This window comes from Rhamphochromis sp. 'chilingali' (genome assembly GCF_963969265.1).
Source record: "Rhamphochromis sp. 'chilingali' genome assembly, chromosome: 21".
In the NCBI taxonomy this organism is placed as follows: domain Eukaryota; kingdom Metazoa; phylum Chordata; class Actinopteri; order Cichliformes; family Cichlidae; genus Rhamphochromis; species Rhamphochromis sp. 'chilingali'.
The window spans coordinates 24,260,866-24,549,223 of record NC_137949.1 but is presented as its reverse complement, the minus strand read 5'-3'; the positions used below and the strand labels follow the sequence as shown (position 1 = coordinate 24,549,223).

General features: G+C 41.3%; 2 protein-coding genes and 2 long non-coding RNA genes across 14 annotated transcripts; 2 read left to right on the top strand and 2 right to left on the bottom strand.

Annotated features, from left to right (window-relative positions):
* Positions 1-56,603: 56,603 nt before the first annotated feature.
* On the bottom strand, positions 56,604-63,676 carry LOC308390023. Its single transcript, XR_013970383.1, has 3 exons — positions 62,958-63,676; positions 57,849-57,969; positions 56,604-57,749 (listed from the first exon to the last, which is right to left on the bottom strand). It is a non-coding gene; the product is annotated as an uncharacterized lncRNA (long non-coding RNA).
* Positions 63,677-63,748: 72 nt separating this feature from the next.
* Positions 63,749-143,537, top strand: meis2a (Meis homeobox 2a). 5 transcript variants are annotated; one of them, XM_080871690.1, is made up of 14 exons: positions 63,751-63,927; positions 64,229-65,082; positions 65,584-65,810; positions 67,404-67,545; positions 67,830-67,880; positions 68,274-68,324; positions 68,839-68,988; positions 77,133-77,247; positions 97,471-97,616; positions 117,457-117,533; positions 135,981-136,039; positions 137,699-137,809; positions 138,252-138,349; positions 141,484-141,623. In XM_080871690.1, the coding sequence occupies exons 2-13, from the start codon at positions 65,071-65,073 to the stop codon at positions 138,308-138,310; spliced, it is 1,200 nt and encodes a 399-aa protein (XP_080727816.1). In that variant the 5' UTR covers positions 63,751-63,927; positions 64,229-65,070; the 3' UTR covers positions 138,311-138,349; positions 141,484-141,623. The 5 variants fall into 5 exon arrangements, with proteins under 5 accessions (XP_080727814.1, XP_080727813.1, XP_080727816.1 ...); XM_080871691.1 differs by having other exon boundaries at positions 63,753-63,927; positions 137,720-137,809; XM_080871688.1 differs by lacking the exon at positions 138,252-138,349 and having other exon boundaries at positions 63,749-63,927; positions 97,474-97,616; positions 141,484-143,537.
* A 13,389-nt stretch (positions 143,538-156,926) lies between these two features.
* On the bottom strand, positions 156,927-207,815 carry cdin1 (CDAN1 interacting nuclease 1). Of its 6 annotated transcripts, none has more exons than XM_080870005.1 (12): positions 207,717-207,815; positions 207,341-207,441; positions 197,376-197,421; positions 196,296-196,360; positions 195,429-195,489; positions 192,331-192,403; positions 185,104-185,183; positions 184,678-184,727; positions 183,187-183,254; positions 181,864-181,929; positions 181,595-181,700; positions 156,927-158,374 (listed from the first exon to the last, which is right to left on the bottom strand). In XM_080870005.1, exons 1-12 carry the CDS (start codon positions 207,717-207,719, stop codon positions 158,206-158,208), a joined length of 888 nt encoding a protein of 295 aa, XP_080726131.1. In that variant the 5' UTR covers positions 207,720-207,815; the 3' UTR covers positions 156,927-158,205. The 6 variants fall into 6 exon arrangements, with proteins under 6 accessions (XP_080726131.1, XP_080726132.1, XP_080726130.1 ...); XM_080870006.1 differs by having other exon boundaries at positions 207,737-207,784; XM_080870004.1 differs by having other exon boundaries at positions 207,646-207,772.
* Positions 207,816-207,925: 110 nt separating this feature from the next.
* Positions 207,926-287,324, top strand: LOC308389502. 2 transcript variants are annotated; one of them, XR_013970284.1, is made up of 4 exons: positions 207,926-207,963; positions 208,096-208,162; positions 208,557-208,686; positions 287,098-287,324. It is a non-coding gene; the product is annotated as an uncharacterized lncRNA (long non-coding RNA). The 2 variants fall into 2 exon arrangements; XR_013970285.1 differs by lacking the exon at positions 287,098-287,324 and having other exon boundaries at positions 208,557-209,179.
* The last annotated feature ends 1,034 nt before the right edge of the window (positions 287,325-288,358 follow it).

Sequence of the window (288,358 nt, the reverse complement as noted above, 5' to 3'; positions counted from 1 at the left end):
TTTTAAAAAAATTGAAGAAATTGCTTACATAGGAAATTGGAAACCACCAGGTTTCCTAGTCACAAGGAGGTTGCCATTGTGTTTCTGTTCTACTGTGACTGAGCCAATTGGGTTGTCTCTGTACAGAAATGAGACAGAAAGGTATCGTTCTTATTATACAAAACTTAGGTATGAAGTTCCACAAAGGTATGAAAAGGTCATGTAGGTAAAAAAAATAAAAATAAAAATAAAAACCAACAACTCTGTTGGGGTAGAGAGACAAGCTGAGATGGTTTTCATTAAAAAAAAAAAAAGAAAACATTAAAACAAATCCCAAATTGAAAACTGAATTTCTACCAAGTGAATGAATACCCACATAGTCAAATACTTGGATACAACCCTAGTAATATTATAGTATTATTATTATTTTATATAATTATATAACTATATATTATATAATAATATTACTATAATATTTTTATATTATTAGTTATAGACTATCTGCGTGTTATTTTATTTGTTCATCCTGATAATAATCCAGCATTTAATGTATCAAGTTACATTTAATCGTGTAAGTAGATAGAATCACAGTGACCCAATCACTGTTGAAATATTTTTGATACAATGTTAACTATTATGGCAACACAGCATGATATACTCATGGTTTCCATAGGAGGAAAACAAATCCATATCTTTAGTATTCTGCTATGGTTTAAACACACTAACTACAGAAAGGTGTAAGCCTTTTGTAACCCTCTTGTGATGGCCTGAGGGACACTGAGAATACATGAAGACATCAGGAATCCAAATGACTAACGCCTGGAGTCTTTACTGAGCAGTCATTTTTCATAGGATGACTGACAAAAAGAATCTATGGGTGGAGTTTCTTAAAAGCATCTGACCTGCATCTACATACCAAACCCCATCATGTCATAATGAAATTTTTTGACAGTATTCAAAGTGAACATAATGGAAAGCGGTAAACCATGAATGCTGTTTGAAGATGCGTAATGCTCTCCTGGGAGAAAGCTGCCTTAGTGGTGAACCTTTCTTTAATAACATCATTCAGATGGTCTTAAATTGGTCTGAATGTTTTGGAATCAGCCTTATAAATGTATGCGTATGCGGTGCATAATGAGGTCCAATTAAAAAAGTCTTTCTTCACTTAACATAGAAGCTGTTTCTTTTGTTGTACTGAGGGAGGATGAAAAAGTAATATGGAAATTGTTTTGTCTATTGACTGTGTAAGAAATCGTGTATACTCACCGGCCATTTTGTTAGAGAGAGTTTGCTAGTACCTGGTTGGATCCCATTTTGTCTTCAGAACTGCCTTAGTTCTTCATGGCATAAATTTAAAAAGGTGTTGGAAACATTCCTCTGAGATTTTGGTCCATATTGATATGATGGCATAACACAGTAGCTTTGGATTCATTGGCTGCACAAATGAATGTAAATCTCCTATTCCACCACATCCCACAGGTACTCTATTGGAGGCCATTTGAGTGCAGTGAACTCATGTTCAACAAACCAGTTTGAGATGATTTGAACTCAAAAATATTGTGCTGTATGCATCATCAGAAGATCAGATACTGTGGTCATAAAGTAATCGGCGTCCTAGGCAAAAAAAACTCAGTGGTGTTTAAATGATTCTAGAGTTGTTATTAAGGAGCCCACAATCTGCCCGGAAGATACCTTCTAAGCCATTAACACACCATCACCAGCGTGACGTGTTGATACAATGCAGGATGGTGTCATATCCAAAGAACGACTCATCAGATCAAGCAACGTTTTTTTCAGTCTTCTATTGTCAAATTTTGGTGAGTCCATGTCAATTGTAGAAGCAATTTCATACCTTGGTTGTAATAAGTGGTTCTTTGAGTTACTGCTGCCTTCCCATTGGCTCAAAGCAGTTTGGTCATTCTCCTCTGATCTCTGGCATCAACAAGGCATTTTTGCTTAGAGAATTTATGCTTATTGGATATTTTTCAGAATATTATTTGTAATCCCTACAGATGGTTGTGTGCAAAAGTCCTAGTAGTTCAGCAGTCTCTGAAATACTCAGATCAGCCATACCGCAGTCAAAGTAATTTATATCACCTTTCCTATATCCAGGTTGTCTTCATCATTTCAACGTGCCTAAATGCATTGGGTTGTTACCATATGAATATATATATATATATATATATATATATATATATATATATATATATATGCTAGTGTATTTATATTTAAAGTCACACATATACAACTTTAGGCAGATGTTGCCATATCTGCTGCTTTTAGAGCTGATATTCAAGTGCAGGACAAAGGCATGTTTGATCAAGGCTTTAGACAAAACCCAATGAGAAGAGGTTGACAATAGAGATTGAAAGAGCAGTGCGTTGTTGACACCATTTGACTGTTAGCATATAAACCATCCATTGTCAAGGCCAGCAGACAGCCATTGGCTCAACTGATCGCCATGTGAAACAAGCTTAGACTAAGCTTTTTTTTATTTTTTTATCAATGGAACTGCTTTGGGCCCCGCAAGTCTCAGGGTCTTGAGGGTCACAACTCTAGGAACTGTGGACTAAAAAGCTAAGGTCGTAAGGCTGTCTTAGGATCATACATCAACAAAAGGCTGTGGGTTAAGAAAGAGACTATGGGTCAGATGGATTACTAAAGAGATCTCTTACCATTTCTTGTTTCATCCTGACAAAAGAAGAAAATGGTCAACATTGCCTTCTATGTTGAAAGCAAACAAGAATACATTGCACATGGCTTAGTTAGAAGAAGTGACTTACATGAAAATCAATCAAATCAAATTGCCTGTAGCCGATAATTGTAGATAGTTCATACTTCACCAGCTGGATTTCAACCATCCATACTTGTGAAGATATAGATGATGACTTTGGGGATCAGCAGTGTTCAGACTAATTGCTAAATGGGCTTGACAATCAAGACAATACATTTTTACTTTATTCATGTGAAATATATTATCAAAATATATATATATATATATATATATATATATAAATCTATATTGCTAACACTTGCAACACTGAAGAATTTATGTGTGTCTATCTCTGGTTTGGGAGGTACTTAATGTCTAAAGCTTCCCAAGTGCTAATCCATCTAAACACAAGCTGAGTCTGCCTCACACACCCAACATAAATATAGTGACAACTATAAGCATGCTAGAGGCTCTCCTGATGAAATTTGGTGGAGAAGGCAACCCATGGCGAGTTTTTATAGTTTACATATACTGTTTCAGTTGCTGGTATAGCTCTATACATTTTTGAGGAGTTGCATGTAGTTTTTGTGATGTCACTGGGCAAATTGTCCTGCAAGGGGATTAAAGTGGGGAGTAAGAGTGTGTTCTTGTTTAGGTGAGTGGTACATATTAAAGTAGCATCCATGTGAATGCCAGGGTCAAAGGATTCGCAAAAGAATATTGAGCAGCTCAATGTTATTCACTCTACTCGTGGTTTTAATGTTGTGAGAGATTCGTGTATATTGGTAAAATTTCTCTTCTTACCTACACCCAAGCACCCAAGGAATATGGAGTACACTGATTTGCTGATCTGGCTTACTGGGCAAGTCAAAAATCTCAAATCACACAAGATACGCAAGAACAGGGAAGGCCATGAAGACAATGGATACAGGCCAGGGGACAGGGATGTCATATTTAGCTCATGATTGCACTCAGGGTAGACAATAAGTAAGATTCATTAGGTCATTTTTTACTTTCGTCTGCCAAGATCTGGAATGAAATGTTAAATGTTTCATGGGCTAAGAAAAGGGCAGAATTTGTCTTTGTGTTTGCCATTAGAGAGAGAGAAAGGAAAGGTAAAGCGAGGGGATATTATAGGTAGACCTAAAAGAATGAAAATAAGGATGCAAGGGGAATACCGTAAAAGCAAAAGACAGTCTGTAAAGGAAGGAAATTGGCGGGAGTGTAAAAAAAGAAGAAGAAAAAAACAAAGGAAAGAGTAAAGAGGGAGAACAAGTGAGTAAGGGAGTGAGGGGGAGCAAAGAAAGGCGGGAGCATGGCTGGGTGTTTTGGGCTGTCTGATGGATGAGGGTGTAGTAGGGTTGGTGGGGGCGGTGTCTCCTGAATGATGATGGCCTAATATCATCATCCCCCTGTCAGGCCTAATAGGCTTTCCTTGGTAGAAATCACTCACACAGAGCCGCCATAATGCCCAGGCCCCTGACAGCATCATCCATCCACTCAAGCCAAGCGAATGTCTCCAAACTAATAAGGAAATATATGGTTCAAGGAGATCTGAAAAATTAAACAGGTATCTTATGAACAATTTGTTTCACAGGGATGTTTATTATATTTATCGAATGTTGCACTGGGTTGAGGTGTCTCTTGCACCGCAGCTTTATGTTTGAGACATTGGCTAGGAATCTGATATGCTGACAAGGCAGGTCTATAAAGTGTGAAATAAACACCTTCTCCTACAGCTTCTCTACTTCATGGATGGCCTTGTCCTCCAGTGTTGCCTGGCTTTACTTTTGTCATTCTTAAGCAAGACAGACCAGGTCTTCTATCTTGGTAAAGCTATATTGTCTACAGTCGTTGAATTAACAATAAACACATAGTGGAAAGGTCATTTTCAGATGGAATAAAAATACTTTTTTGAATCTTTATTCCCCAATCTCACTGTCCATTGTTCATATCTTCTAAAATATTCTAATTTTAGCGGCAGCGCTTTGGAGGAGTCACCCATTTCTGTTTTCCTCGCTGTAAGCCTATCTCCAATACACCTGTCATTGCTTTCCCTCATGCAATGGCTGATCACAGCACACTTTAAACATGGTTACTCTCCTCTTATCTCCTCTCCTACCCTACCGATCTCGCTATCTCCAATTGCTGCTTTAATCATGTGACATCTTCACAACTAACCCCCCCCCCCCCCCCCCCCCCATCAACATCCACATGAGAATACTGCCGCCATCAATAACGACAAGAACTTTTTCAAAGTCTGCTCTTAAAAGCCCCAGTCCCATCAAAATGGTCAGATTTGATTATCGATTGTGCATTGTAAAGAAACTGTTTCACACATTTAGGGATGATTGCTTTGGTTTTGCTTGCAAAGCTTATGCATACATTCCAAACATTGCATTGACACATTTACATCACTGGTCCTCTGGTGTCTTTCTTATGCATATAAACTAATTACCTGAATGTGTATCCTCTGTTTGACAGTTAATATTTAAAATTGAAGGAGAATGGAGAGGCCCTACAAATGCATTTACGTATTTCTTGCATTCTTTTCTTTTACATGCTGTACTGCATATAGTTACATTACATTGCTATTGCCAACTTTTCACTGTTGATGATAGAAAGTTAGAGATGAACTGGTCCATCAGTCAGAGACTAAAACTGAGCTGTTCAGTCTCAGATAGTATACTTGATTCCAATGATATGAGCACTTTTAACCCAACATTGACATGCCGATGAATGCATCAGGGGAAACTCAATACCAATGTTCTGATGGGTAGATGACCTGTTCTACTTCCTGAGTTCTACTTCCCACTTACAGTGCAGTGAAAAATTATTTGCCCCCTTCCTGAAGGGGCCATACAAGAATGTAGGGCCGGTTTAGGAACATGCCAAAGCATCTCAATTGGATTTAAGTCTGGACTGTTTTGCCTTTTTTTTTGCCTTGTGTTTTCGATCATTGTCCTGCTGCATAACCCCAAGTGTGAAACTGAATGTTAGACATTCTCCTTCGGCAATTCCTGGTGGAGCCAAATTTATGGTTCCATCAGTTTTGGGACGTCGTCTTGTGAGAGATTTGTATGTATTAGCAAAAGAAGCAACAAAGCAGCTTAGGACAATCACTACCACGTTTGACTGGTGTGATATTCTTTTTATGAAATGCTGCGGTAGTTTTACACCAGATGTAACATGGCTTTCCAGAACATTCAACTTTTGTCTCGTCGGTCCACACAATTATTTCCCGAAAGTCTTGGGGATCATCAAGCTGTTTTTTGACAATTATGAGACATTTTGTGTTCTTTGCTAGTCTCTTTCTTATTGTTGAATCATGAACTCTGAACTTAACTTAGGAAAGTGAGATCTACAGTTCTTTGGATGCTGTTCAGTCTACTTTTGTTACCTCCTAAGTGAGGGGTTGATGCGCTCTTGGAGTAATTTTGGTAGGCCGCCCACTTCTAGGAAGGTTTGCCACTCTTCCAAGTTTCTAAATTTTTCCCATTTTTTTCCCCAGCTCTCATTGTGGTTTGCTGAAGTCCCAAGGCCTTAGAAATGGCTTTGTAACCCTTTCCAGACTAATAGATCAATGAAGGATGTGTTACTCTGTCTCATCAGCAGGGATGATGAGACAGAGTACCGGGCTGTGGTCGACTCCTTTGTCACGTGGTGTGAGCAGAATCATCTGCAGCTCAACGTGGCAAAGACCAAGGAACTGATCGTGGACTTCAGGAAGACCAGGAAACACTTGACCCCTGTTTCAATCCAGGGGGTCAGTGTTGACATTGTGGAGGACTATAAATACCTTGGAGTACACATTGACAATAAACTGGACTGGGCTAAAAACACCACAGCACTTTACAGGAAGGGCCAGAGTCGTCTCTATTTTTTGAGGCGACTGAGGTCCTTCAACATCTGCCAGAAAATGCTGAGGATTTTCTATGAGTCTGTTGTGGCCAGTGCGATCCTCTATGCTGTTGCATGCTGGGGGAGCAGGCTGAGGGTCGCAGATGCCAACAGACTTAATAAACTGATCCGTAAGGCCAGCAATGTTGTGGGGATGGAGCTGGACTCCCTCAAGGTGGTGTCGGAGAGACGGATGCTGTCCAAGATAAAGACAATGTTGGATAACACCTCCCACCCACTCCATGACATGTTGGTCAGTCACAGGAGCACGTTCAGTGAGAGACTGAGATTACCGAAAAGCACCACTGAACGACACAGGAAATCATTCCTGCCTGTGGCCATCTCCCTGTACAACGCATCCACTTAACACACTGTTTGCTGCTACAACTACACATGTTTCTTTTCCAAATATTTATTTATAAGTGACTTATGTATGTATGTATGTATATATATGTATATATTGTACTATTCTTAGTTAGCGTATTGTCTGTCTTGTCTTAATGTTGGTTTAAAATGGAGCACTGTAACAAAAAATAATTTCCCCCAGGGATCAATAAAGTATTCTGATTCTGATTCTGATTCTGATACTTTTTGAGATATATCAGCCTACTTCTTGTTCTCTTTAACTGAATTCTTGATTCAACAGGTCTGGCAGTAATCAGGCCTGGGGGTGGCTAGTGAAATTGAACCCAGCTTTCCAAAAAATTTAATTCATGATTTAACAAGGGGGAGGGCAATTACTTCCTCACATAGGGCCAGGTATATTTGGATAACTTTTTTCCACTTAATAGACAAAACCATTATGTAAAACTGAATTTTGTACATTGGCTATCTTTAATAATAACATTTTTTAAAAATCTGAAACCGTTAAGTGTAAAAAATACGAAAAAACAAACAAACAATCTGAATCAGAAATCTGAATCAGCCAAGCAATCTCCAGTCTGACCGTGTCTCTAAAACTCTAAAAATGTTTTCTTCTCTCAGTTGTGGAAATCTCGCTCTGTGTTTTGTATTGCAGTTAAACTGATGTTCTTACAAACATATGGCCGAAGATGCATTTCCCTGCTTTTTGATTAACATCTCAGTTTAAATGAACCTCTGTGTATTCAGCTGCATCTCAATTGTGTTCAGCTTTAATGCTGACATATGCTCATCTGCAGCCATGTTATCATTGTGCTTGTGGCAGACAGTCCACCCTCTAAACGCCCCTTACCAGTTGTAGGTTGAACCTGCAGCACCAAAAGTGTGTGTTAATAAGAGAGGGCTTGTTAGGTGTGTTTGAGGCCATTGTGGTCTCCACGCTCACTGGTTTTCTTTGTGCCATAAAAGCCTGGCGATACAGTAACAGCCAGAGGCAGAAAGGAGCTGTCTGTCGTCGAGACGGCTGGTAACACTTGCTTCACCCACCCTTCCAGGGGGCCATGGAGAATAGAGGAGAGGCAGCTGGTAGGCTTAACAGGAAATGCAATGGTAACAGTGTCAACAGCTGCCCCCATGGCCACGCAAGCCAAACGGCGGGCAACAACAGGCAATATGAAAAGCAACATGTTTGGATAGCTGCGGGGATTTGCTTCGTACTGTATCTCTGTGTAATGCTGCAATACCAAATGAGTGCCATTGTGTGTTTTCTCATTAGAGCTTTATACTCCAAGCTTAGTCATTTCACAGGTGATGACAACATGGACGCCGGTGAATGTTGAGTAAACAAGGCAAAAAGAACAGCTGAAGGAGAGCAGACGGCAGTGCTTTGAGTGCTGCTTTTACGCACTGGAATATCATTTCAGCCTGCTGTTTACTCATGTGAAGCTAAAACAGTATCCTGTTTCAAATTTTAAGTATCTTCTCTTCAGGATGCCTTTTTATGTAATAACTCTGATATAATAAAATGGAATTCTTATAAAGAGTCTGAACGTTATAGATATTAAAGTTGTTCTGATTCCCCCTGTTTTAAATAATGTGTGTTTGTTTATAGTGAAGATAAGGACAAGAAAATTCCCATTACTAGAGGCTGTTACAATGACCTCAAACTTAGGTCAAGATGACCCCCTGAGGAGTCAATAAATCACAGTGTCACCTTTGCTGCCTGATCCCCTCATGCTATCAGTAACTTTGAGCGTCCTTAGCATTCTTTCACTTCCCCTGCTCCTTGCTTGACCCCCCATTCAAACAAACCGCCTGTCAGCACCGCAGCGACAGGTACGACAGCTCCAGCTCACTGTGAGGAGTGATCTCCCCCAAAAAGTAACACTCTCCCTGTGCTCGACTTTCTGTCTCCAGCACTCTGTATCCCCTCCCGCTACCTCCTCGATCTCCCTGGAAGAACTCACTTTTCCTGCCACTTCCTTTCTCTATATCATCTTGGTCGTGCCATTTGCAATTACTCGGTGTACACTAAGCTGTTTGCAGATGGAATTTGTTTTTAGTCTTTATCCAAATTTCATGCGAGAGTTTTCAAATAAGGAACGTAAGGGTAGCATTAAAATTTTCTGTCTACAGAAACTGAGTCTTTAAGTCTCACATCCAATTTGTCAGTAGCTTTAATTCACCCTTACAGGATCATTGTTGGACATACATTTTAGAATCTTGTGGTATTATCTGCCATTTGCTAACTTTAATACCTTGCTGGGATTGCTTTGTGCTAGAGCTTATTTTATGTTAGACTTGAAGATTTTGAGCCGTTTTTTTTATGTACAATTCATTACTTTAATATGTAAAAGACTCATTGGGGTCATCGTGGAACGAATGTAGCCATTAGTTTACATTCTTCGTCGTCATTAGATGAATAAATATCAATGAGATTACCTTGTAAGCCTTGGCAAGTTCCACCCCACGACCTCGCTGCTACCAAGTCTTCTCAGACATGAAGTAAGTATTAAAGGGCTATTTCAGTTTGCGTTTAAAATCCTAGCTGTAAAATAGCCCCCATTTTTGAGCCCGGGGGAATTATCTGAGATCTTTTTCATTTTGCAAGAGAGACCAAGGCGCTTTCTTATTGGTAGCAACACGGCTGTGATAATAGTAAAGAGGGAGGCCAACAGACAGTGGAATCTGCTTTCAATGACCTTAAATACTTTATCTGCACCTTTGAAGCTAGAGCGAGGTGATTGGCAGGTCAATTTGTGATTGTATCGGTCGATGTACTTGGCACTCTTAATGCTCTTTGCTTCAGATAAGTCTGCTTAATATGAAAACTGTCATAATTCATCCGCCTTTTCAGCAATATACATTTTCTCGTGGAATCATCAATCCGGTCACCTGTCAGAAGAGACGTGTAAGGATTCGTATTCCACCATCCGCCCTTCTGTGATTTCACTTTATGGAGATTATCCCACACTATGAAGCAGTTAGGATTATTCCTCTGGTACGCTGAATCAAAGTTAGTTTTTCCCTCCCTGAACACTGTGTGTTGACAGAGATAGCGAGTTAGAGCTAGACATCCAGGCCCGCAATATGGATGTTTTCACTGTGTCCGCTTTTTGTCCAGTCTGCTGTCAAACCCATCACAGCCCCATCCCCTCTCAGTCGGTAGTTTCCTGCGCAAATTAACAGACTCAGTGGTGAACTAGATTCCAATTTTGAAGCTGAGTACAGTGTGCAAATTAGCCATGTTTTATAATTAAGTCCCGTGCACTGCACAAACGCAGAGGTCCATTCTTCCGGATGGGGCAGGTGCAAATTTATTCTCTGGGGAAGCGGTGCGATGTCCGTCCTCCAGCCGAGTCCCATCCTTAGCCTAATCAGTCCCCAGCTTGAAAAATGTCCACGTTTTGGCACTCTCTTGCTGGGAGCCACCACTGAGAGTGGTCACAAATTATTCATTATTTGAGGACCTAATTTGTAACATTTCTATCAAAGGTTGCCACCACGCAGACTAACTCAATATTTGATTTTTCATAATTATGGTTGCTGGACAAATGTATTGTTTATTTTTTCTTCCTTTTTTTTTGTTTTTGCTGCATCTCTGTGGTGGTCCTCACCTCCATCTTACCACTTTCTGTGTGTTCCCTCAGGTATGCTGTCTTAGGATGCCTTCAGGTTATATCAGTGGATGAAGGAATGCTGGGAATACTGTCATTTTTCATCTGGTTCTTCTTTATGTTTGGCTTGATTTTGTGAAGAGCTGAAATAACACCTTAATCAATTAACTGTTTCAGTTATTTGCAGGCAGATTTAGTTTATATTTTGTTATTTTTTTCTTCTTCGTTAAGCTCATACTGTAAATTATTAAGGTGTATGATTTAACTTAAGAAAACCTAATGCTTTAAGCTAATCTTTGAAATTGAACATCCAGTTTTAGAGTGGGAAGGACCTGAGATACAAAAAAGCAGATTCCCTTTTGGGTGACAGGGACAATTGTGCTTTCTCTTTGGGTTGCTCTCATTCCTCTATGGGGGCTTGAATCAGACGGGGACTAGCCACAGATAATGAGCCGTCTTTAATCATGGCAAACAGTACTTTGAGATGCTTTGCATCGCAGTTTCTGGATGGGAAAAAAAAAGGGGGGGGGGGGGGTCTAATTATTGTACTACAGAAAAATCACACAGCTTCCTGTCCATCGGAACTGATGCTGAGTCCTAACGAACCTTGACAGGAAGTGACAACGAACACTTTCTCTAGCCTGAGCACTGGAGAAAAAGAAAAGTAAAAGATAACAAAACTGAGGGGATTCATGACTGGAGAGTGAATAGTTTTCTCATCAAAGCGAATCACTGATTCTCTCTCTTTTTTGGGGGAAAGTATAGATAACTATGAGTCTCGATAAAATACAGTATATTACTTAGAGTTGACAGCATATACACCGCTATATGCTTTATTGATGTTTTTAAAAATGCAGTTCTTGACAGCTTTGTATGAATATTTCCAATGCTCATCAGCAATACGCCCTGCCTGCTGACAGAATAAAGATGAAACAGTGTACATCAAAATATAAATGCATCAGAAAGTAAGCTGAAGTTGACTTTGACTCCAAACAGGTTCTGACTGAAAATGACAAGATGATGTTTTTGTAAAAAAAAAAAAGAAAAAAAAAAAGGAAAAAATTCAAACACGGTATAGAAGCCGTGAATAAATTTCTGGATCGGTGACAAAAACCCAAAACATGTATTCCTTCACTGTCTCAGACACTAATTGCAGTTGACACCTTATGATGTTTTAAAAAAATGAAACATGACTCACATTGTACCGTTGAGATCTTGTTTTTAGTGAATTCAAGAAAATCCAAATTTTCACCTAGCTACAGTGAAACCCATAAAATCATAAAATAATCTTAATGTTTAGATTCTCCTTACTTCATTCCATTGAATTAAAATTGTTGCCTGAGATAAGTCCTCCAATCCCTTTACTATTTCATCCTTGTCTATATCCATAAAATGCTAAAAAAAAAAGAAGAAGAAAAAAGATTTCTCCCATAACCCTGTTTGATCATTTGCATCTAAAACGATATTCAACATTTGTTATTCCATCAATCAATACCATCTCTTCTATTCTCTGTGTGCATAATCTCAGGGCTTGCATGCAAAATGCTTAACAATAACATGTATGTTATACACGAAGCCATATATCATCCCTGGACGCATTTACATCCTGTTAACAATTTCTCAGGGCAGATTAGAGGGCACTGAGACAGCAGCCCAGATCCCATGAGAGGTAGGCTTTGGGAGCTGATAAGGCCAACCATAGGAAGGCAGGATTAATACATATGACCAGGACACATGGAGGCTGTCTGATTATTCCAGCAGAAAAACGGCCCCATTGCCTCGGCCCCCGTGTGATTAAATACAGCCCGAGTGCGGACAGAGAAGCAAAGGGATGGGGAGATAACCGATTTTATTTATGCAAGCCGGTTAGCCTGCCAGATCACGTCTGAGGATTGTTCACGCTACAGGGGTGAGGAATCTCACCAGGGGAGCTCACCCCTGATCACACACAGGGCTGCTTTAGCTGTCACTTCACCACCTTGCCTTCTTTCCTCTGTAGAATATAGATCAAGCATTCCCAAAATATTTCATGTCAAGAATTTCCAAATAAAAATGCAGAATCTAACAGACCAAACTGCCGTAATAAATCACTGCAGCTGCTGACTTTGTGCTTAAGGTGCTGTGTAACTTGGTTAATTGCTTGATGGTTTTAATGTCAGCAGACAGATATATTGCCTAATAAATTTTCCTCAATTTCAAGTTGAGTCTAGAGTTGTCTGAGCAGCAGTCAAAAATACAAAAGTATTAACATTGCTTTAATATTTAAAGGTTATTTTTAAATTTGATTGGTCATTTATAATATCAATATAATAAATTAAAATATATGTCTTTGGGACAACAGACAAAACTTCATTCTGCTAAAGCTGAAGATGTTTTTTAGGACCATAAGGACTGTGTGAAGCCAATTGCAAGAACTGCTAAATTTTATGTAAAACTTTATGGGTGGATGTGACTGTTGTTAATCATTCCTGCACGCACGCACGCACGCACGCACGCACGCACGCACGCACGCACGCACGCACGCACGCACGCACGCACGCACGCACACACACACACACGTTTAAAACAAAAGTCAATTACTATAACCACAGCAGTTTGAGGTTAAATGATCAGCCTGCGGGTAAATTTACATCAACAGCCAAGATTATTACAATTGGGGTTTTAAATTACTGACCAATGAAATCAATGCCTGTGCTGTCTCTTTTAAAATTACAGATTAAAGGTGCACGTTCACAGTGGTCATACAAACATTATGATATTCTACTTAACAATCAAACCCAAGATTCACAGGTTATTTTTTTGTCTTTCAGACATGTTTCTATGTAGCTTGAAAAGAAGACAAATATATATCAGTTTTACATGTATATATCAATCTGTTGTATATAAATAACCAAGTTTCTGTTGTTTGTCTATATACAGTGAATAAACAAAGATATCAAGAAGAATGGGATTAATCAACCATATATGCCTGTGTCCTTGATGAGTGAAGTGAAAAAGGCTAGTAATAACAATAAGTAATACTGTGCTTTTTAAAATGTTTACTAAACCAGCTATAGTTATAAAGTCCTTAACATTAGGCTACTAACATTAAAAAGGAAAAAGATAAACTGTGTTTGGTTGATCGAACATTTGTGTGGTACCTACATGTGATGTTCTTTTCTCCTCTTTAAAAGATCCAACTCTTAGGATTTCCTGCTCAACCATCCATGCTGGACTAAACAGCTAATGGTTGCCACTTCCTGTGGTGACCAGTCAACCAATCAAACAGTTTGATTAGGACTTTTCTCATCAGCTCATCTTTAGTCGATTATCAGGAGCAGCCAAACATTCAATCAGCAGTGCCACATCTGTTTACCGAAAACACCCCACTTGCAATTCCAATCCGTCTCCAAGCTAGCAAGCTGGGCATTTTACCCATTTAAAGTTAAACACTATCTTACTTAAGATATAGACCAAACTGTTTTTAAAATAGCTGATTCATTTTCAGTCGCACAATTAATTGGCTGACAATTGCACTTCTGTTATTTAGTTAACAAAACCCCTTATTCAGGGACCCCAAGAAAAATCAGATATCCTTAAACTCCACTTTGTGAACTCAGCTGTGAAATCACCTTTGTCAGTGCCCCATGGAAATACAACGATGCACCATCTGGGTTGTAAAGTTCTAGAGCTGTTCATCGCAAGTGGACAAACTCTCTTAATTTATTTAATTGCTATAGAAAACACCCTTTTTTGTCTTTAGTCCAACTTCTTTGGCTACATTCTTGACAAAGACTTCAGCAAGTTTCAACAGTAACTGTAGTTCACATTAGACTCTGTTCACAAGACGTTATGTGAGCTGGGATTACCTAATTAACTTCTTCAAAAACGTGTACTCATTATAGATTGAATTCCTTTTAGGGTGCTTTATTAATTAATTGTGTTAATGACCCATTAATGGTGAGGCACCAGGAATTCTAATGAGCCACCTTAATTAAATATTATCTCACTGTTTAATCAATGCGTTTAATTATTCACATGATATTTTCTGTGGAATCAATTTGGTCCTGGGTCGTTAGAGCAAAATGCTGATTGTGGGCTCACTCACTGATTCATCACTGAATTGGTCATCCAGTTCAAAATCCTCTTTTAATCATTGGGAGTATAAGCCATTTGGCTCAGATCCATATGTTTTCATGTGAAAGAGTAATTCTGATCATTTTGATATCAATTTTAATTGACCCTGGGTCACATTTTACATCTGTTTGAGAGACGAGTTTTAATTAGAGATATGAAATGTTGCAATTGCTTGCCATGGTCGCAGTGAATTCCTAACCATTAAGGGAGATAAATGGTAGGATTTCTGAGATTTTCATGTAATAATGGGCAATCTACCTGCAAGTTTTTTTTCATTGTTCACTGTGCTGTCTTATGCGACAGACTTTAAGTATTTTCTCTCAACAATGAGTGTGGCTCAACAGTTTGAAGCTACCATGCTTCTTAACAGATCAGCTGAGGACACATTCAGATGCTTGTCCCTGCACATTCACAGTAACATGTAGTTTTAGGCGGAAACACATCCATGGGATTTGTAGCCATGTCATCGCCGAGTTTCTCTCCATCTCAAGGCCCTGAACTTCTGCTCTTCCTCTCTTCCCTGCTTCCCCCCTCTTCTCTAGAACAAACTGGAAGACCTCAGTCATCATCCTCATTTTAGCTCAAAATTGGTGGGATCAAAGGTGGCCAGCTGGGTGGGGGCGGGGAGCAGATGGTTGCATGCTCAGGGGGACCAGGCAAAGGCCCTTCAGGTTTTAACACCTCCTCTCCCTTGGGTGCTCGGGTGGGGGGGATCCGGCTTGGGGAACCTACCTGAGCTCAGTGGCATGACCAGCAGGCTTCCACTGCACCACCCCCTGCTTTGCTCACATATGGCGCCAGCTATGGGGTCTTTTAGCTGGGGTTCTGACCTGAGGAAAATAAACTGTGGAAGGGCAAGGGAAGGTAAGCCTCACTCATTAGGATGAGTGCAAAAATAAAATCCATTCATTAGCAAACAGAGAGTAAACTTTGTAGGGGTTTGACTTTGAGTGCCTAAAAAGTTACAAGAATTTGTTAAACAATCTATGTTTTACAATAATTTACAATAATTAGGACATTTTATGAAAACATATAACAGGAAATAAATGGAATTTTCCAAGATATCAGAAGTTCTACTCTGTTTCTTTACCTCTGCTAACCCACTGTTTTGGGGTCTCTAGCTGGTTACAGAGACTGCAGGTGCTGGGGCTGATTAATCCCTTGCCAAATCAGCTCCGCCTCAGCAATCTCAAAGTTCCAGGAAAAAGAGCCTGCTGGGAACGTGAAGTGGTACTTGTGGTCTGGGATTATGACTTTCAGACTTGTTGGCCTTGAGAACACAAATGTAGCCTCTTGAATCGAATTTGCAGAGGGAATAAGTTCTGTGGCTGGGAGGGGGGTTGGATTTATCCACCAACCAATGTTTTTTGGGGGATAACTATTTTTCCATAAATCCATCTTAAGTACTCACATTCTCCCTGTGGCTAATAGGATCATGATGGGAATAATCTTTGCAAATCTGACAGAAAAAAAAGAATGTCCTGGCCTTCAACTTCTTCCTCTCGGTAAATGAACAATTTCAAGAGTCTTTCCTGTGGGACAAGGGGAGAAAAAAAGACTGGCAACGAGACAACTAAGAGGAAAAACAGCATAATTTTCTCATAAGGTTCTGGTGCTATTAGTGAAACCATATAGATTATACAGTACCTAATGTCTGCATTTCCACTGGAAATGCAAGTGATTAGTATGTCACCCTAGTACAGTTTAAAAACAAGTTTCAATCAAATATTACCCACATTTCTGTGGTAAACACACAATTTCACCTTTTCTCACTACTTGCGAAAACTATGAATACAGATAAGTTTGGATTTATTTTATACGTGTATAGTAAATTAGTCTGCAAATAATAGTGACCTTAAGGTGTCCAGTGAAGACAACAAAAATAAAACTGCCATCAGATTCACAGTGGCCTGAAATGGAAATGTTACCTGATCAGACATATGTTCCCCATTCTCACCTTGTCACTCACACCCAGTTCTAGTCCCACAATAGCCTCGGATGCTCACGATATGACCAAGCAAACCTCTTATTGTCATATCAAACTGTGACAGCGCTTGGATATGTTTTTGCTCTGCATTTACTCACCTGCTCTCCGTGTACAAACATATATTATTTTGGGCCCTCACACTCTCAGTGGACCTAGAAAATAGTGATTGCTGATATTTATGACTTACTCACACATGCCTGGCCTCACAAAATTAAAAACTGCGATACTATCATATATCAGTCTGATGTTCAGCAAAATCCAGTCTTACTGGAGCTCAAACAATAGAAAATTAATGAATCGTGTCCAAGTTATTCTTAAAGCAAACACTATCTGGTTGAAGCTTCAAATATATGATTTGTTGCTTTTTAAAAACATATAATGTATAATGACTGTTTTTATTTTTTATGGTTCTTTTCTTGATCAATAACTGGGTTATTAATCAGACATATAATGGATTATCAAAATAGCTGCCAGTAATTTCTCTATTGATTGATGAAGTTCTTGAATAACACATGGGGCTCTGGGAAATTCTGCCATTGCTTTTTTATGCATATTGTACTCCAAAACAGAGCTATTAAAGAGTAAAGAAATCCCTTGACATTAACTGGAATTGCATTCACAGTGTTTAATCTCTTGAGAGACAGTAACAGTATTGGCTATACTGAAACTGAAATCTACAACTTAACAAAGAGCTGCTAGGCCCATTGCATTCTGGGACAAAGGTGTCATCTAGGATCCATCTATCTTATAGCATCACAGTAAAAAGCAAGCAGTTGATTTAGCTTCCACCTTTGTTTTTTTTTCCTCTATGCCTTTTCTTTGTGTACTTGTGTGTGTCTGTGTACGTATCTGTGAGTGACCCATTGTGACCAGACACCTGCCCACAGGCTTCTTGTCTGACTGATGAATCAGTGTCTTCAAGGTGTCTTTGAAGAAGTCTATTGTATGCCTTTGTTCTACAGTCTTAAGCGTCCTGTCCTGTGCCTCCCTCTGCACACTAAAGAGAAAATAAATCCACTGCTGACACTGCTACAATGAATGGCCCAGGCCACTGTCCCATCAACCATCTCCTCCAGCTCAGAACAGTAGGAGAAAAAGATAATGGATGTTGGATCAGAGACACAGAAAGGAGCATCTCTTTTCCATCTACCAATCTTTGCCATGAAGGAATAAATTAAACTGAAAAAAAAAACTTCCTCCAAAACTTTTTCTGTTTTTATTCAGTTTTCTCTTTACTCACTCCATTTGATTTCCTTCCTATTTGTGATGTCACACCTGCTATCATTCATGTGCTGCACGGTCTGTCAGGGCAGATTAGAAGCTGGGGCTTGTGCCTCGACAGCCATCGTACAGTATCAATATTGTGACGGCTGAGGAGCCACCCGTCCTCACATCTCCTCAGAGTGCAAAGACAATTGAAAAGAGGAAGCGTCACAAACCTGACACTCGAGTCACTTCAAGGAATCCCTTTCAAGAAGAAATAAAACCTCACCTGACAAAGCAAAGCTAGTCCAGGACAAGAGTAAATAGCATCAAACAGCAAGGGTATTTCCACTTTTAACAAAAGGAAATGCACCCGCTGGAATTAATTAAGATTCAGGAAGTGAAATTGATTATGTTCTTAAAAGTTCTGTTTTTGCCAAAGGAATTTTCATTAGGCATGTGTGCTGTTGTGCATGTTTTTTTTAAACAAATAAAACTAGACAAAAGGAATTCTGCGTGTGCAAATGCAGGAGGCAGTCGCGGTTAAAAGTTGAGGTGATTTCAATCAATAACAGTCTCATTATTGAAATGAGAGGTATTTTATCCTACGGTTAATGATTGTTGGTGCATTTTTCAAATCTTGTAACAGTAATGGTTGCTTTGGATTTTTTTTTATACGTCTGCCACTGAGATTTTTAGTTTGGCAAAATGTAATAATTTCCCCTTATACAGTACAGCTCATTAACCCCAATTACTCTTCCAGGAGGCTATCAAAATTACTCTTTCTTCCAGTGTTCTAATAACTCCAGCTGGTCTCCTCATCAACCAGTTTAATCTGGGTGAGTTAAACTGGGATGTAAGCCAAATGAAAAAATGTTACATGAGGTTAATCACCCTTAATACAGCCTCTAAGTAATGTAATGTGTCCTTTTTCTGCCTTTTCTCTTATGTTCCTCATACTCCCACCCTGCTGAATTTGTCATTAAAAGTTAGACGTTCCTTTTTGTAGCGAGATTAGTGAAGTTTGTGACCCACTGACTTTTGGGAAATACATTCACATGAAGACAGGGAAAACTGTCCCACGTCCCCCCCCCCCCCCCCCCCCCCCCACTAATCTCTTAACTTGGTCCATGTTTTAACCAAATTCCCCTGTTTTCACTAGATGTTATTTGTTTTAGACCCTGTTTAACCCTGGTAGCTTTGACCCTGGATTAGACCTACCAGAGTCTACACAATGTGCAATCGAAGATGCCTACGGAAAGCAGCAAAGGTCCCAAAAAATAAGATGAGATGGAATAAACTGAGAAAGAAAACAAGAAAAAAAAAACAAGCAGAAAAAAAATCCCAGGGTGATTACAAGATCAGCACGCCACAGTACAATTACCATCACTTTGAATTTGAAATGGCCATTTAAAGGGCAGTAGAGCATCCTGGAAAATTAAACTGCAGCCTAATTAGCACACTCCAACCTGACAACAGTGCAGCTTTCAGCCTGGCTGAGCAAAGCAGTCAAGCAAAAGGAATTGAGTGACTGAAGGACTGAAGGACCAAGGAGGCCCTGCCGCTCCTCCTCTGAACCTATCATACACCCAGCTGGGAAAAACACTAATGCACATACATGCACAGGCACACACTAGTCCTCTCCTTTCCACCCAACCAATGATCAAGTTTAACTTATTTATTACATATCTGGCAGGTTCATGTTGTCATATGAGGTGAATTCATAACATATTGTTTAGAAATTTGTGTGCATTATGAGAGGCCAAAGTATTGTTTTTCAAAGTGTCTTTTGTTCTCCTCACTCTGCCAGTAGTGGTTAGGTCAGGACGTGACCCCCTGACTCTGTACTGTTAAATTAACTCAGCCCCCAGTTGTGTGTTGTGCCAAGTGTCAGGAGAGGTCTCTAATCCTGTCTCACTGTCTGGCTGGACAATCAGCACAAGACTACCTTTCCTTTCCAGACCAATCTACCGCCAAACCAGCCTTAGCTCAGCTGCTGTAGGCTCTGTTGCATGGAGCGAAGACCACCTCCTCACTCTGCTGGAATTCTAGTTCAACCAATTGGATAGTTTTATATAGCACTAACAGAATGATGCAGCAGCAGAGTTTTCGTTTTCAGATTAAACTTTTGACGGTCAAAGTGGGTGAAAAGTGGCACTGCAAAATCCTGCCGGAGGGATGGAAAAGTGCTGAGGGGAGGTGAAACAAGAAACTGTCAAGACAACTGTGTGTGTGTGTGTGTGTGTGTGTGATTCACCTCTGTCTTTCCTGAGCCCTGGGGTCTTTACTGAGTTCTGGTCAAAGACAAGGAAAGCCCCATGGCTATATCTGCCATAGAGCCCGAGAAGGCAACTTTAACTTCCTTGAGAACTTTGCTAAGTTTGTGGATAAAGTTTGGAACAAGATGTGGAAAAATTTCTAATTTCAATAAATATAATTAATGAGCAATATCAATGGTAGTATTACAAGTGTGCTGCTGTCGTAATATACTAGATCTTATTGCATTGATTGCTGCTTGAGCAAGAGCTCATTTCCTCTGGGCAGATCAATTCAAACCTGTTCCAGAGACCTACATGACCTCTCCATACTACAATCATGGTGTACTAGCATTGTCTGAAGGCACAACTAATTTGATTTAAACCAAATGTTGGGCTTAATCACTGCCTATTTAATTAACCCAAATTGTGTTATTGGGTCTGATGACAAAGGTTTTTTTGTGCACGAACCTCATTGTCAGATCATTTTTCTGTTGTCTTATTCAACTCAGTCAAAAAAAACAAAAAACAGCTGCCAATATGCACAGGATATAGAAACATTAGCCTTTAATGAAGGATGTGCACCAGATACCAGAATAGGAAACAGTGCATTAGGGGTTAAAAAGCTTTAAATATAAGAATGCTTTTTAATTGAGTTCATTCTTAAATTAGGTATTTAAACTGGTATAACATAACTACAATACAGTAAATATATATAGAGAGATTTTTTGTGTCTTCGCTCCCGCTGTTAGGCCAAGTAAAGTAGCACAATGTATATAGAGCAGTTATACAGTTTTAACTGGTCTTGTTAGCTTGTCACATAAGTGTCCTATATTTTAAATCAAATTTCCAGAGCAAGTCAAATTAACAGTGAAGTCTGACACATAAAGAATGAAAAGTCCAAGTCAATCACCTTCAAATAAAGTGACATAAATACCATGAAATTCCATAAGATCTTATTTCACCTCACTCTTCTATTAATGCCTTTCTCTCATTTGAAATGACATGATATTTTTCCCTGTGATACGCACTATAATTGACAAAGCCTGGCTACACTTTGCCAAAGAGTATTGAGCTGCTGTCTGGTTGAAGAATACAAATTCATCCTGAAATCGGAGGTGCTCAACAAAACTGCTGCCAATTATCTGAAGCCCTGTAAATGATAACTCTGTGGCCACTCGAGCATAAAACAAGGAGATGAAGATGAATCTTGCTCTTCCCCATCATTTCATTCTATTTAATTGACAAGCTCTCACTCGCTGTTAAATTTAGAAGATTACAAATATGAGTTGAATCTCGAGCACTCAGTCCTTCTGCTCTAATCATATGCAGAACCAGTCGCAAATTAATCTACATATTTTAATAAGGTGCCAGTAGCGGGGAAGGTGTGTGCAGACATTTAACGGATTATCATCCGCCGTCCCTCGAGTTCAGAAATTGAATAAATATCTTTCACATAAATACATGGGAACCTCGGCTGATAGTGAGGAGCTTTTCTCTTACCAACTTGCTTATAGTCTTTTCTCTCTTCCCCCTCTCTTCTTCTCTCGCACACAAAAATGTGGACAAGGCTTTCAGAGGCTTTCACTTCACTTGTGGACCATAGTCTTACACTCAGACCGATTAACAGTCCCAAGCACTTATTGAACAGAGAAGATGTAATTTCCCCGGCTTGCTAATACCAACAGCTCCTGTATTTTTGTACTTTCAATGTAATCTTTGTGAGCACAGGAGTGAAATATCGAGAATTAAACCTGCTTTGGAGATGATGAAGCCTTGTGAGTATAAAAATGGCCACGACTAAAGCACTACTATGAGTTTAAAAAGTTAAGTAGGCATACTCATACCAAGAACTGTAGAAAAACTTAGGAGAATCAACTTTGTGATTAAGCTGATTTTATTCTTATTTTACCTCCAAACTTTTACTTAGGACTCTAAACTATTTAATAAATCGTCTATACCTCTATTCCTCCAGATATAAGAATGAATCTTTTCTTATGGACTCAAACACGTTTTGCTGAAAAACTGAATATGGAACAAGCAAAGCTTAATACTAAACAATATATATATTAGCTGTATAATACCAGTAGGCCAGCTCTAATAGTAATTTGGTATGGCTTCGTGGGCCAAATGTAATTAGGCTGCGGGTCAAATTTGGCCCGCAGGCCAGAGTTTGAGACCTATGCCTTAGACGCACCATTGTATATATATCTATATGTATGTATGTGTGTGTGTGTGTATATATATGTATATATATATATATATATATATATATATATATATATATATATATATATATATACCACCCAGCACGCCCCTGCGGGCGGTTTATCCTTCAAGCCTGGGAGCTTGAGGGTCCTGCGCAGTATCTTAGCTGTTCCCAGGACTGCGCTCTTCTGGACAGAGATCTCCGATGTTGTTCCCGGGATCTGCTGGAGCCACTCGCCTAACTTGGGAGTCACCGCACCTAGTGCTCCGATTACCACGGGGACCACCGTTACCTTCGCCCTCCACATCCTCTCGAGCTCTTCTCTGAGCCCTTGGTATTTCTCCAGCTTCTCGTGTTCCTTCTTCCTGATATTGCTGTCATTCGGAACTGCTACATCGATCACTACGGCCGTCTTCTTGTTTGTCTACCACCACTATGTCCGGTTGGTTAGCCACCACCATTTTATCCGTCTGTATCTGGAAGTCCCACAGGATCTTAGCTCGGTCATTCTCCACCACCCTTGGGGGCGTCTCCCATTTTGACCTCGGGACTTCCAGGTTATACTCGGCACAGATGTTCCTGTACACTATGCTGGCCACTTGGTTATGGCGTTCCACGTATGCCTTGCCTGCTAGCATCTTGCACCCTGCTGTTATGTGCTGGATTGTCTCTGGGGCATCTTTACACAGCCTGCACCTGGGGTCTTGCCTGGTGTGATAGACCCCAGCTTCTATGGATCTTGTACTCAGAGCTTGTTCTTGTGCTGCCATGATTAGAGCCTCTGTGCTGCCTTTCAGTCCAGCTTTGTCCAGCCACTGGTAGGATTTCTGGATATCAGCCACCTCCTCTATCTGCCGGTGGTACATACCGTGCAGGGGCCTGTCCTTCCATGATGGTTCCTCGTCTCCCTCCTCTTTCTTGGGTTTCTGCTGCCTGAGGTATTCACTGAGCACTCGGTCAGTTGGGGCCATCTTCCCAATGTATTCTCGGATGTTCATTGTCTCATCCTGGACTGTGGTGCCGACACTCACCAGTCCCTGGCCCCCTTCCTTCCACTGGGACATGCAAAAAATACTTGCGTTCGCAGCAGCTGCAGAAGATTTGGCTTATTGGAGAGACTTTTTTGATGGGAATCTGCTGATTTAGAATTTAAAAAGACAGAGCTGTTTGCCATTGTGGACTTATATATTTTGGATGTCACAAGGACTTTAAAACTAGAACAGGTCTGAACAGCTCAGTGAGTTTCTAAACTGCACATTAAGGAATATTTTGGTGCACTTCCAACTACTTATGGTGGTAGGAGGGTACACGTTATGTTGACTAAAAATGAACTACTCTTGCCATACACACATATATAATACATTAACATAAAGAAAACAATTATTTTATTCATTTTAAGTTGAATTATTGTCTTAAAAGTCATGCTCACATTTGTGTGTCATATGTGTCTGCTGTGTATCCACGTGTTTTAATCCCTGCTCTAAACACATGCCCTCCAAACCCATAAAAAAACACCAGCACTGAACTTGCAACTTAACCTGTTATTCACCTTACTAAACATACCTATTTTCCCTATGAAACACTGAAAATTAAAGGCTTCCTCATTCACTGCAAATAAACTGGTGGTGAAAGTCCTTAAGTGGCAGTACAAGGAGTTATAAATTGTTTTTGTCTCACCTTTTCACAATGCCAGAAGGAATATAGCCCCATTACACTCTTGAGGGTCACTTTTAGTGTCTGAAGGCAGTGCTTACACAGACTTTACAGCATTTGTCATTATAGCTTGCCATATAAGGAAGCAGCTAGGATGGGAAAGGGAAAGAAAGAGGATGTCACTGAGGCTGTCAGCTTCCGAGAAGGGGTGATCAACGATCACTGCTAAATTATCACTACTTAAGTGAAGTGAATCCTTTCATTCCTGCTATACCACCTGTTTGTGAAATCAGCATTTTGAACATGTGGCTCGTCATATAAAGGCCTAATATCTTTTCTTTGTTTCCATGTAGCTAAAGATTTCTTTCTGTGGCGATATTCGAACCCCTCTGAAAATCTGAAATATCACTCTCAAACAAGTGTATTTATCTTCAATCAGTAAGAGACATATCTCAGGACTAAGACAAAACGGTGATAAACCACCACCGCGACAGTGATTTGTCATTTAGAAGTGATTCGTCTTGTGTTGTCCCATCTCCTGGCTTAGTAAGACATCACATGTCAGCACTGATTGACAGTTCCCAGTTCTGTCAGTTAGCTGCAGGGGAGCTGCAGGGAGAGATAAGGACATCTATCTGTGTAGTCCCTAATGGCAGGCTGGGGTCACATGAAGGTCCCCTCCAACCATGATGATATCTGAATCTAGTAGACCTGGATTGACTCCTACTTTAACATCTGTCCTCGGCTGACCTTTCAACTCTACCTGACACTGTTTATCTGGATAAATTCACATGATCAGTTGTTAAATAAAAAACATGACTAAATATAACCCAAAAAAAGAGATTGCAGAAAATTTCAGAATGAATGCCTCTCGTTAGCTCCACAGATACTGTTGGTTAACACGTCATCAGCTTTAGAAGAAGCAACGATTATTCTCATATTTTTATCTCAACCTTGGACATTTGTAGTTATTTTAGTAGTATAAATAGGTGATCATGCTAACACTACATTGGGCTTTATTCTGGCAATCAGGGCTCCCAGGACTCATAATTCTGTAATCTGTAAATAAGTACTGACCAATGTTCAAAAGACATCCTACTTTTATTTTCTGACTGTTCAAAAAGGTAAAAACTTTCATTGAACAATTCACTTTAATGGGAACTTTAAGCTATCAGCTGCAGAAACTAAGGCTCTTGATAGACCTAACCTTACCAGACTGAACAATACCATAAGTGTGTTAGTAGATTTAAGTGCCCTTTATTTTTATCTCTTCAAATCTCCTTATTTGGGTTTATACAAAAGCAAATGGGGAATCAGGCATTGCAGGGGGTAGAGTGGGAGTGGTGGTGGCAGGGATGGTGGATGGGCTGGGGGGACGGGAGGCACTTAACCCTAAAGTACCTTGTATTTAAATCCCTCAACATATGTAGTCTGGATCTCAGATCTGTGTCAAAGTTTGTTTGAGTGTGTTTAACTGAATTGCTGTTTTGTAATGTTATTAGCTCAGCATTACCATGTTGATGTTACAGTTAAGAGGTCTGGGTGCCCTGGTGTGCCCTGGTGGTTGAGTATATTCTATCCATACCCACGTGGAGCCATCTGAACTCCAATTACTTTACCAACGTATTAGAGGACGGATGGGTTTAGAACAAAACAGGACAAACACTTAAACAGAAAGACCTTTTAATTACAGTTTAGGTTTCACTGTCCATCTGTCACTGCAATATCACGAAAAGCCTCTTGAGTGATCTGATTGGGGTAACATATACATCTGCGTATATGTGGTGGCATGCCGACTGTTTGTTATCAAAAATGAAGACCATATGAAGTCACCTGGGGTACTTTAGCGTACTTACCCAGATCTTCCATGTAGGTCACTCTGTCCACATGGCCTTGTGATATTACTCTTTATTATATATGAAATCAAGTTTAGCAACACAATTATCATATAAAAAGTACCGAAAGGCACTAATGCAAAACAAAAACAAAAATAGCCGCTCCAAATTCATAAACGACCTTGTCTGTGAAGAGAGCGAAGAAAAAATTCAAATAGCAACGGGAAATGACAGCGTGGAACAACAGGGCATTTAAAGGAGAAACGAGACAGGAAAGAATCGGGGGGTGTAAAGGGTACGAGAGAAAGGCTTGCCTATTATCCCAATCATTGAGCGGAATAATAGGACAACAAAAAGCCTGAGTGTGCCTGAACCTAGCAGCCTCTCTGCCTGCCAGTTGGGCCTGATGTGGTTAAAAAGAGTTTGGCTAATCGACTAAGCTCTAGCCGTCCCCACCCCAGTGACCCAGAACAGCCATCTTCCTCTCCCTGCGAGACCCCTACAGAGCAAACACTGCAGGGACATTAAACACTCATACACATTTTTAACCATTATCCTAAATGGCAAGGACTGTTCTTTTCTCCTTCCATAAGGTTTGAGCCATTGAATAAACTCAAATGATAATCCATCAATTTATTTCTACTTAGGCTGGTGAATAATGGTGCAATATGAAGCCAGGAAGAAGCATTGGGGAGTACAGATAAGTTCTTGAAAAATTGACACGATGTGTTTCAGTAGGAATTTCTTTTTAAAACTTTGCAGGGAAAAAATGCTGCCAGTTCTAACTTCTGCACATTGACTGTCATTATTTTCCTACAACCCCATTTCGCCCTCCTGTAAACACTCACATATGGCTATGTGGCACTAACATGGGCATCGTGCCAGACCCATTGTTAGTGTAAATACTCCAGGGCTAGTGTTTCCCCAGAGAAATATAGTTTGAATAGTCGCTCTATCATAACCACCTGTAACATGTGAACTAAGTTTGTTCCCTCAAACATTTCCTGTCCCAGTAGAGAACATAAGGCTCTGTGGTGAAAGGTGGGTAAAATCCCCATGTGTGGATTTCCTCCAATTACAATAACATTTGAAGTTAATTATGTACAAAGCATTTTAACAGCACGGGTTGCCTGATCTTTTGTGTCATAAATTATTTAAAAACAAGAGGCAAGTTAATTTTGTAAAGGGAGATAAAAGAGAAGTCAATCTACTAAAAAAGTAAAAATAGAAAATTAATATACTGAAATATAGTAAAGCAACCCCAGTATAACATCACTCAGTGGCTACTGTTACTATCTTGATTATTTTTAGTTTACATTTTAGAGAAAACTGCAGTACTTTAGTACAGTTAGCTATGGTATTATTATAATATTTAGTTCCATTTTTTGCTAAGACGTTTTTCTTTGTCTACTATTTTTAAATTGTGGTATTAATAATTTTTCTCTTACCTTTTCAAAAACAGTTGAAACCTTTCAACTACAACTACTGCTGTAAACGGATTTGTCCACACATCTCAATACAGTATAGATAGAGTAGTAGTACCACAGCCTGTTAGAAGTACATTTTACTTCATCTGTGGCATGGTAAACTGGTAAGGAATGGTGTTATTCATACCAGTGTGGACATAAAAGCATGAGATTGCAAGTTTGAATCATCAGTCAAGTGACTATTTTATTATTATATATTTTTTTGTGTGTGTTATTTTATTCAAATCGACAAAGAAAACAGACTTTCTCCTCCTCGATGTCTAGGCGAGATGTTGAAGGCATACCTCGAGCAAACACTGGGATAGCTTCTGTGCTGTCAAATAAACTTTCATTTTGGAGCTATTTGTCAACAAGAAAAGACGGCCAGCTGATGGTTACTACTCATCAAAATGTTTGCTGGCAATTCACCCTCTGGATTCCTGACTACTAATAGTGTTGCGCAGTCTTTTTTTTCTTCAAAGGAGGTTATTGCATGTAGGCCCCTGGACAAGTCATTTTGGTGACAAATGCAGACACAACTTTTGTTTACTTTGAAAAAAAATCTCATTGCACTTGTTTAGTCCACCACTGGTTTGAAAGTCACGTTAAACAGCTCTTTTCACGTGGCACTAACTTATAAAGGCTTCCAGGCAGATAAGAAAACAATAGCCCACTCTTATCAGATGCTCCCCTAATTTGCTATTTGCTTGAAGGACGCGAGCAAGTTGGCATGCTGACTTCCTGTGTGCATGTGTGTGATAAAGTACGTGTGTACGAGTTTGTTATAGCGAGGTGATTGTTAATTTACATCCGTTCATTGGCATCCCCTGGTTTTAATTCTGCCATTAGAGCATTAAAGGCGCTGCTGCCAGAGGCCCCATTACTCTGTAACGGGGGGATGTTGGAATGAAACAGTGTTATTATATAAATACCATTGCACTTTTGACTCCAGGAAGCTACTTCCTGAGGTGTAACCCTTAGTCATTCAGGGACCTGATTTACAGTAACTGACCAGGGGTGGACGTGCTTCTCTAACACTTTATTTCACCCCTCCGCGCTCCTTCCCTCCCCTCGCTCCTTCTTCCCACTCTTCACAGACACCCAGGTTTCTCATCTAATTTTAGGACTGGAAATCTCACTCTTTGACATGTCCTGGGGTTTATTTTCACCTCGACCACCGGCACAGCTGTCCATCCATGTGACGTCCAGAGGCGAGATGTTCTGCTTTATTAAAAAGTGTGAATATAAAAAAAGACTGGAGCGGGAAAGAGAGTGAGACACGCATGCACAAAAAGAGGTACAATGGCACAGACTGTTAACATACATCTGTCCAATTTGTGCATGCACAGATACAGCCTTGCACAGGCTGGGGCTGAGGTGTGTTTGTTTGAATTATAACTGGCTGCCGTGCGTGTTATGTAGCCTACAAATCCTTAGAAGAAAGCGCAGCGTTGCGAATCCATTCATCTGACAAACTTCTCAGGCAATTTGAGGTAAAAGACAATAACAATTTACATGACAGAGACAGGAGGGGTGGGGTGGGGGTGGTGGTGGAAAAAAGATGCAAACTCCCCGCCAATCAAACTTTCTTTTGTGTACACCACAGCTGATAAAAAAGAACCTGACTTTGGAATCAAAAGATTAAAACAAAAGCTCCCTCGTTGAGAGTCTGTAATAACACAGACTCTCTGGCTACTGATTATATAGAAAACAAGTGCAATTACATTTCTGGGCTCAGAAGACAGAGGCGAAGAGGCAAAACCAGGCCCAGGAGAAATGATTAATATTCGTACTTTTATTCAGACACAGCCAATGCACTGACAGCCGCACCGTCTCACCATTTTCTCATCAGCCAAACGCTAGGCATGGCCACCAGGAAACAAAAAAGGCTGTGTTTTTTCTGGCACAGAAAACACATAGGCATCCCACTCTTTTTCTTGCAGTCTCACATTTGATGAGAGAGCAACAGTAGCGTTTTAATTTAAATGTGAAAATCCCAGTTCTCTGAAGGAGAATGATGCTATTTCCCCCCTAGTGAGTCTTTGGAGAAATCCTCAGCTCCCCTGCGCCTCTGTAACTCCTAATTTATTTCAAGAGTGAGTGTGATTAGAAACCCCCCCACCCAACCCCAGCCCTCCTCAAATTACTGTATCACAAAAAATGGCATAATTAAATTAATATTGGATGTAATAATTACTTTGTGGATTCTCATTTTTCATACACACGGCTGCTTTGTTGCCCAAACCATTAGCATTTGTCTACTGCAATTAACAAAGGCTCTAATGAGATTTCTGTGTACGCCCGTGTGTGTGTATATGTGAGTGTGAGTGTATGGAGCCTCGTTTCAGCGTGTGCTTTCGTGTGCGAGTGCTTATGCATGCAGATTTCGCTGTATAGGAGTGCAGGTTAGCAGGCGTGCACCTCACACGTACAAATATATAACCGCTCTGTATTTCATGACATGCTAAAAGGGTTTTGTCATCGCAGGTTTTTTACGAGTATCTTAGGACAGAGTAATTTAGCTTCAATGAGAACATGAACTTTAAGGAAAAGGTGGAAAAGTTCCCACTTTTTAATGACTAAAGGTTGAAGAATCTCTGTGGTGCCAAGAAAGGTACATTACTCTCAATCTCATCTGTAATGTATTCCACTACTCGTGAAAAATAGCTACATTTGTCTAATGCATGTCATGGAACTGACTTAATTCTGAATGATGACCCTGTCCACCGATTTCATTCACATTCTCACACTTACCAAGGACATGAGTCATTTTGTTTCAGCTTGGAATTAGAGTTTTCCGTTCATGGTGTACAAAGAGTTCAACACGGATGTTTGGATTCAGGGAAATCCAATCCAGAGTTTCATGTCAGCAATAAATAAATTCCATGACATAAATAAAAGTGCTAAATATGTCAGTTAGTCAATAACTGTCACATCCTGTTGGCAGGTTGTGACCCGCTCAACCACCTCCAGTGCTCCTTGAGATAAAACTGTCCATTTGTAATGACTACAGTGGGTGTCACAGTTGTGTTTTCTGACTGGCAGGTGAACCTCTCTTTTCTTCAAACAGGACAACAGTCTTCTTCCCTCTCCCTCTGTCTCCCTCTCTTCTTCTGTCTACAACAGACACACTTCTGTGCCAGCACTGTCACCATGGATGAAAATGTCCCCTAGTTATCTGCCTGTGTAATTGCTGTCTTGTTTGGTTAGGAGATTAGAGGGCTGAAACTCTTTGTGTGGTCTTGCAGATTGAACAAACAGGCTGCAGTAGGAACCCCTGTCCAAAAACCACAAGACAGACTCTTGTCTGTGTGACGATAGCGAGCCAGATGGACTGGCGCAGGTGATAATTGTGGTGGTTGGCGTGTTGATGGGCCATGTTAGGATTTGATGATGTAGCCTCATTTGAAAGCCATTCCACGCTGCGCTATAATGTTTCCAGATGAGAGCTGAAGTTTTCCTGCAGAGTGTGGAAGAGTATTTGGACAACCCTGCTCACAAATGCATACACATTACACCTGCTGATTTCGATCTAGTTAGCAACAGCAGAAAAAACTGTTGTGAAATGAGGCAAAACTCTTTTGCGCTCAGAACTAAAGTTTGCCTCTATTAACTGACCTGCTGTCTTTAGCATACTGTATACAACTGGTTCAGCTCTTCAAGCAGTGAAGTCTGGTTAGGTCTTTTGTGCACTGTCGCTAGTCAGAAGTGACAGCCTATATTTCAGCAGTCTGCACTTTCCTCCCCATCTCTGAGGGTGGTATCCCATCACTAGCACAGCCTCAGCCCCCGCACAATACCGCACTCAGGTCTTCACTATTAAGACGAATTTCCATCCCAAGCCCTTCTTTGGCTCACATGCTTTTATTTCCTCTCGTCTCACTTCTTTTTCCTTTTTCTTTCTGCTGTCCTCCCTCCCGTGAAAAGCGAAGGGAACGTCAGGCTCCTCTTGTCACGGTGGTTCCAATCAGTGGGGCAAAGCTCAGGGATCATGTTTGATACTGTCAGATGGCCTGGAAAATTAAAAACCCAATTAAAGTGGCAGTCCGGAGGTCAGCTCTTCTGCATATCAAAAGCTCTCCTCTGGCTATTCTGCACAAATTATATCCGTTAACAGCTCACTTTGCTTAGACTGCAGCAGCACAGCACTTAGGGAGTAATAAGTGCTTTCCCTCTCTCTGTTCCATTTTAAATGTAAACCTATGTGCCTGCTCAGCCAGAGGAAATAAAGATGAACAACTCATTACCAAATAATTTTTTTGTTGTTTCGTTCTTTGAGCAAGACACAAAGGTCTGTCGTGGGTGTGTTATTAATGTAGCGGGAGGGAAAGAACTACAACCAGGAGTTTATTTTTAGATATGTTGCCACCTTACTCTTTTTTTTTTCCCCCCTTTGTCCACACATGACATGTTACATTTTCGCCCGTATTTATCTTTTGCTTTTGAGAAATAGCCACCAACCACGCTCCTCATTTCTCTTTCACTTTCTCTATCTCTCTTGTTCTTTTGTGTACCCTGTTTTAGCCACGATTCATTAATTCCTGTACAGTGGTAGGGAAAGGACAGAGAGAAATGGCTAACCAAGCTTAATGGCATGCGTCTCGAGCCAGGCCATTAATATTCAGCTTAATGTTTCTGATAACAGGGCTGGGGGCCATGAGGAGCTGCTGGCCCAGACAGCCTTATTAAGCAGCTGGAGTGGAATGATGCTCGCTCACGTCGGGGATCAAATGCAAGAGTAAACACATATGCACGCACACACTCGTGCACACACCCACTCACAATCAAGACAGTTATCTTTGGGACTTCAGACAGCATCAGGATCTTCCCACTAAATCGCTCTCACTATCCGCCCTCTCTTTATCTGCGTGTCAGTAGCAGCCTCAAAGGTTTGGTAAGTTCCAGTAGCTGTTTGTAAATGCATCACAGTTCGTTGTCATGGGTTGGTCAGCTTATTAAATGTTTACGTCCCCACAAATGAACATAGCCTTGACATTTTTTCCTCTATTTTTTTCCGCATTATGGAGTTGTTCCCCCCCCCCCCCTTTCCTCTCTTTGTGGAGCATGCCACAAGTCCTTCGCTTTGGGTCTTTTAGCTCCATCTCATTTACATTTAATGACATGATAATACACATTAGCAGACTATTTCAAATAATTACAGCCTTTCAATTGCATTTTACCCTCACCTCTCTCCCCCAAATGTTGTTCTACATCCTGCAAGCGCTTTTCTCCCACCCCCCAAAACTTTCATATTTCTAATGGAAATAATAGAAAATGCTTTTCCTGGAAACAATATATAATAATATGTCACAGGGACAGAAAAAAAGGAATTGAGCAATTTTCAGGGCGGACATTAAGTTCTTTTCTCTAGTAGAGGTGGTGAAGTTTTTTTTTTTCTCCGTGTCACAGTGACAGGGTTTTACGTTGAAACAGCAGCCAGGTTGACAGGAAGGTGACAGCTCTCCTGTCAGGTTAGCCATGGCTGATGTTGAATAAGAGCTGCTGTAATTCTCCTGTAAGTTCAAAGAAAACAGGCTGAAGATGCATTGTTTTATGTTCCCTCATAGATTTCCTTGTTTCAGAACTGCATTTAATTGAAGGAGTTTGGAAATATATTAGTTATATCTAATCCGACTGAATTAGACTTCAACTATATTCTTTTTATTCGGCATTTATTTATTTATTCATTTATTGCCCTATGGTTTTGCTCTGTTACTGTAGCTAGTCTGTAGCTAGCAGTGAATCAGTAGTAAGGGAAATACTGTATCTTCAACATACTTCAGCATTCAAAGTTCCTATTTGTAGTGCATTTACACTACCTTTACATAGAGTGTGCAAAAAGCGAGCGATCACCAACCAGTTTTCAACCAGCTGAAGCAGGATTGACGATATCATAAGCACAGACTAAATGCTAATGCTAGCTAGCTAGGTAAAGGTAGCAGATTTTTATGTGCTAATGTGTGTTGTGGGTTTTTTTTGTGTGTCTGTGTGTGTAAATATTGGTTATCAATAAAGTATATTTAAAACAACAAGCTTAAAGCATTAGCAGAAGCTAAAACCTGTGGTTTAAGTAGGTGTATTGTAAGTGTCTTGCTGTGCTTGACTTGAGAAAACTGAAATTCATGCACTACACAAGAGAATGAGTGTGCACAGTCTATTTCATGGGATTGTACCTGCAAAAAACACAAGTTGAAACACAGAGAAAGTTAGCTTCTTGTCCAAATTTCTATTTTATTTGATGCATATGTTCACGTTACATTATGTTTAGCATGTTTTAAGATTTGTTTTTGGCATCTTCGCCTTTATTAGACAGGACAATATATATAGAGAGAAAAAGAAAAAGATGCTCAACCAGCACCCTACTGCCATGTTCGGAATCAGTGGTAGAGATCATTTTAATACTTTGTGACACACAGTAGAGAGGTATTTCAATATTGCATACATATCAGAGAAAACTGAATCAATGACACAGGAAGAAGAACCTGAAAATTGTATCTTTCATTTCAGTTTTTATTCTTTTAAATTATCTTTAAAACCTGCCAGTAACACAAACACAGTACAAACCAAAGTTTAGTGTAAAGATCAATGATCGGTTTCTGTGATGTTTTTTACCCTTGTTTTCAATTCATTGAAATTCTCGTATGAAGCCTTACTGGGTCTGGAAACAGTGAGGAAATAGTGCTGGCACCCACTGTTCCCTCTAGTCTAGAAATGGCTTCCAATTCCTTTGCAGTTATGGTCCCCTGCAGAGTGATCACTGAACCTAATGACTCTGAAATGTTGGCTGACCATACCGTTCCAGCACTACACCTTGTTTAACAGATGACAACAGATATTGTGGGCTGAGCCTAAAACCATTTGAATTTAGGCAAAGCCGTTAAAGATAAATCACCATCAGACCATTATATTTCTTTGTTATTGTGCTTTTCATACCAAGCAATGCCAGTGCTGGCTAGTACCTATACACACAATACAAGTCGCTTAAGGAAATGGCAGTTTTGTTTAGCATATTTTGAAAGAACTTTCGAGGTTGCTTGTTGTCACAGTCAGTTTATTTTGAGGATTTTTAAATGGTTTTCATTCACTGTAAACGTGTTAATCAAAAGGACATTTTGCTTTGACTTTTTCTATAACTGACACATCAGTAACTGACAATGTCCCACCTGTGAAACTGCCTTTGTGAATTTCAAAGAAGTTTTATTCAGGGCTATTCAAGTGTTACGCCAGGTCACTGTAACCTGAGGTCTCTCTACAAGTCTGCGCATGAAACACATCAGCATCTAATTATTCATATTGCAATGCAAGTTGTCCAGTGGATACTCTGGCGTTGATGCGGAACTACAGCATCAACTACATTTGCACATGAATGTCAGTTCGCGCATGCGAGCGTGTGCCTGGGAAGGAATGGAGGGAGTTGTAAATTAAATGGGGTTTTCTAAAGTGTCTATTTTTTTTAAATAACATTTTGTGATAGAATTAGTCATGTGGAAGAGTAAGCAGAGCTCCCTCGTGGTGCCTGCATGAATCTATTCCTCACAGTTGCACTGTACTGGTCAAACAAATTAAATTACTACACCAGTATGTAAGTAATTTTATGTAAATTATGGTGTTAATGTTCTGTGTCGTGCAGTTGATGATGAGCTGGTGTGTTCCTTGTCTGGTGGCTCTTGTCTACAGGCCTGCCTGAAAATGAACAAGTACATTTGCCAAGATTGGTCAACAGTCTGTCCTATTTCTTTCTATCGACTGTCTGCTCTTGTAAAAGAATTTAACATGCCTTTGTTGGCTGGAGGCTAGAACACTAGTGGGACTTTGTTAGAACAGTGGCTTCGCTGCACATGTTGGTCTGTTGCTGTGAATAAAGATCCTGCATCTGCGTCCTGTTTTGTAGATATTTTAGACTTACAATGTCTGAGATATAAGTCAGTATATCTCCATGCCACGTGCTTCCAAAACATTGTTTTATCCAACTTTCAACCCAGGAAAGTAACCATCGCAAAATAAATTTGGACTTTATAGGCACATCTTCTTTCTTCCTCACCTCAAGTCTCTCCCACTGCCTCTCCCTCTCTCTTCCTCCCTCCTCTGTCTGCTACAATTTATACAGCCACAGAGGAGTGCAGGATTTACACTGGATTTTTGTTTCAGCCATCTACGGAATTAAGAAGTGTATCCTTGCATTTCATTAAATCCTGCCTAATGAGATGACTGTCTCTCCCCAAAGAGCAGATGATAAAGTACCCTATGCCATGGTGCATAAATTAGTATGGTGAGGTTAAATGCTGGAACTGACTCATGTTTCACAAGAGGACCCTATCCAGCAGTTAAATCAACTTGCATAAATACTGCCAACTGCACGCAGGCTGAATTCACCTGCCTACTAGAGTCTCCATCCAAACTAATGGATCATTTGTTGGAGCGTAATGAAATGAAAATGTGAAGCAATGAAGTTAAGTAGGAATTAGTAATATTCCCTATGCACTAGTTCTCAATGTGACACAGTATTGTAAGGGATTTCATGTACCTGTGTACTGTAAGAAAAGTAAAATATTAACAGCTTGAAATGCTTGAAATTGAGGCATGTTGGTGCTCAGCTTGTCTTTGTCTGCACTTTCAAACAGGACTGGTAGTGTAGCTCACGTTTAGCTTTAACTTTAACATTATGAGAAAAGTCACTCATCTAGTGCCACCAGATTGATTCTGGCGGTTGTTTTCTGTTGGGTACAAATTGAAATGATCTCAGAGGTCTGATAGATCTTGTCAGCTGTCTTTAGAAAATAAAAGTTTTTAAAGGTAATGACAGACAAGATTATTTGACAACATATGTAGTTTTGCAGTGTATGCTGTAAGTAGTAGCTTCTGGGTCCATCAGTTTAACAATGCATGATTTGCCTTTGAAATGCAAGAATATTATGTGGCATAAAGTGTAAATGCTCAAGTGAAGCAGAAGCACCTGCAAGCTGTCATAAAATTCCTCTGATACATTTGTGTAGTATAGTACAATATGCATGTATACTGTATTTTGTGTATACTAATTCAGTTGATCATATTTTTCATTGTTATATCCCAGCTGCTTTTTTCTGTTGATGTGGGGTTGAGATTACTAAATGAGCAGTGATAATCAGTTTGATATCTTTCACCCTAAATTGTATTACTACAATGAGGAGCCGCACATGACTCCTGCACTTTGATAGAGGCATTTCCAGTGTATTAGTACAAATACCGCTGATGAGAAAACTAACACAATTTTCTTCTGTGAGTTCATCTGAAGCTGGATCCACATCACACACACTCATTTACTCACAGGTTAAGACTGAGAGCGTAAAAAGAGACAGAAATTGGAGAAATTGCTGAGAATTCACGAGTGGGGTTCATGTATGATTTGATTATCGCTTCTAATTGGAAGATAATTTTCATAAAGCCTCTCAAACAGCCGACAGCTTCCTCCCTCCATTCCTGTCTATCTCTACGATGCTTTGGTCGTATTTTTCCATGCTTTAAAAGATGCCCTCAGCCAGATTGAGAGTGATTAGAGGAGATATTGTGAGTTTGCTGATATTCCAGGTATTTTAAGCTTTTGGGTCCACATGGGTGTAATGGACTTATTCTCAAGCAGTTCTTGTCTCTCTAATTAGTGGTCCCCCCTCGAGCCGTAACAAGGGCACTGACGAGAGAGGCTTTTTCCCAATGATAATGTGAATGAATACCTGCAGGGGGAGATTTCTGCACTGTTCCTCATCCTGTCAGCCACTCTGGGTAACACTGGGGCTTAATGAACCTGAAAACAAGACACTGTGTGTGGTGACTGGTGTGTGTGTGTGTTCTCATAAATTCAGATAGATACATTATAGTATCTTTTAGAGGTGGCTCTAGTACAGTATATCTTGAAAAAAAATATAGATATATCTCTGAAAAACAAAAACAAAAAAATGGACCCCCTGTATTGTGATGATGAAGTCAATTATTTATCTGTCTGCTTTGTATTTGGGAGTTTACTACCTGTAAGGGTGAAACAGGCTCTGGCAAGATTCACAGAGACACAGTTGATCTTATGTAAAATCGTCAGAGAATCTGAGTCAGGCCGCATACAGCTTCCCTGCTGGAGCTGCTGAACATGTATTTTGATATGTATGTCCTGTCTGTGAGATGGTTTGACTGATAAGTTGACACCGCGGAGATGCATATCTAGGATGCATGCAGTGTCACAAATGTCACGTGTGATCGATCGAATGCCGCACTATCAGAGTAAGAGGTCATTGCTCTCCATATACAGCCGGGGGGGAGGACTGGGACAGAATGCCTGGTCAGCACATGGTCACATTTTGGATGCACCATTTTCCCTCCATGCCGTCCTGGGTGTGTAATGAGCTGAGTTGTTGTTGGTGGAGTACACGTCACTCCTGCTGACATTAGACTCAGTCAGTGCAGAGCAGACCCTGCGCTTTATCTTGGACACTCGGCCCTTCACTGAGGGGCTGCACCTACCTTCTCGAGCCAACTGACATGAATGATGTGTTTGTTTATTGTGGCAGATAGGTGTCATGTTAGACATGCATTAAGTCGTTGCGAAGTGAGCTTTGCAATTTTTTCCCCCCAGTAATAGTGCTGTTGACTAAAGTGAGGCTGAAGTGAGTGGGAAAATGCATGACAGACCAGAGAAAGCAGAAGACTTGTGGACAGGTTGCATGTTAGGGAGGTCGAAAGACAAAGAGAAAAACAGAGACAGAAAGAGGTAAAGACTGAGAGACAAAGATGGAGGAAGGGAGCCACAGATGTGGTGGGGCCTCGGGCAGTACAAGTCATTATGGTGTAAACTGCTCCAGTGGTGATGTTGTTGAGAGAGCATGGAGGTCACCATCTTGGGGTGTGTCAAGCAATACATGCACGCATACACATAGCAGACACACACACACACGAAGGAAATTGAAAGAACATCTGGATATGTGCCACCTGCCTAGAGGAAGTCATCTAGTTTACACGCAGTACAGGAGGGGGTTTGTCCCTTCCTGGATGTGCAACCTTCATGCTAGTCTGCACCACTGGGAGAGGATGGAGGACAAAGTGGAGAGTGAAGAGCGTGCAAACCGAGTGACACACTTTAGGGGTATTAAATGTTAAAGTAAACACGGATATCGTGAGTCAGGACAGGAAATGGGGAGAAATGCACACCACGGTCTCCACCACAGACCCCTATCATGTCCTCGTTGATGCTTGTTTTACTCAGCTGCAAGTCCCTGGTCAACCGTGTCGGAAGGACACATACCTAAAAGGTATTCATGCAAACCGTGTCAGAGGTAGTAAACTAAGATAGAAGCAAAATGTAATATAACAGAAGGAAGAAATTGTTTGTTTTGTTTTTGTTTTTTAGCAGAAAAGCAAGAAAAGAGGAAAAGTAAGATAAGCGCCACAAAACTCTGCACTAAGTATTGACCATCTGGCTCCAGCCCAAGCTAGCGTGCCACAAAACAATTGCATTCATTAGCTTAATTTATCATGGTGGTAAGCTCAATTTACTTTTGCTTGTGCGAGTGTGGCTCATTAAGATTCAGTCTGCTGTTTCCTCAGGCCGTCTTGTGATCACTCACACAGAGTTCAAGCATTCTGGACCAGATAGGAAGCACTCCAGGGTTATCTGCCAGACCTAAACTGTTTAAATAAAGGCAGCGTAAAAAGAGGTGGAGAGAGGGATTGTAAAGGCAAGTCACAGAATGAGAGAGAGCGATGGGGGGAGTATCAGTGGAGGAGTGATCTAAAGAAGAATGCTGTTGAAGAGGACTGGCTGGAAAGAAAGGCTCAGTTCTGAGTTGACAGAATGGATGTTGCATGGCTTTGGTGGAAGAGGAATGGAGAAAGAGCACGGGAAGGGAGGCACGTGACTAAATGTATTCTGATAACTGAACAGCAGATGTCTCGCATGGAGCTCCTTTGTTGCCTGAACAGCAGGACCCTGCACTTCAGTGGGCTCACTTCACACTGCATTCATTTGCCTGCCAGCTGCCAATTTAGGGTAGAGAGTGAAAAAGAAGGAGAAAGAGAGGGAGTGAGAGAGAAAGGAGGGTGGCTCACACCAGTCCGTCCCTCCCCTCCCTCGCTATGTCTTGCAGAGAGGCTGCCATTCCGTTCTCTCTTTCCCCGGTGGCCTGTACAATTAGTGATCTGCATAACCACCCACACCTCCACGCACTGTTCTCGCAGAGCAGAGGGGGAGCTGCCTTTGTCTTTTGGCTGCTGTACAATGGGTCGCTTTGGACTTGGCTGGAAGCCAGAAGGTGTGGTACAAAACTGCATGTTCTTGATGGATGACGAATACTCCCGTAGTCTTGTTTCCTTGCGCAGCTGATTTGCCAGGTCAGAGATGAACTGCATCAGCGGCCATCAACAGCTCTTTTGTTAAAACACCATATAAGCGGCAGCGAGGGATACGTTTGTGAATTGTGAACTCTTATTATCCTCCCAGGTACCTTTGCTCAATAGAGGCACACTCTCATTAAGGCCGCAAAGCCCACAGTTCATTAACGCCTCCGTAAAAACAAATTCACACCCCTCTGCTAAGTGATGCGGGCCGACTAAGGCATGATGGCATCGAGGCTTTGGTGAGCTTAGCTGTTTGAGGAAAGAGACAACTACAACCGCAACTTCACAGCTCACCTGATGCTTGATCTCACTGAGAGCCAAATCACATCTCACTTTATGCCGCACATTACCAACCTGTGAGCAGGAGGAAAAGATGATTGTGATTGTTCGGTTTTAGTTAAAATAATTGGCTCTAGACACTCCTCATATAGAATAAGTTTTCTGATAATTAGATTTAAAATGATGTTATTAGCCTTTTTTCTATATATCCATGCCTTATTGCCTTCTATTACAGCACAGTACCACGAAATTTGCCACCATGTTATTTCAAATGTGGTTGCCCTGTTCTTAAATGGTAAATGGCCTGTATTTGTATAGCACTTTACTTAGTCTCTAAGGACCCAAAGCACTTTCCACTACATTCAGTCATTCACCCATTGGTGATGGGAAGCTACACTGTAGCCACAGCTGCCCTGGGGCGCACTGACAGAGGCGAGGCTGCCAGACGCTGGCGCCACCGGGTCCTCTGACCACCACCAGTAGGCAACGGGTGAAGGGTCTCGCCCAAGGACACAATGACCGAGACTGTCCAAGCCGGGGCTCGAACCGGCAACCTTCCAATTACAAGACAAACTGCCAACTCTTGAGCTTCGATCGCCCCTTAAGACCTGTATGTAAATAATAAAGATTTTAATTTACAACCTTGCCAAAGGAGCTTGCAAAGAAAAGCGTCTGGACTTCTTAAAGTTGCTTGAAGACATTTCACCTCTCATCCGAGAAGCTTCTTCAGTTCTAAGGTCAAATGGTGGAGAGTCCCAGATATAAACCTAGTGGGAGTGACCCCCCACAGAGGGACAAAAGGACCCCCTGATGATCCTCTAATCGCCTGAGCCAAGGTGGGAAACTGGGCGTGGGTCCCAATCAGCTAGAGTTTCGGGTGTGTTCATTGTGTGTTCAAGAAGCCATCTATGTCCACTGTGAGCGACCATCTTTGAACAGAGGCGGGGGTTTACGACACCAACTCTCTGCCATCTATCATCCAGTTTTGAGATCCCTTCCCAGACGCCTTAACGCCCACTCACATCCTGGGCCATCTGACCTCAGGAATTCGCATGATAAGGTAGGGCCAGGTTTCACAATGAACACACCCGAAACTCTGGTTGATTGGGACCCACACCCAGTTTCACACCTTGGCTCAGGCGATTAGAGGATCATCAGGGGGTCCTTTTGTCCCTCCGTGGGGGGTTGCTCCCACTAGGTTTATATCTGGGACTCTCCACCATTTGACCTTAGAACTGAAGAAGCTTCTCGGATGAGAGGTGAAACGTCTTCAAGCAACTTAAAGAAGTCCAGACGCTTTTCTTTGCAAGCTCCTTTGACTACGATGACCTGGATGACTGAGAACCTTCACAGACATACAACCTTAGTTTATAAAACTTTATTGCTAACATTGGAAAAAGTTGGACAGGCCAATGCTTGCCACTGTGTAGCATCCACTCTACTTTTAATAACAGTCTGTAAATGTCTGGGAACTGCAGAGATCCCTTGCTGGACATTTGGGAAAGAAAACTGTCCTATTCTCATCAGATGTAAGATTCTAGCTGCTCAGCTGGTTCGTCTTTGTCATGTGTTTTCTTACATGATGTGGCAGATGTTTACAGCTGGAAATTGGTGGTCTGGACTGCAGGCAGGCCAGTTCAACCCCCGAACTTTTCTACTATGGAGTCATGCTGTTTATGCAGAATGTGGTTTAACATTGTCTTGCTGAAAAATGCAAAGCCTTCCCTCAAAAAGACGCCTGGATGGGAGATTATGGTGGTCTAAAACCTGGATATACAGTCCCAAATGTGCAACAGGAAGAGATAGGAGTGAGAGAAAACATTTTTTTTGAGCAAACAATTTATTGAGAACAACACTTAAAGTAAAACAGGCTGTTTTACAGCTGATTAGAAATTTAGAAATACATGCCTTTAAAAGGGCAAATCTGTGAAAAAAATGTGGATTCATTGTCATTTTCTGTCAGGTAGTCACACTGTCATGATGTTCTGATGGCAAAGGAAAAAAACGGTCCCTTTTTGAACGTGGTCGTGTTGTTGAACTGCATAAGAAGGGTCTCTCGCAGCGAGCCATTGCTGTTGAGGTGGGACGCAGTAAGACAGTCATTTGGAATTTCTTAAATGATCCTGAGGGTTATGGAAAAAAAGTCAAGTGGAAGACCCAAAAAAATTTCACCAGCACCGAGCCAGAGGATCCAATTATCTGTCCGTTAAGACACTGAACAATCCTCTACCCAAATTAGGGTGTCGATTTCAGCCCCATAACAATCAGACACCATCTGAGACTGAAGAGCTTCAAAACAAACATGTCTTCAAAGACCTCATCTCCTTGAACGCCGCAGAACTAACCATTTGGACTTTGCAAGAGAGCACCAAACATGGGACATTGAAAGGTGGAAGAAAGTTTTATTCCCTGATACGAAAAAAATGAACCTTGATGGTGCTGATGGTTTCCAACGTTACTGACACGACAAGCAGATCCCACCTGTTTTTTCATGGAATAGTAAATTATGTTAGTTTAAACATCTGGTGTGTTTTCCATGTTTTAGCGTGAAGATGTGGGTTCATGAGATTTTTGTAAATCATGGCAATCTATTTTTATTTACATGTTACACAGCATCCTAACTTTTTTTGGGATTGGGGCTGTGCTTGCTTGTCACAGTACAAAAGACAGCACTAGCAGATCCCTCTCATCACACACTACAGTGTCAATTCAGGGGATGAGCAATGGAACAAGCATTATGCCCACTTCCACTTCCAGGTTGGGGTGCGGGTGAGGGGGGGGTGATAAAAACTTTTTGATTAAGGGAAGGGAATTTTCTATTTCATTCTGATTCAGAAACCAGGAGAAAGAGGGGAGGATTAATCTTAAGGCCGCCGTTTTACTGCCTATCCCCACTCCTGTCTCAGAGCTGAAGAAGCGCAAGTGAATAATGGGGTGTCCATCAGCCATGGGCTCAAGCCCAGATTGGGATTTTCTCTGGAGATAATACAAAGCAGGGCGACAATTGATGATTCATAATGTGCAGTTTTAGCCTTGTGTTACCACTGCTATTGTGGTGGGGTTGGCATTAGTGTTAGTGTATCTGCCATAGAGGTGTTTCGCTCTGACAGCAATCTTTGGAAGCGTTCTTCTGCTGAGGATTGTAGAATCATGAGTTTATAAATATGGATATGTAGAGAATCATGTATTCTGTAATTCAGATGATAAATTGCTCCTTTTGAAAAAACATTCAGTCATACATGCACTGTGTAATATTTATGAATCCTCTGAAAGAAAGGGAGGATCTAACTGGCAGAAACCAGAAACGAATAATGGCATCTTGTTATGTTCACTTGCTTCATTTTGTACACAGGGGCTTTTACACTGAACCAAGAATAATCCCACTAACAAAGTTGTCTGGCTCTCCAGTCATGTGAGCAGCACCTGTCGTGGCAGGGAGTGGAGGCTGAGGCGGGGCTGGGGATCCATGGAAGGGACGCTATCCATCAGTGGTTCCATTTGATATTTAATTTAGACTTTTATGAGCCTTAGAGGATGGGCCATGTCAATTTCCTCTCGCAAGCTCTCTCTATAGGGATGGAGGATAAATTCCTTCCATCCGTGCAGCAGCCTTACCAAGGCTCCTGCAGATTTATAACTGTATTGTGTGCTGGTGATGCTAGTGGCGGTCAGTGAGTGGCCTACAAACAGGCCACTCACTAGCTCACAGGTGTCTGTCCAGGTCGTATCTCTGAGAAAAGCTTCTGCAATTTGGATCGAAGTTGCAATTCATGGAAGGTTCTAATAGTTCCCATAGAAGTTGACCTTGGACATTATTGTAAGGCATTATATTTGCAAGGAGAAACTACTGTGATGGTAATTTTGGAAAGAACAATATTCCCATTTTAAAGCAGCACAAAATCAATTAATTTTGCATCAGTCAGCTGAGTTAGTTATATTATACATACATGTTTTTCTCCATGAGTGATGGATGAAGTAAAATAGCCGCTATTCTGAGAAGGTAATTTTAAGGAACAGCAATGGGTTTTATAAACTATTTCTCTCCGAATGGTCTGTTTTAATGTAATTTATAGCTTCATTCATTACCTCTTTTGTATTAGTAATTATTTCTAAAATACCAAAGAGCCATCTTTTCTTTCCTGGTTCTTCTCCGGCTTTGATTTATCGCCACGGCTCTGGCCTGATGCTGTCTTCCCAAGGTGTGACATTTCAAAATATTTATAGCTCTGGCACATTAAAGGCCTTCCTTTGAAGGTGACCGACCACTCTTCCACACCAGCGTAATTAATAGAATCTCAGCTTGTTCGCCTTGTGTTATTTATCTGCTGTTCTGCTATTCTGTTGAAATTCTATGGAAAACAGCAAGGTGTTGGCTCAGCTACTTCATCTCATAAACAGACTTTTTATACACGCCATTCGGCAGGATGCATTGCACCGAGGGCGACAGGGAGACCATTCCACTTCAAAGCCCCAAAAGTTTAATATTTTATTGATTAGATCTAAACCTTCTGTCCAAAGTGGCAATTAAAATTCAATTAAACTGACTGAAAGCATCATATTAAATTTCATCCCTTTATGAGCTCCAAGATAATGCTGGAGGACAGGAGTTGAATATAATCACAGCCTTTTTAGATTATATTATCCGGTTCATTCACTATAAAAGTGACACTTTTAGGTATACTTTCAATATTTCTTCTAATGAACACATTTTATAGCCATTAAATCAACTGTTATTGGGCATTGCAATAAAGAGAGATGGCTGCTTTTTTGTTCTGCTCTCCACATTAGAAAAGAATGAAGCATTCCCAGTCTTCATACAGGTAAATGAAAAGTCTACCTGTTATGCAGAAACAGACTGATTTATCTAATTTATTAAAAACTTCCATAATTGTTAGTAACAGTGCATAAAACTAGTGACAAACTGTTCTAGCTAATCAGTGCTATTTTATTTTTATTTGCACAAATATTTTAAATGTTATGCTTTGTTTTAAAACTATAGTCAGGGTATTAATCCAGTACTATTTTTTTACTGGGCTCCACTCTCCAGCCCTGACAGTGAATTAAAGTTGCAAAGGAGAAAATAAGGAAGTAAACAGATGACAGCTAAGCTAACGCTTTTCTGCAGTAAATACCCGCTGTATGTGGACTTTGATCAAATAAATTGGGATATAACCCAAACAACCAAGTGATGTGTAACCGCATTCTGCAGTGAAATGTGGTCACTAGCATGAAAAAACAAAGGCTACTTTTGCTAGCACCGCTACGGTTAGCCAAACACTGCAAACAAATCTGATAATGTGTGTGCCTGCAGAGGCGTTCATGGCACAATTAACGAAGAACGCAATTAATGGGTTCATATAGATACAAAAAATACACATATACAAAATATTTGTATATTTAATATACAACCTTTAACTTCATTCATTTAGAGTGTAATCTTAAATGCTTCCTGTAGATTTTACATTAAGCTTCAGCTATCAAATCCTGGCTACTGCTACTCCTACTGTTGTTGTGACACTAGTTGAGTTGTACAGCTCCAGTGGAAAAGTCAGAGGATCCCTAAAATAATCTTTAGGTGTCATCCATAAGGAACCATCAGTGTCTGGGTAAATTTAAACTGCAATCTGTACAATAGTTGCATGTTTTACTGGAAAAATTACAAAATGATTGTCACACCAATTGAAAATGTACTAATGTGAGTAGGATTATTCATCTTTGGATGATAAATTTGCTTGGGAGCAGCTGCCGAAAAATTATGTCAGGACCAGAGTGGTGAACTGAGTGATTGAGTACTACCAGAGTGGCCAAAAATATGACCAATATGTCTCAATTATTAAAAGAAAAAAGGCACTTCTCTTAAACTTGTATATCAAATATTGTGTCATGGCTCGTGTTGTACCATCACTACATCCTTTCATCCTTTTTTTTCCTGTAGGCTCCTCCAAGGTGTCAGGTCAGCGGTAAGCCACAGCAAAGCCATTGATCCCACAGCATCCACCACAGTAAGCAGGCTATTTAGATGTACACAGAGAGCAGTGTCAGAGACTGAGAGAGGTTGTTATTACTGAGTGCCTCTCTGTTTCTCCCTAGACTGTTTGCTCTGTGTGATTATTCTCTCCAGCTCCCCGAGCATCCCAGCTTCTGCCTCTGTGATAAAGATATTCATTTACCTGATATGAAAATCTTGTTCATGGTGATCCCAAATGACTCTAGATAGAAGAGGAAGAACGCGGGGAGGTGAGATGCAGTGAAGGTGGGTAGGGTAGGTGATAGAATGGGAGTGCATGAGGGAAAGGAGAAAGAATGACATGAAATATTAATACACCGTGAGACATCGTGACGCCTTGAATTTGTGTGATAGCAAAATAATACTTTTGTATAAAAAGTGGGAACTGATTTCTTTTTCTTTTTTTAATGATTTGTGAAGAAGGCATCACATAGTCATACAAATCAGTTAAAGTGAAAAACATAAATATCTGCTAGTGATTCTGGGAAATTAATGAATGGATGCTGTGTGTTACTGTGCGTGCACAAGCTTATATTATAGGTGGAAATGCGTGCGGCTGTTTCTGTTTTGGCTGGCCAGGAGTGTCTCAGTACACATCCTCCCCTTTGTGCTAATGATGAGACTCGTATCATTTTTACTACGTCTGAATGAGGAGGGTTTGCACGCGGTTCTAGCGTCTGCACTAGGTCTTCCTCCTGGATGAAGCAGGGAGAGATTGATATTATAGAGGAAGAGAATTAAACGTGTCTTCTCAAATGCATCCTTGTGGTTAAAAGGGTAAAATGAGATGAAGGGGTATGATAGTCACTTCTCCTCATCTTGTAGCCAGCCCCATCCTCTCTTCCTTTATTTTGTTTGAGTATATGGCTCACTCATCTCAGGTTTTATTGTCTCTATCTTGGGAGTGCTGCTTTCCCCTATAACACGGTCACCATGCGCAGCACATCAGGCAAGTTCTTGATTCTGTACTCAGTAATTTAAAGCCTTTATAGAATTGCAATTTCAGGGCTCAGTGCTTGTTTTTCTAAAATGTACTCAAGGAATTAGCTACTCCAGCCACAAATCAGTTGAATTTATGCCCAGTTGTAATACACTTTATGGGCTCATGGTACATTGCTTCAAAAACAGCAGATGTGAAATTATGATAAATATAATGAGGTTTTTTTTTTTCCTTCTCACTCGCCTCTTGCCTGTCCCTCACCCTCCTTCCTCCAGTCTCTCTCTACTGTGAGAGAGAAGGATGTGAAGCGTGTTTACTCACCCCATACAATACATTTAATGTCTTAGTAAGGGCCGCCAACAAAACCTGATTAATGTCCTCATCTCTTTTATTAAAGATAAGAGTGGCACTGCAGTCAGGAGATAGAGAGAGTGCCATAAATCTTAGGCAAAATGAGCAGTCAAATAATCACTCATCAGAAATGAAATCTACATACATTAACACTCGCTGATATTCTGCTGTGAATATAAACACGGGGCTACGGGCGATGAAGCCGGCTCCATTTATCCACATATTCGCAGTTGGGGGGAGGTAAAGGTGTCTGAAGAGGGTAAGCTCTCAGCTGGTGATGATGTTTAAGGGGGTCCTGTCCTGCTAAGCTACAGTCCGCCAGACTACCCATGTGTCCAGAGGAGCAGACGCACAATCATTAGGGCAATGGATGAGTTGGATAGCAGAGGCAATTAAGCATCTCCCTGAATAGGACATAATGTTGATCCATCCCTACGATTAATCAAGGCATGCAATAGACAGTGATGGGCGACCCTGTGCCTTTGTGACAAAATGATTCTTCATTGCATGTTTGGGGATTGGGATCCTGAGGTCCCTAATGCGCCTTAGAGGTGCCCCAATGAAATCCTGTCATCTATTTTGCTTCTGTCCCTGACAGCTATCAACCTGTCTTCTGTCAGCCACGGAACATTATCTGAACTCCCAAGGCGGTTAGCGACAGGGACTAAGCTTATGAGTGGTGGTCGCAGGCAGGCAGATATGTTAAGTAATGATAATGCTACCTTGCTTTTGTCCTATCAGCGTCAACTCACGTGCATGTTTCCTATATGCACATGCAGACAAAGAAGGACTGCATATAGATGCATGCAAGCTTGTCTTTACTGCAGATATTTTTATGCACATATGCAGAAAGCATCATATATAAACACTCTGTTGTGCCTCCACCACAAATGTGCCTTTTCCGTCAGTCACATCACAGAGGCCTCCCGGTGACAGATGTCATACATTGTGATTAAAAACTTGTGGAAAATTAAAAACAAATGCACAATGCACTATGACTGCTCTTTGTTTTGGTGTCAATCATATCTTAATAATCAAAATGAGCTGTTTTTTTTTCTTTCACTCATTCGCCACTACTTTGGCATCTGGCAGGGACAGGCTGACAAGGTGTCTTTGCAGCGGAAATTACAAGAAATGAATTTTCAATGCTTGATAAAAGTCACACACAATTAGTGGGAGTGTCAAACCACTTCATATAGAGTTGTGCAAAGTACTGAAGCTCCACTCATAATATTGACAGCGATGCGTAACAACGTCAGTGGTCTCACTGTGATAATGACTTGTTTGCAAGCTGATACTTTACATGCGCTCCATAGACACAATGCCATAGTTATTTTTTTATTAGTACCTCATGATCTAATCATGATCTCTTATGAGTTTGTTATGTTTAACTCTGTTGTTATTTAACTGCTCTCACCCTGTGAGTCTTAAAAAATATTTAACAATATAATGATATGATGCAATAATCTCCCTTCGTTGAATTTATCTTTACACATTTTTCAATGTGTAGGGTGTCCACTTGTTCTACTATGCAATTTTTCTCCTTTATAGTCCCCATTGCCTATGCAGTTATCTATTCACCTGTATTGCTGGATCATGAGATCATTACCTCCATCATTGAGCCCAGGCATCTGAAAGCCTGTTAACCTGGAACAGGCCTGGCTGTGCAACCCTGTGCTGATGGTACAATATGCTCCTTGTTATTCTAGGATCATTGACGCTAAATCCCTGGCAATCAAGTCAGTTTTGTTGAAGCTCATTGGCTCAGTGGGGTCTCATCTCATCTGCAAGCTTGGAATGAAGAAAGGAGTGTTCGGGTTAGTTGGGTCGTTAGGTAGAAATTCTACGATAATGGTGCATGTTACATTAGACCCTTACAAACCAAGGATAAGTGTTTCAGACTCTGTGTAATGTAATTTGGGGAATGGTTATGGTAGATAAGAAATTCTCTTGAAGTGTGAAGTGTGGAGATGAATAGTTCCTTATTAATCTAAACTCATCACATGCTATTGAGCCAATACAGTTAAAAAGTGAAAAGATTGAAATGTATCATGGACATTTTTATTGCAGATGATATATGGCATACAGTAACTTTTTAAACTGCAGCTCCAACACAGCAAGCAGAAGGGTGTGCTTGTTGCTGCTATCATATTACTTGTTTAAAACAGTTGTCCAAATAAATGGCTAATTTCATGTAGCATTAATAAGACATTCAGAAACGGCCATTAGTTGTGAGCAATCTCTCAGCATTAACAGGAGCCGGATGAAATGTACACGCATGATGGAATGGAAACAGCTGAGCAGCTGAAGCAGGAGGGCTGAACTCCAGCCACTGGATTCCCCTCATGTGTAACAATGTGTCATGTGACACTTCTTAATTTGAGCTCAGTAAGACCACCATCGCATCACAAGTGATGGACCAAGGTTGTGTTCTATATAACACTATCACGAGGATTCAGTCCTACATTACTGTATGTGTAGCTATGCGGCTGTGCAGGTAAAAGCAGCGTGTCCATCCATGCATCCACCCCGGTCCCATGGACACTATGCTTAAGAAATTGGCACAAACCGAGCAGAACTTGGTGGAGCAAAGACAAAAACCAAGGTCAATGTGACCTTGCGCAACACTTTTTTGGCCAAAACGCAAGAATTCACACTAATAATGGCAAAACTGTATAGAAGAAGAAGTGATTACATTTCACTGTGAAATCATAATGTTCTGCAAATAAACCTTTCTGGCCACGTTTCAGTGCAGTCATTTAGGAACTGAGGGGGGAGTTTGTAACCTAAGTTTCACTCTATACTAGTTTAGGGATAGTAATTAATGTCCTGCTTGAAAGTTTCTGTATAGTTTACACTACATATGTATTAGTTTGGACAGATACTCTTTCACTCTTGAAAAGAAGTCATTTTTTACACTACAAGCCACATTCACCAGTTCATAGACATATCTGTGCAGGGCTTTTTTTCTACACACTTCTACCATCTATTCGTTGAAAAGTTGATAGTTTGATCTCCGCCTCAGTCGGTCTTCATGTCAAAGCTTAGACAATCCACTCTACCTCCTGAGCCACAGCTGCCCCGTGTAAAAAGCAACTGAAATGTTTTGCAGAGGCAAACAACAACAACAACAAGGCAGTAATTCTAGATTTATATCATGACATGGATAATATCTGTTTTTCAACTCGTGGATGTAATACGGGAAAAATCAAAGCGCTCTGTGAGAAAGAAAAAAAAAAGCACATTTGAACTCCATTAAAATCAAGTCTTCAAACAAATACAGAATACTTGCCCTTTCTTATTATTTCTAATTTGTACACTTATATAAGTAAGAATAAAAATGTTGTCATACCCTAATACTAGACTATAATATATATATAAAGTATATTTAATATAAAATGATTGCTTCATGAAACTTGTTCGCATTGGAAGGTTAAGTGTAGGTGTAAAACTGGATCTGCTTCGTACACCTTGTAGCAAATTACCACCTTCAAGTGGCCTGTAGTGTTACCTTCTAACCACAACTCAGCATATTATCAGGTTCAGGTCGTATCACTCACACTGTAATTACAAGCAACTGCATTGGAGAAAGAAATATTCATGCCAGCCAATGAGATGTCATTTTGAGCTGGAGATATGTGGAATTTCTGACTTCAAGCGTCAACAACTGGCATCCTTGGCGGTTATTCTAAATAAAAGTCAAACAGTAACATAAAACATTCAGCCAGTTTACGTGTATCCAATTTCACTTACTAATGAACTTCTGTAACTATATAAACCATTAAAAATACTGCATGGTTAGGTAACCGAAGTACTCCACAAGAGTAACAGTCTCGACAATCTGCACCAGTTCCAAGTTGGATCAGTGGGCTTTTGCGTTGTTGCTGTGTTAGTGCAGCGTGTACATAAGTTTTTACATGGATATCATAACTTCGAGAAAACCAAAGTGTGATTGTGATCATTATTATATTAATACTATTTTATCACTCTTCAGTCCTGGGCTGTCCTGAACACTTGAGCTTACGTAATTTCCACAGAAGCATTTCCAGTTAATCCCTCTCCCTTTGAATGTCGGCCTTTCAGAGGAAGAGCAGGCCATCTTTGAGGAGGTGGCGTCACACATCTGCCACAGCCTAGCAAAGCTCCTTGAGGAAAGACATGTTGTCAGTGCACATTAATCATCGGGCCCGCCATCGGAAACAGATTCCCCTCATAAGCAATTTCACTCATTAGAGTTACTGTGCTGATTTGCTGATTGGAGTTACGCTGAGGCTACTGCACTGCGAGGGAAGGAGAGGAGAAACGACAGCGAGAGGAGAGAGGGAGGGAGGAGAGTTGGGGGGGGGATGGGGGAGAGAGGGGAGAGAGGGTCTGACACATTTACAGTGACGTGAAAGCTGAGATGTTGATTAATGTGCATTGTTCCTGTCACATAAACTGAATAAATAAATATCAAACAAAAGCAGAGGGAGAGACTCATTTACAAACCAGGAAATGAAAGTTCCATTTAGTTACGGAGTAAGACAGACTGGGGTGACAGTCTGTAGACATGGCTGTAAACAAGAAACCACCACAGTGTAAGTCAAGCCTGTGTGCCCACATGCTCAAAGCACCTGGTGCGTCTGATTCAGGCATTCCTTAAACTAATGCAGTTCACTTCTCGTGTCATAGACAAAACATTAAGTGGAGAACCCCAAAGCCCTGCCAGCTCCTCTGGAGTCGGCCACTGTGATAAGTGGCCTTCCTGGTAAGAATGACACGTCGCAATCAGCTCTTGAAAGCCCTCCGGCTGCATTTGGTCTCAAAACAATCTAACAGCTCACAGTTCATGCAAGTTCTAAAATAAACACTTTTTGGCAAATTGAAAAACCATCCTCCATGCTGCAAGTGATGCATGATGATAACAGAATATTCTACAACAGCACAACCCCATTCAGGTCATTTAGGGTAGGCTGTTTATATTGATCTTCATATCCCATCCACAAACACCCTTGTTTACATAAATAAACAATATTATGTTTGCTGCCATGGAAACAGAGTTTACGCAGGCCACAAAATCACCATTTAATGGACTAAGATGTTTACATGCCTGAGAATGCTGGCTAATAATGGCATATCTCAGCTGTCATATTCTGAATTCTCATAACTGGGAAATGTGTTTATCCAGGCTGTTGGGAGTGGAATGTAGCATTTGCAAACTGCAACTCTTAAACTTTACGCTGCTTAATACCAGCTATTTTCAGCAGATTTATGCGAACATTGCCCCTCTGATAATTCTCTGGCAGGAACAGATTTAGAGATTTAAAAAACCAAATTGTTGATCGTTACGATGAATTTTATTTCCGTTTATTTTCACACTCGCAGTTATTGCAGCTGCAGGATTTAATTACTACAAATTTGTTTTCCAAGACAAATTAAATCCACTTGTTTAACACCGCCAGCACTGCATTGTGTTTTGATTTCGATCTTATCTATTACATCCTCTCAGTCAGGTCTCATGACCCCTTTGCCAGTCATTTGATGATTACTCTGTTTTAGGGAGCGGCAAATGTCTCAGGCTGCTTCAGCAACCAAATGGCTTAATAATTAGTCACAAACATAAGCCAGCACTCACGTCAACAACAGACACGAGGTTTGGCCAAATACCATGATTTAGTGTAGTTACATGCATTTATATGAGGGCATGTTAACTAGCACAATCCATTTGATATTTTTCATGTAGCAGTTTGTGCATGATTTTTACCAAACTGTGTGCAGATACACTCTGCGTGCTAATTAGCTGTTATTTTGGCAGATTAGCGATGGCTTCTGCCATTTTCTCGATGGGAAAATGCACTCCTGCACAAATTCCTCCGCTTGCTTCCCTCAGCTCCTTTTTTCTCCCCAGTTTTGCAGATTCCTCCTTCTGCTCGGGCATCTTGGGAGAAGTCGTTTTACAGTTCAATCAGGAATTCTAATAAACTGACCTGTGCTTTAATGACTAATTCATTGTCTCCTTTACTACCTTCATGGGTATAAAGCAGATTAATGACTTGAGCAAGGTTAAAAACAGTACCACTGTGCTTTTCCTTCATCTGTTATCAATCATCCTTTAGATTCTTAAGAGAGCAACGGAAATTGAAGGAAAATTAGTAATCCTTTTGATGGATGATACCATAGGTAGGAGTGTACACTTAAGATGAGAGTATGGCTATAGCATTAAAAGGAAGTCGGCTGATAAGAAGCATCACGCGAGGAGCTTGCATTTCATTAGATGGCACATATGCTGTATATGGAACAAACTATAATGCTGTATGACAGGAGAATTATCGTTGTGTGACAACAAAGCCGTCACAGTTTAAGTTAACCCACTCGAGGAAAAGACGTCATAATTTTGATTATCCTCTCAACGCTGGACCTCCAAATGCGGTTATCAAAATGGCCCAGAGACATAATCGCACTGCACATATTTTTTTTTTAACAATGTTTACAAAGAAGAGTTTTAAGAAAAAACTCTTCAGGAAAAACTCACAGCAGTTTCAAGCAATTTCACGTGAGTTGTTAAACTTCTTTGACAGTTTCTTTACTTTTCCTCATACTGTACTACTCTCTCTTGTTCGAAAATCCCATGAAAGGGGAAAGCAAAAAAAAAAAAAAAACAATACAAAGAGGAGGCAAAGGGGAACAGCAAGGAAAAGGAAGACTGGGTATAAGGCTGTGTCTTTGTTTACCATTCTATATTCCCATCACATGCACGTACGCCTTTGCTGCATCTCTGGGCTCTTCCCACTCTTGGCCCAGTCATTTCTGACAATGTTAATGATTTAGTGGAGAGCCCTCCACAATGGATGATTTGTGACATGTAGGAAGGCTCGAAACGAGGGAGGACTAGGCAGGTTTCTGTGGGGAGTGTTTGGGATCCAGGGATGCCTTGAAGATAGTGATTCATTATATTTAAGACAAGTGTGACATCCTACTTCAAGGAAACAGCACACATATGTATGGAGGGGGAGATTTTTCGGGTGGCCAAAGTGGGGAGGGGTAGGTAAGTACAAAGGAATGCCTCTGTGTTTTTGGAGATGACATAGGGAAAGGAGGCAGGCATATGGAGACGGCAGACTGGAAAATAATGGGTAATGGAAGAATTTAGCCTGAGGCTATATGCCTGCTTTGCCTACTTCTGTATAACTAGTATATTTATAATTCAAATACATACCTTTAATAATTAACCACCAGTGAATATTAAAGGAGAATGTGGGATATCTCTTCTACAGATGGAGTCAGGTGAAAACAGGATTAAATTTCAAATTTGACAACAGCACAGAACAAAGGACCGGAGAGCAAAAACAAAAAGTTGTCTGGCGTTTTTGGGCCAATTCCTTATTTTGTGTTGGTGTAAACAAATAGCAGTTTTGTATAAACGGGACATTTATTATACATACATTTATTTTATGCACAATAGTGAGTTTCCGTATCTATAAAATTTGAAGTAATAAACCGTCTTAGTGTTCCTGGGTTAAAAGATATGTTTATTCACTGTACTTTCATTTCTGTTAAAGGGCAGTTAGTCACCATCTGTACTGTAATCTAGCCGAGGGCTACTCCCTGGAAACATACGTCTAGAGTTACACAAGCAAATATCTCACTGATTTTCTCCGAGTGTCTCATTCGCTGTTTATCACTGTGAACTTTTTATCTCTGCTCTAATCTCATCAGCCTCACTGTACCAGAAATGTTGACAACCTTTTGTCTAACCGCAGCGTGGCGAATCCACATCACCTACGACATCCGTGCGACTGAGTGATAGCGATCAGCTCGCGTTAAACTCCAAGCCTGCTTTACATTCAATTACATAATTTCAGCCACATTTAGGCAGCTGCAATTTGGAAATAAGAGCGCATTGAAATTCGGTGTATTTATGCCGCGCTCCGAGTGTGCCTTTTTAAATAAAATATCCCAGAGGACAGTGTGTTTTGTAGTCTGTACACAAGTGGCACACAAGAGCTCTCACAGACTGTGTCATTCGATGTTATGCAAACACCAGAGTTCAACAAGAATCGATGTATTTGCATATTCTGGATCTTAAATGTGTTCTGCTTTTTTTTTGCATCTGTGCAAGCCCCATTTCTATCTCGGCTCTTTGATGTAGCTCATACATATTGACGAACCCATTCAAGAAACCAACCGTGTTAACTAAAGCATGAGCTCAATTTGTGTATCCTCTTTTTTTTAAAAATGGAGCATTAGTTTGTCCCATTTATATTTCCTGGGTTAATTAGCAAGTGAGAGATTGGACAATTAGTTCATCCATGCTAATTGATTATAATATTACAACCCAGTGATGATAAGATGAACATAGTCTTCGTTCTATATTCCTCTAAGGGATTGAATAATATATACAATGCTTTTGCGTAATGAGGGTTTTAAAAGGACGCAGCAACTAGGGAAATTGTTAATTCATTTCCACTCAGAGTTTTTCAGGACACAAATGACTTGAATGGCAAGGATGCAAGCATCTTATGGTCCTTTTTGCTTTTGAGTCACGTCAACGCAAATGATGTGCATCACTGGTTCCCTTTTTTTTTCTTTTTTGGAGGGGCCAATCTGCATTTTGAATCTATATAAAGCTTCTACTTGAGTGAAGCTTCTTCTACTCAAGCAAACGTTATGAGTGTAAAATTACACTTTATTTAACTCTTCACTGCTCCTTCCTTGTTCTTTACCCAACCATACAGACCCAGCTCTCTTCTTAGTTGTCAAATATCTGCAATTTGAAGATCAGGTATGGCCCTCTAACCACCTCTCACTGGTGGCCCCACTCGAGCTCCATCATAGTGTGACAGTTTGTCATGAGGCCACAAAGCTTAGCGGAGGGAAAAAAAAAACAAAACACTTCAGGAATGTGTGCCAATGGAGTTCACCTGGAAAGTTAAACAGGAAGCGCTCAGACTTTCATGTTATTCGTTTTAGAGTGGTCATGCCCCTGATTTTGATGTAAGAGAAACGTTTCTGTGCTCTGCTGTTATCATCAACTTTCTTTGCCTTTTAGCTATGATGTTAATTATGTATATTCATACATATTTTGCATGTTCTGCTTGATAATTATTGCTCTCTATTTCTTAACAGCTTTTCTTCAATTTCTTCAGCCTCACCGGAAGAATGTTTTTTTGAAATATGACCCATTTCACCTCAAAATGTTCATCCTCAGGTACAGCAAATAAAAAAACAAGATTCAAGTATTACAGTTCTATGCTGTGCTTAATAATTAATCGCCCATCCCATCACACTATGAATATTTACATGCAAAGCGTCCCTGGGAGCCATCCATATGCCAGAGGGAGGGAAGTCTGTGTGTTTATAGCATTAAACGCTCAAATATCGTCACAAACCCCATTTCGCCTCCAACCATGAAAAACACTCACTAAAGCATTGCAAGCATTTTATTTGGTGTTGCACAATGTAACCTATTCAACTCCCATTTAGACGTGGAGAGTCAGATTACAGGTACTCTCTCTATGCTGAACAGAAATCCCAGGATGCCGCTTGTCTAGTTCGAATGTGAAGGGATCAGAAATGAGGTTTTTTTTTCTTTAGGTGCTGTTTCTAGAGCAATGACATTGTTCTCTGAGGCCGACCTCCACTTAATGTGTCAAAATGTCAAAGGTCCCATTGTCAGTGCTGATTGAATTGAGGTGTAGAAGAAATTACACAGTATATTAAATTATGTAGTGAAAGCAGAAACGTGCGGTGGGAGCAAAAAGCGTGTGTGCTGATTTAAAAAAGGGGAAAAAAAGTTTTAGACTGTAATACTTTGAGCAAGAAGAAAATCAAAAACAAATATTGCTCATTATAAATGATTATGTGGTTCTGCAGCTGAGGACTTGCACTGCCAAACATTAATGCACTATTCAGTTTTAATCCTGGTGACTACCTTCTCTTTATTCCTCCCTTTGTATGTGATCCAGAGATATAGAAAAAGTGCTGCTGCAGAACATTGGAAACACGGCGTAACCGTGCTGCCTGTGACTGCTGCTTCAGAGTACAATATCATTCATAAATTTCCAACCTTTGACCTCTGAGGGAGACTCAGCAGGATGCACATCAGGAGGGTCCGGGGATATAGCAAAATTCATCTTGTTAAAGTTGCACTGTGGCCACTTTAAAGGATACACAAGCTAATAATGGATAAGTGGGATATGTTATACAAATAAATATGCTGTTACTAGTGAACCTGGGCATGTTTGGCTCTGTTGCTCCCATTGGTGATATTTATCCAGGAAGGGAAGCCTGAATGTTGTTGTTGCCTCCCTGCAGGTCCCCGAGCTCTCAGATCTCCTCTCTGTCTCCTGTGCGGATAAGTAGTGGCTGCAAAGGCAATGCCGGTCTTTGATATTTCACTCCTCATTTGAATCAGTGGTCGCTTTATTTGACAATGCCAGGTAATTACTCGGGTACCTTGCTTGATCATGTGAACTCCTGCAGAACCAGAGCAGAGGGAGGGAGCGAGGAACGGAGGGAGTTTTGGGAAGGAGGGGGGTGTACTGGGCTGTGAGAGAAGATGGAAATGGCAATGCATAAACAGAAAAAAAGCAGGGGGACCAAAACAAAACACACAAACACAAACAAACCATCTGCATTTGTTTACCTGCACTGTTTCACAAGGGGGGGGGGGGGGCATGCGTAAGAGCTGAACTGTGTTGTGTTAAGCAAGTCCGATTTGGTTTTAAATTGTCCAGCAGTGCTTTTTGTAGTGGGGCTGGCCCATACTGTGAAGGGAGTAAGCAAAAGGTCAGACCGTGCAGGTTACAAACAGATGCACTTAAGTGCATGCTTACCACCATTCAAATCAATAGGGCTGTCTCATGGGTTGAGTCATTTGATTCGTTATAGTCGCTGTGGCATAGGGGGAAGAGCGGGGTGTCAGCTAATCCCGGGGTTGGAGGGTCGATCCCTGGCCCCTCCACGTGCTTTGGGCAACAGAGCAAAACTCAACTTGTGCAAGCCATTTGCTATATGTACCAGACAGGGGAATGAGTCAGTGAAAACTTACTGAAAGTATGTTTTTTTAAAAAGAGAGAGAATCAAATGAGAGTTTTGAAACATTTTAATTGCATTTAGATTCAAGAATTTATAATTAAGTCATAAGAATCACAAAATACACAATACATTTATTTTCAGAGAAAAAAACAAAACATTTTTTAATAAAGGCTATTTATGATACAGGCTAAAATATATGTGTAAACAACAATAAATGCAATGTCTTCATTAACAAAGTAAAAAATAAATGCTGATGCTTAGTTTTTGTATTTCAAATGGCTTTGATATGGGGTCCTTATCAATGATGTTTATTGAATAAGAGAGCAGTGTTTACTCTGTTGTGTGACTGGAATATCAAACCCCCTCGCACCACGTGAATGCAGCTGCGTTCAGGCTGACTAACTGAGCTCTCCTCAGAGGAAACCAGCAGACAACTGAGGCATGGACCTGAAGTTTAACTGAAAGCCTGTGCCAGCAATAAATAAAAATAAAAAAAAATAAAAAAAAATTAATCCGTTTCCTATAGGGATGCCGGAATATTAAAGAGGATTTTTATCGGTAGAATTTTAAGTAATAAATGCATTTTTTTTCTACACACACGCGCGCCACAAATCTCAAGAAAAGCCGTGACCGGATAAAGGGAGCAGGTATTGTAATGGTTTGCCTGTGTACTAATTCATTAAAGCTCGCTATAAATAAAGAAGAATGACGGAAGTCACGTGAGCCTCTAAATATATCTTGTCTTGGGGAAGTTTTTTGCCTTTTTCTCACCTTTAATTAATTTTTCCAATAAAGCAGCTGCCACCTGTGTACACACACACACAAATATATATTTATATTTGTGATATTTTATATTTTGACATCTAAATTTAAAAAAGGGAAAGAGAAAAATCTGCCACACTCGAGTTTTAACGTCGTGCGCGTTATATCCGCTCTGGGCAGGTTTGCAGGCGCTTGGAGTCTGCATTTACAGTTTTATTCGCCTCCTAATCTTGAACCGTGGCGGACCTCCGCACTCACGTTTCCTCTCTTCCGCGCTGGACAAACAACAGAAGAGCCGCATTTATATTCGTTTCAAAGTGGAGAGGGGAATTAAGATAATTTAATAAAGACTTAAACCGCTGGGGTGTCTCTGTGGCGCCTAAAGACACGTTTCCTCTGATCAGCGGAGGAGGGCGACTTTATTGGACGTGTTTCTATTTCCAAATCCGCATAACGGCCAACGATGCATGTATTTCCTATAATGCAGATAAGGGAGAGAGGGTTTGATATGTAATAAAAGGTGGGTCTGCGTCGCCTGTTTAAGCCCCTTAAGCCTGATAAATGATGAGCGACAGAGGCACAGCAAGAGGGTCACCGCTATTAACTCCTCGGTTTCCCGGCCTCCACTTAAACTTCTCTCAATTACATGTGGTAATGTGGCTGGATACGGGACTTAGAGGCTTCGACCTGTTCAGGAAGACTGAAATAAAATAAAATGAAAGAAATGAAAAAGAAATCATAGTCAAATCTTTGCAGTGTTTTTAGGTTGCCCCTAAAGCCACGTGTTCAGGGGAAAACACAGGGATTACGGTCTGTGGCGTTACTAACGCATGCACACCAGGTATTCTTGGACAAACACCCAATGCAAGCTCATTAAATCAGCATTTGGTGTATCCGAGCAGGCGTTAACGACGGGCTCTAAGCTCGGCAGTGACCTGCTCAAACTGTGTCACAGCCGAGCAGAGCTGAGACTCTCTCTGCAGAGCGGCTGCACGCACTGAGGAGGGGAAATATTAGTAGTTTGGGTAGTTTGATAAGGGGGGGAAAGGAATTTTTTTTTTATAAATGTATGGGGAAAATGCGTTGGGGAAATACATCAATATATAATTTTATACGTGAAAGATTTTTTTTCCTGTAAAAAGAAGAATAAAAACTAAATCACTTTCCAGCATTAATATTTTATAAATAGTTTTTTAGGTGCTGAGGTTGTTTCCAGAATCGTGATGTGAATCGATTTGCTGACTTTCTTGTGCCTTTCTTGCGTAAAAGCCTGTAAAACGTTGAATTTGTTTATTAGTTTATTTCAAAATCGCTCATAACAGAAAAAACCCGGATTTTCAGATTATTATTAAAATAAGCACGTGAGCGTTCTTATTAAGTGCTGTTGGTTTTCTTTGTCCAGTTTATTTAGATTTATGTGGCTGCAGAATTGATTTCAAAATTGGCTAAAAAAAGAAACAAATAAAAAATCAGATAAACTCAATAACACAAAATATACGCGGTGCCTTAAATTAAATGCAGGCTAGGGCTGATAAAGGCCAACTTTTTTTTCCTCTTTTGTGTCACACAGTGACCGTCTTATAATAGAATCAAATATAAAGGGCGCAGACATTTGAACTTAATTTATTTTTGAAGCACCACAAGAAAACAAATGGCAGATTATAAAAAAATGCGTGCACTATTTAGATTAAATCAGTAAAACAAAAACAAGGCATTTTATAAAGTTCAGTTTTTGATTTATGACCTCCGGTACCTCAAGAATAAACAGTTTAATGGAGCTACCTTTAATTTTAATTTTAAAACACATTTGCGTGGTCATTTTTCTGGGGATTTATTTCGTGTTAATGTGCTTAATTAAGATTGGCGTATTTTGTGGGCCTTCTTGCCTTTGTGGCAAATCTCTCGACGGCTCGGAATTCGCTGTGGCCGCCAGGTGTCGCTAGAGGGCAGCATATTTCATACCGAGCCTGTGAGGAGGGGGGGGGGGGGAAGCCGCGGTTACGTTTTGTCTTGGTCTCCTCGCTCTCTCTCTCTCGCTCTCTCTCCCCTCCACCCTTTACTAACCCTCTGACACCAGGCTCCGAGAATCGGTGGAGGGGAAAATGAGGCTTTGGAGCTGAAGAATTTACAGTTAGTCGCGAAACTTTTACAAGTATTTGAGTTGCTCACTCCGCTTTCTGAAACCCTATAGTCACATTTCACTCCGGGGTCATAAAGAGTTCAGACGCAGAGGACTGAGGTAATGTTTTGTGAAAGAAGGAAACAAAAAAGGGGGCAAAATATTCTAAACAAATGATGAATAAAATATTATAAAATATGTAATAATTAAATAAATAAACGTATAGTATATGGAGCTGGTAATTATGGATTAATTAACAGTCTTCTGTGGAATTGGAGACATCAAGAAAATGTCGAACTGACTTGTTTTTATTGAGCGCAAAATTAAATGCTGAAGTAAAATTCTGTCAAACTACGTGATTATTTTTTTTATTATTATAATTTTTAGGAACTGTTGCAAACAAACAAAAAGACACTGCAAGGTTTTTATTTTCCGCGCTCCTCCTTCAGTCAGTCCATGAGCCTGTCTTATCTCAACCTCTCTATACATTAGCTTTCCTAATTTGCATAATCTCAAATACTGAAGTGGGCCAAAGAAAGAACAAAGTTACAAACAAGATTAGGGCGATTTTATTTGTTCCTGCGGTTGAGGGCCAATTGTTTTTTCGGGAGTGTTTAAGGTCACTAAGAGGATTTGAAGCTCGTTTCATATCAGTGATCTTTTTGAGGGAATTAAATCAACAATGCATTTCTCTCCATATTTAGCAACAGGCTTGTGTGTGTGAACAACCGAGCCCTGCAGGGCAGGAGAGGGGGAGAGGGATTGTAAGTCCCGCAAAGAGTAAACAGAGGAGTGGGACTTGGAGTGCTGGTGCTCGGGTGGCGCGCAGGCGGTCCTGGTGCACCTTGGGATGTGACATGCAGTGGATCTTTAGCCTGGTGACTGTCACAGTAGTGTTTTCCTTGAAATGGATCCTCTCCCCCCCTAATGAATCCAAACGCAGCTGGCCATGTCCCACACGGACACCGAGAGCTTTAACCCTAAACTGACCTCAATTTGACACCACCAGATGAAATTTTACCGCCTGTTAATGCCATCTACTGATTTTCTTTTCTCCCTCAAACGCGCGGGAGTTGTGCACCTGAAAAGAGCTTTAACGTGAAGAAACATAAAACTACTTTAAAAAGTCTAATTGTCTGTGTTAGGTGTCCTCCTGGAGGTATCTTCCTTGTAAACGCCGTCAGGTTATAAGCTGGGGAGTTTAGGTTGGCACATGTCTTGTTTATGAGGAAAATTAATTTTAATTAACCATTGAGTGAATGATGATTAAAATGAAATTGGAAAATTAAACACCGACTTGTGTAATGCCACATAAAAAAAGTTGTTATTAAGCAGATTTAATAACCTAAATATTGTCACTTATGAAGTCTCGTGTTTATAGCTTTCATTAATTACTCGAGTAAATTTATCACAGAAGAAAAGAGCTTAAAATTTCACGTCGTTGGGAGTCATTGCCGCAAGTTTTATAGGGAAGGATGTGTGTCTGTGGAGCCGTACATTGGACACGCATAATTAGCTTCTCCTATTTTCACACGCTCTTCGGGTGTTTACATCACTCTCCTCCGGGGCAAATCACATATTTTGCTGAATAAATGTGGGGGGAAAAACAACAAAAAATATGAAATTCGCAAAATCTAAAAGTATGCAAATAGGAAAAAAAATAACGATAAGATTCGGATTTGCTAAGCTGTATAGTGCAAACGTCACCTAAGCTTAAAAAGAAAGAATTTTGTCTGCATTTGTCTAGTCCAGCCTCACAACTTTCCCCATGCTGCGCCCCGAAAGGACGCGCGCTCACAACAAAGCAGTAGATACAATAAGGTTTATGCTACTTACCATGGTTGTCCAAAGAAGGAGGATGAAAAAAAAGTCAAGCGTTAGTGCACAAATCAATATGAACGACAATATTTAGCTTATGAAAATATCAGTCTTCAATAGCAGAGTCTGCCGGGCTGGTTGTGTTTACAGAGTGTGAGAGAGACTTGGAGACGGTGAATGCCTTGGCTCTCTGCGCACTGCTCTGCTGCTCCTTCCCGGGGTATTGCACGTTGAAATGTCCACACAGCCGTTTGTCAAAGCCTGCAGTCCTACACTTCCCACCCCCCTTTATGCCAACAAACATAACTGTTGTCACGCTTTCATGTATTAAATCTTTTTCATTTTTTTAAAAAACCCTTCTATTTCCGTAATCGACCCTGAACAGCTCTGCTTTGTATTTTGTTTGTTGGGAGAGTTTATTGACCCTCCAGCAGTAGCCACAGCCTATCTCCCTGAGCGTGTGTCTACCTTAATCCTAACCTGTGAATAATTAATTCCCACCATCAAAAAATGTCACGGAGCAATAAATGGAGCCTTTATGTGAGAACCTATCAATACAGCCATGATGCCATATTAGCACTGATGGAGCTAAATATTAAAGGGGATAGATGGCCTGCTTCTGTTTTGAGCGTAAAAGTGCTCAGGCTCCAAAGAGGGCTTCACTGCAATCGATGGCCGGAGCGTTGCTCCTCCTCTAAACTTCAATCTCCACACATGATTGATGATCTCGGGGAGCTTTGATAATTGACTACTCTGAGGTAAGGAACGAGGTTCTATCAAGAGACGGGATTAGACGAAAGAAACAGACAAAATTACTTTCTCCACAAAAGCTTTTTTTCCGCTTGGAAAAGTTCATTCTGGGCTTAGAGGGGTGCTGCGCGCCGTTTAATTGCTAAAAAGACCAGAGCAATAATTAGCAGTGAGATTAGGAGGTATTACTGAGATACTGAGTATGCACACCGGCTTATAACCACAAAACAGAAAACAAGTAAGCGTCGTGCTCATATATTAAAGTCAGCATTCATAAGATCTCGTTGTAATAGCTTTCTATCAATGAAAATAAAGACGTAAAATATTTATTTTGCCGTGCGTAAAAGTTTGGACTCGTAGTGCGCAATTCTGCTCTAAATGTAGCATTTTATTGTTGTTATTATTATTTTCATAATTCATGCAGATACATTCAGTCGGTGTTATGTTTAGTTCAGCTCGGAGCATTTGTAGCCGAAGTGTTTACAAGTGCCCGCTCTGGTAAACCTCTCTCATTCAACCTTTTTCTGCTGTTTCTTTAGGACGCTTATCGGCGAAGAAGAATTGGGTGGGAGTTGGAGCTGTTCTGCGTTGGCTTTTTACCCCCAGTGTGGAGTTGAAGTCGTCCCTGTGCCTCGCATATACTCTGCATATCACAAGATTTGGTCTCTCCTCTCTCTTTTCTGGAGCTGCTGTAGGACTGGCTATGGCCACCACTACTTCCGGGATCCGTCATTTCATTCGCCCACCGCTCAGCGCTGCGAACTGACTCTGTTTCTATAAGCAAGCTAGCAGCCAACCTGCCAACACTCGCTGACACTCACTCATCTCAGTCTCGCCAGATAGACGAAATACCTACGGGGGAAAGAAAGGAGAGATCTGAATCGCAATCTCTTAATTTCGACTGCTTTTTTCTTTTTTTCTTCTTTTTTTTTTTTACAGTGATAATAAAACAAGATAGCGATCTGGAGGCATTAAAGGAGACGCGGACTTGCGGGATGAAAACGGACTAAAAAGATTCGTCCTTCTCTTGAACATCATCACCAACCGTCATTCATTCATTACCTTGACAACCTCTGGCTTTGATTGACAGCTGGAGTGGCAAAAAGCCATGAGACACGACAGTTTAGTTACATGCAGGTTGTTGATGGGCCGATTGTAACCTTCACTTTGGCGCATTTTTTATTTTTTTTTTCCCAGGAAAGAGGGTAAACAAGAAAAATTGCAAAACTCCCTGATGCTACGCTTTCAACTGAACCACACTGGCGAATAGGAGAGTTCGCAAAGTTGGTTGAAAAAGGAATCTTGCCACTAAATCACTTTCTAACCGGGACTGGGATATTAAATATACGACAGATTCAGGAGTTTATTGGAGCGCAGCCTGATGGCGCAAAGGGTAGGTTTTTTAAATCTGCTACACTTACCTGTTCAAATCCACTGTAGGGAGGCCATCGTATCGCTAACCTCTTGTCGGATGGTGGCAAATTTACAAAGTATTCCCATCAAAGCAGTTATATTTGACATTTTTGCAGCGCTCTCACTCTTCAAGCAAAGTGACAGCCTCTACTTTTACCGACAGCCTCCACGACAGCCGTGGAGCAGTTTCACAGAGGACTCCAAACTAATTCGATCTATTCGCCCACCAAACTCTGTTCCGCGGAGCTCCCAACTTATTATGTTTTTGGTAATGACACACCGAGTAGCAGATATAATATATCACACTTTTCTGCCCTGGCTGCAGCGTAATTTTCCACTGCGAACGCTTTTTTTTTTTTTACTTTCTTCTTTGAGTTTGTTCAGAATGACACGGCATGCTTTACTTTATACATTTGTTAAGAAAAGAAAAAGTAGCTTAACCGGAAAGTCGGCTGACTTTTGTTCTAATTTTAATTCCTAGTACGATGAGCTGGCCCATTATGGTGGGATGGACGGAGTCCCGGCGTCGATGTACGGGGACCCGCATGCTCCCCGGCCGCTTCCCCAGGTCCACCACCTGAACCACGGACCGCCGCTGCACGCCAGCCAGCACTACGGAGCCCACGCTCCTCATCCGAACGTTATGCCCACCAGCATGGGCTCCGCTGTCAACGACGCTTTAAAGAGGGATAAAGATCAAATTTATGGGTAAGGTTTACACACGGATCTTATACGCGCTCACGCACCTTTCCCCCCCTCAACTTTGCAGCTTTTCTTTAAGTTTGCTTTGTTGGAGTTTCTCTCCCACTACTAAATTTAAATAGTGTTTTGTGCAGGTTTGACCGCAATTTTGGACCTCTATTGTTGGTTAGGGGAGTTTTGTTGATGTGTAATTTTACACTCATTGTACAAGGCATCGAGCAGCCTGCAGTAAGTAAGAGTATGAGCCTTAAGCTTGAAATACAAGCTGTAGAATAACATGGAAGCTCGCTGTTCATAGTCCAACCTCCAAATACAGAGACTGCAAAGAATTATGATAAAAAATTATTTTTTAACATCATTGCAATTGCTCCATAGTGCAAAGTGTGCCTTGTAATATCGCTGCACACTAATATTCCTCCATCGTAAACACAGGCTATACTTATTAAAACGTTCTTGTTCCTGCATGCAAATATATTGTAAAGGGTTTCAAAAATAGTTTGCAGTGACACACACACATACACACACACACATACACAGCCAGCGCGTTACAACACATTAAATGTCTTTATAATTTTATCACATTAATCTACAATAATGTAAGAACTGGCAGGCTACTTACTACTGAGGGCAAAACTAAAAAAAAAAAAAAGATTACAGATAATGCTCACTAATACGTACACAGTAAGTGCTATAATCCCGATATAATCTGGGATGTGGTGTAGAGTAAATCTAGCTCATCATTTCTATTTTTCTTGCGTTTTCATATGGGAAATTGACTCTATTCTCTTTAATACCTAAATATATACTTATCACAATTAACTAAAAAGCCATTGTCAGATTTATCCAGTTATCGCTGGTGATAGAAATAAGGAGTTTGCTGAAATTATAATCTGCATTTTAAAATGATTTGGGCGATTGCCTCAAGATGTTGGATGACTGTAACAACTGGAAGATAGAGTTTACACATTTCACCTCTGTGAAACGATGAAGATGTAGGCCTGTGTTAAAACAGCAGTGATAATAATATTAAAGTCTTCGGTGACGACGTCTTAAGTGTAACTCTGTGTTTTTGTTTTTATCCCTGGCGACCGTATAATTTCTTAAAATTCCACTGAAATCTGTCGACAGTCAGCTTTGTGTTTTGTTTGAAGTTTTGTTCACTTCTCAGTCTTTTGTCTTTCGCACTGCAAGAAATGTCTGTCTCGAGTCGATTAATAACATATGAGACCTCAATTGGTAAAAGAAAATGTACCAAACGGGGTTGTCCACATGCATGTGTTACTAGAAAACGACTAAGAAGACTTTTCTAAAATCAGACACACTGTTTTAATTGTCGCCGTCCATTTTTAACATATTTTAAGACATGTTTTGATAGTAGAGTAATAAAAAAACAAAGAAACAACTAGACAGCGGGATAAAAGTAAAAACAAAAATCGAGATAAAATATTTTTTTAATTATGATTATTGTTATTATTAGTTGCAGTAAGAATTTGAAGAGCAGGGAGCCGACTAATACGCAGGTAGACTGGACATTTTTTACAGTGGGCATTGTAGAGCCGGTGTGCTGTTTGTACTCAGGCCGTGTTTCCCCTCTTGCAGTCACCCTTTATTTCCACTCCTCGCACTGGTTTTTGAGAAGTGCGAGTTGGCGACGTGTACTCCGAGGGAGCCCGGCGTAGCAGGCGGCGATGTCTGCTCTTCAGACTCCTTCAATGAGGACATTGCAGTCTTTGCCAAACAGGTCAATTTTGCAGTTTAAAAAATATTTTTGGATGGTGTGTCTGCGTCACGGCAAATAGTTTTCCGCTTGCTTTATTTTCTTTTTACAATAAAAAGTTCCCTTTTTAATTATTTGTGACTGTTGTTAATTACAGAATTTTCACTTAAAACACAAGTTTTTGCTTCTTTTTTTTTTGGCTTTTTGTTGTTGTTGTTTTTTTTTTTTTCAATTTAAAGTTGTAGCTGTGGGCCACATTCCACACATTTCATGCTAAACTAACTTTGACATTTGGTGTATTGTTTTAGGTCCGAGCAGAAAAACCTTTATTTTCATCAAATCCAGAGTTGGACAATTTGGTAAGCGCACTTCTTTGTCTCCCACTTCCAGTTCCCTCCGTCGGTATACTGAAATGTCCACAGCATCTCGAAGTAAATATGTGAACATATGATTTAGACTTCCGCACTGATGTCAGATCAGTTTAGAATTGAGGCTGTGTGACCACATTTGCCGCTGTCATTGTTCAATCTTCCCATCTAACTTACCCAGCTGACCACTGTGTAATCACATATTAGAAGTGTTAGAAGTTAAAAAATATATAATATTTGCATGCTCTCGCTGACTGTCGTGCACTCATAACTATTTTATGACACAACAGCCCGTTCTCACTTCCGAGGCGAAAAAATGTACATATACATTAATCTTGTCAGTTTTGTAATTTTAATTGTTATTTTTGCTCTTTTTCCACTCAGATGATACAAGCCATACAAGTATTACGGTTTCACCTCTTGGAATTAGAAAAGGTAATTTTTTATATATCTTTACGCTCTCTAAACTTCACCTACCACACGCACAATATGACTGCAGTGTAAGCGATATCACTAAATGTGCTCTAGAGGTAATCACTGCTGTACATATATCACGGATATGAAAAAGAACAAGAAAATAAATGCACCGAGAGACGTTCTGATGATGCTCATTTTCATAAAATATGCTGCTTTATTTAGCCAACTATCGATGCAGATGAAGTGGATATTGATAAAATATGTTAGAACCTCTTTGCCCACGTTGCTCATTGTTATTGATCTGCAGATTTGGTTTCAGCTACTCATTATTTCGCCAGCTTACGGCGTGCTGTTTATTATTATTTCTTTTCGTCGTTCAACTTGTTGCTCCGGCCTCAGGAGAATAATAAGCTCTGCAACAATTTCACTATTGTTTCCTCGCCGCCGATAATGCCTCTTAATTGAAGTTATTCTTGGACCTGGCTGAAGCGTTTCCCCATCCTGAGAAAAGGTGTTTTGTTCCCCTTTCTAGGTGCACGAGCTCTGCGACAATTTTTGCCACCGGTACATCAGTTGTTTGAAAGGAAAAATGCCAATAGATCTAGTTATTGACGAACGGGATGGCAGCTCAAAATCAGATCACGAAGAACTTTCGGGATCATCGACCAATCTTGCAGATCACGTGAGTAACACGAGCTTTTTTTGTATTCGTAATTTGTTATGTGCTGTTTTTGTCTGTCTGCATGCGCATCTGCTGCTGAAAAAGACCAGGGACACATGAGCCCTTAGTTTTCAGCAAACAATGCATTTGAGTAGCAATCGACCGTATTCAAATATATATATATTTAAAACAATAATTTTATAATAATCACATTGTTTGATTTATCTAATAGAGCCAACTTTGGGGGCTACTTAGCTTCTGCTCAGTGTGTGTGACCCTGCTGTGCCATCAGTAAATAGAGCATGCTCTGTTCTGCAAGGAAAATCTGCCGATCGATGTTCTAAGGTCAAAAGCTAGATGTGATACAATAGAGTGAGTTATTGTTTTAGTCTTTTGATTAGGGGCAGTCATGTGTGCATAACGCGTCCGTGCTTGCTTGCGTGCTGGAGGCTTGAGTGGGTGTGTACGTGCGCGTGATAAAGGGTGCGCGTGCGCGTGTGCAAATCGCTGCCCTGCGTTCGTGGAGAGTGGCACGCTGAAAAAAAGACGTAAAAAAAAAAACGCGAGGCAATTATCTGTTACGCAGGTTTAACGTTAAAGCAGGGTATCAACGGTAAGCTTTAGCTTTAGGCCAATATTTAAAAAGAAAAAGGCTTTATATTTGGGGGCTGTGGGAGCTGAATATGGCCTGCGCGTAAAGCTGTGGATTTTGCTGCAGAGGTGGAGAAAGTGGTAGCCTATTGAAAGAGACCTCAGAGCTAAAGGCTTACCATCAATGTCAAGTTCACAAGGCATATGATGGTTCGTCTGGAGGCCTTCCATTGCTGTTGATGTTAATGTGTTTAATTGTTTCGTATTGATTGCCGTGTGGTTTGCTCTGCAGTTGCTTTCTCCTCTGCGACCCCCCCCCCCCCCCCCCCCCCCCCCCCCCCTTTATGGCTGGAGGCTCCATAATGCTAAATTCAATTATATGCACCTGAAGTACAGTAGCTTTAAATTTGAAGATCGATTGTCTGCTTTAAATTGTACATTTTCGGCGTAATAAACACAGATTCTAACTCCCCCCTCCGCAGTATGGATAGAGCTGACAGTGTAGTACTAAGTTCATATTTGTGAATTACTGCGTCTTCTATGTCTGCGATAAAGCTAATGTTTTAGTGGGGGTGGCGGGCTGGGAGGGAAATCGGCTAGTGTAACAAAGTGACTAGTTAATATCTGCGCAGCACAAGGCCAAGCCTATTAGGAATTAAAGCAGATTTAAGTGTTATGCAAAGTCTCTGCGCTGCATCTGTTGGGTCTGGTTATAGGCCTAGTGGATTCCCTTTGAAAGCCCGTCGCCTGTGCAGGGCCACGCAGCGCGTCACACAAGGTGAAGCGAAGCGTGTTTAGCCCGAAGATGCCGATGCTGGTTTGAGAAACGGTCAAAACGGCAACATTGTGGCCCTCCAACACAAGTGTAGAAATGAGGCATGCTGTTGTTTAAAGTGCAGAGATTAGATAAACTAGCCTGTTTAGTTTCATGGCAGATGGTTGGCACTCAAGCCAATTTCCAATGGTGCCTCCAGTGCTCAGACACCAGCTTTGTCATCAGTCCACTTGTAAGAAATATTTTGATAATTAGAAAATTAAATATGCCAATAAAGCAAATCAGGAGCAGCAATAAACAAAGAAGGTTGCATGACAAGCCATTTATCTCGGGGTTGTTTGAAATGACCACCTCATTAGCTATTTAAGTTTGAGGGATTTATTTCACTTTTGTGGCACCAATGAACTTTTTATTATACCTAACTGCTGGGCTGGATTTTACTAAAGCAGGAGAAAGTCTTTTTTTCTTTTCCTCTCTCTCCTTATTTGCTTTCAGAGCTGTGTCTGTGCAGAGTAGGGATTTTTTTTAAAATAATGGCTACAATTTATGGAAGCATACATACTCCAGCTTATTGTTTTTAATAAATAGAGGTGCAGGGCAGTGTGTGAGAACATGTGTGCACCTCATGATGCTTAAGTGGGAATAATATTTGCAGAAAGGGGAAGAAAGCGAAACTACAGTATAGTGCAGCCATGATCTAAAAACCTTGTAATAAATAGTTAACTGCTCTAGCAGTCATTGCCACATCTATTTGAAAAGCGTCCAGCTTTGCATGCCGAAAATGTGTTTTCAGTATTTGGACACAATACACCCCCCATCCTCCCCCAAAAAAGGCATTTGGCTGCCAAACTGTGCCGATGGATGGGAAACAATTTCTGTCACTCTTGTCCTGATTTATTTATTCTATCTATTCACTTCTATTATTGGGCTCTATTTTATTATTCATTTTTGTCCTCGCATCTCATTGAGGAGAGGAAGGCGGCTTGATAGTTAGATATGCTAATTTATTTAGTTAGAATCTCACACGTCCATTTTTCTTTGCTTTGATATGCATTTTTAATATATAGCCTTGGGCTACATCTCATTTGGTGAAAGTCGGTTTTTCTGGAGAAGATCAGGCTCTTCAGTGAGGAGGCAGCCTGTTGAGCTTGTTTTTTATGTGTGCATGTTTGTGTTACCCCTTCCTTTCTATCGCTTTCTTTTTCGTTCCCGTCCCTTCCTCATACCTTACTGCGGAGCTTTAAAGTGTAGTTGTATTTACATTTGAATGCAGCGTGGTCTTAGAGATGATTGGCTTACAGCATATATCAGGATAAGGCCTCACTGACACTGTTGATTTCCCTCATTCGCTTGCGGTGACTATCTCAAGCATGTAGCCCACCCAGTGTTTCCTAACTCATTGCCCCTCCTCAGATTGACTCAATCATATTTAAAGGAAAAATAGAATTTGTATTACACATGAAGGGTGATAGGAAAAAAAACACACACACAGTGGTGTAGTTTTGCAAAAGGTTGGTGTGTGTATGTGTGTGCACTTGTCACTGGTTTGCTCTCGTCTTTTAATTAATGAATAAAATTTCTGTCTCTTCTATGCTACATCCAATTAGGGAGACAAATAGAATTAACAGTGTCTGAGTATTATCTGTTCTAATGAATTAGCCTTTGTGTCTTCTTGTGCTATTGTGCCGCTTCTTTAGTCAAGCTATTAGCAGAAGGGTTCTCATTTCTTTTATGCATATGCATTATAATGCTGCGACTGCAGTAGAATTTCTGCATAGTTTAAGATTTGCCAGACAGAAACTCTGTTGCATTCAAAGATCCCACTGCTTTGTTTTGGAGATCTTTCCTCAAGGAGTGAAAGTGCTCATAGTTATGGTATAGCTTATTTTGCAATTTGCTTGGCTGTAGAAAACAGGAGGAAAAGCCTTTTCTGCTTAGGTCCCTAGCTCTGATAAAGGCTCTGGGCGCTGTAGACCAATGGTCAAATGCACTGATGTCACAGGTTTAATCAAGTAATGCAATAGCTCATCTTGAGCCTGTGCATAAGTGTGTGTGTGTGTATTTGTGGAGGTGCGTGCCCAGGAAGATCCTGTCCTATTTCTGTACGTCACTATGCATAGTGCAGCGCATACGCAGCCCTCTCCCTGTGGACAGCGAGCCCTCAGGCCAAGCTTGCCTGCTGAACCATGCAATTTCTCAGTTTTGGAGGTGTTCTAATTCTACTAGCTTTGTCCTCCTCGAGGGCCGACTACGTTTGGATATCATGAAAACAGTGCATTGTTGACTTGGGACGCTCTGTCTGTTCTACGCAATTGTTTTGTGATGGTGGGATGTCTGGCCTTACATTTCCTATTTGAATTGTGTTCAGTGGCAGGGCCTTGTTGGCAGGCATATCTAATCATCGGTATGGTGGCTGAAGAGAGGCTATGCTAACTTGTTGCATCTTCCGCACTCCCCTATATTTGGCTGAAAGCATGGTGTAAATGACTGCAGTGATCAGGAGATTTATATTAACTTGTACATTGTTATTTTAAAGGAATGAATGAAAGCACAAGTGTTTATAACATTTTTTTTTGCCATTTGATTTTTTTGGGATATATCATATTAAGCTGTGCCAAACCCATGAATCACTTTTTAAAAAAAAACGTAATCTCTTCTTTCTTTGCACACATAATGTACTACAGCGAGTAAAACAGCTTTTGCCTCAGAGAAAGTTTTCAGGCATAAATACAATCAGACAATCCTCCTTGTCTGTTAAAACATGCTGTGGTGAATTATTAGCTGCTAAATTAAGGACTTTTTATATTGTGGGTAATTGAGGGGGTTGTAAGTGCTTAGCCGTTCAATGGAAGTGCACCTACACTTTTCTGAAGTGGCTGTATATAATTACGAGCTCAACGCAACAGAAATGTGTGAGAAGTTTTTCTCTTTCTTTGTTTATGCCATGTGGCAAGATGTGTCTTGAAATGTCACATCGCCTCATGATTTACGGCGCCGTGTGTTTCTGGTGCGTCAGCGATTCCTTACATGTTCGGCACAGGATCTCTGTAGCTGCTCCGCGCACTGATAGCTCAACATACGCGCACACGCACGCACACACACGCACACACACGCACAGACTCACAAGGTTAGTCGTTCTCAGCCTGTGTTACACTGCTGCTACTGCACCAGATTTCCCCCTTTCCCTCCAGGCTTCTGGGGAATTTTTGAGGGAAATTCAATGATGCTGCTAAATCAATTTTATTTGAAATTCCTAGGGATGTAGGCAGAGTGCAGTGAGGGAAGTGAAATTGTGCCAGGCAGGTGTTTGTAAATGAGAAACAGGGGACAGTGGCAGAGGAGACGGCAGCATTCTCCCACTCTCCTGCGGCCTGGCTGCACTACGAGCCTTCCTTCCCATATTGTCTCCTGCTTTTATGTTAATTACAACTTGTATTAGCAGCCGCCAGTTGCTAACCCCAGCAAATAGAAAAGGCTGCCTCTAGAGACCCCTCTTCTTTTGTATCTTATTCTCTATCTAGTCCTGCTGTGTACATTTGTGTGCGCGTTTCCTCCTGCACATGTATGTGTGTTTGCTTGCTGGCATTCTCCTCTTCCTCCTGGTAACACTGCTCTTTAACACAATTAGCGAGGAGCATGGAGTGAACCGTGTTTGACTCCTAATTATGCCCAGCTTTAGGGAATAGTCACATGGGCTGGAGGCCCTTTTTGTCTCTTTTGCATCTTCCCCTGTTTTATTCGAGCACTTTTTGTGTAGGTTGAAGACTGTTTGTGTGACATGATTTTTTTTCCTGCAACTTGTTTGAACTTTATCAGACCCACAGGGGTTGTGGCAAAATGGTTGTGTGTGTTTGTGTTGCACGGCGCAGTGTCTGATGATGCACCCGCCATAGCTTAGAGAGACCCACTAAATTATTCATAGGGAGGAAAGGCTGTTGCTTTTGTCGCCTTGTTGAGTGTGGAAAGTTAACACTGTTGTTTTGATATTCGTTGTCTTGTTTTGTACACACGCTTATGAATGAGCGGTGACTTACAGGTACTAAAAGAGAAGTGTGCGCTCCACTGCATATGCATTGGTCTTGTGTGCACTCTATTATTATTATTAGGTCATATAAAGTGCTGCAGTCTTCTTTTTCCACTGTAAGAGCCAAACTAACAAAGCTTTATCTACATCCCCACATAAAGGCCCATTAAATCCACAGGGTAGCAAATCACAGCAAAATATCATTCCCTTTTACACCATTAGATGAGGTGTCTTTGAATTTAATTTAGTGCCAGCGCCATTAAAAATGACACATTACTCTGCAATGATAGCTAAATTAAGTCCTATCGATTCCACTGTTGCATTAAAACCATAGCTGGCTGTGGCCGTGGCTGGCAAGTGTTAAAGGGAGAGATAGAATGAGAGAGCAGGCATGTGTGAGAGCAGTGAGCACAGTTTTTCAGGTCTGTCTTGTGTCTCGCCGGCAGTGGGTGTCTCATTGTGAGGAAGTAGAACCCAGTCATTTTCTTCTCTTGGAACAACAACAGCCCGTTCTGAGAGCCCAGAGCCCAGCTCTGCTTAAACACACTATTCACTCTGGGAGTCTGGGATTTTTACCTCTCCTTTCTTCCTTCCCTCTGTGTTGAACACGACAAAGACAAAATTAGACTGCTTTCAGGGGGTTGATGGGCTTTTCCCACATTAGGGATTTTACTTAGCCTGCGCTGTGTTGAGAATAACAGAGAATTACTATAACAACAGACCTCGTTCCCATGAAGTGTTCCATGTGTTGATCAGTGGCCCAGAGAGTGAACACATCGTAATCATCCATCGCTCTCAGTACGGGGACACTTTCCCCTTCACTCACTCTGGAGGGCTAAAACCCACGCACGGGCTATTGTTCACGTTGTCTTCTTACCCCTCTTCTGAGTAATTCTCTGAGCTCTTTATCTGATTGCCATCCGGTGAACAGCTGACGCTGAGAGGGCCTTGAGTGGAGCGCGGGGTCTGAAGGGTCTTGTGTGTTTCTGTCTGCTGTTTTCAGCTCCAAGCTGTTTGAGAAAACAGCCCGCCTTCCCCAAAAAACTTAGCAGATAAAAGGGCCTCGCTTACAGGCATAGCAGCAGCCTCGCCTCCGCAGCAGAACAAGCACCAGCACATCAGGACTGTGTGCCCAGGGGACCTCGGCAGCGGCGTGTCTTTAGTCTCTGTTTCCCTGCGAACCTCGATTAGTCTCCAGGCTCTATCCTGTCTGTCCTCTTCGAGTACAGCTTACTCTGACTGGGGCACAAAGGCAAGCAGGCAGGCTCCTCTCTGGTGGGGACTGAGGGAAAAGTTCATCAGAAACTCTGCTCAAGTTGGACAAAATGGTAAAAACGGTCTGTTTCTAGGAATATACTGTGGCATGTACGTTTTCCCTCTACTTTCATATGTATGTATATGTGTTTATGTGTGTTTGAGGGAGAAAAAAACACGTAGCGGGAACTGAGAAGTGGGTTGAGGTTTGTGGGAAGCCTTGGTGCAGGCCTGTGTTTGTTTGGCTTGGGCTCTGCTCAAGGGGCTGCTTCTCTCGGGCCCCAGACAACGTTAGGCTCAAGTTTGCCAACATTTTGTCATCATACTCAGGTGACATGTTAAACTGGGAAAGACTAGCGAGGGCTGCGTGAGCTAGGATGTCGTATCAACTCTGTGCGAGAGGCTGTTTGGAGTGCGTAGCCGATTGAGTCTGTGTTTGTGGGCACAGATGTAGTATATGACGTGATCAGTCTGTCCCTCTATTGCCTGAATGGCAGAGGAAATTCCAGCTCTAGTCTGCCTTCATGTGGCTCTGATAAAGCCTTTCCTGTACAGTAGAAAATCCTGTTTCCCTGTGTGTACTGACAGGGGAGTGGGAATGACCAGGAAAGAGAAGAGGAGCCGAGAAATTGAGCTGGACGTAGGGCAGGAGAGAATAAAGTCAACTTAAAAGCTATGAATTTGTTTATGGTTATTTCTTTGAAGTTAGCCAGCAGGGATTTTAACACTTCTTTTCACGATGCCTTTGTATATATGAAAGTGAGTGTGCGTGCATCTGTGTTTATACTTCTTGCTCTATTATGTCATTAGCATGTGTGCATAAGTGTATTTCAGCAAGCCTCTGTGGGCGTGTGTGTATGTCAGTGTGGGCGTGTACACATTTTTGGCAGATTAGCAGGAGAATCACTGTCATATCTTATTTTCATTTCTGACAGTGGTAATGATTAATGGCGGCTGTGGTGTGTTTGGACTTTTTACCTCTATATTTCTCACTTGACACGGAAGTCTCAATTGGTTATGGTACAAATGAACTGCACTGGGCTCCGCCATATGTGTTTAGACTATTACTCACAAGCGCTCTACTTGCAATGTTCAAAATCAAATGCCACATTAACGGTGCTTTGTTTTGCCCTCATACATTAATGAAACACTTTGATTACAGCGTTTTGACTTATAGCCAGTTGCGTTGGTGTATTCGTTTGTTTCTATTCAATCACTGTAGCTACTTTGATTATCTGCTAGCTGGGAAATAAAGGAGAAAAAAAGCTGCGGAAACAAACAGGCCAAGGACCTTCACGATGCATTTAGACTCTTACAGATGTCACTTTCACATTTCCAGCATTCTCATATGAACTCTCTCTCTCTCTCTGTGTTCCTTTCCTCTCTATCTTCTTCTCCTCCAACTTCTCCCCCTCCCTGCTCTCTCTCTGCTCCTGGTTTGTGGTTTGGATGGGGAATGTGGTTGGATGCACGGATGGATGGATGGATCCCACACTCGCTTTCTCCTTTTTCAAACCTCAGAACCCAGCTTCCTGGAGAGACCACGATGACGCCACCTCCACACACTCAGCCGGCACACCGGGGCCCTCCAGCGGGGGACATGCTTCACAAAGCGGTGACAACAGCAGTGAGCAAGGTGAGTCAGTACAGAAATGGGCATGCACATGCATGCACATTCGTAACACATGCGCACACATTGGTCTAGTTTTGCGCTCAAGCCCTAGCACATAAACATACATAGATTTATGCAGGACATATTAATCATCACGCATGGATTTGCCAACTCTTCACTTTAACCCTGTCTAATGTGAGCTCTATAGTGAATAGGTGGCACATCTCTCTTTACACATGTCCCAGTCCTTTTCCTTTTGCACTTTGGATTATCCAATTTTTTGACTGGCATCCATGTAAACACAGTCACACCTAAAAATGAACATGCTTATCCACTGTTGTACTCGCACTGAAATACCAGCAACAGCCACAGGAATACCATACCAACCTAGTAAAAGGCTTTCCAAAGTGTTGCTATTTAGAGAGCTGAACAAAAGCTGGTGATTAATAGTATATTTCTGCCAGTTCTTTCTTGAATTTAAACCATATTAACTTTGCCTGCACAACAGCCCCTAATTATGTCTCACTGAGCCTTGTGTTATCTACTACACGACCTGCCAAACACTTATAATGCATTTCAAAACAAATGCATTTGAATTTAATACAGATAGTGTGTTTGAGTCACAGCGACCTGCCTCGTATTTTTGTCACGGTCGGTATCAGTTTTGACATGAAAATTGTCAAATGTACGTGCTGTTAGGTAAGTTTCTATATGAAAGCGAGCGTTAAATTCGTGTAAAATTAAAGTCGATTAAAAGTGAAATCTGCTGCCTGAACCGAGAGAGCAGATGAAGAGTTCCTGACCCCACTTCTCTTGTCTTCATCTTGTTTTGAATGCACCAGAGATGTGTGCTTTTGTGGGTCTCTTCTGTATCCATGGGTGCCCTCTGGCAGTGTCCAGAGTTTTTCATGAAATTTCATCACGCTGTCTAAACACAGAAGCAGACTCAGATACACACCGATACCAGCTCGCTCACAGAGCAAAGCTGCTCGCTCTGCCTGTTCTGTGCTATCATTTTGCCAATAAGCAGTCAAATGTATTGATGATGTGTACTTTGTGGTGGGGCTATTTAAATCATCTCCTGCTCCTTAGACGGAAGCCCCTGAAACATTACTGACCACAGCAGACATCTGTGGTCAGTTGTGTCAGAACTAGTTGAATCACAGCCTGGTTGGAAAAATAACTAAGACTGGTAAAGTAATAGGATATGTCTCAGTAACATTGTTCAAGGAAAGAATTCTTGATCATAATGCGACCCTTAATAAATCTACTTAGGCATTGTGACAGATGCAGAACTATCTGTTGGTTAAAGACACTACAGAGTGCCCTGCATGCTCACAGACCGCATAAACAGGACATTTTGTTATGCAACAAATGTCTTAAATGTCTCAAATGTCTTAAAACTAGGACCTGATTGATACTGGATCATGCAAATACAGTATCTGTCTGAAAATGACATACTTCATTTTCATACACGTAGGTATACGTGCAGTATGTTAGGGTTATATTGAAAATGATGACATTGTTGTTTATTTATTTAACCGCAAACTAGGTGGAAACTTACTCTGCAAAACCGTCTGCTCAGCTCTAATGCTAATCTGCTACATGTGCTCCGCAGACAGTGCTGAGAGCATTAGCAATGCAGACAGAGCTGCTCTGTCAACAAACTATGTGATGACATTTTCTGCATTATGTTATGCAAAAAAATATACGTATATATCAGACAGTACTAATATATTCGACATCGACCAATATAGGCCGATTTTACTGGCCAAGTGATGTATGAGTTGAACTATACTTAAAACTTTAGAAAAGAAAAATCCAAGAAATTGCTGTGATTTAAATGGATTTTCTGCTTTGAAGTCATAGTATTAGTTAAAAACGTAGCATGACAGATCAGAGGACAGAGCACACGTAGAGTTTTTGCACTCCTCTTTGTAATTGCAAAAGAAGCACGGGAGATGAAGAGAAACCGAAAGAGGAAGGGGATGAGAGAAAGAAATGCACTGCCTATTGATTATCTTACACACATAAGTACAAGTGACCTGTAATCCACAGAGCACTTATCGACTCCTTTCCCCACCGTATCCAGTAACAGCCAATCAATACGGGCCAAAGACAGTTACGGTATAGCACCGCGTTCTGGGCCAAGATAGACCTAGACTAGATCAGGTCCACAGCCTGACCTGCACGCAGTGTTAAATGCAAAATCCACCAGCTCAAAAATATTTAGCCGCTAGAAAAAACACAAACTAAGCAGCTTAGAAGAGAAGTGGAGATTTGAACAAAGCTGAAGAACCACAGAAGTACAAAGGTTAAAGAGCAGAGAAGGTGAAAAAGTAGGATCAGGGAGGAAAAATGACTAAGAGAGTAAAAGGGAAAAAGACCAAGGGCAGCTGATTTAATGGTCTAATGAGGCCGTCCTCTAGCCAGTTGTTTTGTGTGAGGCATGCTCTGACCTTTCGCTTCGCTCGGGAGCCCCGCCGCCTCATTTTTCACATTCTTGCAATTACGTTAACGCTTGAAGCGCTCGCTGACTCCCGACTCTGGCCCTTCCATTCTGACAGAGCCTTCCCTCTCCAACCTCTCCACCTTTCCCGCCTCGACTCTCTTCTCCTTCACTCCGCTCCATGCATGATCTCGCCTCCTATGTCGATACATTTCAACATAAAATTTGTAGTCCGCACTCTCAAGTCCACAGAGAAAATGTGAAATGTGGGCTTCACTTCAGTAATGGGGTCTTTAACAGCTTGGCCCCTGTTAAAAGGGGTGACAATGTGGATCGGTTGAGGAAGACAGAATAGATGGGAGAAAGTGAGAGAGGAGCACAGTAAAAGAGCGCGTGAGATCCACGCCGCTTTTAGGTTTCGGCTGCCAAGAAAAACATCAACTTTTTTTTTTTTGCCGTCTTTCCTCTTAAAAGGTGTGTTCTATCCGTGCTTGAGAAACACTGAAATCAAATTTTAATCTAGAAACATCCTTGCATGAAATATGACACCAGTCCATTTGTCCCAGAAATATCAAAGGATCTCTGACAGTGACCAAGTCCACTTTGCTTTTTTTTGCCTTTCCCTGTTAGGGGATGTACACGAGAATAAACGTCTGTATCACTTGCTTACCGTTTCTTTTTCTTTCTTTTTTTAAAGTGCTGTAAGCACCGTCATACAGGACTCAAGAGGGTCGCTTTGAACACAGTCCTCTTCTAAAGTCTTTGGCTTGTATCTCAGTGCTGAGCGTTGTTCTGAACCTGCGCCAAAAAGCAATTTAACAAGTGCGCAAATATGTATTATCCCTCGTGTGGAATAATTTATTGTCAAGCAGAAAACCAAGGTGAAGCATGTTCGTAGCTGTCAGTAAAGAGTGCCAGCTAAGGTTCTGACACATATTAAAAAAAAAGTTTTCTGTACAATTCTCAGATCTGCATCCTTACCCTAATCCCTCCGCTTAACAGACTTAAAAAAAAAAAATACTTTTCTCAGAATTTCCCTCCAAAAAAGGAAATATGAGTTATCGCCCTCGGGGCAAAATCAACGCTCTGACTCTCAGAGAGTGACTCCCTATGTTCTAGCTAGATAAATAAATACAAGGGGAGCCAGTTCAGAAGGTAACACACAATAACTACACTGGCTCTGCATTCACATCATTTTGATTAACAGTCCTTTGGAGCTTTTCCAAGCTTATCTTGAAACATCATAGACATCAGTTGCAGGGAGGTAAACTTGATGAATGTGCGTGCCTTAAGATAGCACTCGTTTCCAAGCAGGTGTCTGTTATATGGTAAGCATCCAAAGTGTGATGGAGCAGTGTGATGAAATACTCTACACGTTTGCCCACACCAAACACAGTAAAGTCAAATGCACTCAGTCATGAACAGTAAATCCCCAACACTGATTCAGCATGGTAGGTAATGCGTTTGTCCTCCTTCTGTATGTGCATATGTGTGTGTGTGTGTGCGTTTGAGCATGCCGCAGCTCCAGTCCACACTTGTAATTATTAGCTATGCATGAAGACCAAATCCACGTTGACATCTTGAGTGCCGAGCAAAGGGGCTTTCTGTACTGTTCCAAGCTTCTACTGTAGATGGACAAGGCTCAACAGAAGAGAGGAGAAAGCATTTTGTACATTTTCTCAGCAATTGAACAATCCCCACGCTCTGCGGATAGACCGACTCCCCAGAGAGACTGAGAGAGGCAGAGATGGAGAGAAAGGGAGGAAAGAGAGGGAGAGCTTGAGTGTTCAGCTCCAAGGGAGCACGTTGCGCTTGATGGTGTTGTGGTATGATTGTGTTTGTGTGTGTATATGTGTATGCGTAGGGAGTGTGGTGAGTTCCTTTGGCCCTGGCTAGGGGCCCCAATCAGCAAGGTCTTTGTGGTTGAGCTCACTAGAAAGAGGTCATTTCTGTTGGGGACTCAGCTCCTTGTGTCCCAGCATGAACAAGCCCTGTTGGATCTTATAGTTTCCAGACCTTTGGCTTTGCTTTTTTTAAATACAGTATTTCTCAGGGCTCAAGAAGATGCAAATGTGCAGGTAGAAAAAGAAAGAACATGTAATCACATTAGAAAAAAACACAGCAATCTTTGGTAAACACAAGATGGAAACCTTGTTGCATTTTAGTAGCGTATACTCCAGCTCTGGAGTGATCGTTGAGGTGTGTCTGTGTATTTACAATGCATAATTTGCATGTGTGTGTATTTGGTTGGGGGGTGGAGGTTGTATGCATGTGCATGTGTTAGCTGGTTTCTTCTAAGTGCCTGTTAGAGTTTAATTTAGTGTAGTAATTAAAGCTGAACACTGGCCCATAAACAACAGATAAACAATAATGCAGGCCCAAGCCCTGCTGTTTCATGGCTCTCACTCCCAGCTGTTGGAGCACTGATAATCTTTTACACAGTTGCCCCCACCTCACCACAACACAATACTGAAGCAACAAGGTTTTCGCATGTGCGCATGGGTGTTTTTTAGTGTGCGATGGCAGAGGCTGAACAAAAAGGGCTGAAAAGGCACATAAACACACAGGATATGTCCACTTCCTCTCTCAAAAGAAAACAGAGAACCACAGAAAAAGCAAAGAAAGTTTAAGAGTAATATGGCTCTGTGGCCATTTACAAAACCAGATCAGCAGGGAGATAACTTAAACATGAGTATGTGCAGCCATGACGCGCATACAGCTTGCTATATCTCAGTCAGTAGCCCGCACTTAACATAAACCAATGGTATACTTGCTTAATGACAAAACAAACAATGCTACAATGTTTCTCAATGAGCTATGGTGCTCAGCTTTAGCCATGCCACTGCATGTCAGTCACATGTTAGTCAGGTGTCTGTTATGGAAAGAGTGCAACATGTCTGTCTGATGGTTTGTTGGGAAGGGGCAGGGCCATTGTTGAAAGCTGAGAAGTGTTGCTGTGCGGGGGGAGAAAACATGGTACAGAGGGGATACTTTCATGATCCCATTAGCATAAAAGAGACTAAATTATTCATGTGGAGTGCTTAATCCATGGGGAAAAGTATAGTTAATGCACATAGTTTTAAAATGGATCTCTCCTAGCCTCGGCTCTAACACCAGATTCTTGCTGGATTCAGCATTCGCGGGCATTTACGGGAATGGCTGTCACTCTCTCTTGCACACAAACACACACATAGACATAGAATGTGCGGGCATATGTGCACACTTGCCTAAGCACTGCTGCACTTCAAGCTGTTTCAAGGGTCTCTGCTCTCAGGCTCATCCCCTCTCTCCATAAGTCCCTTTCCCATCCTCTCTCTCCCCCTTTCTTTCCATTTGTTCCTCCATCTCTCTCCTCTTCTCTTTCTCCCACCCCCTCCCTCACTTACTGACTCGCTCGTACTCCTCTCCTCACTCACCCTTCTCTGTCTCGCTCTCAGTTCCGCAGACTACCTGGCCCTCATCCAAAATGTGATTAAAGAGAATGATCAGCTCCCTCAGCTCCCACTTTCCTTCCTCCCTTCCGCTCTCTCTTCGTTCTTTTTTTTTTTGGGTTTCTCTGTCTTTCTTCTGACCCTGTGCTATAGCTTAAAAGACTGGAAAAAAAGGTAATGTAAAAGAATAAAAACTGTCAATACAGCCAGTTTCCAGTAACATAGGCTTCCCACAGTATTACCACCATCACCACCTCTTGGTCTTCCATCCACGCTCCCTTTTTCTCTTAGCATCTCTTTTCTCCTTCTGGTTTTTCCCCTCTATCCACTGACCTCTGCCTCAGTACTGTGCTGGCTCCTTTCACTCTGATCCATAATCACAAACAGGCCTCTGGTGTGACTTGGCCCAGCCCAACCTGGCCAGGTACTGAGCCTACGCCACAGGAAAAACGTCTTTACTGTGTCAGCCTAATGTGCAAACTAATGTTTGGAGAACATAGGGAAAAAATTATCCAGATTATTCTGACAGCAGCTGAGGAGAATTTCTGTTTCACGCCATTAAGGGGAAACTTGGGGGAGATTTTTCTTTCTCTCTTTCTTTTCCTCTGTTTCTCTGAGAAGTAGATGAAGGCCAGCTTAACTGGGAGTGAGCTGAGCATAGCTAAAAAGCACAGAGGAAACGGTGTTGCAGGGAAGTAATCAGGATTGAACTCCAGTAAAAGGAGGGGAGTGGCTTTTAAATTCTTTTACCCAAAGGCTTTAGGCAAAAACAAAGACAGTGCAATGCTGTTGTATCAGTTCATTATACAGTGGGTTTACACACCCTTGTTCCATTGCTGATTACACCAGCGCATGTGGTGATGATGAGAAGTGCACAGGGGTCTGATGTAATATGGCTAAAAGGGATTTGAGCGCATGCCCCAAAGGGCATTTCCATGTCCATTAATGCTGCCACTGCTGCATTTTCACGAGGACGACAGTGCTTCGTTTCTTTAAAGGGAGAGAGTGTTTTCCCAGGAAATTTTCAGTCTTGTTTCAGCAGGCTAGCCTGAAGGGGGTCAGCCAAGAAGTCACCCTTAAGAGGTGATAATCCAATTGCTTTAGTCCTCACCAGATTTGTTTTCCCCTTGTCTGGCGGTGTGTTGGTGTGTGCGTGTGTGTTTATAGAGAATGTAAGCATGTGTGTGTGTGTGTGTGTGTGTGTGTGTGTGTGTGTGTGTGTGTGTGTGTGTGTGTGTGTGTGTGTGTGTGAGAGAGAGAGAGAGAGAGAGAGACAGCAAGATGCCACTAGTTTCTGTGTCCAACCCCAGGCCCCGTTCTAGATCAGAGAGAGGTTATGGGGGCCAAGTCTGTCAAAGGCACACCTGCAGGGAAACTCCAAAAACCTTGACTGCTAGCTTACATGAGCCAGTTTAAGGTGTGCTTATTTGGAGTTTAACCCCAACTTCAAATGTCCTTTCCCTCTCTTCCCCTTTGTGTTTGACCAATGGGCCTTGCACTCTTTTACTTTCATTTCTTTCTTCTGCCTCCCTTGGCTCTTTAATCTCTTTCACCACCCCCACCCTCCCAGTTCTCCTCCCCTGATGTCAAAACTGCACATCACAGCAAAGGTCCCTCCAAAAGACAGCACATGGTTGAGTAGAGTGGCTTAGCAAGGCTAGCTAAAGCTTGTTCACTTGCTGTGTGGTTTTTTTTCTCTTGCGTAAACCAGGGTTTAGACACTAAAGCATATTTGGAACCGAGCAAAGCAGCTATACCCTACAGGTAGTGCTTTAACCATGCTGCCACCATCCAAAAGAGTGGGAGGATGATAAAGGAAGTGTGTTACAATCCGAGTTCTTCCTCTCTGCTGCTGATTTTCACGCACACATCTTTCACGTTTATGCAAAGCTTTTGAGGGCTTTATGCAAGATAAGCTCATTTTCTAGTCTGATTCCCACTCTAGTACATGCTTTAATGACTCTTAAAGCCAAGGGCTGCTTTTTTAGGCATAATAGCAGTCCTGCGGTCTCTCAGTTTCCGTGTAGCCAGGGTGCTTTTTCCACACCTGATCACTTTTGTTCACCCATTTTATGGCTATTGGGGAGCAGGCGGAGGTGAGTGATTTGACAGTGGTTAGTGCCATGAGCCCTAATGTTTATTGGAAGCAAGCGTCTAATAATTTTTGATTACCCCAGAGGAGGTATTAGCCATGTTAGTCAGCAAGGATAATTTCTTATTTACATGCCCCAAGCAGTGAACACTCCGAAGGAACACTGGGGCTAAATGCGCAACAAAACGAATCAAACATGCCAAACGAGATGCTCCATCCTGGCTGGCTGCAGGGCTGAAGCTGAGAAAACCTTCATTATGCATTTACCATAATTCATTTAGAGGGTTATCAATTTGCAGAATACAGAGGAGATGTTTGGAGGGGGAAGCAAGAACACCATATCAAATGAAGGAACAGAAAAAGGAACAAGGGAAAGCGAGATGAAAAGGAGTGAGATATTCAAGGATAGCTCAGTGCCTGTATTTTTAAAATGTTGTTCCAATTACACACATTTCCATGTTCTGAGGCAGAACTTGCATGGTAAATGGTGCAATCGCTTCCCTTTTACCAGTGTCACGCTCCACCCCCTAAAAAAAGCACAAGCTGATTTGACTTTAATGAAAGCTGTTTAGCTCAGGAATTTTCTTTTTTTTCTTGCAAGATTGAGGCTACACAGAGATGTTCTAGTTCAAATATTGTCATTCTGTTCATTTAGGGTTTCTCTTTGTTTGCCTTCAACCCTGCTTACTCAAGGGGTTTTTTTGTATCTGTCTATCGGTGTGGATTTTAGGACAGTTACTACATGTTTTCATTTTTCTCTCCTGGCAACACATACGAAGAGAAGAAAAAGACTTTTAAAAGCATCTTTCCCTCTGCCATCAGGCAAGGATGACTAAGGCCCCATTAGAACAATTGGAGGAAACTTAGGGAGACGGGGAGTATTTAAAGGAATGAAAGCAGCAAGAAAACACCACTATCTTGTGATAACCAGTGCTTTGGTTCATTATCTCGAGACAGAAACCCCCACCTTGGAAAAAATTGCACTCACTTTGGTGCTTCATTCAAAAATACAACAATGAAAACAAGAAAGGCAAGAAAAAGCAAGACAAAAAGGAAAGAACTGTAATATTTTCCAAAGTGAAGGGAAAGCTGCATTGTTTAGCACAAATGCTTACTCCCAGGGATACAGTCCGTAGACAACTGAGTGTCTGCAGGAGACATCTGTGAAGCCTGACCTTGTGACCTTGGAAAAAATGCTCTTAAGGTGGGGGGAAAACTGCCTTTTCCACTGCATCTTGGCCTACAGGACAGCCCAGGAGCAGCACAACAAACACAACCACCACAGAAAAAGAACAACCCAACATACAGTCAATAAGAAAGAAAATGAGGCAGAAAAAAAGTGTGATTTATATTGAGGCAAGTTAACAAGTAAGGAAGCGATGGATGCTGGAAAAAAAAGGAACTGAATACGAGAAAGAGAGGGAGGGAAAGAAACAAGAGGCAGAGAAGATGTTAGAGAAAACACAGATGGACTTGGTCTGAATAGTGCCTCACAGGCCTGGCTGTCTCTTACTCCTTTGGCCCCCCATGAGATCATTTTCATCCTTTATGAGTCAAAAGGAAGCCTGGTTGAAAATGAAAGGTTACACAAGCCAGAGCCCAAGCCCTCGGAGTGAGAGAGGAGAAGATCCCCGCTGCAAGGGCCCTGCTGCTATTCAAAGCACCTGCCATTGTGTGGGCGCTCATCCAGCCCTATTGTTGTGCAGAAATTAGTCGTGCTCCCTTTGGCTCCCTTCGGCTCCAGAGGCATGCGGCAAACCCCCTTGTTGTTTCGGGTTCAGATACATGGTTGGATAGATGCGTGGCCCCGGCTACCATCACCACTGGCTGTGGCCCTTTGCCCTCTCTCCAACAGCACACTATCGCGTTGTGTTTTCCCCCCCTCATCCTCTCAATGCTGTTCACTTCTCAAGAACACTTGCGAGCCAACATTCCTATAGTTTTCTCCATCTTTCTTTTGTACTCCTACTCTCATTTTTCCTTTGGTGTATATGCTTATTGTTCTTTGGAGCACCCTCATTATACCCATGGTTATATTTTAAGGGCCTCTCTCTTTGATTTTGGTCTCATGGGGAGTGAGTGGTGGGCTGGTGGGAGCTGTAGGCCTGGCCCGGCTCTCAGGGCTCCCCAGCCAGTGTCTCGGAGAGTAGGCTTGGGGGTATTGTTGGGTTGGCTACCACACTAGAAGCACTGGCGCTACTGCTATTGCAGTGGGTGGATGTGAGGGGAAAATTGAAAAGTCAATAGCGAGGCCCCACAAAAAAAAGAAGAAGAAAAGAAAAAAAGAGTGCAAAACAAAAGGAGATGGAGAGCTTCAAAAAGCTGAGAGCTATAGAACACTGCTAATTAATAGCATCAGACGAAGAGCTTTTTTCCTTCCTTCTGGAGCTCTGATGAGGCAAGGCAATTAGGAGCTCAAAGCATGTGTCACGTCCATCTGTTGACCATGCTATGTGAGGGAGAATTGATAGGTAAACAAAAAGTATGCACTGAGCTTCAAGGAAAATAGAAAGCGCGTAAACACTGTAGTACAACCCTACCTTTATGAAACTGCTGAATCAGCAATAATTGTGATAGTAGTTCATTTCAGTAATTCCTGCAGCTATAGTTTGTGACAGTTCCTATATGTCAAAATTGTGGGACACACATTCAATAAATACATATGTTGATGCCTTTCTTATTACTATTACTGAACAAAGGAAAACATTACTGTTGAAAAGTATATGTAGGTTGGGTTTTTTTTGTTTGTTTGTTTGTTTGTTTTCTCGGGGGGGGGGGGGGGGTTTCTTAAAAAAAACAGTAATTGGCTCTTATTCTGTCTTTACACGCAGCTAACATCACGTAGACTGTGATGAAGTGCGACTTTTGGTGGGTCAGCGTTGCAGATTGGCACCAATTTGAAGTGGCTTTGCAATTTGTATTTTTCACTGCCGTAATAGGCTCCTCTCTCAACCATCGTACCATCGCAATTTCCACTTCCAACAGCTGTCAAGCCCCTAAAATCAAAATTAGCGCCATGGAATTGGGCCTTAATGAAATGACCTGCTGGATTTACCTTAAGGAGCAGGGCGGACAGTCAGTACTAGCCTCGTCAAAACCCTCTCTGCGCGTGCTGCGGTCCCATTAACAAAAGGAAATAGTCTGTAAATGTATTAAGCACTACTTCCATTTTCTAATTATCTTTCCCTCCTCCCTACATAATTCATTCAGTCATTCATTAGTTCTTAATATTAAAAAAAAGGATTCTGTCTGTTCTTTTTTCGTGAGATCACCAATTATTTGTCACTATTTATTACGCCGTTGTCTGGGGGGAGGGGGTCTATATTTTATGTTCCACCACAGCATCTGTCTGTATGAGTTTCAAATTGAAAATCTAGCATTATTCATATAAAATTTGCAAAAAATAAAGAATAAAAAAAGGCTCTGAAACTACCCCCCTCCCCCTCCCCACCTTTGCTTCCTATAGGATGAGGTGAATGTGTGCCAAGGCCCAGTGGAGGACACTAGGCCCTGGTTATTGACTTGTAAAGAAGCCGTTAGGTGAGGGGTCTTGACAAGACATGAGCGGCTGAGTCTCTTGTAAAGCTGTATCTGATTTCTCTGCTAGTTGACTCCCCGGAGAGATCCGTTCTACCCTCTGTTGATCACACTCTCACTCACAGCTGTATGGAAAATGCAGCGATGAAAAAAAAAAATGAAAGAGTAGTTTTGTGAAAAAACGAAAAAGTGAAAAACAAAACAAAAAAATACTTACATTCAGTATGCCACGAGTGCCTCGCTCGGTGAGAGTGAGAGCCAAGGAAGGAGGGCAAATGAACCTAAGTAATCAATAGACAGGTGTTGTCTCTCAGTACGGCACAAGATAACTCTCAAATTAACGTTTTGGTGAGCTGTGTAATATATACTTGTCTGTAAGGGCATCTGCATTTGTGTTGGTGTGATTGGATAATAACAAGAGTGAAGTATCAGCAAGAGGCAGACAAAGCAAGTATCAACTTAGCGAGATCTTCACTCCACAAAGATCTGACTAATTTATGAGGGTAAACTGCTCTGACAGAAAGAGAGATGCAGGTGAAGGGAGGAAGTTTTCATTGGCTCTCTAGAGCAGGCCAACCCAAAACCCTGGAGGGATCTCTCTCGGTTTGAACTTTATCAGGGGCTACGCTTAATCAATATACTATCGGAAAAAGAATTAATTACTAAAGCAGAATAAAACAGCTGCATTTTAAACCAAGGATTCATCAATTCTGTAATCTCTTGGTTACAGCTCAGGTGTCAGGAGGATCATTTCAGCTCCATGTAATGAGGAACTGTGGGAGTTTACCCCAGCCCTGTGCTGCTCTCCTCCTCCTCCACCTTTCTCTTTCTGACCCCTCCTTCCAACCAAAATGCTTCCTTATTACCCCGTTCCTTACCTTCTCAGCTCTTTGTCATTTACCTACAATATTCATCTCACTCCTTTCTCCCTGCCCTTAATACACTGACTGTATTGCACTCTTTTATACCCCCACCCCTACCCCACTACATTCCCTTCCCACCAAATTCCTGTCTTTGCAGGGATGGGACGAAAGGGTATTAAATTTGAAATCTCTGGTGCGAAAGCCGACTAGAACGGGACATTCCCGCTGTTGCAGCCATCAAGCCGGACATTCCTCTACTAAGACTGAGACACCACTGGTATTGTGAAATGGGGAGGGGGGAATAAGAGATGGGAGAAGTTGGTGTAAGACTTGAAAAACAGCATACCACATTCTTGTTGTATATTTAAAAAAATATATTTTTGGTGTATAACATTAGAATAAAAATCAAAGGAGAAGGTGAATTAGAATGAAATGAATGGTGTATGGAAAGAGGAGCCATGCAGGAAGTATCCCCTGTTTCAAAATAATCTTGGCAGCTCTGCCGTCGCTGCCACTGACATCCACCCATCGCAGCCCTTGACCCTGGTCCAAAGCCTGTAAACGGACTGTCCTTGACTCCCCATAATGGGAGATTTCAAGGCAGGTTGAGAAGGGGTTATGGGTGATGAATTGGGTTTTTAGTGAGCTCATTAGGAAGCCAAACAGAGTTTAGACTGTCGGAGCGGAGCAACAGTGCAGTAATCAGTTCTGCTCGCTTTGTTCCCTGCCTCCAGGACATTTGTGTGGAAAAAAAAAGAGAGCGAGGAGGAAAGAAAAAAAAACTTGGCATTTGGCTGATGAGAGGGCTGCTGAGCAGAGGCTGCAATCTGATGGTTGACTTGTTGATTTATAAACCTTTTAATTCATTTACTCTACCAACCCCTCCACCCTCCATCCCCACCCCCAGCTCTATATAGACAAGCCCCCCCCCCCCAATCTTTGTTGAACTCTTTGATGCCACTGTCCATCAGGTGTGGCAAGGACTTGACCTCCTCTTCAGCTTAAAAACAGCAAGTCTGTTTGGTTTTAAGTTGTAATTGAGGGTAGAGAATCATTGCTTATGCTGTTATCATGCATTGCCTGAAACGATGTAAGCTGCTCTGAATGAAAAACAAAAAGAAAGGAAGAAAGAAAAACACTCAGTTAAATTGGCAACCAGCATACAGCTGCTCTTTGCGGTTTATGTAGAAGACTTTGATATACAATAGTTCCTAGAGGGGATTAGAAATCTATTTACTAGCATTTACTCATTTACTCTTTACTAGCAGATAGAGCCATATGAAGTATCGGCACTGTCTCCACCTCCTTTTTTCATTTTGCTCTTTCTCATTTTTTCCCCTGCTTTTAAATTTTTTTAATTCCAAAATAGAGCAAGTTAGTAATTTTTTTAGGAAGCATATGTGTGAGGGCACCTCATTTTACTACTGTTCATGTTTGTTTCTATTCACTGTACCCTAATTACTTTTGGTAAACACTTCTTCTTTAATATTTAATGCTGCATCAAATCTTGAGATGCAGGTATGCTTCTCTGGGTGCATCCTATTGTATAAATGATAAATTATTGAGCACTGTCAATATATACAATCCCAAGACTAACAATAGCTTCAGTGTATCATAATAAGAGAAGAAGATAAGACAGAAGCAGTCTGGTTAGACATAAGCGAGAATTGGACTCATGCAGTGGCAGGTTTGTAAATTTGTTTATGAAGAAACGAGTGATGAACCGAGATTACCTGTGAGACCAATTAGCCCCATTCAAGTCAGAATGTAAGGGAAGAGCAGCAGCAGTTTCTTCTGCAGTGTTAGAGTGCAGGGGGGAGCAGGGTGGAGTTGTCAGAGAAGCAGAGAGTGTGAAATATCTGGTGGAGGCCCAAAGCCCTTCATTAGCCACTGATCCCTGTCTGCTGAGTGAGGGGCAGTCATGGGCATCACAACTCCCTTTTAGTCCCCCCCCCAAAAAAAAGCAGGGTGAGGGGGTGGAGGGTAGATCCCCCCCATCCCCTGCAATTTAGCCCTTTGCCATTCATGCAAATTGGGTCTTGACATCTGCAACAGCCTGCCTCCTTTCTTTTATACATCTTTATTCCATCTCTTTTCTTCGGATCTTTTTTCCTCCTCAAAGCCCCATTTGGATGGCAGAGCCTCGTCGCAGCTGACATGCGTTCTTTTATATATAACTCACATCTATGTAAAGGCAGCATGTTTGCTGTGTGTTCATATAGACATAAATATGCAGAGAACTTGAAGAGTTTAGGAGGGAGGCCTAATTTGTTTGTATGATTCTCAGTCCCGGTTTATGAGGGAAAAAGTTAATTGTTGTTGCAGGTATCAGGTTGTATTGTACATTCTCAACAGATTGGAATTTTATGAAATGATAAAAAACTGTTGGAAGCAGCGAATATAGACAAAAAAAAAAAAGCTGTAATCAGGCAGCTTGGCCCACCTCCTACCTCTTGCTTCTGGACAAACTATGATTCCTTGGCTACAGAAGTAAGGCTGAAAAGGCTTTGGAATGGCTTTGCTACAGCCCATATTTTGGGTTAAAAGGTAAAATAGTCTAACTGGCTTTTAAAAACAAGTTTTACCTCCCAACCTACCCCCCCCCCCCCTTTCAGCCTTCACCCTCTATGGTAGGGATGTGCAGAGTAGGGTCAACTCTCTGCCTATGAGAGGAGAGAGTCCTTCTATCGGTGGAGAGGCGATAGTTATCTCCAGCATTCCAGGGATGACAGAGAGATATCTGCCTGATGGCAGTGTTAGGGGGCTTAGAGAAGGGGGCAGAGATGGGAGGGAGGGGAAGAGGTACAGGAGTTGTTGAGCAACCGCTCCCTGACATCCCTCCTCCCGCCCCCACCTCCCTCCTTCCTTCTCTCCATGCCTTTCTTACTGCCTGACTGCCTCGCTTCCCCACACATAGAAAAAAAAAACATCTAATTAGAAGCTCTTATTCCACTTCATTTAAGGGAACACTTAATGATGTGTTTTTCAGGGGAGACAACTACACATTATTTCTCATGCAAAAAGAACCACTCAGTTGTAGCCCCCAGGATGCAGATACAGCTGTGTTTGAGATGGAGGTTTGTCCTCATTTCTCTGGGGTGTCATGGCTGTTGGAGAAGAAGAGAGGGGAAAAATGGTAGTGCTTTCTAATTCACCTTTAGCCAGTGTCCTGGCAGTAACGGGGGGTGGTAAAGAGGAGGCGGATGGTGACATCTGAGTTTGGCAGGGGGACTTGCTGAAGGAGAGAGTTTGTTGTAATTGCTCTGACAGGTTTTAAGGCTGTTAATGACTCCGGCCTGAGCGCTACCAATTTGTCAGCATGCTTGCTGTTTACTAAGCTGTTGTTTTATGGTCCAGTGCAAGGGCTGCTGCTTGTTTAAGCACAGATCAGGAAATAATCAGCGTAAAACACTGGCTGCAGTGGTGCAGCCACACTAAAACAGTTCAGTTTAGAGCCCTCATCTACTGTATGGATCTGAATGAGTGCAGTAAACCATATGGCGTCTGTGGTGTGTGGTCACATGAAGACACAAATTCACAGATGCTTTACTTTTATCTAAAAGTTGGAAGTTTGAGTGTGTGTGTTTAACCGGTATGGCAATCGTGTTTTACTTGTTAGCACTTGCGTTGTGTTTCACATGAATGTAAACCATATTGCTAGCTTGCAGTTATAGCAAGATGATCTGTAATCCCTAGTCGGCACAGAGAAGCAGAGAAATAGCCATTCCACTAGTGTGAATAGAGCTTCTATGTGTTTGTGTATGTGCCTATGTGAGAGATTGTGTGTGCGTCAAGAGCATGTGGTCCCAGAGCCAGCAAAGACCCCTCCGTAAATCCAGAGTAAATAAAAGGGGTAACCAGACGGACAAAAGAGGAGCCCCCACTGCTTCTCTCATTCGCTGCCATTTGGGGGACTGAATGTGCTAAACGCCGCTTATGTTGGCTGAAAAGTTGAGGAGAAAAAGGGGGAAAAGGGAGGCTCTAAATCCCCCTTCTTCTTTTCACTTCATTCTCTGCGGCCAAGCCTGCATGGATAGAGGTGATGGTAATAGGAGGGTGTTGGAGGGAGAGGTGTAGGGCCCGGTCACTATGGTGTGCTAAGACCAGCGAAGCTCCTAAAGCAGCAAAACTCCAAGCTTCTGGTATCCATCTGCTCCTCTTTCCATCTAACTCTCCTCATGAGTTTTTCTCTTCCCCCCCTTTTTTTGGGTGAGCTTGGGTGAACACGCTTCACTAGTTTGGGCTGACAGGGGGCGTGGGGGGTCTGTTGTAATTAGTCACTTTAACCACAGCTTCCATAAGCCACTGCTTCTACACTCTTGCTTCATTACCCTGAAATAAACGCCCAGACTTCCTAGTGCAAAATCACTGCACAGCCTTTACAATGATACACACACACAACATCTAAAGCTTGTCTAGAGGCTCCACGGTATTATTATTAATGGTATATGGACCACTCTGGAGTGTTATGTGATAACTAAACATGGCTGGATTTGAATGTGTTTTCCAGCTATTGACAAGTCATTATTTATTCACGCATATGAAAACGGCAAAGCAGCAGAGGGAGGGCATTCTTGTTATACTGATAGCTGCAGTATATGTTACTCATGGTCATATACACAAGACAGACTCGACCTTAGTGGGTCCCTAAGGGGCAGGATACCTACTAGACACAATACAACTTTTGCTCTAAAGTCATTAAAAGTCCACTGAAGTCTGCCCTATTCTAAGCAGAGACTGTAGGACACTTTGTACTTTACAATTTTCGATGCAAGAAATCCTGAAGTGACCCTGAATGTGCCAGCATTAGATAAGCCAAGTTGCAGTGTGTTTACAGTCCTATCCCGACCCGTTAATGAGCTCAGCCCTGAGACCAATTTACTCACAAGGAGATATATCTGAATGCATTTTTAATAACCACCCACTGGTGATGAGAGAGGGAATGTGTGCGAGCGTAATGTGCTTTGGACTTGTGCTTGTTTGTTTGCTAGTGCGCTCACTCATTCACTCTCTCGCCCTGATCGCGTCCGGTCATTGTCTTCCATCTTGCCTGATTACACCTTCTCCACTTGCGTGCATCTGAAAATCTGCACAGAAACTTTCATTGCAGACACTTTAAGTCAAGATCTTGATAGCGTGAGCGAGGGAAAAGGAGGGAGGAGGAAAGGTTGAGGGAAGACAGAGAGAGAGTGGGAGAGAGAGAGAGAGAGGGGGGGGGGGGGGGGGGGGGCTGTCTTTTTTCTGTCTCCAAGGGCGCTGCTTTTCCAAAAGTGCCTGGGGCTACACTCCAGCACCTCAGCTCCCCTAGGCCTTTCGACTGCCTCCTAATAGCCAACCCCCATCTGTGTCACATGGCCAGATGATGGGACACTCATCCCCCTGCTCTGCACTTTTTTTTTCTTTCCTGATTTTTTTTTCAGAGTGCACATCCACACAGGTTAGAATGGCAGAGTTGCCAGGGAACAGTCAGAAGCCATTAGCGTTTGGGACAATTTGCCCTGCAGCGTTCCTTCTCTCGCTCATAAGAAAGGAGTGGGGGTGGATGCAAAGCACCAGCCCTCCTTTAGATGTAATGAGGTTGTGCAAGTTGGATCTTCTTTATTCTATTTCTACTCCTTTTTTTTCTTGCGTCTTCTTGTTTCTCTTCTTTCTTTGCTCTTTCTTTTCATGTTCTGTCCACATTTGATTTTTCTTTATTCTTTATTTACTGTGTGCACATTTTCACATATTTGAAGTCATACAAAAGCTGTACACAGTTTGTATTTAAACTGTACACAGAATGAATGCTCGAATGCCACATGCCTGATCTGTGGACACATGTCAGCATCCGTGCACATGTAAGAGAGAGAGGAGCTGAAAAGCACCGGAGTCTGGTTTCATCCTTGCGGGCTAGGGCAGGAGGCAGCGAGCATGCTGGGTAATGAAGTGACAGGTCAGTCTGTAAATACGCACGGGTCGCTCTGGCCCTGGCCGGGGGGGAGGCTATCGCATTGCAGTGAAAATGGAAACGTCAATAAAATTAATCTGCCAGCCTTTTGGCCACTGTGTGGTTCTATTGGATGAGCCTGACTGCTCACAGCAGGAGAGGGATTTGGAGAGTACCTCGAAAATCAACACAAAACCTAGCGGCATACAAACAAACAGCAAACTGTGTATCAACATTATTCAGTGAAGCTCAAAAGCAGTGAAACAAAAGGGAGTTGGTTAAAATTCACAGCTCACTAGTTGTGTTTTTATTGAAGTTTGGAAGCAAACTCAGGGAGTTAGACTTAGCTTCCGTCTGGGTCACATTTCTCAGGAAGCCCCTCACAGTCAGGGTAGGGCTATGGCCAGACCAAAGTTTATTGTTTTAAGCTTTCCTGAACAAGGATTCGTACTTAGTCTGGGATTTATGGCATTTGCCACTAATGAATGCCCATTCTACAATTACAACACCCCTAGCCTGTGTCCCCGTTCCCATGTGTCCTTCAGAAGGACTGTTGCTTCTTTAACTTCACACAGGGAGCGCAAAGTCGGCACTTCTCTGTTTTCCTCTTTCGTGTGGCTCTCCACTAATGATCTGGAAGGAAAACACTGTGCAAGACAGAGAAGAAAAAGAGAGGCAAAAACAAGGGGAAGAAAAAAAACTGGGAAAAGTAGTTAGTGCGGGCCCCCGCTGTCCTTGTATTCTTCATTTATTTTGCATTAGATTACGCCACTAGTCGGATCCTTTTTCTTTCCCCCTTTTTAATGTTATTAGTTCAAATATTTATGCGAGATTAAGGCTTGTATAGGTGGCTGTGATTGATGCCTCTCCAAAAACAGGAGGACATATGAGTCTGAATTTTGAGAATGTCAGGGTCCTTCTCTTCCTTAGTGGAGGAGTTTTTCAGATACATAATTTAGATGCCCTCAAGGAAGGCTTTCAAGGCATTTGTGCCCGGGGGCAAGAAAAAATAACTATGACTGTTAAAAGTAAATCATTTTTGCTAATGCACAATTAATGCCGAGGAAGACGAACAAGGAAAAGGCAAGGGACAAAGATGGAAACTTCAATTTAAAGGAGAAATCGTGCCCGGGTATGTGCACGCTTCCCTTGTGAAATCAAACGCTGATGGACATTAATGCAGGCAAAGCCGCCGCTGGCCGGTCATGCTAATCTCGTGGCGGAAGCTTGGGGGTGGGGTTGTTCAGGGTTTCGGGAAGCCGATGAAGAGTCCATTATGTGCATCGAAGTGCAACAATGAACCACCCCAAATAACATTTACTTCCACGCACTTTAACTGGATGTCCTAAATTCATGAATTTCTGTGTGTTACAGTACATATCTGCATAACTCCATCCTGTCCCCTTTGGCCCTCATCAAAAGATGGGAAAAAATGCTCTACATTATGTCAAGCATGCAAATTTAATTGAATTAATGACATGAGTCCATGTCTCTTCTGTACTTGAAGGCTCTGTGTCCATTTTTTTTCTTTCCATCTCCTCCTACTGTAAAAATGGAATGAGGAACCCAGTGTTTCAGCGTCCAACCATAACATTAGAGTCATTAACCCCTATTCCCCTCCCGTGCTCTGGGGTATAGAGCAGCTCTGCGAGGCTTCCATGTAAACCTCTCAGTCTCTGTACAGCCCTTCGTCTAAGGCCATCTAAATCCCCCTACCTCCATATATTCACTACACAACACTGGCTTTGCTGTGGAAATTCGTTTGGCCTTAGTGCAGCACTTTCCAGTTCTTTCAAAGTTATCTGTGGTATTTGTCCTTTTATCCATCTTTCATGAGCCTTAAACTCAGCTTTGACTGTATACCTCTGTTCCATTTTTTTTGCTATTGTATTCTGAGCCTGTGGTGTGGTCGGGGATGTTATTTAACCCTGGGTTTGGTTTCTGTCCAGGAGATGGCTTAGACAACAGCGTTGCATCGCCTGGCACAGGGGATGACGATGATCCAGACAAGGATAAGAAGAGGCAGAAAAAGCGTGGCATTTTCCCTAAGGTGGCCACAAACATCATGAGGGCGTGGCTGTTCCAGCATCTCACGGTAAGCACAACCATTATAATTTGGAGATATGTCTATATTATTTTAAAAAAAAAACACACAACAAACCAAATAAACATTTAGAGACACTCACATTCAAGACACATACTCACACGCACCTGTCACACAGTAGCTACTGAGGCAGTGGGGAGAGAGTGATGGTGCTGCTGCGATGCTCACTTGTCAGCCACCTGTCAAAGGGACACAGTGACCAGGTCAATCTAATCAGTTTGGGCTGTTTACTCTGCTCAGCACACTTTCTGTAAAAAAAAAAAAGAAAGAAAGAAAGAAAGAAAGAAAGAAAGAAAAGACCCAGCAATCCAAGACATTTATTCTAGTACGAGATGCACTGCAGCTCTGGCCTGAACAAGCAGCATGATAAAAAAAACAACTGGGGAATAAAAGAGAACGACTGTGACTGTGTAGCTGTGTAAAGAAGTAGGATGTGGAATTGAAGGCCTCTTTACATAATCAGTCTTTCTGTGGAATAAGGGAACCTTAATCTACTTATCTCTCGATAAAATTGACATGTGTTAGTTTATTTCTTCTCCATAGCTCCATAGGAAAGTGTTTACCGTACAATTCTGTCAGAAATCTCTGACAATGACTGATCAGAGTCTTGGATCATATGTCTAAATGTCACAGTAATTTAAATGTAAACTGTAAAATCACAACCGTTATTTTCCCGTGAGTATGTTTCTTAGTGAAACGGGGTGGTCCACATGTCCCCTCTCCCTTTCTAATGTCAGGACATTATCAGAACATCAGGCTGTATTGATTTTGCAACACAGGTCAGATTTCAGAAGGAGGTGGCGACGCCGGGACACATAAGCTGCTTGAGGCTGCGGTTCCCCGTTCCAGGGATGGATGGACGGACAGTTTAGGGGGATGGGGAAAATAAAAAAAAGAAATGAGAGAGAGAATGTGAAAGTAAAGGAGCCTTAGAACATCCGCACATTTAAGAGGGTCATGTGCCCTTTGTGCACTCTGTAGCCCCCACCACCACCACAGTGCCCACTCCCAGCTCAAAGCCCCGTACCCTGATTACCTAACCAAAAGCCCAAGTAATAAGCAGCCAGCAAATACAGCCTAATTGAAAGGGCTGTAAATCCATTACATATTGGTCAGGGATAATCAGGAGTGCTTTAATCACTTTTATCTATTCAGGAGCAGTGAAGCTGCAACAGCAAAGCCCTGAGCCTCGCAGGCCTTAGCGGCTCCACCACGCCAGTCTGCACGCTTATTATTCTCATCATTATCAAAATGACTTCACAGCTGTTCGCGGCTCCCATCGCTCTCTGACTGGAGACCTCTCACCAAATGCTACAGACCAGGCTTCAATCAGACATTAAACTTTTGAGTACCACTAACTGTTAGTTGAAAGAAAAATGTTCAAATACTGTTAAGATTACCTGTTTTTTTGTGTGTCATTAAAACACAACAAAATAACAAATTATATACACAGGCTTTATGGTAAGGCTAGAAATTCTCTCAAGATTGGTCATTTTTCCTGATGAAAGCCCCATACAGCTTCTGCACAGACCTTTTGGAAGAGTCCCTGCCAATTATCTTTAGAATTGTTTTAAATTTGAATTGAAATAGCGGTGAGCAAAGGAGGGGCACATTTTTTCAGAACGCTGGTTAATTCAGACCCTCTTTTTTCCCCTTTCCCTCTCACCCCTTTATCACAAACCCTGCTTGTAGATGTTATCCAATCTTTATTTGTTTCTTTTGTGCAAAGCCTTGGCCAGTCTTGTACAAATAATAATCCCTCCCTTTTAACCTGCCTTCATTTCTCTGCTGAGGAAGACGGCTAATTGAATTATCCCCCTTCTCTTCTCACCATCCACTTCTCCCACCCATAAACTCTCTCGCTCTTTTTCTCTTGCTCACACACACATACACACACACAAACACACACACTCACACCCATTAACCATTCTTCTTTCTTTTAATTTGTTAAGCAAATGTATTTGCCATAGCTGGATGCATTTGTGCAAAGGTGAATTCTTGGGGACTTTGGCCCCTGAATGGCCTATAGCGGCATTCTGCCATTCACGCATTCATTAACTGAGGGGTGAGGAGTGAAAGGAGCGGGCTTGTATTTTCTCAAACTGAGGGGCCAGCATGGAGCTCCTCTTCCATGAGCCGCAGGGGTCTCTCTACATATGTTCTCAACATCCAGCCATTGTCACATCTTCTGAAAAGCTCAAAAGGACAGGACCCCCTTCAAACACAAAAAAACAACACAGGCCAGTAGTAACAACTGTTGGCTTTTAGATTCAGTATAACAAAATTGCCCTTTGCCTCTCCCCTCCCACCCTCCCTTGCTTTACTCTGACCTCACACTCTCATGGGAGAACTCACAAGATTGTTTCCTTCATGACGGTCATATATAGCAAGTAACCTCACTTGAAGTCATATTTACCGCTAATCTCAGTATGCCAATTTCCCAGGCAAGGGGAAAGTACAGTTTTTGCACCATATTGATCTCAGAGACAGTTCTTCACAATTGCACAATCAGAGAAGGCGGCGATAACCCTGATCTCTTTCATGTCGAGGCCATATGCGTATTGACTGCAGAGCTGGCAACCTTAAATGCTCCATATGCAATTGGCAGAGTGTTGAACAGATCAGCTGGTGTTAGCTGGCAGAAGAGGGTCAGACTGTCTCTCCACTCCCTTCTTCTATCTTCCCTCCCACTCTTTTTCTCTAATACCCCCCCCTCCCTCACCATGAGGTTCTGGATGTCTTCCAGCCACATTAGGGGAAGGGAAATCCCAGACTGTTGGTATAAGCTTTTCAATACTACAGGGAGATTATGTTATCAGAAAGGTAAACTTCACTGTTAGGGGTAAAATGTTCTGCTGCACTTCAGAAGCATGGACCACAGAATTCAGGATAGGAAGAGAGAGTCAGATAAGTAGCTAGAGAAAGATTTCAGAGAACGTGTCAGATTTGTAAAATTGCAGTGATGGGAGTTTTTTCCTACCTTTGCAAAAGTAATGCCCTTTTGTGCTCAGCAAAAGCAAACTTTAAATTTTACAATTAGCCCCTTGGCGCCCCTGGTCTTCCTTCTTTCTCAACCCCTGCTAACCCCCCGCTAACCCTTACTAACCCCTGTAAAGACAAGGGTTGGCCTAGCAATGAAAACAGGAAGCACTCAGATGCAAAGATACCTCTCTGGGCTCTGGCCTTGTCTTTTTGACTAGTGTAAAGTCTCCAACACCTATGAAAATAAATAAGGAACCTCAGGAGCAATCGGGGCCAAATTGAAAGTTTTCCTTAAGTGTGTGCACTCAAACAAGGGAGTGAGGGATCGTAGGAGAGAGGGAGAGCGGTCAGTCAGACGAGCAAGTAGGTAGCCAACTAGAGCATCAAGCGTCTCAAGTTCTGCGCTGGGCCACCCTTTGGCCTGGGTGTTTTGGGAAATGCTGTTAAGCTGCTAAGCCAGGTGTATTGGTCCCCTGGGCTCCTTGAAAGGGAAGTGATATATCCTTTAGTCATTTAGAGAGTCCTTGGACTGTGAAGTAGAACTAAATGTTCAGCTCTGAAATGTTTATGTATGGGTAGATGGTATTTAAATGTAGCTATTAGTATAATTGGCTTTTATCATCCTAAATGTAACACCAGTACAAGTATTGACTAATGAGCTATGTTTTGACTGAAAAGTGAAATGTACCTACGAGAACAGTAAAGATACCAGTGCAGATAACACAGGTGTTCACCAGAGCGAGGAGCGTCTTAGAGTTAAGAGCATTGTGCTGAAAACATCATTAGGTACACTAGTGACAGTAGCTATCCCCCCTGCCCCACCCACACATGCGCACACTCCCGATCCAAGCCCAACATAGCATTAGTCTCCATGACGACAGGGTGTCATCGTCAGGTCGAGCCCTCCTATGGGAGCTACTCTCTCTGCCACCCTTTATAGACGCACATAAAAGAGTCGGCTAGGGTCATTCACAAGACATGGATGCAGGCACGTCCAAACCTGGCAACGGATGTTTGTTCCATACGATAAACAAGTGTACAAGTCCATTCCTCAAAAAGAGAGGACATGTTGTTTGAGTAGACTAAACAGTCAGCCCTGTAGTATCCCCAGTTTTGTTTAAGCTCCTCTAGTCCTTCTAATCCTTGTGTGTTGTTCCAGTACAAGCAGCATTTAGCTGGTGCAGACACACATCTGCAAACAGTTTGAAACAGCCCTTCCTCCTTTTACATCGAACTGCCAAAAGCTATTTATTCCATATTTGTTGGTGCCTACTTTTTCTTTCCCATACACATGGCACAGTACTTTTTTTTCAATAAACAAATAGTCGACTTACCTATAATTTCATTTAACTGAGCGGTTCAATAAAAAAAATAATAATTGTGTTTGATAATAGATCAGACAAAAAAGTTTTACGTTGAAAATATTATTCAAAGTAACTTTAGCCTCTTTTTGTTGACTGCAAAACATAAAAATCTGTTTGCTTGTCCATCTCTCTAGGTTGTTGATAGTTTGGATGAACAAAGGAGAGGCAGGGGTTGGCTTTAGGGGTAAGAGCAGGGGGTGTAAGGAGGGGACTCCTAAGGGTCACAGAGGTGGACGCCTGGAGGAGGCCCACACACTAATCTGTCATGTGCTTGTTTGCCTCAGGAGCTCAAAAGTCAGTCCTCCAGTCACCCGTAGCAACCCGGGCGACAATTTGGTTCACTGCCACTGCCCGAATGTGTGATCATCAGTGGAAAACGCAGGAAAAAGAGTCATCACATGGTTACTTTTGTGACAAGACCCACTGCTCCCTGTGTGTTTGCAAAACAGATGTTAGTGACAATATGACAGGATAGTTTGGTGATGTTTGGCACAGGGGTAATTGAAAGTCATTGATAATGAGTGTGGAAGAGACCTTTGGGGGGGGTGGGGGTGGGGGGTTCGAGGTTTGGTGCCTAGCTATTGTCTAGCCTCTGTGTTCTAATGCTGGCTGCTCAGCGACCCTGGAAAACAGACACAAGCCACCTCAGTCTGCCATCTGTTCTTCCCCAGCCAGTACACCACAGAGGGCCTAACGCAGCAGTGGCAGACCCTCACAGAGAAATTAGGCTTATTTTACTCAAGAATGTTAATCTGCAAAGAAGAAAACAGAATGAGTAAATGAGTAAAATAAATCAAGTTTTTGTTTTCATTGCAGAGCAACTATGGCATTGTTTTCAAATGCTAGTGTGTCACAGCTCTTATGACTGACAAAAGCTTTGTTTACAGTGCTTTGGCATAAATGGTAGGTGTTTCTAGAGATTTAGTGCTGTATTAGAATGTAATAAACCCTAATTCGTTTCATGCTCCAACATCAGACCTTTACACTTTGCCCTCTAATCCAGATCTGTCACAGTTCCACTTCAAAGCCAACTAACCCCACTTGGAATCTACTGACATATAAAGCGTGGCACATTAGCCTCGCGTTCACTATACGCTGAAAAAAATTGTTGGCATGTTTTTTTGTAGTTTTTTTCCCCCCTCTTAATCCCATAGCTTGCTTATTCTCAAAATGAGCATCATATTATATTGTGTATCTTTTAACGCTGGGATACCTGCACAAACACACCACTTCTCCTCCTCCGTTTTTCCTCTCATTTCCATCCCTTCCAGTTAATTTTCACTCCTGCTGCTTGCATCTTAATGCAGGTTGTTTAATGAAGTAGCAGAAATGAGTGCTTTCGCTGAGGGACTGTTTACGGTACATTCCCACTGCATGGAGGTGATTAAGTTGCGTGAAATTCCACGGTGTTTGCAAAAGAAAAAAGAGAGAGCAACCTACAAATTATCCTCCAGCAAAAATAAAATAATAATAGTAATAATAACACGTTTCACGAAAGGTGATATTATATGCATTTCTTTAAATAATGGTTTTAAATAAGGTGTCCCGGGCGAAGAGCTCCAGCACAGCATGACTTTGACTGGCCCCTGTGGAGGTGACTGCACATGCCCTGACCACAGCAGACTACAAACAGAACTCAGCCTGTCAAGGCTGCTCAGATTTATAAACTTACAGCTCACAACAGTTGAGAGACTTCCAAGAACACACGTGCAGAGAAAGGAGGATGCTTCTTTACGTCTGTGTGCTCCACTGAGAATTGACCCCAGTTCAGTAACGTTTCCCTGCCTTCAGCACTGCTGTCCATTTCTTATGTAGTAATAACACTGATCCAAGCTAGGACCTGGCTGAGCCAGCTCAGCGGGACATGGGACAGAATGACATCATATGCAGTGAGGGAGCCCAGCGTCTGCGATAGTGAACATGCCCCTGGTTAAAAAACAAGGTTATTAAGATGGTCGGAGCTGATTGTGTAGGATTTTCCTCCCTTTGACACTTTTCGGGTTATCTTATTCAAAACAAAATATATAAGAGGATTTTGGTTTGACGTCTTAAAACTAGTTCCCTTAAATTACCCCTTACCCTTCCAGAATATCCACCCGGGAGGCTGGTCTCATTGCCCCCGCGGTTGATTGCAGGGTTGTGGCAAGAGCTGTTAGAGCAGTGGCGGCTGCTTGCTGGGGACCATGGAGGCCAATGAGATTCTGCTGCAGGCCTCCAAGCTGCCCCACTATTGCTTTGATATTCATCTCACACCAAGAGGAGAAAATGCAAAAGGAAAAAGGAGCAGCACAGGCATGGAAATGGCAAGCCGGGCTAAAAAATGGGAGGGAGGCAAGGAAAGAGAGATGGATGGAGGCACGGAGTATAAATCAAAAACAGACTATGAGTTTCACTGTTTGGTTTGTCATGGGAGCCTAGCTGCACCAAATCCCACTCCTGCCATTTTGTGTGATTTTTCTCCCCTCCCGTCCAACTCTTCTCAAATGCATGCTTTTGTTTTGCCCGGCTCTTAGTCCAGGGGTAGGCAGTGGGATTCCTGCACAGTGGGGTCCTTATAACTGGGAGCCATGCCTCTTGTTCTCACCTCTTCCCCCCACTTCCTCACCTTTTCATTTTCCCCCATTGATATCCTATCTCTATTCCCTCTCTGAACATATGGACTGTTTTTTTTTTTTTTAAGAGAGAGCTCAGTCCACATCAAAGACCCAGGCTGAGCAGGTCAATTTGTTGCTCCTTTCCCCGACTCTTCCCCCTCCACTAGCCACAGTAGACCTTCCCTGCACTGCAATCATTTACCCAGAATGCTTCATTGCTCAAGCATTTCTGCTCAGCGCTTATACCGAGCCATGTGTTGTGTCTGCTCTCCACACAGAGCAGATGTAGTTCACTCCAGAACTCTGGATTTCTCTGTAGCCAAGTCCCTCCAAGATCATGTAAGGCTGAGCAAATGAGCATGTGTGATAGATAACAGTCTCTCTATCAAAAGTAGGCTTTATCACACACTGATAAGAAAAAGCAGATGGATAGAGGAAGAAGAGAACCAATGAAAAATCACATAGGAAAAAAACCCCCCAAATATATAAATCCAAATCTAAGCAGAACAGGCCTTGGCTCCAGATGTGAATCTCTCTTAATATTGATCTTGGGGAAAGCCAGTCCCCTACATCCCCAGGGCTGCACCAACTGACACACAAAGCACCTCTCTAAAGCCAATAAACCCGCTTGTACAATTATTTAGATAAAGAGGGTAACAACAGGAGTATATGCCTCCCAAACCAGCACCTCCTCCTTGGCTCTCATGCTCCTTCTCCAACTCCTCCTTTTCCTCTTTCTTCTCCAGCAATAGGATGAAGAAATGTAAAAGAGTGCAAGTGTGTGTGCGTGTGTGGAGGGGGCAAATGTGTAATTAGCCACACATTTCTGAATCCTCCTTAATGTTCATTACTGAAACCAGGGGCAATTACAAGTTCAAAGAGGTTTAGGGCACCCGCAGCCTGCATAATCAGTCACAAATTAGGCACCGCTCATTTGTCATAGCACAGCATGCACACTTTTACATGCACACAGAAACACACATGCATGCATATTGTCAGAGTTGAGTCATAGATAGGCTCACAGGCATCAATTTCCACAGAGGCACAAATCTCAGCTACCCGAAGGCAGTAAGTTAGGCTGCCCAATCCTCTTATGCTCTGAAGCTTTGTTGTCTTTACACAACAGCAAACACCACTGACACCTTCACCCTAACTTGCTTTACGTTACACTGTATCCTGCTTGCAATCATCCTCTTATAAGCGTCCTGTTTGCATCTACAATCCCTCCCACCACCTGTCCTATCTTGTCTCCCTTTTACAGCTTTTTTTTTTAAACGGCTGTTTTCGTCTGTGTCAGTCTCTACCCACCTGGCTGCGTCTCTGCAACACGTGACAGTGTGCGTTTCATGTCTGTCCCCGGAGGTGTATCTCAGTTACCTCTGGGGCTGGGTCACAATAGCTAATCCTGTCTTCAGGTGGCTGTTTAGCACACTGAGAGGAGAGCTCGCAGAACCGGAGGTGAGCTCCTGTTACAGGACTCCCTGACCAGGGGTCACCTCCAACACTGTCAGAATGCGCACTGATACATGCACAAACAGACATGCACTCGTATACTGGCAGATGCATGCACACAGGCATACTTACAATCTAGAATACACACACACATTGAGCCTGCTTATCTAGCCCAGGTGGTTCAACCTTCATCTCCCCTCTTTCTTGTTCTTCTTTATCTTCCTACTGTAATACCATTCATCTAGTCTTTCCGTGACTTCTCTCATTCCCAGATCACTCTGAGTCTTGTTCACATTAGGATTCCCTGATATGATCTCCATGAAGACTTGCTCGAGTGCCCATGCGTTGCCTGTCCAGCCCGACAAGCTGCTCTCACACAGGGGCACAGTTAGGTCTCTAGTGAATTGAATGGAGTCCTATCATGTGTGGCTCTGCCTCAGCATAGTAGGAGAGAGAACTCATTTTTCACTGAGGGAATGACATCCATCTCAGCAGCCAAACGCTGGCTGTTTCATTAAGTAACCCATCCAGGCAGACAGATGTGTTCACCACACAGCCATGTTTGCCTATGCAAGAGCGTGTATTAACCCACAATCCTAGAGATTAATAGGGTACCAGCCCCTTTCCATTGATTATCTCCATGCCATTTTCCCCTCCTTTTCTTGGCTAGATATTAAAAACTAATGAAGCCTATTGAAATCAGGAACCGCAAGTCTCTTCACGGATCATTTTAAGTTATTTGGACTCAAACAGAGAAGGATCTCTTTAAGGCACAGTTTGAGTCGAATTAAGAAAATAAATGTGGAGAGCAGTGTTGAAGAAACAAGAGGGAAAAAAGAGGGGAGAGTGTGACTGTAAAAAGATGTGTGTTTAAGAAACGACAACTCCACTCCGACACATGGAGCGGAGACATGGCAGATGTTTGCAATTCCAGAAGATAGCAAAGCATTCCTAGTGTTAGAGCCATGTCCTAATTGCCATAATGGAGGTGGTAAGCACTGACAGTAATGGAATCGTGGGGATCTATCCCCAGCAACCTGAATTAGGGGCTGCCTGGCAGATCCACTTCAAGATGGCCTGTGTGGCTTTTATGTCAAGATGACTTGTTTTCACTGATCCCATTCTCATCCTTGCCATGGTCTTAGAACTTGAAGTCTTTGGGTTGGGGTTGGTAGAAGGTGGTGCAGAGATGAGGGTGTGAAGTAGATCAGTATGAAAGATTGGGCCAGTGAGTGAGGAAAGAGTTAACAGCGTCTATGTGATGGGCTCACCTCTGCACCAGGCCTGTTGAAAGGCGGCGGGGTGCTGTCGGGGAAAATGACTTCCTGAGACATTACCATCAATCACCAGACAGGTCAGGCCCCCCAATCCCGCCATGAGGATGGAAGAGAGAAGAGGGGGATGGGGATGTAGGATTAGACTAGAGGGGACGAAAACAGGGAAGAAGACCGTTGAGGAACAGACTATTAACAATCTCTTCCTCTCGCTGTTGGACTGTTTTATATCCTTCTCTTCCTCTGCCTATCTGTCTCTTCATGTCTTTCTCTGTTTCTATTTTCCGGTCCTCCATAAAACGGCTACTGCTGGTCAGAGTCCTCTCCTCAGCTCAATTGCATCATTAATTATTCCACAGGCAGTGGGCTAGAAGCAAATCTAAAGAGAGGAAGAGAAATAGAGAGTGAGCAAGAGTTAGATGGGGAGATGGGGGACAGCTGTCTAACACCCCCAGTTGGTCTCGGTCTCACTCTCTGTCTCTGTCTCTCTCTCTCTCTTTCCGCAAATGAAGGATGGGAGAGGGGAGGGGCTTGGGTTACCTCAGTGAGCGGTTGTGTTACATTCCTGAGAAGGGAGGTGGGGTTGGGAGGGGGGTTCAACGAGTTGTTGAAAAGAACACAGTCGCTTGTCAACAGCCTCAGAGCTGAGGAGCCATGATGCCTTGCATCAGGCCTGCAGGTCAGTGACCTTCTGTTGTGCCCAGATAGAGAGAGGTAGGGGAAAACAGTGAAAAGAAAAAAACAAAACAACCGCATGGATGGTATGTGTCACTGCTTGTCTGTGACAGAGGTCAGTGAAAAGTCTGAAAATTTCCTAAGCCTTCTCTTTGCATCCTCAGCCACATACCACTGTACGTGTGCAGTGCCTGAGTGCCTGCGGATTATCCTTCTTCAAAGTACTAATAGAATAGAAGGGAGAGAAGAGGCAGACGGAAAAGGAAAGAGAAAACGGCAAGCGCTGGCAGTCGTGCTAAAATGGCCCATTAGATTTAAGGAGTAAAAGTTCATCAGCTTTATTAATGGGAAGGTATATAAATGAAGTATGAATTACCTGACTTTTATGGAGTGGCGAGAGTGAAACTAGAGTGTCTTATGATATAATGTTTTAGTGAGCTGTTCTGAGCGCTCTGATGAGCAGGCTGCAGAGAGGAGGAGGGTGAGGAAAGAAAGAGTGGAGAGAGGGAGAGAGAAAGTGTGCTGGGGTCCCCTGAGTCCAGCGACTGGAAGGTTGCCTGATTGTTGCAAACATGTATAGCTGATCTGGTTAACTTGGAGACATGACCTATTCTATGGAAGAATTTCCTGCACAAAAACCTTCAGTTAAACATGTCTGCATATGCACATTTCTAAACATGCATGCATGCAAACATGCAATAAATGCATAAGACATAAGCATAAGGACAAACACATATGCCAACACACACACAGACACACATGCTCCCCAGCATCCTGTAATAAGCAGTAAGCTGAGCTAGCTGATGGTCATCCTCCCATGGGGCTGCTGGGTGGCTGCCAACTTCCTGCCTGCTTTGTCAGTGGATAAAGCGGCTAACAAACGAGAGGGCTGTAGCTAGGCAGGCCAGCCAGGGCAAAGGTCACCTCGGCCTGCGGGCAGGATTGAGCCTAAGAGCACTACAAGCAGGGAGAAAATGGGATGGAAGAATGCACCTAAAGATTGGCTGCTATTGACCAGACTAAAAGCAACACAAGCCTCTTCTCTTCTCTTCTCTTCTCTTCTCTTCTCTTCTCTTCTCTTCTCTTCTCTTCTCTTCTCTTCTCTTCTCTTCTCTTCTCTTCTCTTCTCTTCTCTTCTCTTCTCTTCTCTTCTCCTCTTGGCAGCACTTCATAAAGGCATTTTAACTCCTGTCACATGCCGACCCTCCTTTGAGAAACATTAAGAAAGTGAAAGATCCTGAGGGCATTTGTCAGTCCACACAGCCCCATGCAGCCAGCCGCCCCTGGGTGTTGAGCAATGACAGGAGATATCTCCTTGACTCATACACTCCTAGATGAAAGGGGAGCTCAGAAGACTTGCATTTCTGAAAGGCAAAAATTGTAGTCAGTAAAAGAGAACAGACACAACAGGTAGGGGCAGGGTGGTGACTGATCAGAGCTTGGCTGACTTTGTTCCCTGGAAGTACTTGTGATCTCAGATGAATGCACCTATGCTTACTAGCGGCTATGTTCGTCCGGCTCACTGACAGAGATGTGATCTGAAGTGTCTTCCTGCCATGGACCTTCTTTTACTGGCAGAGGGTAGAGAAAAAGGGAGGCAGAGAAGGAAAAGAGATAAAATGTTTCTTTCCACCCCAGCTGTCCATTTGGAGGGGGAGAAAATTTGACATGGTTGACTTGAACACATTTAGCATCATTAGCAAACAGGAAGTGTCCCCCGCAGCTGTTTTTTGGTAGGGGAGGGGTTGTTTCTGACTGCAATGTAATGGACAAATGTTACCAACCGTGTTTGCCTTTGATTCTTGACCTGAAAACAAAAATTGACATTACAAATGTCCTATGATATCTTCCAAATTGGCTTGACATTCCACAGTGGGCCCTGGGGGTTTCTTGTTTGTCCTCTGTAAGTGGTTGTGCTCTCGTTGTTGTGTCCTGAGGCTTACTATTAGAACGCACTGGCCTTTCTCTTGAGAATGTGGAGTCTTAAAGAAACAGAGGGAGAGAGTAGAAAGAGAGAGGGATAGAGCTAAAGGAGGTGCTGGATGTGTATTTGAATACTTATTCTCATTAAGTTAATTCACAGTGAAAGGGAGATCCGTCAAGTGGAAACTCTCAGAAGCTTCTATTTGAAGAGCGAACACCCCCCCCCCCCTTTTTTCTGTAGCTCAATCTGTCCATCTTACCAAATGAATCTGTTTCTATTTCAATTGAAGATCAGCCCCACTTTACTTTGACTTAGGAAGTTAAACAAAGTGTAAGGAACATAATAGAGTAAGAGGGTAAACGTAGAGCGACTCTGTATGTTAATATTAAGTACTTTTTCCAACAAGCTCTTAGTTGTAAGTGCTTTACTGTCTTGACACCAGCCCCTGTTTTCCTGACATTTCTATGGGATGGTTTCCAACACTCTGTATTCCTGTAGTATACATTCATCTGAAATGTACTTTGATACAATGTATTTTTAATTGATTACAAATTACTTTTTAAATCAGTTGCTCATAGTTTCTAAAAAAAATGTCATGTTTCAGCCCCAGAAAACGACTGCTTCCTTTGTAGCATGTGCACACTGCGTGTTACTAAACCAGTGCCGATGTTTATTCAGAGATTCACGTTGCCATGACTTTGTGACTGGCAACAATAACGCGTGGTGCGAATATTGAGCTGTCTCATGCAGGCAAAGTGACTGGATCGACTGCTATGACCAACCCAGCAAACCTCTAATGATCTCTTCATAGGTTTGAAAAGTACCGTGCAAAGGCAAAACACCAGTCATTTCACAATTTAACAAGCAACATCATAGCACAAAATGGAACAGGAGAGTCATTACTAAGAATTATTTTTTTAAAAATCCACCAAAGGTTGGAAAATGTATACCAATAAAGTTTTAATAGGAACAAATCCCTCTGTAGGATGATCCTTTGGCTCGGCTGTAGTCATTGCAAGAACATGTTTTAAAGATTTCTTGAGAGCAAGTAGTGAGCGTGGCTGTGTGTTGACATCATGCAAGCTAGAAAGGAGAGCAGAACAGAGCTGGGTGCCCCTGAGCAGGCAGTTACCACAACAAAGCCAGCAGCCTGGACTGAAAAACCAGGCCAAATTCCTGCCCTCTAGGACCTGGCTTAAAGCTTGAGCGGAAACTTTGAAAAAGGGGGACGAGACGAGATGAGAGGAAAGGAGAAGCGATGAGGTGAACTAAAGAGGGTACGAGATGAGGGCAAAGGGGTTAGTGAGTATAGCAAGAGAAGTATTGCTGTTGGGACCTATAGAGTACAGTGGGAGAAGGAGAGATTGAAGGAAACAAGAGAGAGATAGAAAACCAGGGCCCACACTGCAAGGATGGAAGGATCGCGTTCCTCCTCTTGAAAGCACAGGGGCAGCCATGCGGTGAAAAAATAAGCCATGATCTCAATCTGATGATTAGACAGGCGCATTTCTGTGTTATGTCTCCCGGCCACAAGTGGACCGGGGTCTGCAACACAGCACACATGCAGTTTGTAGATATAACTGTTGGCAACGACTAATAGATTTGTGGTTGAGCTCAACAGAAACTCATCTGGGAGTTTCATTTTGATTTCTGTGTACATAATGAGCAGGGTTTTTTTTTATTTATTTTTTAAAAACATTTTTATCTCCTCTATTGGATAAAATGATATCTTTCATTTCATTATGCATGATAGAATTTGGAGGTGTTACCCTAAAACATCGCAGTCTTTTTGTTGGTCGATCGCTAAGTCTGGAGGTGCATTGGGATTGTGTGGGAGTGATTGCTATTTAGCCTCATGGAGCTTGGTACAATCAGATGCCTATATCTTTCACATCCTCCAGGGTTATTTCCTCACCCTCTCTTCCATTCATTCCGCTCTTACTCTTGCTGGAGCTTGGCAGGCAAACGGGGCAGTTATGCCGTAGAGCTTCTCTACAACCTTGCACTGTCTCCAGTGAACATAAATTAATGGTGTAGAGCAAACAGGCTGCTGGCAGAGGTCCAGGAGCTGGCTTCAGGAGCCCAGCCAGCGATTGTTGTGGGGGGCCGTGGCAGCAACAGCAGTAGTAGTACTGATACACTGCCAACCAGCCAGCCAGTCAGAGAGGCAGACAGACAGACTGGGGGCCCTTTTGCTCTATAATAGATGCCGCAGGCCTCACCAGTCCACCTTGTATTTGCAATCATCACTGTTTTACTGTCAGAGGGCAGTCCACTGAGAGCCCTTATACTTACTGTGGAAGCTTTGGAGTTTGCAGCGAGAGCAAGACAAGTGTAGTGGTATGTTCTGAATGCAGATCGTATGAGGTGTAGATATGGATGTACTTTTATTTGCTGTTATCAGAGGTTGGCATGCAGTGCGTGCGGTTTGTTGTTTGGCGTCATGTGAGTTCTGTTTATAAGCTGGCAGTATCCCTGTGTGTGTAGTCGAGTGAGAGCAAGAGCGAGAGAGAAAGGGAAACCAGCAGGGTTGAGTCATTGAGTCATGTGGCATTCTTGCCTGTTTTCAGACTGTTGTCAGGAAGCAGTGTAGTTCCCAGTGAAATAAAGCAAACACCCAAATAACCCTCAACTGCCTCCCACCTCCATTTCCCTCAAATCACACAAAAACAGGGAGAAAGAGAGAACAGAGTAGAGAAAGTTGGAGATGAGCTTGAACGTAGGGAAGGACAACAGCATTTTTTTAACTTTCAAAAGTCCCACATATGTATACCCAAGTTTGCTATTCTTACTTCAGAGTCCATTAAAAACATCACAGTTATTTAGAATCAGTTACATAAATAAAACTGATCTTTTAAACAGTAAAGCTGGATTATTTACCAATTGCAAATTTCTTGCAAATTTCTACTCACTATTACCAAATTCAACCACAAATAATTTTTTTTGCATTTATTCAGACAAATTTGAAAAGTTGATTTCTCAGAAATAGAACGCACTTCTCTTTTTAATTGTCATGTGCCCGTCCATTTGATGTCTACAGATGGACGTAATTAACTGTATTCTTCAATATAAATCACAAAACCTGTCAGAAACCTGCGACTAAAAAGCCAACCATTAGGTAGGCTGTGTGCATAGTAAACACTCGCGAGGATTCAAAAACTCCAACTGGATTTATTTGTCATATCTGTTTGATCGCTCAGTAATGCTGATATGCATTCAATCTCATTGTCATTTGTCAAAGAAGCCAATTGTAACATTATTAACAGCGCCAACTTGATATTTAAAATGTGCCAATCTTACCCCAGCTCAATGCCAAATCCATATTAAAATGTCATTCCTATATTTGATTGCGTTTATTTCTGACAGTGAATATTATTATCATCCTCCAGTCACTTTGATTAAAAACAAATATGATTCCAATCAGTGTGTGGAAGGCGTATATGAAAGGAAATATTGAGATGCAATATTTCCGTAAATTTAGATACAGAAGAGTCACAATAAAGTCCACCAGTGGCTCCAACACATGAAAAAGTTCTGTATCTGTGTAGCAAATGCTTTTTTTTTTAAATTAATTAAAGTTACCATGAAAATCAAAAAGAGGTTAAGCTAAATCACCCCATTGATCCCGAGTATATTCTTTGTGTTGTCATTGCACTGAGGGTAAACAGCCAATGGCCTTTGATTTCCTGTGAGTCATTAGCATGGAATTGGTTTGCAAGCCACTGTAACCTTGTGACCTGCCTTTATAACTCATGTCACACACTGATGATGTAATTCATCAATGGGGTCCAACTGCAGCTCATGCAAGGAGCTGCAGGTTCAGGGGGAAGAGTGAAAGCCGCAGAGCAGGAAAAGTGGTGGGGGTTGTACGGAACAGCCGGGATAATGACCGGGCCACGGGATTTGATGATGGGTGCATATAGGTGTCAGGAGAGCACAAAAGTGATATATGACAAACTGGATGTTGGATGAGTAGATAGGTGTGCAAAAGGTGTGGTGTCAAGTTAAGATGGGTCCAGCGGTAGATGTGGTTATTGCATACAATGAAATGCCAAGCTGCTAAGCTGGATTCAGGCGGGTGGTGGTGGTGGGGGTGAGGGTGGGGTCAAGGACCGTACGCAGCAGATGCTAGAGCTACCTCAGCTTGTAATGTTCAGCAACCACAGGGGCCATTACATCCAGCACTATCAGAGAGCACAGAGCACATCAAACCCTGTAATTTAGCCAGCAGTCGATCACACACACACACACACACACACACACACACACACACACACACACACACACACACACACACACACACACACACACACACACACACACACACACACACAGAAGTACAAGCACAGCTCAATTCTTAGGAAGAGACAGAATTTGGTCCACCTGCGTATGCATCGGTGTTTGTGTTGATGTTTGTCTGAGTGGGGTTTTTTTTTAAGGTCAGACTGCAGGAGCTAGACAACATGTGCCCATCAGGATAATGTGCCCTGTTCCATTAACAGGTTTCAGAATAATTAACGGGGTTGTTTCGAACCGAGACTCGCGCTGCCGGGACAACAAATTGAAACTGCTCATGTCTGCCTCTAATTATTTATAGACTGCTTTACATTTTGTGGTCAATCTTCTTTTAAGGATATTGGCTGTGGTGTTTGTAACTGAACATATTGAGTGGTTCCAAAGCCAGTGGGGAGGTTATCAATACCATCTTTGATCTTCCACTGTGTTTGTGTTCCTTCCATTAAATACTCATGTCATACGTCCCCTGATGGTAGAGAGGGACATATCCAGGAAGATACACATTGGACTTTTTTTTTTTCCAATCACTTTGCATTCAAGATTTTGCCATATATATATATATATATATATATATATATATATATATATATATATATATATATATATATATATATATATATATATATATATATATATATGTATTTTTTGTGGCAGTTAACAATCAACCATTCTCCAATTTCACAGCTACTCCAGACTTGTAACCACTAGGCCCACCATGTCAGCTTGTTTCTTATGTCTGTGTGTTTATGTTTGTGTGTGTGTGTGTGTGTCGCCAGGTCTGGTTTGCATTCTAATTCATAAAAAAATCACACATATGTCGGGCATGGAGGGTCAGCAACAAATGCAAGACAAAGAATGCCGAGCAGAGATGAAGAGAAGAGACTGATTATGTACTCATGCTGTTTGTATGTTGCAGTCTGTTTGCGTTTAGATTTGTTTCTCTGTGTGTACGCTCAGCAGTGCCTATGGGCGAATGCTTACAAGTATTAAGATTGCAGGGGGTGATCATCTGACACAGGGAGGTATAAGTAAGGAGGGGAAGAGGTATGAGCTGAACGAAATAGGATTTTTTTTTTCTTGTCTATGCGGTCAGAGTAAATCTCCTTACTCAGGGGTTTTGTGTGCGAGGGGGGCTTTAACATCCCCACTCTCCTTGATGAGACATCTTTCTTGTTTGTTCAAACCATTCATTACGTGGTGGCTGTTGGACGAGCCGTGCCGCTGGCCAGCGTATTTATCACCAGGCTAGAGCGCGCTCTGGCTGACAGTAGGCGATTGATGACCGGGTCTGGGGCTGAGAGGCTGAGGAAGCCTTAATACAATGTAAATGACCCACTCCCATTTCCAATTTAGGCTGCTCCTATCTCCACACTTCCATACGACATCATCTTTAGCCAGCTCTCTACTTGTGTAGGTTTTTAGGCGCATTTGCATACTCGAGATTTATATAGTGTATACTTAAAAGGAAAAATGGATTAAAAAAAAGGATATATATATAATATGTATATATATATATATATATATATATATATATATATATATATATAAAATAGAGCTTGTATCTTGTGCACCCTGTGGCTTCTCTTGAAAATGTTTACACAGAGACACACACAAATGTGCATACACACACACACACACAATACCTTGGCAACTCTGTCTCCGGTAGCCAAGGAAATGTCAACACCTGGCAATCAAAAAATGTATTTCTATGCAAGCATTATCATCTTTCCTTTGTTAATGATTTTAGCATATTAAAAGGGACTAAGTACACAAGTACAAATCAGATTAATCCCCCTCTGCAGCCGGGAGTCATTATTTGTCCAATCTCAGCCTTGTTTGTTATTAATTGTGCACATTCCTCAAACCATTTTTTCATCCCTTCTTTAATTAAAACAGACTACATTTAAACAGGCAGGGCTACCTGAAAGGAGGAATCTCCTTCTCTGCTGATATGACTTCTCATATAAATTATTACAGCGGTAAATGAGAAAATGCTTCTTGAGCAACTGCTATCATTTCAAGTTAAAATTCAATTCAATTAACACGAGCTGGGCATACATTGCCAGCTGTGAAATGTGCTCAATGAGCATATACCCGGAAAGGAACTGAAACAATCAAATTAAAGTTTTGAAGATTTAAGGTATTTTTCTTTTTGGGGGGAGGGGGAGTTATAAACATCACCTCAAAAAGGATTTGTGTGTGTGTGTTTTGATTTGTAGGTGTCAGGTCTATGAATAATTTTCATCTGTCTATTTGCATTTCTGTTTGCACGTGCTTGTGTGCATGCATGCTTTCTGTTTACACCGGCTGAATGAAACACATAGTGTCTCATTTGTTTCGTTTGCGTGCGCCCCGACTCCTAATCTGGCCCTTAAAGACATCTGTCACCAGCGATCACTGTTGTTTTGTCATGCTTCATAGCAGGCCCAGGGGGAGCAAGGCAGCCCAAGGTCTGCCATTTATATCAGCCAATGTTCTCTAGATTGGACCTGACACAAATAGTATCATTGCAGACCTTGTTGGAGAATTACATTTTCAGGTAAAAATCTTGGCATATCTGTGGAGCACATTTCACAGCATTCTCTTCTTTTAGCATTAGTCTCTTTTCAGCTGCTCTCTATGAAAGAGCCACCACCGGGATACATGTCAGACATTCAAGGAAAGATAAATGTATTCTCCACAAATCTTCACCCACTCAATCTGTTGCTGTGCCGGTATGTTATAAAAGGATTCTCAGACACCACAATATATGGCTTAGGCCTACTGGAAAGTCATGTTTGTCAAAGTGTGTATGGTCATAAGTGTCTTTTCTTTCTGGAGGTGTGCTATATGTTGTTTTTGTGTAGGCAGGGTGGGGATAAAGAATGGGGGTTATCACTGGTGACAGTGTTAACAAACTTGTTTGGCCAGCTCCTACAGGTTTTGCACTAAACTGTGCGTGTGTGTTTGTGTGTGTGTGTAGGTGTGTGTGTGTGTGTATGTATGCGTGGGTGTGGACACGTGTATGGTGTGAATGTCTATAATGTGCAAGAGGCAGCATTGGGTGGAGGTCATGAGAAGGTCCAGTCTTAAGTTACACAATGCAACAAACACAGGAACATATTGAATAGATACAGTAATAAGCAACAGCCATGAACTTGACTCGAAGCACGTGTTCGTTTTCCAGCGCTTCGCTATACGAGTGCTTACATGCATGGATATTTATGCTAATCTGTATGTCAAAGAGGCTCATGTATGTGTTTGTTTCTCTCTCTCTGCTTGCTCCTGCAGCACCCATACCCTTCTGAAGAGCAGAAGAAGCAGCTAGCCCAAGACACGGGCCTCACCATCTTGCAAGTAAACAACTGGTGAGTCAAGATTTCCGCTTGCCCTATCTCCACCACCAGCATCGCTCTGCCTTTTATTTTCAAAAGCCTTCGCCTCCCTCTCCCCATCAGCCAAGACGGCTAATGCTCCTAAAGTGTGAAAACCGTTTATGTACATCCCTCCCCATCGCTCACAGACACATGCAGAGGTTCACACATAGACATACACACAGACAACCTTTGTAACATTATTATATGTAAGCTACCAGGATGTTCCGGTGTTATCTGTAAAGTGTTCCGCGGCTAAGTCAGTGGTCTTTGTGGTTTGATGCACATGTATTCACTGGGATATATTTAAGGGAGACAGGCACTGATCATAAGCTACCCCTACAGCCCCCACACCCACCCCACCCCTTTATCCAAAACCATACCTACCACCGCCACTGGTGCCCCCACAAAAGGCAAAACTGCCTTTCCACCCCCTCCCCATTTTACACCAGCTATATGGTGGATTAAGGTTTTGGTGGCCTGGCCAGCAGGGCCTTTGTAGATGGCTTAGCACATAACTGGGGGTGGTGGATTAAATAAAATGATCACAGAAGCAAAGAAATGATACAGGAATTACTTATCAAAATACTAGCCCAGGTTTTATCTGCAGCTTAATTTTGTTCAGTACATTCTCAGGGTGATGTTCAGATTAATTGAACTGACAGCTTCCTTTCAAAATTCCGGGAAGGTATTTGCACGGATTTCAGGTCTTACACAAACTTAATTATATGGAACCCCATTTTATCATTCTAATTCCATGTAGCGGGGGTTCTATTTACAAATGACAAGTCTGTGCCTTTTATTCACAGCTTTCCTTAATATATTTATCAAAGCGGGTTCATTTACAAAGTGCTCTATCTGTTGGGTACAGGCAGGCTGACATTAACGAAGCTTTTAGGTTTATCAGACTCGCAGCCTGACAAGCCACCCGAGGGTCAATTGATTTTTTGGTTCTGTGATTCATTTTTTTCTCATTTTTCCTGGATCACAATGAGAAACATGCCTGGAGAATTAGCCTGGTTTGTCGGCCTTATCTATCAGCCCCCTCCCTCGTGCTCCCCCCCACTATCTGACATACTCTGTCTCCTTCGTTTCTCTCTCTCTCGCTCGCTCCCTCTCTCTTTCTCTCCCCTTCTTTCTCACCCTTTGCTTTATTCCCTTCTAGCCAGGGGAAGTCAAGCTACTTAAATTGGCCACAGGAACCGGTGTTATCAGACTTTAATGCACCCTACAGTGTGGATAGCATTTCAATTACACTAGTAACCAAAGATTAGCCCCCGCTTGCCTGTTTCATGCCTCGTGCCACCGTTTCGGGACGCCATGCACCTTACCTACAGGAGCAGAAAATTGAGTTGCCTTGCCTGTGTCATGGTGATTAATGCAGAAATACTCTGCTAACCTGGGAGGAGAGAGAAATAGACAGAGACATAGACAGAGATAGATCTGAGACGAGTCCCTGCCTTCTCATTGGCCATGAAATTCAAGCCATCCATTTGGTCTGAAAGCATCTTGCACTGTGTAACATCCTTGAGCATACGCACACAGATGCATAATCACAGATGATCACAGAGCTGTATTAACTTTACACCAGGCCTCTTATAAAATACATACCAGTTACTGAAGAGGCTTGGAGTCCATTAGTGTATCTGTGGTGCATCCCGGCTGATGTCGGGAGGCCTGGGTGACTCTGCCACGTTACTGGCTATGTTACAGTAAGGGAAAGGTGAGAAGAAGGTGCAGAAGTTTTCCACTTTTTACTATCTAGGCTAGGTAGCGAGTTATAGTTAAATGTCTGACCTTTTTGTTTTTCTCTTTGATATTTGGTCCAGTGGCTGCTCAGATCATTCACCCCAGATATGACAGAACTTAGCCATATGAAATTCCTGTTTCAAAAAAACCCCCTCAAATTCCTGGCTGGTCCCTTGCATTGTTCTGTTATTCCCTTTGATGCATGGTTACTGCCATGTTACTGACCAGAGAGAGGGAGAGAGAGAGAGATAGCGACAGACAGGGGGGAAAAGAAGCAAAGGATGATTGGGGGGAATAGGGAGGGGATGGCCGCCGTCTTCGGTTTCCAGAGCTCTCCCTCGGGGAAAGGATGTGCTGAATCAGGGCTTTGTCCGCCGGCACAATCGCAGCCCAGCGAGGGCACAACGGTGCACTGTGTGATAGTCAATAGACAGTGCATCTCACTCTCTCCCCTTTTGCCCCATCAAACCTCCCAGCACCATCCCCTCCAAATGACACCTAGCTTTACATTTACCTGGAGCTCACCTGTGCAGGCAGAAAGCAAAACTCAACTGGTTTAAACCCTTTTGTCTCAGCGCCACACTCTGATACTCCGGCGGAGTCTAACTCGAGAATATATAATTAGAAAACAGCCTCACCTGTTTGTAGCCCACACGCCAACAGCTGTTTGATGTTAATAAGGGCAAAGGAAAGGGTTAAAGTCCACAATCTCATTGCTCTGGTGTTGAGCTTATGAGAGGAAAGACTTGATTATCCTGTTAATAGTTTCCCCTGCGTTCAAAGGTGTGTTTGTATGTGCATTATTACTAATGGGAACTTCAGAGATGTGTATGAGTATACAGTGTGTCAGGACACCATTAGTTGACCATTAGATAGTGTGGGGTTTTGTTTGCCCTGCTTACATTTGAGACAGCAGGCGTCATGCTAAGAGAACGTGGGAGTGGTCTGATATGTAATTGCATTTGTTTAAGATTGCAGGAAAAGGTGAGGGCCATGTCACACATGGCATTCTGGGATAGCGAAGTAGGTGAAATGGCAGACAGGTGTTCATAAGCTAAAGAAGCATTTAGAGTTTACAGTGTCTGGCGGCAAATTTGCCTTCCTCAGCAGCTCCCAGTGTCCTGCTATCATTCTGAACTAAATGGAGCCTGACCGAATCCTTTCATGTCTCAGCATCACACCCAGCACGATGTGCCCTCGCTCTCTGCCATAAACACACACACACACACACCGACTGTCCTGCCGTTATTTACCACAGCACCAACGGGTACGCGCGCGCTCACACAGGCGGCATGTAACTACACACACAGGGTTATTACATGGGCCTGAGAGATGATGCCGATGACAGATGACTGAAAGAAATGGCATCTAAAAAAAGGAAGGAAATCGGCCCGTCATTATTCCCTCATCTCGCAGGCAGCCAGTTGGCCATTTCCATGGCTGAGTGAGGGGGGGGTTGGGTTGCAGTCGGGTGGGGGTGGGGGTGCAGAACAAATCAGAGAGCGAATATGTCATTTGTTGGCATCGATGATAACTGACTGCTGTGCCACTGGACCACTAATAACAATAAAGAGGGCAATAAGCCACACTCTATTTTTACTTGTCTGCCTCCTCTCTACAGCCCAGGGGAGACTACATGCACAGACACACAAACACACACACAGTGAGGAGAGGCTCCAATTAGCGGCAGAAAGGAATACAATGAGTGAGTTATTAAGACACAGAGGCGGATCGCAGCCAACCTTTGCCCCCTGTCGGAGCACAGGTCACATGATAAGGGAAGGATATCCGCCAGACAACGGCGCCAAGCAGCCTGTGCCCACTGAGGAGATGAAATAGGCTCAATCTCTGTGGCAGTTCAGTGTGGAGTGTGGTGCACTGATTGTTTTCTCTTTTTTTTTTTGACCTTGAACAGTCGCCAACAAATAACTGTACATGTACTGTATTAGCAATAATATGTTTAATTACTCTGTTTTAAGAACAGAAGGATGTGCTCTGACTAAGCCAGCAAACTGCGTTATGTGCGACCAATGTCATTCATATGTCGAGTAACTGAGCAGGCAGGTGCACTGGGGAAATAAGCTAAACAGGACTGAAACAGGATCTTGAAAGAATGCCACAAATAAAATAAAAAATACATTAAATAAATAAGCAAATAAAAAATCAAAAGTCATTACAATTATATGCCTTTTGAACTTTAGCCTATCTATATAGAATCCCGATTATGACCCCCGATTGTGCTCTGCTGTGGCACAGCATGCAGATAAACTGAATTTAGATGGCTCTAAACTGACTGATCTGTAGCTCTCTTCACAGCAGGTTCCCCATTCCCATTCAGATCAACTCATCCTGGATCACCTCTAGATTTTACAGACTTTAAATCACTCGGCGGCGATACAAAGTGGCTGCACTGAAGGTTCATGTGCAAAATGTTAACATTTGTTTGTGGTGTCTGAAAACACGAAAAAGAAAAAGCAAAAGCAAATTTGTTCCTCCACTTAGAAAGCATTTTCCATCCCCCTTTCTCGGGCCAAAGAGACACTTAGGAACACTGCCTTTTACGATTTTATACGATTTTATGATTCTCTGGTTTGGCAGCGACACCCATTATGAAATGCAAAATAATAACTAATATTTTCCAAATGTAACATAAAGTTATGAAACTGGCCTAGCCGCCTGTTTTTCCACATTCTTTATAAGTATTTACGTCTCATGAATCTCACACAGAGGCTTTTGAGGTCCCCCCAACCCCCACCCCGTACTCTGCTCACTGCCCACTCCCTACTTTTCTATCTCTTCTTTTCTACAACATTGGTGGGCTAGTTGACTTAAGTTGCTGGTTATCTGTCTAACTTTGACCCAGATGGAAATGTCATGCCTTTTTTTGGCTGCAACCAGGGACTCCCAGCAGTGGCCATCTCATGCCCCTGGCTTTCTAAATATACAGCCAGAGTGTGGAGAGGTTGTGGCTGCGTGTGTGTGTGTGTCTCTCTGGTGTATCTGTGTGTGCAAGCATGAGTGTATATGTGTGTCTAACTAAAAAGAGAGACTATCGGGGTGCTGCCAACACAGGCATCATGATCCCTCTCATTTAGGGACCGCTAATTGGCAGTTAATTAGCAGAATTGACTCTGTTGTCGGATCCCAAGTGCCATCCCCCCTACCAACACCCTCTACCCGCTAAGTTCATTTGATCTGGCTGCTTTCTTGATGCTGTAATAATAATCCTGTTTCATCTGTTTTGGAGGAAGAAACACATTTAGAAAAACATATTCTCACTATTGGCAAGATTAGAACAGAACGGGCTCTTTTTTCGTAGCAGGTTTCATTTTCTTTTTCATTTTGTTCAGCGGTTGTTACAGATCCAAATATCTGTTAACTGCACCATCTAGACACATGCTTTACTCACAGTTTAAGCCATGGGAGTCTTAAACAGCTGACACTAATGTGTGCCACCGTGCTCTCACAGTATATGTGAGTACATTAGCCCTGCTGAAATTCTCACTGTGATTAACAGGGCTCACTAACATTTTTATCAGGCACTGGGGGCACGCTGACTCGTAGCATGGTATGGACACCCAACGAGGCTATGAAGCAACCCAGTGCCCACCTCTGTATGAGTTATGGAAAACAGGTGGTACTTTCACAAAAACTGGCAATGTCGGCTGATCGTGCACGAAAACGAATGCCTTTTTTAACTTGTTTTCCCATTGCAAGCTCAAGATTCTCCAAAGCGCAGATGGCATGCAAGAAGAACGAAGCCAGACCAGGCAAGATAGAGCGGCAAAGAGCTAAAAGAGGCATTACAGAGAAAGCATTAGAGAGAGATGGGAGGAGGGAGGTCTTTGTACTTCTCTGCTCCTTTTGGCTCTTTTATTCCTCAACGGCTTGGTTTTTATTGGTGGGTCGTTTAATAACAAGGGCTCTGCTTTTGAAATGAAGTCGAGCTGCGTTTGCGTGGGCAGGCCCCCCTTTTTTTATTTTAAGATGGTAATTTCTGTACTAGGGGTGAGAACTGGGGAGAGATCGAGAGAAAGAGAGAGAGAAAGAGCGAGGAAAAGAATCCACTAGAGAGAGAGAAAGAGGGTGAGAGTGTGGGAGAGGGAGAATTCAAGGAGAAAACAAGGCAGAAAAGTAGGTTAATTTATTTCATTTGTAAGAAGAGAAAGAACTTAAAAAGAAAAAAAGGGTTGATGATAGTGAGAAAGAAAGTGTAGGATGCTGTTTTCATGAACAAGCAGCTTAATGCACACGGGCAGCCACAGTAAGCCTGCTAGAATCTCCCTGCGCCTGAGGCCATCTGTGAGCAGAATAGCAATTTTATTACTTTGTCATTAAACCAATTTCACAGCAGTATTGTTTGTTAATGAGCAGCCGCAAACGAGCGAAGATGTCACGTACTAGAATAGCAGCAAGATTTGTGACCCCAGCACTCCTCTATCTCATTCTCCCAACCTCTACCTCATTCTTATTCTTCTTCTCTTTCTGCCATCATCTTCTTTCTTTGCATCCTTACTGTCATCCTTTCTCCCTCCTGTTATAGAGATCCCTGGCTCATAAAAGGGGGAAACTGCTGAAAGATAAAATGCAAAGTCTATACAGTCGAGTCTCTGTTTATGAGCTTCCATTTGCCTTTAGAGCTCATTGGGACGAATAGTTTCTCCACAGGCTTTCAGGGTGTGCTGCTGGAAAGCCTGGCATATTGGCCTGTTATTTAGCTCTAAAGCCTGACATGGGTGCCAACATCAAGTGCCAACAGAGGGACTAAGCATTTGAATAGGTGCATAAGTCCCTTGGATTGTATGCTGGATGATGTCATGCAATAATTGTGATTTTTCAAAGTTGCTCAGAGCGCAAGGCTCGATCCCCGATTTTTATTGTGTTGTGCATTTTTTTTAAAAAATCGAACTTACATTTTGGCAGTTATGTTGAATAGTCTGGTTTCACAAAGAAAGTCATGAACTTCAGCTGTTGTGATGCTATATGTGTTTTTATGGGTAGTCGCTCTGTTTATGTTTTTACTTGGGAGGTCATCTGGCGCAGATTCTTGGTCTTTTTGTGGCTTATGACTGAGAGCGAACCAATGACACACAGGGAGAGAGACAGACAGAGGGAGAGAGAGAATTAAACTGAGGCCCCAGAGGATCAGACAACCTGACAGAGTAGATTTGGAATAATTAGTTTTATCTGCTGAGGGAGATAGCCAGCGGAGCTGTGTGTTAGGCACAGGGTGCTGCTATGTGTGCCTTGGTGGTGATGTGAATTAGGAGAATGGATGTTATGTATGTGTTTTTGGTGTGTGTGTTCAAAAGCAGGGGTGGGGTGTAGAGGACTAAAAGGGATAAAGGTGACCAGGTGTAACAGAATGGCCTTGAGGGTATATGTGCGTGTATGTGTGTGTTTGTGTGTGTTGGAGCCAGAGAGGACAGGAGCTCCTTCTTTGGCTGAGCTCTTTAAACTCCCTGAACCTTACCAAGGTATTTTCTCTCTGTCCAGGCACGCTCATTCTCTCACTCTTTCTGTTACTCTCTGTTTTCCTTTACCTCCTCCTTACACAATTTGCAATTCCCTCTGTCCTTGTGTTTGGGTGCACGGTAACACGATGTAAATAGGCATGTTCGTCTGTCTTTGCTTTGTTTCTGTGGTGCCATATTCAAAATAAGCTCCAATTACCACCCACTCCGTCCTTTAAGACGTGATGAAAGTAAATGTGGTCGGGACAGAAAACGGGAGAGAGTTGTAATCACATTGTTAGCAACACTGCAGTGTAATATTCTTACCTGTTGTGTGCTTGTGTATTTTCTGAAGCTGTGATTCATGGCCCTGTGCCCTCTGTGGCTTTGAGGTGTAGGCCAATAAGCCCATCACGGGAGACCCTATAAATCAATATAGTCCTTTGTTGGTTTAAGCCATGCTCTGCCCCAGTTCAGGCCTGTTATGGATGAGATATCAGTAGACCTGGTGCCAAGCAGAAAAGGGAAGGGAGAGCAGGAGGGGGAGAGAGGGAGGGCCTCTTCACAAAAACAATCCAATCTTAATTGGAGTGTGGCCCAAACTCCTGCACATATCAAACCTGCTAATTTGCAATTTGGGAGAGGTGAGAAATAAACAGAGTAGCATGCTGCCACGTTCTCTGCAAGCAAACAGACACACTTTGATGAAGTTATCAGAGGTAGCTTGAGGAATTAGCCAAGATTATCCAACACCATAACATGCATAACAAGATACAGAGATATAGAGGAAGCGCTGGCAAAAGGAAAGGGAAAGAACAATGAAAGGCATATTACCCTAATCTTGGGTTTCTCTATTCCCACCCTTATGAATATTTATTCCTCCCATTACTGGTGATGATGTTTCAATTGGGACTCTGTGAGCACGTGAGGTGGAATGGGGTGTCAGTCTGGTAGTAGAGGGTGTCAAGCACCCAAGATATGCCTGCTTTATCATCCTTTTGTTATATTGAATAGAATAGAATATTCTTTATTGTCATTGTCACAAGTACAATGAAATTGAAAGATGTCTCCGGTCAGTGCAACATCACGAAAGATAAATACTTAAAAACTATAATAGATATGATATAAAAGATAGAAATACATATAAAATACAGTGTTCTCATACAGTAAATACACCCAAGCAATCCAGGCCTAAGGCCCCATACAGACACTCAACATACGACCTAGTTGATATATCACTCAAACAATCAATCACTCAGTCAATTTGTTAGCGCATCCAACAAAACATGTCTGAAAGCATTCCAACATCAAGGGCACAAATGACAACAGGGGCAATGAAAGTCATCTACTTTTAGTAGCATTGAGACATGATATTGCAATTGGGTAGAAACTGTGTTTGAGTCTGTTAGTCCTTGTGTATGTTGTTCTATACCGTTTACCTGAAGGCAGCAGTTCGAACATGGAGTGTCCAGGGTGTGAGGTGTCCTTTATGATGTTATGGGCTCTTTTGAGGCAGTGGGAACTGTGTAGGTCTTTCAGTTTGAGGAGAGGGCAGCCGATTGTCCTTTGGGCAGCGTTGATTACTCCCTGGAGTGCTTTCCTCTGAGCCACTGTGCAGCTAGCGTACCATATGCCTATGCAGTACGTTAGTATGCTTTCGATGGAGGCTCTGTAGAAAGATACCAGCAGTCTCTGTGTGATGTTGTTCTTCCTAAGCACTCTCAGAAAGTACAGTCTCTGTTGTGTCCTTTTCAGTAGCTCAGAGGTATTCACACTCCAGGATAGGTTTCCCTCTATGCTGACTCCCAAGAAGCGGAAGTCTGCCACCCTCTCCACATAGTCGTCGCTGATGATTAGTGGTTGGATTTCTGTCTTGTGTCTTCTGTAGTCAATTATGAGTTCTTTGGTCTTTTTCGTGTTTAGGAGAAGGTTGTTATCCTTGCACCATGAAGACAGCCGCTCCACCTCATCTCTGTAGGCAGACTCATCTCCCCCAGATATGAGCCCCACCACAGTAGTGTCATCTGCGAACTTTACAATGGTGTTGCTCTGGTGGGCGGGGGTGCAGTCGTGTGTATAAAGCGAGTAGAGCAGTGGACTAAGCACGCAGCCCTGTGGCGACCCAGTGCTTAGATTTAGGGCTGGAGATGTGTAACGTCCCACTCTCACTCTCTGTCTGCGGTCGGTGAGGAAGCTATTGATCCACTTACAGGTGCTGTGAGGAAGCCCTAGGTCTTTTAGCTTGGCGTCCAGTTTGTATGGAAGAATGGTATTAAATGCCGAGCTATAATCCACAAAGAGCATACGCACATAGCTTCCTTGCCTCTCCAGATGTGTTAATGCTACATTGAGTGCTGTTGCTATGGCGTCCTCTGTCGATCGGTTTGCTCTGTAGGCAAACTGGTGTGGGTCAAGGCTGCTGGGTAGGGCTGCTGTGATGTGGTAATGCATTTGTATTGTATGAGATACATTCTTTATAATGTATTTGGATAGTTGAAATCTAAAGAACACGGATGGCTGAGAATTGAGTTTTCTGTATTTTGGGGCTTTTACTAGACGTGTCATATAAAAACATCCCACATGTCAGTTCAGAGGCTTAAGTTTAAGGACCTTTAAGGATCTTCTGCAGTGTAGGCTTAATAGAATGTGGCTTTGTTGTATTTGTTTAAGGCTGTCACATATGAAGGAGGCCAGTCAAAGCTTTTACACAGTTGGTGGTAGAGCTGATCTGAGAGGCAGAGGGCTCGCTTCAGGCCACCAAGCACATCAGAGTCCCTGTGGTCTGCTCCACAGTGTCACTGCTGCTTCTGCCAGCAGTCCCTTCCACAAACAACAGCTATTTATATCACTAGCCTGCTGCTGGACTTTTTAGCCCTAAACTCTGCTTCTGACTGTGCCGGCGCATGTGTGTTTGTGTGCCTGTGAGTTCACTCGTGTGTATTTCAAAGCGATTATGTGCAATTGAAACTCAGATTAATTATTCAATAGGGAAGTGAGAGGCAAGCTGACAACATTTAACCGGTGACTCTCTCGCGGTCACTAATATGTGCTAGACGCAAACTCGCTCGCTCAGACAACATCATGGAAACGTGCTCGATGGAAACACTCAGTCACACGCCAGAGACCCAGTGATGAGAAGATGATGACATCCCAGAGGGAGGGAGAATCCCTTCCCAAATATACACACACAGACTGAATCCTGTACTCTGCAGTAGTCTGGTTCTGAAAGACTCTCAAGTGCAGCGGCACCTAAAGCCAGGCATTAGAGAATCTCACTGGTCGATCCACTAGGTTTAGGTGTCACTTTTTAATTGCTCAAACTGCAGTGCATTTTCACTGCCCTAAATTCACGGTTAGTAGCACACCAGCATGAGGAGTAAAAACTTCAAGAGCAGGGGGAGAATATGAATGTATACATATGTTTGGGAACGGGGTGGTAAGATGAGGGCACCTTTTATTTTTAATGCCTTCTAATACATTTTTATATTCAGGAGTGCAAGCTGTCTGCAAATGTGAGAATACATGTACATTATGTGTGTGTGTGTGTGTGTGTGTGTGTGTGTGTGTGTGTGTGTGTGTGTGTGTGTGTGTGTGTGTGTGTGTGTGTGTGTGTGAGAGAGAGAGAGAGAGAGAGAGAGAGAGAGAGAATGTAACTGTTGCTCTTGGCAGGCCCCCTCTCTTCTTCTCTTTGAGCTGAACCCATTACAGTCTTATAAAAGGGGGAGAGGAGAGAGGTTTGATATGAAGCAAAGGAAATAGATTGGCCTTATTTCCTGTCTGGCTGCCGCAGAGCAGACACTTGTGTTGCCTAGACGATGCAGGCAATTGACACTCAATTTTGTTTGAAATATCACGCCTCTATCATGTCATTATCAGCTTCTCATGGTAATCCACAAAGCCGCACTGTTTGATATCTGACAATAAGGGGGAGTCACAGAGTCACGGAATCTCTCACTCGATTACCAGGCAGAGAGAGAAAACGGGGTTGAGAATGAAAGGGAGCAGAAAACGAGAGAGCGGGGAGACAAAAGACGGGGTGAAAGAAGAAGAGATGGAAAGATAATTCAGGGGAGAGAAGCGAGAAAAGCCACAGATTTTCTATGTTGGCACTAAGAAGTGGAAGGAAACTGAGATTATACCTGCCCACTTCGCAAAGACATGAAAAGGAGTCCAACAGGTCTGGCATAGTGGAGGGGGAAAAAAAGAGAAGCGAATGTGGGCAATAGGGGTGGCACTCTTCACAACTGTGAAATTGGGGTGATCTTGTAAGCACACCCACTCATCTCAGGAGAGCTGATGGGTAGGCTGGGGTAATGATAGTGCTGCAGTCAGTTTCTCTATTCCCCCTGCCTGGCTGTGTGTGTGTGTGTGTGTGTGTGTGTCTGTGTGTGTGTGTGTGTGTGTGTGTGTGTGAGAGAGAGAGAGAGAGAGAGAGCGAGAGAGAGAGAGAGAGGCAGCCTGCCAGTATGTGTTCTGTGTATCTGTTCTATTTCTTGCTGGTCCTTCGTGAAAGCAGGAAAACCTCACCCATCCAAAAGGTGAGAAGCTGGCTTATGAGGAATGAGCGTTACCTTCCAGCGCTGACGGCCTCTGTCACGCGCTATGTACTGGAGCCTTTGACGAGGGCTAATATTGACCTAAGAATGTTGGTTGTTTTCAGGCGCTCTTCAAACAAGAAAAAATGCAGCTGTTGGTCCCTCGGCTCCTGTGCAGGCAGAAAATACCTTTTGTACACCTGTGCACATTAATAAGGTGTTGTCTTAAGGTGGGTGTGGGAGCAGGGAGGGGGGGTGTCTTGCTAACAAGAGATTTGTGGGATCAACTCCTTTCGTATTACCCCTGTCGAGTGGCAATCGGTTAAAAAAAGGAGGAAGTTAATGAAGGAAATATTATACATGAAGGAAAATGTTAAGAGACTGTGTCGATAGAAAAATGCAGATGAGATGATTTGGTCCTTCTTTCTTACTTCAGAAAACTGGTAGTGCTAGGGCAAGTTAGTAACGCTGGGTTGCTACAATAAGGTCTCTTTCATACAGGTGTGTTGACGCCTGGGGCGGGCTTGGCCTCAGTCCCTTCCATTCACCCTGGCTGATTTGAACAATAACTATCGTATCTTTTAAAAGAGAAGGGAGGGTGAAGCGTCAAGAAGTAGATGCCTAAGAGCTCTGTTGGGGCCAAGAAAAACCCCCGCTGCCGTTGTCAGAGCTTGTTGATGTTGTAGGGAGGAATTTTTTTTTCGTTTTTGCCCCCACCCCCATAACCCCCACACTTTTTTTTCCCACTTCTGCGCTGGATTTGGTGTTTTGTGCCGTAGGACAGAGTGTGGTGAGGAGACAGAGGAACAAAGTGCTGCTGTGTGGAGCAGCAGCTGCTGCTTGCCGGATCAAAGGGGCAACAAGCGTGGTCTTCCTGGCCCAACGCTGCTCTGGAGGTGTTTGACGGACAGTCAGCAGCTGGTGCCGTACAGCCCGCCCTGTAGGGGTCAGGCTGCTGGACTGCAAGGCCCAGAGGTGACATACCGTCACTGGACAGGGGGAAGAGGGGAGAAGGTGTTAGATGGGAGGGTAAATAGAGGGAGAGATGTCTATGTTTGTTTCTTTTGTTGTGTGTGTTGCTTTGGTGTTTTAGTTTAGAGCGAGACTTTTGGGATTATTGTTCCATATTTCTATCAGATATTTACCCTTTTGTGATGAGTGAGTCAGTTCCCACTTATTCTTCATAATGCATGGATGACGGCTGCCTGGTTTTAAGGCTAAACAATTACTTTCCTAGCGTTGTGCTCCACACTGCAGTATTCCACCTCTTTGGTGCTGACAGAGAATCAGAGTGAGAAAAGAGAGACAGAGAGCAAGCATGCCGCAGTGCTATTGATTTATTTTAATTAGCTCCTCGTTAAATCTTGTCAGTTTGCAACACAAATATATAATTCTTTGTCTGATTTTCCACTGGAGTCTTAATGACTCGTACTCAGCGGGTTTCAGAGAGAAATGACTTCTGCCGCTAGACTGACAGAGCAATGCAAATGTTAGTCATATAGGACTGAGGGGGGGATGCCACAAATGGGCAATGAGTGGAGTAATAAAAAGGGAAAGAAAAACAGGTCAGTGAAAGTCCATGGAGGAGAGGTGAAACAGTCCCCCTTTCAGAGGCAGACAAAAGAGTGTGTGTGGGGGGGTGAGGTGGCGTGGGAGGTGGGAATATGGAGGCACAGTGGATGTGAGAAAGAGAGCGAGAGAGAGGGGAAGAGATAGACAGAGGTAAAACTATGTAAACACAGTGGCTGCCCTAAACGCGGGCCCTCACCGACGTTTCTAAAAAAAATGATCCTGTCTTGCTCTGCTTCACATCTGCACTAAATCAAACACAGGGGTGAGGTAATGTTCGCCCGGCACATGTCTCTCGACTCCTGTTTTAACTTAAAGAAGCGAAGAAGGTATAGAAAAGGGAAACTCTGTCGCTGATGAGCTTGAGAAAGCTTCCCCATTCCTACCTCCTTGTCACTTATCTCTATCCTAGAGGAGTGAAAAGCTCCTTTGTGATAGTTTATGATAAATCCACAGATACTGTAGGTTCAGTCTGGTGGCAAGCCATGTATAAACTGTTACAGGGGCCTGCCTGGACCATGTGAGCTGATTAAATCACCGTTGTTGACACTACAGTGGATCAGTGTTAGAAGTTCAGTAGCCTTGGACTACCCTGTGTCTGACTGGACCATAATTAGTGTTTGCTTATACTAAACACACTCTCTTCATGGGGTTAATTTGCATGCACTTCCCGGTCAAAGGACATCCAGTTTCCACTCCTGTCTCTCTGCCTTTCTTTTTGGTGGAAGAGCATCAAACTAAAGCCTTCCTCCTTTGATTCTAGTGAGTTGTGACTCAATCGCTGGGGGTTTGGAATCTTTATTTCTGTCTGAAGCGGAAGTATGGAAGCAATGAGCTTTAATAGGAACCAGAGGACAGTCATGTTTGCAAGCAGTGATCATGGATTGAGTTCAGTATGTTCTTGTACAGATTGTGTTGCATCTAATCTTCCTACAAAGCCAGACGAATAGGGGCCCAGGAATCGGAAACTTGCCCCCCTCTCACTTGGTATATGAGCTTCCAAAATGGGCATGTGTAGGTCAGCCATGAAGGCAATAAACTGTCAACGATTTTTGTGACACTGTTTAAATGCTTTGCACACTGTACAGCGCTATGTTTGGAGTAGTCCTGTGCTTATTTTTTAGATAAGGCACATTCAGTTTTCTGCATTTCATTCTCGTGTCTCACTCTGTCTTGTTTTTTCTTTCTTTCTTTCTTTCTTTCTTTCTTTCATCACAAACTCGTCAAACGAGTGACCCCACTCCTGATTGGCTAGGTTTCCTGTGATCTCCACCGCAATTGGCTAACTAAGCATTGAGACTCTCTGTTTCGCCTCTCTCTGTCTCGTCTCCCTCCCTCTCGCTCTCCGTCTCTTGGCTGTGCTCCAGGGTAGGGTGGTTTGGCATGACAATTTCTCAGCGAAGGAATGCTGACAACAGGAGCGAGTTACCAGGTGTGGCTGCAAGTCAGTTAACTAGAAACAAGGCCTTTCTGACAGACTGAGATGAGGAAGTAAGAAAAAAATTTAAGACAACACTGAGTGAGACAGACTGGTTTGCTGTGATTACATCTGCAAACCTCCAGTAACCTTTGATACTATTATGCTTGTGATGCAGTTGGCTTGCTGCATTAAAGGGGAGCGTTGTAAAATTGAAGGACTCTACTTAAAAAATAAAGTCTCGTGGTATGCTTTAGGATTATGTAAGTTCACTAGTCCATCTATATCTCTTCTTCTGTGCCTGACCAGATCTTAATCTCAGTCCCCCCACACTCAAGTAACTACAGGCTATAGCAAAACACAGCATGCTAGCCTGTCTCCATCATTCATATCTGCCCACTATGTTCAACTCCTAACAGCCGTAGTAAGTTTAGCTTCTTATATCATTAGGAAGATGGATACCAGGTCTTCCTGTGGAGATGCATTATTGTATCTGCACACAAGCTTGTGCTTTTCAAGTGCGTCTTTCACGCCATCTCAGTGAATAAAAGTGCTTCTGTGAGCCAGCTGGCAGTAGTATGTGAAGAATGTGCTGACATGCATTATACACACATATTGACTGACATGTGCATACATATTAACATGCAAGCTCTAAAGTGTACTTAGCACTGTGAGTGCAGTTTTTGAAACGCAGCTTGAAAATGTGTTTAGGGCCTATTGGCTGGACAAAACCAGTTGCTAATATTAAACAGCAGTGGGCCGCAGCCCCCAACAGCCCACTTTTTCCTGGGGTATTGTACACATTCTGAGCTGTATCCCAATGAATGACCTCCACACGACCCCCTAACCTTGCCTTTAATTATTTGTTTGAAGACAGCACGGAGTTCCCATGCTGAGAGGTACTCTGTGTACTATGTGTGCATGTGTGCGTGTGTGCGTGTCGGTGTTTCTGTGCTCTAACACTGAGCAGAGGCAGGCCATAATAAGCTAGACCACCAGATGTAGATAATAAAACATGGGCTTTGGGTTGGAGGTTTTTTAGCTAGTGTCCCCTGTGAGCCTCCTGTGTTCTGGTTAGCCTATGGACACACTGGCGGTGGTTGTGGTTATGTCCATGGTGTTGATGTGTAGATTTACAGCACACACACACACATACACATTTTAGCAAGTGGCTTAGGAATTCTAAATCCCTGTGGTCAACCTCTGTATCTCTCTCAGGACTTTGGGTCCTCTGATCCATCCATCTGACTGTCCATCTGAGTTGACTGGCCCTCATCTCTGGAGGATTCCTGGTTGTGTTGTTCTAAGCACACTCCATTAGCAGCTCACGGGTGGAGGGAAAACAGTGTTATCTGGCCCAGCTCTGATAATCTCAATTGACTTTACTCAGACCGATAAAAGGTGCTCTAAGGCCACAAGAGGCACCCCCACTCCCCACCCCACCCCCCAACTCTTTTCGGTGCACATCGTCGCCTGCTGGTTACTGTGGCAACTTGTTTAGTGTGCAAAAATTGTCTTTGTGAATCTTTATCGTGACAGTTAGCCAACAGGGAACACTGACAAGAAGCAGGTCCATTTGGGAAAATATCTGAAAATCCACATTTTTCCATACCCCAAGAGCTGTTTGGATACTAAAAATTAGTAAACACTGGCAGCTAAATGCTTCCCGGCATGCTTACATTTATATATTGTCTGTAAGAAGATGGAAAAACACAAATATAAACAACTATTTTTCCATCTGAAAATGACACTTTGATCCTACTGAGTACTCTCCAGTGCACAGAGTATTTCCTCTGCAGTCACTAGAAACCGTATGGTTGAATTTAGCACCTGGGAAGAACATTCTTAATATTATGTGTTTATGGCTGTGACCCAGAATACGTTAGGTAAGAATGCACATGGTTGTGATTTTGAGCCTGTTGGTGCATCCACAAAGGGAGAAAGCAGGACATATATTTTGGCAAGCCTTACACTCTGTACTTAAAGAGGGGAGTGTGATACGAGGAATGTCTTACTGTTTTCTTGCTCAGCTGGTTTCGATGCTGGAACCGTCTTTCTCCCTGAAGCACCTCGGGCATTTCTTGGAGCATAGCTATCGCGCAATGTTTTGTCCCCTTTGTTCAAAAATACTTCAGAGTTAATAAAAGTTCATTTTTATTCCTCCCTTAAATTGCAAATCATGCGTTACAATAGTATAATTTCCAATACAGCTCTCTCCTTCACTCCATTCCACTCCACCTCTCATCTTCCTCTTTCATTCTCCCTTATTCTCATGTGGGTTTGTTTCATCTTTTTTCTCTCAGGGGCCTGCAGTACCCCATGCGTACCTGCACTCTGGATGCCCCCTGGCAAATGAGCACCGCGTCTTTCTTTTCCCAACTGTGCATTTTGTACATTTAACCATGTCACTTTGAGCCGGGCAGATTACAGGCGTTTAAGTTCATTGGAGAAGGTAAGGGCAGGTATCAGGGCTTCATGGGGGATTAGGAACCCAAATTGGTTCCAGCTCTCCCTTCCTTCTAATGACCAGTTCTTTAGCCATATTGATGGTGCCTTGGCCCGTATGTTAGGAGAGGGCAGTAAAGCCTTTTTTTTTTCTTCCCTCCACTGTGTTTTTTGGAACTAGCAAAAGACTCCATGCTGGACAGCTCCAACGTGATTTGAAACCCCACTTTAATATCAACCACATGGGGGTACCCCTAGAGCTAGGTCCATGCTATGTTTTCAGGTTTATTAAAGTGAATGAGAGAAAGTCAGAATGAAAAGAGGTGGCAACAGAGGTAAAAAGAAAGATATAAAGGTGGAGAACTTCCTTGGCCTTAGTGGGCAGATTGTGTTTGACACAACCCAAGGCATCCCATTCCAAGTTAAAAAGGTTGCCCCTGGCTGGCAGTCACCTCCAGATGACCTCCGGCTCTACACTGGAAAAGCCACAGGAGCAAGACTGGCTGGGGAGGCTTTGTGGAGGTGCACTTACTCGCTGCTGTGGTGGTGATAAAACTTCAGACAGCCTAATTGATGGGCTCACTGACATAACAATACCTTGTGAAAGCACGGCGTGGCCCATGCCTGGTCCTCATTTCTGGACAGCTGGAAGGGGAGCAGAACCCCCTACAATGCAGCCAGAGTTGGGGGTCCCACAGAGGGGGAGGGAAGAGATGGGGGTGCAATGAAAGGAACCATTTATGTCCTGCATTTTGAACTTAAAGTTCATTTTGAAATTCAAGTATCCCCACAAAAAATAACATTTTGGTGCAATAACTGTAGAAGATGCAGTACATTACATAGAGTTGGTGAGCGTTGGGTAGAACTATAGCAGTAGTGACAGAAAAAAGAAAGCGAGACGGAGAGAGGAATGGATGTGCCATGTTGAGGGTTCTTCTGTGCCCAAGTTGCACTTAATACTTGAGGAATGTCTCCCTGGTGCCCATAGCAACCAAACGTAATCAAAAGCTTTATTAAAAGAGGGGGGAATAGATCATAAGGAACATTAAAAGTATCCCTCACTGGGTTCCCAAGTCAGCAGACAATTGCCCTTTTGTTTGTTGCTGTTGTGTCGTGAGCGCCTCTCTCAAGGACTCGGTGGCTAATGTTGCCATTAAGTCATGCAAAACTGTTTTTTCTTTGTGGAGGCTCGTGATGAATCTTTCTGTGTGTGAATGCAGCGTGATTTAACGTTTGCTTTTCTCTTCTCTGTGTTTATTTTTTCCTCTGCCAGGTTTATCAATGCCAGGAGAAGAATAGTACAACCCATGATCGATCAGTCAAATCGAGCAGGTAAAAAAAAAGGAAAAGACAAACAAAAATTTCAAAATGAAAAAACCCAAACAGACAATCCAGCTAATCTACAGTAGAGTACGGCTTCTTTTCCCTGCATGAAGACACCCTTTCCAAATCCTTTACTGGCAAGCACATTATGCCTGGAGCCCAGATTTTTAGAGGGGTACCCTACACCTACTCCCTCCTCTTCCTCTTCCATCGTTCATTCCCTTTTCCATTTTCTCAATGAGATGTGTTCAGCAGTGGTGCAGGCTGTTTGCTGATTGACTCTAATTGGAGATTTCCCAGTCTAAGTGGCAAGAGAGGTATATTAGCAGTCTCTCTGTGAATTACTAATTGGACACAAGAGGAGTGCCAAAAACGCTAGCAGCAATTTATGAGTTATCTCCCTTCTTTTTTAGGCTATTTTGTTTTTCTTCCTTTTTTTCAGTTAGGTAGGGGGCTTTCCCCTGAATTTTTCTGCTGCATTTTTATTTCCTTCCCTCAAGAATCACTCTTCTTAATTTTGATCTTAAGTAGTCATTCACTGCATTGCAAATATCAAAACCTCTCTGATTTTTTTTAATGGATTCCACCATTATGTCTTGATTTATCCCCCATGCACGAGAGATTTACATTGGTTTAAAAAAAGATGGAACACTTTATATTGGTAAATCATAACACACTGATTTTCCATGTCTAATGTGTTCAGATTTCCAAAAGCACAACCTAGTAGTAGCAAGTATGCCACTATGTGATCCTGCTGAATGTTTCAGTCACCCTAAGCTTCATTGACTTTGGCATTACCAAAAAAGAAAAAAAGAAAGAAGAAGAAAAAAACAGTAATTCTCGTTTTATGAAGATCCCTACACTCAGGGATGGAAATTGTTCAAACCGACACGAGCCATGATTAAAATGAGATGCACTTACAAATGTGGGCGCCTCTTTCTATACTTATTGCTCTTTTGTGTGGAGTATTTGACAGCCTGCATCCAGTGTGTGCCAATCAGCAATCTCTACTAACACAGCATGACTAACATCTCCCTCTAATCTTTGAGAATTACAGATTATCCAAGATAATTCTGTTATAGTCCCAGAATGCAATGGTTTCTGCAGTCTCCAAAATGCATTAGTTCAATAAGCCTAATAATAAACAAAATAAGATCCAGCTGAGCAAAGATTGCTGCTCTGTCTTCTTTATTATTATAACAGCTAATCAGGTAATTCATCCATAATACATATTAAACGATCTGGCAGTTTTGGGATTATCTAAATTTGTATGTTATGTTCTTCTTAAGAAAAGAAACATATACATGTGCTATGGATTTAACAAAATATTTGAAGGCTGAGTCTGGATGAATTGCCTGCCATGGCATAAATTCTTCCCATCCTGTCAAACTGCATGCTTTCTTCTCTCGGTTAGAGAACAATGTGTCTCCCTTGAGCGTGGTTTTGAATGTACGCACAAGTGTTTGTGTGTGCGTGTGTGCTTGCATGCATAAGGACCCACTGTATGCATGTTTGCATGCCACGCGTCAGTCAGTGCTGTCCACAAACATGAGCACAATGTCTTACAGTATGTTTGGGCTGGAGCTGGGACAATTGCTGATAGTCTGGTGTGTTTTCTCTTCTTCTTCCCCCCTTCCTTTTTCATGTCCACATTTTGACTACAATCAGGTTTTCTTCTTGATCCTTCAGTGAGCCAAGGAGCAGCGTACAGTCCGGAGGGCCAGCCAATGGGTAGCTTCGTGCTGGACGGTCAGCAACACATGGGGATCCGACCAGCTGGTAAGTCCATCCGCCTCCTTTCCTTCGTCCGTCTTCCCTCCACCATGCCTGCTTTACCACACAAGAGTTACCAAAGAGCTGAATGACACTGACCCCACTGTCTGCAGCATGAAATGTAGTAACCTCAGCATGGAGAAGGTCTCCCAAGTCAGTCGCATAAACCTAACACTAGTGTGCACCTCAACCACGATAACGCTTGTCTTTAAAAGTCCCCCCCGCCTGCCTTGCTTGTGCTTTTTCTAATCTCATAATCACAACAAATGGGTTTAAGGGAACCAGCAAGAAATGTAAACTCTTAAACCACTTCTTCACATCTTCCTCTTCCCTCATTTTCCATCTAAAGCTAACCAACCTCATCCCTTCTACTAGTTGGTCGTCTCTGACCTCGCTGTGACTCAAACTCCTGCTGATGCTTTTTCTGGCATTTATCTCTTCTTTCTAGGGCCTATGAGTGGAATGGGGATGAATATGGGCATGGATGGGCAATGGCACTACATGTAACCTCCATCTTGTAACTCAAAAAGCAAAGAAAAGGGGGAAGTAAGTACTGGGTTCTTTTCCTTGTTTTTTTCACACGTTGGGGCTGCTGGGTTTTATTTTTATGCTATTTTTTTCCCAATTCCCTTTCACTTGACCAGCACAATGTCCTCTCACACTGGGCAGAATTTTACAGCAAGCTTGGGCCCCCTTCCTTCCCAGCAACAACTTAGGTAGCCAGAAAGATGCTTTAAATGTAGAGGATAAATTGAAGACTTGAGAAAAAGGGGTAATCATCCTGGGACAGAGAGGACCCGACTTGTGGCGCCAGACAACATGAACAACAACAGAAAAAGGGGGGGGAAGAAACAACCTGGCATGGCATGCACAAATTTATTTATCACAACAGCGCCATCGCTCTCCCCATCTTGGACAGCCAATGCAAATGTTGGACATTTAGGGAAAAAATAACATCTCCTGGGGAAGGGCCTGACAGGGAGAAATTAAGCAGGCTCCAGTGAAGCGATAAAGAAGGAGAAGTGAAACTGTCCTCCGAGTGACATAAATCTGTCTGGGGAAGGATTGATGCCCAAATTATCTTATATGCAAAGACGGGAACACCGCAGTACATTACGGCCCCTGAGCAAGATATACGGGCCGCGGGTGACATGGCCGATTCTTCACTGGGGGTTTGGTTTGAGCTGTGTAAAGGGAGGAATGAGTGTGTGGGGGGGCTGTGTGTTTTGATTATTTTTTACTGGAGGGAGACGATTTGGGGAGCGGGAGGAGGCAGTGAGTGGCCTGACCTGAGACTCGCAGACAAGAGCAGGGAGACACTGAGATAAATTTATAAGGTAGAAGACACAGGCATGCACACTTTGTCCAAAAGGAGGGGGTCTTTTTCACACATACAGATACGGCCTCTCCGAGACACTGTTTTCCTGTCTCTGTCTCTCTTTCACACACATACACACACAATCCCTCTATAGCTAAATGGCGGCAGTCTGATTAAGCTGGCCATTCTGCCACAGTGCTGACATTTGAAAAATCAAGACATATAACATCCCAAAGGCGGCGGGGCAGATGAAATTTTATTTAACACCTAAACTCCCTTGCCCAATGAGGCACAATATAATAACACTTACCTTGATTAAAAGAACCCTTTATATGTAAATGGAGACTGGATTTTCCAAAGGGTCACAGCGGTAATTCTGCCGACAGAGATCATTTCACCCCTCCAGTCCTTGCATTCTCTCTCTCTTCCTCTGCTTCTCGCTGCCTCTCGCACGTTTTATCTCATCCCCTCCTGTCTTTGCTAATGGCAGGAAGGAAAAAAAGAGAGAGAGAGAAGGGAAAATCAGGAAGCAATGTTCCCTAAAACAGCCACACAGAGACAACATTTGCTCAGGTTGGCTAATTCTTAATATAGGGCTATATAATTTTGAGACTATTTAATTACGTAACATACTTTATGCTTCATGACCAATTACATTAATAGCTTAATACAGAGCAATATTATCCTCTCTTGATTTGATTACACAGTCACACAATATGGTATATTTGGTACTTAATTATGGCCAGCCATTGAGCAGGACTACTGTGCCATAACAGAAGTGCGCAGCCAGCTAGGGAGGCAGGCATGCAGAGATGGCAAGGGAGAGAGGCCCAGTCTGTCCTCAGTCATTGTCTTCAGATTTTACCACTCTTGTTAATAAAAGAAGGGGTGGGGGGGGTCTAGGATCTACTTAACGGAATGACTGGAGCTTACAAGACTAGAGATTACCAGCTTACAGTGTCAAAAACATCTGCTGGGCCTTTTAACAGGAGCTGTCCTGGATTATATGGAGGTGAGGGCATCCATCATACCCTACTAACACCCTGAATGATTTATTTATTTTATGACCTGAGTAGTGAGGTTTTAAGAGACCTGTTCTGACAAACACTTGCATTTCAAATGAACTGACATGGAAAGGGAGCATTAGAGAATGGCATAGCTTTCAACCAGCGGACTGGCCATTAATCTTGGCCTTTGCTGTCCCTCTCTCCTTTCTGTCCTCCTCCTCTTCCCCTCACCGGGGTCCTCCAGTGTAATTTCTTAATTGCAGTGTTCTAAGGTGGAGGAATGCAGAGAGTGAGCATGCCTAGTGACCTTGCAGCGACCTCTCCCCTCCTATTACAGCTTCTAATCCCCCAGGGGTTCACATTACAAAGCAGGCCAGCCCAGACCCAATCCCAGACCCAGGCCCCCTGGCTCCAGCGGGACCTCCTGCTCACTCGTTTCTCCCCAAGGTCCAGGCCTCTGGACCAGCCTTGTTCCCATACTCCAGTCCCAGGCACCAGGAACAACACCCCCACATTTGACTTTTTTTTTTCTTGCTGATTACAACAAACAGCAATGCGAAAAGCCAAACAGTGGCACTGCTGAGCCAGCCCCGTGTCCTGGGTCGTGTCACAGTATGAGAGATGCAGCATGCTGAGGTCTCTACACATATGAAGTGGAGTCCACCTTAAGAGATATCAGCATAAGCCACCGCCTTTCCGTTTGCTCTCTCTTTCCACTTTTTTTTGTCTTTGTTACACTGCCTTGCCGCTGTTTGATGAACAACTGGTACTTTTTTTTTTTTGCTTGAAATGCTCTTATTCAGAGGCGGAAACAAGCCTTTAATGTTCTCTATATTGGTGATGCAACTAACCGAGACCTAAATTATTTAACGATGTCTTTAAGAGATTCTAAATCAAATATGTGCACAAAGGCACATCCCCACGAGAGAATGCCTGTTTAGTTAGTCACTAAATTCAGCTGGGGAATTGACTCTTCCACTTGTAAAAGTATTAGCACTTCTCCACATCAATACGCCTGCTTGGTTTTCCTCACATCCTCCAGGACTACAGTGTCTGTGGATGACTGAGGATCATTTTCCGACCTGAGACCTGACCACAACGCTATTGGGCATTGTAAACCACTCACCATCGCCTAAAATAGTCTGCTACAATAATGTCTCTCTTTACTTGTAGGAGCTAAAAGCGCTGCAGTCACAGGCGCAGTGTCATAAAATCTGTTAAGCTCTTTGTTGGAGACGTTGAGTTTAAATTGAATTAAGGTCTGTTAATGGAGAGGGAGCGTGTCAAAGCTGCGGCGAGAAAACAGTTTTAGTGACTGTGTAAATACGTTCTCGCCTTTCTGCCTTTCTTCTCAGGTCTGTCAGGCATGCCAGGGGAGTACGTACCTCAGAGTGGTCCTATGGGCATGAGCATGATCCCACCCACTTACACCAACCATCATCAGCTGACCTCTCACCCTTCCCAGCTCCGACACGGGCCCCCTTTCCATGCATACCTACCCGATCATCCCCGCGTCCACCACACTCATCACGCCATGCTGATGCACGGAGGACCCTCGTCGCACCCAGGAATGACCATGTCTGCACAGAGACCCCCTTTGCTTTCTCCCGTTGACCCCAGTACTGGAGGACAAGGCCTGGACATCCATGCCCAATAGCATAAGGGAACTTTGCTACGACATCACGACAACAGCAGCTACTACAAGAAACCAATAAGAATAAAAAACAAACAAACAGCAACCAACAATAAATCCTATTTTGAGACTATTTTTAAGAATAAGAAGCAAACCCTTTTGACCAGAATTTGACACGAACGAAACAGAATTCCAGATGAGCTGTGATAATTCTTTTCTTTTTTTTTCTAACTTGTCAATTTTGTTACTTTCATCCAAACGGAGGACCAAGCTGACAAGAACACTTTGTAAAGTCTTGGGCTTTTGGTAAAGATCAACAGAGGATGTTTTGACATACGCGTGCAAAGAACGGACAGACGCACCCGCTCGGAAAAAAGCAAAACACACACACTTTTCTCACACTCACGCACCGTCATAAACACGTTCAGTACACATTCATGTGATGCTCTCAAACGCTTCTATAAGATCACTCTGGAAGATTTAAAAAAGAGAAGAAAAAAAAAAAAGAAACAACAGAAAGACTCCAAGAGTTATAACTACTGTAGTATAAAAGTATAGATAAATAAGTTAAAACTTGTGCATTTTTTTTGTTGATCACATGGTTTCTGTTTCCTGAGCTAGTTTTAGAATTAAAGGTTAACCTTTTCTCTCTCACACTGTGTGTGCTCCTTCCTGGAGGAGAAACTGTCTCGCAGCACAGCACTATTAAAGAAAAAAAAATAAGAAGATGGAACATCTCAAAAAGGCTTCAAACCACAGAGGGCAATCAGGTCCTGTCCCCCATAAGAACAGGGCATGATGGGAAAAGGCTGCTAAATGACACCGGATCTCTCCAGAAGATTCAGTTTGAACATTTGTCATGCCCCTCTCTCTCTTTTTCTTGTTTTTGGTTCATGAATGAATGTTGCCCTGTAGGTTTTAAAGAAAAAAAGAGTTCGTTGTTTGAATTGCCCAAGCACTGGATTGTGTTGGTTTTATACATTTTTATTTTAATATTATTTTATTTTTTTTGTACCCTGGACTCTCATTGATGAAGAGCATTTTGAAGGAAGCTTAATAGTGGAAAAGCAACATCCTGCAGCGCTTCTTTATCTGTGGATCAACATTCTTGCCATAAGGACAATGCTGACACAAATGTTGATTCTGTGGCACTGGAGAAGCATTTGATGGTTGATGCACCAAAAAACCTGAAACACACACACACACACACACACACGCATACACACACACAAAAAAAAGAAAAGAAAAAAAACTTAAATTATGAACTCAATGCTTTTGGGAGAAAAAAGCTGAGAGAATATTGTAACAAACTTCGTACAGAGTTCAGTCTATTAATTGTTTCATGTTAGATATTCTATGTGTTTACCTCAATTGAAAAAGAATGTTTTTGCTAGTTTCAGATCTGCTGTGGCATTGATATTGTATGTCCATGAATTCCTTCCTTTTTCAGCACGTGTTCCTCACTAGATGATAAGATGCCGTCTCCCTTAAGCTTTGTCAAAAATACATTAAATACTTGTATGAGGACTGTGACGTAATGTTTAAAAGGTGTTCAGTCACAAATGCTGTAATAAATATTTCATTTTTGATTTTTGTTAGCTTTTTGTGTGATTAACTGTGTTGCATACAAGTCTTAATTCACGTACCCATTTTAACAGAACACAATTAATTGGTTTATTATTATTATAACTCAGAAACCCTTTTTTTGTATATATATTGTTGCCTGTTGAATTTATTTTTGCAAATGGTCATAAAAATACACCATTTCAAACTTTCTTCCAGCACTCTGTTTGCAATAGCTTGTTTTAACCAGACTGCCCGTTTGAGTGCCCTCTTAAACTGACAATAACAAATTGTGGTTGAAATACATCTTCCCATGGACATTTATTTAGGCACACAAATATGCCCTCCGCGTAATAAATTACTGACAAATGCAAATAAAGTGTGCAAATTGCAGAGCAAATTCAACACCAGCCCATCTCAGACTTAGAAGGCTATTAGCAGTTAAGTGGAGGTGCATTTAAAAGAAAGAAAGAAAAAAGGCTGACAGTGGCCTGGACTTATTGATAAGCATAAACAAAACGTTTTAAAGGGCATGTATTTTTATTTTATGTATTTATTTATTTTTCTAAAGATATCCAACATGAGGAAAGTGACTATGAACTGAGTGGAAGTGAATTAGTTTAAATATTTAAAAAAAAAAAACCAGTAAAAATAGAAATAATAAAAAAGCCAGGGTTCTCCCTGTACCCTCCAAAAAAAAAAAAAAAAAGTCCACATAGATTCACCTTTTAAAGTCTTCCTACTTATTCTAACAACAGAGCAATGATTTGTTCCCACAATAATTGCCTCTTCGGTCAGAACCATGGCGGCCCTCTGTATGTGCTTTGTGCTAATTTCTGCCGTTTTGCAGCGCCGCCTGTCGGTCTAATCGGGCAATGTCGTCCAGGAGTACAGAGATGGGCTTTGAGGGCTATCTCTTCTCTCTTGTCTCTATCCCTGCGCCGGTGTTCTCCCGCGGCCACCCAAGTCATAGCCTTAAACCAGAAATGACAACATAACTTTGGCTGAAACATTTTCTGTCCTTTACTTTCTTGCACTGGATTCAGGGCTATAAGTATGTTTCAACTCCTACATTTTTTTTCTCTTAATTATCATTGCAAACTATTTTTTAATCTTGTTATTATGTGTGAAGCAACAAATATAGTGTATGGAAAATTATAGGTATTATTATTATTATTATTATTATTGAATTTTACTGTTTATTTTGCACACTAACCAAACTGGCTTAGGATTCTCTTTTTTCTTTTTAAATTTTTAATTCTTTATTTCTTCTTGTGTTGTCGTTGTTATAGAGATTTTTCTTTTTTCTTTTTTTTAAGATTTTCGATTTATTTTTTGTGGGTTTAAATATTAACCGAGCCTTTTTTTGCGTTTTATTTTTATTCAGATATTATAATTTATCGTAAAAAAAAATGATGGGTCTTTTTTTATACATTATTGTTTAGATTTGTTTGTTTGTGACGCATTTGCAGGCCTAAACAGGTTTTTAACTGTTGACTTTAGTTTTTTATTATGTATTTTCTCCGGTTTTGCACATCGCATATTTCCACTCTCTGCGTGGAAAGTCCTTTTTTTTAATTTAAATCCAGCATTGACAGATTATTATTGTTTAGCTATTTATCGTTCATATATTTTGGCCTGCACGACAATCCAAAAGCAATATTTCCTTTTAGGTATTTCCCCCCTCTTTTAATTGGTTTAAACGATTCCCAGGTTGTCGGTGAAAAATTGTTTTAATTGCAGACACCATACCTGAAGAGATAATCGTTATTTAACAATATTTTTTTTCCAATTCGGGATGCTGGGCCTTAACCAGGCAGAAGAAAAAAAATTATTAGTTTTACACCAAAGTCTAGTTTGGTGTATCTTCTTTTGTCGACTATTTAAAACCTAAAAGCCCTTTTTGTTTTTTTAGTGGTCTATTATTCTGTGGATAAAACGGAAGGAAGAAACCCTTCGTTTTGTGCGGAGATTATCAGATGAAAAAGAGAGAAAACGTGAGGATTACTGTGGATGGAGAGGATTTTAATATTAATAGTTTTTTTTCTTTTCTCCCCCCCTCGTCCCGACCCCCCCCCCCCCCCCTCCTCCTCCTCCTCCTCCTCCTCCTCCTCCTCCCTCCCCTCTTCCCCGATGAGACAGAAGGTAGATTGCCTCTGCTGCTTTCCTTTTGCCGATTCGGTGTGACAGGGATGATGGATGATCCAGCCGAGCTAAACAACTCCACCCCTTCATCTCCTCCCTGTCAAAGCCAGTCCGGGCCGCTGCTGCAGGAATAAAATAAGGAATATATTCCCTCTGCACTGCTGCACAATGCAGCCCGTTCCTCTGGAAGACACTCTCCTCCCGTGCAACAATATTAAAAGTCCACACACCCAGTTCACCCGCTAGAAACACTGAGTGCGTTACAGAGGCAACATGTTAATAATACTCATGTTATTGGATATGTTTGCGTGTGCGTGTGTGTGTGTGTGTTTGTATATGTGTGCGTGCGCGCTTCCTGCAGAGCATCTGGTAAAGTGGGGTTTATGATCTAAGAGAGACGACTGCAAATATATATTTTTAGATACACAAGTGGATCTGCTGGCAGCGACGGGGGGGGGGGGGGGGAGCGCGTTAGAAAAGTTTTGCTTCTTCTTTGTTGTTCTTTCAAATTGCTGATTTGGATAGTGGTCGTAAAAATGAACGCTTACGCAGGGACTGAGTGTCCTTCGCTGTGCAGCTGGCTCTCCCCAAAATGGCTTGCTCTGGGGGACAGGGACAGTTTTTTTTTTTTGTTTTTTTTTTTTTAAGTTTCAGTTTTCTGTGTGTGTAGGCCCATGAGTGTGTGTACGCATGTGTGTGTCTGTGTGTTGCCCTCCTTTTCTTCCTTTTTTTTTTTTTTTTAACATTTCAGCAGTTTTCTCTCCTCTTGCCATAAGGTGTTTCTATGACTACGTTATGTAGGCCTGTGCGAGGCGGGTCAGAGGCGGGGGTCCCTGGGAGAAAAGGACCGCATTTGGCTGATCATTTATCAATGTCAACCGCATAATGATTCTCCCTGCAGTCCCCCTATTGATGAGGATAATTACATTAGCTCAGAGTGACTGATCAATAAAGCCCAGGGAAAATGGTTTATTATAGCACCACCGAAAAGGCTTTCTGGACAACCCAGTCTCACGGCAGTGGCTTCCCCCCCCCCCCCCCCCCCCCTTTTTTTTAAAGAAGACTTGGTTGTTTTTTGCAATCCAAACTCAGCAAAGGCAACTGTGTGAGTCCAAACTTCATCTATCCGTCGAGTTCACATTGTGTTTTTAACTTCTAATGCTTATTGCCCCCTTTTTCTCAGTAATGAGATGTGATATACTTTCACATTTTATTTTCCTATACATGAAGCATTTCCTTTTGGCATAAAATAAATTAAAAAAAATACACGAATTTGCACACCAGGAAATAGCTCACCATGTAGAAACCACTCAATTTTCAAGCCAACTAGCAGGGGAATGGCGCATAAAGACGCATGCATTCATATCTTACGCGATTAATCAAAAGTCAGGCTGCGTTAAGAACCAAATGCTCCCATCTACCTGAACTGAGCTGTGATTTCACATACACCTCCCTTTTCGTGTAATGCATTTTGTCTGGGTGTTGGATAAGCAAAACACGCGCTCAAATGGCAGCAACACCTGATATGGCGTAAAAGTCAAGCCGGCCTTGAGGAGAAAGTCTTCAAATGAAAAGCAAACAAAAGAGAAAAAAATTAGCACACGGAACCAAACAGAAATAACCAACAAAGACAACCAGTAAATGCATTTCTGACCTCTTTCCCCGTCCCCATCTCTCCGCCCCACCACTCTTTCTCTCTCCTTCTCTCTCTCCTCGTGTGTGTGTGTGTGTGTGTGTATATGTGTGTGTTCTTTAATTGTCAACAACTTATCCCCTGCAGGAATGTTGCAAACTCTTTCGCCTTAATTCTCCGTGGTGCTCTGCGCCAGCTCCCATTTACCGCTGATGAACGTGTCTGCAGGAGACAGCTCCATTATCTATTTATCATTTATGATACTATTTCCTCAGACAATAGGAGAAGAAACGCGCCCGCAGATAGTCCCACTGATGACTCCTCACTGGCCTTCTGCGATATTTACTCGACGGCATTTTTGATCAATAGAAAATTTGGATTTTTGTCTTAAATAAAAATAAATAAATAAATAAATAATAAATAAAAATCTCTGGAATATTGAAATTAAACATAGCATTTTATATAAATATATTTTTTGCTGCAAAAAAAATGCAAATAAAAAAAGAGCATCATGGCTTATATTTTTATGAGGACCACCTTAAAAAAATCTTCAACTGTCCGGGTGATATTCACGATTGTTTGCTTGCCCGCTACAGGAATAAGAGGCGATTTTTTTCACACTTCAATGATACTTGTCTTCTTAAAAAAGAGTGACTGCCACTCCCCTCAACACACATACACAACCCCTCTCCAATGCACACTCACCCTGCAAAAAGGAAATCTTAATGATGCGAATGTTATAAATAGTCAAATAACATAGCTATGGGGGGTTGGAATTAGCAGAAACTGAAAATTGCAATGGCCAGTGCTGAGGCTGCTGGAGAGGCAGAAAAGACGGCATGTTAGTGCAGAATAAATAAGGCGCAATAAAAAGGGAAATAGCCGAAGTTTAGTCAAGCCTTGAGGTACTCAAACCTTCATTTCAATCAGTTAAGATTTAATTAGGCAAGCCGCTGGCCTCCTTTTTCCCCTCCTCCTCCTCATTATATTCCCTTTTCCAGCACCGTGTTACAATGGCCCCAAGGTTGTCAACGTTTGACCGGTTTTTCAGTGAAATAATCACGGTTTATGGCTTGAGAGCCCATAAGATTGGGGTATAAATATGGCATTATTCCATTATGAAACGAAAGTCCTAACACTGAGTGGCGCAAATATCGATTCTCTTAATTTATGGGTTGTTTTCGTAAGTAGATTTTTTTTATTCCTAATTTCCTTCGGTTATTTTGAGAGCTTAAAAAAATGGTTAGAAATATCTTGCGGGAGGCCGAGGGCAGCAAAGTGAGACATTTCACAAGAACTGTAAATAACAGAAGAGGGCTGAGGGAGAAGCAGGGGGAGAGAAGCGTGGATGCGCACACATAGTGGATTTTGTAAAATATGAAATTTCTCCGGGTTATTGATTAATGTGCATATTTCTAAAGGCACGATGCGCATTTCAAATCCATTAAATAACTTCAATATAATGTAGATGTTCTCAAGCGAGAGAGAAAGAGAGGGAGAGGGAGAGGGAAGGAGCGCGATCTGGAGACCCCCTCCCCACCACACCCTTGGGCGCAGTGTTATTACATGATGGCGACCCCTTCTGGGGGCCAGAGTAAATGTATTTATGGAAAGAGAGGAAGAAGAAGCGGTTTCTATGTCTTTCTCTTTGAGAGACATCAGCGTTCATTCGTTCATTTCCATTTCTGTGTTAAAAATTGCAAATAACATTGAAGTTTATACTCAGACGTGTATATTTATGTACATATACAAATACGGATATCCTACTTTTTTTCTTCCTTTACCTCAAAAGTTTACATACTGGGATCCCACCTTGGCTATTTCAACATATGAGAGAGACCCTGACCTGCTGCCGTAAATGTGACCTCAGAGACTCTCGTTTCATATTTACTCACAGGTAAAAGGCTCCTTATGCATGTATTAGGAGAGCACGTTGATGGTAAAATCAATAAAGATGGATTGTAGGGTCAATATAATGCTTTGCACCTGGGGACTTGTTGCCCGGCTCCCATTCCTGAGTGTGTGTGTGTATGTGACAGAGAAAAAGAGAGAGAGAAATGAGCAATTCATACGCGACCATCTCTGCAAGCTCTGTGTACGCCGGTGGCTGTGCGTCTGTGTTTAAAGAAAAGAGAGGAGGTTTGAAGAGCAGGGCAGCAGGGCTGAAGTCATCCAGCCGGGGACCCGAAGGACCCTGCTAACTCTGACATCATTAATCACGGCCCACTTGAAGATTATGGCTGAAAGTATAGAATCGGTAACCATTATCGTCTCGGATGGCAGTTAAAACCTCGACAATTCAATGGCATGCAGGCATCTATACGAAAGAGAAAAAAAGAAGAAGAAAAAGGAGCGAAGACAAGTGAAGGCAAAAAGAGGAGAGGGAGTCTGGTGACACTGGGATGGAGTTCCAGGCTGTGCGTCAACGCGAGTCAACGGTGCTCCACGTAATTAGCCCAGACTGGTTTAATATGATTATAAAACATAGCGACGACAGACTCCAAGCACAGCCAACCGCAATTTATTTAATTATTATTATTATTATTATTATTATTATTATTATTATTATTATTATTATTATTATTATTATTAATAATAATAATAATAATTTATAATAATAATAACTTTTCACACAGAATTGATCATTGATGATTTCTTATTTTAATAGCATCACATTGTTATTGAAATAAGTAATCATTTAATTTCGTTTAAATATGAACTGAAATGCGTTTCATTGCCTTTACAATAGTGGAAAGTGGAAATGGCTTTATATTATTTAAAATATTTTCCACAAACTTTAAGACCGGATAAGTTGCTCTTATTCAAATTACAAATAGCCCAACAACTTCGGATAATCATCATTTTATCCAGTGAAAAGCGGAAAATGACGTCTTAAATTTAGATTACTTTTTTTCAGTCGCAAACAACATTATTTTGGTCATTTTAAACTATATAATCGGGCGAAACTAATTATTTTAAACTATCAAGATGAGTTTACTTGCAAAAAACATGGAATGTGCATGTGCGAAAAATTTTTTCACACAACATCCACGTCAGCGTATTATTATTATTATTATTAGTCATGTTTTTCTGCACAACACTCTAATAGCAGGTGATTCAAGGACCCATTTTATGCGGTGTCTTGCATTAAAATCGGTCGCTGTGAGCATTTTCACAAGCACACAGAATACAGGGGAGACAAGAAACGCTAACTTGTTCCCTGTTAGCAGGGAAGCTTCAGTGATGAAAAGCAATAGCTGGTGTCAAGAACTTTTTTAGCACGTCACTACAGCTGGTGGGAATAAATAGTCAACTGAAGAGGAGGGGTTGCAAGCCATGACATAAGGGTATTTGGGTATGTGGCCACAGGGAGCTTTCATATCTCCTCAACACAATAAAAGCCTTGTGTTCAACTGTCTTACAAGTTCAACTTTGTTTCACAACAAGGAGTGTAAACTGTTGTCAATATTCAGATAGCCTTCATCTACCAATAATGACAGGCAGCCGGCTTTCTATCTTATCTGTGGGTCAGGTAGCGCCATACCTGAGGGGAATAACTGCTGCGATAAAGAGTGCCTGGGCCAATAGAAAGGCTCTTGTCTGTCTGTGAGGAGTTAATGGAGAACGCCACTGGAGACAGGAAGTCCTCAGAAAGTGAAAAGCACTTTATTGCACACCTGAATGGCCTGGAATAGGGTTTCCCTCAAACCCAATGGGAAAACCACATTACAGGTCTTTACACAGGGTCATTACAACAGGGCAGTGGAGTTCAAGTGATCCATTGCATTTGAATGACAACATCACATCGCTCTATTCATTCTTCCCTCTTGTGTGACCTGATGATGATCCCTGTGGGATTGGGATGTTGTCAGTGGAGTGACGTGTTGAAGTTACAGTAGAGCATGTGCAAGATTTGGCCCATGCAAGTGTGCATAAAAACCCACTCCAGCACACATGCGGCCCTCATCCTTTGTCACTAAATGTGAGTCAAGACCGTTGAGGTGATGTGGTTTTCTTGTATCAACAGGTTCCTGGTCCCATAAGCCACAGTACACTGCAACGTGACATCATCAGGCCTCTAAAACTGAATTGCAACATCGATCCCTCTCAGGCTGACCTCCCATAAGTCAAAGGCAGACAATGTGAGACGTGTGTTTAGATGGAAGTGTATATTTACCTGCCAGTGGGAACTCAAGGACATGGTTCCAGCAAGGTTATATCCAGCCACATCGTGGAGTGTTTTGGGGTGAAAATGAGTTGTAAAAATGACAAATGGCCTACAATTCTCTAACTGAAGCAGCACTGCAGTTGGCACTGTGTTTTAAGCAAAACAGTTAATTGCTCAGCGCAGCAAAGGCTCGATGAAACACTCATAAAACATCACAAAAAAAAAGCCAGTGCCTTCTTCTGTTCTTGTCTTCACCGTGCAAACGACTGCTTCCATCCCTGCTCTTCATAATTTCCCAGCACAAAAATATTATGTTGCCTGTGGCAACAATTCAATAAAATACCCAATCACATCTGTTCTTTCATATATTTCCCAAATTAAGCTAAGTCTGTACATAATAGAGAAGTCTTCTCATCTGTGTGCTAGGATTTCAAGCCAGGATTTACTGCAGGGTGATAAATGACAATAAGGCTTGTTTTGACAAATGCAATGCTACTTTTGAATGAGCGAGGGGTTGGCACAGTGTGCAGGGCCAGACCCACTGTTATCAGCTGGATTAGTGGCTCTGATTATGCCCTGGAAGCTTTTGCTCTCAGCACCAATCAAAACCTGCGGTCCGTGCATCCCATAATAGCCACGTTCATCCGTACAGTAGCCCCACCTCCTCCCAAGTGCACTTATTTCATAATAACAAGCTTGCCACAGCTCTCATCAGGCCATAATGCTCACAAATAGAAGACAAGGGAGAGGGTGAGCCAAGGTTGTTTTGACCGAATCATTTTTTTCTCTCCACCTCATGCAACTAACCTTTTCCCCCTGACTAGCTCTAGTCGTATTTTCCGACCACGCAGCTCTAATCTTTTAGGATGTCACTTGTGATCATACATCTACTGCTGCCTTTCTGCTGTCTGCTCCTCTTCTACCTTTCCTCTACCCTGCTGCTTTCCTCACCCCTGCTCATCGCCATGCTGGCCTGAACCTGATTTTGGGGTTGTTACCGGGCTTCCTCTGGACCCTCGCTGTGATCAGGAGATATCACAGTTTCTGGGTCACTTCTGTCACAAACCAAATGCCATTCAAGGGGGGGGGCTGACCTTTCTAGTGGCTGATGCTGGAGCAGGCATACTCCATGCGGGTTGTCACCCCTGTGGTTCCAACCACAAACGCACATTCGGTTGTATTCCCGTTATCTCTTTTATTCATTGCTATACATGTTAAAATAATACGCATGAATGTAGCTGGAACAAAAATAGCTGATGTATGACATCTTGGCTAAGCTCAGGACTGTGACAGGCCTAAGTGCTAGCTGCAGACACATGGTATATCAGATCTCAGTAGAAGGAACTCCAGATATGCTTCCTGGATTTATTTGAATGCAGCGGGTTATGCAGCAAGTGCCACTGTTTTCACAAATGGGAGCTTAGCTCTAAATGAAATACGTCAATCAGCAAGAAGCCAAGTCAACAGCTTTCTCTTTAAAATACTGTTGCATACCATTTCTATTGCCAAGCTGCTCATTTCAACTAAGAGCATGTTGAGTTGCTCATTTAAAGCTACTGGCCAGACATTGGTTGCATGTGATCTTTGATTTTTGCAGGCAGTGCAGAGCTTTAAAATTTTGTTGTTGTTGTTTTTTTTTAAAGCTCCCGTTCGTGTCTTGTCCCATAAAGCCAATGAGTCATAGGAAACTAAATTATCCTCCCCCACCCTTCAGTGTGGATTTATTTGTCATAGTTGTTCAGTTTCCCTCAAACATACCATCTGTCCTCCATCATGTCAATCAAAAATCCACCGCGTTGCCATTTAAAATCCCCCCAACCATTTTTCTCATGATCTATTGTTGTTTTTAAATAACAGCCTCTGATTAGCGGGTAGAGCTTCCTAAAAATAAAAATGAAGTCTGTTCGCGTCTTCCTCGGCTCAGAGAAGAGAGACCGCTTTTTCCCAGTGCTGTTATTCAAGCCCTCACAACAAAAAAATAAATAAAAAATGTAAAATCTTTTTTGTTGTTGTTGTTTTCTCTTTTCTTTCTTTCTTTCCTTCTTTTTTTTTTTTACATTTCATACTGGCTGTTTGGACTCTTCCTGGATATAATTTTATTTATTTCCATGCTGTGATGTCTGGCTGGCTGAGGGAGGCTGAGAGGATCCTTACTAAAAGCACTATGCTGCCTGCGGCAGAAACAGGCCAGAGCTCTCTTCACATAAATAACACAGGAGCGTGGAGAAAGTCCTTTTGGTGGTCTGCTAGAGGGATAGAACCAGCTCTTCCAGGTTCTCTCCTTTTTTCATTCTCTGTGTCTCAGTGGTCTATCTATGAGCTTGGATGAAGAAGCATAAAACAGCAGGATGTGGAAGAGATTGGTCCAAGATGTACATCTGAGTGGATAGTGGACTTCCAATAGCCTGCAGGCTGAGACCAGACAGAGTGGATGCTGTGAACTGCATCAAACTAATCTGACACATGGGAGTCCCAGATTTAAGAACTGTAACCAGTATTATAATAAGGTGTAACTAAATCACCTTACACATCATTTCTTTTTAATGTTGCAACAGCAAAAAATGATGAATAATATGATCTCAATTTTCCTCTTAAACTTTTTATTAACATGTGCATATATTGTATTCAGGTTTTTAAACTTTTGAGGTTTCCACATTTTATGGTCTTCTCATAATGCATTTAATTACTTTTTTAGTGTGTTGAGAGCATTAAGTGTGTTTTGTTAATTTATTAAAAGAAAAAAAAACATCTTTATTAGGTATTCAGATTCTTCGCTCAGTGCTTGATTAAAGCACCACTGGAAGCAACTGCAGCCACCGTTCTTCGTGGGAAAGATCCTACAAACTTGGAATCTCTTTTCTCCCTTTCTTGACAGAATTGTTTAAAGTCAATTATGTTGGGTTGGGAGTGCTGTTATGCAGCCATTTCCAGGTCTATAAATGCTCCTTTGGGGTTCAGGTGCAGACTTCACACAGTTTTCCCAAAACCACTGCTGTGTTTTTCTCTGTGCTATGCTTTGGGTCATCTTCTTGAAATGAAACCTTTGGTAACCTGAGACCCTGAGCACTCGGGATCGAGCTATATATTTCGGTTTCCCTGTTTCCCTCTATCGTGACTAGTCGCTCATAGCACAATTCCACCACTACTGTGTTTGACTGTAAGATGATATTAATGAGGTTATGCTCAGTGGCCTGTCTCCTCTATGCCATTGAGAACTGAGAACAGAAAGATCAAAATTTTTTTCATGGTCTGGAAGTCGAACTGCCTTTTGGCAAATCTGGGAACACAAAGTGTGCTGGCTTAGCCTCTGAGGGAAATGTTTGTATCCTTTGATCACTGTTTAGAAATGCAAAAAACAAGCAATACCAGTATAAACAAGTGATGGTTTTTGCATAAATTGTTACAAATGCCGACCCTTTTACTTTTCACATGGACCACTAGCCTCTTTGAAAGCAAAACCTGCTCAAATGTGTCTAGTCAATAGCCCCTGGACTACCAGAAAACTTCCTGAACTGCTTGACTTTTACCTACAGATTCTACATATTCATATGCAGAATCTCATCCTGGTGATTATCTTTTAGAAAACTCCCAGTGGGCTGTCATGTGTCTTTTAGTGAAGCATGGATTTCATCATGCCACTCTACCACAAAGCCATAATTGATAAAGTGCTGCACTGAGAGCTGTTCTGCACTAAGCTACTCCCATCTTCAAAAAGCAAATGGGTGGAAAGGTCTGGGGAGACTGTTGGTGGTTACAAACTTCTTCCACCGAGCTCCTGGGCACTTGACATAATCATGTCAAATATTTCTATGGCAAATTGCTCTACACACTTTAGAATGTATCACCCCATTGATAATTCTTTGGATCACTTGGCTCTCACTCTGACACACACAGTCAACTGGGGGACTTTATATAAACAGGTTTGCTTTTCATTTTGGTGAATTAGAGTTCTGTGAGGCGTTAGGTGGATTCCAGTCAGGTTTAGGAGCATCTCAAAGACCCCTCATAGAGGCTGATGTATTACAGTTCCAGTTTACTATGCTAATGGAGTATTTTTGTCTTTTATTTTCACAAATTAACAAATTACTTTGAAAACTTCGTATTACCTTACCTTGGAGTACAGGAAGAAGAGACCCCCCCCCATCCCCTCCCCAAATAAATAAGTAACTAGTAACTATTAATTTTAATTTTAAGAAAATTTGGAAACTTACAACTTACAACTTTTTGAATAATCTATATATTGTCAATGGGTTTTTTTCCAGTGCAAAAAATAAAGAATGTGTAGTTTTGTTTTTGCTGTATGCCACTTGAGGATCAAATTTCTCCAGAACACGGGTGTTACCAGCCCCTGGAAGTGACCTCTCCAAACTGGCCTTATTTGGAGAGCACTCGAGTGCCCCATTGTTGTGACAGGAACAATGACTCTAACAGGGGTGGGAGAGAAAACACAAAATACAGACGTCTGGCTCTTAAAAATCATCAGATGGAAACTAGTTTTTCTATATTTGCACTCACATCATGGAAATCTGGTCACCTGACACTGATGCCGTGGCTCGCCTTTGAAGTCCGTTTTAAAAAAAAGCTTTATTTAGTGCACATTGTGTGCAGAACCTAATTTATAGGAGCTGACCCTGGCTACTCTTTTGTGCAACAACCACCTTGGAAAACAATGGCAGGAAGGCTTGAAACTTGAGAGGAACTGAATCTGCTCTTTTCCATTTTTTTTCTGCTCTTATTGAATGGAGAATTTTCCCTCCCCGAGTAAAATAGCTCTGTTTTTTTTGTCCAACAGGAGCCATAAAGTGATGTCTAAGCATACCATGACCAGGCATTCGCGCCGAGTTTAACTGGACACATGGGGACAGTTGTTTTGTACCACAGTGTGCAGAGAGGCGGGGGGGCACAGAGGAAGCCATGGACGCCTGGCGACCCAGTGGTGACCCAGTGGCCTCCTCATGGAGGGGATCAGGGCCTAGATAGGGAGTCGGCTTAAGGTTAGAGGTTTAAGGGTAACAAATCAAGCATCACTTTAATGGTATTTAACCCCTACATACCATATCTCTCCAACTGTTTGAACAGTGCATAAATGCAGGCCAAACATAGGAACACATATTTTTGTTTCATATGGGGAAGTTGTCTTAAATAACAGAAAATGAGGCGGTCGGATTTGGTGATTAATAGACTGAAGACAAAAGCTTTCCACTAACTTTGCACCTGAGGTCTGTTTTGACTCATTTCTATGCACAAGAACACGTGAAGCCTGCAGTTTGAAAGCACACTATGAACAAAAATAGTTCTTTGTGAGTGTACTTTCTGAGGTGACAGCATGTTCTTCACCCTTTCACTTTCTTTCCTCTTTGTGTGCCATAAAGAAAGGGGCAAGGACAGGGATCCCCTATAGGCAGTGCATATCTGCCTCTAAAGCCATCACTCAACTTTATGTTCACTTCTGGTTCTCCTAGCCCGGCTGTGTTTCTTCCATTAGTATCCACTCATAAAATGTACCACGGTTATAAAGATGTGCAACAGACGACTACTAGACAGTCACTTACCTTTACATGGTAATCAGGTGTTTCTACGTACCTGTCTTTTACCTCACTTGCCTAAACGTGCCTGATATATAAAGTTTATGATTTTGAAATAGTTTACACAACACATTTATTAATATTTACATGTACAAAATAACACATGGAAGTACAGTAGTTTTACTTTAAATTGTTACAGGTTAAATGTGGGACAGAATGCAACAAATGCTGATTCTAATAGTCTTTTTATTTATTTTTTATTACTGTGAAACAAGTAAAAAAGCTCCTGGTTTTGATATTTTACTAAGTAAACACACTGGTCAAGCAAACGTAGGTTCACAAATGCGAGGATAAGCTCTTCACTTATTTTATATCCTTTTAAAGTGAATACTGTTAGGCTACCACATTACTCCCAATTTCAATATGGCTTTGCTTTAGGCAAACTGTCACGGCTATGCTCATTATTTTATGACATTATGCAGTGAAAAATTATTGATATATTCAACGTAAAAAAATAGAAAATTATTCAATTTTGTTCACACCTATTGGAAATTCTATCAATAACTTTAACTCTACAGTAAACATGAAGCCAACAAATGTAAAAAAAAAAAATTCCTTTTTTGTAAATGTATCAAAATTTGCGCTTAATTAGGTTAGTGGAACTTTGAATTTGAATATTAGTTGCGCAGTTAAGAAATAAACACTGACAGCAGCATGAACAGTTCTGTCAAGCATATGTGCTAACAAAAAAAAAAAGATTTTATAATGTGAAAAGGGTCACTGAGGGGCCAACCTTAATCAGAAACTATCCTGTTTATCCCGCTGGAGAGTGACTGAGAGGGCACTGAGTGACGCAGGTGAGAGACAGGCGTCACCCAGCCCCTAGACCGCACCTCTCTTATCTGCCTATGGAACGGAGGAGGAAGGAGTGACAAAGGCCAGGGCCTGAGCGTGATAAGGAAGGCCCTTATGTCCTGCTTCGGCCCTGGCTTGCACCGTAGCCTCCAGTGCAAGAGGCCATCCAAGGGCCAGGTGTTGACCACGACCAGAGCAGCCTCCCAGATCATGTTTTTCATTTACAGGTATGACTATGAGTGACGTCAGATATATAGAGAATGCTGGTGTGCATTTACATGCGGCCGCTTTGGAGCAGTGAATGAGAGGAAGAAAGGGAGAGAGAGAGCGAGAGAGAGAGAGCGAGAGAGAGAGAATGAGGGTCAGGTGAAGTTCAGGGCAGATTTTTTGCCAGTAGTCTCACACTGCAGGAAAGCCAAATTGCTTCCGGATCTAGGTATCCACCCCTGCAAAATTCAGTGTTCGTACCCTTCCCAACTCCTTGTTGTCATCCCTCTTTCCTCCCATTCATTCTTTCATCTGTACTTTGGTTTTATTCTTGCTTCTGATCTTTTCTCATTCTTTGTCTTTATTCTGGCTCTCAGGTGATCGGTCTTGTTGCGTGGCATGGCACAGGGTGACAATGTCTGTAGGGAAGCAGTCTTTGAGTAGGATACCTCTGTCTCTCTGGCAATCCAGCTCTCCAATAAAGCCATACCAGTAGATCACAAGGCCTGGACCAAACCTGCAGTGCACAAAAACAAAACAGACTGTTAGTACATTACCGCTGCTGTTTTCAAGAGTTCTCAGTGTGCAAATACTGAGATAGACTTTCAAATTCATATCTGAAAATGCTATTGACTTTGGATAGGAAATACAGAAAACATCAGGAATAGGTTAGTAAAGAGATAGAAAGATGGGACACTAGTGAGATGGATCTATGAGCGATAAGATGGCTTAGGTATTTTTCCTTTGATCACATCCAGGAAACTTGTGCTGAATCAAACAAAAACACCGCCAGGAAGATAAAGATCTTTCTGACAGGGTGATACACACTCAATCACATTACAATGGCAGTGAAATAACAATAATCTATCTATAACAAAGCACTACACCAAGGCCTCCGGATCCTGACATCAGAAGCCTTTGGTGCATAAGAGAGCATGCAGAGTTCAACACACTGCATATGGTGGTTAAGGTTAGCTAGTCAAACAGTGTCCAGCTGTTTCATTTACCTTCATTTTGAGGGGGAAAGCAATCTGCACTGCGGCAATAAAGATTGACTTTCCAAGCAAATGTGAGCTCAAATTAGGAGTGTTTAGATATAGGATGTTTTTGTTTATTTCCTTGTAGAACCTGTAGCAACTGTATCCCTAAAGATGTGAAAGATGCAGTAACGCTTTAAACAGAGGAACTCGTCACTTGGAATGTGCAACTACATTTTATTATTTCTTTTCAAAAAAGAAATAAAGCAGCTTTCAAGATATTTATTAACCCCCAAAGAGCCACCAGTGGCCCCTCTCTTCTTTGAACCTTAGCTGCCACGCATAAAGACGTGTCACAGTTGAACTCTTGAGTGGAGAGCACTGTAGTTGCTAGATGCTAGAGCAGATTCAGGGGGCTGACAGTACTGCTCTTCATCCTTGGACAGTTAACGCTGTTGTGGGGCCTCTGGAGGCCAAGACAGGAAGCTAGCTAAAGGGCCACAGAGAGCAGTACAAGTTCAGCTTCAAGGTAAAGTTCATAAAATCTTTTGACATTTTGGTTAGACTATAAGAACTATTATAGATGCTGTATTTACAGAAATCTTTAGTTTGCAATTTAAGAATTTACTGTAAACACACAGATTGCATTGTGACCACAGAAACAATAAATTCTCAGCCTTTGTTCTTTTTCCAGCTGTTACATATGTCTTGTTATAATGACTGGTCTCGAGGCAGTGCGCATGCTACATACAGTTCCCGTGTGCAGACAGACGCATGTACATGAAGATATGTGCACCTCCTTCTAAGCGGCCCTCGCAGTAGTGTACATGCTCCTACACCCCATCCCTGCATTCTGCGTTTTACAGCGCGTGATTTACGGTGCTGTATCTGTGAGCAAACAGGCCAAAGCCAACAGCCCCGAAGAAAGCCTGCAGATGCACGCTCTAAGTTCACCACAGTGTCACACACGTAGCTCACCCTCTCAACACTGCACAAAACTCAAACCCTCAAATTCTCGCCATTTCCACGCTCCACTGCTGCACATGGCCGTCAACTCTTAATATGGAAATGTTTTGGAAACAAAACCTAAACATTTACATTAGGTGGCTTCAGAAAAGGGCTTATGTGCTTCTTTTTATTCTGCCGCCGTTCTCTTTGTATTTCCTGTGTTCTGGATGTATGCGTGTGTTTGGGGAGGGTGAGAAGCGTAGAACGGGCAGACTGGTCGGCACACACTGGAAAGAGGCAACCTTCTGAAAAGGTTAAAACTGCACATCAACAGATAAGGCAGCCGTGCACGATTCATCATGTCCCAGGTCTGTCAAGGGAGGCTGAGTACAAATTGAAACAAGCAAAATTATAAACACTGGGGAGCCATGTCACCAAGGCCTTTCCATACCGTAAAGAAAATAAATGGAGTTTGAATCCTTCTCAGGATTAATACAAGTCAATACTACTGGGACCTTGAGGTAAAAATCTTGGACTGGGAATAGTAACAATAACACTGAAGGGGGAAGGGAACGGTCAGGGGGTCAAGACTAAGTCTGATGGTTCCAGCATGATTTTCTTGTGAAAAAGTCTAAAACTAAGTAGAAAGCAAGTAAAAATACACAGCAGGGTGCTTTAGGCACTACTACTGCGCGCATATATATATATATATATATATATATATATATATATATTTCCTCTGAAGTTTGTGTGTTGGAACGCCGGAGGAAGTGAGTGGAAGTTCAGTTTAAATTTGTAGGCAAATTATGGTTTATTATGTGGGCTGGCTCATTTTAAGCTGGCATGTGCTTATTACGCACACCACCTCGAAGTCAGAGTCAACCATCTTCCAATAAACACCTCGCTATGTAACGAGTTGGTGAAATTGTTTGTGAAATGTAGCTAATTTCAGCAAGAGGGCCACTTGACGAGCCTGGGCGTGGATTGCGGGCTGCCAGCCGTGCTTTCGTTAGTGTTAATGAGCTGCTGGTGGTCGCATTTTAAAGCAGGTGCCAAGCAGCTTACTACAACAGCTTAATGAGAGTGAGGCAGTAAGAAATAGAAAAAAAAACATGAATGGAGAAGAGGGAGTGTTATTAGTATCTGCCTGTGCACACACAACATGCCATGAAGCCAGCAATACGGAATATAATAAACACATGCGTAAAAATATACCAACTCTACCCTTCAAATAATTTGCAGACTTATTTCTTGATTTTAGTTCTTGCTTTTCTCATTTTGGGGGGGAAATGAAAGCATGGCTGAAAGCCCGTAATCCATGCATGGGAGGTCAGGTAGTGTAACCTTTTCAAAAATCTCTGAGTTGAACATTTCTGCTCAACACGCAGATCAAGGTTAACTTCCTTTGCTACATTTGGTGGAAAAAAAAGAAGAAGCTTCAAGCACAACTCGGGTTCAATCACTTTTTCCAAAGTACATTACATGACATGACGAATTATCAATAAAATTGAGATGAATTTATGCTCGACTTTAAAATGCCCTCACTTCATTTTACACACCGCACAGGTCCACTTTAAACAAACACCCCAGCAATGATTTAGACAGTGCAAGCCTTCACCTGAGGGTGAAGTCTATGTCTCTGAGGTCTCTCCACAAAGACCTCTTTGTTTTCAGCATCCATACATCAGGTCACAAGGTAGGCAGCTAAAGCACTGCCAAACATTAGTGTTAGTCAGTCTTTTCTCAGTTTTCCCAAATGCCGTAATGGAACCCGCTCAACTTCTTTTAAGACAAAAAGCATTCAGACTGATTGTGAGAGAAGTACAGAGGCATAAAAATGTCTGTGTTGAAGTCTGACGAACTGCGTATGTAGTAAAAGACAGAGAATAAATGTGTAAAAGTAAGACTATTCTTTTGAGATCCCTTTGATAGATGTTCACCTATCAAAGAGTTATAAGAGTTTTCTTTATAAAAACAAAAACAAAAAAAAGGTTAGATACTGGTGTTGTGATGTGTTATTATTTGCGAAAATTTACAGGGACGGCAGTGACCCAGAGCCTGCATGTCAGCAGGTGATACAGTTTTGCATGAATACTGTACCCAGCTTGTGTATTTTAATGACTTTGTAGTGCATTTTGCTGCAATTCAGCCAGACTGATGATGAAGACACCCCTGACAAGTAAAACTGCTGTGCACAAGTAGGATATTTTAAGGCTGGTTCTACCCAGAGGGGCGTCCTCGAACAGGGAGGTAAATAATCCCTTGCTACAAACTATACATCCGACTGTCCATAAATAACAGGAACTGAATGGAAGAGTTAACCTCCCACAGACAAGTTATTAACATGACCATAGCTAAGAATAGAAAACATTGTTTTGGTTTTTTTTTACTTTCTCCACCCCCTACTTTGTCTCATTGAGCGGTGAAAAAAAACTTAATTCAACTTAGGTACTTAAAACACAATTATAAAGCAACCGCAGCACACGATTGTACATTATTATCACCAAAACCTACGCAAGCGTCGTAATTAAGGAGGAACAGAGAAGAATGCGGTTAATCTTTGTCACCAGTGAAGAGCATGTCATATTCATATGCATATGTAGTTTTTAAGCTAGAGGTGTGGAGGTGGAATGTGTAAGTATGAGAGTATGAGAGATGTGGGAGGTCAGGTCGACTCAGTGTGTTGTCAGTTTTATGTTGTAGTAGGAGATAATTTATGCTCACTAATGCAAGATAACAATACCAAAACAGAGACAAGAGGATTCCAGAGCTTTACTTGGTAAACACAGCAACCACTTCTGGAGCAGGATGTAGCCTGTGCCCTTTAAGGGATCACAAAATTAGTTGATGGTCAACCCGATTCAGCTTTAGCAACATTTCAGTCCCGTCCTACAAATGCAAAAGGTGAACTTTGTGCTCATTAACTATAAATGTAAAATAGGGAAAATAATATACTAATATTTTATATTTTCAATTCACCAATAATGCTACTAAAAGATTATATGGACAAATGGTTCAGCAATTTGAGAACAAAGTGTAATACTGCAAAGAATTTGGGAATTTAAAGATTCTGGAGAGATTTGTGCACACAAAAAACTAAGGTTAGAGCTTTTTCTATATGATAAATAGAGAAAACTGCTTATTTTTAAACATATGCATCCATAATTGTAAAATGTTTTTTTTTCTCCCGTTAATTATTTGATCAGTTATCACTTTCTGGCTTCAAATTTCCCACAAGCTCCTATCACTTCAGCTACTTTCTCACAATAACCAAAACCTTATCACCGTACAGATACACAATCTGACATCCGACTGATACCTTGACTAACACATGATTATGTGAATGAGCAAATAAGCATTAACCTTATATTTATTTGCTGGCTCAGTAGTAACTTACAGATATCCAACTTAATTACATTTGGTCCCAGTTAGAAACCATTCGCTCAATATCATGCTTCCAAAACATCCTCCAGCTGAAGGGAGGAGACTTAATCAGTGTTTTGAACTCGTTAAGTCCCTTAACTGAGCATGTCGCCTACCACATTAGCAACACATATCTGAGAAACAAGTGTGCACTGTGTGTGTAATGTGTGCGGGTTCCCTCTCAGATCTACGGTGTCACGGTCCAACACGCTTTGACACACTCTGGTCTGTATTGGATGTGAAGCAAAACTAAACAAGGTGTGGTCTGGCTCTAGATTTGTCTTTCCAGTGTTCAGAATTTGGCCCAAGCAGTGCAGAGTACACTACATACAACAAAGAGGCCTAATGACGACAGCTCTGTGGTGGCACCATAATCATAAAAAAAACCCCCAAAACTTGTCCTTCAGACAAAAGTGTCCTGTGTGTTAGTGTTTTGCAAAAAGGATTGTTTTGAACAGGCTTGTTAACATAAATGCAAGAAAAATAAATGTCCGTCTCGGTCTCTCCGGCTTTTAAAGGGTTAACGTCCAGGAACTAAGAGTACACCTGATCTTTTTTTTTTGTTCGCAGATATCGACTCCTCACACTCCTTAATGACACTGTACATCATGAAAATGGCTTGATCTCTTCAGTTATGACACACTGAGTGGATATTCATTAACAGTTAATGCTGATATTAATGAATTCTTTCATGGTGATGACAGCACATAGTGTCTCTACCATATTGAACTGAAATCTTGAGCGGGTAGTAATTTTGTCTGGGAATCTTGATTTATGTAAATACATTTTAAATGTAGTTATAAGAACAAACAAAATAGCGGCGCTCGGGGATGAATATACTTAATGTTTTAGCAAACATTGAGTATATATAGTTTCAGGTACAAGCTGTCATCTGGAATGCCAGTGAAGCTGATGCCGGCTTATAGCTAGAATAAGTTTGTTTTACCTTTTAACAAAGGGTATACTTATCAGTGAGTGCCAGTATTTTGTTTGTTATCGGTTTTAATCGAGTTCCTATACATGTTTAAGATAATCTAAGTAAAAATATGATTTAAAAAAATAAACATCTGAGGTTTTCCCTTTTTTTTAGATAATGCTCCAAGTTCTAAAAACTAAACATTGACCATAGTGCTAATTTGGAGATCAGTTGAAAGCCCCTCGGGCCTTTGATGAGTCCTCGTGTCTATGAGTTCTGCCTAGAGACAAGAAGCTCCCCATGGTAGTGGGCAAGAAGGCTGGGGGCTGGGAGGCTGTGCAGACAGAGAAAACCACATTGTCAAGGGGATACATGCTCCTTTAACCTGTTATTGTGAACTCCCAGCAGCCCTGGCCGATAATTGCCACCTGTCCCTGGGGAAACAGTCAAAGACAAGCATTGGGACAGGCATTTTTCTTTGACCATTGCTCCTTATGCCACACAGATCTGGACCTAATCCTGCCTTTAACCCCTGTAGCTAATGTGTCTTCAATTTAGGACGATCCCCCACTACAGGCACAGCCCCTAATCAACAACATTTTGTACTGTAACCCTATCCACCCTTGCTAGGGCAACATCAGTCTGAACGAGCGCCGGCACATCTAATGCATCCAGCGGAGGAACAATGTCATGCGTGTGTACTTATGGATATCATGTTTGCATATGAGGTCATGGGATGTGTGCCATGCACTCAGCTGTTTTTTAATCGACATAAGCTGTTGAAATAAAACATTTAATATCCACATGCAACTGTACTTAAAACCACAGAAACACAAACAAGTTGCATGAAATATATAATATGTAAGCCACAAGTATATTTTTTAAATGAGACTTTGTAAATTCGTATGGCTGCTCCTCATTGTTCTTCCATTCTGAAAAAGCCATGCTATCCATTGGCCCAAGGTCTCCATCAGGTTCAAGAATAAGTACTTCATTGTAAGTTCTGTTACCAGTTCAGTGAATCAAAAGTCATGGAAAGGCAGGTGCGAATGTTTGTTGTGTAGGCCTCTTGGCCTCTGCGTCCATGAGTACAACCCTGCCCCAAAATTAGAGTGTGGTCTCTAATGTCTCCCTGTGAGAGAAAGAGGCCTGGCTTTCGTCCAAGTCAGCACCTTTGGAAGTGCAGTGGTGTTACCACCACTAAATCAACATGTCAGCGCCCAGCCCAGTGAACTTCTTCACCCAAACTCCACTGCTTACAGCGACCCCACACACTAATGAATTGGTGTGAATGCCTATCTGTCTGCTAAAATGAAATGGGGGAAAGGAGATATGAGGAGTACAAGGGTGGGAAAAAAGTAGATTTGTCTTTCAGGTGTTACAAAAAATATTTGCAGTTAGGAAAAATGATTATCACTGTCCTGTTACTCAATCAGAAAACTACTGTAGCAAACCAGCCAGCGCCGGGTTACCGTAGCCTCCGCATCAACCTTGGCTTCTGTGTCCAAAATGGAACTGTCCCACTTTAGGGGGGGCAAGTGTGGAGAGGGATGCAGGCGAAGGGCCACAGAAATCTGTGTGCTTACTCGGCAGTCTGTTTACATTCCTGAGGGTAATTTTAGCCCCTGGGGGGAGTAAAGCAGGGGGGGCCGACATGTTGTTGGGGCTTGTCAGTGTTCCACGGGCCAGCCGGCACAGTGGCGGCACCTGGACATCTGGGTGGTAAATATACATATACACACAGATATACCTCCTGCAGAAAAACCACTGGATACCTGCTTGCATCACTTATCAAGGTTAAGGTTATTATTAGGGAATTCTAAAGGTGAAGTTGCATTTTCCACACAATATCAATAGCTGCTTTGTAAAATGATTAAACAGAGCTACGCGATATCAACGAGGCCTTCTGAAAACCACAGGACTAGCCAACAGGCCCAACACAGCAGAGTGCCATTAGTTTTGGACAACACAGGATATCCCCAGTGTTTGTACTGACAATCTGGGGTGCAAATCTAATTTCACTGTAGTTTTAAAAAATTTGCTAAGCAAACAAAACAATAATCCTAGCTCAAGAATAGCTTAGGGCTTCTGTGTGCCTGTCGGGATTTGTCTTTTTATTACTCCCAGCCCACAGTGTCCCTTCAAAGTGAAAGAAAGCAAAAAGTCCATGTGTTTGCTGTGTTTGTGTGTGAATGCAATTGTAAGAGTAGGACAGGGAGATACAGAGAAGGAGGGAGGGAAAGAGAGACTCTGAGCTTATCGAAACTAATTAGGCAAGGGATCAGGATGGAAGTTAAATACTGGGCTACATGTAATGAAAGAAGCAGAGTGGGGGACATCTAGGGGTCAAGCCCACACCAAACAGTGGTCCTCAGGCAATCTGGTATTGATTTTCACTCGTTTGGGGATGAATGTGGATGGGAGGGAGGGAGACGAGGAGAGGCAGTAGGGCAGTCTAAGGGTCTCGTGAGTTGTCAACTTGACAGTTTAACCCCTTTTGGAGAAGAACAAACAAACAGAGGGATCTCTTGGGCTGACAGTGTTGATCTGTCATAGCGATGACACTGCAAAGCCCCACAGAATGGCCACACAGGAGAGGCGAGTGAGGAGGAAAAAAGGAGGGAGGGTGAGCTGATACAGATATGCACAGGCACATTCCTTAAGACTCAGAAGATAGGACTATGCTCCGCTCACCTTAAAATAAAAATTCAGGAGGACAAAAAAAGGACCATTCAACTGAGTCTTTAGTCTGGGTTTAATTTAATGTTATGAAAATCAAAAATAAATACAGTAACTTATCAACTAAATACTTCTGTGTATGGTTTTTCTTATAAACCTGTTTATGTTATGATGGCAGACATTAGATCAGACCAAAGTGGAACTTCAGGACCTATTTTGATCATTTTCCATGTCAAAAAGTATGGGTATCCCTGATATAGCAGTACTGGTAATGGTCCACAATCACACAGACACTCAGATGTCAGTGCTCGTCTCTTGTCAGTCTGTGAAGGCCATCACCCTCAAGCACCTTCCTTCTCATGTCCTTAAACACTCGAAGACCCTTCCACTCTTTCCCTCAGACTACCTCATCGTTTTGTCACATTGCCAAAGGGGACTCCATTACCCTAGCTAACTCTCACTTATACTTAACACACACACACACACACACACACACACACACACACACACACACACACACACACACACACACACACACACACACGATAGTCACAACTAATGCTGCCCACATCAAATTAGAGAGGCCCCTATTGTCCCTATTACGGCCCGGCAATGCTCCATCATCACGGATGCTACGGGGTCCCTCACTTGTCAGAAGTTGTCAGACAGATAGGGAGACTGGATACACACAGCTGACAGGTAATCTTAATGTCTTCAATTAGCCCAATTAGGCCTGTCATAAACAATTCGATAAGTGTTCAACCAACGCAAACAGATAAACGCACGCACAAGCGCACCAAAGTACACACGCTCACACACCAAGGTCTGCAGGGTATTAATGAGAAGGGTAATGGGTATATCAGTGGACGGTTGACTTGTCTTTTGTTTCAAAGAGGGGTGTGTCCCCATCCTTTGCTCTCAGCTGTGCACTGCTGGCTGCTACCTGGTCAGTTCAAATTGTACCATCTCCTTTCATTAGCACATCGCCGACTGAGAATCTGAAAGGCCGTGACAAAATTCATTTGAGACGAGTGGGAGCAGATTGCCTGAAGCAGGTGCTATAAGGGAGATAAAACAAAAGCAGCACCTTTGTGAGGCTCGGTGTGCACATGGCTGCGTGTGTTTTCCATCTGTGTGTGTATGTGAGAGAATTTTCCCTGGTCTTCAAATTCTGTTCTTTTCCTTGCTGCGGTAAATGGGTAATGACACAAAAGTGCTTTTGACAAAAAAGGAAAGGTACCAGAGAGGAATCGGCCCAGCACACTCGGAGCATTTACAAGGCTGTGGTGAAATCTAAATATTATTTGAAGCGTGACTAAACAGGCCAACACCTTTCTGTGCAGAGGATGTGTGCTAGCTAACGCTGTTTGATTTGGTCTTTCCTTTATAATATCTTATCGCCGAGCAAAGGTGGCACCCACACTGCATCCTCGCCTTTTGTCCTCTATACGTTTCTTTATCTATTTGCATTCTCTATCAATACAAGTTTCTGCAGGGACGTGGAACATGTTGAAGGGGCTGTGAAGCACAAGCTTATGTTTAAAACGGAGATTCCACAGTTTGCAAACACGAGCGTTGTGCAAAGTTAGCATCAATATTTGAACAAGAACTTCACATCAACACTGCCTTGATCTTATGTGCAGAGGCCTTGAAATGCCCCCCGTCAAGCAAAACTCTGACATTTTCAATGCAGCACTGGTCTCGGGGCATTTTTTTCTTTAAATTTAAGGCAAGAAAAGAAATGAAGAAAATACAAATGTAACAAAGTTAAAACAACGCAGTGATCTGAATGGTGAAATCCCAAGGCACATTTTCATTCAAGGAGTCAAACTGGGACATGAAGACAAACCAACTGCTATCAGCAAGATCTGTGATGGACCTTTAACTCTACTTCTGATCCTTAACTCAAGTGACGGCTGGAAAACCATCCAAGGAAAAAAAAAAAAAGGCAGAAAGAAAGAGAGAAAGAGAGAAAAGCCTTCACCGGGAAGTTGTAATAGGAAATTGCTCTTGGCAACTATTTGTTCAAGCACCAGATTTTTTTCGTCTTTATGCCAACCCAGTGAGCCCCCATTGGAAAACAGGGCAGGTCCCCCTAATGAGTAATCTATTTCAAAGCAGTCGTGTCTGGGCATGACAGTTTACTGAGAGGCTTGAAGAACTGGTAATTACCAGTGTTACGGGGCAATTAATGCATATTACACTGCGGCACTCATGGCGGTGACTGTCAGCTCCCCAATAAAAATGAGCACTCTTCAGCTAAAGGGTGACATTAATTGGGCCCTTAATGACTATGCAGAGGAACCAAGCCAAATAGGAACAAAACAGGGGACTCGCTCTGACACTAGCAGAGGGCTGGAAATTGGACTAAAAATGAGATTAATTGCTGTTTAGAAGGAAAAAAAAAGGGGGGGGGAATGTGGTGAGGGGAATGGGGAGAAAGAGGTTGGGAATTATAGGGTGCAAAGAGCAAGAACCGTTCATACAGATGACAATTCAATTAATTATTTTATATTGTATTTTCTATACCTTAAGAAGTGCAGACAGGCCTCAGGCCCATTTCAAGGGTTTTGTCTTGATATGGTGCTTATTGCATAAAGAGCTACATAAAAAAAACCTAAAAGGCAGCTTCAGATTCCATATGCTCTCGATTTAATGAACATTATCTAAAAATTTCATTCAACCATGTGCACATAACACAAAGGGGGAGTAAACATAGCAGTCAGGATGTAAATGGGGGAAAAAATAAAAAAACTCTTAAGAAGTAAATATTAAGCATTTCTGGGTTACACACTTTCCTATGAAATATAAGACTTTTAGTATGTCCTTTCACTTAAAAACAGTCTTAAAACCTTCAGCAGAGCTTTCATGAAAAATAAATCAAGTAAATCTACCAAATTGCAGGCCTTCCACCCACAGAAATGTTGGTTAAAAAGAGATCAAGGATATGGGGAAGACACGAAGTAATTCTGATTAATGTTGCTAAAGCTAGGCACGTACTGAGCACCACCTGAATATGCAAGCCCCAAATCATGAAAATATCAGCATGCAAAACATGCCGTCATTTGCATACATTTTGGATTTTGGATTTCCGTGCTATTTAAATATGCAGTTAGAAATAGTCCAGCACTGCCTCTTGCGCTGTCACGCTGCACACTCACACTGTCATTGGTCCTGATAGAACTCCTTGCTTCAAAGGGAGCTTTGCAATGGAGAAGAGAATGAGCAAATATTTGAATTGCAAAAACACATCATCTTCCAAGGGGAGAAAATTCAAGACAACTTTTTAGAGTTAAAGACACCCCCAACCCCCAGCAAGCTAACCCTCTGCATACGGCACAAAAAAAGTCAACATATTCATAGTGTAAGCACACTCCTCACTAATTTACCATATCCAAATTTGCGTAATGGGATATGACATATTTTAGAGGGGATTGCGGGGAAAAAAAAAAACTTTAATTTGAGGAGAGAACCATAAAATGTTTAAGCTGCTCCTGTATTTAACCGAAATCCACCATATAAATCCAGGTTCTCAGACAACCTGACATGGGTTTGATTACAGACTGAAGTGTAATTAGCCACTTCAGTTATCCCGTAGAAGGTTGGAGTGAGCAGCACCACCATCCTTGCTAGATATTTTAGCATAACTAAAGAGACCTTTACATTCTACGGGAGTACCTTTCCTCTCAGGATTCAGCACAGCCAGTTTATAGCCATTTACACGCAAGCACTCCAGGAGAATCTCAGTCGCCTTCCAACTTTTGCAAAAGTTAGAGAGAAAGTGCAATAAATAATCTTCGTGACCAATCAATAATATGACTCAGAGCATATTTGAAAGTATGAGTTCCTCACTTGGTTGCCAGAATAAATAGAACATTTAAGCCAAAAGTTACAAGTCTAGAAATGAAGGCCATGAACAACATTAACGGTACTAAATACCCATCACCAGACATCTAAAAAAACACCCCTGCACAGGGGAAAACACTCATCTCCTCTGTTTATGATTGCAAATGTATATACCACAGGCTGAGAACTACCTTGAATTTTAAATGAGGGAAAATTTAATAGTTTTACACACATACTAAGAAAACAGAATACAAGGGGAATTTCTGTAAGTATGCCTCTATAAGTAAGGCTATCAGATTGCTGCTGGAGAAAAAAATGTGTCTACTTTTTTTTTGTAATGTCTGCTTTAAACATAAGACGAATGATTGTGGATTCAGATTTCATACGATAATAAGAGGTTTGAATTAGATTTACAATATTAGCTATGTTTTAAATAGCAGTTTGAACCAGTAGTCACTGTTGCAAAATGCTACATTTTTGTGATCTCTTAACACGCACTTAGCTTTAGCCACCCAAGTCCAACCCTCCTGTGGCCTCTACCTCTTGTGAGCTACAAACCTATGCGTAGACAACTTGGAGACAAGTTTGAACAGAAATCAAACCTGAATGACGGATAGCTTTACTACACAATGACCTCTGTCACTAAGTTCTTGCCCTAAATCAATGCCGGCGATAAGAGCCCTGCGCCAGTGCTCACCTTGGTATGTTCAGCAGCAGGCCTTATCTATGGCAGGAGGAAGTATGAGTAATAACTAAAGACAAGCTACGACAAAACCACTAACCCCACCTTGTCAAACATAATTTACAATGTATATCCCTTTACCTCCTCACCCCCCACCCCCTACCTCCCACTGCTGTTAAAGAGTAATTATGGGAACCAAAGAGATTTGGGACTGAGTTTGGATGATTAGCCCATTATAGTATGCTGGGAGAGGTTTGAGTACAAGTCAGAGCAGGGCTCATATTTTCACAAGAAAAGTGAAAAGGTCAGGCTGCTGTAACTTTTGCTGTTCTGTTGTACACTCATGGTTTCATTCACAAAAATATGAATAACACTCTTATATGTCAGCAGTGCCAGATCCATGGAAAGTGGCCAAACTCTGGTGATGTACACAGTGAGAGGCTAAAGGTTAAAGTTGAAAGAAAGGCTGACAAGAAGTCGACTTTATGAAGATTATAGCACTACAAACTCTGAGACCTTTCAATAGTTTTTCATTTGACTGTGTCTGATGAAGTATGTGTGTGAGACAGAGAAAGACACATAGAGCCAGGCAGGAGAGCGAGCATGCTTCCAGGCAGTTGCATCAAAATGGAGCCAGAGACCAAATATGACATCAAACATTGCAATTAACTGACCCCTTTCTCTTAGAGTCACAGTTTGAAAAGCCGTGCCTTTAAAACCCTGATTAAAATATGTTTGCGCTCTCATTCAAAATGACATTTGACAAGGTTAGTAATATTTCAACTAACTGTAAAAACATTCTTGCAGACGTAATCCTTTTTTCCATCACTTTGCAGAGGCGCAGGTAACCTCCGAGTGAGTTTCCCATGAACTCAGTGCTAAAATTTGAAAACAAAACGGCTGGGGGAAGGAAAAAAAAAGTTCAAAAGTTTCACTCGAGTGTGTTTTGTTTCACCCGGGCAGCTGAAGCTAAATGTTTTCTGATCATTATTCAGAGCATTTATCCCCTTTCTAATTCAAACCACAATGAGAATTTAAAACGCAGCCAGGGTTTTTTCACTTTATTCCCTCCGACCACGAACTCCATCCTTAGCAGGGACCCAAGGGGGTGAAGACTGTCAGCATGTCTGAGAATAGAGTTCCTCAAACCGTTAAACCCCCTCATCACCAAATTAGGAGGTGTATTCTGGAGCTTAATGGTATGTCCAATGGAAAGTTGAATAAAAAGTTATGCAAGATGTAATTTAACGGTGCATGACAGTATATATTTAAATATAAACTGTATATGAAATATTTTTTACATGGGTTTAGGAGTACCAACTTTGGTTTGGAATCAACTTTGAGTCCAAGTTTTAAAAAAAGGAACGCAGTCAGAAAACTTAAGTAAACAAAAAGAAAACAGCGTCTGAGACAGTCATTGGTTCTGACAAAACAAGTGGGAGATAAGCAATGAAAAAAATGGGAAGAGATCAGAAATGGTCAAGCCAAAACTCTGTCTGAAGTTAACAGTTTTCAAATCCATTCCAATCGCAGGAGAAGAGAATGTGAAGTGTCGGGCTGGACAGTGAGCCAGCAGAGGCTTTGCTGCAGCTGCGCTCAAATGGAAGTGGCACTTTCTATCATAGGCCTTTCACCAGACAGCTCTATTCTGCCCGTTCACTTTTAACCTCACAGACACATAACAAAAAGATACGAGTGGTCATTTAAGACGTGCGCACTCGTCATTGAAGAGACAGATTCGGGGTTTAACATTGGGATAGACTCATGGTGCGAATGTGCCAACTGATAGAGATATCACTCAAAATGAGAAATAGATTTCTTTGACATCTCTATGGCGGCCATTCAAAGGGGGTGGGGTCAAAGCCTCAAACTCTGTTAAGAGTTTAGATTTCACTTGTTCAGAAATATATGCCCCTGTTAACTTGCATCAGTCTAGAGGAAAAGGATTGCGTGCCATCTGTTTCGGCTTATGGTGAAAAATCACATCAACAAATGTTACAGGATTTTTTGTTCCAAAATCACATATAGACCTCCTCAACGAAGTTTATTTCAAAACAGTCATAAAAAAACAAACACAGAACAGAAATACTGATACCATCAAAGATGTGGTGAAAAATATATAAGCAGAAATTTTCTTGTGTTCATTTTATTCTACACAGTTTTCATAAGAGCCAGCAGCCAGACGCATTTTTTTCTTCCAATCGTTTATAGACCTGACAGAGTTTGTGCAGACAAATCTGCTGACCTGATAGATCCTGTACATTAACCCCAAGAATTGATGAGCGAAAGCAGAAGGTCAGCACTTGGACACAGGCTCCTCATGTGTCTTTGATTACACACTCCCACTAAAGGATAGGCAGGCAGAGATGTTTAAGCTATCAGGCAATCAGACCGCCGAGAGACGTGAAACTCAAACCAGAGACAGGAGAAGGAAAGGGCTGCCTGGGAACAAAGATGGGGGAAGAGGGTTCTGACGAAGCTCTTTAACAAATGCCAGGCCAGTGAGGGGAAAAACTCAAATGTGCTTATATCTCTTTCAGTGTTTCTGGCAACAATGCAAAGAAGTGAATTAATACTGAAATATAAAACATTGTTCTCAAAAATAAATATCTCTTCATATGGTATTTAAACTAAATTACTTTTGGTACATCAGTCACAATGACTGCTACTGGATACAATCGGATATAGGATTTAAATATGAGAACAAGCAATTCAAATGTACTTTTGAATAGAAATTAGGTCATATGACAAATGATAAAAAATAGAAATCTCTTCTTAACTGCAGTTGAGAATGCTTAGAGTACATTTAAAATAGCATGGCTGCTTTTGAAGTCATTTGGAGGCCAACTGGTGTTTTTTTTTTTAAATATAATTTATTTTATTCTTTAAAATCCTTTCTGTTACTTGCTGCATTATCAGAGAAGAGTTTGTGAGATATAACGAAAACAGGAAGAACTTTGCCTCCTGGTTTACAATATCAAAAGCTTTTTATAGGTATAAATCACCAAGAGCCTTTTGTCAGGATCTTTTTAACTTTCATACACACACAGATGAATGTGAGCCAGGAAAGCACTTAAAACTGCAGTACACACATGCACATGTATTGCAAGTGTACGGTTTTGTGTGTGTGTGTGTGTGTGTGTGTGTGTGTGTGTGTGTGTGTGTGTGTGTGTGTGTGTGTGTGTGTGTGTGTGTGTGTGTGTGTGTGTGTGTGTGTGTGTGTGTGTGTGTTTCTTCACTGTATATGATCAGAATTCTGCTGGTAATATTAGTTACAGAAATCCAATCATTACTTGTTTGATTAAGCGAGAAAAAAAGATACAAAGCTAAAAGCGTGGAAGCTAAATAAGAGGCTGAAGTCAGTGTGGAGGGGAAAAGGAAACAAGAATGAGCGGGAAAAAACAACAACAATAAAAAACAAGGTTATGTGAGGGACAGTGTGTCTATAAAAAGAAGCCTACTGTCTAGGTTATCTATAAGGAACCACTTATCACAAGCGACCAGCTTCACACAGTGACTGATGGGCCTCTACAGACCACGAGTACCAGCACATTATCTGGTACACACAGTGCTGCTCTTTAAACACAAAAGGCAGAAATATGAAGCATTGTTTCCTTGGTTGTCATTTGTTAAAAAAATAATTCTTTTATTTTTGGACTGGAATAAAAAAAAAGTGTTTACCGTTTCCGTGCCAGCAAATACACAAAGACAATGCTGACCAACATAAATTAATGCTAAATTAGCCTAATTGAACCATTAATTTCTCGCCATGACCGATTTATAGCAGAACTCGCAGGTCTTTAAATGAAAAAACTAGATCAATATAACAGATACTACTCACACGTACTCGCATTATCTCTAGAACTTATCTAGATAGAAGTGAAGATATTTAGCACCTGTGAGTGTGCAGGCCTTTGTGTGATGCATATAAAGCATCATGTAGTGTGTGACAAATCTATTTGTCCCGCTGTCAAGAAAATATTACTGCAGGTTTAACATCACATTGAGGGTAATGTAGATTTGAATGTCCTTTAGAGGTCAGACAGCCATTAAAATTCTCCTGTTAGACTGACTTTTACAAAAAGCCTTTCGATTCCTTGCCCACTAGTCTCTCTGTGCTTTTGACAAATGCTGCTGGCTTCTTCCTGGATTGAAACCCAGAAGGTCAATGTAGAGGAAAAAAGAAGGAGAAGAAGGCGGCGAGACTGAGAAAATGAGGGGGGGAGGAGTGAGTCTTTTTAAGTGTGATGACATACATCGTGAAAGCTGACAAAAAAAATGTACGTTCATCTTCAAAAAGTTCCATACCAAAACAGGAATTCATGGAGCAGACATGCTTGCACCTCATTTTACTTCAGGCTTTCCTCTCCATCTCACAGTGTCACAGGCAAGCAGCAAGACAGGAGGAGGGGTATATATCGCTGGGGTGCCGCTTTCTGTCCTGCTCTTCGTTTATACACACAGCGCGATGTCAAAGCTGCTCTCACATTCAATGGTAAATGACAAATTTGGATAATGCACACATACAACCCTACCAACATAAATAGGAGACATGGGGCTTAACCAGAGCTAAATCCTGAGGCTGCCAGAGACCTGAGAGTGCGGATTACACCCCAGACGTCTTAAACAATGCACCCAAATGTGCATCCTTAAAAGTATGAAATCCTTGAAGCATCACGGCCGACTTGTCATTTACCATTAATATTCCAAGTAGCTTGCTCTGTGAGGGCTAGCATTGCACTTCTGTGGGCTGACGTTCCCCAAAACAAACACTTGCGAAGCCCTAAAGGAACCACCACTGTGGATGGCTATTTTTCTTGCTGTGGAATATTCTACGTGAGGATGTCATAACAAAGGAAACAATAAAAGAGGCCACGTTCCTGCACTGCATGGGGCATCCATAACTATAAATAGCAGGAAGGCTATGCGGAGACAGTTATGCTTTATCAGAAACCCCCCCCCCCCACAAAACAACTAGAATTTTCTATTGATATTAAGTGCCCAAAACTACACAACAGAAGAAAAACTGTAAGCCAGAAAAAAAAAGCTCTTTCTTAAACATCACAAGAGAATAGATTAATTGAGAAACTAAAAGACTGCTGGCTGGTGCTATAATGAATCTATTCAAATATTGTTTCTGTCACTTTAGTGACTATCAGCTAATCATTAAAGGCTAATATTGCCATGGATACTTTTTTATTTATTTATTTTTCACCCCCTTTCTTTGTCTTGCACATTTATGACAAGAACCTGAGGTAAGGTATGGCAGGGCACAGGTCTTGGAGGTGTCACACTGTCACCCCAGAAGCGCCAGTACCTGTCCTCAGGGATGGCCTTGTAATGTCCAGCCTCATTGAATCAGTGGCAGCCACGGCCTTTGGGCTCCCTCGCTCAGGTGACATCCCCTATCTGCTCTTCCTTTGTGATGTCCTAGATGCTGAGGCCTTTAATACTCTTATGCCACTGCATTAACTGGGACTATACGAGAAAACATGTGCAGAAGCACACAAGGTCAAAACATTATTTCTAAATATGAGCAGCTTCAGTCATATATAAACAGTTATTTAAGTGAACACAAACTACATTTATGGATCCAAATATCTAGAAGAAGGCCTTACATATTTTAAAGCTAACACCCACTGTAACATTACACTCCACTCCACTAATTAGGCATTCCTGTTATCAAGGCTTTAGAAAGTTCAACAAAAATGATGGACATGTCCATTAAAAATGGATGGCAATGTTCAATATCATGAATCGAGAAATTAATTTGATGTCGCAAATGGATTGACATTCTGAGACTAACAGGCTTAATGCGCAATTTCATCTGTAAAACCTACAGCATGCAGCCCTTGATATAACTAGAAAAAGTTCACAAAGAACTGGAGATTTCTAATTGTGGTCGTGTCAACTAATATAAAACATCACAAAAATCTTAGGTATGTCTATTTATGAGGTAATGTGTCAGCAAGCAGATTATTGATGTTATAGGAACGGTCTGGTGAGACTTTGGAATTATGACTTTCTCATTAGTTTTACTATTTCCTCCATCACAAAAGTGTAACAAAGGACGCACATAAGCAGATAAGAATGGAGATCAATGAGTGCTTTTGGTGCATGAGAATTTTATGCTACTAATTATGTGGGGACATAAATTATCAGCATTACAACAAGGCCTTCAAAATTACTGAAACAAAGGAGCCAGATGAAACATAATGCGTGTGTGTGCATTCAAGTCTCACTAAATTTGCAAGTGGTCAAGCCAGATGATGTATAATAGCAAACCCAAAAGTCTTAACCCCCATTTCATATGAGGGAGAAATGAGGCATACTGTCCCATTATTTTGCTATAAATCATTTTTTGTGGACGTCTGACAGCTTTTTATCAGATCTAACCTTTTCAAGCCTCCATTAAGAGTGCTAACATTTTCAACTCTGACACATTTGCAGTTTACGAATCGCACAGCTGATTTACTTTGGGAGGAGGGGAGCTGGCGTCCACGCTCATTGTCACACAGGCTTTTCATTGTGTTCGGCTGGGTGGAATAGGGAAAGGGAACGAAGGGAAAGAGCTGAAAAGTGATGAATGAGCTCTGAATTACACTCGTTTATACCCACATTTACATGTTTAATCTACTAAAACACGATAAAAAAGTTATTTTCTTGGTTGCTGCATTTTCTGATTTACCTGATTGATTATTTTTGGTACACAAATGCTGCAATAAAGGCAATTAGCTACCTCAATGAACCTAAAAAGTCTGGCGGGTTAACAATAAGCATGCAATAAGGTTTCTGAGCCTGGATATATTGTAGTTTTGACAGTTTTCTGCTCTCCTGATAATAAGGACCAGTCATTAAACTTTAGCTCCATCAAGTATAAAAACTTATTTAGTTTTTTTTGTCCTTCATTCTAAAAAAGTAGCCTTTACAAGTGGTTTAATAAGCAACTATAATCTTTTTTTTTTTTTAATTATCCAATTATGTCAACTATTATTCAGTCAAATGGTAAAAACCCAAATCTCTATTGCTACATAACTTAGGCAAATGTTTCAACAATATTTGAGTGCAAAAATAATCAAGAAGTCAGCAAATAATAATTATCTCCATGGTCTCTGGATTAAAGTATGAGATCACCTAGACAGACAAATGCATGAGCAGAATTTGAATTGCTGCTTGCAGAGTTATGGAAGGAACTTTGCCAAGCGTAATTGATATAAGTACACCATAATCAACTAGGGGCAGTTAAGGTGCTACCACATAAGAGTCCATATTTCATTACATGCTGTGTTTAACCTTATCCACTTCTCCTAAAACACACAAGAGGCTCATTATGTGTTTAATATTCACCAGCAGGTGAATAATTTTTATGCAACTCTGATAGTTGGGCGAGATGGATCACTCAATTATCTGAACATCCGTCAGAGCAGAGGGCTCACTGGCTCTGGAACGCCACCAGCTAAGATTGATGGCTGGAAGACACCAATAGCTGCTGTTTCACCATCTCATCCAGGCACTGGGCCTGAACACGCTGTCTGATTCTGCAGAAGACTGTCTTTTTCTCTCCATTTTTTTCTGTCCTCTCCCTTTTTTTCTTGGGAGCATTGTAGGTGAAGCGTCATTACCCCTCACTCCACTGAAGAGGGGTTCATTATGGGGTTACTGTGTTGGCAAGACTATTGTTTGGATGATAAATGCAGTTGGTGAGGGCTTTGGAGGGAAAATTAGTTATGTTTTTTCTATCCGTCTACAAAAACACATCCTTACTCTGTAATGCTTGAGGGCAAGTGAAGAACAATTAACACAGTTCTGGGTAACCCAGCTCAGTTAAAGCAAAGAAGGAATTCATGAAAAATAAGCAAATCACTGGAAATGTCAATCAGAGGCAATGAAGTAATTACAAACACTGGTGTGCCCTTCTTAGGGTGGTCAAAAAGGAAACTGAACAGTTTAGATTTTGAAATCGGACTGAGCAATGAAGGAATGGACAAATATTTCAAACATCAACCTGTTGGTTGATGTTTGAAACTGAGACCAACTAACGAGAGATGAAGTGAAAAGTGAAGTAGACACTATCTAGCCCAAAGCGAATGAGTTCTTAAACCAAAAACACGAGACATTATATCATGTATATGGAGTAGGGACTTACAGATAAAGATTTAAACAGCCCACACCTATGGCTAAATTCAACCTTCTTTTGGATCTCAACAAAACACCTAATTCTGTACATGCTGCAGTACTAACACACGGTCAACATCACACATCCAGACCGACTAACAGAGGACTGTTATAACATTGTCTTTGTTGTTGCCACTGCTTAAACAAAAGTCTCCAAGACCGCATTTGACATGTTAACAGAATCAGAGGAAGAAAAAAAAAAAACAGCCTTACCTTCAGCTGGTAATGATACCGTTCTCTTTTCACCTGCTGCTCTTAACAGGTTATAGTTTTGTGTCATTGCGTTTCCAAACACAAACATGAACATCAGGGACTACACTTGTACTTCAAATGATCATGCGTATGGTCTAACAGAAAGATTAGGGCACATTTTGAAATGTCAGTTGTAAATGTCAAATAAAATTTACAGGGGTGCTGAAAAAGGTGGGGTCTGACATTTTTTCTTTCTCTTTTTTTGACACAGAATGTTTGTCTGACTGGCTGCTGGCTGACGTGATAGGATCTACTTTGTCAGTACCTTAATATACTTGGACAAGGCTAGCCTTGTGAATATAAATGAAAGACACATATGAGCAAATATATAAGGCTCAGACTAACACAAACTATCCAACCAAGCTGCAAGTATTCCAGAAAGATCAGCATTTGGCTGCAACACTGATCAGATAGCATTTCACAGTGTCGATGAGCTCAGGTGGTAGAGCAGATCAGCTACTAACCGGAAGTTTGGTGGTTCAATCCCAGGCTTCTCCAGTCTGCATGCCAAATATCCTTGGGCAAGATACTAACCCAATGTTGCTCTCCGATGCATCCATCGGAGTGCGAATGTGTATGAATGTTAGATAGTAAGCACTTAACAAGCTTGTGTGAATGGGCGTGATTGGGTCAATGAATTAGTAGTATAAAGCTTTGAGTCACTCAGAGTAGAAAAGCGCTATATAAGAACCAGTCCAGTCCAATGCAACACTTTAAAAACCTCTTGAATCAAAGCTGAAAGCCTGGACTTTAGTCACATCTTGACTGTTTGATTTAAAATCCAGTGTGGTGGTGTTCACAGGTAAGATTACAAAAACTGTGTCCTTGTCCAAATACTTTTAGACCTAATTCTATGAATACATCAAATCTCAAACTAATCTCATTATATCACGTACTGCACACATTCTAATAAAACATACAGACATGAGAGAAACCTCCAACTGGTCATGGCAGATGGTTGCCCCTCCCAAGCCTGGTTTAAGTTTGTTTGTATTAAAAGGGAGTTTTTCCTTCTCACTGTCACCAAGTGCTTGCTCAAAGGGGGCAGTTTACTTGTTGGGGTTTCTCTCTATTATTGTAGAGTCTTTACCTTACAATATAAAGCACCTTAAGGTGACCGTTGTTGAGTACTTTGTTACTCTGTGTTTTGAAAAGTGCCATACAAATAAAGTTATCATAATTCACTGAACACAGCATCAATGACGAGAACCTGCACCACCATGTCAGCTAACCATTAGTGGAGGATCAGGGCTATAGTGTGATATGGGAACCTGGTGTCAGCCAAGGCTAAGATGTGGACTCCACTTGTTTGTGTCCACTCTATTCAGGTTTCAAATTAAATATTAAATAGGTCAGTATGTTCTACAGGTTATCACTTCTAAGATTCATTGAAAAATGTATTTGCGCACATATACCTCTGTCCCGCCACCGTCAGGACCTGCTCCTGTCCAAAAGTTCTCATGCTACAGAGGCCAGGCATTAGTCACCCATTTCCTTGCTTCCCTTCCAACACAATGTGTTTATTCAACAAAACAATCAAGCTCACAGGCAGACCATTCAGGCTCTAAAGGTCTCAGAGAACATGAGTGAATGTGGAAGTAGTGTAATGTGCAGCTGTAGCATGTGGAATCCTGTGGTTAAAGTGGCCTTTGCCAGAGAGGAAGTGGTAAGCATTGGCGGACAGAGATAGGAGTTCTTTATACAACTGAGAATACCTGATCATAGTTTCTAGTGAAAAAGGAGAAGTTATAAAGAATATGAAAACTGATAAAATAACATTGGCAAATTTTTGATGGCCAATAAAGTAAACAAAACAGATAAAAAAAAGAGAGGGCTCACCTGTTCCAATAGCTCCAGAATTGTTCATTGAGATAGGTTTGATGGCTTTGATCATCTCCAAAAGAGGCTTTGCTCTCAATCCAGTGTACAATGTGTCCTTCCACAGCTTTTCATAAATAACAAAACACAGCAAATCTAAGAAAACTAGTTAGACGAGGTCATTTGTTTTGTTTGTTTCTTCAGTCATATACAAAAAAAATCCCAAAACTTTTTGACAATAGAGATGCCTAAGGTTGAAGTGAGGTTACATTCATAATGTAAATACTAACCAACTGGAACCTCCAGGATGATATCAGGTGTTTTGTCGTAGCCCATAGTTCTCAGGTGGTTTTCATCTATTGAAAATAAAAGTTTAGAAATGTTATGCTTGCTGTTTTGCAGTAACCTTCTATATGAACAATCAGTCACAGGCTGCTGATCTAACTGCTTTCACAAAGATGCTGGTAACAAACCGCTCAGCGTGAGCAAAGCAGAAAAACAGCAGTAGAGCACAGCCAGTGTAGTTAAACCATTATCTACATCTGCCACGTATTTGCTGTCACTGCACAAAATACTCTAAACTCCAGTTACAGTATTGCTCTCTTTGGCAGTGCTTTATAAAATATACAGAAAGGAGACAAGGCTGGCATTATAGTCTCTGCAAGCCTGACCCTTGCCTGCACAAGCTGTAGCCATTGTCCTTGACTTCTGGCGTGCTCTAGCCATTATCCCTCCAACACCTGATTTCTCCATTAAATCTCACTGACCAGGTCATTCAGTTCCAAAGGCCTGCCTCTTTGTCTTCAGCCAAGCTCAACTAATGGGGCATGGAAGAGAATTGTGGCTAGATGGAGGGTGGCGGTTAGTGCTGGTGAGGAGGTAGCATCAGCCACGGATGAAGAAAGAGAGCAGAGAGAGGTCACCGAGGCTACCAGAGGACTGTGGTAGATATCCAGGCATCCAAGATGTTGTAATGTCGGTGTAGAAATGTGTTTGTGTGTATAAGGATGGGAACCTCTGTACACACCCACTGGGCTGTTGACATTCTCATGTGGCTCTGATCGCCTTTTTTAGATCAGCTTTGATTAAAATTAATGGTCCATTCCTGCTGTTGGGTAGCTTATTTCCAATCCATTTATCAGATGGGGTGAGGCTGCTTCAGTGGCCCTCGTGCCCCTCGAACTCTGACAGCTTTAGAACAGTCTTCTGTACAGCCCTGAAGAAAGGTCAGCACTCCATGTCCAAATAAATGATACGGCCGTAATGACAGTGGGAATGATTCTTATTCTTCATCACTCATCTGACCTAGTAAATGATGATGGGATGGGGTGATATGAGGATGGGGGGATTCTATAGTTCCATACCTGAACATTCCATCTTCATTTAATTTGATCTGAATATGGCAATAGCATCAGAAAAATAGATGATATTCAGAGAACAATCTGTTTGATTTTCTGTAAACATCAAATCCCCCAAAACAGCTTTACGCAGAGAGAAATATAAATAAATAAAAAATATTTGCAGTCAAGAATGTCCATATGGTTCCAATATGACTTATGAGTTGTTTTCATTTTCATGTTAAAATGTAATGAGAAGGTCAAAGGATGGCTTACCCAGAAAGGAAAGGTTCTTCTCCTTCAGTTTTTCCCGGAGCAGCACTTCATGCTCATGGCCTATGGCGCTGAGAATTGAGTCAAGGATTCCAACAATACTACGATACATTTGACTTTTAAATTTAAATTCTCTGGAAACCAGAAAATTCAGTGCTCAACTACATGCACATGTTTACCATCAGTTACAGTTAAGAATCTGCTCTTCTCCATTATTGATTTACTATGCAAAGCAAAAGCCATTTCTCCTCATGCTAACATACAGTAAAGCATAATCAGAGTTCGGGTCAAGTTAAATCTGCTTTCACAACAAATCTCTGAAGTGCATTATCTAAATAAGAAAGAAAAAACAAATGCCAATTTGACAAAATGCATAAAGTGCATAGATGAGATACTCTGCCTAGTACTTTATAATATTTGAAGAAAAAATACTTTTAGAATAAATGCCATATTGTATTAAGGATGTGCAAAGCTTGAAGGCACATAAAAGGAAATATGCAATGATGATGGTTTTATTTTTGAAAGAGAAAAAGAAGCTCTTATAGAAATATATTACCCTCTAAAAACTAAAACAACCAAAATGGTTTCTAATTACATAAATATATATATATTTATACATACTGTAACTAGTAGCCACGCAACTGATTCAATGTGTGGATGACTTCTTTGAAAGAACATAGCAGTGCGGTGGTTATAATGAACTCTCTGTGGCAGAGTAACTGATTTTAAGTTGACACTGAGAGGACTGCCACAGAATGTTAAAAAAGGGGGGGATGTGGAAGGAGGGTATAGGGACAAGGTTGACTGGCTATGAACAGAACAACACAGCCCCACCACGGGCAAGAAAGCCTGGACAGACACAATAACATACGGACGTGCACGTGTACACCGACTCAAATAATTCTCCTCCCCTTGAAAATAGCTGATCTGCTACCCAGCTGGTTGCCCCTAAAAAAGCCCGAGCTCCATTCTGCCCCTACAGCCAAGGTCCTACTAGACGAGTAGGGGGTGTGTGTAGGTGGGGAAAGTGTGTGGGAAGAATAGTAATGAGGTGGACAAATTAATTATAAATGAATAATAAATCATTACCTTAAGTTAGACAAATGTAGTAAAAACTTTCTGTAGTGCACATCTGAATAAAATGATCAGAAGTAAATAGTAATGAATTAAAATGCATTTAAAAATATGTATGTAACAGTATTAGCTCTTTTTCCTGTTCCAAAAAGCTTTTGAATTATATTTCTTTTCTTGTATCATAGAACATTGGGTCTGATTCACAGCATGCACATAGAGATGCATTTAGATCAGCCTATCCTCTCCTCCTCTTCCCTCCATCGCCTTCCAGCCCCTGTATGGATGATACTGGGATGGCAGGCAGGATGAAACACTTCCTCTGTGAAGCAGAACTTTTATGTCAGGTGAAGCCAGACACATCTCATCCCCTTCAATAGCTCCTCGTCAATTTCAGGCTTAAAATTTTATGGGATAGGATACTGTTTGATGCAGTCTACCAGCGGTCCATAACAGCAGTCATTTATTGTGCACTGAAAAGAGGGGGAAGAAATATTATGGCGTGCCAAAAGGGTGGGTGGGTGTAAGGGAGGTGAGGGAAGCCCATACACTGCTGGAAAAAAAAGGAGAAAACACAGGAGATGCTGGCAGACTGGCAGGCATGACCGCCGGCTCTCACGTGACCTCATCAGCAAACATGAGCCGCTGATGCCGTCTGTCAGCCAGGTGTAGAGTACCATTTTTTTTTGAAAACTCACTGTGCACAAGCAATTTTCGATTTGTTAAGTAGAGACACAGCAAATGCCTTAAAATAATAACATTTCATATAATTAAATAGAATTATCTCTCTCAGGCAATTAAACAGTTCTCTGGAAAATGTTAATTAAGTACAAAACTTAAAACCCTTACTTGGTAGACATTACTGGCCAAAATTTGGTCTGGAATTAAAGATGGCTCCTTCAGCATGCTGTTGAGGACTGATTTAGATGCTGAGAATAAGACAGCAAAAGAAGAGAGGGAGACAGACAGAAAAAGGAAAAAAATAATGACCACATAATTTTATTCAAGAAAATGTCTAACTGCTGGATTTAACCAAGCAAAACAGTTAGTGTTATAAACAAAACCAGCCCGGACAGCCTCTAACCCACCAACCTGTGTACAGTATTTCTGCACTAGCCTATTAGATGGTTGCTTGGTGTCTGTACAGATTTTCTATAGATAAATGTTTCAGTCCAAAGCACAGGCGCTTCATGTAGTTTATCTATGTTATGAACGCTGACTATTCTGCATCTCTCATCCCTATTCTTGCTCTACTAACATTATAAATCAGAAAGGGAGGCCTGCGAATCGACTCGCTGTTACTGCAACAGCAAAAAATTCCTTAAATCATTTCTTAAAAAAGGTTTGGATTAAATGGATTGTATCACCGTGTGACGAAATGGTTGAGGCACACCATTTTAGTGATATATATGTACACATGCGCCTGACAGATTTGGCGCATTAGAGACAATACATGGAATGTTTCTATTCACATTTCAGGCATGGATGGTGCCTATACCAACATCGCAGAAGTTCTCAAGCGCATCTAGGAAACTGCACACAGTATATAACGGTTATAGACACGATGGCTTATTTAAAAATTAATACAATTTTGAAAAAAAAAGTTACAAAAAAATGTAATAAATCAATTGATAGCCATCTGGATCATTAGGCCTCTGTTAGATAAATTTCACCCACAGAAAGGCGGGCTGTTCTTTTCTATGCTCTCATCCCCTACACACTTAGGGAAACTACCACAAACAAGATAGCCATTGCTATGATCCCTCATCTACCTTATGATGAAATAAAAAGTAGAGGAGGTGGAAGAAGAACAAAAGCGCCTCCTCCTTTCTTCGTCTCTATCTTTTCCTGCATAGGCTTTTTTTTCTTGTTTTGTGCAACCTGCTTTCTGTTTTAGTCTCTCCCAGCCAGCTACAGTGCTCCCCCAGCCCATCCCATAACCCCACACTCCCTCTTAGAGCTGCAAGGCACAGGGCAGTGCTTTATTTCTCTGCTCATTTTTCTCAGAGATTGGTACCTTCACACGCAGATCCATACCATGCTCCTGTGCAATGCGGGTGGTGGTGAAGAAAGAGGGTTATATTTTCCCCTTGAGTTAGGACACCTCATGACAAATGATAATGGATAATCAATAAAGTGGGAAATATGAGGCAGCAAACTTTATGAAGCCAGGAGACATATTACTCCCCAACAACACTGGTTTCCCTTAACAAAGTCACTACTCGACTGTGCCTAATAATCTGAAGGAAAATCAAAGGACCCGCAACCACATCAGCAATATTGGCAACTTATTCCACTTTAATGGCATTTTGATTGATTTTTTCCCTCTTCCTAATGGTCTTTTTATAGATTTGACGCTGTTTCTGCAAAACAGTAGTGTGTAATAAACCTCCCTGAAGGCAAACGTTAGCCATTAAAGCTCTTGTCTTACTAGCACTCATAATTGGAGGTTGACCACCACCACATTTTGGTCTCTCACATAACACACACTTTCAGGACTAGAATTCTCCCTGTCTCTCAAGCTCTTTGATATTTTTTTGTCGACGGCCATAATAAGTGCCAGGATCTCTTTCGTCTGCGCTTTTTGAGGGATGGGGTTAAAAATAGCCATAAAGAGGTGACCTTGGCGCTGACATTGTGGAATTTCAGCCAAGCATTGACCTGATGAAAATGGAAGGCCAGGCTGCTAATAAATCAGGATGCTTTTAAAATGAGTTTACCCTAATGCTCATTCATCACGGGCTGTAATGCCATTTGCAGGCCCAGGATTCGCTGCTGTGCACAAACACAGCAGTAAATAACAACAGGGCCCTTGCATCCTTCGCATCGTTGCAGCCTCCAACATCAGCATACATTTATTAAAGACGCCCCCGCCTTGCACGGCAGCACACCTCTAGAACACCCTGAGCTCCTTTCTGCTATATGCAAACATACACACACAGAAACAAAAACACACAAGCAATGCTCTTTAAATACACACGCTCAAAGCACATACAGAGGCACACATAAAAATGCGTGCAGAAAAATAAAAAGCACAATCTGTAGAACACTAGACACGGAGAACAAAGCCCTGCAGCACAACTTTGCACCTTGTAAACATTCACCAAATTTACTGTAATTGTCCCATGCTGGTATAAATTCTGACTAAGGCACCATATCACACCGTCAACATCTGAACAAAAGGAACAGAGAAGAGGGGAATAATAGATGTGAAACGCTACACCTCCATAGGGATTTGCTAAAGAAAACAACCAGTGTAAACAAATCGCAGGCCTGTTTTCATATGCAACTCCAAAACAAGATAAACTATATAAGGCAAGGTAACGGCAACAGAACCTTGGCATGTTTTCTCATTGCTTACTTTCTTTCATTTGTAACTACTGGGACTCCTCTTTTCTCCACTAGGGTGAAAAAGTCATTATCGCAAACACAAAAAAACAGAGCGAAACCTCATTAAATAGCAACATTTGTTGAGGGAGGACTGTAATAAACAATAACGGATGACGATTGTTATTACCCCTGACACTGATGAGCTCCTTTGTAAGTTTGTTTATTAATTAAAAAACCCACTATTTTCCACGGGTGGGGGTGGGCAGTTACCCATTTCCTCTATATGCCCACACCCCCGCACACTCCCCATGCGCAAGCCATTGAGCTGTGGAGGGGCACTCGTTCATCAAACTTCATGGAGCAAGGGAGAGACAGGTCCTGATAATGTGCACCGCTAAAGCTGATTTTCCATGATGAATCTCGGAGCATATAAATTGGCTAATATCTGAAAACATTTACAGATACTAGAGGAATTGACTACTTGTGGGACATGATGGATGAGGCTCTCCAACACTGGCCGACAGCTCTGCAAATCTCTGCGGTTGCCTAAAGCCCTCATTTGATTTTCCAATTTACTCCTTTTAAATTTATCCCCCCGCACTGAGAAAAAAGAAAAAAAACAGAAGATGGGAAAGAGAGAGAGTGGGAGATAGGGGGTGGGGGGTATGTGTTTCTTTTTAAACTATCTGTGGTGGTGTGTAGGTGCTAGTTGATGATATGAGGTGGTATCTCCTGTGCAAGAGGAACTCGGTCCCTGAAGAGGTTACTGGGGCAGAACTGATCTGCTTCCACCTGATTCCTTCTGATAGCGGTGAGATGAGACTCCACATTTCTCTGTGTATGTGTGCGTGTGTGTGTAGTAATAGTAGATCTGGGGAGGCACTGCTATGGAGAAAGGCTTCCCAGGTCAGGCCATTAGACTGTGGCAGAGGCTGACTGGAGCTTCTCTGCTGAAAAGGAGTAATTAGTATACATGTCAAGTGAAGTACCACGGTGCTGCTTACCTCCCTCGCACACACATGCACACACTAACACTCATGCTGTCTTTGCCTCCTTACTCCCTCCCGTCTTGCTAATGAAGTGCCCTTGCTCTCATTATTTGGAAAAAAAAGGCTTCATATACACACCCCATCTCTGCACATTGGAGAGGTGTAACAGAGAAGAGAGGAGCACTTGAACACAAGAGGGAAGGGACCATAACAGTCATAGCGACCACGTTGAAAATTTGCTCCGATAAGACCCAGTACAATATTCAGTTATCAACACGTTTTATCTGAGAAACATTAAAGTTATTATAAATCCTGTCAAGTAACCAAAGGATCATAGTAGACACTAAGATTCTCACAGTGCTAACATCAAACACGGGACATTTATAACCTTGCGTACAAGGCTTCTGTAAAGGAATGTGACAATAAATCTTAAAGGCGGTCGAATCACATAGTTACAAAACATGGAGTAGCAATCTAATCTGGAGCTGGGCCTTGGGAAAATGGAAAAGGTCAAATAGCTAGCAAAATTGCCTCCTCAAAAAGTATGTCTAAATCTAGAGGCACATCAACTCCTGTCAAAGGAGGAATAGAAAGAAAGATGAAGAGATAGCAGGAGGGGGAGAAGACAGAGCATTGGCTCCCCCAGTGTTTTTGCTGTGACTTTGAATCTACTACTAGATACGACCATCCTGTATCTAATGATACAGAATAGGAATGACAGTATAGCTCTCTGCAGTGTTATACTTTCATTTACAGAACTTTTCATTGGGCTGAGATGTGTTAGCTGTGCCTATAATAATGTTTTCATGAGATCTGTCCCTACCACTCCTGTTAATGCAAACCTTTTAAAATGCACAATTGTTAGTTCAGCTCTAGTAATTGTCGTTATTGGGATTCACTGCAATTCCATCCATCCACACATTCATTTATCTTCTTCTGCTTATTCAATTCAGGGTTGCGATGGGACTGGAGCCTATCCCAGGTATCAGGGCGTGAAATGAGGCACACCCTAGACAGGTTGACAGTCAATCGTAGGGCTAACTCAGCGACAGATGACCATTCATGCTCATATTCTCATGTATACCCGATTTACAATCACCAGTTACTCTAAGATGCACATCTTTGGATTGTAAGAGGAAGCTGGAGTACATGAGAGGACCCATGCACTGGCAGGCATGACCCCTTGTGACCTCACAAGAAGGTCCTCGACTTGAATCCATCAGCCAGCGAGGGATTCTCTGTGTGGAGCTGGCACATTCATGCTCACTGAAATTCAGTGAAATTATTATCTTCATTTTTTTTTTCAATCACTTATTTGAAATATTTGAAAATGTATAAATATTTACAAAAAATGTAATCATTTAAAAATGTATTCCTCAAGATTACTGAATATTTAAAAACAATACAATTTTGCTTTATTATCATTATGTATACTTTCATAAAATGAAATATAGTATCCAGTATATTTATATAAACAACACAGACATAGATTTAACCAATAAAAAGACTTATAATAACCACTTGACTTAAAAAAAGTTTTTTTTTAAATTTATTAATAGTTTCATAAAACTTTTCTATCATATTCACAACCCTGACACATAAGCTGGATACAAGTCTGGAAAGAAAAACAAAGAAAGTACTACCCTGCAAGGAATTCTGGTGTATATACTAAAGCTGTGTCATTTGGGTGAACAAGTGACCCTCCCTATTGCCCAGCTTCAAAAGACAAGAAGCAAAGACCATTATGGATGTTGATATTGCATTCAATACATAATAAAACTGCTTTGACTGTATTGATTCATGTACAAGCATCACCAGATAGTCTTTCACTTTGCTTGACTGAAACACTCTCCAATATTTCTGCTTCAAGGAAGGGGGATGGAGTTTGCTGGTGCTGTTGTCATGTTGAGGTGTGGCAGTGTGGGTAGCTAGTGGGAAGGACGATGTGGGATTGGTGGGGGATAGGGGGTTGCAACAAGCAAGCAAAAAGCAAACCAAAAAAAACCCCACACACTAGGAAGGTACAAAAACAATTTAAAACTCTGTATTGATCCGGCACTAGTGATTGTACATATATTCCATAGTCCCAAAGGCCCCATTCATGTGTCTCTTAAATGCAAGGGGAAAGAGAAGAGGAATAAAAAAAAAAAAAACAACGACAATGGTAGGCAAAGGCAAGCCACTCACCCTGTTGGAGGTAATGTCCCTTATTTAGAAGTCTATTGATCTTTGCAGTGAGCCTGCCTGCCCTTCCTCTAGAGTCTGACTAAAACACACAAATACACACAAGCACACTGGAGATCTGTCCGAGGCTGGAGGGAGGATGAAAGATATGCCTGCCAATAGCACTGAACCAACCTGTTAGCTAATTGTCAGGAAAGACAATTATCCTTGCATTGTTTCTTTGTGGAAACAAATTACTGCACTATATGTATGTATGTATGTATGTATATATATATATATATATATATATATATATATATATATATATATATATATATATATATATATATATTAAATATATATATTATCTATATTATCTATTTCACTAGATAATATATTATGCAAATATTTACAACATGCATTGCATGTGAAATTATTCTTTGAAGGAGCATGATATTATTTGCTAGCATCCAAAAAAGTGAGATGCTGTACGCCTGTAACTCTGCTCAAAATTAAACAAGGATTTTCTAGAACATTTCATCTGGTACAAATCTATTCTGAGCAATAATAAAACATTTTTTCACTGTATGGAGATGGACAGATGCAGTGTGCCATTATCTGAGACATAGTGCTTGTGGATGAATGCCCTGTTCTACAAGCAGCTCAGACTAGTATTTTGACAGGCAGCGGATAACGGTGGGTCCAAAGCAATCACATCTTTGACTTTGACAAATGGCTGTGCTGTGGCGAAGTTGAAAATAACACACATCCACTTTAATCTCTTTCTTGATTAAATTGGAAGCACATCTTTTTGACATCATGTGATTCGCTCTCAAAGTAGTGACTACTGCACAGACAGAAAGTCCTCGGGATAGACCCACTAAAATAATATGCATATGTGTGATACTGGAAGTTCCAGAGTGTGGGGATGGGAGGGGAGAGGAGGGGGAGTTGTTTATTTTTTGTTATAAATTAACAATGTGACTAAAACTGGTAAAACGCAGGAATTTTGGACAAATACAGGAGAAAGACACTAACCAGACTACACATGGGCAACAATTCCCACAATTTCTGGAAAAGATCTTTGACACATTCAACAACAATATTTGTGTCTGTAATTTTGTTCTCCCACAGTGTGTCCATCAGCACTACCTAGAAATGGTTTGCTTTTTCTGCCACAGTCTTCCCTCAACTCAATTTCCTCTGCAGACCCCAGCAGGCAGCGAGGAAGAGAAGGGAATGAGAGAAGAGGAGAATGCTAGCGATAGATGGATGCATTGGGGGATGAAGGAGGCTGAGGGAAGAAATCAGGGGTGTTATAAATAACACTGATGAGGTGAGCTACCATTGATCCACACTGCAGTTGAGAGGTGGGTGGTCCTCCTAGTACTTAATTGCCAGTCATGTGCCCTGGGATGCAGCTACTACTAAATGTGGTCTATCTCTCATTAGGGTTTGACAGGCTGAAAATACAGCAGCTAGACTGGAATTGGGACTCAAACAGAAAGGGATTAAAAAGACAAAGTGCTACAATTAAGACTGATGGGGAGAATGATAGAAAGGACAGAGTGAGAAATGGAAAAGTGTTACTCACGCATTCCACCATCCTGGCCCTGAAGAAACCTGTCCAGGATGATACGAGCCATCAGCGCAGGAGACAGATCCACCTTTACACAGATTTAAAAAAAAAAAAAAAAAAAAAAAAAACATAAAAGGAAAGAAAAAAATCAACAGAAAAGACAAGCAGCTTAAATAAAAACAGACTTTACTATCAATGAGGAATTAATATTCACTTAAAAGATGGTGGGATTTATATTCCTCTCTGAAGAATTGCTTGAGAAAAAAAAATCCCATATATCCAGCTGGAAGTGCAAACATATTTTAAAGAGCCTAAGACTTACGACATTGAAATTGCACAGCCAGTTTACCTTTGGCTGATGTCACATAGATAATAATGATCGTAATGGCTCTAAATTATATTATTGCGTTTCAAAACCTTGACCTTACTTTTGACAATCCGCGTGCAAATTGGTCTTTGAAAGCATTGCTTTGCATCAACCTTTCCCACAGGAACAAGAGATCGCTTATTACACAGCCAAGCTACCTGGCTGAATTGCCTTTCCTTCTGTCAAACAGACAACCTGAGTCTCTCATCTTGAAAGAAAAAGCAGCACATACTGTGCCCAGGCAAGAGACAATGGAGAGCTTTAATCATAGAATGATCACCAAGGCAAAACTATAGGAACCAATAGGACACACCTGAGGGATGGTGGGAATGTAGTCCTTAATAGGAAGGAAAGAACCTATGGCAGCAGCACTCTTTGAACACAAACACACCTTAGAGGTGAGCAGTGTTTATGGTCGAGTGCAAGGAGAAAAGTTGACAGGTAAGAGAGCACGAACGACTGATGGTGAATGTGTCTCTCTGATCAGTGCAATACATTCCTACATACTAAAATTGTTGTTATTATTACAATGTTTTATTAACATATTAAAAAAATACAACAGTTATTATAAAGAACAGCATGACAAAAAATATATATGGGTGCATTAGCATAAGATATATTTTTCCAAGGTCTACATTTGGCTAATGCTGAAACAATATACGGCGAATAAAAGAAGATGCATTAAGTCATTCACTACTAAAATTCACAGCTTACTCAGTATAGAGGGAATTAAAACATTGCTTGAAGACTTTGCCATTCCTAGCCAGCTCATTACGAAACAACATTCTTCCAGCCAAAGATCATTTTTCCTCTTGTTAGCATAATTGGGGACCAAAAGTGAATTTGCCCTCAGCTTGCAGTGAGAATGGAGTGTTTCATCTTTTCTGTGATGCTTCCTTGTAACGCTGGGAGCAGAGATGCTTCTGTCTAAACAATGTCTTTTTACCCACAGTAGTATTTGTTAACATCTCCATAATATTGCACTAAGAAGGCAGCTAGTAAAAAAAAAAAAAAAGCTTAACATGTCTATAATAATTAAGGGGTGAGCAAAGAGTTTACATCTTCATTAAGACCTCTGATAGTACTGACTCTGACTTAGCATTTGTAACCTGCAGTTACAGTAGCTTTCTTTCTTCTCTCTAATTCTTCTAATTTCCCCTCACTTTCTTTTCTCCCTTCCCTCCTTTCTCTCTGTGCTTCCTGGCCGGCTCACAACTCAAACCATCGAACCCTGAATAACCAGAGAAAATCAGATTCTTGGTAACCTGCATCAGAGCTGACACATGAAAAATGGCAACATTACCAATGCAGGCTCAGCCTGAATAAAGACTACCTGATTAGTTGAGGTACATGCATCTCCCTAATTTTCATATTAATCATGAGTCCATCTTCATTCCCTGGTCATAACACATACCTTCATGAGTTTAACATGTGACTAAGAATCACAGAGCCTAAAAAGAATTTGTTTTTATTAAAACTCTGGTTTTATCAAACTGTAAACCAAAATGGGTCGCACAGTGCAGCACAACTGCACCTGTTCTAATGCCATATTCAAGTAATATTTGCATAAAATTCCCATAAAGATAGAAACAGTGAATGTTGAGTCCATCTCTGTTTCATGAGCTTCTTCTAAGGGCAAAAAAATATCTATGAATAGTTTTCATCACTGTTAATCATTTTCCTCTGTTGGAGATATATTGTCTCATAAAGACATGAAACTACATCAATTAGCAGTCTGGGAGACCATGAGTGCTTGGTTTAAATATTAAGTAGCATATTAAGATGACAGTTAAATGGTTCATAGACAGTTATCTCTTAGCTGAATTGGATCCTTTCAAGAAAAAAAAAAAAATCAAGCGTCAATTAAACGGAGAATGAATAATGGTAGTTGGCTTTGAGGTACCACTGATGCATGTGAACTACTGTGATTTTAGATTAAGAGACCCTCGAATTTCATTGCCTAGTGCACGCGCCAATCAAAATTCAAATGCAAATTTAAATGTTTAAAAAGGTTATCGGGCCTTTTCTCTTCCTTTATAATCTGTAAGACGAAAAATGTCGTGAACTTACAAAAAATGAATGCAAAGATTTTCATTCATTCAGTAAGAAGTAATGTAACCATCTAAGATGTAGTGTATTGAGACTATAGTATAGTTGGATTTATATTTTGGAACACTTAACAAGAGTTTGGCATTACCCTAAAAATAGCAAACATTTACTAACTAGGTTTAAAATATAATAAATATAAGTGATCACTTAAATTCTGAAAGAAACAGGTTTCTTACAGCATGAATTTCCAACCTACCTGAGTTTTGTACCACTGAATGACATGGATTTAAGCTGCACATAAACAATTGCTGCTACATCAACAAGACTACAAATTCTTCACTGAACTCGCAAAGAAAATAACAGATCAAATAATAAAGAGAGGAATTAACTAATGACCCCAGTCTCACCTGTCCGCAGTTTGTATCAACTCTGCCTCAACTGCAATTTGGAAAATTACATAATAAAACAGAAAAAGTATTTTCACATCTGCTTAATGGAGCCGAGCGCTAATTACATTAAATAATTGATAATTGAGCCAACCATTTTACCAATTTTGATAATGACTAACAGACAAGGAAGAAAATCAAAAACTGCAGCCAACTGCTATCTATCCATTTATAGAAAAAATAAAGGATAAACTCAGATGTGTTTTTCATTGGCAAGTAAAAAGACAGAAAAAAAAAAGTTATGCCATTACCTCATTGGCCAATTCAAGCAGGACAGGAGCAGTAGGCTGTGCCTTGGCTTCACTCAGATACCTTCATTATAACAAAGAATAACAAGAGTAGTGAAAAAAAAAACATGACCCACAAAGGCAGACAGAAGGGTAGAAGGGGGCTAGATCGGGCTAGCCAAGACATGCTAATGTCCCAGATGACTTTGCCCTGGGTGGCATATGGCAGGCTCCGTGTGGTTAAAACAGCACTGCTTGAAGGGCTTCATATTTCCAAGAAGCCAGACAAGCATATGATAGTTAGTTAACCCCTGCCGCCCAAAAAGCCTTTTTTCCCTCGCCAGCTAAACCTGCAACACACTTCAGATCTTACCCAGATCATCTCAGAGGTTTGTTGTTGTAAGTAGATTAGAAGTGCATTATCCAGCTTTATTTTCTCCAGAACAGTGGCCTAATAAGCTAGATAAAGGCTAATTGCAATATGCAAAGAGGCTTTTCCCAATACAGTCTGTTTTCAGTTCTTTCTTTCTTTCTTTTCTTTTTTTAAATTTAACCATGCTCATTGAATTACAGATAATCATCCCATCATAAGCCTGTGTGTAAGGCAAATGTCCAATGGTTGGTTTATTTATTTACTTTCCTGCTTTCAGTTTGACACGGAGAACAGAGCTTTAGCCTAGCAGGTGCAAGTGGGGGTCGGGAATGAATCCTGTGGGTGGTGATTTGTTTGTAAGAGATTATAATTGTCATGGAGGCCACACACAGGGGTCGGTGAACGATTTAAAGGAAGAAGAAAAACAGTAAGAGAGATGAGAAAACGATAAAGAAGGAGAACGATCTAGAAAGAAAACAGAAGAAAACAAAACAATATAAAGCACGGAAACACAATACCTTTGGTAGTAGCTTTCAATAACATCCGGCACATGGTGTCTTGAGAATGTCCTTTTGATCCATTTCTTTAAATGTAATAATAATATGAAGAAAAATGAAGATTAATGGCATAATAATCATAATAGCTAAAACAATTAACACGTACACACAGATACATACACATAGGCATAGATACAGCTCTTAAGTTAGTACTATTTTTAGGCACAAAGTGCTTTCCATTTCCGGTTGACCTGACTAAAATGCTAACTTGTTCACCCTTGGCTTCTCTTCCATGCTCTATTCTTTATGAACAATTGCAGCAGCAATTTAATTTCAATGATATTGGTAAGGGTCAAACTGTGCCAAGGCACTCTCGTTCAAACCAGCTATCTCCATCTACCTTCTTGATTCAAACCCTGTATTCACTTCTCCTTTTTTGATCAAACAATGACATTATTCCACATTTCACACCCTGACATTTCTATGCAATTCAATTGCCATCGTTGCCGAGAAGAAGGAGAACAGGGGATATAGCGGAAGAGCACTGGTTAAAAACAACTTATTTAAAAACTACTACACACAAAAAAATGTAATTCCACAGAGACGGGCAGTGTGACTGACACCTGTCAGTGGGATGATAAATGACTCCATTTTCTGCTTGTGCTGCCTTCTGCCACTGGCGGCAGTGGCCATTTATCATCATCCACTGTCAGCCGTGGAAAGCAGCAGTGACAGTGCGAGTCAGCAAACATTTAGCACACACAGCCGCACTACACGGGGAAATTATTATTGTCAGAATAATAATGGTTTAGCATAATTTATTACAGGTCCACCAAATAAGCAGGGGCTAGATGTTATTAGACAGATGGATGGGAAGGCTTGGCAGACATCCACTGAGGCTCAGGCAGGCAAAGGCCCTCAACGTGAACGTGAGAAGGAGGAGGGGGTGGTGGTGTGGGGCGAAATAAACGGGGGTATGGTGAGGGGGGGACATCCTCCAAACCAATCAGAAAGCTGGCAGTTCAATTACAAAGAAATAAAGGGACATTCATCATTCAATTAGGCACCTGTCAGGGCTCACAAAGGAAGAAAACTTCTAACCTGGTACTCCAGGGAGAAGATGCTCAGAAGAGTGGACTGCGAGTGACTGGAACAAATAAAAGAAGGACAAAGTTAATTACCAGAGTGCATTGCACAGAGACAAAGGGAGAAGGGAGCTTCAAAGCTGGGGCCAGCTGCCCTGTAATCTAAAAGAACATGAAAACAAGTGTGGCAAAGTTGTTCCAGATGAACACCTCTGACAAAAGGATTCCTGCTACGATGGTGTGGGGGAAGAAAAAAAGGGAGGCTGTGTGGGGTATGAAAGATGAGAAAAATATAGCTCATTTTTGTTTTTTTCATTTAGTCATTAATACGTAGCATCTTCCTCTATCCTTTGTCTCTCCAGGAAAGTGCTAAACTAATCTTAATTCAAGTGCAGAGTCTGCTATTATAAAGTAACACGATGGCAAGAAAACTCCAACCAACCTAAAGATAACAAAATTGAAGAGAAATTTATATCTATGCAAATAATTGACACAGTTCAATATTTAACTAGTGAGTAAAGCGTGGTATTCACTAGCAATTACAGTCATAGTTTTCATAGGTTTAAAAGTAAGTGGATAAACTAGCATGACTATAAATATGTGGAAGCTGGAACAGTTGGACATAACCAAATGCTAGATTTCTGAGCTTGTGAAAAATGACCAATTGTGGAAATGGTGGATGTAATTCCTATATAATACTTTAGGTAAACCCATGAAATTAAAGCTGAAATGCTACACAATCATATCTGGATTGTCTTATTGTGAATCCATTGTTGTGGTGTAAAAACATTTTTTATGAAAATCTTCTTCTTCTCCAAGAAACATGTTGACCCAAGTGTATGCTTTTTACTTTAATCTGCAAAGTGGATGACTACTGTGAGTGTCTTTTTTTGTGTATGACAACATGTAGACACGCATAAGAAAAAAAAGTACTTTCTTTGATAGCATATGGACCGTTCTATATCATTCCCACTGCAACGGATAGGCTTTGAAATGGAAACTTTCACTATATGTGACTCCCGAGAGTCAGTCAATTCCATGGGTTGCCATAAGCTACATTTATCTCCAGCTCCAGTCAATGTCAAACACCTGGCAAAGAGGCAAACCCGGAAAACAGACAGTTCCAACAGGGACTTGCAGCCCATTCGATACCCACCTTAGCTGCCATTGTGTCCTTAGAGTTACAGATATTTAAATGAGTGACACAAATTATAGGAGTTGGACTGTGCACGTCTTCAGCTTGCATATCACAAAAAAAAAAAAAAAAGAAACATGTGTGCTCTCATACACACACCCACAAACTGCTCCGTAATTTTCACAAGTGGTTTTATGTCTCCATATACTGCACTCAGTACACTTGATTGTTAAATTTAATGGACTTTTCATTACAAGTCACCTGGGAATGGTATGTAAATACTCATGAGAAGCTGAAGCTTCCAATCTGTATTAAAATATTGAGTCTACACAGGACACCGACATCAATCACTAGAAACCGTAAAATACCCTTGTGACATGCAAACAAAGCCAGAAGAATGTCAAATCCTGATTTCTGTCTGGAATGTCTGTCTGTGACCATTTTTTAAAGAAAGCATCTTAACCATTGGAATAGTTCAGCCTGTTATGATGAACCAAAGAAGTCCTCTTGGGATCCCTAGACACCACTTTTAAACAATTTTAATCCTGTAGCTGAAGAACAGCTAAGGATACTTCCACATTAGGTACAATTAATTTGTACACTGTCCAAGAACAACTGCGACCCCCCCCCCTCAATTCCCTGCTTATTTCCCAACCACCATATGCAAAATAAAACATGCACCAAATCTTACTGACACAACAGTTCTAACAACTTGATAATGTTATTGAAGTATTCCGAAGTTGAGCAGTATTTCACGTCACTGGTGGTTTTGTTTTGGGTGTGCAAATGAAGACGGTCCACACAGTCGTGCAATCCTTCAAACCTCATCTCATGTGTTTGATACAGATTTTTTCATCTGATGCACACGATACTCAAGTATGTCTCGTGCACTCCCAAGTTTGGCTCTTCATCAAGAAGCAGGACACAAATCATCGTACCATGCCCGTGGGGCAGTATACAGTGTTCACACATATCAAACATACTAGACTTTGGTGTAATCGAGCACCACATGTTAAAGCAGCCCGATTCTCATCACACACAAAGTTACAAAAGTAAAGAAGACGACAAAGGAAGTTCTCAGAGTGTGAGGGGAAAAATTGTCTACCCCCTCAGCATTAATTTATAATGATGCTTAGGGGTGAAGGGGCCACCGCAATTAAGTGGGCCATTAAATGGTCAACTGTCAACATGTGGACACTTAAGGGAGGGAAAAAATTTCTTCCACACTTCAACCTTGCACCTGAGCATTTCGACAGTATTACAGCCTTATTGTTGGCATGGGACCATCATGATCCCCCTGTCGGACCAGACATCTGTTACGTTTTAAATGGATTACTCTCTATAATGAGCATGATTACTGCTTAATTGCTAAATCTATAGCCTGTTAACTTTAAAGGGACATAAACGACGCTTAATATCTATGAAAACATATCTGTTTCAAAAACACTAAGAACTTTGGGGACTTGTGTTTTCATTTTTACCTCAAGCAGATTGACACAAAAACAAGACTCGAACTAAACTAATTAGAGATGTGAAGAAATAGTTAAAAAAAAAAAAGGAAAAACATTAAAAAGGGGCAAAATGAAGAGCTGAATGCAGATATCTGGATTAAAACCAAGACTTGTTTGCATTTTATAGAGTCTGTCAAGTTTTATGCTGCTATAATCCCCCTTTTTTTATTTAACAGACATTAACAATAAGTTTTTGCAGACTTTACATTAATGTATATCCAGCCTGTCCTCTCTTGGGCGCAGTAAGCTCACCTTATGCTAAAATATGTAGCCAATTGCCGTCTTACAGCGAGGATTTGATCTGCCTACTGAACAGGAGTATTACATTTTTACTATAATTCATGTATCCCATTGCCACACAGTACAAGCATTTGTGAAACTCTGTCCTGTCTCAGTGGTTATAAAAATGAACCCAATTTGTTAACTATTCTAAAACCAGCTGCATTTCTGACTGTATTTTGTTAGCCTTAAACAAATCCTGTAGCTTGCATTTTATTATGAATTGCACACATGATACGCACAGCCAAATGCTTAGTGTCAATATGCAACACATGGAAATGTTAGGATATGATAAAACAGCTTTGAACATTTTTTTGAAATAAGATGATAAGGTAACAAGGTTTTCCACCTTTTCTAATATTTAAATATCTCTTGGTGATGTGGTTGTAACTGACAATGACTACGAATATTTAAAATAACATATATTAGACACTTGTCTTCCTAAAGTGAAGCCTAAAACAGTTCTGTGACTAAAGCTAGGAAGTCGTGAGCCCTTTGTGAATTGTGTAAATAAAGAAAGCTATTTTTTAATGCACTTGCCAAGGTCAACATATGGGTTCATTGATCGCTGTTTCACTTACTTAAAAAAAAAAAAAAAAAATCAATCTCATCAAACAAAGAACACACAAAATATAATTTGAAGAGCCACGGACAAGAGTCTGTGACACTGCAGTGCACACTTACAGTGGCTTTTATGTAAAAAGCAGAAAATAAAAAATCTGCCCTTTCGGATATAATTTAGAACATGGGGAAACAGAAGGTTGGGAGACAGAAGAGTGGTTAGGGAATCATTCACTCTCAACCTAATTACCCTTCCTTACAACATAAGACAGAGCATTAATATGCACTGGCACCCAAAATAGTAAAGCAGCAGATTAAATTAAAAACAATTAGGGACTTTCACTTTGTCACTGAACTGGTATGGCTGTCTGGTCAGTACTTCAGGCTCTATTAAGCTAGGTTACCCAGTGGCTGTGAATCTGATAAATTCAAGTTTGAGTGCTGCATTAACTTATTTTCTTGTGCATTCAGGCTGTATCATTGCCTTAAACACGAACACAGTGAAAAGCCTTGAAATTCCCATCAACCTAATTAATAGGAGATGAGGGAAATTCAAACTATCAATTATATTTGGAAACTTCCTATTTACAAATAATTAATTATAAACAATAGCTGTAATTTGGGTAATGAAAGCCACCTGGCTAATGGCATTGGTATCATATGCTGCGACAGTATTTAGCATTTGGTGGATCTGCATGCAGAGTGTGTTGAATGGTGTGACTCTTCAGGGCATGGAACTGTCTAATAGCACATATTTTTACTGCTGGCGATGAAACAATTTTCAGAAGGGAATGACATGGAAGAAATATTTTGTGCAAGGAAATCTGAGAGGATAAGGCTTAGTTTAAATTCTACACCTATACTACATTACATTATTATTGAAGTTTAATTCCATTATTTTTTCACATATTTAGGTTTATTTACCATCAAAACACCTCATTCAGACAAGAGTGCTGACAATACTATATGAAGCACTTACTTTGCTATAGATCAGTATTTTATACAGCTGAATACGGGCTAAAACGCTGGATATGCAAATGTTGTTAATTACACATGCTGATAGGCAAAATGCTAACATCTGTTTCTCAGCTAAGCCTAGCGTCATCAGCAGCCAAACAAATGAGTTGAAAAAAAAATCTTTATACATTAATGTATAAATGTGATATATTCTGACAACGGATAGAAACAAACACAAATCTCAGTGTGTCATTTAGCTTCAAACAAATACTTGCACAATGAGCGCACGTGTTTAGAGTTTAAATATTTGCAATTTTTGTTCTGCAAAAACAAGTATAAAGGCTTTTTTTTCCTTTTAAGCACAATTAACATAATGACTGTTGCATTTTAGAAAGCTATAGAAATTTTTGTGGAATTTTTTTGTCACTTTTAAACAATATTTTCAAGATATTTCTCCATCTGAAGGAAGACTCACCAGTTTGTACTGTGAAGAAACCCCCACCCCCAACAATCTTACCGCAGCAGGCCATACAAACCTACAAGGCTGTAGGGGACCATGGACAGAAATGGTTTTAGCAGAGGCACAATATGACCCCTACTGAGCTTCCTTTACTTTATTACAATCTTTAAAATTTCTGTCTGTTGAGGTGCCCTGAGTTGTCAGAGCTGTTATATAATGGCGGTAAAAAGAGCAAGAAAACCTTTACAATCACCACTCTAATTGTGATTCCTCCTGAAAGCAAGGGATCTTCACCACTCCGTCTGTGCAAAGACGTGCTATAACTATAGTATTTTGCCATTGTTAAAGCATAATTACTGTCACTGCTGCTTCTGCAAGCTCTCATGGAAAACAGAAAATGAGGTTCATGCTATCCGTCAAGTGGCGAGTGTCCACTGGTCTGGCAAAGAAACACATTACACTGACCAATTGCCTATTCCCCCAAGCGCAGCTGGGGAACTTGTACCATTCTGGGCAATTTTGTTTCATTCTTCGTCTGCAATTGATTCCAGTATGCAAAGAGAACCCCAGGCTAGAGACTCTGATATAACTGCCCAGCTGAACTGTAGGTTTCCCTCAGAGTACATATGTTTTTTGGGGGGGTTCAGTGACAACACTACTACTGACACTAGCATACAGTACAGCAGATGCTGCTCTTATTCTTAGAGTACCATATCAATAGTTTTACTCTACTAATATTGACCTACTCAGTCTATCGCTCCAGTAAATGCAGTTTTTAACCTTCACGATAAGGGACCATGTAATTTCTATCAGGCCTAACTCAAAAACAAGCTGCTTACCTCTTTGTTTTTAGACCAATGAGCCAAAAAGGCTTTGCACTCTATGGAATGTGCTTGGACAACATCCCTCTGATATGAGAAGGAAGTAGCCATTCCTTTGCTTCCTAATCAAGTAATTGATTACATCTATTATTCATGAACTCCTTAGCCTGACATGAAGTTGTATACTCAGCTTCTCTTCTTTCCACACCTTCTCTCTGCTAACACTTCATTCATCCCTTCACCCTTCCAGTGCTCATCTAACCACATAAAGGCGTGGAATTATTTAGCCAGCCTTCAAGGGTTGTACCCCTAAGCCCCAACTGCCAGTTTGTGTTTTGTTCAATATGGGCAGCCAGAAGTGTGAGGCCATGCACTGGAAGCTGTCGGGGCTGGCCCCACAGGCTCTGCACTTGATCAGTCTCTGGGTAATGTCATTGCCACTTCCAGCCTACAAAATACTTGTGGAGTTCTACCTTCACAGCACAGCAGCTGGAAAGAGAAAATCAATTGATTCCACAGGGACAATCGTAGAAATCAAAGTTAAAACTGAGAAACAAGCCAGGAATTTAATACATATATGCCAAGACTTTGATATACCTAAAATGTGGGCAATGAGCCCTTGAAAGCTGTGAACAAATAATAAATACCACACACTGGGAAAAAAAAGCGATATTTAATGTTTTTTTTCTCCACCATATTATACCTGTTATCAAATCCTTAACTTTAACCGCCATGTAAAGAGGTAAACAATATGACTACAATAAATAATCAATGAGCAATTCCCTGAGCTTCATGCTGAGCTGAGATATTACCATCAAAAACAAAGTGTAGCCAAGAAATCATCATATCAATGGCACATGCCACAACAACCCTGCCCTGCGCTTTCCTTCCAAAGATCATGCTAGATAAACCCCAAATAACAGAGAAATTAACAAATGCTTGACATTTGCTTAACATCCATTATTCTGACACTTCTTCAGAATTTCAAAAGGCTGAACGCATGCTTAATCAACATTCATATTCCCAGAGCGAGCTCCAGCACCATATTGCAGCCCGCCTCAGTGCTGATGAAAACGGCACATTAGGGCCCGATTCGAAAAACGTTCAGGGACTCCTCACCAGGGAACTGTGTCTGTGCGTGTGTGTATGTGTGTGTGTGAATAAAAGAGAGGCGCTGATTGTGTTTAGTGGGGAAAGATGCTTCACACTTTACTGTTTAAGCTTTTCTTTTTTGCAAATCAGCCGCATCTGCCCCGTTTTGCTCATTCTTTTACTTTCATCACTGTGAAAGCCATATAAGGAGCTGAATGGCATTTTAAAGAGGGGGGTGATCATTACATCCCAATTCATTCATAATATAGCACAGAAGGACACAGAGGACTCTCACATTCCCTCCCTCTTTATCTTGCCCTTCTTGCACCAACTCTCTCGGGGGACAAGTGGTAGAAGGACTGGGGTCCCCTCTAGACCCATGGGAAGACAGGCAAGGCCTGAGAGAGCAGCCCATCATTTCCAATTCTAATATGTGGCAAGAGAAGGACCTGATGGGACTGATGTCACATTTCCCCCCACACCAGCCTGCGATCGGCCCCCCATCCCCCTTTTCTGCCTAGCCACAGTCCAGATAGTAGACAGGACACCACGACTGGCTAAGAGGAGGGCAAAGAAGAGAGGGCAAGAACGGGGGTTGATATTTGCATGTCCCTCCATTGTGAGTGGGGGTAAAAAGTGACAGCACCGTGTCCAATTCTTTTCCCCCCAGAGCAGCTCGGGCCCAGCAAGAGAGGCCAGGCTGACAGATGACTCCCAACATCTGTGTTATGCAGCCGTTACAGATGAGGGACTCCACATCACAATCTTTCTCTTTCTGTCTGTCTATAGGACACTCCCTCTCTCCTCCCACAAACGCTTTTCATAATACAAGCAAAAGACCGACAGACTCTCTGTGGAAATTACCTTGAAATGGCCTATAACAATCTTTTTGTTCCAAGTTTAAATTCTCTTCCATTTAAGTTCCCAATCAAAAGCAATGACTATGAAATGATTTTGAACTCTATACAGCATTCAGATCCTTTGGGGTAATGATTATTTTAACAGAATTTAAAAAAAAAAAACAACTAAAGGGGAAAGAACTGTAAGAAATTTAACAAATAAAGGTTTTTTTCAACCTAGTCAACATCTATCTACTGTAGATCTGTAGCTATAATATATGATGAAAGATCCTTTTTATATCAACTCCTTTTATTAATACATTTTAACTTTAATTGCATAAAAAAATGAATTCAGCCAGAGCAGAACTGTAAAATGACCACAGAGGACCATCAAATCATTTATGATTTCACCTAAAGTCAGTAACTAATAACTCCCTAGACCTAAATATATTACATCAGTAGGATGCCTTTACGCTCACCTGTGAAGTATTTTCATATACTTATTGGATAAATCAGATTAATGTAGCATAAAAGAAAACTATATGGTGTTTACTGACTCAAAGTCAGCCTTTAGTGGTTAACTACATGCATACAATTAAGGCACTGACTGTGCTACTTTCTTTGACAGAAATATGTGCATTTCATGCCATTTCTACTCAATATTGATTTTAACTGAGTAAATAATATTGCAATTAACAAAATGAGGTTTGAAAATATATATATTTATTACAGTGCTGGCTCTGGCTATGTTGGCCAAAGAGAAACCCTGAATAAAATACAATTACAGGGTAGCAAAATAATATCACTATCTAAATAAACTTCATGCCTCTGCTATTATACTTGTAAACAACACATGAATTTACAATTTATTCAACAGTTTCCATCCCCTGGAAAACAGGTATAGTATATTGCAAAATGATTTGGTATCAATGCAACTGTCTATTCTCCTGACTGTAATAACCAATTCTCTTGCCCATCCCCTTAGTCCAAGCCTGTCCACAATAAAGCCCCAAACCCCCTCCAACCCAACCACTGCCAGGCCCAGCCTGGCCAATATTTACGCAATGGCAGGGCTCCCACACAGTCTAAGGGGACAGGGGGTGTGTGGGGTGGGGGTGGCTGACTGCTGTGCCTGAGCGCATGCTAAGAGATGATGGATGGCCTAGTCGATATGTTATGTCTTAAGAGCCTGATTTCCTGCCAGTCCAATCACTAACCCTCCAGAGCCCAGCTCAGCTGATTGGACAACCAGAATAATTTCGCAGACTGTGAAAACACTGCTGCCGTGCCTGTCTGTCAGGCCCAGTGACGAGACTCAGGGATTTAAAGAGCAAGGGCCTCCCCGAGATTGGTTATAGTGAACGTAAAAATAATAACCAGCAAGACTAAACAAAAGAGCAAGCACCTCTGGGAGAGGAAGACTGTGAAGAATTACTGGAATGAAAACGGTGCAGTGTTTTCATTTAATTATTACACTCCAGTACAAAAGATGGCATTTGGTATGTTTGTTAAAGGCAGTTTGAGTGAGAATACAAAAAAGAAATAAACGCTAGACAGACTTCAGTGTTTCAGTGCTTAAACATGAGCAATATTGGATGCATTTTATATGCATGACATATTCCGTAAAATGCTGACAGTGAGAACAAAGGCAAACTGAAACTCCATGGCATCCCCTTTGGGGACCTGATACCTTCTTCTAGATTGGTGATTAGGGCACAATGGAAGTAGGAAGCTCCAAATACATGCGACTTTGTAAGTGACCTCGACGGGATCAGCCATGCTGTCCTGGAGGCCTTGGGGGATTACACATGTTACAGTCAATAACAGGAGGGCCTTCAGTGTCAAGGAGAAAGGCAAATACAACCATTAACCTCTCTCTTCGATTTCTGGATGTGCAGGACCTGCATGGCAAAACGCTGGCTAATGCTGTGGTGGAAGCCAATACAGAAACCTGTGTGGAATTAATTAGTGATCTTAACAAGTGAATTAAATAGGATCACAAATGCTGAAAAATAGGAGATAAAACTGAGGGGGGGAGGGGGATTACTTGGCTATGGGGAGCTGTACTCAGATGATAACAATATAATTTAAATTAACAAGCTTTCTGATACATTAATTAATTTCCAATAATCCAAAGACATCTTGTTTGGGCTTCTTTTGGTCTTGACTCATTGTTTTATAATGTGTGGTAACTGATGCTCATACGCAGCAGTTTGGTGTTTACTTTCTATGTCAGACATTAATATGCACTTGGAGTACAGTAACAGTCAATTGGCAAATGCAACGGAAACACACACTGAATGCAATCCAGTGTGTACACACTCACCTTGGAAACTTGTCCTTCAGTATCTTCATGCATCGGCGTGTAGGTCTCAGTTTTTCAGTCCATCGCACTATCTCTTTATATTCTGCTCGGGACAGTCTCATCTTTGAAGAGGGGAAGAGAATCTGATCAACACATGCTTCTGCACAAAGTTGTGACAACGCGACCTGCGAGGGTGTCAGGTCATTGACAGCTGTCAAAAACAGCTGTTTTACTGTTTTAGTAGCTGCACCGCTAACCAAACCTAGCTTTATGTTACACCTGCGAAACACTAAGGGCATATCATAACGTAAAACCTTCGGTCTCACCAAGGTATTAGTCGGCTTCATGTCTATTGTGTGCAACATGCTGCAAAAAATAGCTCAAAAGCAATAAATACCATGAAAAAGGGATCTTTACTCTTAATTCCTGCAGTCCTAGTACCGTCCCCGATAGCTGCTTCCCGCTAGGAAGTTGAAGGGGGTTACTTTCATGTGAACACCGAGTTGATTGGTAGAAGAATCCAAGGAGCTGAGTATGCCGACAGATGATTGGTTACTTTGTAGCGCGAAGGCGGTGCCTAGCTAAGACGTGTTGGTCACTGGAACTGCCTTCTCGTCGGCTGTTAACGACGCACGCAAAAACGAGTAGGTATTAGTAATGATAAGATACAGGCTCTCCTGTTACATTCTTCAAGTATTTTGCAGTCCAGCGGCTCTGGAATACATGAACTGTGCTGTTAGGGAAAACGCTTATGTTTTTTGTTCTTTTGTTTTAAGGGAAAGGTTGTAATGGAGAAATAGAGGCACGGTGACTGGGAGAAATAAGGGAACGCCTCCCTAATGCGTATGTGAACTACAGTTTCACTAATAGCGTGACAGATTTAACACATTTCTAGCCATGGTTTTGGTTCTGCGTTTACATTTATGGCACTCACTGGGGATGAAAAAAAAAACGATGGCTGAAACAAATAGTTTTTAGCTTTGACCATAAAGTTTATATTTTGTACCGCAACACTCAGTCTCATGTAAAGCGAAGGGTTCATGCAGCGATTTCAGACACATGGCTCTTTTGTTTGTACTTCTGATTTATTTTTAAAAATAGTTATTTACATTTTAAAGAACTGAAGACGCAGTATCTTTATAGCTGAGTCCATCGTTTTTCAAAAATTCTTATTTTCCGTATTTAGCGCAGTAATTGAAATTAAAGTGTCTAAATATATTTTCTCACCTTTTTATAGTGGTTCAATGAGAGTCATATGACATCTGTTACCCCTTGACTCCACAATTACCTCCTATGGGAAATGTTGTGGGTCATCTCCAGTCTTGGGCTCCCCCAGTATCCACCAGCATCCTCTCTCAGCAGTAAAGGTATATTGGTTCAATTTGCACGACATAAATTAGACGTAAAAAATTCAAATGGATTGCTGTATAGAAGAAACAACTGTGAAACTTTGAAGGATAAACATTTGCTTTCTGTAACATTTCTAACTTGAAGCTGTGTGTCTTTTAATGATTATGAATCTAACAGTTAAAAATTGGTTGTTTTAAACAACAGTAAGATTGGAGTAATTCTTTAAGACCAAATACATCCCTTGAGATCAATATAATTTTACAATGGCATTACTGTATAATTAGTCTCTGTGGAATAGTGCTAAAGCTCATTCACTAATAGATTTTCTTTTAAATCTTTTGTCTTCTTCAGTTCATTTTTGTTTGATTTTTATTTTCCTAAAAAAATAAAAAATGAAAGATGATCGCTGTCACAAATAACAGGACTCAAAATGTGTATTTTTTATTTATTTATTTATTTTTAATCTGTATTATCACCTGTATGCCTGTATAATTATATTAGTCTCTTCTATGGCTGAGTCAAACATTCTTTTGGTTTTCTGCATTCTGAGTGAACAATGCATCAGTGAGCAGAAAGGCTCTATCTGACCTGTGCTGTGTCAGAAAATAGCAGTCATTGTTGTTGGGCAGTGTAGTATGATGTCTGAGATGAGCTGAGGTCTTAGGCTCTGTGTTCACCGGCATAGTGCCTGGGTCTGAAAGGGCTCAGCACTCTGTAGCTGTTACAAAAGGGAGCTGTGTAGTGGGATTGGTATAGCTAGATAAGATCAGGGCAACTGAGGAAGTCTGGTCTGATTGCTACAAAGGGCTGAGGTCAGGGGCAGGAGGAGCAGTTTACCCATCTAGGTATCAGAGGATCAGGGGTTTTGGTGGGGAGCCGTGTGTGTAATAGGTATAAAAGGACCAGTGTAATGCAATGGTATAAAATGATAAAAATCAGAGAAGGGGTTGGAAGGCTGTGTATTGTAATGGCTTCAAAAGCTAGGGGATCAGAGATTTTGTTGTTTGCAGGTGTCTACTCTTGCCCTTCTATGTACTCCTATGTGTGTGTGTAAGCACACATTTTTGTATTGAATAAGTTTATATCTGTATGCATTTACTGATGGCTAAGAAAGCCACAGCAGGCTGTGATTAGAGCTGAAAGAGAGAGCGAGGTGATGGAGAGGATGCAGGGAAAAGATACCGGGTGAAAGATGAGTGCTTTGGAGACTGCGTGTAAACAGGGCAGTTGTACACCCAGTGTCGCTAACCAGCTGTGAAGCCGTCTCACAGTAGGAGATGAATTTACAAAGGATGTCTCCCTCTGATATCCAGGAGATGCTGCACTGATCTCTGCTCCACTGCTCTCGGCACACCATTGTAGTGCTAAGCACTGTTCCACTAATGGCACTTATATACCTTAATGCCTGGAAAACATTTACATTTTGCTGGCAGCAGAGGGAAAGTGTGTATCTGTGGAGAAGAGGAAAATGCGTGCATGCATAAAAAGTGTTTTTTATCAACAGTATCTGACAATGAATTGAAGATTTGTGAGGCTGTGTAATTTCCTTTACTCATCACATAGTTTAAGGAAATTGCAAGCCCTCCCATGTCTTACACATAGTCCCTCCTTACCATATCTAGTGATATTACTCACGTTACAAAGAGAGCATTTTGTTACACTAGATCGTCAGCATTACTGTCATAATGTTCCTTTTTTTCCATTACTGAAGCCAGTGACTTCACTCCCCTGCAACACAGAATTGCTCTCCAATCTTCAGGGAGTCTGGGATCTTAGCTCTAAAAATCACAGTTTAAACATGAGGCAAACCATAACCAGGAAATGCCTGTAGTATTAGCAAGGTATCGGATTCATACATCCCCCCTGTACAGCATGACTGCCCCTGAAAATCCCACATCCATATTTTACATCATGGGAGACAAGACACATGTGTTTCACCTAAGCTTTCAAAGCTGTTTCTTTCATTTATTTTATTATCTTTTAATGAATTTAATTAGAGGACATGTAATTAAATACAATTGTGCTCATCCCCTTAACACACACACAAACACACACACATATGTGCAAACATACACACACACATTTGGCTGTAAATCTGTAAATCGCCCAAAACAACATGTGCAATGTGAGCAAATTTACTGGATTAATAGGAGATTCATAATATTTTGGGATTGTATTTCACTCTAAACGGCTGCATGCGGAAACAAAGGCTGCAGTCCAAACTCATTAATCATAGTCAACGGGCTGCCCGAGTGCAATTTGCATGACCGAGGTGGCTGCACATGCTGCCGTTCGGCCTAGGTTGCTGGATCTGCCTTGATTTGGCCCGGCCGTTAACGCTGCGTCAATCAAGGATAACCCAATAACAGTATGACAGAGGAAGAGGGGAAAAACATTTTCTTCTCATTACCCAACACCACTTCCCCTCCCTCCCTCTTCCTGGCTACCCAACTTCTTATTTTAGTTAGGACTAATTATACTGGCCTGATGAAAATGAAGCCATTCTGGATCTGCATCTATTACTGAAAGCATAAATTCCTAATTTAAAAAAATATATACGATTTAAAAAAACTTGAATATTTAAAATAATAAAATATTTTTCCATCACTAACCTCTTAATGTATATTAATAGATGTCAAAGTGTGATTTGAACGTTGCATGTATTTTCAGAGAAAATAGAAGTCTAGCTATTTAGCTTTTTTATGGTGCAACGTAATTACTTTTATCTATAAAGAAAACTTTTTAGGTTGCTCTGTATTTTTGTCAGTCACAGTTTGGAGCCTCACTAAGCCATTTTAACTGTAGATAATTGGGTTGAGGCGTGATGCAGTGAAGTTCAAAATGAAGCACAATTTCACAACGCTCTAATCTCATACACTGAATTCTAATTATCTCGTCAGGAACTTTGAAAAAAAAAAGTGGCTTTTTAAATTTTTATTTCTAGTCCATACGAGGTGTGTGTGTACAAGCGTTGGTGTGTGCGACACACCATGATGTGTGCGTGCGTGCATAAGTGTTTTTTTGTGTATGAGGCACACACACACACACGCACACACAGACACCCACCATCACCACACACAGACACGTGAATGCGGCTTGTGTCTGGTCTGGCCTCTCTACCTAGCTCTGCTGACGAGGCTCATGCTGTGCTCTCCCCCCATCCCCTAATATCCTGGAGGCATTTTTCTCATTATCAAATATTGTTTGATGTCTTTGTTTCTTGATGATTAACCATGGTCACCAAACACTGGTCTGGATTGTTTAAAATTTAATTTTGGGGCTCTGAAGTACCTGCAGAGGGCCGACTGGTGGGGACACCCGTATTTTATGTACGCTATTTTTCACGCTGAAATGCAAGAGGACACACATTGAAAAACACAATAAATCCTGGAGGAGAATCATTAGTGGAATACTAGTGGTTTTATGACCATTGTTATTCAATGCTGTATTGAGATGCAGTAAATTGTACTGTTTATTATGGGTTAGTGGATTCAGTTCAATTTTCAGAATAATTATGTTGTTTTTTATTTTGCATTAATAAAACTGCTCACTGTATACTTTTCAGTGTAAAAACTTAACGTTCCTTATTTACAGTGTAAATATTTGTTTCTCAAATCCAGTTTTTATTTTTGTACATCTTTTTGCTTATTCCTTGTGTTTTCACTTTACCGACCACATATATTTCACTGATAATTTGAACATCATAAAGACAAACATCTTGCTTTAGGTACCCAAGATTTATGATGGAATCAACATCATTGTAAGCAAACAAATAGGGAAACAACAATCTCCCCTAATGTCAGCATGTCAAAACTATATTGAATACTTGAAATATCTGTGTATCTAAGGCTGAATAGCAGCCATTGTATCAGTCTAATGATATTATCCTCTGAAATTTGGAGTGAAAGAAAAATGGCAGAAATGAGCAGTACCATTGTCTGCCCCCATTTTATCTAAACAAATTGCAAGTGCAGAGAGGCGCAGACTGAGGGAAAGGAAGAACAAGGGAGACAGAGAGAGAGACAAAAAGAGAGAAAGTGCTCTGTAAATGAAAGGTTATGCGCCGTCCCATGTGTTTGTATTGTCAATAACTGGAGAAGGCTGTCAAGAAAGTGGGGAGATAAAGGTCAATAACTCAGGCAAATGTGTTTGTATTTGTACACTCCTGCTGATAGTATAGCAAACGTCAGGGCCTGTGTCTGACACCCCACAACAATAACACAAACAGTGGGGCTAGCACTAGAATAGTCATTATTATTGTTGCTGCTGGAAATGAGAGGGAACCTCAGCACATGGCTGTGACAGCCGGCACAGTGTCACTCAAACATCACTCCATAATGAAACACGCCAGAGATCAGAAAAGGCGACGATAAAGTGTAAACACAAAGAGATTATGCTGCCGGATGATTCTGATATTTGCCTTATTTTCTTGTCTCTGAAGAAATATGATCGTAACCGTGATGTTTTGGAAGCACTTAACACAAAATGTAGGCACTGGAATAATTAGGCCTGTTACTTTTGTTTGTTTTTCTTTCAAAATAAAGTTTCCAGAATTTCCCTTTTATTGTTTATCCATCGCTAATTTTCAAGCAGTGAAGCATGCTTGTTTTTTAATAACGTCATTAACTTTAATAAAGTAAAATATGATAATTGTGAATGTAGCCCCTTTGATTAGATCAATGAGAATTTTCCATTTTATCCTGAAAGATAAAATAGCAAGTAAATTAAATTTGTAGGACTAAAAAAACAAAATACAAACACACACAATGTTAAGCTTTAATTTAAAAGCTTGATTCATTTTTCATGATTCCTATACGTGTTTAACTGCTATTTTTTTTCGAGAGCGGTTTAGTGTTTCTCTCCGTGGCCTTGAGTGCAATAAATGTGCAATTAACAGACTTAACTAATTCATGAGGAACATTTTGAGACTAACGAAGGGCATAACTACTGTACAGACGCCACTGTCATCTGTGAATATTGTTATTGTTCTGCTTTTAATTGCTGGAGGAGGAGGAGGAGAAGAAGGAGGAGGAGGCAGCGTGTTTTGAATATACGTCTTCGGTTACCATAGCAAAAAAGAAACACAGGCTCCCTCTTGACAGTTATATCTAACGTCAGAGGTACGTGGAGGTGTTAACTTCTCCAGTTTAAACCAGCTACCAAACAAATGACTTTTAACACACAAAGAAACCAGATATAAGTAGGTATACCACAAGTAATGACATCGAGTCATTTGGCCATTCATCTGGATACGTGATCAAAGAAAAGGTTCCACAATTTTTATGTGCCTTTAAAACACAGACTTTTTTTAACCAGATATAATTTGTGTTATTTTAACTGTTATTGCAGTGGATTAAAAAACACTCAACTGTCTTTCTTTTCTTAGCAAACTGCAATGATTAAATAGTTTTAAGTAAAATGCAAACAAAATAGCTGCCTCGCTGTCTGTGATTTTTACCCAAGAAGCGTATTTTCTGTTGTCATCAGCGCACGTGTCCACAAAATTTGCAAACGTTGTGCTACTGTTGTGAGCGCATGAAGCAAAATGTACTTTAAGTGAGTATATAAGTCCATAGGGGAAAGTGGATCCCTCTCTCTCTCTGTTTCACCCTCTCCCCAGTCAGTTTGTTTATTGGCTGTGGAGCCTCGTAGTGGTTTACATTACATATGATTATGTAAATCTGGAGCTGTTCCTGTGCATTATGGGCCAATGCATTGTCAAGATCTTTTCTAAAGCAGTCAAGTAGCTATTTCTGAATTCTTTTATTATTTGAGAGTGCAACAAAGAAAGTCTTTTGTTCACTGTTTGCCGCACACACACTAACATGCATACACAAACACACACACACACACATACACGCGCGCTTCTGCTGCCGTCCATGACTTACTACTGTCCCCTAGTGGTGCTCGAGTCCACAATCCCTTAACTCTCCATTTCTATCAACTTTCCACACTTCCATTCACCTGACTTCCCCCTGTCTTTGTCCTGCTCCCCTTCTGTGTGCCTTCTCTCTGCCTTATCATGCTCAAACATTTAAAGGGTTGATTTGCAGTATTGTATGACAGGGAGCTCCAATTATGCATTGCTGTGTCCACAGTGACTTTGCTTTCAATGGAGGGCTCAAACAGTGTCAACAAAAACAGGAACCCTGATGTTTTGTGGCTATTGTGAGGCCAGAGCTCGTGTCAATAAGGTATTGTTTAGTCAGAGTGCCACACCAAAACGGCAGTGAGAATGTTATCAGACCTGTGGAAATCGGGTGTGCGTATAATAGTGCTAAAATGTAAGTATGATTGTTTGGACAAGCCCAGCACAAATGCATACAGGGAACAGCCTTGGAGCTTTGTCACCTTTCCACGCTGTTGTTTTTAAAGTGAGCAACGCAGCGGGAACCTTTATAGAACAAAAACCCTTTTTTGCATCTGTCGCTTATTTCATGATTCTAAAATTACTCCTCGATTATTTATTTGTTTTAGAATTATTTTTAGTCAGGTCAAAAGAGTACTCTCTTATGCCTGCCATCACCGAGTTGATCTCCTATTCCCGCAGATAATAGTATGCATTTTTATACTTTTTGTTTTTGCTTTCTTGATCACTGTTATTCCAGCTCTAATTGGTGTGATAACCTGGAACAGTGCTAATAAACAATAGGGTAAAGGGGTCAGCCTCCACTGGCAGTGCATGGACACACACAGTCAAGTCACTCATGTCAAATGACCAATTATACAGGTTATAGAGGATGGCACCTCCGTCTCCAGTGCCCCGTCCCTCCTGGGATAGCTTTCCAATGAGTGGGCTATCACTCAAAACCAAACCACATTCATTCATTAGTCCGTTAAGATGGACATCAATTATTCATTGAGAAAGTGGCCAGTGGATTATTTCTGTCAGCACAAGGCTTATTGTATCAAAGGTTGATTATGGCTGTGTTAATTTAGCATGCACTTTTGTTTGTGTGATTTGTCAAAAGGATAAATCTTAAAAACGAAATGTGAATTTAAAAAAAAACATCAAATACAATTTTTTCACTTAATTCTAGAGTTTATATAAATATATATAAAACTTTCACAACAATATATTTAATGATTTTAACCAAATGCAGAGCAGTTTTAACATATAGAGAGTGCATCACTTTCACATTGCCCTGCATAATTGAACTAAATGTAACTTGCTTGTGTGATACGGTGTCGTCATGATTTATGAGTTAAATATGCTCAACACCTTCCCTTTATTCTTCCTTTCAGTCACTAACAATCCTGTGCTCACATGTTTTTTTCATGGCATCATCCCCAAAATTCACACCCACGCCACTCTGTAAAATCGTTTTATTAGAATGTTAAAAAGTCCTGCGGGGATTTTATTTTTTTAGAGAGCTCAGTGAGAGGGGAACTAGTAAAACAGTTACCCTAAACTGGACGATTGACAAAGCCTTGGCTGAGACTGCAAACACAGACTCATGCATTGTTTTGCAGTTAAAGTGTTAATTACATCATGCATTAAGCCTTTTTTTAATGTATAAAAAAAATTTTATACCCCAAATTTTTATTAAGCTATTCATTTGTTGTTTAATTTCCTGTTTATACTCATTTTACAAAAAAGTTAATTTTCCTTATCAAATTTATAGTAAATTACATGATTATTAAAATGACATTTTCATTATTTTGTACTGAAATGTCTTAACATTAACCTACTTTCCCCTTCATCTGACTCATAGAATACCCTTTGAAAACATGACTAAGTGAAGTGCTATTTAAGCAAACACGTTGCGAGTGAGGCAATGTTTTAGCAAATATATATATGGAGTGTTTTGGAGATTAGTATCCTGTTACAACACATAGCAACACACTTTAGTTTCGTGTTTGCAGGGTTTTTCCCAATGACAAATTTGAACTTCAGAAAACTCATTCAAAGCAGCCGATGAGGAGACGTGGTATGTAAGTGTACACCATGTCAACAAACTCCTTTTAGCTGGGAGCATTACATGTTATGTTAAAGGATATTATTGTTCTCGATAAAGACTTTAATAATATTGCCTTTTATCAAATGAAATATGGGCATATATAAATATTATCCCGCTATTTTTAGGATGAATGACAGGGATTCTCACAGACGAGTAGACACTTTATATGGTCAGAAGGCTCATTTGTCTTGACCTTTCCCCCCATTACTAATCCCTGCCAGTGATATCCAAGTGTCACCACGTTACAGGTTAAAAAAGTTCATTGATCCAAAAAAAAAAAAAAAAAAAAAGGTGTGTCACTGTTTTTAGAGTTTTAATGAAGGATAAACAGTGAAGAAGTGACAGAGTGCAGACTTGGACTTGGCACTGGGCTTTGAGCCTCAGCAGGCACTTACATGTGATGCAGTGACAGCTCTTTGAGTTGGTGGGGAAATTAATTCTTGCTCAGTGTAAAGAATCTATTCATAACAGCTTTTGCTTGAGAAAACATTAACAATTTTTCATATGGATCAAAGTGGCCATCTGGTTAAATTCACACAGGCTATACCTTATTCATGCACCTCGTTTACTGCTCTCGGTGGATTACCTTAATTTTCTGTCTTCCCTTTTCCCTCAGGTTTGTGGAGCACTTGCAGAGTGAGACTCTCTCAAGAATGTGTCTAATTTAGTGGCTAAGAGGCAGATTTATACCTGTGCTAGTTATGAAGAAGGTTGCTCCCTCGAGAAGCCCAATGACTGTTTACGGGCGGCCTGACAATGCCTCAGCAGATGATGAAGCACCTGCCAGAGTGCCCCCCCCCCCCCCGCCATGTCTGTTCCATCCCCTTCTGTCTGTCTGCTCACTTCCCTTCCTCCTGCTTTCTTTTTTCTTCTTTCACTCTTCCTTCCTCCTTTCTTTCTTAGCGCTCCTCGCTCACTCCTGTCTCCCTCCCTTTCTCTCGCTTTGTTTCTTTTCTCAGAAGAGCCACCATCTCCTTCAGTTACCATGGAGTTGTGCATTTTACAACCATCCGCACTGCTCTCCCCAGAGTGAACCCATCTACTTACTCTGCCACTGAGAATAAGAGTTTTCCCTTCCATGTCCTTCTGCCATTCTTCCTCTATTCTTCCTCCCCTTCCACACATTCGTACACCGGATGGACAAATTGACAGCAGTGCACAAACACACACCAGCAAGCAGAACTGTGGTCAGGTTTTGTTTATGACAGAGAAAGGCAATATCAGGATTGTTTCAGAGTAGTGTCATCACATGAAATGTATCGCTGTCAGGAGTATGTTTTATATGTCTGGGCTCTTGGCTGAAGCCATTTTGGGAAACAGAAAATATCATATCGTATGACCTCCTCTGGTATAAAAGTAAACTATCAGCTGTAAATCTGATACACAACTACAGTTTTGCGTGTGTGAAAAAGAAGAGAATTGAGTTCACTGCAACATAAGTAAATGAAAAAACACTGTTTTATGAAGTTAATTCTATTTTTAAGTTAATGCTTTCTTACATATTCGCAGTGATCTAGTTTTTAAACTGTGATTTTTAATAGAATTAATTAAATTATACAGTTTTTCTGTGGTTTTTGGAAGGTAAAAGCAAGACACAAGACACAAGGTGAACCCTTATCATATATTTAAAAACAACTAGTTACGCGCTATTCATTTTTCCAGTGTAAGCATTTTAGGTTAATTTCCTCTTTTAATAATTTTACAATTTTATAAAACCAATAATTTGTCCTTCCTTATGTTGTATAATATGGCCAATTCTTCATCACAGTGTTAAATTGCATTTGTTCTTTCTTTTAAGTATCCAGGCTGCATTAAACTCAGTGGGCCATACACTCATTAATGTATGTTGTATGAGTTTGCACCTGTAATTAAGTGTCAGTTTATGAAACACACAAACACTAATAATACCCAGAGCTTTTCTTGGTGAGCCCAGTGGTGGCAATAGCCCATCCATCAATGTCCCTAATGAGGCTCATACAGACAAGTCAGCGGCAGCTTCATGAGTCCCTCAGACTTATTTTCTGTGCTATAATACATATGCTATGATAACCACCCAACCCCCCTACCAAGACAATATGAGCAAAGATAGAGAAAATATGTGCGTATCTGTGTGTGTGTGTATACATGTTTGTGTGCAAGGCCAATAATAAGCATGTCGTATTAAAGCGTGTGTATTAAAAGTGTGTTCAAAGTTCCCATTAACCTCACTGCCACTTTAGTTTAGGCGATGTTAATCAAAACCAGCACCATTAAGTGCGAGGTCTTTAATATGGCTACTATTTTCAATGTCACCATTAATAATATGATGCTGAGTGTCCAACTTGAGAGCTAATGAGGTGTCATAGGTTATTTAGACCAGTCAGAAACCAGCACAGGGTATCAGTTATACAAAGACCTTGGCTTCGACACAGTTGTAGAATAGCGAAGCTATTATGTAAGGCACAGTCGACACCAAAACTCTGTTTGTACAGATCTTGTTTATTTATGGTTTCAGCTAACCTGGCGTTCACCACTGAGATTCTTCAGAAGCTTATGAATGATAATCCTCTTCCTGTTTATCCAAATCATATTTCTCTTCTCTGGCTCTCCGAGGCACAGTGTACAGAATGTGGCCGCCATATTTGGATAAGAGATATGCAGTTTTTAGAATCTGAATCCTTTGTTCTGTGGACAGATTTCATGGTCGGGATCCTTTCTGCACTCCTCCCAAGTAACAAACATACTTTTTTTGTGCATTTAGGGGGCACGGTTTTGAAATCACGTCCCCCTTGTGATTAATGTGAATTTATGTAACAATAAGGAGAAACTACTTTTGAAATACTTTAAGACTCCTTGATATATTTTTTTTCTGTTTGTCAGTATGAAAGCAGCAGCAGTCAGTGTGTCGGCGGTTAATGACAGAGGAAGTGACGTCTGACAACTATAGCCTGCCACGGTGGTTGGTTCTTTAAGAGCAAAAGGAGGTGGCCACGTCTCAACGCTAATGGAGGAGGAGAAAATGGCCGTGTCACATCTGTCAACGTATTATGCTTTAAACCTAGACAGTTGTTGTCGCTCTTGCAGGCCCATAATTTTATGCCATTAAATGTACCAAGGGGGGAAAGAGTCAGGGAAGAAGGAATGAGGGAGGTGGGCTCTGAAGTGAAAGCAGTTGTACAGTTTCTCTACCTCTTGTTTCCTTCATGCCTGATTCCCTGCCACTTTTGTGCTGGAAACTTTTGGCATTTCTTGAAAGCATAAAGACCAGTTGGGACTTTAAAGTGATCACAAAGTCAATCATGTTGGCTTGAATTACCAGCAATCTCTGTCAGTTAGTCCCTCTCAGCGGCTACGCCGCGATGTGTGGGAGGGGTGTAGGCAAGAGTTGAGCGTGTGCTCGTACGAGTGTATATTAACATACTGGAAATGCGTGGGAGTGAGGAAAAGTATGAAACTTAAATTACAGATGATGGCACAAAGGGACTCATTTTCATACCTAATTGTTTTAAGTTCAATAAAATGAACTCGACTTGTTTGGGAGTTTTTAGAGAAAACTATATGGAGAGGAAAGCAGAGTTTTAAAGGAAACTGTGCGGCCAAATTACAAAGCCCCGCAGGTGAGAGCAACTCTGACACTTTTTTATGAATTGCAACTAATCGAAAATGTTGGCAGGAATTACTGTCACTTGTCCTGATTTGTATGCATGGCAACCTTTTTCATCTCAAAGAATACTAGACCCCACAAGGTCTTTACATTATGGGCAAACATTTGCAATTATGATGAACTCTGCCAGCTTATCTCAAAAGGAACAGGTTCTTACTGATGGACAAGAAGACATTTTAATGAAATAAACTGCTTTGAGCTGATGAAATAAAGATTGCTCCACCTCAGGGCACACTCAAATTAAATTATCAAGATGACTGCATGCATGCCGCCCCCATTAACGCAGGTATCGTAACAGCCTAATCGCACTGCACTTGCTCTCTATAGCATTTGTGAAAGAGCTACTGTATACAGTGGATGATGCTAACACTCATCCTCTCTCCCACGTTTCAGCCCTCTTCCACCAAAGGCCTTACAGCTTTTCTTTTACTTCATTCAGTGGGATGAACTAATGTTGAAACCATATGTTGTCCCTGGAGGCTGAGCGAGTAGACACTGCGATGCATGCGGTTTTATGCGTGCAGATAAACATGGGCTTGTCAGATGTCTCTGGAAGGAGCCCAGAGTCCTCTGCCTTAAAACAATGTTGGTGTTGGGGCGAGAGACTGTGACTGGCAATGGGAAACACCTGTGCTGGGGTGAGCAGCCGGGCAGCGTAGGGTTAGGGGGGTGCAGGGACTTTACCACTGTTAGAAGAGGAAGGGAAGGCAAGAGGGAGGTATAAAGCCAGTTCGAAAGGCCACTACATCCTCAACATTTGCTTCTGAGAAGTGGAGGTCGAAGGAAATTAGTTACAGTAATGTCTTGGTTGTTGCCACTTAAATTTTAACACACATGTGCTGGGAAGTGAGCCAGAGTCTCAGCCTGGAAGAGAGTGTGCACAGCACTAGTTAGTGAAGACCATTAAAAAATTTGTAATGGTGGGGGAAAAAATATGGGAAATATGTGACTTAATCCATAAATAATTTTTTGATCAAAATCACTCTTTTAATATCTTAAGGAAGGACTTTCCAGAAGTTACTACAACCACAATAAATAAAAAGTAAATAATTTACTTACAAAACTGTGTTAAAGTGGCATGAAATATTTTTGTCGTGTTCTTTACTTTTGTATCAAAAAAGGGTTAAACTTGCTTAAGTGTTAGGGCAATTTCTGCAGGCATTTCAGTTTTATGTTTGTTTGTTTCTTTATTTATTTATTGAAGAATATCTAGCCTAGTGGAAAAGAAAATGTATGCAGTAAAACATGCAAATCTCAAATGAAATAAAGAACACACAACACAGCAACAATTTCACAGCCAAACATCTTACCCCACTGCATATCCATCAGCCTCTCCTCAGCGGCCCGACGCTCCACACTCAAGTCATGTCGATCTTTCCATCTCATGCTTCTCTATCCTGAGGTGCCTGCTGTCAATTTATCAGACTCTTCCTTTTAATTTCATACTTTCCACCGTGTAAGCATCCATCTTCACTGTCTGCAGCAGTGTTAGAGGGTTCAGAGCGTAGTTGTGTGTAATAGAGGCTGATGTGTAGACCACGACTGACAGGGAGAACCAAGTTGCAATGGAGTAATGAGTTTGTGGAGAAAAAAAAAATTCTGTATACTGCACGCAGTGTGCGGGTCCACATTGTAAATTTTGTTGGCAGTTTTTTCTTTTATTTATCTTTTTTATTTCTGTACATGTGTGTATCAGAATCCAAAAATGTCAGTTTAAGTTAAAATTTTGTGTATTTACATTTAGGTCTAGCTTTAATGCCCAGGAGTAAGGTTGTTGATATAGTTAATCTAAAATTTGTATCAAGCTACTTACAAGCCTACAGTATGAACCTGAAAATGTGTGTTGGGGAGAATGATGTAAAGTAATAGAGTGGATGTTGCAGTATCTTTGTTCTGAACTGACATTTATCAGTGGTTGAATCTAGCAGTCACACAGCCTTATACAGTCATACTGATGAAGAGAAATCGCCTGTATTTCTGGATTCAAGCATAAAATTAGTAGATTAAATTTTTGTTAAACTCCATTAGCTCTATTCCTTTGATTTGACACATCCAAAATGTGCACTGAATGTGACACATAAAATATAATAAATCTAATCTTTATTTTGGACTCTCAAGCCTTGTCTCTATAACCCTCTCCTCATTTTCTCATCATCCTTTCCTCTCGTCTACGTTTTTTTTCTGTCTCTGCATCTACCAAAATTAATTACTGTATGTTTTATTTTATGAAGGTGTCAGGATGAAATGATGAATGGCTTGTAATATCAAAAGATTAAAGGCACAATGCAATGAAGGACGCACCTGCTTACACTGTGATAGTGCTTACATGCGGGCACACACACACATTTACACACACAAAGCATGCACTCACAGTCTCTGGGGCCCCTGATATCTGGTTTCATATTTGATATTAACTACATGGGGGAGCGATTATGGCCACAATGTCATTACCAGTGGTAGAGGGGCATAATAGAAGTGAACTTTTCAAAAAGGTCCTTATAATTGCTGCCTGGGTCCTTCTTGATAAAATTCAATATTGATATGTACACCGGTCCCCTCATTACGGCCACAGATGAAAAAGAGCATTTCAGCATTCTTTAATGAGCGCTGTACCAGTGAAGGTCATCTTAATGGGGTTCAACTTGTTTTTTGGGAGCCAGAGGTAATATTCTAATGAGAAAGAGCTACTACACCACTCTAGTAATTCTGTAATTGCACCCATGGATGCCACTTTATTGTTGCCTGTGCAGCAGTGTTGAAGTCCTTTGTTGTCATTTGCAATATTGCTTGTCCTCTCTGCTCTGTTTTGGTGGTCCACTTTCACACATAGAGATGCACAAATGCACACATTACTGTATTTTAAGACACTATTCAGTGTTTACTGAAAACTGAAGTTTTTCCTTGGCTTACTTATGAGCAGACGGCACAATGGCTGTGCAGTGTTTAGCACTGTTGTCTCATAGCAAGAAGGGCCCGGGTTTGAATCCACAAGCTAGCCAGGCCTTTCTGTGTGATGTTCTCCATATGCTTGCATGGGTTTTCTTCAGGTACTCCTGCTTCCTCTCAGAATCCAAAAACATTCCTGGGATTAGGTTAATTGGAAGATCTAAATTGGTTATAAGTTGTCTATTTTTCTGTGTTAGATCTGTAACATTGCTAGCATTTTTTTTTTATTAGAAAAAAAACAACCAAAACGCCACTAATTGTCCAGTGTTGCATTGCACTTTGAAGACTTTCTGTGTCCAATTTGTCCAATATTTTTAGCCTAGAAAAGAATTATTCACAGCAGTGTTCTTCAGCCACCTTTAATGTCCTAATCTTTAGATTAATCTTTAGACTTTATCGTGAAATGGGCTTAGCTTCTGCATCTAAAAATTAAATCCAATGCAGTGCCTTAAATCTGTGTTGTCTAATTACCAGTATAGAAGAATAACCGTCTGGTTGCAAAAAGAAGTCTGATTACGTCAAAGTCTTTGAAAAAATTACCCTTCTTTCCTATGAAAGTTTTTGTCTCGTTTTCTAGGTTAAGGTCTTTTTCAATGCATGATAGCCACTTTCCTTAAGTTCTCAGTCAAATCCCGTCTTTCCTTTTCTGTGCTTATAAAAAAATTAAAAAATGGGTAAGTTGCGACTTCAAAACGGCAGTCCTCAAACCAATTTGTGACATAATGGTGGCGATATTTATCTTTTATACAAAGTTTGTGGTACAATCAGTGGAGTTAACCATTAGGCAATTATAGTTACATCACAGATTACACAAGGAGCCTAGAGAAGAAGTGCACATTCAAGAGTCCAGAGGTTGAATGTCTTTTTACTTGGTTGATTTGCTTCCCTTGAGTCCAGTCTCTGAAAAACCCCACGAGCTATGCCGACAAGACAAATGGACAGACAAACGGCACGTGGAGGCCATCTGTTGTTGCCATGGTTGCCTTTCCTCCATAACAACCCTCATATTATCGCTAAACTCAAAGAGAAAGCAGAACAGTGTGCACTCCACAACTTCCACTGGCGATATTTAGATTTACAGGAGCTTTCGGTCCAGTGGCTGTTAGTCAAAACTGCGTCAGAAATAATGTCTAAATCAATTTTCACTGAACAACAAATAGCTTTTGTTCTGTTAGCATTTAGCATAATTTGGATTATTGTAGAGTTGCATTATAAGTTGGAAGTTGGTTGCTCCAGATATAGTTTCTCTGTTTAAAAAAAAAAGCTGTGAAAATAGTTCTAAACTATACGAAGCTTCTAGATCTCCCCCTTTCCTCTTTGTGCTATTATTCCCTATTGTAGGTCATGTCAGTTTAAACAGGATCTTCAAATATTTTCACTCTGACTTGTATGCACATGGGAGATGCACTACAGAACCAGAGGTTAAAAGTCACAAAGCCTTTTCCCTTTTTGGACACAAAAATAATTTTCAAAGTCACGAATCATCAACATTCAGCTTCCCATCCAAAACAGTTTCAGTTCAAGACAATGATGAAAAAGATGTAACCCAAACTTGAGGGGTGAAAGCTTAGGGGCATATACTCTTTGGGGAATTAAAATGAGCAATTTGTCAAATTTCATTCAAAGCAGTGAGGTTTTAAAGCATGGGTAAATTTCAATCTCTCCTCTGTCTTTGACTAGAGAACGTGGAAGAGTGAACCTGCTCCGTAGGATTCAGGCAGCTGTGTAAAAGTGTGAGGGAGTTTTAAAGGTGATGAGAAAAAGGCAAGGCAGTGAATATCATCTTGTAGATAAGACAGCCACCCCGCTTTCCACAGGCTACATCCGTTTTATTGCATCTGGCAGCAAATTAAGGCATGTGTGGGGAAAAAAAAAAGGACGATTGAAAATGAAACCCCGGGCTAAGACCGCATTCAGCCCGACTTCTTTCCTTCCTCTGCACTGACATTAGACTTTGATTCTTCACATGAGATCCTCTGATGATGGTGATGAACCATAAAAAATGATATAGCTCAATAAAAGTACAAAAAGGTGCAAGTTCATGAAGCATACCTGGGGGCCATGTTAGGTTTGGTCCATCCCAATGCATTTCTTCTCCCTCTGCTGGTTTTTAGAGCTGATTATACTTAGTTATTTATAGATGAAACATTTTTTGATTTGGGAGAGTTAGTGTGGCTGGCTGTTTGTGTCTGCCGGGTCCCATGAGGCTGTTACAGTGGCGTCCGTTAAGAAAGATGTATGACCTATTAACTGTTACAGACTGGGGTAATACAGTATAGTACAATATAGTTGTCATTGCTGTTGTCATAAACAGAAATGGGGAAGAAAAGTCTTATTTGAATTTATGGAAAGTGATTGGAAAATTGCCTCAGTTAATACGAAGGACAAAGGAGACATTTGTTGGAATTGTCTTGTTGACCTTGAAAGTCTGTTTTTTCCAAAATATAAAAATAGGTCATGTGACTCAATATAACGACATCATGCCAGTATACTCAGCTTTGAGTCTATAGATTGTGGAAAATCAGCTGCCATCTACATCCAAGGAAGTGTATAAACATATCAGTTCTTTCCTTTCCTCATTGATCCTTTTATTGTTTCCTCTCTATTGAAAGAGTGCAGAGGCACTCGTGAGCAATGGCTCCCTCCTCTTCAGTCATGTGTGATGTGACTTGAGCTGTGTGATCTCTGTGAGAGAAAACCCTGATGCATACAGGAAATAATCAGGGCAACACAGGCAGGGTTCAGAGGAATGCAAATATTTTCAGAGTGCTTAAGAAACAATACCACACACACATACACATTGCCAAATATGGACCACCTCCACCCCACTCCCCATGCTCACATACACACGCCACATCATACACACTTTTAACCACAATACATACCCACACATACATCACACACTGAGGGAAAAAAAACAAAAAAAAAACAACAACCAGCCCCCTGACAAAACTCTCCCCAAGTGCATTTGCATAAAACATTAAGCTTAACAAAATGATTACACCTGACAAGTTGAGTTGGAGGAAGAACATCGCCAGTGGCAGCCGGTTACTTGCAGATGCTGCAATCATTCTCTCGTCAAGCAACTGTTTCATGGCCGCCTTTGTAGGCACTGTCATCCCGCTGCATCGTGATTAATCCTTCCCTTTTGTTTTTCTTTTCTCCCTTCCACCCCTCTCAGTCCCTCCCACAAATCCAATAAGTTGCCCTTAAATCAGGTTACCCTGCACCTTGCAGATAGGAGCATTGTGATGGATATGCCAAAATGCATGCCAGGCAGCATGTTTTTGTGTGGAAGCACTGTGAAATTGTACTGCTGTGATTTTGCATTATGGTGCTAAGTGTTTGTCTTGTAATGCAATTAAATGTGCATGTAAGCCACCCCCACACTCCCCAAACTATTGTGTGCCGTATTTAATAATTTTATATACGCTCTTTTGTGACATTGCCATTTAACCTGAGGTAAAATAGAATAATTTAGAAAAGAATAACTTTAGAGTGTTTGCCATAGAGAACACAAGCTGGATCATTTTAGAAAAAAAAAAGATGACAATCAAAACATTAATATCCTTCTCAGTCATATAAGCCTGCTGAAAATTCTTAGCTCAGAATACTTTGCTGAAGGATAGCTTGCAGATAAAGAAAGAGAGAGATTATTGCCTCCTTTCATTTCTGCCCCCCTGGCAGCTCTAGGTATGGTAATATGGTTTTTGAATATTTGCAAGCATAAACTTAAGAAATGAGTGCTGATAAGGAGTGACAGCAACAGAGGCAGCAGAGATCTTCAGCATGACAGGCGATGTCAAAAACCCTGGTGACGCTGTCAGTGTGACAAACTTTTCAAAAGAACAATGCACACACACACCGTTATTGAAGTGAGCGGCTGCAAGCCTGTCTGACAGTGTTGTCCCAGCAGTTAAAAAATGGAAACATCACCTAATTATGCACGCCATATTTTTTATCGAAATACTTAAGCCAACAAACTTTCAACATATGTCAGTATACTTCGCTAGAGTCCCTGCGTACTACAGGCGCGTCGGTAGAATGAAAGATTTAATTTCGGGGGAAAACTTAAATGCGATTTAAAAAATGATCATTTGAACAGATTTTTCCACAGATGGAGAAAAATAAAATTGGGATTTTTTTGTTTGTTAATTTGGGTTTTTTTGAGCTTCAGTCTGCATTGGATTTATCCCAAATCTGACATTAACCTGCATATAGGCAGGTGTTAGTCTGACGCTCGGGTTCTATTGAGTTTTGCTTGTCTTTTCATCTTCTGCTTTACTTTTATTGGTAACTCTGCACACCCTGTCACGAGTGTTAGAAGTCATGAGGATCATTACTTTCAAAAAGAACCAGCTGGCCCATTGTTTAGGCTCTACCAGCTGTGTCTATTTTCATAACCCATTTCCCTTTTGTTCTGCTACACCTCCTTATAGTATAGAAACAGGAAGACAGAGTTGTATTTCACCTTTTTCATGAACTCTTACCCTCATGATAGCCTAGTGCTCAGTGTGCGCCTGCATACGTGTAGGTGTCTGTACATACAGACTGTGTCAGTGTGCATGTCTTGAGTGACTGCAAGGAGGAAGGCAAGTTCTGTAATCACCTAATCCAAACATACACTCAGGGAATCTCATTACTGGACCTAACAGTTCCATTTTAACCTTATCTGGTTTCAATCAGCCACCTCTCATTTGGAGAAAGGCGCAGAAACTTGATTCCTTTTGTCTAGAAGTCTCTGCTATCGGGGGTCTCCTGTTTGTCTTGTCTATCACCATCTTTTACAGCTAACATTATTTCCAATTCCCCATCAGCAGTAAGAGAAGCGATTTAAGTGGCAGCAAAAAAGCTGCGACTCGTCATCCAGCTTCCAAGTAGCGGTGTGTGACATCAGCAGGCTTGTATGTGCAGAATGGGAACTCCTGTTAACCCCACACTCTTCCATGGTAACCCCATTTTTTGCCCAGCAACCCACTTCCACAGGCCCCCATCCTCATGCAACGGACATTAAAACGAAACCTGACCCTGGCCCTGGACTCTGTAAGGTACTGCTTTTTTTCCCCACTTCTTTTTTTTTTCTTCTCTCTTAAACAGGGAATCCTGTAGCTTTTGCATATGTGTGCTGTGTGTGCAGTGTTAAAATAGTGAAGAGGGGGTCAGAAAAAGGTGAGCGTGAAGCGACGTCAGCGGCTGCAAGTGAACTGTCTCAAGAATCCCCAGATTAAAAAACTCCAGAAGGTTGAGAGTCAGAGATAATCACAGGATCTGGAATTCACAATAACAAACTAGCCATATATCTACCTGTCTCCGGCCTTCCTCCCCGAGACGGCCACGGGGTCAAACAAATGGCTGCATTCCATCAACTGCTCTTTTTTTTTCCTCCTGCTGGGCTCCCAATGAAGTGTCTGGAAGGATCAAATATGGCCTCTTAAGTGAAGCTTTTAACAGCTTTTTTGGCTTTCTTCACATGGATGTCTTCCATTATCATTATGATTCCTTTTTTTTAATCCAGCAAGTTTCTTTATTCTCATTTTTTTGAGCACTGAGAGTTGTCCTCATGTTATTTTTAGTTTTGAGAATAACTTTAAAATGGACTTTACCACTATAGCATCACAACTGTGACTCAAGCTAAGAGCTCATGTACCTGGAGGATCTGAGGTTAGAGGTCTGGAGCTTTGTGGTTGGGGTTAGAGCACTTCCTCTGAGACTTATTTTGGAGCAACGGGCTCAGTGGCTGTAGTGATTTCTGGGTTGAATTAACAGTTGAGCAGGGGACCTGTGACTAGTGTCTGGAGGGAGCTGTTGGGGTCTATTGAAGGGTCTAATACAGCAGGTATGATTTACATAGCTGTGAGAGAGTCCAGGATCTAAGTCTGCCCAGACCTTCTCTCTAGGGACTGTGCTAAAGGAGGTGCTGCATTGTGATACTTGTGTGATTTATGTTCCCCACGTACTCTTCCTTCCATTGGCTGACAACTTTATTATTTATTTCTGTTTGTTATAATTATTTACTTTTGTGCACTTAAAAATACTGTACATTGCTTCGCCATTCTGAAAACCTTGGGTTGCAGCCTAGAGATTTGACCGTGTGCCTGTCTTTTCTTCAGATCTGTTCTCTGTAGAGGTTAGCCTTTGTTGTTGCCCATGTACCTGTCTAGACACAGAGGGTAATTTGTCCCTTTGCTTCCTCCTCTGGTTGCTCCATTCTCAGCCAGGGAAATTACCTTACAAAGAGGGCAAGGGTTGCCGATTGAAAGTAAGTTATTTCGTCAGTGTAAAGAGTAGTAAATAGCCCGAGGTTAGGAAAAAATAATGATATACAGTCTCATCCAGAGGGAGACTACAGCATGAGACACAATCAAACCCTTGCAGAAAACTTTGTGAAATGCTTTCAGAGGATGTATTTCATCATGTTAGATTACTGCAGTGGATAGTACCACTACTGGATGGTTATATCATATTCATATCCTGTATATCTTGGCATTGTGCACCAAAATTCCTCGAGCATAGTGCATGGGATTTAGCACTGCAGGGCATATCTAAATTCATCTATTGATTAATGTTGCAGCAGGAAAAAACAAAACCAAAAAAACCCTTAAAAGACATCATCGTCTGCAGTTACACCACTGACTGTTTAATACCCCACTCACTGCTGCATTCAGATTATTTGCTTTCACAGTCAAAAATCGAAAGGTTGTAAAAATTGACTTCCTGTACAGGCAGTGAGAAATAAATTTCAGTTGTATTGACAGCAGCCAAACACAAAAGCTATTGCCCGGCATTTAATTATTGAAGAGATTGATCAACAAAGTGATTTGTTTGCCGTGGTTTGGTTAAAAGGCCTAATTGAGTCGAGGTGTTCTTTTAAAGGCTTTTATTTGTTCATTTGGCCTGAGTCAGATTGCACAACAACCTTTGGTCAGAAGGACACTGTTTAATTTGTGTGAATGCACTTAATAAAGTTGTTTGAAACCATATTTTAATTTATGTAGGTTTAAAAAAGGTAGTAGAAGTAAAAATGAAAGGCCGCTTGAGAAATACATTAGCGAACATCTGTAGCCTGAGCCGTCCGACCACGTTCTCACCTTTTCTCTATAATCTGGGAATCTTTTTCACAGTAGATGAGGACCTCCAGATTTTCAGCAGTCTTCTACCTCTCCCATCGATCATTTACTTTTCCCCCATTCTGATCAATATTCAATGAGTCGAATTCATCGGACTTGTATGCTGTATTGACCTTGGTTTCCCTGTGAGAGTTTAAAAGTGACTGACTTGTTCTTCACTTGATCCTGAGTATGCACTCTTTCCAACTTTGCAGACTTAAATGCATATGATCAATCAAATCTCTTGCACCAAAGATCATAGTTTATACAATAATAGTTTTTTTTTTTCAAGTAGTATCATCATAACATTCTCTACTAACGTCCAGCATACGTATCATTAGAAATATAATGTGCAGAAAAATGTATTTGTTTGCATATGTTTGGGGGTATAAAAAGAGTGCTTTTAAACAAGTTTTACCTTCTTTCTATTGGATCCATTCTCAACCTCTGGCTCACACTAGCAGCGAAAGAAAGGAGGACAAGACAGCAGAATGTTTTCATCAGAACAATATCTTAACTCCATAGCAAGACAGAGATGGGAATGTTGGAATTAATGACATTCCAAGAGGAGAGCTGGGGCTCCAGGTTCTGTCCTGCCATGTGAGTCTGGAGAGAACATTCAGACGGCATGACTGGAAGAAATTATGGAGTAAAAAAAAAGGAGGAGAAAATTAAAAGAAAGAGAGAGGTAGCAGCGGAGTGGTATCAGAGTAAAAAAAAGTGGGTTTTTCATTTTCTGGATAGATAGATCAGATGGGATGGAACCATGCGTCACAGTGAAGGCAGCTGTGCTTTTGGCAAGGACTTTCTTGGCACACACACACACAAGCACAGATATTCTCCCAATTCCATCATGCAAAATACACACACTACACACTCACGGCACACATGGAGGTGGGAGTCTTCATGGACAGGTGAGGGTTAGCTTTACTATTAGCTCTCTGTGCTGTAGGCCTGGATGATCTCAGACACTGATTTCTCCTTGATTCTTCCTCTATGGGGCTTTCGCCAAGGGAGTAGTGTTTAGCAGGCCCTCAAGGCATGGAGCCATCTAAGCAGCACAGTCCTGGAACTGCTTCAGATTACCTGCTGTGTTCTTTACCAGATAGTGCCGTGCGTCTGTTCCCGTGTGCAGCTGTGTGTGTTTCTGCGCACAGTTTAAGTTTGTTGGCGATTTGCTCCAACTGATGGTTTTATCAGATTACTTAAACCTCACATGCATTCTGCATATAATCCACTTTATGGGTTTCTATTACGGTCAGTAGAGGGCTATTTCTATTATTTCTATTTCAAGGTGTAGCTCATATGTTAGCACAGATTACATTTAATATATTCATATTAGATTGACATATTATAAATATAAATATATGTATTTAGAAATATCAGTTTTGGAAAATTGTTGAAGTTATCTTGAAAGTGCACACTACAAAGGACATCATTATAAAATGGAAATGATCTGCAAAATTTGTTTTTGTCTCAAATTTTGTTAAATGGTGCGATTTTTTTTTTTCCGCTGTTGCCAAACACAAGGCACACACACACACACACACACACACACATGCTTGACCAAAAATAAACTGTTATCCTTGGAAGTGTCTTTATTGTAGTTAGTCACACATGCATTTATCATGAAGTTATAAATCTTTGTGAGTGAAGGTTGTTAATGACTCCGAGAGTCAGTGGTGGAAGTGCTCTGTCTCATTCATTAGATGGGCTGTGATTCTAGATGCAGAAGACAGGCACTGGGATAGTACTTTACCTGGCCCAGGGCTCCCCTGGGCTCACTCTAGTGGAACGCTCTGCTGAATGGGGGCCCTGGCCTCATGCTGAGCCAGTCTGTATCCAGCAGTTTATGGAGATGCCGCATATAGACTGACAGTGACAGTTTGATGTCTACTGCCCCTTACCTTCCTGTTTGAGAGTGCAGCTACACTATCCTCTATTTTTCTTAGTTTGTATTTCTCCGTGTCATTTTAATGCTGCAGTGCAGAATTTAGAGATGGTAAGAGCATGCACTGCATCTTGTCTGTTTCCTTAATATGAAGGATTTCTGTCAGAAAAAAAATTGGTCTGCAGAAACATCAAGGTGCAGTGGAGTTGTTTAATATTTCCTTTCCTCTGTAGATTTGGACAAGAGGGAAATATCCATCTCCTGGGATCCTGACCCTGTAGGAACTATCCATATTCCAGATGGAATTCAAACAATGACATTTAGACAGGGGCAGGGGGGCTATTTGTAGAGCTTGGTCACTTCCAAGGCATCGGCCCTAACCTTTCAGGCCCTCAGACCTTGGTCCATTTTTAGTGGTGAGTGTAGTGAAAATAAGCACCACCAGCAGTTTTTCTTTTTTACAGCCTTGCATCATTTCCTGCCTCCCCATTGCTTTTGATCATACGTACTCCCTTTCTGCCCAAACACATACTCATACGCAAACAAACTTGCAACATCCCAGACTCCTCCGCCTTTCTTCTGTCCTTCCAGCCCAAATGAATCTTTTAGCTGAGCCGTGTAAGACTTGCACAGGACGATCATTTTAGGGAGTATATCTTCAGTCTCTGTGCCTGGGGCTCATGCCAGGGACAGATCAGCCCAGATCCAAGCAGTCAGAGGAAAGTAGGAAATAGGTTTGTTTTGATTTTTTTTGGCATCCACCTCCACCCTGCATATTTTTGTACAGTAAACACTATGCATAAATATTACTTCATTCTGCCATAGGCATTGTCATTACTTGAATTTTAGTAATTTAAGCACACATAACTAATCATGTGAGCTTATAACACACTGACAATGGACAAACTCCAAGGAAAAGCCAGGGGCTAACACTTTTCATCTTATAGCTCGGTAAACACGGAAGGAAGGAAAACTGACAAAAAAGGCAACAACATCATGTATGTTTATACTTGTCATGGACTCAAGTTACAAGTGCCCCAGCAGTTGTTTGCTGTTGCTTCAGAGTTATCAATGTGAGGTTACATGTTGATGAAAGACCCGAGAGCACTAAGCTGCGGAGATGGAGCAGCACTTTCAGGTACATAAATCTAGCATGCAGCATGTGAGCACATTATTTCAACTTAAGTCCATGTGCATGAGACAGAGGAGGGCCTATCCAAACACTGTCCCTCTGAAGCAAGACTCTATGCACTCTGAAACACTCTCTATTTACTGTAGGCCTGTGTTTGGACTTGTGCCATATAGCACTTTGACCCAGTGAGAGGAGGTTGTTGAGACTTGTATCCAAGACGGGAAATAGTGAGCTATTGTGAGTCCCGGCACAGCAGGGTTTGGTTTTGATGGGGTTTATCAGGTTCTCAACTTACTGACACATATGATTTTGTGGTTTGTGCAAATCTTTTGGCTGTTTTCTTGTTATAACTTCACACATTATCTATGCAGACAATGTCTAAATTAGAGGACTCAGTTTGTAAAACTTTCAATATCCCTTGGTCAACATTGTTTATTTTTTACTTGTTTACTTCATGAAAAATATTGTGAAATACCTTTTTAGTGATTTAAAAGGAATGCTTATCCAGTGTCCAGTATGCCCCTTTCCTGCGCTCTTTTTTCTCATACACATACCCCATACACATCTGACTCAGAACTATAAAATGCACCATAGCTCCAAAACATCCCCTCATTGTTGACATTAGATCCCTCGAGGCAGATGCTCTTTGGGGAAGGATAGCATGGTTCCCTAGAGGCCTGGATTTGTGTTTGAACACGCAGGACGAATCAGAGCACCTGTGTTCATTTGGACATAGCTCTCCACATCGCGTGATCTGTCTGAGGTGGGGGCGCGTAGATATCCAGAGCTTATCCTGGCTGATGAGCACCTCCTCTGACCAACCCCGTGTCATTCCAGGAAAAGACTCAACCATTGCTGCCTAATCTTACTTATAAGATGACATCACACAGTTGATGTTTTTTCATCAACTTCTAGTCTGAAATTAGAATTTTGTAAATGGAAATGTCTCTATGCCCAAGTGTCTATGCCAAATTACCTCAGGGTGCCTCACCTAATATATTCTGTAATTTTACTTATTTTAAGAAATTATTATTATTTAAGAAATTCTGGGACAACCTCACAGCCAAGACATCTTCATAATGTTTTTATACAGCCACAGGACAAGCATCAGGTCACAAGGCCTGATGATATCAGCCTTGCTAATCTTCCATCAAAGTGATACCACATGCTGGGGCCAGTGTTCAGGTCTGGGAAACATTATTTTGAGGCTAGGGCTGATGTAGACACTCCAAAGTAGCAACACCCCCAAAAAATAGCAGAGTGGAACAGAAGTGCAGCATTGTGCTATTGGCTAGTGTATTAACCCCAATCAGCTTATGAAAAGTGTCCTCAAGCTAGAAAGAACAATCAAAGACCAAAGAAGAAAAACACTATGTCTTAATATGTCTTCTGCGATTTCTTTTATAAATACTTAAAGTACACTTCATCTCATGCAGATCATTGCTCAGCTACATGTAAGGTAGCAATTATAATTTAGGGGAAATGTTACATTACATCATAATAATTAATTAAAACTAAGTCCCCTTAGTCACTTAAACCCTTTCAAACTGTCCTATCAGTTGTGATGCGTAGTTGTCCTCTGCCTTGTTCATCCCCACTGTCACAGTAGATGACAGGTAAATGACCTCTGAAAGTGCAAATACTGTCACTCTACTGTCATAAATGCCCCTGCACTTCACAAAGCAACATGCATATTTATGATGTCGCATAAACACTGCCCTTGCAAAACACCAGCAGGCAAACGTGTACTGGAACTCACCATGCCACTCATCTCCCACCCTCAAGAGGCCTGATGGCACAGAGCCACAGACCAAATGAAGGGATGTCAAAGGGAATGCCAGCCTTTGTCAAACTCTACATTGTGAATCCAAGGTACAAACCAGGAAAATATATTCTTTAATCTACCCAAAGGAGGATTGGTCTCTAAAACATGCTTTAGGAGTGTGGCCATGTCATCCTGTTTCGGTTTTGAAAGACTTATACTGCATTAAGGTGCATGTTGAGGCAGTGGTGCCCGCTCCTGTGATGTATCAGTCATCCTAAGCTGTTAGAAGTGAGGGACTTTGTTAAAACTCTGATGATTAGGGGTTGATGCGTCCAGACATGTTGGTGACTGACAGCTTCACCACCCAGCCAATACCACAATCCAGGAGGAATGGCAGGGGGTGAGGCCGGTGTATTAATCTCGTTATTGTTAACAACACAAATGGTAATCAGTGTAATAATAAAAGCATTCCAGAGAATTCATTTATTATTATTTTGCTGCGAGCTTGAATAATTAACATATTTTTACTTCCTGATGTGTTATGTAGAACTATTGGTTTCTTATATCCATATTTCTGCCTCTGAGGTGGAGTTGGGATAAATTCTGAGATAAGCCAAAACAATTGGCCACAACTGGTGTGAAATCCTTTTTGGTCTCCTGTGAGGTGCCCTGGCCACTCCACCACACCTCTGTCCATCTTTCCTCTCAGTGGGATGCCCTGCAACACTTCCAGCTTCCCCCGGTAAAGCCGCCAGACTTCCTGTATTTCTCAGCCATGAGATGTTGCATAAAGTATGTGCAGTTGTTGGCAAGGAAAATGACCAGTTAAAAATCCTGCAATAAATTCAAAAAGACTTCTAGCTGCTAAGTGGTTTATGCTCTTTTTGCTGTCCCCTTGGCTACTGTAGATAGTGACTTTACAATAAATAAACTAAGTTCTCTTTATATCTTCAAAGGGCAAATGAAGCTAGCAGATTTGAACAGGTAGAGAAGAAAGACACACACACATGCATGCACTCTCCAAAAGTTCAGTCTAAGCAGTAAGTGGCAAAGGAGTGATTAAAACCAGTTTTATGAAAGCAAATGCTCTCTGACCTTTGCCCTTCCTAAAAGCTGCCATCCTACCTTGAACGCTGGGTGAAACTCATTCAGCAGCTTCCCACAGGTCAGCTAATAGCAGAGACATTTGTGAAAGATGCTTCCTAAAAATTAATGTATTGAAAAATGTGTTTCCTCCCACCTTCACATTTCACATAACCTCTACTGTTAATGGTACTCTCATAGTGTCCAAAGCCTGAACAATAGAGCAGACTAGAGCAAGGATCCACCTGTGCTGGTCATAATGAGAAGACTGTCTGGTCAGAAAGTCTCGCTTTGGGGACCTGGCAACATCCGATGCAACTGGCTGTACCATCTCAAGGTATAACTATACCACACAGTCTTCCTGAGTATTTAGTGGATCTTTGCACATCACAATGTCCGCTGTTGTGCAAAAACAGAAAGTTCAGCCAAGAATGTATCTTAAAACATATTCCCGATGTAACTAAAACAGCTACACAGAACTCACTTTAACACATCTTTCAAAGCGCTGCCCTAGCAGATGGATATTTATCCTTGTAGGTGTGAGGTGATTGACAGGTGCTTTGGAATGTTGCGTGAAGCTGTTTTACAGTTCAGTGTCAAGGTTATGGTGCATCACACAAATCCGCACTAATCGTAGCCCCTAGTAAGCTCCACCTGACAGCAAGAAACTCTACTGACGATAAATTGTTGACATGTTTTCCGAAACCAGCATGCCCAGCCCATTATTTTCCCTTAAGCCTATTCACAGTAATGGGGAGTGCTGAAAGGATTTTGATTGTCTGCTAAAGTATTTAATGCACAGAAAATATTTTAGACACTGCTCATGGTGCGGAAACAATACATACAGTTTCAAGCATTCTCGGTTAATCAAGCAGAACAAAACAAACCAAGCCAATGGGAAGAAAGAGAAAAAAATACTGGTCTTTTGGTGTGTGTGTGTGTGTGTGTGTGTGTGTGTGTGTGTGTGTGTGTGTGTGTGTGTGTGTGTGTGTGTGTGTGTGTGTGTGTGTGTGTGTGTGTGTGGATGACCTGATTCAGGAGGAACTGCTGCGATTATTTTATTTTCTTAGTATTTCTCTTTGTAGAAGCACACTGTGACTTTTATGCATATGAATATTCACCTTTTTCTGCCAGGCTTGTAATAAATGATTGATAAAATCACAAAAGAAGTCTTTCCTCAATGAAATTTAAAAGCATTACTCTGAAATGAACTGTATGCTTCTGCCTTGTGGTGTTTAAAAGGATTACTGGAAAAATACAATATCTTCTTTGTCAGCACTTAAGGTCTATATAGCTGTGCCTCAGGATATCCCTTTCCCGAAAGGAAGGATTGTCCCATTTTTTTCAGCATTCATGCTGCTCATCACATTAACACCTCAGCTTTGCTCCAAAGCGAAGACTCCCTCTTATAATGGGATTAGTCAGAGAAAAGTTGCTATTTTCTAATGTGCTACAGCCTTCTATTTTCCTTTAATACAAGATAAAAAATTGACTTTCTTTTTTCTAAATCACGTGTAATGAAAGTACAAAGAGTGTGAAACAAACATATCCTGCCTATTTTAGGTCCACTGACTTTAAATATTTCTTCCACAGAAATTGTTCTGCGTTGCACAGTTGCAAATTTCAACAGGATTATGCGAATCCCCATCCTCCTGTATCATCTCTCATCTGAGGCCCTTTGTACACCCTTTTCTCCCTGTCCCCTTCCAGATGTTCTTTCTTGATTTCCTCTCCATCTGCCATTCTGTCTTTCTCTGACAAAATCAATAGTGAGTCCATTTGCCATATCATACTGTAGCATCTCTCCAAACTCCGGATGGTAATGATGCGATGATAACCCAGGGGTGAGGCACGCAGGGGAGAATTTTAGCCAGATCAATAGAGCTGGTATACAGTATGACAAGGTTTTTATAAGGATGCATCATATGCTATTTGCTTCCTACATTATCATCAATCTGAATATTCTTTCTCACAAAAAAGAAACGTTTCCAGCTTTTGGTCTTGGTATTTATATGAACATATGCTTTCAATAATTGCACATTATCATTTGCTGATTTAGGGTCACTTTATGGGTCAGAGACTTGAAATTTCTCCCTGTCCCTGGACAGAGCAAGTTATATGAGCTACCATGACATCACTCCATTAATGTGCTCCTCAGCCAGAGAGCCAGAGCTCGGCACTTCCTTGGGGGAGATTTCTGCAAGGGTCTTTTGCATTACTCCAGCAAAACCAGCTTAAAGCCAGCCTTCTGCTTCCTAAACATGGATTTAATACCCTCATTAATGATATATGACAAGGGAGATCAATGCACCTCACGTTAGAATCCTGGATATGTGTTTGCGTGTGAGTGCGAGCGTTTGTATGCGTTCATGTGTGTCCTTTCATGTGTGTGTGCGTGCACCATGTCATGCACTCTGTATTTAATGAGTACATGCTGTTGAACATCATAGAGACTGGACTGCCTCTGGATACCTTATATCTCACTGACGAAAGGCTGGGAATAGCAGGGTCAGATGCCTTCAAAAGATCATATCCACTAATTAGATTATAATGTAATCATATACATTATATAATAATATAATTACAATAAAATTGGCTGTGTTTTAAGTTGCTTGTTTAGAAAGTAATATTCCTCCAGAGATCAAGTTAGTAAACTTTGATTTCTGTGAGGCTTGTTGTTCTGTTCTTCTGAGTGCTATGTTTAGAGTCAGATTTCTGGCATAGCTCCATACCAGCCTGATATTTTATTTCTTTTCTGTGTAGAATTTACTGTACAGTTTACTATGGGCACACTGCCACAGACACCCAAATAATGTTCAACGCTGGGATTGAATTCCTGTTTACAGAGCATCAAGGTTAAAGCCTGAGTTTTAAAAGGTAAAACTAAAGTACCATCTACTTGACCCTGTGACACTCTATTTGAAGGGACCCATAGCTGAGGTGATAGCATGTAATAAAGCCCCAAGATCAAAGTTTGGATTTGATTTCCAGCCAGCATGGTCTGGTGAACAGGGCCCAACAAGCTCATCCAACAGCCATGGCAACCATTCAGCGCTTTATTTTCTTATTAGATTGCTCTCCCAGAATTCCATTTTTATCCACATATATCTGGCCAGTGAATCACCATTAAAGGGCCCATCAAGCTGTCAGGCCATCCGGAGTGCAGGTGCACCGGGGCCCAGTCTACTGTAAACAAGCAGCATAGGCCCCTGAATAATGGAAGCCCAGACTGTTTTATGTTGTTCAAGGGGACTTAAAGAGATTCATCTCCTGCTGCTTTTCACCAAGTTTGCTTCACAACTCGTAGCTGAGCTGCTGAACGCTACAGTCTTATATGAGGAGAGAGGGAGGGCTGGAGGAAGCGGAGGAGAAAGGAGGGGGCAAGGGAGACATGGAAATCTTTCTGTACATTCTCAGACAATCACTACCTGTGAGGCTGTGCCAGAAAGCTTTGTTTCTGGAACAGGGGTCTAAATGGAGCATTTTATGCCTGGCTGAGCATTGACACTAAAAAGCTGAGACTTCTTCATATCTGACAGATTTTCTTTCATTATTTTTTCCTCTATAATTTCTTCAGTAGTTAGCGGGCCTGCAGTTCTTTGTAGAGCAGCAAAATGTCTGACTTAACTATTCGAGACACCAGACAATTGCCCACTGGTCCTTGTTCCCCCAAGGTCAGAGGGAGAGAATGAAAGAGCCCAAGAAAAACAAATGCAGACCATAGTGTAGTTGTCACACGCTCCACTAACACATGTGAAGGCTGGCTCCTCTTTTATTCTCAAATAAATTGCCCTGAAGAAGTGCTCACACATAAATGTCTCTCGCATAAACCAAAGTAAGAGGGGCATTTTTCACAATTTGCAAAAATGGTCCCCAGAATTTATCTAGTGTCGCTGAGTTTGAGTGACATCAACCCTCTATTACATTATCACACCCCTACGATGCGCAAAGTTCTTTTTAAAGCCAATATTAGAAATGGTGCATGTTTACTAGTAGAAAAAAGAAAAACTACCCACTAAAAAGTAAAAGACAACAGTAAAATCACGTAACAGATATTTCAGCTAAATAAACTGAACCTTACATTCTATCTGGAAAATGTGAGCTGGGAAGTGTGTGAGATGTACTGTAGCTCTGTGGGGTAGTTAGCACCTTAGTGCCCTGTCTTTGAGGGTGTCTGGTTGTCATTAGGGGTGATGGGCAACAGTACAGGTAGGTGGGGATCACCGCTTTAGGTTGCTGACAGTTTCGCAAAACTGTAAAAGATATTATCCAAGGGGAATGAAAACAGCACTCAGCAGGTCTGTCAGGGAAGACAGACAAGTTAAAACAGATGATGCACGTCCCAGCGACTGCACCATCACTCTAGTGCCCCTCTACACGTGCAGCTGTAAAGAACCCTGGGTCGCCACATCTGGCTGGGCTTACCTCGAGGCTGAAGGCTGGGGCCTGGGGGGGACAGAGAGTGGAGACTAAAGGAGGCCTGTCAAAGCAGACCAAACAAAGTCTTTCTGGCTACCGACAGGCTAAACACAGAGAGAGCCCAAGACATGGTTTCTGCTTCTGTTTTGTCCCGATCAGCCTTTAAAAATGACACCTCCCCTGGAAGTGGAAGGCTTTTATTTCACCGTTTACAATATGCGGCTAGCTTCTGTTTATGGTAGCTGAGGGCTCTGATTTGATGATGAATCAGAGATGCCCAAAGCAGAGTGCACAGTATACACAGCTTTCACAGTTAAAGATGATGTAATATTTTGAAACGTAACAACAACTTTTCTTCACTGAGGTACATACTGAGATTATTTGAATACATGTCAGAGTAAATATTGTCTAACATTTTGTCTAGAAATGAGCTCGAAACAAACAGCTTACCACGGGATAATAATATATCAACACATACTCAAAATCTTTTGAATATCCATAAACTCTAATTGCCTACAAAACTGTGATACTGCAGAGCGTTACACCTCATTGACATTACATAAACAGTAAATTCGGTAATGGGCGCTGTTTCTAGCCTATCAAACTCCTCAAACTGTATAGGTCCTGGCTTGTGGCTTCAGGCATTGAGGGCTTTAGAAGAGAAGAGGCCCAGGCCAGAGAGGGCGCAGGGCAACATGGGGTGACTGAAGGACACAGTGTGGGGTCACTGGGGGGCTCTTCCTGCTCTGCATGTTGCATGCTCCAGTGCTCTGGAGGCCAGATCCTGATTACTGCACTGGGATCCAGCCACAGAGTGTTTTCATTAGGGAGAGGGCCAAGATCATCCAGGAAGGTTCCGGCCCATTAATACATTTGAAACGGCGAACAAATGGGTGGGGGTGGTGATTGTTGGAGGGTGGTTTGAAAAGGGGGCCGTGGGTTATTTTGAAAGGAGAGAACCCTGTGGAACGACCATGAGAGCCTTGGTGAATAAATACCCTGTGGATCATCGTAAGCTCGTTCCTCTCTTTTTTTCTTGTCCTCTCTGTAAGATCTGCAGTCAATTTTCCTGCAATTTGGGATAAATTGTTTGTGAAATCCATGTCGATCCCTCCACTGGGAATCTATTCAGAAAAGACAGAAAGAGGAAGACTACAGTCCTCAGTGAGAATGGTAACAACAATATGGAGGATCTGGTTAATAACATCATCTGCTTCCCATTTAAAATTTATGCTTTTAATACAGACAATCATAACATGCCTTAGAAAGAGATTCTGCATTCGCACTTGAAGTAGCTTGGAGAGATCAAAGCCATTTGGGAAGCCGTACAATGACACTGACAGATGTTTCCACAAAGCCATGATATACATTTTGAAGTCTGGAGTCAATACATGCCTACAAATGCAGGAACTGAATTTGCCAGTGTGCATTTGTATTACTTATCATTCTCTCTGCTCAAATACATTCACCTTCCTTTACTTGACTGATGCAAAAAACACATACGAGGCCAGGTTGATCTAATTATGCTGAAGGTTAACTGCTCATCTTCCCTTTCTTTGGTAGATATGATGTTTCCTCGGCTAGCTTTTGCACTCCTGTAGGTGTTTATTACCAATAACCACATCAAGCCTTCTCTGCTGGAGGAAAAGAAATCTCCTCAGGTCAGTTTCCAAACTAGTTAATATTTTATCCTGCATAGTGGTGTAATGACTGCTATTGATTTTTCATCATCTCTTATTAATGCAGTCTGGTGCCACAGCAAAATGCTAATCACATATTACACCCCTCTACATCATCCATGTTAACTTCTTCAATTACTGTAACTAAAAGTACATCTCAATTCAAGGCCTTCAGAACCTGACAGCGATGGGTACTTCAGGATTCTCCTGTAATGCCTCTCCCAGGAAGGTGTTTAATGTAAGTTGTTTTAGACTTTAAATAAAATGATAACAGCTCCCACAAGGCCGGGAAATTGCAGCCTGCGTATGTCTGCACTAATCATCTCAGTCATCTAATATATTAGCATGAACAGCAGAGACCAAATATGACCTTGTATGCTCCACTGGCCCAGCACACACCTCAGACAGCGACCCTGCCAATAACACAAAAGCTGGCCTGGATCCGCCAAGCTAGTGCAAAGTGAGCTGTTAAAGCCTGACGTGTGTTTTGTCATTGAAGCACGACAGGGAAGAGGCTGACGGTAAGCACTGAGCAGTGTTCAGGGAGCAGAGGGGGTAAAAAGGCTCTGCGACTTGGCAGCAAGGATGGCAGTGTGTGCCAGCACAGCTGTCCGGCAGGCGTCTCATTCAGTGCTGCTCCCAACGTGGAAGCGACGACCAATCTATCACTACAGCAGCCGGGCACACAAGGACACAAAGGTGTAAACCAAGCCTGTCGAGAAGAGGGGCTCAGCACTGCACTGACAGAGTGCAAGAGCTTTACACGTCATGATCTCCTCTCGCAGAACTGCATTTGCTAAAGTTGCTTCATTGACCTCCCTGTCTGTGTAGGAAACACAATATTCTGACACCTTTATTCCATTGATGGGTCAGTTTTTCAATTACATGCACATTCATACAATGTGCTCCTTGTGTACTTAGCCCTCATAAGGACAGCTACACACACTGTCGGGCAATGGAAAAGCTAGGGCAAAACTCAAATCACTTAAGTTTCTGAAGTATGTAATTCAGTCAACTGTTAATAACTCGCAGGGCGCCAGGCTTGTGGAATCTCTTTTGTCAGAAAGACAATGGTGAGAGAAGAGATTTTATGAGCAGGCGTTTCTCTTGTGTCAGGTTTTTGTTTGCACTTTCATTATATCTCTAGTATATTATCTGATGCCTACATCCTGAGTCCAATCTCGCGGTTAGGTTTTAATCTCCTGACGCACTCAGCTCACTCGCCCCGCTGTCCTGTGCCACACAGGGAATCGGAGAGGGGTTATATTACAGCGCATGAATCAAGGCAAAATGAAATGCACTCTAGACGCTTTCAGATGGTTTTAATTTATAGCCGAGGCCCGCGGAAACAAAAAAAATGCATTAAATGTAATCTGATCACTTTATTCGATGCTGAATTTATGAGCAATCGGACTCTGGCTGAGTGACTGATTTTAAAAATAGACCCTGTGATAGATTACACATCTTTCATGCTAAAATATGTTGATACCGGCATTAACAATAAAAAAGGGAGTTGGAATTAGCATCATGTTATTTTTAGTCCACATATCATAGGTAAAACATTCCAGTGACAATAATTTAAATGGAAGTTAGGAAGAAATTTTATTTACTAGTTGCAGCTGCTTTTGGATTTAAATTAGAAGGATGTATTTCATCTATTAAACAAATCAGCGACCTCACAAAATTAAGATAAAAGCAGATCAGAAGTATTTAATAACCAGTCACTTGAGTAACATGTTTGATTCTTCCAGTGCCAGTTTAGCAGGCATTGACTTTCTTCATGCCATTGTGGTTTATCTCCCATTGATGTTTCAATTGTAAAAATTCTCTAATTTTATGTCCTCTGAGATCAAATCAATTTATGAGAGCGGGATATCTGTCATTGGACCAAATCCATTACGGTCAATCCAACCCAGCAGGGCATTTGGCTACATTAAGAGGTCCACAGGCATTTACAGTGAAGTGAGGAGACGCATCATGTTTTAATGCTCAAAGCCACAGAAACCAATGAGGGATTAGTCTGACTCATTACTCAACACGAATGCCTTGTGGCATTAAGAGAGAAGTGCAAAATGCTGTTGAACAAATTTTTTTTTTTCTTCAAAACACAAGTGATCTGTGGTTGTTTTTAATCTTTTGCTCTGTTGAGCAGATAATGCATGGCCACAAGCAAGAACATTAGCATACAGTCACACCATTTGTTCCAGTATGTGTGTGTGGATGCAAAGACATAGGAAGTGCATCCATCAGCAGTTTCAGGTCTATGGTGAAAAACAAAATGGCCTCTTCCTTCCTTAAACTTTGACCCCCGTTCAGCTAGTGACACCTGGTGAGTGAGGATGTTCCACTGAATTCAAAAGAACATGTCTACTTAATGCGCTGTATGTTTGGAAAAACCACAAGACGTGTGCTGTGATTCAGTTGCAGTGTTAGAAGGGGATCCTGAATATTTGTGTAAGGAGACTTTTCTCTCTTTCCCTCAGCATTGTGAAAATAAGATCAACTTAAGTTCAGTGTTTGTGTTAATCTTCCTGTTCTTTCAGAAATTCTTCTAGTTCTCACTACCAGCAGTGTTCCTTTAAGTAAGACACCTGTCACCATTTTTTTTACCCATGCTAGGGGATTGCTCTAGGGAAGGCCACTTCAGACTCCAGACTGAAATACTTCAGCAACTTTTAACCAGCAGGTTGACATGTTCTGCTTTTACTGAAATGTCTTGACAGCTGTTAGACTGGCTTGCCGTGAATTTTGGTACAGTTATCCACAGCACCCAGAGGATAACAGGGAATTTTTCGGTTTTTCCTTGTCTTTTCTTCTAGTTCAGCCATGAGTGTGGCACTTGTAGTTTTCAATAGAAAAAATTCTCTTCAAACGGTCCCACAGATTGCCATTCTGCAATGTTTTCCTCAGCGCTACCAGGCTAACTTCCAAACTAGTGACATTAAAATTATTTTAATTAGTTTTGATAACTAGAACATGTTACCCTGCTAGTATGCTAAACTAAAACAATAAAAAAAAATTTTTTAAAAAAGGTATTAATATTGAAGTGGCTCGAAAAGCATGTCAGTATTGACCTTGGGAGCAGGCTAGGAGACTGATGTTACACAGGTTTACTGGAGACTTATGCCATAGCTACATTGTAACCACAGAGCACTCTAAACTTCAGCGTAACCTGATGCATAATTCGCATGTATGTTACCTTATATTATCACCTCCTACTGGCAACAGTGTAGAGCACTTACGTAGATTACATCATAGGTTCTACCAAGATTCACTGCAGACGACTGAATCCGTCATCAGATATGGTTAGCGAGCACCTAGCAACCACGGGACGCTAGGAAATAATGTGTGTTCCCTCACTGGTTGCAAGTATTTGGTGAAGTTTACCGGCAGGTCCCAAAGTCCCAGTCCTAACTGATGTCACGTACACTCACTCTGATTGACGAGTCAGCCAACAAACACTCACCGACACATTTCAAAGGAATACAAATTTTTCCCCTGAAGCCACCAATTTGTTTCTAGGTCTCTGTGATTGAAGCCTTACAGACCGGTTGGTATAGCATTTGTTGTTTTCTAAAATTTGTTTTCTACAACTACAAAGACACATTAACTTCTCTCCATATGAAACCATTTGATTTTACTCAGTGTTTATAGGCTCATTTTTGTAATTGAACCTTTAACAACTTTCTTTTATCATATTCCATCAATAACACACAACTTTTAATAGCCTGTTAATCTTTACCATAGATGTTAAACTATCAGGAAAAAAACACATATCTTCAAGTCTTTGTTCAAAGCTGATGCACATAGACTCCAGATAAAGCCCAGGGATGATGCAATAATTCTAAGAGATGTTTTTGATAAATCTTTTCATTCTTTTGTTTCTCCAGCTGTACCAAACCTATCTGAGAGTAATTGCTACAATTGTCCTCTCAAAGTGGAATTAGATAACGCCTGTCTGGATGTAAACAAAATCTTTAGCAAACAGCAGAGCAAAATCTTGGGCAGCTATGTTTTGACAAGCGTGTGATGAGTGTCCATGCACTTCTGTGCTCGTTTGCAATTAGATAAGCTAACTGGTACCCAGAATTCCTTTCAGAGCCTGCCACCCTGACTATCTGTCTGCCTGACTGCTCACACTGCTCTTCTTTTCATGTCAAGTTCTGAGACCGGTTCTGCAAACTTTCTTCAGTTAAACAAAGAGAGTGTTCCATCTCTTTGCTTTCTCTACTGCAAGTGTTGAAATAGTTACAGGGACTTGGTGGCTAGTTCTGTAAAGACAGTGTGGAGAGAAAAAAAAGAAAAAGACTTTTGGATCTTGAAGAAATTATTAACGGCTGTAGTTCAGAGGAGTGCTCATATCATATACTGTGACAAGTGTGCAGCTCTAAGCACGTCCCTGCCAGCCTGGAACTCAGTCCTACATTCCTTCCACAGACACCATTAGGGCTCTGAACTGGGAGAACGACTCGTCATCACAATCACAGAGGAACAGAGGAACCGTGGTAGCATTTCTCCGATATGGCAGTGAAGTTTGTTTTGAAGGCTCGCTGAAGTGATCTGAAATTTTAGTTTTGCTTTTAGTCTGGAATACCATGTCAAGACTTTTTTTTCTTTAGTCTCCCATTTGTAGCTGAGAGACCAAATAAATACTTTGATGTATTTTGCATGTTTTGTACAGAGGTTTTTATTAATAGTTACCTTGAAGTCTAATTTATCATTTTTATTTGTAATGAATGTGCTTCAGAAGTTATTTCTATAACAATCAATGTTTTTTATTATTTTTTTAAAAAAGCTAAAAAAAACAACAACCCCAAAACAAAACATAAATAAATGCATCAGTTCCATGGAGCAATTCGTTCTCCTTTATGGGACATCATTTTTAAAAGGGACTGGAAAAAAATGCACAGAAAATTCTTTCAAGCGACACCATGGTGTTTAATTGCCCTGTCCTCTGTTTTGAGGTCCAGACTAGAAAGGTTTATGCATTCAGAGATGATAACAAAGGAGCTTTGCTTTAGGCCGATGTGAGGACAATGACATGTCACTCATGTACACACACATCAGAGAAAGTGATGAGACTGGGGCTATCTCAGACTACCATAACGACCCAGCACTTTCCTCTCATGCATGTATTGAGATATGTGCGCCTTTGTACCTTTGGTCCATTATCTGTCTCTGACTAGGCCTCCAGCTATCCAGATGAGCTGGGGAGCAGAAGTTGTGCATGGCTGCAGACCTAGGGTTTGTCTGATGGGGGAAAAAGGGGTTAAAAAAAACCCCAAGCCTGTGAATTATGGAGTAAAGCTTGCTCAGAGCATTGTCTAAATTAGCCTGGTTACATATGCACAGTCATTCTCGTGCCCAGAGGTCATACACCAACCTTAGGACAATGATGGCATCACTCAGACAGCTTTTGCTTGGACAACCGAATTACCACAGAAATATAACCAAAATGGCCTACTTTTATGTGTTTTTTTTATACCAATTTAGTGGAAAATTGTCCAACTACATCTGTGTCCAATCTCTTGTTTCGCTCTTCTCCTGTCTATCCACTTGCAACTCATCAAACACAAACTCACCTTTATCACTAAATGAGAGGGAAACGCTGCCTCTTCCTGACAGGTTATTATTGATCGTTTTCAATTTGCTGTCAAAGCTAGATCTGGCAAATTGCAGAGTTGGTCTTAGCATGTTGTCCATCCATCCAGCAGCTGCAAGGCAGGTCACCAGCTGACCAGTCAAATATCTGTCTTAAAGGGCATTTCAGTTTTGACAGTGACAGCATTAGAGGAGAGCAGCCAGGGTCAAAAACAAACAGGTCTGTCTGTCAAGGCTGTAACAAGAGACCAGAGTCTTGTCTGCTTCAGATTGCTCATTCCAAAACCCAGAGGAATCAATTTTTAAAGCACTTCCTCGTACAAGTTTGAACAGATATATGGTTTAGTTTGGTTAGGATGGACTGTGAGCATTAAAGTCACAGATATATCAATAAGTATGTTAAAGTAATAGTCTAACAATTTAAAACAACTGGAAATGTGGTTGTCATGTTTGTATGCTACATGCAACATTTTCTTTTAGAAATAGTTTTGAGACACTTTAGCTTTTGTTGTAAGCTAGAGATGCTGATTAATGTTGAAAAGGAAATGACAATAACCTACAATTTGCTGTTAGGATCTTAAACAAAAGAGCCTGCAGGAAACCATTGTGCTTGGTAAAATATAACTATGAACATGTCTTTCTTATATAGAATAAAAAAAACCCCAATAATATAGCAGTGTTGTGTGATTATGGCTGCAAAAAGCCTCGTTCTTATATTTATCGTTACATTTTGTTACCAGTTTTTGGAACATTTCCCCCGAAATTTAAAGTATTACTTGTTACCTTTAAGAAAAATAACTTGTCACACTACTTGCTACATTACTTCTGCAGCAACACCAGAGATGCATTGTTACATAATTGATCTAATTAACCTGAGCTTAGCAGTTTACCATCATGTATTTGTCCTATTTTGGCTGTGAAAAGGGCAAAATGGGACAAGAAAATTAAAGAACTTGAAGAACTGATGTGCAATGCAAAGGTGCATTTAATGTTATCACAGTAATCTTTTATTTTGTACTGCATAATCACCAATCTTTCTCTTGTTAGACCGCAGCAGTATGCAAAAAATGCAAATATGCATGGAATTCCTTTAACCGTCTCTTAATTTGACATGAAGTTTATTTTTAATTAGTATTGATGATTAGAAAATGTTATTTAATAATTTTTTAGGTAATACAGCACTCATAATCTTGTCTGTTAATGGTTGCACTCTCACTGTCCTCTTTCAAATCCAGATCCTTTAAGATGTATTTTTTCCTACCAATATGAGATGTTTTTCTATTAATATACTGCTTCTCTCATACTCTACTTTGATGTATCTTCCTGATTAATAGACATAATGCAACCTATCACTGCCATATGAATGCATGTTAGCTTCTTTTGCAGAAACTGTTTTATCTAATAGAAAGCGTACTGCAAATACGGAGCCAAAAATAGTTGGGCAAATGTTATATGCATTTCCTGTTGCTGTGAGTGTATGCATGACCTATTGTTTATGGGAGGGACTCATCAGGAGACTGGCTGCCTGTGTTGTCTGCCTAAGCAGAACCTGGTGAACCTGTGAACTTGCAAACCTTGAAATGCAGATCTGAAGCCTGCTGAGGAGTGATGACAGCTGTCATAGCTGTGCAATAAAGTCAAACGAGAGAGAGAGAGAGAGTGAGAGAGCAGAGAGAAGGAGAGAGGAAAAAGAGAAGAAGCAGCAACTTCAACACTTTTGTGCTGAAAACACAAGAGGATTTTTTTTTAGGGGTGGGGGGGTGGGAGGGGAGTGCGCTGAATTCTGCTACTCAGCATAAAATGTGTTGGATTGAGAAATAAATAAAAGCAGTGAGTGACCACATGAAACACCGCTGCGCTGCAGGGGATTCTGCTTCCTTTGTTTAGATGCTAATATGCTGCTGTGATAGCAATATGGAATGAAGGGGTCCTCCTCTGCCTTTGATACACATTATCTCTCGGCATCTTTTTTTACTAGCCCGGCACAACAAGCATAGTATCCCTTGAGAGTAAGGCCCTTTTGTTGCAGGCTGACCTGCAGGCACTGAGCAGCCATTAACATAAGCATATGGGTAATATCAAACATTGCTGCATTCTTCTTTTGTGTACAAGAGATAAGAGTGTCTTAATGATATGGTTTTATTGTATATGCAGTAACGGGTCCTTTTACTGCTGTACTGTATGGTTTTATTTAGACAGAGAATGTTTCCAATTCGTGGTTCAGACATTCATATATTATTATTTAATGCAATATCTATGAGATATCATTCTCTGAGCATCATCTGCCACACAGGCTCAGGCTGTCTTATACATAACCTGGTCTGGTCCTTAGTTTTCTGTGTAAAATGAGCCTGTCTGCCGCACACAGGGTCAGTGCATTAGATCACTTTGCAAGCCACCATGTTGAGGGTGTGTGGGCAAACTTAAGAGAGAGCCCGAGCAGGAAATGGACAGGAGGGGATCAGAATGAGTGATGGAGAGACAGAGTATGACTGGGAAAAAAGGAAAACACCAAACTAAGAGCAAGGACCTTCTCAAGTTTCATTTTAATAGCGCAGGGCCATTTTTCTCCCTTTACGCAAAGCACAGGCCTGGCCATTAGGGCCTCTCGGTAGAATGTGTAAACCTCCTGCTATTAAAACCACAATTTGCACTGTCAGCTCCTATGAGCCAAATCTATGGCCAAACTGCAACCCTCCCCCCCTCAGCACGACGCAGACCCCTTTTCCCCTTTTGTAACAACTTTCAGGCCACAATAACCATCATCAGTTAAAGGCGGCGGGTCCATTACACTTCCCCTGTTCACACAGCTCTGCATTAAGCTAATATTATCTATTCCCAGAGTGGCCAAGCCCTTCACACACCCCATCAATTATTAATCTCTCTGCTCATAGCTAATGTTTGGTTTGAATTATTTAAACCTATCTTCATTTATCAATAAACATAAATGTTAAACAAAGAATGCTGATGAGCATGAATTACGCTGTAAACTAGTTTATGAGATTATTTGGATGGCAGTTGATTTATGGATGTCATATTCAACGGTAATGCTTCAAAGAAAGGACAGAGGATTGTAAAGGCAGGCTAATGCACAGAGGGGAAGAATTCTCACACTGGGGCCGGTCATCCTGTCAGTGCTATCATCACTTCAGCAGTAAGCTGCGTTTCAAAATGTAATTCTGTGCTCATCTTATTCTTTATTAATGAACGAATTTGTTCATGGCACACGTGAATCCAAATCTGTGTCCCAGATATTTGCTCTTGTTGAAAGCTCTTACATATTAGTCCAGTCCTCCCCAGGGTGCCATTACAGTTCAATACCCCTGCAGTGAGAACAAAATGAACCCGTGCCTCTGAGATGTCCAACCTGTTAAAAGGAGAAATGAGCAGACAAGAACACAACCTCTCTGTTGGGTCTGCTCTGAAAGAGCGTCCTATACGGCCACGGCTATTTGACTAATGGGGGAAAATAGGTGTATGTCACAGTTTTCCCTAAGCAAACACATTTGAATATTATGGATGACCTATAGAGGCAGGAATAATACAGACCCTGAAGGGTGTGAAAGGGCTCAGCTTGGGGATGGATGCCTAGAAGACCAACACCACCCAAGAAATTACAGTTACTTTGGTATTTCTGAAGTTCTTGACATTGTGTTACCAGACCATTCTTTGCAACAAAGAGAATGATTTGGAAAAGTTATACATACAGGTTGTGTTTACCTATTTGTAAGACTGTCCAAAGACAAAAGACAATCTGGCCCTTGACATGTCTTAAAGTTAGACCCAACTCTGTCCAAGCTTCAACTATGTGAGACATGGGCTTAAAATACTTAATGCAGAGGAGTTCATGGTCAACTCAGTGACTGCTAGGTACCCTGGTCATGTGGCTGCAAAACAAGCCTAAATCATCACCCCTCCACTGCTGTGCTGACAGTTGGTATGAGGTGTTTGTGCTGATTTACCATGTTTGGTTCTCACATGGTGCTGTGCGTTATGGCCAGACATTTCCACTTTGGTCTCATCTGTCCAAAGGAAATTATTCCAGAAGTCTTGTGATTTGGTTTAGATTCAACTTTGCACACCTAAGTCAAGTTGCTGTCTTCTTTTTAGAGAGATTATTTGTCAGTCCATCCAAACAGGCCATATTTGTTCAGTCGTTTTTTCTTATTGTGCTGTCATGAACTTTAACATTTAACATGCTAAATGAGGTCTGTAGAGTCTGAGATGTAGCTTTTGGGGGTTTTTGCAGTTTCTCGGGGGATTGATCTTGGGAAAATCTGCTGGGATGTCCACTCCTGGGAAGACTGGCAGCCCTCTTCATTTTTTTCAAGATAACTGCCAATCAAACACCAGATTATTTATTATGTTCTGATAAGCAAATCAGAACATAATAGAACTAACAGGGGGTGTAATTTCTTTTTACTATTACTGTATTTATGTATTTAATTCTTAGTGTTATAGCATTTTAAAGCAGTACCCCTATTTATGACTTGCACTGTACATAAAAATATCCTATCCTTTGGAGAGATGAGACTAATCTCAATATGTGAAGAAAAAGAAAAAGGAGGCTCAATAATAATTTTTTGCATGTTAAGAAATCCAGGTAAGGAAATCCCAGAAAGTTGATTCTAGTCATCAGGACAAAGCATTTTCACTGGCAGAAACATTTCATCATTCATCACTCTTTTCAGTCCTTGGAAGATTGCTAAATGCTACAACAATAGTCAAGTGCTGATGACCTCTGCCTTGCATGGGGCATGTTTGGTACAAAAAAACAAAAATAAAAGATCCATGTACAAAAATCAGCAATGACGAGAAAGTCAAACAGCAAGAAGGGTGTCAAACAGGAGCAAGAATTTGATGTTTTGTGTGATTACTCACTTCTTTGATGTTGCAAATTACAAACTCCTAGATTCATTCTGACAGCAAAGTACTTAACCAAGCACTGAAATCTGTAATAAAATCAGATTTGCAAATGTCTAAATAATAATCATGTTTATTACCCACAATAGGCAAGAACTCACAAAAAAGAAAAATAAACTAGAAGACATATTCCTGGTTTCCCGGGAGAGTATGAGAAACAGCAGCAACACATTTATTGTCACACCCAGGGGTATATTTCTGCATGTGGTTTTAGATCACTCACTGACATTTTACTTCCATCATTACAATCCAGATTTGATGCCCGTCGTGCAGTACCTCGCCACACCACCTAAATCTCAACCCTCCCCATCTCCACGCTTCTGTCTCCAGTGTTGGGTAAACAAGGCGGAACCCTTGTCAGCGTGGCTAAGCTGGTGGCTCATGACAGAACGCTGAATGAGTGATTTAAGGTTTCAAGTGAGCAGCTTTCACAGTTAATTAACCTGCTGATGGCTGTGCATGTGTGGAGTGGAGCAAGGGATTCATGGGAGGAAGCCCTCTTCAGTTGCCTTGCCATTTCAAGTTAAGACAGCCGCGCACATTACTGTGACACTGGGCCTAAAGTCATCAAGTCGAGTGATCGCTCATTTGTTTCTGTGGTAGCTGCTTGTTCTGCAGGTTTAGCCTTGTCTTTTCTCTTCACCTTCAAAACATAAGACAAGGGATTAAACAGGAACATGGCTATCTTTCCACACCAAGCTTATAGGACATAAAGAGGAGACAAAATAAACAAAACGTACATTGTAAATATGATTTTCAGATGACTGCAAGTCTAGGGGGCTGTAATGATATACAGTCTATACAGTCTCATTCATTTTACTCTAAAGTCTGACAAAAAGGGCAAGAACAAATGCCAAGTTCCAACTCAATAATTATGAAAACCCTTAGCTACTCACTTAGGAAGCTTCCAGTAGGACACCAAAATACCAACAACTACATACTTCACTGCTTTAAATGTTCAGAAAGTTAACTGTAAAGCTGCATTTAAATATGACCCAATCATCCACTGTGGATTTCCAAAACATTTGCCATTCATTCTGTGAGGTCATGGACTAAATGTGTGCCTGATCTGGCCTGGGTCACTGCAGTTTGGGAAAAAAAATACTCACACTTTGAATGTGGAGCCTGAACACCCATCAGTGTTCTCACACCCACCCCAGGTTTCTTCAGAAACTTGATCTGTGGTGTGCTGAAAGCTGGGTCTTCACCTGTTAGCAGATCAACCACTAGTTTCTGGGGTCACTGTGTATTTTGCTCTGGTTTGCCACCCAGGCAGCATTGCATTTCAGTGGGAGGACAGTGTGTGTGATTCATGCCTTGATAATTACAGTGCATGTCTTCTTATTATTAGCAGCTGACTACCGGCATTCAAACAGATGCTATGTGCCCTAAGAAGGATTTGTGCTTTTCTGTTGATAGACTGTGACATGTGGACATGAGTTTATATTTTAATTGCATTTTGATGCAATACTTATAACGCTAATCTTGATTTCCAAAAGATAAATATAAATAAAATTTTTACCATTTTTCTAAAACAAATACCTCTAAGTGTAAATGGGCACTGCACTGACAATCTACATAAATGCTGTAATTGTCCCCCAAGATAAAGCTTTCGCATATTCATCTGTGCGGCAGTAATGCAAAATTTTACCTAATTTACATCATCCTTGAGGCAGTGCAGCAAAACAATTTCCAAGTGAGGGCAAAAGCTCTGATGAAACCAAATAAGAACATGTACGTCATTATTGACTCTTAGCCTTTTTTAACTACTCTCCAAAGGACAATATAATTGTCTATATGTATATAGCTCTAGGTTGTATCAGATTGCGGTTTGATGAGTTCATGTGTGTAGTCTCAGTAAACTGTACAATCATGGATTGAAGGGTAATCAGAACAGCATTTCAAAACTAATTTCTCTATAATTGTATCCAATTATTTATGCTCTTTCTAATAAGTGCAGTGACTGACAAAATGAACAGGAGAGGATACGTTCCATTATTAATACTAACACATTGGCAAATAGATATATACAACTATGTAATTTGTCTCTTGTAATTATACATATTGGATCAACTTCAATGCACTATAAAAGTGTAGATTATTAGCTTCCCTGTGTAAAAGGCACTATATTTTAACAGGTTAAATGTTAAGTGAATTTTATATGTATACGTAGATACATTCATTTCTCAAAAATGGATATGGGAATGTGGAAAAGAAAGCCTCACTGCTGATCTATGGGACTCAATGATGCAGCTCTCTTCCAAGCCACTCTGAGATGCATTTAGGACATGCATGGAGAAAACAATGGCGAGTGTATTACCAGAAAAGATAAATCTATCTCATTAATCCCTTATTCTCCCAGCCTGGAAGACACATTTAAGAGAACATGCAGAAGCAGTTCTGTGTGCTAGGATCTCTCATGCAGATGGCAGAGAGGGGGAAAGGAAAGGAGGAGGGGCTATTGTGTCAATCTGTGCATCATTAGACAGTGCAGTGACGGCAAGAGGTAGAGCGGGATTACCAGGATGTGGCGTTCACAACAAAACAATCAGTGATGTCTTGTCAAAGAAAAGATGCTGTATTCCTTCTTCTATGAAGCAGTACATCCAAATTAAATGACTTTTTCAGCAAACTATCATTAAATATAAGCTCAGACATATTTATAATTGTATTCTTTTAATGAAGATTTTTAAGGTTGTAGCTATTTTTAGCATCTTTTCCTTTAAAATGTTTTAAGCCCTTGTTCTTCTTTCTCAAATTTCTGAAGATTTCAAATCACCACAATCAGTTCAAAGTTAGTATCAAATGGCCTTTGCACTGATTGTCCATACTTGGTAACATTTAAAAGCTAGTGGCAGTTGTGTCTCTGTTCTCAGTACAGGGACCTTCAGGGTAAAGAAGGTCTAAAGTCTAAAGTTCAACTATAGTATTTATTGATTGGGCTGAAATCGCCCCATCAATGGTCTTCTAGTCCACAATTCTGTTGTATCACACGGCTACATGTTCAAATTACCACCAGTAAATTCGATTGATTTCGGTCAAAAATGGCATTGATTTTTACCCATCTGAAATGACCAGGGAGTCCATAAAACAGATAAAGAGGTCATAACAATTTTACCAGCCTGTAGAATTCCACAGAAAGATTTAAGGGGTCATGAAAGCCTGATGGTTAAAAATGAAGCCTGCAAAAGGCCAACAAAATGTACCACGGATGCTGCATTACAAATAGCTCCATCTATGAAGCAGTCGATAGCTGAGAAACAAAATGTACTGTTGAGTTTATACGAGTCCAACTATAAAGTATTCTTTTAAGAAGAACATAGACCCATTTATTTTACCTAACAGACTGAGGAAGAAGACAAATGAAAGTAGATGTAGCAGTGTAACAGTGGACAGACACGTGAAGTTTGCCACTGACCTTGGTGCCTTATAAGTGAGCAAGTTTTATTGATTCCTTCCTCATCCAACCACTTTGAGCATATTGTTAAGTTTTAGACTGACGGTGAATGTGTTTCACTTGCTTTCTGTAAACACACCAATGGGTCGACAACCAGGAGTGATTGTCTAGTTGACACAAAAAGAACTATTACTAATTTATGTCTCATCTTTCCCTAGACTGGACTAACAGCGGAGGATACCTTGTCTCAGGGCCAAGCTTGATTTCAGTGCTGTCAACTTTTTATTTTACCTGTCAGAATGGAAACGGACATACAAGGGTTTGTTTGCCCCTCTGACGTCTTTAGCCACATAGGCTGTGAGAGGAAATAGACAGAGAGCAGATTTTAAGGACCCCACACCTCTTAATGGTATGCTTCGTATGAGAGTGTGGGATTTGGAGGGCCAAGTAACTCTTCCTTGTCTTCTTCCTCCTGAGACATCATTTACTCTTATAAAGAAAAATGTGGAAGAAAAAGTGATCGGAGCTGTAGCTGGATATAAAAGTCTCAGTTCTCACAGTTCTCCACCTCAGGAAAGATGATGTTCAATACTGGGCTGGCAAACAGGGGGGAAAAAAACCTAAAGAAAATCATCCAACCTTCTAAATCAGTGAAACCAGATGTTTGGTGTTCTGGTTTTCCTTTAAATCTTCCGGATGTGACAGTTTAAAAGTATAATGTGTATTTGATCTCTAGTAATGTGTAAAATCTAATTCCGGAAGAAATTAGTTCAATGCAAAATCAAAACTGAATCAAATGATTACTGCCTAAACATTGCAGTTCCTTGCCGAGATGTAGGCCTCTGAAGGAAAACTTCCATGTGTTTCAGTGCTGATTTCAAAAGTCTAACCATTTCTCTAATGTATATGTTCGGCTAAGCCAAATCCACACAATGACATCAGATTATATGTCTCAAAACCATGAAAATAAATATGTCTTTCTGCAGCGTTGGCTTTGAGGTTTGTAAGGTTGGAGGGCTGCAATTTTTCAACATGCATGCAAGGTTTTGTCATTATTTCACTGATTTATCTGAAAATAGTGATTTTCTCTGTGTAAACCACTGAAGTATAAATGATATATTTGTAGAACATGGGGAAGACAGCTCAGCTAAACCATGAAGTGAGTTATGAAACAGAATTTAAATTTCAAGTTAAATAGACATCAGCAGATCAGCTGCACACTCACTCTTTGCATGTTTCTGATTGTGCAGCCACTGGTCGTAAAGTAATACTTTCTTCAGTGTTTTATTCTGTTTATTTGATATTTCTATTTAACATTTTAGAAGGAAGTGGTACAATTTGTACCCGATACTCCTCCACATAGTTAGTTAGTAAATGCAGTTTCACTGAAATATTTTTGTTATTTAAATAATGTGTTAAACTAGTGAGCAGTTGGCATTTATTTATATCCACCCGATTAATGCAAGTCCAATAATCCTTCCTCCTTGACCTCCTGTTTTGTTCTTAATATTCTCCTGACAGAATTATATGCATCTATAGCTGCTAAAGATTTTTTATATACTGTACAAGCAGCAACCTCTGGATCTTGAAAGTGCCAGACCCTCTATTATTATTAGTAACTTACAAACACTTCTATAGAAGTTTTCATGCAATTTTTATGGCTTGCAGTGTGGTTACATGTACTGACAGACCATCCAAGAAATTAATGAACATTTTATTTTGATGTAACTTATCACTACTTAGTAGGTATCTGGGTCTTTGTGATGCACTCATACAAAGCACTTTGCTAAGTAAGCTAGCAATGTGGCACTCGGCCACCTATGGTTAAGGCATTTCTGACTCTAAAAATATGAATAAAAACCTAAAACAGATGGTGATGAGCCAAACTGACACTTCAAAATGGGACTCTACACTCAAATGGGTCACTTTACAGCATTTGAATGGGTGTACATAACTGAACTTCTACTTGTTCTAAGTACGGTCTAAATTCCTGAACTCATGGAACTTTGCAATTCTTCAGAACATATGTGCATACTTTGGACCTGAGTGAATGCTCCTTGTCTGTAAAATATGCAGATGAATCAAATAAGGGTTGCCTGTGATGTGTCCAAGTAGAAATGAGTTCTGCCTGAGGGGTGGAGTCCATGTCTCCCCCTCTCTGTCAGATAGTAAGGAACCCAGCACCAGGGAACTTTAGAATGAGCCTTTGTTTTGGTCGACTCTCCTCCTCTAACTCTCCTGTCATCCTTTGATCATATCAGACTTCGTGCTCTCTTCCTTACTCTCTGTCTACCCTTATAGGTCTGATGTGAGAGATATATACATACAGGACTCTGCCAGGAGAGAGACAAAGGTATCCCACTCCCACCAGTCCTTTTCCCCCCACAGGGCAATTTCTGCTGTCACCTCCCAGCCCCTTCCCCTCAAGACCCTCACTCAGGTGACAGGAGGTATGAAAACACTCAAGTTTTTTCTCAGACACAAGAAGGCCTATATTAGTCTCCCTCCGTGCACCATCCGCGGCATCCTTCTAACTAAGACATGGGTCCACACCTGTGGATATTATGACACGCATCTGTCAAGTGAAGTCAAAACTTGCCAATCCCCTATCAAGATTGAACCATTTTAGGAATGAAGAAAATTTCTAGGGTTTTATTGTTGCATTAACAAGTCTTTAGCCCATTACCACTGACAGCTAAACCACCCAGGTGCTTGTCTTGTCATTGTTATTGGGAATTATTCAAAATATAAAGGGAAGGGCACATTTAAGCATGGCAGATCTGCTTGGGAAGTTGCAATTTTACATATCAAAGTTAACAATGGGTCATTATACCATCTGTTTGTCTTATTCCTCTGATTCATTTTAGGCATTGCATTGATTTTTGTATTTACTCTGGCTCTGCTCATACATCTCTCCCACTCTCGCGGTCCCCCAAGCTTGCCGTAATGCCTCGGCCCAAACACAGGAAGTGTCAGCCCCCTGCTATGCATTTGCTGCTGCTGCCCAGCTTTAAATGCCCCAGACTCTGTCAATAATATTGATGTAATCCACGGGCATTTTTGAGTGATCCTGCTGTCACAGAGACATAATGACAGGCAGTGGAGGCCTGATTGGATCTGCACTACAGCAAGGTTGGCCGGCGCACAGCCAGGCATTGATAAAGTGTCACAGACTTCAGTGCTTTGATTAGCCCTTCGACTAATGCCATGCTAAGCAGAAACATTACTCTGCCCCGCTAGCTATACAGCTAGAGGAGGGGAGGGCTGACTGAGGGAAAGGGAGAAAATATACTCTACAGGGAAATTAACCAATGCGGATGAAATGGTGTACCAAGGAAATTCTTGGATAAATTAACAACGCAATTACATTACATGACACACTGCAAGATGGATGAGGAAAACTTGGCTGGTATTATGTTCTGTTTTCCAAATTGCAATTTATTTGAGGGCTCTAATGGATGCCGTATTAAAACATCTTGGGCTGCGGTCAGATTTCATTGTGTGTCACCCAGATGTGATTGATGACCTTCTCTTCCACGCCCCTCGACCCCTCCCCACTCACCCACCCACCCACATCCTCTCTTGCAACCCTTTACTTCTCCCAAGTCCCCCCCTCACACACACACCCCACCCCTCCTCTCCTGCTGCATTCTGTGCTTTTTACTGGGAAGTTTGAACATTAGGAACATTTATATGGATCCAGGAGTATTCAATTGATTTTCTTATCGCTTAATTTCCTTGCTTGCTCCTGCAATCAGGCGATAAATTCTGAGCACACTGAGAGCCGAAGTCCTTCTCTCCCTCTCAAGCTCTCCCTTTCTCTTACCCGTAGTAAAATTCTATCAATAATGCCATTTTCCTGGAATCCCGACCTCTGATCATATCCCTCTGATCTTCCTCTGGCTTTTCATGTGCCTTTGTTCCAGTTGCAATGATAGCTCCAGCTATTCTTAAAATGAAAATATAATCAAAAGTATTTTTATTGCTGTAGCAAATGCATTTGTGCGTAAAGGACATCTGGAAATCATCCACAGCTGCTTGCTCAGTTATGACAATATCATAGTGACTTTATTTTACCATCCATAATTACTCACAGGACAGTGAAAAACCACATGCTATCTGCTTTGAACTTGAAAAAACAGGGTTTGCCCAGATTGACCCAAACAATGTGAAGCAACCCAATCCTCGATTCACTTTTCCTCTTTCAGTATTCTACCTTTCTTGCTTACTTCGAGGTGATGCAAACCTTCCAGGGAGGGAAAGGTTAATAACATTCCGAATAAATCAGCATGCAGCACATCCCCTGGATGACATCAGTGAGTGTTCCTCCAACCCACAGGGCCATAAACAGCTTTGTTTTTTTCCAGGTTTGTTTCAGATGTGAGCAAACGGATAAATAATGAATGAGCCGCACTGATGGGACACATATTTCACTTAGCGGAAATGGCTTTAATGCAGTCGGCCTGTATTACACTCCCAATCACTGGGAAGGAGGAGTGCTGCATGGGGGGAAAAAATGTGCAAACTAAATTCAAAGAGTGTTGAACTCAGGTTTGTCTACAATGCAAATGACCTAGTTTTTAACAAAACTCCTGAACCAGCTCTGCACCTGCTGTAGTCTATGAAAATAATTTGTTGCGTAGGGAGATCTGGCAGTGAAATTAGAGGTGGAGATTTTTTTAACCATAATTTGGAATGATCTGTTGCATTCTTGCCAGGTTGTCTCAGAATAAGAAAGACATGCAAATAGAACAGAAGGAAATTCAGATTTAGGAAAACCGTCTTAAAAATGACAGATTTTTCTTTGTTTAACTTCCCTGCCGGATCATTTCCCATATCACGGAAGAGAAAGACTGATATGTAATAGCATGTAAATTAAATGATTATTTTTACTCTTTGTCAGGGATATAATAAGAAACTACTTCATGTGCAGCCCCATGAATTTCCACTTTATGGGCTTTGATTTCTGGTATGCAAGACATCTGAGAGGTATCTACAGAATCTTATTCTAATTCACTATTTATTTACATATTCCCAGTTCTTTGTGTCTTGGGGAAATTCAGCATGACTTTCTCTTTTCCCAGGTCTCAATGGTTAAAAACAAAAGTGAGCCTGAAGTTTCTTTTGGCCATCACATGGCTTTTAGAGGGTTTGTCTAAACAAAGTTTGGGGTTTGTAAATAGCGAAGGTTATCTGGCCATCGAGGCTTCCAGATGGCGGCTGAGCCAGACCACCTGCTATGGAAATGCCTTTGCTGTGAGGGCCGTGTGGAAATATTCAGACCCCGGTTCTCTCTTTCTCCTTCTCCCTCCCATACACACACAGGCTAACATGATAGGAGCTAAGAAGGAGAAGCCCTTCAAACACAGCTCTAACTTCCCCTCTGTCTCTTTCCCTCTCCCCCATGTTGACCCCCCATCACTCTCCCCAGACTTTGCCCGCAGAACAAAACAGCTGGACAGGGAGGGCTTTCCTGCAGGTCCAGATCTATCACGTAAAAAAGATGACACATCTTTTGAAGAAACGGGGCAAAAGGGAGAAGAGGCGGTTGCGCGAGAGAAAACATAAACAAAGGTGTTTTCTTATGATGGTCGCCAGTGGCGCACAAAGAAAACTGGAAGAGGGCAAAAGAAAAATTGCTTACAATACAAACTCTTTGAATGACAGCCTAAAGCAGGAAGCCCGGACCGTGCTTTCAGAACTTGAATGCCGTAGAATGTGTTTTGTGTATATCTTATAGTTTCTCTACTTTGACTCGAGATCCAAGTGAGTGCGTTTTTATTCTTGCTTCTTTTATCATGTATTTTCAGTACTTTATATTACCACACTTTGTTTTACAGTTGAACATTTTCAGTGGACCAGCTAAAAAATATAAGTATGTTGTTTATCTGTGGTTCTCAGGAATAAAAGTCCACTAAAATATATCGAAAGCTTTTCTCTATGGTTTTAAGGAGAGAAACACTCACTGATACCATATCACCCAACTGTTTTGACACTTGACTTTGATCGACTGAGTTTCAGCAGTGTGGTTGAGCGCACACCCCCTTCTCCGCAATCCTTTAAGAGGTCATAAAAAGCACCACTGTACATCAAAACAACCAACGCACTCCATTCACATCATCCGACATGACACGTGAGATGACACTGACCACAACAATAGTTAAGCCTCTTTGATGGTAAAATGCCTTCGTGTTTATTTACATCAGGCCGCCTCTTTGCCCGACTGTCAGTTATGCGCAATGCTATGGGTTCTTTTGAAGTTATCGGGGGGCGATGGTACAATGTCCCACCCAGGGAGCGTGAAGAGAGGTGACCATATTGAGAGCACTTGTTGTTGGAGACACATGGGCAGAATAAGGCACAGAGTGTTTGACTGGGGAAAGTTTTTGACCTTAACAGCAGAAGAGGATGAGCATGAGGCTGTTGTTTTATGATCGGGTTGATGCAGAGGTATTTGGCACAGGCGTATTTCAACAACATGTTTGGGATAAGAACCATCCTTTGTCATAAAAACATGAGCTAATCCATGATCCTTTTGACCCTATAATTGATATGAAGTAGTGACAGGAACGTGCAGAAAATATGGAGAGAATATCCCCAGATGTGTGTTTATTGACAGCAATTTTCCTATAAACATAAAAGCAAAAGAACATCGTTACTCCTCGTGGACACCCACATAGACAAACATGCTTTTTGCATTGCTAACACTGCTATTGTCAGGCATCTACTTACTTGCCAACCTGCACTCTCCACACTGGCCCCCACGTTATCCCCACAATGTTAATTAAAGCTGAAAGGTTGCAAAAGGTGGAAGCCAATAACAAGGCCACATATTACACTTAAGTTCCTTCTTTTCCTTGCACCCACTCAATAATTCATGCTATCACAGTGTCTACAAGGAAGTGAGGCTTCTCTTCCTTTGAGAAAGCCTCAGACAAGGATCATCTGTCCTCTGGACTCATTGTAAGTAAGAAAGTGTGGGCAACAATATATACCAAGCCAACCCCAGCCTCATAAATAAATATGGTGATTGTTAATGGGGTTTAAAATTACTCATCCTGCTACCCTGCAGACTACTAGTGTGACCACATACATGGCATACAAGCACATGGAGGCTACGTGGTCCTCCAGATAGAATGTCTGGCACCACTGATACCACATAATGGCCACTATGCCTCCACTTCCACCTCGTCCTTGTCATCTTTGTTATCTCTGCATCGTCTTCCTCACCCTTTCCCTTGTTTTCCACACCTTTTCTGTAGTTTCAAGGTGCTTGTTTGTCACCAGAGGATAGAACGATAGATTTTTTTTCCTCCACTGTTTGCCTGTATATAGAGCTGCTTTTCATTTTTATGTTGCAGAGTGTTTGCTGATTTCTATCAGCGTTTGAATGTCATTACACCTGCGGCCACCAGTGCTCATATTCTTGAGATGTCTTTTTCTTTATCTTCTTTCCAGATGTTTTTTTTTTCTCATTTGGAACATATGCATCAGGCACACTTATAGCCCCACTTGACTCATGTTAAAAAAAAAAAAATACTACTCACGCATGTAAAAAATACAGAAATGTTTTGTGTGTTGGATATTGTGCTTTTCATAAACATCCCACTCTTGCTATGATGTCTTTTTCCAGAAATGTTTTTATAATTAAAATATGATGCAGACACAGGCTTCAATTTCTACCCACTTGCACTTGAAAATATTTTTTTCTTCTAATACTGAGAGAGCGCAGAACATGCTCTCTCTAATAGAAATGTAAACTGTCTGTGGTCCATGTTTATACTAGCATTGATAAACATCATGAATTCAGGCAGCATCTGGTCTTAAGGACAGTGTTTATTTTTCTACAGTTTAGGAAGGGTGATCTATTTTTTTCAGATTCCTTTAGTTCTTTTTTTTCTTCGTCTTCCTGCTGTTATTATTGTTGTCGATAATATAGCCGTAATCTATTTTTAATATCAACTCTTTTTTTTTTTTAAAGAATATGCAAGCATACGCTTCATTTTACTGAGGTGCAGACCATGTCTCTGCTCTTTTCTCCACCATAGTATGGTGTAGTGTTCTGTAGCGCTCCAGCTCGATTGCATGCCTGTATCTCCCCCTCCAGGACAACTTGCATTATGGTCCCATTCTCCCTGAACACTGAGGCTTGAGAAAGCAGCAGTTGGAGCACAACATCTCCTTCTCCATCTTCATCCTCAAATTCTGAAATCTGTCTTTCAAATCACCAGAGGGGGCAGGAAAAAAAAATCCTAAATGAAATATCAGCAGCCAATAGATGCTCTGTTCAGAGACAAAATAGTTTTAGGAGGGACTCGGGCATTTTGCCTGAATTCTGTTTTTCCCAACCCCATTCTCATCTGTGTTACCTACTCCCCAGCGCCAGCCTGAGCTGATAACAAGTGAGTGCACTCCCTAGAATGATGGATGGGCTTTAGCCATAGGCTTGTCAGGAGAGGGTGCAGGGCCATATGGAAGTGGCATATGGAAGCTCATAGTAGAGGATGGGGCAAAAGGAGGGGAGTGACAGAGATATACATTAAAGACACTGTTTTGCTCTTAAAAATGCAGGGTTCATCAGTTTAGCGGGGAATATCAGTCAGTGATGCTTCCTTCCGTGGAGGCAAACAAACACAACCAGATGCAAGAGTTTGTCCTTTTGTGATTCGAGCAAGTTTTCTCTTGCCAAAATAATTGTTTGGAGTTATGAACTGGGTTTGAAAATGTAAAAAATATTCTACAAGCAGGAAAAAGGACTATTATGAGGCCTTCTGCAGAACACATCTACTATTACGTTTTATTTTAATACTCAGTTTAATTCGATTAATTTGTTGTCAGCCCCATTTCATTTCAAGCTTACCTCAGAGGAATGCCAGCGCACAGGTTCTCTTGCACAGTCCTGTGAACAAGCATTAAATATGTCTTCAGATCAAGTCATGATCAGTCTATTTTTACCTTTTTTAAAAAAAAAAAAATCTTTGTCTATGTTGGTGTGTATGTGCACTATCAGCCGTGGAAATGTGTGTCTGTCTGTCTTTCTTAGTGCCCTGTGGAGTGTCTGTGGGCCCTGAGGAACTCTGTTTGATTGTTTAAAGCCCTTCTTAATTGGCGCTTTGTCTGCACGCTCCTAAATGAGGCGGGACACCCACGGTGGGGGTTCCCGTGGAGACCGTGGGCCGTTTGACAGCCCCCACAGTGGGGCCTGTCCCACAACCCCTCAAACTGCCAGCTGCATGACAGCGGCCCATGCTGCACCACCCTGGCCAATTAAAACTCAGCTGTCAGGACCAGACACTATACCAACACTGGGTGACTGAGTGTGACTGTGAGATAGCAGAGAGAAAGTGTGTGTGTGTTCATGTGCTCATGCAATCATTAGCTGATGAATAAACCCTTTTCTCCTCAAGCCACTTGTGTGTTTTTGTTTGTATACAGGATGTGTGTATTTCAGTGTCCTAAGGTGTACATGACGCCCTCGTGTCCATGCATGCTCTTAAATAGCCACCCCTTGTAAGTGGGTTCAAGTTGTAAGTGTTTATGTACGTGTAGAAGAAGTGTTCTTTGCCAGTTAAACTGCTCAGCAGACAGGTCGTATTGGGTTACATGCAGACAGATTTGTAATTCAGAGTAATCACTTAGGACAAGGCCTTACACCATTTTATCTGGTCATGACTCTAGGCCAAAGTCAATACTCATAGTATAGTAATGAGAAGGGGCTAACTGAGCACATTTTATTAAAGCTCTGAGGAGTGAATCTGATGTCAACCTGTTTCCCAGTGAAAATATCCCATTCTCTTTCTTTCACACATTTTTTTTCTCTTTCAGTTCTAATTCTCCATCTACCTGCAGCATTACTTATTAGACCTTCTGCTCATAGGTGGTAGAAGTGCCTCAATTCCTCCCTTTTGTTGTCTAACAAACAAACACAAATGTCTTCCAAACAAGATAAGGAGAATTGTCAGAACTTGATAATATCTCACACAAAGTCCTCTCACAAATCCCAAACTATTGAACAAGCCACTGCAAAATGTCTAGTAAAAAAAGGCCTTGTATTTATGTTTAAGACATAAAATCGCTGAAAAACATGTATTATGTGAGGAGATTATTCTGGAATGACAGAGATGAGTTGAAAAGCCCTTTGGCGGGATTTGTAATCTGAGATTCCAGCATTGGGCATAGATTCAGTTTAATCCCTGCTGAAGGCAAAATACAGTTATTGGAAACTTCTCACCTCATCATAACCATTTTCAAGCATCACATAAAAGCTCACCTCACCAATATAAAAGCATTTTTTTTTAACAAAGGGGATCATCTTACCTTATGGTCTCCTTATTGAATTCTGTGCCTCTCTGTGGTAGATATGCTATATGTAGTGAACAATGTAACATTGTTGTGAAGGTGCACTAGCACTCTACCCTTTGGCTAGTCTGTGAAGGAGCATGATTTGATTGACAGACAGTTTCTGTGGGGGTAAGTAATAAAGTCAGAGTCAGAAACAGTACAGCAGCATAACTGCCTACCCCCTCCTGTGTGGCTGAACAGAAATACAAGATATTCTTTTTCAGTTTTCTCTGAAAGGTGAAAAATGCACTTTCTTGATAAAAAAAAAAAAGTTTTTAAAAAGTGATTGATACTTAAGCATAGGCAAAGCCGAGTAACATTTAAAGAGATCAGATTTCACAAGCTTCAGCCAAAAAAAAAATAAAAAATGTGAAGTAAATGAGTAAAATCAAATCAATTATATTATCCACCTGCAAAAAAATGGACCTCTTTTGCTTGCTTCGTTAAAGATATCAACGTAGAAGTGCTCTACAATGTGGTACACTACTGGAGCACACATGGAAAAATTTTCAGACACACAGAGACACTCATCTTCTGTGTCCTGCATCTGGAAGTTGCTCCATGAAAAGTGGCTTCTTCCTGCTCTCACTGGAAACATTTTCCAACCAGTGAGGGCTTCTTCTGGGAGCTGGCCCACATCCAGGAACACTCAGATTCACAGCTGTCTTACAGCGTTTAAATGCAGCATATGGTACCAAAGTACCATTGTTTCACCACTAAAGACCCTGTTTTTTCATCATGGAAGAAAGGCCATTTAATGTCAGCTTCACTTGGAGAGAAGAAAGAAGTTTTGAAAATGCAAACTGGGCTGTGAGAAAGAGCGATGTCGTTTTTTTTCTCAGACCATCACTAATTTTGGCAGTGATGACATTTTGATTCTCAGTCTGTGAGTTTGTGAAACAACACCATCTGTGTGCTTTCCTCTAATTAGGGTAATAGCCGCAAATATTACTGCAACAGTTTCTCATGACAAGCTGTTACATGCCAATGTGTGAAGACTTTTCTGGGTTTGATAGGCACAAGTTAGCAATTACACTGATGTAACTGAACAGCAATGCACCATTTTAATAACGAACAGAAGATTCCATATTTATCTAATTTGGCATTGTTCCCGTGAAGTGGATCGCATCTGCAGAATTATAGTCTTTCTTTAACTTGCACATTTTCTATTTTTAATTTCTGCATTTTCAGTCTAAGGTTGCATAAGGTCAAATCTTGTCAAATGAAAAAAGATTTGCGTGTTTTCTAAAAACAATAAGACCTTTGTGCCGCATGGGATGGGAGCGTGACTGCAATTATCCAGCCTCACCTATCTGCAACACGCTTCACATTACCTCAAAAACAATATCATATTCATCATCAAAAGCTGACAAAACATTTCATTCTAGGACACGTAGTGCATCACATTATCTTCTCAATCTCCTTACTTCATTTTCTTCGGTACCATTTGAACCCCAAATCTGACATTAACAAATGGAAGTTAATTTGCCTCCCTCAGAACACGTTATAATCAGTCTAAAGGTTAATGTTTCTGCTAATTTATAAATGCAGGATTGCTGTCAGCATGAGGGGGAAATGGTTTTGAAAGGCCTGACATTGTAAATTAAGCCTGTCAGATCGTCTCTCTGCGCCGGCGGATCAGAAGATGCCACAGTCTATGATGTCAGACAGGCAGGCAAACAGCCTTGGGGGACAGACCTTGCTCCCTCACTTCCAAACACTGGGAATGCCTGGAATTATGTGGCTATGGAAAGGTATTTGGGTGCACATCCTGGTAGGTGGGTCTCACCTTCAGGGACTGTCCTTGATGGTCAAAAACCCAAATGATGGAGGTGGTTGATGAGATTTTAACTAATTCTGTGAGACTCACAGGAAGGATCATATGAATGAAGATGTCATGCTTTGTCAATATAATGTATTGTCAGAGCAGCAGCCATACTCTCAGACCACGTGTCTGGGATTCAATTTGCATAGCTATCTTTTTCTTCATTCTAAACGCCAGAGAAAAAAAGCTCCATCTCTTGAGACTGAATTCTAGTTCTGTTGTATTTAGATATGGTCAATAACTCATCGCTATATCACACCTACTATTCATGAATCAGTGAAGGATCTATGTCAAGTTTTTAGCATAAAATAAAGATAGTGATGAACTAGATTGAGCACCAATAAAAACAATGCCCTTGCCAAGAAAATGGATAGCTGTAGTTTTGGAGTTATAGGGCATTAAAGGCTTGTGAGTCTTTCGTAGTTTCTCCTTTTCACATCCTTAAGCAAGATGCTGAACCCCAGACGTTCCCCGATATGTCATTTGGTATGTGAGTGTGTGAATGTGGTAGATGATACACTGTATGGACATGTGTGTGAATGGGTTAACAAACATACTATTGAATTGTGGTGCAAACCTATTGAAACTAGTTCCCATTTTGTAAGATAAAAGTACATTTTGTATCAACCAAGTCTTTAATCTAGTATGTCCTCGCTCTCATTTTTTTTGCTTAAACGTTGGATGGCAAAATCTTTCTTCCAAGTATTAGAACTGGCAAAGGCAAGTTCACATGAACTATCTTTCCTCTGGAACTGTTCCATTCATGCTAAGTGTTGTATAGCCTTGTGGGATGGAAAGAATTACAACCCTACAGTAAAGCCTAAAAGCCAATCAGACATTGGGGGGGGGGGGGGGGGGGGGGGTTATAGAACTATGGGAAAACAGCCAAGCTCTGACAAGCACCAATCTAGTCCTACCAGTGAGATGATGAGGCCAAGAAGTAAGATAAAGATTATGTCAAATGTGTGGTTGAATTCCACCCCCCATGTGAAATAAATAAGATCTGATCCGGGCAGATTTCTTCCTCAGTGGGAGGAAATGACAACTGACAGATTAGACATCTTCTACTGTAATCTGTATAAAGCTTTGAAATATAGGTTGGCTTAGGGCCAGACTCTTTCTCTCCTTCTGTCCTTCTGTGCAAGTCATCCAATCACAATCACACAAGCAAAATGACCAGAAGAATTAAAATGGCTAAGAGAGGCCTGAAACCAACTCTGAAACTTACTGATTCTTGCCCATCAAGCATCTGTAACAGTTACAAAAGTGAGTGTGTGTGTGTGTACTTATATTTCTAATGTTGAAGGGTCCAGGGAGAAAACCAATAATATGGAGCAACTCCTCTGTGAAGTCCAAATTCAAGGCCCCTCCACAATACATTTCCTTTTAAACAAGTTCAAGAGTCTCCTGGACTCAAAAGTGTGCTTGTGCCTCCTGCAGTTTTCACTTGGTACACAAGATAGCAAGAACTGTAAATGTGTGAGTGAAGTGTGTGTTAATGTTTGCTCTTCAGTGCCCCCTGTGCAATGCCACACTTCTGAAAGTGTGTAATTACCATTTGGCAATGTCTTTGCTAGGACAGAAGAAACAAGGGTATTGTTGCTTCTTCTTTTTCTTTCAGATGGTCCCACTAGGCTCACCGCAGCAGATCATCTGCCTCCGTCTCACCTTATCCCTAGCAGACTTTGCATGTCTTTTTTGTGGTCTTCCTGTTTTCTTTCTGTATGATAGTGTAGCTTCATATGCAACATCCTTTGCCCAGCGAATACACTGTCCCTCCTCTGCACATGTCTAAACAATTTCAGATTTGTCTCTCGAACTTGCTCTACAAATTGCCCAGCCTGTGATGGCCCACTGATGTATTCGTTTCTAATCTCATTCATCCTTGTCACTCCTAACTGAAATCTTTAACATCTTCACTGTTATACCTTTCTTAATCTCATTCACATATATGTGATCTGTCTTGTTTCTACTGACTTTCATTCCTCTTTTCTCCAGTGCATGCCTCCACCTCTCCAGACTCTCTTCCACCGGCTTCCTACTCTCACTGCAGACTACAATGTCATCTGCAAACAACACAGTCCATGGAGAATCCTGTTTGACCTCATCTGACAACCTGTACATCACCACTGCAAAAAAGAAGGGGCTCACAGTCAATCCCTGATGTAATTCCACCCCTATCTTGAACCTGTCTCTCACTCCTGCCAGTATCTTGCTATCCTCATACATGTCCTGCACCACCCTACTGACTTCTTTATGCAGTACCAGTTCCTCTCTTGGCACTCTATCAGATGCTTTCTCTTGATCCACAAAAACAGAGTGCAACTCTTGACCTTGTCTATACTTCTCTATCTCCCAAAGCATGCATCACATCCATAATGCTCTTTCTCGGCATGAAGCCATACTGCTGCCTGCTGATCATCACGTCAGTTCTTAACTTAGCTTCAGCAACTCTTTCCCATAGCCTCATGATACGTCTTATATGTCTTCTCTGTAGTTACTAAAGCTTTGCACATCATCCTTATTTTTGAAAAAGTGGTACCAGTACACTCTTCCAAACATGGTAACACCAATGAATAAATTTAAAACCTTTTTCAAATAAAATTAAACTATGTACCAAAAATAAGCGTTCAGTTATACACATCTTTCAGCACAATAATGGAAATTCCTACAACTTTATTACTTAGTCTATAGATTGATAACTATCTTTTTTCATTAGCTGTGACTTTGAGAATGGTGATGGTCTTGCCAATGCAGTCGAAAGTAAATAATAGGGTCATCTATAATTCTGGCTAGGTGGTATGTGATAATTTTATTGAAGAATAAACAGGGAGTTAGCCTATGGCACTAAAGTGGAGTATTTTCTATCACCAACCATTTACATTACAGTGAATCAAACATTGAATTTTTATGTAAGAAGTAAGTGGTAGCTTGCCATGACTACAGAAAGTAAATTATGCATTACAGTATGAATCTTTAGAGCCTTTATTTGGTTTTTTTGTTTTTGTTTGTTTTTAGCTTATTGGCAGATTAACATACTAAAAGCTGTTTGTTTAGTTGGCTGGCACTTTACATCAGTGGGTGACCAGGTGACCACAGGCCACATGGCCAGAGTGCAGCAGGCTGTGTTTGAGTCTGACCCAAAGCCCTTTGCTGCATGTCATCAACCGCTCTCTCTCTCACTCGTTCTCTCTCTCCACACTTTCCTGTCTATCTTCACTGCTCCACTATCCAATAAAAGCAAAAGTCTTTCCCAAACTTTGCCAAGAGCTGCAGGATTCAAACGCAATTTCAAACTCCTCACTTAAGCATCGCTTTCTGAATCTTATTTTGGTTCCATTCAGAGATTCAGCTTTTTGCAGCTCATTCTCTGCACCGACTAGGTTGGTCCCATTGTCAGACTGAATCTGTGTGACTTGATCACTCCTACACACAAACCTCCACAAGGCTTTAATACAAGAGGCGATGTCTACAGAGTGAAACATTTCATTGTATGGTCCCACACGAAGCATATGTAAAAATAACTCAATCTTTTTACTTGACTTCCTTTTTTCTACTCCAACATTGTTGGATAAGCTAACAAATAAAAAAAATAAAAAAATAAAAATACTGTTTATAAAATTAAATGATGTTTGTAATTCTAATTTCTTTGATCTTACCTGTATGGCATTTTAGTTTTTGTATTTTTGGGGCTTTTTTTTAACAAAGTGGGACCACCGAAAATTCTGGGTATCATAATGGTAAAAAAAACAAAAAAAACAAGTGTTTTTGTGTGTGTCCTCTACATTGCCATCATTGCTTTAACTTGTCATGATCCAGTGAAATGGTGTGTCACCTGAAAGCCTCACAACTCTGCACCAAATAAGCAGCACATGTGTGAGGCTGAGGACTGTAATATCTGGAAAAATGGGAATAACTTTTATTTTCTAGGAGAAAATACAGCTGATAGAAAACCTACACTGTTTATGATTCTACCGATAAAGTATCAGATTTCTTTATTTATTGCTAAGTAAAGAGGGGGCTGTCTTCAGTAGATTGTGTAGATTATTAATACATTTTCACCAAGTACAGAATGTCTTAGGAAATACGCATTAAGGTAAGCAGGTCGTTTTTCTATCTGAATTTTAAAGTAATTTGATTTATACATCTGATTCTCTTGCAGCACTGAAATCCCTCAAGACTAAAATGTGGGGGCAGAAGATTCTTTTGATGCTGCTCTTTGTGAATATTGCACAATTCCCCAGGGTTTCTATTGTCCATGTACCATACCGTATCTGTCCAGGCTCTACCTTCCCCACTCTTTTGCTCTCGTTCAGAGACAGATGAGAAGAAAAATGTGCAGGTGTGTTAAACTATTTTCTTTCTTTTTTTTCTTTTTTCTTTTGCTGTGTCATCTATTTTGTAGTTTTATTTTACATGAAAAAGAAGCACACTGAGAAATATGAAAGTAGTTTTGTTGGCAGTGTCATCCTTCCGTATATTGGTCAATAAGTCTTAATCGTTAGCTTCCAACTTTTTGTTTTGACAGTATATAATTTGGCATTCGTTCTTTACTGTCATCAGTGTAGTTTTTCTTTTTCTTTTTTCTGGAACCTGTACATGTCTTTGAGTTGACATTCAATGCTCTCTATGCCCCAGAGCTGTGATGACCCCATGCTGAGGCTCCCAGGCCCCACCAGAAGGGCCTGAAGTGCTTCGCCAGGGTGACTTATAGCTGCTCTGATGAGAGACACATTCATTTACACTGACACTCACATACACTCTCATGGAGACTCAGAAACAATGCAGAGGAAGTGAATCAGGCTCATGGATACAGATGCGTGCATAAATGTTTTCTTGTTGGCAATTCATTAATTTTTTGTAGACAGATATGATACCCTTTGTGAACCAGTGCAACTAAATTAAAATATATTTAACTAGTTTTGTTAGCGTGACACATTTTGAACATAAAAAAACATGTGGCAGATTTCAAATGCAATCATCAGAACCTTAAAAAAAAATGCAATAGGTACATAGCAGCAAACTCAAGTACTAATGGCATACTCCCTTAATAAATCACTCTCTGCACAATAGCAAGCACACACACCTGCGTACACACACCTGGCCACCCGTTTACTCACTCTATTCTTGCTGCTCCAAAGCCCCACCCAGTGTAGAACAAGAAGTGCATGACGGTGCTCTCTTGGACATGAGGATTTAATAGGTGACCCTGGGCTGCATGCTGGGTCCCCCGCTGCCTGGGCTCATCCAGCCGTAAAATGAGGCACAGGCAGGACCCGGCTGGTAATGAGAACTGGCATTTTGCTCAGGATAACCTCGGGAAAATCGCTTCTATAAATACCTTCTATAAATAAAAGTGTACCTTGGCCCAAGACTGCGTAAGGGGCTTTCTCTGAAAAGGTCATTTATTGCCCTGGCTCTGGCACAACTCACCATGCTCTTGTTTTCCTCCTCACTAATACCTCTGTGTCTGTCTCGTGGTCCCTGCATCTTTTTTTTTTCTTTTTCTTTTATAAGGTCTTTGTGTTTTAACTCTAAAGAATATGGCACTTTATTATTCATGTCATGTGACTTTTGGTGAGTGATTGTAAAACAATCACTTCAAGACAAATATAAAGCTCATAGAATTTGCTAAAGCATGTTGTGTAGGAACAGGTTTTAGTTAGAGTCACTAACCCTGTGTTAATTACCCCCCCGAAGGCTTGTGTGTGTCTCTGTGTGTGTCGACACCATGGCCATGTCTCATTCATCAGTGCCACATCTAATCTGTTAGCCTGACTATAGCCGCTGTGTTCTGTTATACACATCAGGTTTTAAATGTGTGTCAGATTCCTCCAAATGCGAGTGTTGTGCTTTTAAGTATGAATCTTTTACTAATATAATCAGGCAGGAAGAATGTGAGGGCCAAAGCCCTCTAGAGGCCAAAGTAGTCAACTAAAGCAAACAAAGGAGCCAGCTTATGTTGTCATAGAAAATGGATGAATGGGTTAGAAAATAAAAGCTTCAGTGTTTTGGTAGCTAATTAATATGCGCTTCACCAATAGATAAAAAGTTCGTTAGATTTTGTCAGGGTGACAACTGCGTTACCTAAACACTAATGAAAGTGCTGTCTGTTTTTAGAATCTGACAAGCTGATGTTTTGTTTTTTAAAAGAAGTAATCTAGGTGGTTTATACAGACAGGGACAACAGCTATTTAAGCACAGGTGAGAGTAAAAGTGGCACCATGCATAAATAATCTGACATATTACATTAAAGTCTTTTCATTTGATTCATATATCCTCCCTCATTCTCCTGCTTTCATGACACAGAAGGAGCCAGGGACCCTCTCTGCAGGCCAGGTCACTACTTAAACTTCGCTTAGCCCTCGTTTTCTGCCTGTGGGTAACTTAAACTGATTAGCCTCGACCCCACTTGGAATGGCTGACCTCCCAGTGCATCCAGTACCACTTATTGATCAATATTTATATTGATCCCAGCCCCCTATGCTGATCAAGGGTGGATGTTTCCATTGATTTGACCAGATTAGGGAAGACAAAAGGTTGCCAAATCAGTTTAGATGCAACCTGTCAATGGTATATGACAGCAAGTTGCACAGGGATTTCCAGCCTGGATTAGATTTGATGAGTGTTAACTGTGGAATTGATATAGCTGTAGGACTCTACCGATCGGTAGCTAATCAAGTAACATAGTATGTTAATGCCGTCACGCTTGGCCTTTGAATAGATGAGGTTTTACGCACTGATTTGACTCACTAAACCCAGTGATGGATCAAATTTTTAAAAATTCTGCTTTTCAATTTTTAAAGTTTGTACTGGAAGATAACCAGTGGAGGTAAATATTTATTTATAGGTGTTTCATATACATAATATGAATTTTAAAAGAGTCCCCATGCTGAAAAGTGTTCACATACACAGTTACAGGACAGGTTAGTTCAAGGTTCAAGGTTCTTTATTTGTCACATGCATAGTTATACAAGTATAACACACAGTGAAATGTAGCCTGACACGCTCCTCGACATGTGCAAAAATTGGGGGGGGGGGGGGGGGGGGGGGGGTTAGAGGAAGAACATTATATATATATATATATATATATATATATATATATATATATATAGTATATACATTGGGTGAATGTGCAGTAGTAGCAGCAAGCAGGTGAATTCTGTACTTTAATATGAATAGACATCTGACTATTTTACAGGATAGACAATATAAACATATTTAAAATTAAAGGAATTTGAAATGTACATTGTGCCTTGGTTTAGTGTCTGGAAGAGAGTCCTGTCTCAGTCAATTATAGATGATGTGAGAGGGCAGGTGTGTGTGTTTAGGGCCCGGATGGCTTGGGGATAGAAGCTCCTCTTGAGTCTCTCTGTCCTTGCCTGGAAGATGCGGAACCTTCTACCAGATTGCAGAAGTTGGAACAGTTTGTTGCCAGGATGGGACGGGTCCTTCAGTATCTGCGCTGCTCTAGTCCGGCATCTCCTGGTGTAGGTGTCCTGAAGCGGGGGGGAGAGCAATCCTGCAGCAGCGTTCTGCTGTACGGATCACTCTCTGGAGAGCTTTTTGGTCCTTCACACAGCTGTTCCCAAACCACGATGTCATGTTCTGTGTGAGGATGCTCTCCACAGCGCCTGTATAGAAAATCCTGAGGATCTTTGGAGAGACCCTGAACTTCCTCAGTTGTCGTAGGTGATACAGGCGCTGCCTAGCCTTTTTGGTCTGAACCTGAATGTGGGCAGCCCATGTCAGGTCTGAGGAGATGTGGACAATGTAGTAATTATAGTTTCACAATTTCTTTAGTTAGCAATCATTTTGGAATTAAAATATTAGTTTCTGTTTGTGTTCCTTGAAATAACCACTATTTAAGGGCATTGCTAAAAATAAAAATAGTAATAATTAGAAGTTATTTTGATATTCAAGTACAGGAAAGAAAACCTCTGTTTCCATTTTGCAATAGGCATTTCCTGGGTCTATCACAGTAATAATACCTAAATACTTATATATGCTGAGCAGTTTTTTTCTCAGAAAGATTCAAAATAACCATATAATTAGTGTGGATTAGTCTTCATTTAACAATACTTAAGTCAACTTAAAATAGATGAAAAGCTATCAAAGCAAACTCAAGGGGTTATGCTACAAAAGAGGATGAACAATATATAAATATGCCTTTAAAATACCCCCCAAAATTAACCAAAAACCTGCATATAGAGCAGTGGCCCTAATACGGAACCCTGAGGCACACCTTCATATACATGATCAAAGGGGAAGAAAACAGAGCAAAGTGGATACACTGTTCTAGTTAACAGGTAATTTGAAAAATCAGTATTGTGTGGTCTGGCCACCAAAATGAAATGGGCAGCTGTGTCAAATCCTCTGAATAAATGAAGAAATAAAAAACACAGGATGTGAAATGTGACATAAGTGTCTAATAATTGAGGTTAGATTTTGCCCTTAGTTTACTGTGATAGGCTGGTAACCGGTCCAGATGTAACTTGCATTTTTACCCCACCTCTATGACAGCTAGAATAGACTTCATCCCCCATGCAACCCTGAATTGAATAAGAGGTCCAATTGGTTGATATGTAATGTGTCAAAATCCACATCTAATAGCAAATAAAGTTACCAATTTATATAAATTTGGATTATTACTTTTTATGCTTTTTGTGTTGTCTTCCCACAGACTGAAATATTGTATCCTGAAGAAAACATAGACAATATTTGTTCTTCACCACAGGAAGACAGCAGAGAACATAAGCAGTTTTGCCCCAGCAGACAACATACTCACATATGCATTCACATACTGTACGTGCTTTTGTTGTGCATGCACACCGAATCTTTTAGTAAGCCAAGGGAATACTTGCTTCCATCCCCTATTAAATATTGATGTTCTGCGTGGGACAAAATGAGTGAATAAGTCATGAAACACTGACAACACCACACTCAATGAAACAAAAAGCATGTGGACATTCGCAATGTGTGATGTGTGAATGTTACCGCAGAGAAAAGAGAGGAGAGAGAGATACAGCAAGAGAAAAAGAGAAAGGGTTTCCATTGTAACATCAGTGGTGGTCTAAATAAAAAATGAAAAATAAAATGAAAATGAAAACTATTTAGGATAAAGATTGGAACATTATATTTAGGGATTTGTTCATTTTGCTTGAATAAAGATGGTTTATCCATACCTTTGCCTTGGCAAGCTATATGTATGATTTGGCAGCTTCTTGCTAGACAAACAATCCCTGGTGGATCTCTTCTCTTTGAGTTGAGTTGAGCTAAACGACAGTAATTGAAAGATCATGGTTCATTGGCTGACATTGGCTCTAACAGGTGTAGAAATGGCTACTTCTTTTCCCCTGTCCCTGGTGAGCCCATTTTGCAGACATCACTTTTTTGGGGTCAGTGAGTTGATCCCAAAAATATGTCCTGCCAGAACCTTGCCATTTATCTGTGGGGGTACTCTGTGTCGAGCTCAGCATGGCTAATTCTCTCTGGGACTCCCCTCTGCTATGGAAGACAGACTTGACTGGCAAACTTACATATTATCGCCACAGTCCCCTTGTTCTGCCAGTGGAGAGCTCTCTGAATGGTCAGAGATGGTACGTTAGGCAAAGATGATTAGGTCTTCATGTTAACTACAGGCATAACTTCACAAAGATAGTAATTAATTAAAGAAGCTGCCTAGAATCACACATTTCATTTGTATCAGGTCATTTATGAGCACTGAAATCCAGTTTTCATCCACTGGATGTTTCAGGAGTGTGCCATAATGTTTTGGCAACTTTGCACTTGCCCCCCCCCCCCCACCCCGCCCTAACAATTTCCAATTTAACAATTTTTCAACTCTTTGACATCCAAAGAAGAACTTACTATCAAGATGAAAACCCTTTAAGTTGTTCACACAAAGTCTAAACGCACTTACAGAATGCCCCAACCCACGCCCTCAAAGCAATGTGTATTTTTTGGAACCAGTCCTTTCTGGAAGAAGAATTCATAGGGCTGTCAAGAGCCATACAGGGGTTGAATGTGGTCATTTATAAGAAGCCGACTGGAGCACAAAAAAAGCAAGAGAGGCCATTTTGGTGCTGTCAGTGGGTTTTGTGGCTCTAAAAGGCTGTGGTGATGTGCTCTGACACTTGGGGTCTTGTATGGTGCTTTTAAGAGCTCTGCGTGGGCAATCTCTGCATCACACGCTGCCAAGCAAGACAAAAACATACCTGTCACTAGCAAACACTACGGCTGCACTTAAAGCGATTGCTGCATGCCAGCAGAGGTCTTGGGGTGACTTTGTGACAATTTTGTTGTACAGTAAACCTTTTTTTGTTCTCTTTGGCTGAACATGACTGAAGCTATAGCTCTTTCTGTGCCACAAAGTTTGTTTTTGTGACTCTGAAAAAGAAGTGAATTTGCTGAATATTCTTGCAAAGTGTTGGAATGTATTCCATTTTTCCTTTTGGTCAACAGGACACAAAATAACATTTTGTTCACCTCGAAATTGCGAAATTTTTATTAAGCTCAGCATATATTTTTGGTGAGGTTTTCTTAACCTTATTGTAATAAACAGTTTTTTGTGGAATCCAATGCCATACAGGAAGGTCACAGTGTGCAAAACAAGCAAGATAAAGGACAAAAGAGAGACAATCCTCTAGTAGACCCCCCTCGTTTCCCTTCCTCTTGCTTTCTCTTTCCCCTCATCCTCTGCTACCTTTACTGGCTGCCCTATTAACAACTGGTACTGCGGCTTTAATTACGCCCCTGTGATCTCCAGGAGTGGCGGGCACGTGTCATCTCCTTCCCAGGGGAGCCTGGGTAATTACCAGCATCCATCCAAGGGCCGCTGCTCCTGTTCCTCGGTCGCCGTGGTGATAATCACACTGCCGCCACTAACATCTGTTCCTCGGGCGAGAAGTCCAAGTGGCCTAAGCCTGTCACACCCTGCCTTCGTGTCAGGCCTGACCTCTGACCCCACCCATGGCTCCATAGGGCTAATTTGTTTACTTTTAGAGACAGGAAGAGGCAAACTAAAATCCCTTTAGAATTTAAATTAGTGCGGGCTTGAATATGGGCACTCTGTGCATGATAATATATCGCACGGTAGGTTATCCATCCCTGATCAATGGTCTGTTCTTTTAGGCTTCATGTTTGGTTGATCATTACTTGAATCAACCAAGCTTCATGACACATTTGCCATAAATCCCAAAGGAAGTCTTAAATTTGCACATTTTCAAACAATTGATATGTTGTTGTTTACAAATGCTTACTATCCGGTTGTTCAGTGATGACGCGACGAATCCTACTTCCGGGTCTAAAGTAGTCTGCGTTTAATATGGCTTTTGTGTTGTTAACATGTTTAATGTTTTGTATTTTCTTCTATTTGATCTCAAAAAGCTCCTAAAACAGTCAGTGATCCCTGTTGACCTCCCTCGGCTTTTATTACCACTAATCATTTATTTAAGCTCAGTTTTTAAAACCTTAGGATGTAACTACAGCCCAGCCCATGCAGCAGTATATGAATGACTAACCTCGTATTGTGGATGGATTATCTCAGTTGTTCTCCTGGCTGAAGTTTGGTCCTTTTACAGCATCCTGCCATGCGATTACATTTGTTCCTGACCACCGAGAGCACTCACGTTAACTTTTATCGAGTGGAAAAAAAGTTAGCTTGTTTATATTATGCTAACATAGCTGTGTCGCTAGCGGTCACGTAGCACATCATTATATACCAGCTAGCCCAACTTCAGTAACCCTACAAACGTCACTGCTGTTTAGTTTTCTGTCTTCATTTATGCTGGAAGTGATAACAGAGCTGTACGTTTGAATTTGTTTCCAAAACCCCGCAGCCAGGACATGCTATATTGTATTTAGATAGAAGCTAGCGAGCTAACTCCCTGCTAACTTCTAACTCCGTTAAATGTCATAAATTCCGTTTTCATGGATGCCTGGATGTTAAACTCAATTGTTACACCTGGTAGAGCAGAACGCTGATCATTTTATTAAAGATGAAAGACTTTAGACAGTTTTTCAACTCTCAGTAATGCCACAGTGATCGTTTGATATATGGACCTGCAGCGGAGTTTAGACCCAGACACGGCTAGTGACGTCAGACTGAACAATCGGATTGCTTATTAAGTGTTCTGGTTAAAAGAGGACCGCAGATTTTAATTGGGCAATTTGAATCCACCCCAGCTAGATTAAAAATGTGCCATAGGATTTACAGAGCCGAGTTCTGTCCATGTTGTCTGGGTGTCAGAGCTGGTGATGTTATTATGCTACTGTATTGTCACTGGTTAACTGCTAACAGGAGGTCCTCATGAGGGCCAGTGGTTGTGGGGTGATCTTTCATATTTCTTCATTGGTTATGTGATGCAAAGAAGAAGTACCAGGCTGTTGGTATGGCTGCTTCATCTATCCTTTGTTTGTTTAGTAATCTTGGCAAAACTTGAAAGACTGTTCTTGAACACCCACTCTGGATAACAATGGGAGAGACAAAAAAGTTCACAATTCAAGCAAATGCTTGGAACTCGGCAAACAGCCAATCACCTGGAAAGGTAATAGACATCAAATGTATCCATTTTATTGCCAGAATGCACATAGTAACATCCCATACTTGACATTGCGAGCATGTCCCCACATAGCAGTCTTAAAAGCACCATTAAAAACTTCTAACAAGCCATTGACTGAAATTGTAAAATAATGGTCTTTAACGACATCCGAACAGGATTTTTATGTCATACATTAATCCAGAATTAAAATATAAAATTTACATTTTTGATGCTTTTAAAAGAACACACCTTTCTGCTGCAAGAAAAGGCTTTTTAGTGGGTTATAATGGGTATAGGTGAATTTCTCCATACAGAGTTTCTAGTCAAGACTTTTGTTTGAACCCCAAAGAAGTTGTAATAGGAAGATGAAATTCAGATCCTTTTTTTTTGGGTTGGATTAGGATTTCACAGCAAAGCAGTAACTTGTCCAGTTTAGTAGACATCTCGTCAAAGCGCTTCCTGCCATACGCAGCACGTTGCATTTCTTGGCCAAGTTTTCATGGGAATAGAAAGGCCTGCTTATGGAGCAAGAGCAATCAGCATACAAATCCTCAGAGACCAAAAAGCCATTTCCCTCTTTCTCACTGATGAGACCCAGCAGCAAGTTCTGCCCCTCTTGCAAACTTTTCCCATAATGAGAGCACTTAGACGTCTCTGACCACACTTATACGCAGCGAAAAGAGGGAGGATTAAATGTGGGTACGTTAGATGAAGGGATAGATACCCACTCTAAATGAAGATATATTGCATATTTGCAGCAGATGAAGTGGCAAAACTATAAAGCAGCACAGAGGTTTAAATAATGAAAAGCTTACTGATCAAAGGGAGAGGAAAAGTGATGTATTTAAGCAGGTCAGAATCTTTAAAAGCTGTTTTATTTATGCGCTTTTTAAAAGAAAGTCATAGTCAATATTTGGCAGCTGTGACATTAACGAGCAAGTATTATAAGGGAGGGGGATTCATAAATATGCATAAAGATATTAGTGGGGTGTTAACAGTAAGCACCTGTCTACTTAACCGTGACAGGAGCTGTGTGAGTGACTTTACAGAGACCCCTCCTCCTGACGGAGCCACATGTGTCCTTCTTTACTTAACGTCGCCTCTCCCTGCCAGTGACAGTGCTACTGACAACCCACACTTGGAAAAAAAGAGAACATGTTTTCAGAGATGTCAAACAGTGATGGTGAAAGCTCAAGGTTAGAGTTGCTCGTTCACTCGTTGGCTGGCACATTCGGCAGCCTGCCTGCCTGCCTGCCTACTCTTCCTTTGCACTCTGTGTATACTGGCTATTCGCATTGTGGAATTAATAATGCATTTTCATATTTTTTTCCCCATCTCAATATGTGGGGAATAGCATAGCATCTGTCAAGTCGAATTCTAAATCCAACTGTCGAAAGTCAAAGGGTTATTCTTTTTTTTTTCTTCTATTTTGTCATTGAGAGCTGAGAAGCTGTCAGGGGTATTAACTTTGACAGTGCATTCTTCTTTACCTCTGGCATGCGCATGATTATGTCAGACGTTTTATTAAAGAGGGTTAATCATCCTTCTTTGTCCCCTCTGTTGAAGCACAGGTTTTTATCTTCCTCCAGTCATAAAATGCCAAAAAACATTATTTGGAATTTCTGCAATAACCAGTTATGCTACCCAAAGCAAAACTCAAAATCACACCTCAGTGGCTGTCCCTTGTTGACAGTAGGTGGTAAAAGCAATGTTGAGGTAGAGGAAGAGAAAGAGAAGCAAGTAGAGTGGAGGAAAAAAGTGATGGCCATCTGGGATGACTCAACATCTATGCCAGGGATTGTTGAATGTAACACGTGCATCTCTAACTGTCACACACTGTAGGATGCCAGGCTCAGACAGATGCAGGACCAAAGGTGCTGTTGTTTACCGCTATGTTCCTTCTCTCCTGCCCTCCCTTCATCCTCCATCCTCCCATTCTCTGTTTATCTCTACGGGAGACAGGCCCCCTCGTGCTTCAGTAACGCAGGTGCTGTGTGGCTGATCTGAATGTGATGGCAGCAAAGAAAAAAAATGTTCTGGCGAGGAGATTGAGAGTTGTAGTGGGTCAAAACCCAACAAGCTGTGCTGGAAGGCCGTGCTCTTTCTCACCTCTCCATTTTTCCTAGCACCAGGTGGTGCATTGCCCGCTTCCACCTGCTCAGCTGAAATGCCACTCTGCCTCCCCTGGACGATCAACATGTGCCATGCAGATTACTTACTAAGGCAAAGAGGCAGACAAAGAGGACAAGGAGGTTGGTAAACATGCTGACCTTGTCACGGCTGACTTGTGCTTCCAGTGTGCCTTTAAAATAACTTTGAAAACTTCAAATGTAAACACAGTGTAAACACAGAGTCGGTGAATGATTTTAAATCATATGCACTAATGAATTTTGGGATACTTTCTGAAATACTTTTTAAAACAATAACTATTCTTTATGTGCTTCATCAAAACACACATTCTCAGACTTGAGAGTGTGTTATATTGTTCTCCCCTTCCTCTCACCCATCCGCTGTATTTGTTCTTTTCTATGTTTTGTGCACTTAAAGACAGAGAGATTTGGGCCTCTTGCACCACTTGGGACCACTGAGAGCCAACCTTCTCAGACTTCTGGCTAACCTTCATGTTCGATCAATAATTCTCCATAGAGGCTCCATCTTTGGAGTTTGTTTGATTCTGTTCTCCTGCTTGCCTTGCTACTTACATCACAGCTAAGATGATGAAATTTATCAAACTTGATGCTTTTAACCCAATATGAACTTGAGCAAATTCAGAAACGGGAGCAGAAAAGCACAGCAAACTTGTGTATTTTTGTCACAAATGCAGCCAGTTGTGGAGCTAAGACTAAGTCTTTATGCAAGAGGGAAGGTTTCCCACTCACCATCAGCTATTTGATACCCAACAAAAAAATACCTTTAGCCTGGAAGATGGATGGACTTTGGTTGATCTGACAGAGGTCAATGATTTCCCTTCCCATGTCAGCTGAGAAGTAAACACCGGGACACAGGCAGCTATTTCAGCTCTGTGTCTGGACCCATGAGCTCTGCTGTGAAGCTTAAGATCCCTATCTCTGAGAAAAGAAAAAGAGCCTGCCCGCCGTTCTTTCCCCCTCCCCTTCATCTCTGCCCCACACCACACCACCCCGTCCCCTGTCCTCTTACTTTCATTACGCATTTTTTGTTTATGCTTGGGCGCAACCGTGGCTGTTCCTGATGGTTTGAGGTCAGGCGTGACTGGCCACGGGTTACTCTAAATAAATACACACGGACTAGCCAGGAAGGAGCGGGTAGGCTGTACTTGCTGCCGAATCACCCTTGATTAATCAGCTGGCAGATTCAGGGTGACTTTTTGTGTACACTCTCCACCATCGCCATTCCTTCCCCCCCTCCAATCGACTCCCCACTCTCTCCAACCCACAAACCCACTGAAGGTGATGGAATCAGAGCAGCACAGACAGGGCAATCCAGGCAGCCAAGCAGATGGAGCGTTGCAACACAGTCCTGCATCTGCAATACGCATGATTATAAAACAAAGGCGCGCGTGTGCGCTCCTAAAGATGTACACAAAGGCACAAATAGGATTGCACACAAAACCTTCTGACCAGCTACTTCAGCTTGTGGTCTCTAACTAAAGTGACATAGTACTATTTTCAAGACCATAGTGGAAGCAGACTCATGGCCTGCTGTCTTATCCTGTGGAGCCAGCTAAGTGAATAAAAACGCATTATTACTCTGTGGATGGAGAATCTAATCACTAGAGACCGTCTAGTGATTTGATTAGATTTTTGTAACTCCAGGACTAGATTTTGCAGTTTTTTCAAATAAAAAAATGTGAATGCGTGCGCATTCGCACATACGCTCATAAAGGGATTGTAATGCCAGCAGTTAGTAATAATTATACGGTGCTTTTACAGCGCAGTAGCTTCACTGCAAAAACAGCTAGGTTGAAGTGTCCAATTGATCTGATTTGAAGCAACATCAATATAAACAAAAGCTTTACACACAGCAGGCTATAAGCTATAAAGTGTCATTCTCCACAGTATCCAGCTCTCACTTCACCTTCTTTCACCTCTTGCCTCTACCAGCCCATCAAGTTCACCTCACAGTGGAGTGCACACCAACCGGCACCTTGACTGGCATCATTAGGGGTGGTGCTGTTCTCTCACCTGTCAGCTCCGCTCGACCATGCCTCAGTAGTGCTTCAGATAGACCACGCAAACTCCTGTCACTAACGCTGACCCTTTCCTCTTGTCCAGGCTCTATAGCTCTACCCCTCACCCCTCTTTGCATTCCCTTTCGCCTGCCCTGGCCTTCAGGCTCCTGCAGCTGCCATCCCAGCATCCAGCCCACTTCCCCCCTGCTCCTGCTTCACTTCAAGTTCTCAACCCCGACTTTAGACCTAGCCCCCGGCCTTAGCCCCCCGGCCCCCGTGCCTATGTTGCCCCCAGCATGGATGGACCTATCCTCGGGCAAGGTGTGGCCCCATGTGGCCCGCCTGTCCAGAATACAGGTTATCAGCTGTGATCACCGCAATAGACTTCTACCCGAACCTGCTGCCCTGAGGGGATGAAGAGAGTGAGAAACAGAGAAGAAAAGAGAGAGTGAGAGTAGACTGAGCAAAAGAGGAAGCTGATGAGTGAGGGGAGAAGTAGAATAGAAAAACAGAAAAGAGAGGAGGTAGTGATAAGGACGAAGTTTTGCCTGGAGGCAGGGATGAGGCAATCAGTACCCCTCAAAACCTAGCAGGCAGTTGGAGACCACCACAGGCATTTCTACAGAAGGAGAACATGAGGGGCTTTCAGGTGTGTGTCAAACACTAAGCAGCATGCTCTCTGTTCTCCGGTTCCTCTCCACAGCAGTGTGTTTTAACCACCCTACAGACAGCCTCCACAAAATCCAAACCAGACAGATCTACTGTTTTTTTGATGAATGCCTGATCCTAGAAATTTCTATAATCCTTTTCTTTTAATTTATCTTCCTTTCATTCATTTTATTTTCTTCTTCTTAACTTTTTATTCATTTGTGCAACTGCTGTGTTTGTTTATCCAGTTACCCTAAATTAACTTGAATGGATCTGATTATTGGGTGCTGTAACATTCTCAGTCCAACAGATTTCATATCTGTTGCTGGACAATTGTAAAACCAAACCATATGCCACCAATTGTTTCAAATTACCCTGGATCCAGATTATCAGCACTAAAAAACCTGTCCGAGTTTGAAGCATCATTAATTCTCCAGCCGTTTTGTTTGGCAATGAGATTGCCAAGAACTCAGTGAGTGTTGGTTTGTTATCGTGGTCGCAGACATTGTAATCAGGCCTCAATAATCACACTTCCAGAAGCGGAATGTGCCTGGGGCCCACGCCAACAGACTCTAATGTGGGGCACCGCGGACCGCTACCCTGCAGACACACGGGGCTGGCAGATGGAGGCTGCCATTAAACATGGACAATCAAAGAACACAATCGCTGAGCAATATGTCAGACACTGCCAACACAGAGAGGAAAGGGAGTAAAAGATGCAAGGGCTTAGTACAAATTTAGTATCATTATGGGAATCTGCATAATTCCTGATTACGGTGAATGCTGTGCATAAGATCCAACACATGGAACTTGTGCACGAAAAACGTGTCTTTACAAATACATTGTAAGTGGTCACTAAAAAAATATGACTGAAATCCAACCAGTCTCAACTAAAATCACAAGGCCAAAGGCTGCTACTGTCCATAAGTTCTTGACATCATGTCTTGTATGATACTGCTGGACGACTTGCTGAATTTTATGTGGCCTTTTTCTATTTTGCACAACTGGAAGCTCATCGACTTTAGCAGGCTTTCACTAGTTGGCATCAGTTCAACCATTGGTAAATTGCCTTTTGGTATGTGATAGATAAGGTATATAGAATAAAGCATTGTATGAATACTGTTAAATGTGGCTTGTAGCCAACAATGCTATATAAATGCTATTCCCAATGTTCTAGTGGCATGTCTACAGTCTAGGAGCATAAGCAATGACTAATACATGCTCTTTGATGTTGTCTACCAAAAAGGACAACATACTGTGGATTTAATCTTGAATCTATAATTTTATTCACAAAAACTTCTTTCATTTCCTCTTTTTTCCCCTTCACTTCAGACCCTCCGTGTTACGTGGTCTTATGTCCCTTCTCTGTGTTTCAGGACTTCAGGTTCCTGGTGTCTTGGAGGATGACTACAAGTATATCCTGTTTCACTTCCTGAGTGGACAGACATGCGGAGGCCCCAGTTGAACTGTTCGTGGGGTGGTAACCTCTGTAACAAACATGTTCTGCCATAATGCCATATATCTCGAAGTGACACAATTATTAGATATGTCAGCGTTAATGGCAGATAAACAAAGGTGAGCAAACAAAAAAGGACATGTCAGTCACAGCATACAACCACAGACTAGGAAAAGATGTAATGAGGCAACCTGTTAAATGACACCTGAATGAACCTGGCATTGTACGTGCAACCGAGTCATCTAATGAATAAGACCATCAGCAGTTTCAAATCAGACTTTCAGTTTCAAAAATGGTATTTCTGTAAGTGTAAACCTTTCTTTGGAGAGCTACAAATGTTTGTATTTCCTTTTCTCTAATTGTTCTTTATCTGTGGATCATAAATCTCTCAGGGAAGGGCCATTAGGAAGAAAATGGCTGGCAGGGACTTTGCCACAGGGACATTGCCAGTCTATTCCCACACAGAGGATGTCCAGGCACTAACTATAGACACAAGTGTTACAAGTTGCAGTCCATTCACCAGAGTCAGATGACAGCATGTCCCTGGCAGCCCAGGACTTTGATGCCAGCAACAAACTAGCTAGTATTTGGGATTTCTGTAGTTAGCATGGTTTCATTTCCAAATAGCAAAAGAATTGAATCTTAACATAATATCCTTGAATATCATTGTGTTGTGAATATTTTACGGTGTGGCCTGTTTCCTGAACCCCGATGCAATGTGCCTTAATGCACTAGGTATAGCACATGATTCAGTACACTGCTGGAAAAAAAACCCCCAAAAAACAATGCCATTATGCTACATCAGAGCTGTTTCTCATGACTAGCAGGTTTTTATGATTAACATTTAAATTTATTATTTTTTATTGAACTATGCAAGCAGTTCTGTAAGTTGTGTTTTTTTAAGTGTTTAGGTCTTAACCCATGGTGACGGGCAGGTCTGGGAAAACAGCACGGAAAAGTCTACTCACAATCAAATATCCTGCCTTAAGTGTTTCGGGGGAGTTTGTGTAAATAGGACTCTGTGAGTGGAGCTGTAAAATGATTTCCTGTTACAAGCACAGTGGTTTGTTGATGAACATCAAGAAGAACATGACAGGAACTGGCATCATGCAACAGACACGCAAGCAGCATGGAAGAAATTGCAAGGCATTTTTGCACATGCTGCTTGCAATAAAAATGCT

Bases quoted from the DNA above. Each gene is read 5' to 3' on its own strand.
- meis2a (XM_080871687.1), top strand. The intron at 77,248-97,470 runs GTGAGTCAGTAC...GTTTCTGTCCAG, and splicing joins TGACAACAGCAGTGAGCAAG to GAGATGGCTTAGACAACAGC. The intron at 117,534-135,980 runs GTGAGTCAAGAT...TTCCTCTGCCAG, and splicing joins ATCTTGCAAGTAAACAACTG to GTTTATCAATGCCAGGAGAA.
- cdin1 (XM_080870004.1), bottom strand. From the start codon at position 207,684: ATGTTGCACACAATAGACATGAAGCCGACTAATACCTTG. The intron at 207,442-207,645 runs GTGAGACCGAAG...CCCTCTTCAAAG, and splicing joins TGAAGCCGACTAATACCTTG to ATGAGACTGTCCCGAGCAGA. The intron at 196,361-197,375 runs GTTAGAAGTTTT...TTACATTTAAAG, and splicing joins TCTTCTCCCTGGAGTACCAG to AAATGGATCAAAAGGACATT.